Below are 288,358 nucleotides of genomic sequence, written 5' to 3'. Positions count from 1 at the left end.
AAGTAAACACAGGAAACATATAAGGAACATTATATGTCTACATTATTGTAGTCATTTTCAGAATGTTGCAGTCACTGTTATTTTACAGGTTTACGCTTTTAGGGACAAGTAAGAGGATTTAAGTTTTCCTAGGTTTGGAATGATACTCACAGTGCTCTCGGTAACTACGCTTAGGAAAACCTTTCTCTCATTTAATCTTCCTACCCAGAATCATGCATATTCTTCTGCTATTTTTCCAATTATCTAAAATTAAGATGTTTAAAGGTTATTTATAGGGATAATTTTGTAATGATACTTTTCTGATGCAAACTCATTTTAAATTTCTGACATTTAGAATTTAGGCGGCTCATATTTCCATGTTTCATTTATTAAGTTGAAAGACTGTCTGTCACTCTTGAGTTCTAGAACTTATGTATTTTTTTGTTTATTGCAATATATTAAAATCTTTGTATGTTTCATTTTTAAAGCAGTGAAACATCCTATCAATGGCTGCTTGTTTCAAAGAACTAACTTATGAATCTACTGAACCAAAGTTTTAAATATTAACCAGCATACACTGATTAAGATTCTAGGGGATTAACTAATTCATTTAAAGTACACATGCACACAAGTTATGAAAAGCATCCACACTTACACACATATATTTCCTGTAAAACTGATATGTGGGCATCTGTGGGGTTTGCACATCACAGCCACAACAGCAATCTACAAAAAAAAAAAAAAAAAAAAAAAAAATTTAATAAAAAAATTACCATGGAATAATGAATATAAAATCCTGGAAAGTGGTTATCTCACAGAAGGAGGGAAATGAATGCAATCAGGAAATGGTACATAAGGTAAAATACAAAAAAAGAAAATGGCTCAAAAGGGGCTTCAGTGTATTTGTAATGCTGTATTTCTTAAGCTGAGCAGTGGGTGTAAGGGTGACCTCTTTTCAGTGTTTTAAATCTCTAAAATACACAAATGCACTTATATACTAGCTTGGATTATATTTTACCTATAAATTAAGTGAAAAATAAGGAATTAATACTTTTCAAAGTCAAAGTGATTCCATTCTCTTACTCTCTTTATTTTACTAAAATAGCCTATAAGAAAAAATTACTTTATGCAATAAAGATATAAAATTATATTTAGGCCTAATCTTTAATTCAACCTCCTCATGGAAATATTGGACCTCAATATTTAGAGCACAGTATTAAGCTAGGAGCTATACTTCAGAGTGTGTGCAAAATATTCTCAGAGGGGTCTGTCAGAGCCTTCCTGATCGGAGGACAGTATGTGCCTCAGAAAGGGGGTGATGACAGAGATAAAAGTATGGTTACATACGTGGGGAACTGGCCAAATAAGGGTATAGACTAAGGTGAATGCAAGCCAGGTTTCTTAGTATTGGAGAAGGAAGTTATAAATATGAAAAGGGAGAGAACTTGGGTGTAACAGAAGGTATTGCTGTGAACTCACAGTTTTCAATAAGTATACTCATATACAAATAAATATAAATGTAAATGTGTTATGTATATGTGTGTCCACATATGTATGTATGTATACATACATATTTCCTAGCTTGGTTCACTGACATGGGCTAGGAGCAGCAACACCCTAATATCATTGAGTGTTTTAGCACTCAGATCTTGGTTTCTAAATACCCTTCTCCACTGAAAAAAAACCAGTGTTCTGTGGAGAAACAGGTGATTCCAGACATGGAGCAAAGAAAGGACAAGATGAACCTGGAACATTTTATTAGGACAGAAAGCTAGAAACTGCTCGAAAAATGATGGGGACATTTTAGAAAGACACAGAAACCAGCCTGAAGGCTCTCACTGGTCAAATCAGGGATCATCTGTAGTCAAAATAAATAATAACAGTAACAGATTATAACCATCAAACTGGAAATCATTAACCCATTCATACAAATAAATGAATAAGTAAACTGAAAATGTGATAAGGAATTCAAGGTACATCACCGCACAAAGCTTCTTAATTACAAAATGGAAAAGATTAACTTTACAGAGGAGAAGCCTGGGAGATGCTACCTTGCTCAAAATGAACAATATTGGAAAGAAGAATAAAGATGAAGGTATCACGCTCCCTGATTTCAAACTATACTATGCAATATGATATTGGCATAAAAACAGACAAATAGATCAACAGAACAGTCCAGAAATAAACCCCTCATATATGATCAGTTAATTTACAACAAAGGAACCAAGAATATACAAGTGGGGGAAAGGACAGTCTTCTCAATAAATGGTGCTGGGAAAACGGTACACCCACATGCAAAAGAACAAAACTAGACCACTATCTTATATAATACGCAAAAAATTAACTCAAGATGGATTAAAGACTTGAATGTTAAGACCCGAAACCATAAAACTCCTAGAAAAAAAACACAGGCAGAAGTTCCCTGACATTGGTCTGGGTGCTGAAGTTTTGGAACTGACTCCAAAAGCAAAAACAAGTAAGTGGGACTACATCAAACTACAAAGGTTCTGCACAGCAAAGTAAACCATCAACAAAAGGAAAAAGCAACCTACTGACTGGGAGAAAATATTTGTAAATCATATATTCAATAAGGGGTTAATATCCAAAATACACTACAAACTCAGCTCAATAGCAAAACTACATATGATTAAATAATGAGCAGAGGACTTGAACATTTTCCGGAAGACATACAGATGACTAGCAGACACATGAAAAGATGTTCAATATCAATAATTATCAGGGAAATGCACATTAAAACCATGAGATATTACCTGTTAGAATAGCAACCTAAAATGAAATACTACCACACACCTATACGAATGGCCAAAACCCAGAACATGGATAATACCAAATGCTAGCAAGCATGTGGAGCAACAGAAATTCTCACTTTTGGTAAAATACAAAATGGTACAGCCGCCTGGATGACAGTTTGGCAATTTCACAAAGGTTTAGCTTTATGGATTATGATATAATCCAGCAATCATGCTCCTAGGTATTTACCCAAATGAGTTGAAAACTTAGGTGTACATAAAACCCTTCAAACAATGTTTATAGCAGCTCTGTTTATAATTGCCAAAAACTGGAAGCAACCCAGATGCCCTTCAATAGGTGAAGGGATAAACTGTGGTACATTCAGACAATGGAATATTATTCAGTTCTAAAAACAAATGAGCTGCACCAAGCCACTAAAAAGATGTGGCGAACCTTAAATGCATATTGCTAAGTGAAAGAAGCCAATCTGAAAAGGCTACATACTGTTTGATTCTAACTACATCTTTCTGAAAAAGGTAAAACTACAGAGACAGTAAATAGATCAGTTTGCTAGAAGTTTGGAGCAAAGGAAAGGATGAATAGAGGAGTTTTAGGGAAGGGAAACTAATCCTCATGATCCTGAAATGGTGGACACATGACATTACGCATTGGTAAAACCCACAATAGAGGGGCACCTGGGTGGCTCAGTGGGTTAAAGCCTCTGCCTTCGGCTCAGGTCATGATCCCAGGGTTCTGGAATTGAGCCCCACATCGGGCTCTCTGCTCTGTGGGGAGCCTGTCTCCTCCTCTCTCTCTGCCTGCCTCTCTGCCTACTTGTGATCTCTGTCAAATAAATAAATAAAATCTTAAAAAAAAAAAAAACCCCACAATACACACTACTGTGAGTGACCCCCAATATAAACTATAAGCTTCACTTAATAATAATGTAGCAATACTGGTTCATCGATTTTAACAAATGTGCCAAACCAATGCCAAGGGCAACCTGGGCAGGAAGGAAAGGAAGTATAGGAAAACCCTGTGTGCTTTCTGCTCAATTTTTAGGTAAACCTAAAACTGCTCTGTTAAAAACAGGAAAAAAACCAAAAACGTAACAACAAAGCACCACCAGGGTAACAGCAGGAATAAAAGCACGAAGATCGGGATGCCTGGCTGACTCGGTGGATTAAACGTCTGCCTTCGGCTCAGGTCATGATCCCAAGGTCCTGGAATTGAGTCCCTCAACAGGGAGCCTGCTTTTCCCACTGCCTCTGTTTCTCTCTCTCATGAATACATAAACAAAATCTTAAAAAAAAAAAAAGGCATGAAGATCAGGATGCATAGCAGATAGGGAATAACAATCACCTGTGTATGTACTTCTGGTATTTTTGTATTTTTAATTTTTTTAAAGTTTTTATTTTGATTCCAGTTAGTTAACATTCAGCATTGTATTACACATTTCAGGTGTACAATACAGTGATTAACAATTAACAATTCCATATATCACCTGGTGCTCATCACAAGAAATGCATTCCTTAATCTCATTACCTATTTAACCCATCCCACTAAACCCCTCCTCTCTGGTAACCCTCAGTTTGTACTATATACTTCATGGCAGTTTCCTAATTTCTCTTTTTTTCCCTTTGCTCATTTATTTTGTTTCTCAAATTCCACACATGAGAGGAATCATATGGTATTTGTCTTCTTCTGACTGCCTCATTTCACTTAGCATATCTCTAACTCCATCTATGTCATTGCAAATGGCAAGATTTCATTCTTTTTAATGACTGAATAATATTCCATCATATATCTATATCTATATATCTCACAACTCCTTTATCCATCCATGAATCAATGGATACTTGGGACTGCTTCCATAATTTGGCCATTGTAAATAATTCCACAATAAATATAGGGGTGCATGTTCCCCTCTGAGTTACTGTTTTTGTATTTTTTGGGTAAATACCGGTAGTGTGATTACTGGTTTGTAGTGTAGTTCTACTTTTAAATTTTTGAGGAACCTTCATGCTATTTTCCACAGTGGCTACACCAGTTTGCATTCCTACCAGCAGTACAAGAGCGTTCCTTTTTCTCCACATCCTTGTCAACACCTACTATAACTTGTGTTGCCACTTTTAGCCATTCTGACAAATGTGAGGAGATAAATCATTGTGGTTTTGATTTGCCTATCTCTGATGGTAAGTCATTATGAGCATCTTTTCATGTCTTTTGGCCATCTAGATATCTTCTTTGAAGAAATGTCTGCTTATGTTTTCTGCCCATTTTTTATCCATTTTCTGCCCATTTTTATTGGATGGATATTGAGTTGTATCAGTTCTTTACATCAGATATGTTGTTTGCAAATATCTTCTCCCATTCAGTAGCTTCTTGCTTCCTTTAATGTGCAGAAGCTTTTTATTTTGATATAGATATCCCCTACAATATCCCCATAATAGAAGATATATCTAGAAAGAAGTTGCTATGGCTGATGTCAAAGAAGTTACAGCCTGTGTTTTCTTCTGGGATTTTTATGGTTTCAGGTCTCACATTTAGGTCTTTAATCCATTTTGAATTTATTTTTGTGTATGGTGGAAAAAAGTGGTCCAGTTTTCTTTCAGCTGCCTGTTGCCGCCCAGTTTTCCAATACCTGGTTTGTTGAAGAGACTGTCTTTTCCCGGGTGGATATTCTTTCCAGCTTTGTCAAACATTAATTGACCATACAGCTGGAAGTTTATTTCTGGGCTTTCCATTATGTTTCACTGATCTTTGTGTCTATTTTTGTGCCAGTATCATGCTGTTTCGATTACTACAGCTTTGTAATAGAACTTGAAGTCTGGAATGGTGATCCCTCCAGCTTTGCTCCCCACTACCCAACCAAGGTTGTTTTGGCTATTTGGAGTCTTTAGTGATTCCATATGAATTTTAGGATTGCTTGTTCCAGTCCTAAGAAAAATGCTACTGGCATTTGGATAGGGATTGCATTAAATGTGTAGATTTTGGATAGGATGGAGATTTTAACAATATTTGTTCTTCTAATCAATGAGCATGGCATGTCTTTACATTTCTTTGTGTCCTCTTTAATTTCTTGCTTTAGTGTTTTACAGTTTTCAGAGTTCAGGTCTTTCACCCTTTTGGTTAGGTTTATTCTTAGGTATCTTATTATTTTTGGTGTCATTGTAGATGGGACTGTTTTCTTAATTTCATTTTCCTTAGATTTTATTTCTTTTAGAGAGAGAGAGAGAGAGAGAACAGGGGCCAGGGGGAGGGTATGGGAGGGACAGAGGGAGAAAGAAAATCTCAAGCAGATTCCATGCCAAGCATGGAGCCTGACATGGGGCTTGATTTCATGACCCTGAGATCATGACCTGAGCTGAAATCAAGAGTCAGATGCTTAACTGACAGCCACCTAGGCACCCCTTAATTTTGCTTTCTGATGTTTCATTATTGGTATATAAAAGTTCAACAGAGAGAGAGATAGCACCCGGGTGGCTCAGTCGGTTAAGCGTCTGCCTTCGGCTCAGGTCGTGATCCCAGGATTCTGGGGTCGAGCCAAGCCCTGCATCAGGCTCCCTGCTCAGCGGGAAGCCTGCTTCTCCCTCTCCCACCCTCCCTGCTTGTGTTCCCTATCTCACTGTGTCTCTCTCTGTCAAATAATAAATTAAATCTTTAAAAAAAAAAAATTTGGGTAGAATTTGCCTGTGAAGCCATCCAGTCCTGGGCTTTTGTTTGTTGGGAGTTTTTTTTATTTACTGATTCAATTTCTTCGCTGGTGATCAGTCTCTTCAGATTTTTCATTTCTTCCTGTTTCAGTTTTGGTAGTTTACATGTTTCTAGGAATTTATTTCTTGTAAGCTGTCTAATCTGTTGGCATGTAGTTTTTCATAATATTTTCTTGTATTTCTATGATGTTGGTTGTTATTTCTCCTCTCTGATTTGTGATTTTGAGTCCTTTCTCTTGTTTTCTTCTTGATAAGTCTGGTTAAAGGCTTATCAATTTATTGGTTTTTTTCAAAGAACCAGCTCCTGGTTTCATTGATCTGTTCTATTATTTGCTTAGTTTCTGGATCATTTATTTCTGCTCTAATCTTTGTTATTTCCTTCCTTCTGCTACTTTTAGGTTTCATTTGTTCTTTTTCTAGCTCCTCTGGGTGTAAGAGTAGGTTGTTAATTTGAGATTTTTCTTGCTTCCTGAGGTAGGTCTGTATTGTTACAAACTTCCTCGTTAGAACTGCTTTTGGTGCATCCCAAGGTTTTGGAATATTGTGTTTTCATTTTTATTTATCTCCATGTATTTTTTAATTTTTTCTTTTATTTCCTGATTAATCCATTCATTGTTCAGTAGCATGTTATTTAGCCTCCATGTATTTGTAGCCTTTCCAGATCTTTTCTTGTGGGTGACTTCTAGGTTCATAGTGTTATGGTCAGGAAAGATGCATGGTATGATATTCTTGAATTTGCTGAGGCTTTTTGGTGGCCTAATATGTCATCTTTTCGGAAAATGTGTATTCTGCTATTTTAGGATGGAATGTTCTGAATATATCTGTTAAACCCATCTAGTCCAATGTGTCATTCAAAGCTACTATTTCCTTGTTTCTGGTTGGATGATATGCCCATCAATTTAAGGGGGCTGGAAAAGCCCTGTGTTATTATTGCATTACTATGGTTTGTCATTTATGTTTGTTATCAACAGTTTAATATATCTGGGTGCTCCCATGTTGGGTGCATAAATATTTACAATTGTTTTATCTTCTGTTGGATTGTCCCCTTTATTATTATATAGTGTCCTTCTTTGTCTCTTATTACTGTCTTTGTTTTAAAGTCTATTTTTTTAAAAGGATTTTATTTATTTATTTGACAGAGAGATCACAAGTAGGCAGAGAGGCAGGCAGAGAGAGAGGAGGAAGCAGGCTCTCTGCTAAGCAGAGAGCCTGACTCAGGACTTGATCCCAGGACCCTGAGATCATGACCTGAGCCGAAGGCAGAGGCTTAACCCACTGAGCCACCCAGGCGCCCTTAAAGTCTATTTTGTCCAATATAAGCATCACTACTCCGGATTTCTTTTGATACACATTTGCATGAGAGATGTTCCTCCATCCCCTCACTTTCAGTCTGCAGGTGTCAGCTGGTCTAGAATGAGTTTCCTGTAAGCAGCATATAGATGGGTCTTGTTTTTTAACTCATTTTGTCACCCTGTGTCTTTTGGAGAATTTAGTCCATTTATATTCAAAGTCATTATTGATAGATACGTATTTATTGCCACTTTATTCCTCGTTTTGTGGTTTTCTTTTCTGGTCCTTCTCTTTTTCTCTTTCATGGTTTGCTAGTTTTCTTTAGTGATATATATGGATTCCTTTCTTTTTATTCTTTGCATACCTATTATTTTTTGATATGTGGATACCATTAGGTTTGTATATAACATATGCACATAGCCATCTATATTAAGTTGATGGCTGTTTGAGTTTGAACCCATTCTTTACTCCTCTCCTCCCTATGTTTTAGCTGTATGGTATTATATTTTATATCCTTTTATTTTGTGAGTTCCTTAACTGATTTTTTACATAAATATTCACTTTTACCGCTTTTGTGTTTCCTACCTTCATATTGTCACTTTTGATCTTCCTTTCTACTCCAAGAGTCCTTTTTTTTTTTTTGGCTAAGATTTTATTTATTTGAGAAAGACAGACTAAGAGAGAGTATGAGAAAGGGTCGGAGGGAGAAGCAGACTCCCCGCTGAGCAGGGAGCCCAATGCAGGACTCGATCCTCGGACTCCGGGATCATGACCTGAGTCGAAGGCAGTCTTAACCAACTGAGCCACCTGGGCACCCCTATCTGAGAAACTCTTTATCTCCTCTTATTTTGAATGATAGCCTTGCTGGATAGAGTATTCTTGACTGAAGATTTTTTCCATTCAGCACTTTAGATATATCATGCCACTCTCTTCTGCCTTGCAAGTCTTCTGCAGGAAAATCCGCTGATAGCCTTATGGGGGGTTTCCCCTTGTATGAACTGTCTTCTTATCTTCTGCTGCTTTTAAGATATGCTTGTTGTTTTTTTTTTAATCACTACTTTTTGCCATTTTAATTACATTATGTCTTGGGGTGGATCTGCTTTTGTTGCTTTTATTGGGTGTTCATATTGCTCCTGGATGTGGATATCTGTTTCCTTCCTCAAATTAGATAAGTTTTCAGCTATTATTTCCTCAAATAAATTCTCCGCCCCCACCCTTGACCTCTCCTCCTCTTCTAGGACACCTATAATATGAAGGTTATTATATTTGATGGAGCCACTGAGTTCCCTAACTCTACTCAAATTTCGCATAATTCTTTTTTCTCTCTTTTGTTCAGCTTGATTATATTCCATTACTTTGTCTTATAGGTCATTAATTCACTCCTCTGCTTCTTCCATCCTGGTATTTTGTCCATCAAGTGTGTTTCTCATTTAATTTATTGAGCTCTTTATCTCTGCTATGTTATTCCTTATCTCTGTCTTAAGTACTTTACTCATGTCTTCTACTCTTTTCTCAAGTCCAGTGAGTATCCTTTTGATCATTGCTTTAAGTACCCCATTACACACGTTACTTATATCTGCTTCACTTAGATCTCTGGCTGTGGCCTTATCTTTTTCTTTTCTCTTCTGTCCTATTCTTTCTAAGTCTCTGTGCCTGTTTCTGTGTGTTAGGAAAGTCAGCTATATCTCCTGTTGAGGGTAATGGCCTTATGAAAAAGTCCTATACTGCACTGCTGTGTACTGTACCCAGTTCCTCAGGGCTGGCGCTTCTGGGAATGTCACCAATGTGTGGTGCACATGCTTGCTGTTTTATCCTAGCTGTTCTACCCTTTAGGCAAGTCATCTTCAAAGGCTCTCTTTGCCTTTTGTGAGCAGTGCTTGGCCCCAGACCTGAATGTAGTACATTTTAACTAGGTGTGCTCTGGTCAGCTTGTGAATGAGACCTGTCACCACTGCTATCTGAACAGGGGCTCCACAAAACTTCTGAGTCAGGAGACACAGTGTAAGCAGGACTTTGGGTCTGTCTTCTGGGGAGGGGACTGGCCAAGTTGGGACTGAGGCAAGCATGACAGAGAAAGGTAGTTCTACAGGAGTAAAGGCACTTGAAGTGGGGTTGGTATAAGCAAGTTAGGTAGCAAGTGTGGGTGCTACACTGATTCCCACAGGTGGCCATGTGCTTATAATGAGGGATGCAGGAGGGAAATGGTGCCCGTTAGTTCCTTGTTCCTGGAAGGGTCTCTCCTTGAACTCTACTTTTCTGGGATGTGTTCTTGAGATAGCAAATAACCTCTGCACTGTGTGTTCCAGGCGCTCTTCAGATTACTGTTTATACACTGTATGTCATGGGTTGTTTGCCTAACTTATAAGAGCAGTGCAATGCCCTCTGGGCTCTATCCTAGCCCAGCCCACTGTCCTTTAAAATTCCAGTCTTTATGTCCACTGGTTGCAAGAACTCCCAAAATTCAGCCCCTCTCACTTGCCAAGCCAATTGCTATGGGGATTCATTCTCCCTGTGTCCTCCTTGGTATGACAGTGTTAGTCTGTCTCTCACCCTCCTCTGCCACTGCGGCTCACTCTCAACCACAGCGGCATGATCTCTTTCTCTCCCAAACTGTATCTCTACATTTACCACCTTCTTCAGTGTGCCTCTTCTCTACCTTTAGTTGTGTAGTTCGTTCTGCAATTCTTCAGGTCAATTTCTGGACTATTTAGGATGATTTGATAGTTACCTAGTTGTATTTGTGGGATGAGGTGAGCCTAGGTTCCTCCTACTCTGCCATCTTCCAACCTCTCCCTGTACTTCTGATATTTTTAATAATTCACTCTGGTGACACTGTCAAAGATGGATTTGGTGCAGGTAAGAAAAGTAGACTAGTTAGGAAAAGATCAAAATAATCTAAACAAGAAATAATGAAGGCCAAAATACTCCTACCATTGGTGGTAGGAATGGACAATGCATTTCACATCTTTTGGAAACTGAGTGGAGAGAGGCACCATGGACTAGGATGGAGACAAAAGATGCATGAGCAAGTTTGAGGGTAGTTTTGGTTATGTTATACTTGAGGGTATATAGGCAGTCAAAGGAGAGACTTTGACAAATGCCTGAAGCTTGAGGAGTGGTCAGAGCTGGAAGTCAGCATATAACAATACTTAGAAATGTCAATGGATAAGATCACCAAAGAAGGCATGTATGGTACTAAGAACAGTGGACCCAGGACCACAGAAAACAACAATTTTTAGAAGCAAGCAGAACAAGAATAGACCTCAAAGAAAGCAAAGTAATCAGAGGTAGGAGGAAAAGGAGAGAGAGAATGGTGTCATGGAAGCCAGGCTTATTAGGTTGAAAGGCTGATAAATTTTTGTCTTCCATAGTGGCAAGCTCATACATAATGCTGAAATGTGAAACGTCAAGACTTATCTACAGAGTGTGTTATTTGGGGATATGGAAGCAGACGCCAAGAAATCAGCTAAGAGTTAAAAGTGCTTGCCCTGAGGGGAAAAATGGGAGGTAAGGGGTTTGAAAATATAGTTGACCTTTGAACAAGCAGGAGTTAAGGGATGACAACCACTCAACTCAGTTGAGTATCTACATGTAACTTTTGACTACCCAGAAACTTAATTACTTTCATAGCTTACTGTTGATCAGAAGCTTTACTGGTAACAGAAACCATCAATTAAAACATATTTTGCATGCTATAGGTATTATACACTATATTCTTACAATAAAGTAAGCTACGCAAAAAGGAAGTTTCAGGAAAATCATAAAGAAAATATATCTGTAGGGGCGCCTGGGTGGCTCAGTGGGTTAATAAGCCTCTGCCTTCAGCTCAGGTCATGGTCTCAGGGTCCTGGGATCGAGCCCCACATCGGGCTCTCTGCTCAGCGGGGAGCCTAATTCCCTTCCTCTCTCTGCCTACTTGTGATTTCTCTCTCTGTCAAATAAATAAATAAAATCTTTAAAAAAAAAAAAAAAAGAAAGAAAGAAAAAAGAAAATACATCTGTAGTACTGTACCTATGGGAAAAAAATCTGCCTGTAAGTGGACCCATGCAGTTTAAACCCATGTTGTTCAACGGTATTAATTTCTCTTAAAGGGGTGCCTGGGTGGCTCAGTGAGTTAAAGCCTCTGCCTTCGGCTCGGGTCATGATCCCAGGGTCCTGGGATCGAGCCCCGCATCGGGCTCTCTGCTCAGCAGGGAGCCTGCTTCCTCCTCTCTTTCTCTGCCTGCCTCTCTGCCTACTTGTAATCTCTGTCAAATAAAATAAATAAAATCTTTAAAAATAATAATAATAATAATAATAATAATTTCTCTTAAAGAACCCTTTACACTAGGTACAAATAAATAAAACAAAAACACTTACATACAGGGAGAAGAGACCAGGATTGGTGATACATTGTATATAAAAGTTTTAGGATTTAATTAACTACAAATGCAATATGATCCAGGAGATAAGACCTCCAAACAAGTCAACATAAACTCTTATTACAAAGTATAATACTCCCATCCAAATAACAGATTGAATTTCTATGATCATACCACAAACACACAATTTAATTCTGGATATCATGTTTTAAGAGGGTCCAAATCCTATCTTTCACACTCATCTTTTTTATCCTAAAGCCCCTACCCTAATTCTAGCTCTTAACCTTACACCTTGATCAAGCCAAGAGTATCCTAACTGGTCTTTTTGGCAGCAAGCTACTCCACATCTTGAATCCAAATTAATTTCCTGGAAGTCTATTTTGTTCTTATCACTCTCCTCAAATATCTCTAACAGTTTCCTATTACCCAGCTTCTTTACAAGACATTTAAGATCTTTTACAAGCTCATTCCCAAACTAACTCTTTAACCTAATGTTCTACTGCTTTCTCAAATCAATTATCAACCTCAGTCAGTCTGAGATACTCACTGTTCCCTGCACACATCATACTCTTATAACACCTCTACCTCTGTGCCTTAGTTCCTTGTGCCTTTGGTCCCATTATTTTTCAAGCCTACTCTTCTCTGCTTATATGGGCATCATTTGTATGTCAAGTGAGTGCCATGCTTTCTCTCGGGCTTTCCCTAGTCTCTTTTACTTCAGGGACATCTTTGTCCTCTGGACTTCCATAATGCTTCCCACGATGTCAGTCACTTCACAAATACCATATACAAAATGCTTTTGTACCAGTAATTACCTTTCAAAAGTACAAGGGGTGACTGGGTGGCTGAGTCTGTTGAGAGTCCTACTCGTGATTTCAGCTCAGGTCGTGACTGTGAGATTGGGCCCAGTATCAGGCTCTGCACGCAGCACAGAGTCTGCCTGATTCTCTCCTTCTCCCTCTACCTCATCCCTTGCTCACGTGCTCTCTGTCTCTCTTAAACAAACAAAATCTTTTAAAAATAAAAGTACCTTTTATAAGTATCAATTGTATTGAAAGCCATGAGCTTAAAATGGCTGACAATATTTATCATATTGAGATAGTCACCAAGCCTCAATTTATACCTTTACGGCCATCAGAATATCATCTACTCCTTGAAGCACAATGAGTGTTTTTCCTCACCATGACCTCATAACATTCTGCACGTGTCTCTATTGCAGCACAAATCATAATACATGGATTTTATTAAACTGAATCTAGGATGTTACATGGAGGCAAGGATTTCTGGCAGAAGAGATACGCAATCAATATTTCATGAACCAAACTACTCACCCCACTGGCAGTTCTGATGGGTTTTGCCTTTAATTTGGGGACTAAGACCTTTCGATACTGAGGTGGGACCGCAGCGATGATATCCACCAGGCGGGGCTGTGCTGAAAGGCCATACTTGGCAGCTGTCCTGGTTTTCACCCTGGAAGTAAAGCACCTAGCATTATCAAGATCATAATATTTCAAGGCATAAACTTGAAACTACCAAAAGAATGACCTACAGATAACATCATCAACACCTGTCACCCTAGGCAATGACAACAGTGGCTTTAACATTTATATCAGAAAAATAGAAGAAAATCAGGAAATCATATCAACAACTTCTTCTCTTAGCCTTGGAGTACCAGAAAGAAAACAAGATGACTAAAGGGAAGGGTCGCAGGACAGTGACACAAGGTAGGTCTCATTCAACAAAGTGCTCTGGCTTTCAAGGGTTCCATCCTTTCCTCAACCTCAACACTACAGCATCTGGGATTAATTCTGTTGTAAGGGACTGTTTATTACACTGTAGGATGTTTAGCAGCTTCATCGGCCTCTACCCACCAGCACCCTACTTTCCATTGTTAACAACTAAAATGTCTCCTGACATTGTGAAATGTCTCCTGGGTGGGTGGGAGGGTGGGTATCATGCCTGGTTACAAGCCATGGTCTTAGACCAAACAAACAAACAAAAAGTAATTTAAAGGAAAGGTGAGCAGAACTGAATAGTAAATAAAGTATATATATTTTTAGTGTTTTAAAATTTTTTCTAATATAAAGTAGTATATACATTAAAAACAGAACATAAAACATATAAACATACTTTAACATTTATGAAGCAAACACTTGTGTTACTACACTCCAAGGAACAGAATATGATCAGCACTTCAGAAGACTATACCCTTTCCCGATTATAACTTTATCCCTAATTCCTAGAAATAACCTTCAGCCCAGCCAATAATTCCTTGCTTTTCTCTATTATTTTATTGGTTTGTTTCTTGGCTGCTAGCAAACCCTAACAGCAAACCCTAATTTCTCATTTTAATCCATCTAAAAATATTGTGAAGTATTTGCATCATTTTCAAACGATGTTAATTTAGTACCTGATTCGTAAAAAGTACCTAAGTACTTGGTATGCCAAAAGGTATAAGGCATAGTTGTTTCATGCTCTATGTTTGTATGTTTGCATGTTTTCAGATGGGCATTCACAAAACCAAATGTGTAAGTGATAAAAATATATGTGATAAAACACACATATAATAATAAATGTGTCCAGAATTCAAGAGAGGAACTCAGTTGTGCTGGGGAGACAGTCATGGAAAACAGCTGAAGAACTGGCTTTAGATAGGCAGTGAAGACACAGAGATGCCAGTGAGAGCAAATAAGCTGGTTTATGTGAAGACACAAAAACAGGAATGCACATATTTTAAAATATATGGTAGACTTGATAGAAAGCAGGACATTTTCAATGTAAAGCTACAGAAGTTTAAAAAGTAGGGTAAATTGAAGCCAGACCAAGAAGGCTTACATAATAGGCTGAGGAATTTGCATTTAATTTCATAATGTTGGGGACATACTGAAAACTGCTGTACAGTTAAAAGTTAAAAGACAAGAATTAACCCAGCAAGAGATAGAGGATGAAAGCATAAGCCACTGCAGTAGTCCAGAATTAAGTTCAAAATGGGATGGATTATTAGTAGTGGGAATGAAAGTGAGAATCATAAAGAAGAAGAGAGTAAGCAAAATTTAAATACTAATTGGATCTAACAAAAACAATTTGAAGAGGACACTAGAGTTTCAAGCCTGGGTAAAGGTTAACACAATTAAGCAAAGAGGACATCTGCAGAGAGGCTGGTTTTCAGGAAGATGTTAACATAAACTACAGATATGCTAAATTAAAGAGACTGACAAAAATATACAAGAGGTAGAAATGTTCTCTAGAAATAAAAGACTTTTGTATAATTAGGGGTATAGCCAACAGTGAGAGAAAAGCAACTTCTAAGGACAGGATAGAAAAATCAGTAAAATATTAACTCCACAGTCAAGAAAGGATAGTTAAGGGGCACCTGGGTGGCTCAGTGGGTTAAGCATCTGCCTTTGGCTCAGTCATGATCCCAGGACCCTGGGACTGAGCCCCGCATCAGGCTCCCTGCTCGGCAGGAAGCCTGCTTCTCCCTCTCCCACTCCCCCAGCTTGTATTCCCCCTCTTGCTGTCTCTCTCTATGTCAAATAAATAAATAAAATCTTAAAAAAAAAAAAAAAGACAGTTAAGTAACTTATTCTTTTAGCAAAAATTTATTAAGTGCAATATTCCAAGAAAGTGATAAAACACTGCAGTATCTCACACAACAGTAAACAGTCTTAAAAAGGCCATGCTGTAGTGATTAGATCACTGATGACCTACCTCGGAGTGGAGAGAAAACCCTTTCATTATAGCAGATCTACATAGTGAATATCTAATGAAAACAAAAGATGTAGAGATGAAAGACTACTCTTAACTGAGAATATAGCAAAGTCAAAACTACAGATGAACAGGTCATAGAGGCTATAAAATAGGAAAGGGTTGTATTAGATCAAGGATATCCCAAAGGCAGGGTCTTCCTGAGAGAGTTAATGCTTCTTCTGAGATAGTAGGAAGGGAACAAGGATGTGAAGTGATGTAGCACAGAAGATAACATAGGCTCTGAGACAGAACAGACGATCTAATTCCAAATCCCAGTTCTGCCAATTACTAGTTCTTTACTCTTAGACAAATTATTTAATCTTCCTCTGTCTCAGATTATCCAACTGTCAAATGATGGTGACATAAGTACCTAACTCTCACAGTTTTTGAGAGGAACAACTGAACTAATATAATTAACTACTAACAGTGATTGGGACATAGTAAGCACCCAATAAATATTAGAAGCTATTAGTATTATTAGGCTATGAGAGAATTTTGCCATAAATGAGAGACAGGGCAGAGCAGAAAGCTAAGTTCTTATTTAAATTTAAAACGTGAGAAAGAAAACAAGTAGTATTTATAATTTCAATAAAAATATCTACCACCTAGGAACAGGATCGCCTTCTTTGTTTTATAAATCAACTTACTTATTCAGATCGATGTCTTTCCCCTGTTCGTGGGCTTCAATTAGTTGTTTAATAACGTCTCCTATAGTCAGCATCATCAGCTCAGCAGGGCTGAGATCTCCTAGAAAAATAATATTGAACAATGTAAAAATTCATTTTACCCAGTAAAGTTTTTTGTACTTATTTTTTCCTCCCAAAATAATTCCAACTATCCCAGATGAACAGCTCAAGTTTACAAAAAAAACACCAAACTTCCACTGTTTACAGTTTGATCACATCTTTTGTATCTTTAATTAAAACAAACATGCTTCACCTGTATATGGGAAGAACTCACTTTAGAAGCACAAACATTGTAAGAATGATAAATACAGGGAAGAATAGAGACAAACATGAGAAAGAACCTAATTGCACAAGAAAGCACCAAAGTGGTTAAAATAGCTTCCCTTTATCTCCAGAATTATGACATTTAGGAGCATTCTTTCACCTAACTCTCAGAATGCAGTAGATAGAACAGGAATATTTGCTTTTCCATTAAAAATGCCACCAAGCGGGGGGGCGCCTGGGTGGCTCAGTGGGTTATGCCTCTGCCTTCAGCTCAGGTCATGATCCGGGGGTCCTGGGATCGAGCCCCGCATCAGGCTCTCTGCTCAGCAGGGAGCCTGCCTCCCCTTCTCTCTCTGCCTTCCTCTCTGCCTACTTGTGATCTCTGTCTGTCAAATAAATAAATAAAATCTTGAAAAAAAAAAAAATGCCACCCAGCGGTAAAGCTGAAACTCAAATCCAGGTATCCACAGAAGTAATATTACAAAGCAATGCAATGCTACTTTGTAATACAAAGGATGTTGGTTCTGTACTTGTTTAAGGATCTTAATGCATCTCTAAAATACAGTCTATTCACCATCATGACCCTCTGGCAACTGAGGCTGACGTGACAAGCAGAAGCCGACATGTTCTTAAATGACCCCATTCCAATTATAGTAGATTGGTTCAAGGATGGGCACCTACCCAAGTCAGGCCAAGCGGAGCTCTTTCCTCAAAACAAAAAATGCCAGTTTCCCACCATTGATAAAAGCCATGAGACTATGGCTTGGGAACTGCCACCAAACATAATGCCAGCCTGTAGAGAAAGTTAGTGCGCAGAGACGATGGAATCATCAGAGAAGTACAGACAAGAAAGCCCTGGAAGTTATGAAGCCCCTTCATTTACTTTATCTCATTTGAAACCTCACAACACTGTAAGGTAGATGTTGTTAGCCCCTTTTACAGATGTTAAAAATTAAAGTAAGTTAAGATGCCATTGTAAATGGCATAGTTAAGACTCAAATCCAGGTTTTTCCTCCACAACTTCCACCCTTTTATCACTATACTAGGCTGCTTCTTACTTAATGAAACAAAGTTAACACATACAATGTTGAGAGAAAAAAAAGTCCATCTATAATCAGAGGCTAAATGCTTTCAAAACCATGTAATTCAGCACTCCAGAGTTCCAAAAAGGCGCTTCAAGAACAATATAACAGAGAGAGGATTGGTGGTGGTGCCGGAAGAGGGAAAGGGAGGAAAGGACAGAAAAGAAGGGTTTCTTTCTTCATTAAACCAAAGCAGCTCAGCTTTTGCATCTTTAATATACTAAAGCGAGGAAAAGAGGATTCAGGTGATAAAAATAAAGATTTGAAAACCACAATGTATAGCTCTTGAGTATATAAAAAATTAACCAGAGAAGCAAATTAGTAAGAAAAGGCTTCATGGAGGAAATGGCACGGGATCTTTAAAGAAAGGAAAGGAGGGGACAAGCAAAACAGAGGGGAATTCAGAAGGAACAATGTCAGGTATAGGAATTACCTATCTTTGTGTGAAGAAGTGTTGCCTGACAAGAATATAGGCTTTCTGATAAGGTTCAATAAAAAACAGATTACGGGGTACACTGACTACTGGGAAAAGGCATTTAAATGGAGTGGAGAATTATATATTCTCAGGTTTGGGAGTAAAAAGATGAAAGTAGTGTTTTTAAAAAGTATATAAAATAAAGAAAATGATATAAAAATAATTCAGAAGGTGAAAAGAATACATATAATTTGATACTAAATAAAAGGCCCTTGAAAGGCAACAATGTAAAAAAAAAAAAAAAACCCACAAGATTTTAAGTAAAAAACTCGGACATTAGGCTCCCATCCCTAGATCCCAACCAACCCCTACTGGCTGTGTGATAATGGGAAGATCAAAGACTTCTGTACGCCCATTTCCCTGCCTGCCAAATTGGGATAAAACATACACACTTGACAAGACTACTGCAACAACTAAATGAAATAACACATAGGAAAGCCAAAGTACGTTCAAATATTAGTTATTGATGAAGGTGGTTTAGGAGGATGGTGGCCAAAATGATGAATAATGAACTGTGTCAAGAGGCAGGGCTTAGTGATAGATGAAGGGAAGAGTGTGAAGCTGTCTGGCCTGACAGTGTGAGGAAGAGCAGGGCAGAGGAAGAAGATGACTAACTGGGGGCATGTAATTTGATGCCATAAGACAATAGAAAGTAACCTGGGCAATTGGAGCTGTTGTTCCAAGAAATGGTAGTGGATGCCCAGAGGCATAGTGATCAAAGACAGATTTAAAAGAAAAAATTGTGGTTTTTCGGGTGTACATACACAGCCTGACCATCAGTTCTACTTCCTATGGGATGTAGATGGGATGGGATGGGAAAGTTACTTAACTCTTCGAATCTCCCGCGGGAAAGATTCTACTTTCCATCACAGTGGAAATGATATCAACTTCAAAAATTATTAGCAAAGGCTCAATAACTAATAGCTATTGTTATCATAGCCACCAATCATGATCAGACCGACTGCTCAGATGAGTGTACAGAGGTAAGTTTAGAACTTGTGAGAAAATACTTGAAAATTTGACTCCACCCTGTTGAAAACGAAAGATGGAACTGCTCCAGGGTAACTGAGAAGGTAGTATAAACGAAAAAAACTACATAGCTGTCCCACCAAAAAAAAAAAAAACAAAACAAAACAAAAAAAAAAAAACCTCAGACTCTTCCTTTTTTTCAAACCCAGATCTTTAAAAAGAAAAGAAACCTGAAAAAAAATACATGAAATGTATCGTAAAACAAATTTTAGCAAATTAAGAGACCCGAGAGCACGTTAAATCCACCGACCACGTTTAACTCCTTGGAGGACACACCTTGGAATAGAGCTTTTCCTGCCACCCGTGCAAAACATACCAAGTGACTACCAAAAAGGAAGAGGGTAAGGGTAGGCTGGTTTAAAAGGCGCAACAGGTAAAACGAGAAGGCAAGGGGCTGGAGCCGACACTGGAACTGATCCTAGGGAGGCAGGGCGACTGGTTCAGGCGGACGATTTCCGCGGGAAAAATAGCGTTCAGCACCTGACCGCCTAGGTGTTCGCCCCTTCCCTATCACCCTGCTTGCCTCCACTTCTTCTCCCTCCCTTCCGTACCTTTCCTCTTCTGCTTCATTTCTCCGCCGCGGCCACGCTGGGTAGCTACCAACTCTGACCCCGGGGAAAGTTGACAGCCACAAAGCAACCCCAGCCTGTCGTAAAAGGACGGTCAACGTATCGTAAAGCTGTTTCCCGAAGACGGCAAAGGCCCGCCCCGCCCCTCAGCGGCGGCTCGCGAAGTTGCAGGAGGCGGGGAAAATGTGCCGGCCTAGGAGGTTTCTGATGGGGTTTAAGGGCGGTACAGGGGATGGGCTGAAGGTAAAGGACAGCTGGGGCTTGGGCGTTGGAAAGCTCGACCTGAGTAACAGAGCGGCCGGACAATGCTTATAAATAGGGGCTGCGCTAGCAAGCCTAGATGGGAGTATGGATATGGGTGGTCTCTAAAGAGGGAGCCCTGGGCGCGCCACGTCCAAGGAGGCGGGGCTGAAAGGCGAGTGGGAGATCGATCAGTCTGAGGGTAACCACCTAGTGTGTTGGAAACTAAATCAGAGCCTGGAAGAGACCATACAGGAATCGAGTATCAGTCTGAGGGGCAGGCTTTGACACCAGTTAATCACTTTAGTCTCAGATGAATGGCACAAATTATCGATAAACATAATGAAAGCAATGAAGATATCTCCAGAAAAACTAGCACACGCCCGAAGTTTTGCAGAGTTTGGAGACAGGACTTGGGAAAACGCTTTCCTGAAACCTATCCGTGATCTTTGTTCATGGGCCAGAAATATAGAACTCCTTTCATTAACATAAAGACAGGAACAAGTGCTGCTTCCAGTCCTTTTCTTCCCACTAGAACTGAGGTAACCCCAGGTCTTTGATCCCACCGTGACACTGAAACAGTCTTGGCCGTTTTGTGACTTCCCATCAAACCAAATTCAGTAGTATTTGTCCTTATTGTCATCCTGGTACCAATGAACATGTTAGCTTCCTTGGAAGTCTTTCATGATAGGACCCTCCACACTCTTGGTTTTTCTTCTATTTTTTCCCATCTGTTTGGTGGACTCCTCCTCTACCTCACCTCAAAATATTGGTGTAGCACAGGCTTCACTTCTCATCCTTGTCTCTTCCCAAAATGATCCCAAAAGTATCAAAGCTTTAAATACCATCTATCTGCTTCCACTTTTATAGGCCAGCTTCCCCATTTGACCTCTGGTTAGATCTTGGTATCTAATTTTGGGCATCTCAAACAACAGAACTCTATTTTTATTCCAAATCTGCCTGTTTACCACTCTTCCTTATCTGAAGTCACGGTCATTCACCTTATCACTCTTTTGCTTCACACAAGAGAATAAGTGAGGTGAGAAGTACAGTGGTAAATTTTAAAACATGGTTAGGGTAGGCCTTATTGAGAATATGCTATTTGAGCTAATGTTTGACATGCAGATATCAAGGGGAAGAATATTTCAGGTAAAGGGAATAGTTAGTGCAAAGGTCCTGGGGTGAGGGGGTGCCTTGTATGTTCACGGAAAGTAAAGAAAACAGCATCAATGGAGCACTGAGTGAGGGATGTGTAATAGAGAGGTGATGAGGTGGGGTGGGGTGGGGTCAGGGACAGAGCAGTTTATATAAGACCCCGTAGGCCAAAAGCCCTTGCCTTTTACTCTAAATGATGTGGGAAGCTGTTGGAGATTTTTTAGCAGAGACGTGATCTGATTTATAACTTAAAATTATCTCTCTTGGGGCACTTGGGTGGCTCAGTTGTTAAGTGCCTGCCTTCAGCTCAGTCATGTTCCCAGGGTCCAGGGATAGAGCCCCTCATTGGGCTCACTGCTCTGGAGGAGGCCTGCTTCTCCCTCTCCCACTCCCATGCTTGTGTTCCTCTCTCGCTGTGTCTCTCTCTGTCAAATAAATACATAAAATATTTTTTAAAAAGTAAAATAACGTTGTCTCTATTTGCTGTGTTAGGAATAGTCTTGGAGGTAGGCATGGGCAGAAGCAGAGAGATCAGTTAGGTGGCTATTATCTTACCTATGCTGCAGATTCCCAAAGTTGGCTGCACATTGGAATCACCTAGAGAACAGTGAAAAATCCCATCACCTGGATCACATCTCATACCAATTAAATAAAAATATCAAGGGGTGGGAGCCAGTCAGGTTTTAAAGATCCCTGGGTGATTCCAATGGGAAGCAAAGTTTGAGAACTACTAAACGAACCCAGAAATGATTATAATTTGAGTCAGGGTTGTAGGCTGTAGATGTGATGAGAAGTATTCAGAACCTGAAAACATTTTGAATATTTCAACACGCTTTCCTGATCAACCAGATATGAGATATAAGAGAAAGAAAGACCTCAACATCAAGACTGACACTGAAGCTTTTGGACAAAGGGACTGGAACCATGAAGTTGCCATTGGCTGAAATGGAGAAGCTTGGAGACAGAGTGGTGTTTTGCAGGGGTGTGTGAGGACGTCAATCCATACTTGTCATATTTGGGATCCTAGCGAGCAGTAAGCCATGAAAAAGTTCAGGCTGGACCTACCAAGTGAGAGTTACAGGTACATAGGTGAAATTTAAAGCTATAAAACAGAGTAAGAGTGGAAAAGAAAGAGAGGACTAAAGACCAAGCTTTGGGGACATTCAATTCTTAGCAGGTTGAGGAGATGAGGAATAATCAGCAAAGGAAGCTGAGAAGGTACCCCCAGGGATGTGGGAAGAAAACTAGGAGAGTGGTGGTTACCTGGGAGCCAAGCGCAAGTGTGTTAAGGAGGATGGAGTGATCCACTGGGTCAAATGCTGCTGCTGAAAACTAAGATCATTGGGGACTTTGACAACAAGAGTTTTATGAAAGTGTAGATGTGAAAGCTTGTCTCGAGAAGGTTTATGACAGATTAAGAGGAGAGGAATTTGAGACAGTGAGTTTAGACAACTATTGAGGGATTTTGTCCTCAAGAAGTACAGAGAATTGGGGTAGTAGGCACCAGGGTAAATGGTGTCAAAGGAAGTGTTTATTAAAATAAACACTGGTGAGTCAGTCAGTTAAGCAACTAACTTTGGTTCAGGTCATGACTTCAGAGTCCTGGGGTAGAGCCCCACACTGGGCTCTGTGCTCAGCATGGAGTCTGATTGTCCCTCTCCCCCTGCCTCTCCTCCCAACTCATGCTTTCTCTCTCTCTCTCAAATAAATAGATAAATAAATAAATAAATAAATCTTTCAAAATAAAATAAAACATAATAATAAATAATAGCCAGTTTTTATGCCAATGGGAATAATCCAATGGAGAGTGAAAATCTGATGAATTGTAAGAGAAAGCTACTCTTCCTAGCCTGCATTTGGAGAGAAGAGCACAGGAGAAGGGATTTGCTTTTGATGGGTGCATGGATAGTTCTTCTAGTAACAGGCTGGAAAGCAGAGCACATGGGTGCAGATTCTGATAGATGGTTGGTGTGGTGATGGGATTCTGAGCAAGTTTTATTTCAATTGCTTCAGTTTTTCCACTGAATTCAATGAAAATGCAGCCTAGTAGATTCCCCAAACTTTTAACAGACCTAGCATTCAAGTGTCTGATAACAGGCATGAAGGACCACCATAAATAACCCAGGCAGCTTTAAAAATGATCAAAATTAATTTTAGTTATTAGGTACTTTAGTAGTACCTCTGATTTAGAATACGGTTAACTGTTGGAGCAAAGAAACAGCCGGTAGGGGGAGACCTAAGCATATGTGACGTGAACATAAGACTAAGCTGTGATTTTGCCCAGAAACAGAAGATCCAACACTGACGATGGTATTCATGTTGATGTTCTTTGCTTTGAACTTTATACTGTCATTTCTATGGTTTTCTTATGGACGAGGCATACCATATTGCTAAGGCTTCAAAGCAACTTTTAAGATCACAGTCTAAATATTTATCTTTAATTCTTTTTAACCTCTTTGCTTTCTGAATCCCCCCTTTGGACTAAAAAATACCTACAAGTACTGACAGTAATCCTGGTAATGATTGACTCTGCCTTTGAAGGTCAAATGCTACCTGAAGCTGAAGGTTAAAAGTTCATTTTTTCCTTGTACATGATGTGCTTATTTAGGTGGCCAAACATAGCAAAGTAGAGTAGATTCTCCTTCTTCTCCATTGGACAGCATTCTAAAACTATTTGTTTTTCTGATTTTAAAAAAAGATAGATAGATCGATTGATTTTTGCAGAGAGAGAGAGGGCGTGCAGGCAAGTATGGGGGGGAGGGGCAAAGGGAGAGGAAGGGAGACAATCTCAAGCAGACTCCGCTGAGCATGGAGCCTGACCTGGGGCTTGATCTCACGACCCTGAGTTCATGACCTGAGCTGAAATCAAGAGTAGGATGTCTAACCAGCTGAGCCACTCAGGTACCTCTCTTTTTCTGTCTTTTTTTTTTTTAATATGGATATAAAATTTAAATTCCAAAGAGATCTTTAAAACTATATAACCCTCACTTCTACAAACAATCCAGTGCTGTTTGTTTTTTGGTGAGTTTCAAGGCTTCGTTACCAAGAGTCAGTTTATCTTTATCATCTACGTCATCTATCTTGGGCAGTGATCTTGTATTTGGGGTATGGTGCAGGAATAAGTGCATTGTTTCTCTTCAGACTGGGGTATTTTTCCTATCTGCTCAAGTAAGTTAGATCCATCAGAATAGGGCACTTGGGTGGTTCAGTTGGTTAAGCATCTGCCTTCCACTCAGGTCATGATCTCAGGGTCCTGGGATTGAGGTCTAAGTCAGGCTTCCTGCTCAGCGGGGAATCTGCTTTTCCCTCTATCCTTTCCCCTTGCTTGTGATCTCTCTTTTTCTCTCAAATAAATAAATAAAATGAATCTTAAAATGAAGATTCATCAGAGTGAAATTCCCCCTCAAAGAAAGGATGCTGCAGAATGGATGCTATAATTTATTTGGAAAGAAAAGAATGACTAAGAATGACTAATACCTGCCTGCTTGTAGGAATGAGGCCGAAAAGGATGTAATATCCCCAATTAACACACAATTTAAGTTTAAATGAGAAGGGGGAAATAGCACTAATCAATTTCTGAAGGGGGAGATCATCATAAATAGCCCTCGGATGGCAAGTCAGTTTCACTTCTGCTTGTGTGAATGTGGCTTGTGACTGTGGCCACAAAGGGCTATATACCCCAGCTGGTTCCACATATCTCTACCAAGGTGGAGAAACTGCCACCATCCCCTCTGTGGACTCCTAGAGCCAAAGCAGAAAAAGTGACATCTGGTAAGTCATTTCTCTTATGTAATTTTTGCTGTAATGTGTGCTTGGTTTAAAGAGATAGAATTCAGATTTACAGAAACATTGAGAAGATAAGAGTCCCCATATAACCCACACCCAAGTTTCTCTCCTATCTTACATCAGAATGGTACATTTGCTGCAATAAATAAACCCATATTTATAGCATTGTTAACTAAGAGCTAATAGTTATTCAGGTTGTCTTAGTTTTTTTTTTTTTTCTACTGTTCTTTTTGTGTTGTAGGATCCCATCCAAGACACCATATTACATTTAATTGTTCTGTCTCCTTAGGCTCCTCTTGGCTGTGACAGTTTCTCAGACTTCGTTTTTAATGACCTTGACAGTTTTGAGGAGTGCTGGTCAGATATTCTGTAGGCTTAACCCCTATTGAGATGTAACTGTTTTTCTCATGATTAGATTGAAGTGATGGGTTTAGGGGAGGGACATCACAGAGTTAAAGGGCTGCTCTCATCACATCAGGTCAAGGGTACATACAGATGATTTGATCTATGAATGTTCATGTTGACCTTCATCACCTGGCTGATGCAATGTGTGTCCAGGTCTCTTTACTGTAAAGTTACTCTTCTTGCCTCCTTTTTGTATTGCCCTCTTTGGAAGGGAGTCCCTCTGCAAAGCCCACACTTAAGGAGTAGATGGTTATGCTCCCTCTTCTTGAGGGTAGAGTATCTACATAAAATATTTGGAATTTTTCTATATGGAAAACTTGTTTCTTCTCCCTCTCTTAATCATCTTAAAGTAGTTTTTTCATGAAGGAAAGTGGGTATCACTTTCTGAATCATAAGGCTATGCAAAGACCAATAAACTAGAATTCAGAGGATCAGGTTTTTGCTTGAATTTTACATAAGAATGTGATTTTAGGCAAGTTACTAATCATTCCTCCCTTCTAAAAAACACAGCAATTTTCAGTCATCATTAGGGGTAGTATTAATGTCACATTTATTTATTCACTTGAGAGAGAGAGAGAGAGAGAGGGAGGGCATGAACGTGGGGTTGGGGGGCAGAGGGAGCAGAAGAAGCAGACTTCCCACTGAGCAGGGAGACTGACACGGGGCTTGATCCCAGGACCCTGAGATCATAACCTGAGCCAAAGGCGGCCGCTTAACCGACTGAGCCACCCAGGCGCCCCTATTAATGTCATCTTATGCCTCATTAGATTTGGCAAGCTTGGGGGAGCGGTGTGAGAGGATTGGAATTCATTTTGCTAGACTCTAGTAATGCACGTTATGAAAATATCTGCTTATTTTACTTACCTCTTCATGGTGGGATTGGGAAGGGGGGAGAAAATCACGTTATTCTAATAGCTCCTTTTCTGTACGTACTTCTGTGGGCTTCCCTTCTCAGGTTACAGTACTAGCTTGTGTGTTAATGCTAAAAATGTAGTTCTTAACCTTTGGGGATTCGAAGGCCTTTGTTTCACTTTTGCTTCAGAGCTCATGTGTTTAAATGGCTTTTTTGGCACATAGCTAGCTTGGAAGAGCAGTGCAATGTCCAATAAAGTGGTTAGGACATGTTGCCAATACCAAAGGTACTTAAAACTTAAGAAGAAAGGAAATAAATCCTAAATGTCACCAACATTCCATCAGTTTGTTAAGACTCTCCTTCTCCTTATTTCATACTCTCTGCGGGAGGAGGTTAAGATTTCACCAAGGACTCTAGAAGGACACTGAGATAGAACTCTCGAGGTGATTGACTGATCGATGTGGGCAAGAATGGAGTCAGATTATCAGTGAAAGTGGTATATGTACTCTCAAAACTAAATAGACTTGACCCTGGTGAATCCTTGTACTGATTTCTAATTTAACTGTCTTCATCAAATATTCTAAAAATAAATAACATTTTTACAGATGCTTAAGTGCCTTACAGACCAACTGTGCATGCAGTATCACATTTACTCATCACAATGAACTCCTGAAATAGGTCTCTTTGTACTTGAGATACATATTTATATGTAGATAAACTGAGGCTTACAGAGGTCAGGTGATTTGTTCAGTGTTATGTTGGAGTCCTGGAACATGATCCCCACATCCAGACATTCTGATGCCGAATCCTGAGCAATTTCCACTACACCGTTCACATTTTGGCATGTAAGCCCTGTGTGTATAGACACCTTCCCCCTTTTTACCCCGATGTAGCCCCAGCACCTAGGAACAGTGCCTGGCACGTAATGGACATGCAACAAATATTTGATTATAGGAATGAATGAATGTAATTCCTGCCATTATTAATCTTACCATCTAAGACACACTTAAAAGATAATACCTCATTCCTCCAACAAATATTTATTCAGTGCTTACTATGGACCAAGCCCTTCCTACAGTCAACAAAAGTAGAAAGTAAACCAGTTAATGATCAAAATGCCCTGTAAAGGAAGTTTATTAAGTTAGGCATTTTGATGTTTTCCCATTAGTGCTTCCTTGGGGGTGGGGGTGGCGGTAGGAGACAGAAGTGCAAGGATAACAAGAATCATGTCAGGAAGGGTTAATGCTGTGAAGCAAGGAGGGGTGAGCTGAGATTCTGGCTGAAGGAGAAGAGCTACGGGGACAAGGACAGGATGTTTGCAATTCTTACGCACATTCAATTCTGCATCAGACACGGAATGCAGTTTAAGTATTCTACTCAGTCTCTCGTGCCCACCTCTCTCCCTCTCTCTCTCTCTCTCTCTCTCTCTCTCTCACACACACACACACACACACACACACTGGCTTGTTTTACTTCTGAGGGCACTGAAGAATGAATGTTCAATCAAAAGCTTCAGTTTGAACCCCAAGCACGATTTTATTGAGTAGCTTGTCTTAGTCCTACACAATAGCCTTCATTCGCAAAATGCCTTTGTCATGTATTTGAAGGGAGTGCTGTTCCCTCTCTTCTCCTGCATTTAAGCTCCAGAGGCTTTATTTATATAGTACTTGTGAGAGGCTGCTTGGTGGAATGGAGAGAACAGTGAACTCGGAGTTGCTCTGACGTTGGACAAGTTCCTTACCCTCTCTGGGCCTCATTGCCCATATCTGTAGAAGAAGGAGCTCAGGAGCATTCTTTACTTACTTCCACTATATTAAGATGTTCTAGTAAAGGAATAACTATTGCATTTGTGCATTTGATGTAAAAAAAAAAAAAGACATCAAGTAAACACAAACAAGAAAACAAGAGAGGGAGAGTGGGAGAAGCAAGAACAACTGTCAAAAGTCACAGTTGTTTAACAGGAAATGTGTTCTGTGCAACTTTCCCATATCAAGCTAAATATGCAGAGAGTCTCATTTAAAAGATGCTATTCTTAGGCTCAGTGCACATAAATGTAAATAAGTACCAAAATCAAAACTTCAGTGCTAACCGCATAGTTGCAATACAAGTGAAATAAACCACACGTGAAAACCTTGCCTGTATGAGCAATCAATTTGAACTCTTTTCAGTTTCTTATTTGCAGCAGCCAAACTTTCACAAAATGCGACTATCTCCACTGTCTCTTCTTGGGGGTAAAGTCGATTCCTACATCGTTTGAGGAAGGACTGTGTCCCCCGTGGCTTGTTTGCTCCTGAAAGTGAAATGAACCCGAAATTACAGGAATCTCGGTTGTGCTACTTTTGATTGCACGGGAGCCCTAATTACACGACAGGTGACATTTCATATCAAGAATTTTAATCCTTTTGGCATCCAACTAAATCTGAGAAGGACTAGTTCAATCTCTCATTCATAGATGGGGAAACTAAGACCCAGGGTGATAAAATGACTTGGCTGAAGTGTTACCAGCTCCTTTCACTGGTAGCAAAGCCAGAGCTGTACGTTCCACACCTGCTTGGTAGCTTACTGCCCTTCCTACCATCACGGAGTTGAGCTCAGCGACTAGATCCTCACTGTCTGCCGCATACTACCCTCCCTATTGATATATTTGTTTAAATCTTTCCTTTTAAGTGCACGGTGTTTCTTTCATTCTACTTTCTCAGCCTTTTTCTTGCTGATCCCTTCCCACTTCCCAGTGTCTTGGTTTGCCGATCAAATGATCTCTTCCTGCCAGTTTTTGAACACTGGCAGAAGGAATTGGAAGCCCGATTCGCCACATCATAACGCTAATCACTTCCAGTTTCTCCACATTTCAGTTAGGGATCACAAATTACTCATGTACTGGTACCATAGATGCCCCGGCATTGGGAGACCAATGACCCAGCCCAAACACAGATAGTTACATGATAACAGCCCTTGCTGGCCATTGTGTACTGTTGATTTCATAAATGAAGTTAGATGAACTGAAGTTGCTGGGACCCTAAAGGAAGTCAAAACCAGTGCCCAGGATTTGGTGAACATGTTTGCTTCTCCTCTAAATCTCCTTTCTCAGACTGAAGGGCCTTCATCTCAGCATTTGTATGGTGGTAACGCTTACCAAATTGTTAGTTTTTTGGACTTCATCTGACTTCCTTATTTCTTCCTGGATTGTGGCTACCAGAACACAAGTTATTCTAGAGGTTCTACAGTGGATTTGTCTATTGCTAGGACCACATATTTTGTTTTGTTTCCAGCACTCCCTATGATACAGTGCCTAGCATTTTATGTGACTGTGGCTGTGGCTCATTGAGCTACTGTCTTCAGAAAACAATAGATCGGTTTCTTTCTTAGGGTAATTCTTAGTTCTGTATCTAAAGTCATTGATGAGGGGAGTCCTCTGGCCAGCTCAGTCGGTAGAGCATGATTTTTGATCTTTGGGTCATGAGTTCGAGCCCCATGTTGGGTATACAGCCTACTTTTAAAAAAAAATGGGTTATTGGTAGGCACTGCCATGTACTTGCACACATTAGAGCTCATCTACCCATTTGTTTTCCTATCTTAGCTAGGTTTTGACGTAGTTTAGCACTTCCAACTCAGCATTACAAACCAGGAGCTGCTTGTGTCTCTTGTGAATTCTTGTGACCTCTCAGAGGACTTCTACTACTAGCTTTGCTGGTGAACATTTCAAGTAAGAACATAGAATCTTGGGATTTGAAGAGGTCTTATAATATATCTAGTCTGTTGCCATTGTTATGAGGTCATATCTTTAGATACTTTAGTGGCAGAAAATTCATTACTTTCTAAAGGAGCTCCTTGTATTTTGGACAGCTCTAACTACTAGAGAATGTTAAGCTAAATATGCCTTCCACAGAAACTAAGAGCCCTCGTGGTCCTCCCTTGGGATCACAGAAAACATGTATCATCCCTCTTGTATAAGCAACTCTAAGGTCATGTATTTGGAGACAACTATGAAGTCCTGTCCATATCTTCTGCCTTTGCCATGTCATCCCTTTATTGAGTTCAGGATTCCTAACGCTCTTCGTGGTTGATGCTGCTCCATTTGCATACTTGTTCTTTTGTTCCTACTCTTTGCTTTACTCTTAAAGCTGGGACTCTAATTATATAAAAAACTAAACTGGTTTAAATAAAAATTTAAAAAAAACTATTGACTTAAAACATCTTATGGTGTAGAATCTCATCAGAAGCTTCCCATCCATTATTTTATTCATTCATTCATTCATTCATTCAGTATTTATTGTCAGTCATTGTACTTCATGATGGAAATGCAACACTGAAACGAAAGTGGATATGACCTCCAATAGATCATGGTTCAGAAAGGAGGAAGGGGCAAGAAAGAATTATAACAGAGGTGTGCTTGGAGCAGTGGTGACAAAAGAGGGGAATGACTGGGAATCAGGACAGTTTCACAGAGGATATGCTAAAACAGGATCTTAAAAGAAGAGTAGGAATTCACTGGGAGAAACAAGGGAAGGGTACTCCACAGAGGGAACAGCGTACACTAAACTGCGTGGATAGGAGACCCTGCCTTGGGGAACTGTAAGGAGTTTTGAGAGTCCTGAGAGGGAGCCTCAAGATCAGGAATAGAGAGATGAGGAACTCCACCTAAGCCTCAGGACTTTGCACATAGTAGGAATTCCCACCAAATCCAGCCAATACCCACCAAGTACAGAAACCATCGGCCGGTTAATATCCACCAGCCAAGGTAGGCAGAAGAGGCTGTTTTGACTCTTAACAGCCCAGGGGGCTAGTGGCAGTTGACAGATCAGATTTTGCATTTTTCAAAAGGGCCAGTGACTGTCTGCTTTTGAAGTACACGGCTGAGTGATCCACACAGCGACATCAGATAAGGAGAGGAAGCCCTTTAGGTGCTCCTCACGTGTGTTGCTCAAATTCCTCTCTACGTGTGGAGATGAAGAAGCTCTAAGATAGCACACCTCTACCCAGTCTGTGCTGTGCACTCTGTTCTGGTCCTCTCTGGGTTCCGTTCTCCCTCCATGCCCAAGCTCTATCAGCCTGCGGACTGCAGACAGGTGGGGTCTGACACTTCTCCTTTTGGGTGTGCCTCTCTTCCCCCACCCCCTAACCCGGCAGAGGCCCCAAACTGAGGGGTTGCGTATAGAGCCAAGTAGGGGTGTGTTCTTCGTTGAAGTGGAGTGAGGTGGCAAGGAAGACCCAGAGTAGGGGCGTCTGGGTGGCTCAGTTGGTTGAGTGTCTGCCTCCGACAGATCCTGGGGTCTTGGGCTCGAGCCCTGTATCGGGATCCCTGCTTAGCGGGGAGTCTGCTTCTGCCTCTCCCTCTGTCCCTCCACCTGCTTGTGCTTTGTTTCTCTCTTTCTCTCTCAAGTAAATAAATAAAATCTTAAAAAAAAAAAAAAAGAAGATCCAGAGAACCTGGGTATCGCATCTCTACTGACCCACTCAGTAGCTTCCAAAGCAACCCCAGGGAGCCCTGGGAATATCAAATATTCCATCCATCTTCCAGATTCTTGCTGAGACCTGCTGGAACTAAATACAACTGAACCTGAGGCTTACCCGATTGGGCCCCTGATGTCACCCAAAGGAGCAAAACCATATCATCTCACCTTTATGGTTCTGGTCTCCAGAGGCTGATTGTGATTTCAGAGAGTGGATTGTCTTAAAGATCTCAGATAATATCAGTTTAAATTTCTACAGATGTAACTACAATTGAAAACTAATGGCCAAACATGGATCTTTGTCGTGTTTAAATAGACATGTAGTATATGGGTGCTGTGAGGAATTCAAAGACAAATTAGAATGGCTATTGGCCTTTAGGAGCTTGGAATCTAGTTGGAGAAACAAAGCATAAGCAGATTGACACATTGTTGTTGTTGTTACTCTTTTGCTTTTTGTACTTATGATTTCTGCTGTTATCCACCTGCCCCCCACCCCCGTCCTTTGTATATATTTTCAGGCTGGTTCTCCTAAGTGGACAAAAGCAGACGTTTGCCTATCAGGAAATGGAAGACACTGAGGATTTTGTGGGTCAGGGGCCACATCCAGGTAATATCCCTACAACATCCCCTGATGGAGTAAATAGTTCCTATTTATCATTATATAATAGAGGGCTGATGGGTTGAGACTGTATTTAATTATAGTCAGTGTTCCTTCATCTGTATTCAAAAGCTGCTTTCTTATGACATGGTATAATAGTGAATGAATGTCAATTATTTCAACAATAGCTTAAAATAGAGCTATTCATAATGTAGTGGCCTGACCAACCAGGAATTATATTTGTATACCCAGGCTCCCCTTCCTTTTATTTTTTTAAAAAACTTCAAAAGATTTTATTTATTTAACAGAGAGAGAAAGAGAGAGATCGCAAGTAGGCAGGTGGCGGGAGTGGGGGGGGTGGGGAGATAAGCAGGCTCCCCGCTGAGCAGGGAGCCCAATGCCCGGCTCCATCCAAGGACCCCAGGATCATGACCTGAGCTGAAGGCAGAGGCTTAACCCACTGAGCCCCCCAGGCAACCCACTCCCCTCCCTTTTAAAAGGAGGTTCCAGAAAGCCATCTTGGATTTTCCGAGGGTAGTCTGTCTTGGAATGGGCAATATAAGGCCCCTGGAATCATATCATGTGGTTTTCTTAGAAGGGGAGTTATAGGGTGAATGCCTTTGGAGTCAGTGAGGGCGGCCTCCCTCCCTAGAAGGCTGATGTCGGCCCCGGAGCCAAGGAGGGAGCCTTCCCTAGGAGGATGCAGGAGAGTAATCCCTAGGTACAGAAAGCAGGGAGTATCACCTCCTTTGTGTTTTGAGAGGAAAAATTCCTCACTCACAGGGGATGAAATCCCTTAGGGGCCAAGGGTACGCAGTTTCTGAGTCAGTGGGGTGGTGGCTAGCATCCGAGGCATGGCTGGGCACGTAAATGGAAACAAAGATAACACTGGGGCTCCCTTGGTTGAGTTTAGCCCTGAGAGAGCTTGCTTGGAAGACCGGCCGCACTCACTCCGGGATTAACGAGCCAGTATCCTTTGTCTGGCTTTTAGGGACATTTCAAACGCGACACCTTGTGGTAGCAAGAAGCAACAGCAGTAGTAGACTAGCTTCGGATGCCCTCCCACTCCCACTGCTCTTTTTCTTGGGTGATTCCCTTTAAAATGCTGAAAAGGGGGAGGGAGTGCTTAAGCAGTTATAGGGAATGAGATGAGGTGTAGCCGGTTCAGACCAGATCATTCCAGTTACAATCTATATAGCAAGACTAACCTGAAATGGTCTAAATCCCAGATAGTATACTTTCTCAAGTGGCTTTTCTTTTCAGAAACTGAAGACAAAGTTTAAACCCTGCTGTTTCATCTGACTTCTTAGCCTTTGCTTTAGTTGAGAAATAAGCTCCTGATCTTTTATCACATTAATTGCCAGTGCTTATAAAATGGAAATAAAGGCCATGGATGCATGGACCCATCCCTTGTTTTATACCCGTGGCTAAGATACTATGTACCTATTGTTTGCAAAAAAGAGCTCCTGGGTTCCAAAGTCGAGATCAAAGCCCGACATCCTTCACTTTCCTCAGCAGGTTGTAGAAACTTCTTGGAATCCTGAGACACCCTTTATAACATGGACTAAAATATTCTTCGGCCTATCGCTGGCCTAGGGAGGCCTAAGTGGTAGATTCTTTTTTTTTCCCCTGCTTCTTCTCCAGTTCCAACCACTGAGCCAGCAGCTTGGTATTTAATTCTAGGCAGTCCTTCAACTAAGCCATGATGAATTCTTTGAGTTGAGCTCAATTAAAGAAGCTAAAATGTCTGAGGCAGAAGGGTCTGGAATACAAGCTCTTTCAACTCCCTGTCACTGTGGGAACATGAGGAGGCTCACAGTCGGGCTTTGGCAAACAGCACCCAACCTCACTGCAATACTTTCTGGGCTGTGAGCAGGCTCCAGGACATGGCAGGGTTTGTGCTGGAAGCCATAAGGCTGAACCAAGGGGGAAGGACAGCCAAACAATCTGGAACATCTGCTGTCTGGAGCCCAATGGTGGAGGCTAGGCCTTCTGCGCAGGCTGCCATCTTGGGTATCAGAGTGAAACTTCTCTGCGGTTCTTCAGGGAAGATGACTTCTCAATGTCATGCTCAGTTTTGGGGCCTCACACTCCTGGATGAGCTTGGAGTGCCATGACTCTTGGGAATCAACTTTAAGGGTTCATCTTGATGAAATTCTAGAATCTAGGTGAGGTTCAGTGGGGCGAGCTCCAGAGCCGATGGCTAAGAAAGAATTCTTAAGATGTCTCTGGTGTAAAAAGGTGGTTTATAAAGCACGGGTACAGGACCCGTGGGCAGGAAGAGCTGCTGCCCCAGGTTGCGAGGGATGGCAGGTTAGGTACCATGCGGTTGGGGGAAGGTGAGGGAAAGGGAGGTTTCAACGGAGATTTCATATGCTTAAGAGGGCCTACAAGGTACCAGAGGGCCTACAAGATACCAGAGGTCTTGCGGTTTGATCAAGGTTGTCTTTCCCTTTTAGCAAGCCATTAACATCAAGATAGTTGGGAGATTCCTAAAGAATGTCACATTTGTCCCACCCAGGAGTGGTGGGGGTGAGGGGGAGATTGCAAGGTGTCAGCCTTTTGCTTTGTCCTCAGCCAGTCTTCTGCTCCCTCATCACTCTCATGGCCATTTCCCAAGGCCTAAACTGATTCTAAGAACACTGGGTTAGGATCCTTGCCAATCACCTTGACTCCAAAGACCCACCTATGGCCTTTTTCTAACCAGGTGGAGACCACCAGTGGGTATTTTCTAAGACACATCCAAAGCACAATGTTTTGGTTGTACCCTTCTGAGAATTATGGATCCTACCAGCCCTTCACTTCATAACCAAGGGAAACCATTAAAGGGAATAAATCTCTGGAGTACTACAAAGATTTGCTGCTTGGGGATTTCTCTTCTTTTTTATGTAAGGAAGCAGCTGCTGATGCCTTTCAGTGAGGAAGGGGGAAAATTCTTTCAAATTTAACCTTGGAAGGGCATCCACTGATAGAACACCCTCCCATGCTCTTACACTGAGTATATTCTTGTCAGGCCTCTCATCTTACAGGTAGTCAGGGAGAAGTGATTTGCCCTTGTCATATGGTCCATTCTTTTTTCTGCATTCTGCTCCTGATCAGTTTCTTTCCCAGTCTGGAGAGACTTCTAGAGGCCTTCCTTCACCCCACACTTAGTTGCATCTTGGGCTTCTCTGTACACAGTTGGCGTTTAGTGAAGAATATCCAGCCATTTTGGTGGCTTGGGATTTCCAGACTTTTCATTTCATTTCAACACATGTCCTGGGGACATACGTTAGACTACATTTGCAGCTAGATGCGAAGTCCTATGACTCTGAGAAGTAAGAACCAGACTAGAATGGTCCAGCAGTGCCTATCTCTGATAGGAGTTTACAGGCATACAGAGGTGGCAAAATAATTCTTAGATTCTTTGGGTTTGTGTTCTGATAGAGGTCAGGCAAGTATACTGTGCCTAAGACCTCTAATTTTATATAACCTCTGTTTATCTCTAGTTGATGATGATGTATTTAAAGAACCAATGAAAAAAAGAAGACGTTCAGATAGAGACCAGCGGTTCCGCGCATTTCCCTCTGTGGAACAAAGTGCTCTTAAGGAATGTGAGTATTATAACCCTGCTGTGTGGCTTGTATTAATGTGGCTCTGTTCTTTTCCAAATGTGTGAAAATGCTCAAAGGAGGAGAATGTTCAGTTGGAAAGAAGGATGAAATATTTTCAAATGATCCTGATCCAGAAAAGGAGGCCTTGGGGCAGGGATCTATAATTTGACCATTCATCTCTATGAGTCTCTGGATAGGAGGGTTGTTGTCAAAATAACCTCTTCCTGATTTGGACAATGACTGTGAAAATGGTTGGTTTGGTGCCTTGGTGAGTGTTTCTATGATGCCCTGGCAATTTTTCTTTTTATGACCACAGGAGAGAAGAATCTACAAGGGCTATAGCCCACAGCAAAGATATGCTGACTTCTGTTACAAGGGGTTTCGGAGCAGACTGGGCCCTTGGGAGGCTCTCACAATCAATAATTACTATCTCCCATGAGCAATCATTGCTAGTGTCAGATAACTTGCTATCATATTTAATTGGCTTTTCATTTCACTTCATTTCTTTCTTTCCTTTCTGTGTGGTATTGAGCACATTCCTCTTCTGGAGATGTAGTACTTTATCTCTGCCAGGTATGTGTTGGCTAATACATCCCTGTTGATTCCAGATGAAAAATTAGAGTCACGGACCAGAAGGGTTTTGAGCAACACTTATCAGAAACTTATTCAGTCTGTTTTCCTGGATGACAGCATTCCTAATGGAGTCAAATATCTCATGTGAGTCTGATATCAGCTTCCCATCAAATCTTTCATCCATTCTTTCCTTAGGTGATCGTAAGTGCTTTTCTCCATCAATGAAAAGGAATTTTCAGTTAGAAACTAAGCAAAGAAGGCTGAACATTTATGTAGCTATGGGCTATTAATTATTATTGATTGATTGATTATTGCCATTCATTGTGTTGTCACACTTGCTAGGTAACCTGTTAAATACTTTACATATATCAAATTTCACTTACTTGTCCCAATACCCCTATAAAGTAGGAGCTATTTTTATCTTCCCAATTTTACTGAACTTGTGGCTTAGAGAGACCAAGACATGGACCAAGGTCATACTGTTGGTAAACGAAAGGGCCTGAATCCAACCCACGCTGTGTGAAACTCTAGCCTGTGGCCTCAACCACTGGACTGAGCTGACTTGAAGCACTTGATTGGTGCCCGGGCTGAATCTCTTACTCACAAGTCTCCAGGTTGCTCCCAGTAATACTATACCTCTGCCTAAAATTTATTTCTAGTATCAAGACTATGTAATTTCCATAGAACACAAACGAGGATGCTTTGCATCCAGGTCGGCATTACAGAGTTTGTATAGAATTATCACTACCATGTATTTTTGCATAATCTCCTTTGAGGCTCATGACGACTCTGTGTAGGAAATGGGGACTAATATTCCCTTCTGATCAAGAAAGCTGCAGAGATTCAAAAAAATGTATGATTTGCCTGGGATTGCAACTCAGTTCCTTCATGTTCTATTTTGGTATTCTTCCCACTATGCTTTGATGACCCTGACCATGTGTATTTAAAAATCAATTTAGAAACAGGCTTCTTGCCTTGATTGAAAAACCATCATTGGACCCAATCTACATTGGATTATTTGGAAGCACAGGGGCTGGGAAGAGCTCCTTGATCAATGCTATCATCCAGCAAGCAATGTTTCTACCAGTATCTGGAGAAAGTATATGTACGTCATGTATTGTACAAGTGAGCTCAGGCTGCTGTGAGCAGTATGAGGCCAAAATCCACCTTCTCTCTGACCAGGTAATTGTCCCCTTCCTCCCTTCCTCCCTTCCTTCCTCTTTCCCATCCCTGTTTTCCTTCCTTCCTTTTTCCCACCCCTGTTTTCCTCCCTCGCTCCCTCCTTTCTTTCCTCCTTCCCTCTCTTCTTTCCTTTTCTTTCTTTCCTTTTCCTTCTCTATTAGAGATTAATATAATATTCCTTGTAGATATAGTTCATGCCTTTGTCAAATGAAAAGAACATAGTACAGAATGAGAAAGTTCCGTAGAGCAAGATGGGGGTTCTAGCCTGCATCCTGTCACTGTTGTTATGGGGCTTTGGGCAAGCCATTTCCCTCCTTGGGCCCCTTTTTCCTGAATGACAAAACAAGGGGTTTGGATTAGATGATTCCTTGCTGGATTCCATGATGTTAGAGTTTCTGAATATGCAGCCCCTCCAGGAATGGACTCCCTTTTTCCTTGTTTTCCATGTCTGTGTCATGAGGGGCTTGGCCCTACTCTCCCTTGGCAGGAGTGGAAGGAGGAGCTGAAGAACTTGACTAAACTCCTGCACAGGACAGAGGAACCAGACAGAGAAGAGGCAGACATGTGGGACAGGGACGATGCTGTGGAGGAAGCCATCTGGAAACTACAGATGTTTTACGGAAATGGAGCGGAAAGAAAGAGCTATGAAGAGCTACTAAGGGCAAGGCCCAAAGGAAAGATTCCCACCTCCAGAATCATCACCCTCAAGGCAGAAGAGGTAGCCCTGAGATTTCTTTCTTCATTTTATCATGAGCCACAAGTTTAAGAATCAAATCCATTGAGGAAATTTGCTCACGGCATGGTGTTTTTGTTGGAAATGAGTTGATACCCGAATCAGAAGTATCCCTGCCCAAGTTCTTTTTCATTATTTATGGTTGTCAAATGAGAAATGTTAGTGTCTGACTGGGGGGTCTTTAGTGCCCAGGGAAGACTATTTACAGTTACTTGAGGATTAATTAAGGATGCTTGGGGCTACAAATGTCTAAAAACAAAACCATCTGATTTATAATGGCTTAAATGAATAGGGATTTATTCATTTTCTTATATAAGAAGCCTGGAAGCAGCTGGGTTTGTGGGTTGGTTCAGTGGCTCATCAATGTCAAGATCAACACCTCCCGGGCGCCCTTGGCCTGCTCTCAGACTTGTTGCTTCATACTCATAAGAGGCTACTGAAGTGCTAGACTTCACAGTTGGCTTCATAGAAGAAAGCAATGGATAAAAAGTTGGCACCAACATCTCCTCCTTCCTGGGAAAGTAAAAACTTTTCTCAGAAACATCCCCAGTAAACTTCTGGGTAGAATTTCCTGTTCAGAGGATTCAGTCACATGGCCTTTCTAGCTGAAAGGGAGTCTAAAGCGAGAAGCAAATATGTTGTGATTGGCTGAGGTCAATTTGAATCCACTGCCCAAACAAACAAACAAACACTATTCTGCTAGCATGGGTGAAGCACGGGATGGATATTGGATATGCAGCTAGTAGAACAATGCTCTCCTCACATCTATCATCAATATTCATTTCATTAAATTTAAATTTCATTTTAAAGTAAAGTAAAACACTTGTAGAACTAATGCATAATTTTATTACAATTATACATTTAAAACCTAGTGTTTCTTGTCTCTTAAGATTCGTGTTTAAAATATTGTTATTCTATATATAAATCTGACATTTTCTTGGTATGAAGTAAGAACAATTACTTAAACTTGTTCTAAATTTTAATATTCAGTTATCTCCCAAGGTTAACATAGCAAGTCCTCCTTAAGTAGCTAATGCTTACTTGTATAATTAATCGAGTTTCCTTAGACTTTCTGTGTTATGGTTCAGATTTAATATAGTCCATTCTCTCCAAAATTTTTAAATACTTGACCAGGCACATTTAGAGGTCAAATAAATGGAATCTTTCAAGGCACTTAGCTCTTGTAAATCTAGGAAATCAAACAAATCTAATAGCCACTTCTTATATTTAAATGGATATCACTCTTCAAAATAATTACACTCTTATTTTGTCTAAAACATAGACTGAGCATGTCCAAAGAAACACAATGATTACAAAACTGGTTACTTTATCGGCATACATACAACTTACACCAAGTAAGCTACACCAAGGTACCAATATAGTATCCATTTCTTCACTACCTTGTATTTAGAAACATTCCTTCCTGGTGTTACAGATTTACCCCTTGAAACTAGGAGTTGAAATACCACAGTTACATCTCAGTGAATGAGGGCACAGATTCAAAGTCTGAGTCCAGGATTCTAGACTGGACTGAGGAAAACTGAGCTTGCCCTCCAGAATAGTTTGTCCTGAGCCAGTTTATTGGGTTGAGCCACCTTCTTATACAAAGGGACTTTTCAAGGACGTGCTTTTTCTTTCACACTGCCTTTAGGGTATCTGCTTTATTTATTCTTTTAAAGATTTATTTATTTACTTCAGAGAGAGAGAGAGAGAGAGAAAAAGAGAGAGCATGAGTGGAAGGGGCAGAAGGAGAGAGAGACAATCCCAAGCAGACTCTGCACTGAGTAGGGAGCCCAACATAGGGCTCGATCTCATGACCATGAGGTCACGACCTGAACTGAAACCAAGAGTCAGACGCCCAGCCAGCTGCACCACCTAGACACCCCCAGTATCTGTTTTATTTTTAAGTTAAATATCTTTAAGAACTTTCATCATCTTTTCTTTCACATTTTCCTGTTAATTTGATTAGAATTGATGAATTCTAATTTATCAGAGGTGACTCCCTACCCAGATTGCAACAAATCCCCTGATTTTATTTCAACTCTCTTAAGAATTTCTGTTCTTATCTTTCTTTCAGGACTATTCTATAGATATTTATTAACAATGACCACCAAAGGGGCGCCTGGGTGGCTCAGTTGGTTAAGCGTCCAACTCTTGATTTTGTCTCAGGTCATGATCTTAGTGTCATGGGATCAATCCCCATGCTCAGCAGGGGATCTGCTGGAGATTCTCTCTCTCTCTCTCCCTCTCCCTCTCCCTCTGCCCTTCTCCCCTGCACCCCGAGTGCACTCTCTCTCTCAAATAAATAAATAAATCTTTTTAAAAAACGACCATCATATATCCCAAATCATCTGTCTTTTGAAGTAGTATCCTGGTAGAGATTTGCTGCCACACATGATTGTTGGCATGAATGTGTCCCATGCTAGGACAATGGGCTGAGAACAAGTCCCCATCACCCCCCATCATTAAAACATTCTGGAAATGCCTACACATCAATATTTTTTTTGTATTTGGAAGAGAAATTTTAAAAACCTTTTTAAAGATCAATTTCAGACTAATTTTCAATTTGGAAAATATGGTCACCATGTCACCATCAATTTTCTGAAGTCAGGGCTTTCTGGTAATCCAAATGTTTGCATCAGCCATGGGGGAAGAATGCCCTCTCTTCAAAATGTAGACAATTGCATATTAATAATGTTAATATTAGAATTGAAATGGAATTTAGAGGTTGAATTCATTATCCAGTGAAGCTATAACTTTGCTGAAGCCCCATTCTAACTGGTTCTGGTTTTTTTCAACGTACATTTAAGGAGCTTGCACTTTCTGATCTCCAGGGTCCTTTCTGGCTCTCAGAGCATAGGGCCTTTGCAGGTGGGATCACAGGCCTCCCAGAGCCTGTTGCCCAGTGCTGTTTCCTACCATTACTCAGTGTACCTTCACTGAACCCAAATCACAGCTGATCCGGGATCAAGGAACTGGGAGAACATCTGGTATGTGTGACTTTGTCCTTCTTCCTCAGGCAGGAGAGCTGTCTGTCAAGCTGGACCCCTACATCCGGACTCAGAGGAGAGACTTGGATGGAGAGTCAGCTGAGACACAAATTTGGCCCTTGATCAAACACGTGGAAGTGACTCTTCCCAAATCAGAGCTGATTCCAGAAGGCGTTGTGCTGGTGGACATCCCAGGCACAGGCGACTTCAACAGCAAGAGGGATGAAATGTGGAAAAAGGTGATTGTCTTTCCTGTGACTTCATTCCCTCCTCCCTCAACTACTCCACCCTTTCTAAAGCAACAAAGAATGCTCTGCTTCAGCTGCTGGGGTTGTAGGAGCTCAGGGGCTTAGATTCTTCTACTTGCTAGGTCTACCCAGGTCACTGGCAGGAGAGGGGTGGCCAGAGAAACTAGGGAGGGAGGAATCGTGAGGCAGGCCTGGAAGCTAGAACAAGAGTAGGAAGAACAGGGGAAAGGTCAGCAACCAAGTAGTACGGTCTAGGAGTAAGCAGAGGAAATGCAGACAGAGGGGGAGAGGGAGGCCAAGGGGTGGGTACAGAGTGGAGAAGCTGAGAGCCAAGCACCAAGGAACCAGGAGGCCACTAAGGTGTTTAGCTGTAAGGCACAGAGGCCCAATAAAGCAATCCCAAACCAAGATGGGTTAATCGAAAGAGTATCTGAGCATCTCCTGAGACAGCCAGGCCTCAGGACCTCCTATCAGGACAGAAGCTGTCATTGTCTCTCTCACCCTCTGCCTGGCTCTTGGGACTATTTCTCTTTGAGCATCTCTTTGCCAAGTCCTGCTTTTCACTTAGCTTTCTCTATTTAGCCCTTAGGTTCCACGTCGTGGAGAATGACCCCCCACCCCCATCTCTAATGACACTCTAGTTCATACGCCTATGACTGTTTGACTTCAGTCTCTGTGTGTTTTAGTTCAAATTCCTAAGAAGGAAAATGGGATCAAGTACTCCCCAGCTAATGCTTAACCCTCTCTGGCATAAGCATCTATCCTTAGTGCAATCAGCTGTGGCTGAAGTGGTGGTTGAAAGTCTGTCCTTTCAGCCAAAATCTTGGGTAGGGTTTCAAATCTCAGCAAATGAAGTCAGAGCTCATGGGGCACCCCCAGATATGTCTACAGCCAGAGAGTTAAGCATTGGGGTGGTTAGATCTGTACCTAATGATTAGAGGTTGAAACATCTTTTAAGAATTTATCTCTTTGTTCATTTGCTTTTCATTCATCAAACACATATAATATGTAAGACAATGTACTGAGGATGCAAAGATTATAGCTAATAATAATAATAATGATAGCCGACATTTACCAAGCATATATTTTATACTAGGTACTGATCTCAGTGAAGGAAGTTGCCCATTATCATCCTGGGGATTTTAACCCAGGCAGGATGGCTCAAAAGCCTCTCTGCTCTTCAACCCTATAAACCTATGTGGTAAAACAAAGCGAAATTAAAAGATGCAGAGCGTGGTCTTTAATGTTAAGAATTGCGCGGATGCATGTGCGCACAGGTGTGTGTAATGTTTGTAAATGAACAGCAAAAGTAGATTCTTGCCTTTTGGAAGGATACACACCCAACCGTTAACAAGAGTTTCTGTGTTTACTACCACTCTTTACTACACACACCTGTGTATTGTTTGTATATTTTGCATGAACATGTAATCCCTACATAACTAAAAAGCTGAAAGCAAAATAAACCAATGTTGAACGAGAAGCAGAGCCTTCCTACAAGGCGCTTAGGGTCTAACAGGAGAGAAGACACCTACAGATGACTAAATCCTTGGCAGATTGTAAGACACGAGAAGTCTGAGGTGCTATCAACACTCAAAAATAGAAATTACCTTCAACAAGAGACCTCATTCCTTCAGCAAACACCCACTGAGCCTCTCCTCAATTTTGCATTAGGTTTTGGATGGGTGGAAACAAAGTCCTTGCCCTTGGCAGTCTTGTAGTCTGGGAGAGAATCTAATTAGTTATATTACTTAACAAACCAGGTTACTTAACAATGAGAGTGCATTCTTTTTGCATGTGAAGATAGCTTCAGAGAGGGTGCTTAAGCCCAGTTGTCACCAGAGAAGATTGTTGAGAATGGGACCCCTGAGCACTATTGTAGGTCAGACAGCAGCAAAGACCTAGAGAAACAAAGGAGCCAAGTGTTGGGGGAAGGATGAGTCTTTTGGGGTGGCTGGAGGAAAGGATTGTGGAGTGTAGAGGAGAGGGTTACAGAAGGCAAGCCCAGAAAACTTGGGAGTTGGGCTTAAACACTACCCTTCCTGGGGAAGCTCGAAGGACAAGAGGTACTGGGGTATGTGATAGAGAGAGAAAGGGTGTCTTCAGGCGAGGAGCTCAGAAGCATGGGGTGGGAACATGGAGATGAGGCATAGGACTGGAGCTGGAAGGGGACTGGGCATGAGGGCTGGGATTAGTGAGTCATGATCAGTCCTACACTGTAGAAGGATCCATAAAGAACCATCGATTCTCTGCTATATGCAAACTTTAAATTCTGTGGATTTGTGCTAAATGAATGACTGTGGGTCAGGGGAGCTTTGAGACTAGTTTGCAGTCAAGATCGGGATGACAGGAAGACAGCTGACAGATAATCAGCCTGATTTTATGGATGAGGAAATGAAGGCTCAGAGAGGGGAAGTAATTTTCCCAAGACCACACAGCTATTGAATGGCAGAATTTGAACCCGAGAGCAGGTCCCCACCTTCCCAGCTGAGGCTCTCTCTCTCTCTCCCACAGGACCTCCCGCAACAGTTCTTTAAGATACAGGCAGTCTGAACGTCCTTCCCCTTGGTGGTCTGCTCAGGTCCTGACCTGAGGGCCTTTGTTTCTTGAGGTTCTTGTCACTCTTGGAGTGAAATAGCCAGCCTTGGCTAGTTGCAGGATAGGCCTGGGAGCAGCAGCGTAGGGAGGCAGCCAGCCTCTCTCCCTGGAGGGAGCCATGGCTGCTGCCAGTTGCGATATGCTGGGCAGCCTATCAAAGACCGCTCAGAATAGAGGAGCCGGCAGATCTGGCCCAGATCAGCCTCTCTGAGGAGGTCAGGCTACAGTGAAGGGATGGTTCCCGGCCTGTTCTGCTTGGCCTCAGCTCCCCTGCATGCCTGTGGTTTTGTGAGACTCTCTCACGTGGAGTGACTAAAGACTCCCCACTTTTTAGGGAGAACAGAGCACAATGCCCCCTCCCTCTTCCCTCTAGCTTCCCGCCTTGCTGTCCCTAAGCTAAGACTATTATGAGTTCATGTGTCTCTGTCTGCCGCCTTGAAGTCATGACACCTTCAGCCTGTCGCCTGAGCTCTCTGAGGCCCCATTCTCCTTATGGGAGGGAGTGTTGGGCTGGTATGGATATCACCCTACTGATTCCTAAATTTAGTTGCTCTAGGTAGTCTTTTTCGTTCTTCTGAGCCTCTAACTTGACCAAGTCCTGGCAGTCAGAGCCTTGTGTAGGGCCAGAAATTTGCAGTTCTCTTATGTTAATAAACATTTAGGAAGCATCTGTAGTTTCCCAGGACCATGGGAATACAAAGGTGAAAGAGGCCTTGCCCTGGGGAAGCTGGTAGCCTGCTATCCTGCGATCTTCCACAACCTGACTGAAGATCTAGATGCTTCCCTAGATAGATTACAGTTTTGGAAATGGAGGGAGCCAGTTGTTTTTATTTTCCTGCCTCAATGGGAGTCCATCCATAAGGAGGAGGCTCAGGGCCCATAGTTGTATGGCCTTCAAACTGATCTTTAGCCTCCTGATCTTTTACCTCTGTAAAACAGTGACGTTTGTCTAACTCTGGAGATAGACAGTTTAAAAATAATGATCCACAAAGCCAAGAGGTGCATGGACAGAGGGTTGAGGATGCTGAGGAGGTGGGGGGCTCCAAACCCTCCATCTCCAATTCAATTAAAGCAGTTCAATTTTAAAAAATCTTTTGGAAATTGTCCTAAGATTTCAATTGAAAAAGGTTCCACTGGTAAAAACAAACTCAAAACCCAAGATTTCTCAGCCTCAGCACTGTTGACATTTTGGGGGGCTGCTCACCTGGGCACTGGCGAATGTTTTAACAGCATTCCTGTCCTCCACCCCCGCCCACTAGCTTACCCCAAGTCATAACAATTAAAAATGTCTCCAGGGGCTCCTTGCCCCCACGTGGTGGCAGTGTGCTGCATACGCAGGGGCAGTCAAACATGGAACTGATGCCTTGTGCTGATAACTTTGAGGTCGATGCGTGACCAGTAACTAGTTCTGGAAAAACAATAATTTTCCCTAGGAGACAACTGAGGTAAAGCAAGCCAGTGATGGATCTGGGGCTGGAGGTCTGATTTCTTGAATTCTATCAATCAGTAATGCTACAAATAGCTATGAAGCCTCCAGGAGGGGTCAATTGCTGTGCCAAAGGGTGATGTGAATTCCAAGCTGCAAAGTGCTACTTCTTCCCTTCAAGTACCTCACAGTCTAGGGGTGGTGTGGGGTTAGGTGGGGTGAAGCGGTACAGAGAGCCCAGCCTATGCACTAAGTCTGAGAGATACCATAACAGGTAAGTCCAGGTGCTGGAGGATGCAGAGGAGGGGTGGTCAATCCAAAGGGCGAATGGGGGTCAAGCAGAGGTCATAGCAAGTGTAAAGGTCCTGAGGGATGAAAGACCAAGTTACATCTGAGAAAATTCAAGAAGCTCAGCCTGGCTGGTACATGGAGAATGTGGTGGGGAGAGCTGAGAGGCAGGACTGGAAGAGAGATGGGACAGAGCGTCATAAATGGGCAGAGGACATAAATGATACATTAAGGGCTCATGTCCTCTACAACTGAGATGCCACTTACGTTCTTAAAACTATGGTGGTTCTGTTTCACAGACCATTGATAAATGCTCAGTGATCTGGGTGATCAGTGACATCGAAAGAGTTTCTGGAGGGAGAGCCCATGAAGACCTGCTGAACGAGAGCATCAAAGCCTGCCAAAGGGGCTTCTGCAGGGACGTGGCACTGGTGGTCACCAAGACCGACAAACTCCACCTGCCGGAATATCTGAGGTACAGGGCTGGGCTCGAGGGCCTGTGGGCTTTCCTCTATGGGTCCCAGCTGCCGCAATGACAGAGCTTTGACCCCTGGGCATTTCAGACCCAGGGAAGCAACTGCTGGGGATGAAAGAGAAGTCTGGGGAACCTCCGAGGACATTAGGACCCTTGGGGCTTTAGGTAGATTGCCTTGGGAATCTGAACACTGTGGGCCCTCTAACAGAATAGCTGCTCAATACCCAGTAGGCTGTCCCCATGTAGGGTGCCACTCGTGTGTAGGAGATGCAAAGAGCACCTCTCAGACTTGTGCTGGCACCCCACAGATATGGGACATGGAGACGCCCCCACAGCTGGTAGGCAGTGTCTAGAGTGCTATCTGACATTGCACAACCTTAAAGTGTCAGATTCTGTTTCAGGCTTTAAACCCCTATGGAACAAGGTTCTCGATGTTTCAGAGCTTTGGCCAAAAGTAACAGCATTCTGACTAAATTTTAGTGGAAGGTAAGCATTTTAGAGTTTAATAGATGTTAAAGAGTGCCCATTTCTACATGGATCTCTGTAAGTCTGTAACCAAGAGAGCCATAACTTACCTTCTCAACTGGCATGCTTTGAAAGTGGAAAGGGGGTGTTCTTAACCCTTACAGCAAGTATCAACCTGTCCTGGGTACACGGGCCTGTGGTCACCAGATAGAATGTTGTTAATGCTTCCTTGCTCTAATAAGAGCATCCTTACCGATCACCTGTCATCTCTGCCCTTCCCCCACCCCCACTGAAATTTGCACCCGTGTCTCCAGAAATTCACGAAGCAGAGACACCGTCTCGGGTAAAGAAAAAGGCTAAGGATGTTTCCCCGGCTTCTTGCTTTCATGGGTTAGGTTGGAACTTCAGCTTCAAATTTTTTTTTTTTTTTTTTTGGCCTGCAGGCTCCTTTCACCCCGCCCCCTGCCCCAGAATAGTATCTCCAGTGCTCCCTTCCAGTGCCAACTCTGCAACTGAACATTATTCCATCAGATTTATGAACCCCTTATTGAACACTGTGGTAGGGGCTGCACATTCAGAAGGGCACAGAACCTAGTCACCAAGTCTGCTGTCTTACAAGAAGGTTAAAGCTTATAAGAGAGGGACAAGCAAAGTGTTATGGGGACCCAGAGAGAGGGGACTGCATTTTGATTGGGCCGGGGGATGGGGCCACAGAAAATTCCAGCACCAACAAAACAATGAGAAATAAAGACACTTGTTTCAAGTGGACACTGGAGGTAGATCAGAAGAGAGGACATTTGGACCAAAGAAAGCTTATGTGAAGGAATTAAGGCACAACTGTATATACTACTTTCAGGGAAAGTTGAAAGACTGCTGTGACACACAAAACGAGTTAAGTAATTGTTACAATTTTCGTTTCAGGGAAAGAAAAGTGGGAAATGTAAGTACGGACTAGTTATTTCTATTTTTTAAGCTCCATTGGTATACAATTGATACACAAATAATTGCACGCATTTCATATAACAACTTAATGAGTCTGGACATATGCAAGAACTCGTTATTTTTAATAATACTTTTCATGATTAATACTATAAAATTCAAAGCCATACACATTTGTCTGGGCCAAATGAAGTTATGCCAGAAATAACTGTGTAGCTTATCACCGTATCACTCTCGATAACCTTGGACTCTTAGTCATGCTTTCATTTCTTTTCCCAAACTAGCGAGCTATTTTGAGTCAGCGGGAGGCTGTTTTAGAAAGAAATGAAATGATAAAACTACAAAGGAATAGAATTCTCAAGGAAAAGCTCAAGGTGAGTTAACAGATTTCCAAATGTGTTTTTTTGCTTTTCAACCACTCATCTGTTTTCAGAAACAGATGTCTACTGGGTCTTGTGTAGTTGCCACATCAAAAGCTTTGGAACAAACAGTTTGGAGTCAACTTAGTCCTCCTGGTTGATAACTTTGTGACTTTTGGCAAATTACTTCTCCCTGAGCCTCCACTTTCTCATCTGTAAAATGGGGAGATGATAACATCTACCTCCCGTGGTTGCTGGAAGGATGGGATGAGCATACGGTCCACTGAGAGAGAGATACCCACAGGTGATATCAGAGATCATCACACTGTTTGAGGATGATTCGAGGGAGGAATGCATAGGGTGCCACGGGGACACACGATCTTCTCCAGATCTCACTAGCAGGCAGAGAGACGGTGTTGCAGAGAGGTGCAGGGAAAACTCCTCATGCCCTTGGGCAGAATTATAAAGAACCAGTAGTCTTTAGTAAGGTAAGGATGTGAGAGAAAGGGCCTTCTGCAGAAGCATTGGGAGATAAGGCTGGAGCTATTTTTTTATTTTTTAGAGAGAGAGAGAGCTGGAGTAAGGGGTTGAGCAGATGGAGGACAGAAAGGGCAGAAGGAGAGAGAGAATAGCTTAAGCTGTTTCTGTGCCCAGAGCAAAGCCCGACACGGGACTCGATCTCATGACCCTGAGATCATGACTTGAGCTGAAATCAAGAGTCAGATGCTTGACTGACTGAGCCCCCCCCCAGATGCCTCCCTAAGCTTGAGAAATTGTTCTGTGGGAATCTCTGTATTTTCTCAAATTATTTTTTGTTATTCTGCCACTAAAATAAATTACAGACATAAATCTCCTTACTATAATTGTCTTATACAATGATAAAACTAAAACCGATTTTAAGATAAACTATAAACAAAACATAGTAGTGGTATATTGGGGTCAGCATAATGGGGTAGATGTCTTGGTTTTGCTGAAACTAAATCTTTGGCGCTGGGTAATGGTAAAAACATATGGCCCGATGTCCAGTTCTATATTTAATTGCATTCTGCAGTTTGAATTCAATTACATTGATGCAGAAAACGTCTGATGTACAAAGTGGAATTGAAATTTTCAAAACTTTTGTCTCTAATTCAGAATAATCAGACCTTGTACTTAAGCCAAAATCTTTGACCAACCAATTCTTAAATGCTGCTTTTAATGAGGCAATAAGTGAGCAAAGCTGTTCCTATTCTCTTCAGCTTTCTTGCTGGCATTCAAGAAATATGCATTTAACGAGTACCTCATCATTTTATTTCTGGAAACAAAAACACAAAGTACTTCAATACGCAATTCACAACTACATTTATTGCCAATAAATGTGGCGCGTTGGTGCATATGAGATAGGGTCTGGACAACAGTGAGTCAGCTTGCCGGGTGACTAGGGTTCTATCATACAAGTCCTTTTGAGGTCTGCACACCTACACCTCTGAGGGCCAGGTGATACCTTAATTCTCTGACCACTTGACTTCAGCTGAATTATTGTGAACCCTTCCCTTGTACTGCATGCCTTCATTGGAGCAAATTGAATCTTAATCATAGAAAATATGAGGCAGAAGTTGATTATAAAGCAATCATTCCTATAGATGTCTATGCTGATTTTTTATTATAAAAATAAAAATTAGGAAAACATATTGTAAGAAAAATGACAGACCCCTGAGGCTCCATTTGTAGAGTGTAGTCTGGAAATACTATGTATTTTAGAAAGATCATTTTCTCAGCGTTAAGGAGAATGGAGGGGGGGGGGCAAGTGAAGACCAGATGCCGAGAGAGACCTGTTGGGGAGCCTTTTCCTGTAATCCCGCTGGAAGAGCTAAGAGCTTGAACAAGGCAGTCACTACAGGACTAGAGGAGAGGAAAGACCTTCGAGAGATGTTAGGGAGCTTACACCCCCAAGTCTGGATGACTAATTTTATGTGGCCGGTGAAAGAGAGCTGGGTGTTTCCATTCTCAGGTGCGTCCTTGGAGCTAGGTATGACACAGCTTTAGGGTACCTGGAATGAAAACCATCCCACTCCTCCTGTGTGTCTCTCCTTTCCTCTCACGCTATTAACACACTCACGACACTTCTTTTTTTCAGTTGAAGTACAGTCAACGCACAATATTATATTAGTTTCTGGGGTACAACATAGTGATTTGACAGTTCTATACATCACAAAAACATCACCACCAAGTAAGGCTAGTTACCATCTGTCCCCATGTTGTTACAGTGTTAGTGACTTTAGTCCCTATGCCGTACTTCACATCCCCATGACTTACTTAGTTTGTAGCTGGAATTTTGTACCTCTTAATTCCCTTCACCTGTTTTGCCCATCCATCCATCCCCCCTCCCCTCCCGCAACCACATGTCTGTTCTCCAAATTTGTGAATCTGTTTCCATTTTGTTTTGTTTGTTCATTTGTTTTGTTTCTTATATTCCTTATAAGTGAAATAATATGGTATTTGTCTTCCTCCATCTGACTTGTTTCTCTTAGTGTAACTTCCTGTAGGTCCATCCGTGTTGTTGCAAGTGGCAAGATTCCATTCATTTTTAGAGCTGAGTAGTATGCCACTGTATGTGTCTATAACATATCTTCCCTATCCATTCATCCATCAATGGACACTTAGGTCACTTCCATATCTTGGCTACTACAAATAATGTTGCAGTGAGCAGGAGGGTGCATAGATCTTTTCAGATCAGTGTTTTCATTTTCTTCAAATAAGTAGCCAGAAGGGGAATTGCTGGATCATATGGTATTTCTATTTTTAATTTTTTTCAGGAACCTCCATGCTTATTTCCACAGAGACTGCACCTATTTACAATCCCATCAACAGTGCATGAGGGTTCCTTTTCCACCACAGCCTCACTAACACTTATTATTTCTTATCTTTTTGATACTAGACCCTCTGACTGGTGTAAGATGATATCTTGCCGTTGTAAGTAGCATTTTCATGGTGACTAGTGATGTTGAGCATTTCTCATTTGTCCGTTGACCATCTATATGTCTTCTTTGGAAAAATGTCTGTGCGGTTCCCCTACCCATCTTTTTGTTTTCCTCTACCCATTTTTAATTGGATTATTTGGTTTTTTGGTGTATTCTCCCATGAATTCTTTATATATTTTGAATATTAACCTCTTATCCCATGTAGGATTTGCAAATATGTTCTTCCATTCAGTAGGTTGCCTTTTTGTTTGGTTGACTGTTTCTTTCTCTGGCCAAAAGCTCTTTAGTTTGATGTAGTCCCAATTGTATATTTTTGCTTCTGTTGTCTTTGCCTGAGGAAAGAGATCCAAATAAATACAATGTCCAAATGTTTACTGCCTAACTGTTCTTTTAGGAGTTTTATGATTTCAGGCCTTACATTTAGGTCTTTAATCCATTTTGAGCTTATTTTTGTATATGGTTTAAGAAAGTAGTCAAGTTTCATTCTTTTGCATGTATCTGATCAGCTTTCCCAACACCATTTATTGAAGAGACTGTGTTTTCCCCATTGTATATTCTTGCCTCTTTTATGGTAGTTTAACTGACCATACAAGCATGGGTTTATTTCTGGGTCGTCTTTTCTCTTCCATTATCTATGTATTGGTTTTTGTGCCAGTATCATACTGTTTTGATGACTATGGTTTTGTAGTATGGTTTGAAATCTGGACTCGTGACCCATGTAGCTGTTTTTCTTTCTCAACATTGCTTTGGCTATTTGGGCTCTTCTGTGGTTTCATACAAATTTTAGTATTATTGGTTTTAGTTCTATGAAAAATGCTTTTGGTATTTTGATAGGGATTGCCTTGAATTTGTAGATTGCTTTGGGCAGGATGCACATTTTAATGATATTAATTCTTCCAGTCCGTGCTAACACAGTTAACAACACTTCTGACATCGGTGTTGGGATTTTTTTTCCCACACTGAGCAGTTCTCTGTGACACTACATTTTTTTTTCTTTTTTTTAGGTTAACATGTAGTGTATTGTTAGTTTCAGGGGTAGAATTTAGTGATCCATCAGTTGCACATAACACCCAGTGCTCATTACTCATTACATCCCATGCCCTCCTTATTGCCCATCACGCAGTTACGCCATCCCCCCACCCATCTCCCCTCCAGCAACTCTCAGTTTGTTTCCTAGAGTTAAGAGTCTCTTATGGTTTGCCTCCCTCTCTGTTTTTATCTTATTTTATTTTTCCTTTCCTTCCCTTCCCCTATGTTCATCTGTTTTGTTTCTTAAATTCCACATATTGGTGAAATCATATAGTATTTGTCTTTCTCTGACTGGCTTATTTCACTTAGCATAATAGCCTCTAGTTCTATCCACGTTGTTGCAAATGGCAAGACTTCATCCTTTTTGATGGCTGTGTAATATATATATATATATGCCACATCTTCTTTATCTGTTCATCTGTTGATGGACAACTGGGGTCTTTCCATATTTTGGCTATTGTGGACAGTGCTGCTATAAATATCAGGGTGAATGTACCCCCTTTGAATCACTATTTTTTATCCTTTGGATAAATACCTAGTAGTGTAATTACTGGGTCATGGGGTAGGGCATCCTACAATTTAACTGAAATTTAGTTGAAAATATTTTCCTGGACATAGCATCAGATCTCACAGGTGAAGGGCTCAGTCCCACAATACTTCCCCCTACTTCAGATGCCAACTGCAAATAGTAAGTCCCTAGTTTACCCACAACTTCCATCTGACTTGGCTACAAATTGAAGGTCCCCATGATCTTTTTCCCCTTGGATTCGATTATTAACTAAAACAGCTCACAGGATGCAGGGAAATAATTACTTACATTTACCAGTTTTTTTTTTAAGATTTTATTTATTTATTTGACAGACAGAGATCACAAGTAGGCAAAGAGGCAGGCAGAGAGAGAGGGTAAGCAGGCTCCCTGCTGAGCAGGGAGCCCAATGTGGGGCTCGATCCCAGGACCCTGAGACCATGACCTGGGCCGAAGGCAGAGGCTTTAACCCACTGAGCCACCCAGGCGCCCCTTACCAGTTTTTTTATACAATAAAGAATAAAAGATACAGATGAACAGCAAGATGAAGAGATATATAGGGAAAGGTCTGGGAGGGGTCAAAATGCAAGAACTTCCGTTCTCATGGTGTTGGGCAACATCACCCTCTCGTTATGGGAATGTGTTTGCCCACTTGGAAGCTCTTTGAACCCCATCCTGTTGGGATTTTATGGAGGCTTCCTCACAGAGGCATTGCCAAGTACTCTATTTCTAGCCCCTCTACCCTCTCTGGAGAATGGGGTGTGGGTAGAGTAGGGCTGAAAATTCCAAACTTCTAATGACCTGACCTTTCTGTAACCAGCCCCTATTTAGGAGCTCACCCAGAGTTGCCTCATTAGAAAAAGAAGAAACTCCTATAACTTAGGACTAATTCAAAGGGATTTAGGATCTGTGTCAGGTACTAGAGTCAAAAACCAAATATTAGAACAAGAGATAGTTCTAGTGCTCTTACCACTTAGGAAATAACAATGGTTTTAGGAGCTCTGTGCTGAGAACCGGGGTCCAGGATTAATGTTAGAACCAAAGATTGTCCTAGCACCCCAATTTATAAGGAATTCCTGTGTCAGGATCTGGGGGCAGAGACCAATACATATATATTTTTTCTTATTATTATTATTTTACTTGGTTTGAGGACTCATGGCTTTTCACAGAATTACTGTGTTCTTTTTATTGTTCCAGTTCACCTCTTGGCCAATGGCAGTCTGTAATTTAAGCTGGTTCCTTTTAGCCTTACCCAGACATTTTTTAAAAATATTTTTGTTCTTTGGCAACAACAAAATACTCAGGCTCCTTTTATTTTTCCCTGCCCCAAGATAGGGACCCCCTACTCTCAAATAAACCTGGGTTTCTTTTAGTAAAGAACCATGCTAAAAATAAAAGTTGGGGTGCTAGGGGTCCATATCAAATGAAAGCAAAAGCAGTGGGCAGGGTGATATCACTGCAAAATTATTTTAATGACAAAGCTATAAAAGAAATTTTTTTTTTGAAAATGGGGTCATGATTTATATTACTGATCTCAAGACACCTCCAGCTTTACTATCCCTCTTTTGATTTTGCTTTCATCTAATATCCCTCCTGTTTTGGGCTACAAGCTTTCTTCTCTCTCATATATCATATTTCTTACAAACTTTAATATCTATGGTGCTATACACTGTTCTAACAAACACTGTGTGTAAATTATAACAGTGACTCATCTTTCCATGGGAAAATCTGATGAGTATCCACTCACCTCTTGGATCCTACTTTCCAGTTGTAACTGTTTCTGTATCTCTTTTATAATGACACGGAACCTGCATACTATAGTCACTTCATTGGCACTATAAAAATATTTCTCTGTACTATAATGCAAGCAGAAGTGTTAACTAATCGTCAGTAATTTTTAGAAGAGGTACACAGGGGGCGCCTGGGTGGCTCAGTGGGTTAAGCCGCTGCCTTCGGCTCAGGTCGTGATCTCAGGGTCCTGGGATCGAGTCCCACATCGGGCTTTCTGCTCAGCAGGGAGCCTGCTTCCCTCTCTCTCTCTCTCTGCCTGCCTCTCCGTCTACTTGTGATCTCTCTCTGTCAAATAAATAAATAAAAAATCTTTAAAAAAAAAAAGAAGAGGTACACAGAATTTAGAGCAAGATTTTAAATAATGTAAACACCTAGGCAAAGTGAGGCATACTCCTTTCTTTCAATTGTTCTAAAACCCTACTTAGATTTAATTCCACATCCGTTTCATCTCCTAGTAGAAAATAGTTTCAGCTTTCCCTAAACTTTTTTGCTAGAGTCAAAACTCTATCAGGGGGCGCATGGGTGGCTCAGTGGGTTAAGCCGCTGCCTTCGGCTCAGGTCATGATCCCAGGATCCTGGGATCGAGCCCCGCATCGGGCTCTCTGCACAGCAGGGAGCCTGCTTCCCTTCCTCTCTCTGCCTGCCTCTCTGCCTACTTGTGATCTCTGCCTGTCAAATAAATAAATAAAATCTTTAAAAAAAAAAAAACTCTATCAGAAGGGGGGAAAAGTTAATCTTGGCAGATCTTTTGTATAATTTCAGCCCTGACTGTTGTGTGTGGGGCTTCTGGAAGCCTACCCAGGCATCTCTATCCCAGCCTTGACTGCACGGGCTCACAGATTACCAGACATGTGGTCTCTCGCTTCTCCTGGTGGACTACTCACTCGGCTCTGTTGGGTCTTTGCATCAGAAAGAGATGGACAATTCTCCATGGTTTTCTAATGACCGACCCCAAACACCCATGCACACACACACAACCCTTTATGGTTTTTCTCTTTTTTTTTTCTCTCTTTCGTTCATTTTTTTAAAGATTTATTTATTTATTTGAGAGAGAGAGTGAGGCGGGAAGGGGCAGAGGGAGAAGGAGAGAGAAACTTTAGCAGACTTTGTGTTCAGCATGGAGCCCGACTCAGGGCTCAATCTCATGACTCTGAGACCATGACCTGAGCCGAAACCAAGAGTTGGATGCTTAACCAACTGAGCCACCCAGGTGCCCCTTCTTTTCTCGTAAGTGAGAGTAATGAGCGATTATGGAACAATATTTGTGTTTAATCCCAGTGTGACTTCTCTGTGATGATGATTTTTCTAATCATAAAAAAGATTTTCTCACATTCATAATTCCTTGACATTTAAGACCATGCTTTACTTAGACATTGCTCTGCTTTTAAATGCATCTGATTACTCACTAAGTACCCAGCTAAGAAACTTGCATTTTCACAGCACCTTTGTCCCGTGTTGTATGGTGTAGAAAAATATTTAACAACCAGATCTCTGTTTAAAAAGAAAAGAAACAAAGCAAAAAAGCCCTGATTTCTAGCATTTGTTGGTTCCCAAGGTGTAATACTCCCACCGTTGCCAAGTTCAAGGTACTAGGGTGATGTCACTAAAGGCAGAATTGGTTACAGCCGGCTCTAGCTCTTTTTGTTGTTCCCGTAAAGCATCCTGGTACTTTCCCCTTCTCTGAACATTTCAGTACACCTTGAACTATTTTCTCTATATGTTTCCTTCTAGAATTGTTTTTTTTTTTAATTTTAAAAATATTTTATTTATTTATTTGACAGGTAGAGATCACAAGTAGGCAGACAAGGAGGCAGAGAGAGGAGGAAGCAGGTTCCCTGCTGAGCAGAGAGCCCTACGTGGGGCTTGATCCCACAACCCTGGGATCATGACCAGAGTTGAAGGCAGAGGCTTTAACCCACTGAGCCACCCAGGCGCCCCTAGAATTGTTATTCTTAACTCCCAAGAGAATAGTTTCTCTGCAGCGGTTTTCTTACAATGTCCAACCTTGTGGGGTGTGGACAGATGGGAACACCTGATGTACGGGTGTGCTGTGTTCCTTATGGGGCTCTTGCAGGGTTGAAAGTGAGTGAGCTGAAGCTTGCTGACAGTTCTTATAAGGCCTATGTGTTGTTTCCTTCACCATGTTTGAATCATTCTGTTCCCTGTGTCTCTCTCACTTCAGAGAAAACTGCCCGCTGACTCCAAGGTTCTGGAGGCTTCTGATCTGGTGTATACAGTCAGCGCCCAGGAATACTGGCAGCAGGCTCTACTCACTGAGGAGGAAACTGGTAATTTTATATATATATATATATATATATATATATATATATATGTATATATATATATATTTTAATCTCAATTACTGGAATTCTCAAGATGAAGCTTGGCATGCTGAATTTCCCTCTCTAGAATTTTCTGTGTGACATTTCCAGCTTGTCAGAGTTTTTGTACATATTAGCAGATGTATCCGTTTTTCTCTCTGCATTGCTGTGGTGCCTGAGACCACAGTTCCTCTTTTATCCAATTTTTACCAAGAGTTGGTGGAGGTCAGAGATTGGGTTGTTATTTCCTAAGTATTTGGTTTGCAATTCTGCACTCACCTAGCTGCAAGTATTAGATGTATTTAACCAGCATCTGGTGTATGCTTTGTCCCTAAGGAAGAAAAAGCAGAAGACATGACCCCTTTCTTCCCAGAACTTAAAACCTAGATGAGGAGCTCGTACTAAGCCATGTGTAAAAATCAAGGTACAAATAAGGCTTAGTTAAATGGTGCCGTGAATATGATGGAAGCCTAGAGAACCTAGAGGTCTGTGTGACTGGAGCACTCAGTGGGAAGTAGGCGAGCAGGCAGGCTCTGAACTTGACATTGATCTGAGCTTAAAATGGCTTAAGATGTGCAGGCATTTTACCATACACGTCTGCGTGGGAGAGGAGGCAAAGGGGCAGAAAGTATAAAATGTTGCTAGAAATGGGGGAACTTCTTGAACAAGGATGTAAAAGAAATAATCAGCATGGCATATGCAAGAAATGATACAGAAGAATTTCCACTTATGGGAATAATGGGAAGAAAAGTCAGATGACGCCTCTTATCTTCTGACTAACAAAAGGTTAGGACTGAGATGAATTTCTAATCCAGAATTCCCATTCAGCAGAGATTCTCATCCTTCCTACAGCAAGCGTGAGTGATTTTTGTATTATGGGTTTTTTGATATAGATGGAAAAGTCTGGGGGAGGGAAGAGCTGAGACTCTGGGACTGTGAGCACCTTTGGTTCAATTCTTTGTAAGTAGCATTCCAGAGGGAAGTGCCAATGTTTCTAACCAGCCTGTACTTTTCTACTTAATTGGAGTTGTACCACTAAATAAAAGTTAGTATTCATCATTGCTGATCTACCATTCATTATTGTTGATCCTAGACATAGAAAAAACATCCCCAGAAAAGTTGGTGGAGTGGGCAGTCATCCCACGTAGGACCTTAGTTAAGGCTGACTGCCCATTCCGATCTGTTCATTTTTGTGAATTCTCTTTGCTGTGAACTCTGGCCTTTTCAAATTGTTTGTGCTGCCTGTGAATTCCAGAAATCCCCAGGTTAAGAGGCTATATCAGGAAAAGGCTCCTGGACAAGAAGAGGAGGATGGTGACCAAGTATGTGACTGAAGCCTTTGGTTTATTGCTCCTCACAGACAGTTTCAACTGCACGGAAAACCCGCCGGTATGGAAGAAACTTATTCTCTGCCTCTCAGCCTGGGCAAAACATTCCCTTTTACTGAGTTAGGAAAATAACTTATGATATTTTTTTCTTCTCATATCAAAGGAAGATACTAAGCTCAGAAAATCTAAAGAGAACAAAAAGATAATTCGAGGGTTACAATGGTGACATTTGAGTAAAAAACGAAGGAATGATATTTTGCCTGAGACAGATGGGTTGAGAGAGGAAAATGTAGAAATGATCAGCAGTTACTTTTATCTCTCCTGGGAACTTGAATAAGATGGAATGTGTTTAAGTGATAACAGAAGTGATTTGTTTCACTCTCGTAGAATACTTACAATTCTTGGTTATCCTACAGAAACATGGTTATGCATATGTCCAAAAATTTTTTCATCTTTCTATGGATTTTGTTTATACTTAGGTGCTATCAGAATCTCAAACTCAGAGGAGCCTAGTACAATAATGTGAGAGGAAGGGAGCTAGCAGGGACATTCAGCAAAGAGTTTAGATATATATTTTCACAGTCTGGAATGGTGGGCTTCTGAATGACCAGTTCCAAATTACTCTTCTCATGGGAATAGGCAAAATTATCTCTTTGATAGATGATTTTTAAAAAAAAGATTTTATTTATTTATTTGACAGAGATCATAAGCAGGCAGAGAGGCAGGCAGAGAGGGAGAAAGGAGGAAGCAGGCTACCTGCCGAGCAGAGAGCCCAATGCGGGCCTCGACCCCAGGACCCCGAGACCATGACCTGAGCTGAAGGCAGAGGCCCCAAGCCACTGAGTCACCCAGCCACCCTGATGATTTGTTATTTTACCCGAAAATAAGATGGATTGGCTGCTAAGTTAGAGGCAAGGGAGAGTTTTGGAGAAAAATCTGTCATTCCAATCAATCACCAACTATACTGCTTCTTTGTGAGGCATTTGAATACATTTGAATTGCATTTGAATAGATAAACAGGCAGTCCTATTTTAAAACAGAACTCTGACCCACAGCCTGCAGTAACCTGCCTGGGAAACCAACTCCGTATCTGCAATAAACCGCTCAGGAGGGCAGCCTGCTGTAAGTTAGATTCATAGGGAATCCAACTGCTATCTCTAGTAACAATCCAAGAACCTAAGCAATAATGTTTGTAATAATCAGACCCAAATGGGCTGATTGGTTACTAACTGACAGTTTCCCTCATCTTTATTCCTGCTTCCAATCAGAGAAGTCAAACATGCACCCTGATGAATCACATAGGATCCTCACTTCTAGTTTGTTCGCCCACAGCTCCCCTGTGACAGTGGCCTCTGATGAGGGCATCTGACGCCTTCCCACTCCTTGGCCTGTCTTTGAATCTCTGCCAGCACAAGTGCTGACGGCTGAGCTGACTCTCTTGCTCTAGCAAGCTCGAAATCAGTAGCTTCACATGTTCTCATTTGGTTGGTGTTTATTTCCACACTTGTTATCAACCATCAGATTTGTTCAACCAAATTGTCCAACGTTTTGTTATGCTGGACAAGGAGGGAGCAAAGAAAGTGGACCAGTAGGGCTCTCTGAGAGTTCAAGGGGCTGGTCCTGAGAATGTGGGAAAGTATACCTTGGCTGGCCCTATGGCGTGGCCACAGGGGGCAGATAATGGAGACCTGACTTCAATGTGAAAAGTAAGACATGCCAGCTGGAGATCGTCGTCACAGTTTTGGTCAAATGTCTGCATTTAAAAAAATTCTGTATAAAAATGACACACAGAACAAGGTTCCCTGTCTTTTTCACCATATTTCTTATGCCTCATTTTGGCCTAGTTCTGTGAGGGAAAAAGAAAAACAAAACAAGCGCAACAAGTTGAATTTCTAATTTAACTTTGTCCTCTGAAATATCAGGGAAGTATTTGACCTTTTAACTTCCCGAAAATGTTCTTCAGGGTGAAAATTGCCTCTCTGCCCAGCGAAAGATTGCTTTTGGAAGTGCCGATGGAAAACAAATCAGATGTGGTACTGTGTGTGGTTGGTTTGTTTTATAAACACAAGGACAAGGCATTTTGCAATCAAACTGAGAAATGCCTGCCTTGGTCCTCTTCTCTGCTAAGGGGGAGGGGTGGGCAGCCTGTGGAGGGACTCCGTGCCATCCTCCCTAGAGGCCAGGCTGTAGGTGGCAGAAAACACAGAGAAGGGGCCTGGTTGGCACTTCTGGGGTAGCCCTTCACATGAGCATCAGCCAGGATTTTTCCTCAAAATCCTTTGGCCTCAGATATTGGTCTCAGTCTTAGTTCATTGATGGAAAGTTGGAAGGTGAGAGTTTTGTCAGTTCCTTTGCGTTCTGAAAAAATGCAGTGATTGGTCATTTTTTTAAGATTATGACTCAAACAAACAAAAAAAAGAGTCTGGGTAGTTAGTGATTCTAAATGAGTAGGGATCTAGTCATTCTTTTTATGAATCAGTAGAAAGCTGATTATGACATCTCAATGTCAAATGAACCCTGCGTTTATTCATAGTAGATGTAAGCTCTTCCCTTTCTTACTGTTCTTTTATTCCCAGACTTGCTCCTTCTTATCATTCTTTTGTTTATTTAACAATGATCTGTTGAGTATGAAACATTGTGAGAATCTTTCCTGTAGAGTTTCTTTTTTTTTTAAAGATTTTATTTATTTATTTGATAGAGAGAGTGATTGCAAGTAGGCAGAGAGGCAGGCAGAGAGAGAGAGGGGGAAGGAGGCTCCCTGCTGATGCGGGGCTCGATCCCAGGACCCCAAGATCATGACCTGAGCTGAAGGCAGAGGCTTAACCCACTGAGCCACCCAGGTACCCCACCCATAAAGTTTCTGTTGATGACATCTTTCTTATTTTCTTTTGACCACCAGTGAAATCACAAACTCAGAAGAATCCAGAGGGCACTCTGAAAGAAAAGTATGGCTTATAGAATTCTTACTAGTGGAAAAACTATGAGAATCTGTGAAATAGTCTCCATAAACTCTAAAATTCATGTACTCTAAGTCTTGAGGAGTACAGGAGTTTAAGGGTGTTTTCAAGAACATTCAGCCTCATTCACTCCAATGCAGTCAAGATCTAGAAAAGCTGTCATTTATATAAGGTCACACATCAATTTAGAGTGATTTCTGTCATCAGATTTAGAAGAGAATTTAAAAGCTCACATTATCTCTCAGTTTCTCTCTGGTCTTCATTCTCTCCAAAATGTTTACCCACTGCGCACTCTGTGCCATAACTCGGAATAAACAAACATGAATAACTCATTCCACAAGTTCCTAGTCCAGGGAAGGAGCTATGGAATGAGACAGACATAGCACAGCAAGAGGAGGGCTGTAATGCAGGGGTGTACAAGATTCAGTGACAGCACCGGAATGAGAGCCTCAGTTTCACTCGGTGGAGTCAGGGGAAGCATTGCACAGGGTGTGGGTTTTGAGTTTTGTCTGGAAAGATGGGAAAGGCATGTGCAAAGGTATGGGTACAAAATGGAAGACACATTTGGAGAATGGTAGCAAGTTCAGGAGCAGCTACCCTGGGATAGGATGACGTTTTGGGCAAACAGCTGGGGGTGCTGGAGAAGTTGGCTGAGTCCTGGCTGTGAGAGGCCCTTAAATGCTGGACTAAGTAGTGTGGCTTCCATCTGCTGTAGGCATTGTGGGGTCCCCAAGATTCTCACACAGAGAACACCACTACAGAGTTCCCAGTTTGAAATCAAGAGGTCAAAGCTCTCTCTCCCTTGTATTAATTGAGTAGATCTTTTACTCCTCGACTAGACTGTATTCTCCTTTGAAGAAAGGATGATGTCTGTATTATTGTGTCCTGTAGTTTTGTTCTTCAAAGTGTGGTCCAGGGCTGAGAAGACTAGCATCACTTGGGAGCTTGCTAGAGTTATAGAATCTCAGGTCCTTGGATTTGAACAAATCCTGCCAGTGATTTGTACACATGTTAACGTTTGAGAAACATGATCCTCAGAAACTGTTTTGTACACAAAGGCTGCTAAAGGTTTGTAGAATCAGATGTCATTGAAAAAATATGTTTTAACAGCAACTGGATTTTATTTGACTAATTACTCCCTCAAATAGCCTAATGGATTAGATACCTAAAGTAAGTTGCAGGAGGAATATATATATATATATATATATATATATATATATATATATATATATATCCTCCAACTCACAAAGCTTAAGGAGGTCTCTCCACTGAGGGATGCTTTATTGGGGGGAAAGAAGTCAACTGAGGATGGTTAGCTCAAACTAAATCTTGTGTTGGTGGGCAAGCATAAAGGAAGCAACGTTTGAAGAGAAAGTGCCCTTAGGGAGGCAATGGCCTCATGCTTCTTATGGCCCTTGTCCCTAGAATGAATACTTGCACATGAGTGGCCTGCGGAGATTTGTGGAAGAAAAGATACAGCTGCTGGAGAAGGCCATTGACCAGTGCTTTGCCCACATAGAGCAGCCTCTGCAAGAAGGAGTCCGAAATGCCAGGACTTCCTACCGACGGATCCTTGGGGCATGCCTGGTGGTAAGTGAGCCTCTCCAGGGAGGACCTGTGTTATTCAGTGACATCCACCTTATCTCCAAACTCTTTTTGCACTATTCCATGGCTTCTGAAGGATAAAGATGTAAGTGCCAGGTTGTATTTATTTAAGGCTAACTGTTGAAAAACAAGGCTTCTCATATCAGTTTGGAGGGCTGCTATAACATAAAATACCATTGACTGGGTGGTTTAAAGGGAAGACATTTCTTCTCACAGTTGTGAAGGTTAGAAGCCCAAGATCAAGGCAGTGTAACGTTGGTTTCTCCTGGGGCTTCTCTTTTTGGCTTGAACATGGCCATCTTCTCGCTGTGTCCTCCCGTGGTCTTTTCTCTGTGTGTGCATCCCTGGAGTCTCTCCCTCTCTTATAAGGATACCAGTCCAGTAGGCTTAGGACCTACACTTATGCCCTCACTTGGACCCCCCTAAAGGCCCTGTCTTTAAACATAGTCACATCTGGGCTCAGAGCTTCAAAAGATCAAGTCAGAGGAATACAGGTCACTCCATGCCACCAGTTAAGAGTAAGGAGTGATTAACAACACTGCTCATGTGATAAGTACTAGACCTGGGAGTAGTGCATAGATTGTATGTTGTTGCCATTGTTGTGATATGAGTTGGAGAGTTAGAACATTGGCAGTGAGAAGGTGGTGTGTAATGGAGCTCTACATTTCCGTGGGCTGAAGGAATAAAGCAGTGGGAATGATCGTGGGATCCCTGGAGAGGACTGTTAGAATTTTGACACAGGAGAATGAGAGACAAGAGTGCCTTCCCTATGGCTGGTCGGGGGCTGAGTGTCCATGAATATAGTATGTGCACACGCACTCCCTCATGCATCCAGCAAACGTGGATGAAATGCTTACTCCGGTGCCAGATACGGTACATTACTTGATTCCATCCTCACAGCAATTCTGGATGCTAAACACTCTTATTATTGTTTAATTTTACAGACTTACAGAGGCTGAACAACTCTTTGGGGCCTCATATGGCATCCACATCTACCACAGGCCCATCTGTCTTCAGAGCCCAGATGCCCAACCCCCACACATGCCTGTTGCACCCCCTAAATGTGTTCAGCAAACTATTGCAGCTACTTGTAATGGCTGACCAGTTACGTCGTTTCAAATGTGTCAGTCCCCATAAAAGTAAGAAGTTTGATCCACAGATAGCCAGTGTCACTTGGCTAGTTCTGTAGCAGGGCCACCCTGGGAGCAAATCCTCCAGCCCCATTCAGGTGACTGTACCCTCAGCCAATGCCGGATGGAGCCTCACAGAGGAGCCCTGAGCCAGCACTGGCCAGCTGGGGATAGAGTCAGCCTGGACATGCAGACTTTCCACCCCTCCCTCCCTCAACTTGGCCACATAAGAATGGGCTTTGGGCCTGGAACACTTCCTTATGGAGAGATAAAAGAGCATTTAGCCTGTACTGGGCTTATCGTCTTGCTTGGGAATATTGTTCTCTGCTTTATGCTCAGTGAATACTTCTTTGTTCTGCTTAATATAGGCGTCCAAGGCCCTTAGGCAAGCTCCCAGTTGTCTGTATCTCAGATTCTGTGGGGGAAAGCTTGGGTGTTGGTACTGCACACAATGTGGGATGTGTGCAGGACTGTCACCCACAGTGGCTGTGGCATGGGTCTGCTGGCCATAAGGGACCCATGCATTGCAAAAGGCTGGATCGTGTGCACACATTTCTCCTCTTGCTGTCAGTAAACGCTGTACCACTTGACCCTAGTGTACAGAATGTCTGTTCTCCATGACCTTGAATCATGCCCTCGTCTCTTCTCTAGGTGGCCTTTATCCACCTTTTGACCTTAGCTTCACAGCTTGGCTATCTCGTGAACCATGAAACAGCCAAACCATATCTGAATTCCTGACCTACAAAACTAGTGAGCGATACTCAATAAATGTTTTTTGTTGTTTTAAGCCATTAGGTTTGGGGTAACTTGTTTCATAGCAATAGATAAGTAAGTCACTCCAGGGAGAATGGCTTCTGTATGATGCTGAAAGATCCCAGATCACCAAAAGTGAGTAAAAGCGTTCTGAGAAGGTGAAGACACAAAGTGGAGACCATTCCTTTCATCTCCTGAAAGAAAGGAGCGGTTCAGCCATCCCCAGACCTTCACAAGGATGTCGTCCCATGAACTGTCTCATCTCATCAGTTCTGTAAAGGCATTTTTCTTGGTGACTCCAAACACGTCTGAAGTGTCTTTGATAGGCCACTTTCCTTTATGGTCAGAAATTTGGGCAAACATTTATATGCTGACATCATATTGCTATATAATGTAGAAAAATAACCTAAAATGTGTAATAATAAGAAAGTGGTAAAATGAATTAGGTTATAGCTATATGATATTATATTTTGTGGATATTGAAGTAATTTTTGAAAATATTTGCAATGAATTGAGGAAATGTCCTTACTATAATATTAAGTGAAAAGGACAGAATATTAAAACATACATACGGTATGATGCTAGTCACAGCATGCGACATACCCTTGCACTTGAAACAGAGTTCCTTAAAGCATATATCATTGATCACAAGAACCTCTACTGAAATTTTGGTCTGTGCAAATGTATTTTTATTCTTTTTACTAGGGATCGCCATCTGGTAAGGTTTATCAATATCTCTTGTGGCTCTCACTTCATCATATTTTTTTGCCTCTGATTTGTGAATTTATTTCTCTGGGAAAAAATATGAAGATGCAGAAATCAAATTACATTTCATTAGATTTAACAAAGAGTACTAAAAAAAAAAACCTGGGCTACGCTTGGAAAATGTGAAACCTATATCCCTGGTAGAGTCATAGCACATTTTCATTTAAAAATTTCTCTTTTAACAACTAACTGTTCTTCAAGTACTACTTACACTGCAGCCAGATGGTGAGTACATCAGGCTGGATAAGACGCTGTGCCTTTTCCCAACAAGCTGGTGTTTGGGCAGTGAAGCCCGACGAGTCAACAGACAATTATAAACTGTATGAGGAGGTCGGGATCAAAGAAGCATAGGGCGCTCTGGAACTCAAGGCATGACCGCTGTGCCCTCTGCCTAGCTTGAGCCTATGTTAAAAGATCATGTTGTCCTACTCTTCCCTGTGATTCTTGGTCACAGGCTTTGGCCAAAGGCAATCTGATTCTGATCCCATGGCATTCTAGTGAACCTGTACTAACTCATCTAACTTATTGTTTAATTACCTAGAGGAGTAGAGGAAACCAGGGCTTTCACCAGACTCTGAAAGCTGTTTGCCTGAAAAATGGCGTCTATGCCTCCAGGACCCTCGCAAGAATAGATCTGAATGAAGCCATCACTCAGCCCATCTATGACCAGATCGATCCCGTTTTTGGAGGCATTTTTAGGTAAAGGATTCATTCTCTTGCTTCTTCGCGAACAAACAACTGAAGAGCACTGGGCCAGAGTCTCATCGTTAGAAGAATTTGTGCTTTGGATCTGGAAGTGTAAAGAGTAGCTTGCAACTGGAGGAGGAGAGCTTAGGGTCTGGCAAAACACAAAAGCCTTCTTGGTTGAGTTTCCTTCACTTCTCACGGTGACCTGGAGTGCAGACAGAGTTGTTGCTTTCAGACTAATATTATGATTTCCAGTATTTTTCAAATATCTCATACAAGCAGCAAGAGATATATTTTCTTGTGGATCTGAGCCCCGGGCAGGTTATTTTGGTTGGAGAGTGTGGAGTTAAAGCAAACACATGGCCTTTATAAATTTTCCCGAATGTAAAAAGGCAAAGAGGCTGACCGATGACTCTGTGTTTGTTTTTGACATACCACGAGCTCGCTCACTTACTAGCTATGTGAGCTTCACGGTGCCGCCTTCCTTCCTTGACCTTCAGTCCTTTTCTCCATCAACAGACGCAGACTGTCCTCATCCCCCAGTGCAGGAGCCTGCCCCCAGTCCCCCTCCTGCGCCTCTGGCATTTCGCCACCTGCTCCTGCTCAAACCATTCTTCCTTTGCTGGATTCTTACTTAGTGTTCCCCTGCCCTGCCCCCATCTTCCTTTAAACTCCTTTGGGCTCATACCATTCTGCCTACCCTATCCCTCTTTACAGGTCTAGCATAAACTCCAAATTCCTTAGAATGGCATTCAAAGGGCAGGCATCTGGGTGGCTCAGTCAAGTGTCTGGACTCTTGATATCAGTTCAGGTTGTGATCTCAGGACCCTGGGATCGAGCTCCATGTTGGGCTCTATGCATAGTAGGGAATCTGTTTGGGATTCCCTCTCTTTCTCTCTCTCTCTCTCTCTCTCTCTCTCTCTGTGCCCCTCCCCCAACTCTCTTTTTCTCAAATAAATAAATAAAATTTAAAAAAAAAGATACAATTCAAGACATTCTACCTGCCTCCAGCTGGCCTTTCCTCCCTCTGCCCACCCTGTTGCTCAGTGCCCGCCCCCAGCTCCAACCAGCCTGGAAGGTTTCAGAGAGCAACTGACAGGTGTGAGGACCTGTGCTAAGCGCTGTGCATGCATGATCTCATTAGATCTCTCAGTGGCCCTCCTAAGTAGCTTCTGGCCATTTACAAGGGACAAGCTGAGATTCAGAGGACTTGATGTAGTTTTTCCAGGGTCACTCGGCTCAGGGGCAGAGAGCCAGGATTTTAAACCTATGCCCTCTCCTCTATAACCGGCTGTTTCTTATTCTTGGGAGATTCTGAAATTTCATTCATTGTGTTGTCCCCACAGGAAATAACTCCTCCTCCTTTTTACTTTCCCAAATCTTCTGCATCTCTGAAGTCTCACCCTTTCAAGTAGAAACCCCCTAGCAGCAGGGAGACTGACTTTTGAGGTTGAACAGATCAGTGTCCAAAGTCTGGCTCTGTCACTTACTAGCCATGTGGCTGGGCACACATCAGCAATCGTCTTTGAACCTCAGTTTTCTTGTCTGTAAAATGGGCATCACTACACTGGTTTCATAAGCTTTGATGTCCAGGACCTGGCCCAGCACAGTGCCTGGCAGACGATAGGAACTCCATAACTGTTGGTTCTCATCCCCCTGGCTTAAAAGCGAATAAAGGGGGACCAGCTAGTTCCTTCTTTGTTTTAGCCCCACAGTAGCCACTGTTGTCCCTTAACATTTTATTTTGTTTCTTCTGTAGAGCTGGAATGCCCACTGGTTCCACTTTGCTGCCTCACATAGAAGCTTTTAAGCACTCCCTACAGGAGAAAATGATGGAAATGGGAGTAAGAAATGGCTGGAAATATGACAGCTACAAAAAAAGTTTCCTGATCCAGGAGGTGAGATCGTCGTAAAGGGGAGAGGGCAGTGAGGTTGGGCAGTGCTTTCTTCCCAGCAGGAGTTTGAACATGTTATGGGCCTCTCTCCCCTTGTTTCCCTGGAGTGTCCAGGTCTGGGCATGTCTCACAGCAGGTGGTCTGGGGTACAAAGCACAGTGGGATGGGGTGGGGAAGAGTGGCCCTGAGACTGCCGCGGGGGTGTGGGGGGTGGGACACCGGGTGGGCTCTGTGCCTTTTCGAGGCAACCAGCGGAGTGCTGAGGTTGGAAAGGAGACTCAGTGTCTAGGAAGAATCTCCAAAGAATCCTGAGATGTACAAACACTAGAATGCACCTGTAACACTTTCACTAACCTTCTATCATTTTTGCCAAAATTATAAAGTATTATCTAAAGCAGTGAAACTTAAAAGACATGTCATTTTTCTTGCAGATCATTTTTAAATTCTGAATAGCCAAGATTCTTCTCTGTGACCCATTTTCCTTTAGGCTGTCTTAGTCTGTTCAGGCTGCTGTAACAAAATAGCATAAGCTAGGTAGGTTATAAATAACAGAAATGTATTCCTCACAGGAGGCTGGAGGTGCAAGGTCAAGGTACAGGCAGATCTGGTGCCTGGTGAGAGTACACTTCCCAGTTCATAGATGACTGTCTTTTCACTGTCACTTCACATAGTGGAAGGGGCAGAGGAATTTGCTAGAATCTCTTCTGTAAGGAGGATAGTCCCAATCCTGGGGGCTCCGTCCTTATGACCTAATCAAGTCCCGAAGGCCCCACCTCCTCATGCCATCACCTTGAGGATTCAGATTTTAATACATGAATGTTGGGTGACACAGATATTAGGCCCATAGCACAGGCCCAGCCCAAATGACATGGCAACGCTAGAGAACGGTCCTGTGCCTCCTCCTTAAGACAAAGCTCCTGCCTATGAGAAGCTCACAACCTAGTGGAGGAAACGCCATGTGGGCGACCAAGCATAATATAAGGCGGAGGGAAAAGGTGACCACACGCGGGAGCCCCTGACCTGCTTCTGTGGAAGGAATTGGCACCAATGGCCTTTTGTTAATGCGGATTCGCAGATAAGCGCCATCCTGGGAGGTCTAGAGGATTACATCCTCAGAAAGAAGAGGAGGATCTATGAATCTCTCACCACTTCTGTTCAGAATGACCTGAAACCCTGTTATGAAGGTAGGGGCTCCGGAAGGCAACCCGTCCACTCCCTCTGGGGTCTTTCTGTCAGCTTCTTCGGCGGCATCTTTTTCTGCTTTCCCCCTCAAAGCATTTGCTCTCCTGTATCCTTAGTCCTTCTCAGACATTTACTCCATGAACTGAAAACCAAGTAATTGCAAGGGTGTGGGGAGAGGTGATTCATGAGTCATTTTTTATCTGTGTGTCTCCAGTACTTTCTGACCACCCTTTCTTTGTCAATTCATCTTGCTTCTCCTGTCTTTGCTGCATCTCAGCTAACTAAACTATAAAACCCCTTATCCAATTCTCATTCTTATGCCCCTGAATTATTTGTAAACCCTTTTTCCAACTCCTTCTCATTTTGGCTGTCCCATTTATTTTTCTGGTGGGGGACACTGGAATTTTGTAAACTTCTGCTTAATTCACTCATTAGATTTTCTGAATGATAGTTACCTAAATATGGAGAGTGTTGATTTTTTTCTACCATGTGATTATTAAACAATTTCCACTGTGTGGAAAATGGTGCTGCATATATGAATATGTGTGTGTGTGTGTTTGTGTTTATGGATGCAGACCTCTATATACTCTGTGTATATATATTTTTTGTTTGCTTACCTTTCTTTCTGATGCTAAAGATGTCTGAGCAAGTCCTTGCTGTGGTGTGACCGTGGCTATCATTTTTGCCAGAGGCAGCTCAGATCGCTGGCAAAAAAGCATGTGAGAGGATGAAAGATGTCCTCAGAAGAGGGGTGGAGCAGCAGGTGGCCGAGGGCATGTTTGAAAGAGCTCAAGAAAGGATGCAGCACCAATTTCAGCTACTGAAGGTATGACACATTCATAGTCTGAACTCCAGTCGGGCCCCTTGGGGAGTCAAAGAAGAGGATACAGAAATGGGAGACGTAGTAAGTCATTCGGGCCCACGTAGAGCTGATGGCTTCTGCAGGGCGGGGGGTGGGGGAGGCGGAATTCGTGCCCATGACACCAAAAAAGACCAGCTGGCGCTGCACGTTGTCCCTTCACTGTGCCCAAATGCACAGGGTCTCTGTGGGTTGTAACTTCAGAAACGCAGCCCTTCCAGCTCTCTCTCACACCCTTCCTCCTTACTGGGTCATCAACTGTGATACCAGATGGGGGTCCTCACCTCTTGACGTACATGAGCTCATTTAACCCCCAGCAAGCCCGTGAGGTAGGGACTATTGTTGTTCCCATTTTACAGGTAAGAAGACTGAGGCAGAGAGAGAGAGGGAGATGTAGCAACAGGCCCCATAGCTATGAAGTTGCAGCACTAGGATCTGGGACTAGATAACCTGGCTCCAGGATCTCCCACAATAGCTAATCTCCAGGCAGATTTTTCCTTTTTTAATGAGGGAAATGTCTGGTCTGCAAAACATATCAATCAATCAATCAATCAATCAATGCTAAACTATTATAGGTCAGTCAGGTATTGCACTGAGCAGAGAATCTAGGTTTGATTCTGTTTATGTCAGAAAATAGTTCCTGACACTTTCCTTGAAACTAAAGCATCTATCAAGTACCCTTGGGCCATCGTGTCTGAGTTCTGGTTTTCTTTGCAGACCACAACTTTCCCAAGTAATACAAGTTCTTTGTTTTTGTTCAAGCCACTGTTGGCCCCTCCTGGCCATGTGAGTTTCCACGGTCTTTGCCTCGGTTGGGTCTTAGTTGACCCTCTCCTAAACAGCTAAGGAACCAGGCTAGTTGTTTTTTCCATTCACCTCTGAACCAACCTACATCCTCAAATGTTTCCACCCCACTTCTGCTCAGCCCTGTGCCCCTGTTCCCCACCCCAATGTACTTTTGGAAAAATACCTTTCTCCACAATATGAAGCATATCATTTCTCTTGGAATAGGCTAAGCGGTATCTCATTTGCCAGTAGCAGTTTACTCTCTGTCATTTAACATATTATCACAGTCTACAAACACATGCAGAAAATTGGCCAAACCCTACAGCACATGGTCCTCATTGGGTGTATAGAAATTGGCCCTGAAGGAGCTCCCCAAAAACAACTCCACTAAAAAAAAAAAAAGTGATTTGTACCTTGACCATGTACAAATGCATCTTAAATGACAGAATGTAGAAAGTTGAAACTGGGCAAGGCCACAGAGCATCCCCATTCCCTGATCTTATGGACAAGGGGGCTGAAGCCCAGACGGCCTACATTACTAGCTCAAGGCTCACAGCTAGACCTGAGACTAGAGCTTAGGGTTCTTGGCCTGATGTGTTGAAGAAAAAAAGCAAGAGTGAGGAGATCCAGCCTTAAAATGAGGCTGTGTGAGGCTAAAGGGAAGAGTCAGGTATTTTTCAAAGGTAGTCAAGAAATGGTTAGAAGAGGGAAAAGGGTTTTCATTGGTTGCAGGACTGAAATAAGAAAGAAGACATTTCTTAGGCAGCTGGGACAGAGCATCAGGAATGTCAAGTGTGGTGTGGCGCACAAAGCAGGTGCTCAGTAAACATGTATCCAGTGACCAAATGAGCAAAATGTTGGTGGTTAGTGACCAGCACTTTCCCTCTTTTTCCATCTCTGTAAATGCTGTTCTCTCCCCCTCCCTCTACCTCCATGAAGCCTCCTTAGCTCCTGACTCAGTTGGGCAGCACCAGAGGTCCAATCCCCTGTAAGTCTTGATAGGTAGGAAAGGAGATGCTGAGACAAGTGGAACCACCAGAAACGTTGCCCTGATGACTCCTGAGCCATTCGCTGTGTGCTAAGGTGGCCCACCCTTGGAATTGACTTTGATTTTAGCAACCCCAGGCTATACACTCTCTGGTTGCAGGATTAGGTGGGTTCCCTTTCATAATCTGAACTTTCCCTTGGGCTGTGCCATCCTAACAGAATGACCATGTTTTGTTGTATAGAATGGAATCACGGAGAAAGTGAAGGGCAGTATCGCCACCATGCTGACTCTCGCTTCATCCCAGGGGGATGGTCTCTACAAGGAGCTTGCAGGTGAATACATAAAACTTTTGCATAAGCGGTGACCTCGAAGACACCCCCTAGCTGTGGTTGCCCTTTGCTGGATTTTAAGAAGTCAAGTTAGGAAGAATTTCCAGGGCATGGGATGGAGAAGGTCATGGCTGCCCCACCCTTTGTGGAGCACCCACTCGAGACCACGTGTTATACTCGGGCTTTGTGTGCAACATCTCATAGCGTTCTCATATTAGCCCTCAGAGGGAGATGGTAATGCTCCATTTTGCACGTCCAGAAACAGAGACTCAGATTAGATAATGTGCCCAAAGATGCATAGCTGGAAAGTGGCAAATTCAAATCGATAACTCCACTCTGCCACCTCCATAAACCCATTCTTTGAAGTAGATGGCTTCTCATGAAAAGCCTCATTTTCTGGTGGTGGTAGAGAAAGGTTTCTCTTCATCTCCCAGGAGACTGGGGATGCATGACCAGCTGCCTATGTCTTGTTGCATGTAACCAAATCTCTTCCTTGCTGTGTGCTCCAACAGACCTCCTGGTATAAACTGGAGAGGGTAAACTAGTGCAAAAAGCAATTGGGAAATGTCTAGTAAAATTAAAAATTCACATATCCTTTGGCCCAGCAATCCTACTTCTGGGATTTTATCCCATGGTATCCTCATACATGTGCAGAATGGCACGTAGACGAAGTTATTCAGGGCAGTGTTGCTTATGATGTCAACATTGGAACAATTCAAATATCCATCAGTAGAGCACTAGTTAACTTAGGTACACAACTAGTGGAGGACCGTGCAATTGCTAAAAAGAATAAAGTGGCTTTTTTTTTAATGCAGAGTAGCAGTATGAAACAATCTCCAAAATATATGGTAAAGTGAAAAAAGGCAAAGTGAAAAACTGTGTGTACTATGTTGCCATCTGTGAGGGAAGAAAAGGAAACACATATGTATAGGCATAAAAATCTCCTGAGATACACAAGAAACTGGCCACACTGGCTATCTCTAAGGAGAGGAACCAGGAGCCTGGAGGACAGGGAAGGTGGGAAATTTATTTTGCAGTCTGTATGTTTTGTGTCTTTTTAAAAAATATTTTTATTCTTTTAAAGATTTATTCATTTATTTTAGAAAGAGAGAGAGCATGCATGTATGAGCATGATTGTGGCTGGGGGTAGGAGCAGAGGGAGAAGGAGAGAATCTCCTTCTCTTCTCCACACTCTCCACTGAGTGTCGAGCCTGATGTGGGGCTCAATTCCACCACCCTGAAATCATGACCTTGAGCCCAAATCAGGAGTTAGTCACTTTAACTGACTAAGTCACTGAGGCACCACTCTTTTGTGCCTTTTAAATTTTAAACTGTGGGCACAGTTGCCTGCTGGAAAAAAAATTGACCTGATGTCATTGCTGTATGTCATTGAGTATGTCACAGTGAAAGCTTTGGCACAGCAAAGGAAATAGTCAACAAAACAAAGAGGCAACCTACAGAATGGGAGAAGGTATTTGCCGATGGTGCTATAGACAAAGGGTGATATCCAAGATCTATAAAGAACTTCTCAAACTCCATGCCCAAAAAACAAATAGTTAAGTCAAAAATGGGCAGAAGACATGAGCAGACACTTCTCCAATGAAGACATACAAATGGCTAACAGACACATGAAAAAATGTTCATCATCATTAGCCATCAGGGAGACTCAATCAAAACCGCATTGAGATACCACCTTACACCAGTTAGAATGGCCAAAATTGACAAGGCAAGAAACAACAAACTTTGGAGAAGCTGTGGAGAAAGGGGAACCCTCTTACACTGTTGGTGGGAATGCAAGTTGGTGCCGTTCACTTTAGAAAACAGTGTGGAGCTTCCTCAAAAAATTTTAAAAAAGAGCTACCCTACAACTTGGCAATTTCATTACTGGGTTTTTTCCCCAAAGATACAGGTGTAGGGAAAAAAAGGGCCATATGTGCCCCAGTGTTCATAACAGCAATGTCCATGATAGCCAAACTGTGGAAAGAGTCAAGATGTCCTTCAACAGATGTGGTCCATATGCACAGAATATTACTCAGCTATCCAAAGGGATGAACACCCAGCTTTTGCATCAACATGGACAGAACTAGAGGAGATTATACTAAGTGAAATAAGTCGAGCAGAGAAAGTCAATTATCATATGGTTTCACTTATTTGTGGAACATAACGAATAGCATGGAGGACATTACGAGAAGGAAGGGAAAAATGAAGGGGTCAGTTGGAGGGGAAGACAAACCATGAGAGACTGTGGACTCTGAGAAACAAACTGAGGGTTTTAGAGGGTAGGGGGTGAGGGGATGGTTGGCCTGGTGACGGGTATTAAGGAGGGCACATATTGCATGGAGCATTGGGTATTATACACAAACAATGAATCATGGAACACTACATCAAAAAACTAATGATGTACTGTATAGTGACTAACATAACATAATAATAATAATAAAAAAAGAAAGTGGTCAGAGCTTTCCAGAGTAAAAGCCACAGCTGCTGCTTCTAAGCATCTATCTTACACTTCTCTCTTGCTCTGGAACTTACTACTCTCTGTCTCTGGTTGGTGAGAAAGACATCTAACCTGTGCCCAATAGTCTCCCAGGAAGGTGATAAAACTCCCTTATACCATACTTTATTGAACTCTCTCATGACCTTCTGACTAGGCCTTCACAGGAAACTGTTTCAAGATTATAGTCATCCAGTTATGTCTTCTTTAAAGAACTCCTGGGGCTCCTGGGTGGGTCAATTGGTTAAGTTTCTGATTTTGGCTCAGGTCATGATCCCAGGGTCCTGGGATCAAGCCCCTTGTTAAGTTTCCTGATCCATGGGGAGTCTGCTTCTCCCCCTCCCTCTGCCCCTCTCCCTGCTTTCTCACTCCTTCTCAAATAAATAAACGAATACGATCTTTAAAAAAAGAATAAAGAACTCCTACTCGCCAAAGGTCTTCCAACTGCCCAGGTCTCCCACAAAAAAAAAAAAAATGTTCCCCTGAATTTGATGTAAATTGCTCCCACCATAATTTAAGATCATTTCCCTTTCTTTCCATCAACGGCAGATATATACTATGTAGGGCGTACTGTGCCAGGGGCCAAAGAGGTCTATAACAGTCCCTGCTCTGAGTCTTACCTGCTTGGTAAAACAAGATGTGTGATCATGTAAATTAAAATAGAAGATAGTATGCATTCACTGCACAAGTGATTATAATGACCTTCTAGGTATTGAGTAGTATTCTCGGTGTTGAGAATACTGCAGTGACCAAAAAAGACAAAAATCTCTGCCTTCATGGAGCTTCCAGTCCAGTGAGCAGAAGGCAGGCAATAAGCAGAACAATAAATAAAATATGTGACATGCAAAAGGTAGTAAATTCTATGGAGAAGAATAAAGCAGAGAAAGGGGAGAGGGAGGACTGGGAGTGGGTAATCAAGGAAGGTCTCACTAGGAATGTGACATTTAAAAAAAGCCAAAAACCTGACAAAGGGAACACAGTTGGCCACCAGATTATTCAGAAGACAGTGGTTATTCAGCACCAGGATCTTGGGGGAAGTTTCATATAATCTGGGTCCTGGAGTAGAGCCTGAAAAGATAGGTTAGATTTATGAAGCAGTGAGGAGAAGGGAGACTTTCCAGACTCAGGAGCAAGACAGATAGACTCAAGGTTCTAATACCCTTCTTGGTCATGAGTATCATCACTGGCCAGGCTCAGGGTGGGTGAGTCTGGGTAATGCTATGGAACATGTAGAGACCAGGTGGACTGGAAAAGCATTCAGGAGCCATGCTAGAACCAACCCCAGGGCCAGTCTGAAGTGTCCCTCAAAGAGGACCATATTCATCTGAGTTCTTTAGAGAAACAGAACCAATAGGATATGAATATGTGTGAAGAGATAGATAGATAAACAGATGTATAGGTAGATTTGTTTTAAGAACTTGGCTCATAGGAATGTGAAGGTTTGCTTAGTCCAAAATCTGATGGGGGATGCCAACAGGCTAGACACACAGGAAAGACTTGATTGAGTTCAAGTACAAAGCAGTTTGCTGTAGAAGAAGGAAGAGCTAACATTGCTGATGAAGTCCAAAGATGGTCTTCTGGAGAATTCCCTCTTGTTTGAAGGAGACCAACATTTGATATGGCTAGACCATCACCTAATTAGAGGAGGCCCACCCATGTTGTGGAGGATGGTCTGCTTTACTCAAGGTCTGCTGATTTAAATGAATATCTTATTCAAAAATATGCCCTGATATGAGGAAGTGGAGATGCAACATGGGGGTTAAGGGAGTAGGAGAAGAATAAATGAAACAAGATAGGATTGGGAGGGAGACAAACCATAAGTGACTCTTAATCTCATAAAACAAACTGAGGGTTGCTGGGGGGAGGGGGGTTGGGAGAAAGTGGGTGGGGTTGTGGACATTGGGGAGGGTATGTGCTATGGTGAGTGCTGTGAAGTGTGTAAACGTGGCAATTCACAGACCTGTACCCCTGGGGATAAAAATATATTATATGTTTATAAAAAATAAAATAAAATAAAATAAAATAAAATAAAATAAAATAAAATAAAATAAAAATGCTCACAGAAACTTCCAGAATAATGTTTGGCAAAATATCTGGGCACCATAGCCCGGACAAGTTGACACCTAAAATTCACCATCGTAAGGATATAATTTGATTGCCATTCATGAGGTGAAAACCCAAGAGGCCAAAACAGAGAAATTCACCTAGAATGAGAATTGCTGAGAGCAGAGGGTCATAGGAAGGAGAGAGAAGCCTGGAGAGGACTTAGTGGAGGTTTATTGTGTGGTGGGGTTTGTATCTCCTTTCACTGAGCTCTTGCAAAGACTTAGTAAAGACCCAGTGATCACCTGGACCTTTTTATGGGTAGGTTTGTGTTTCTTTGGAGGGTGACCCCTAGGCTGAGATAAGCCTTAAGGTAAGAGCATGAATGCCCAGTTTGATAGGTTTTTTAATAAAATAAATTGATCAGACTATCTGATCTCTAAGTTTCATCCCAGATATCACATTCTGGGACAAGCAATGAGATCCTCAGGAGATTTGTTTATCGTGGACATTTCTGAAAAGGACACTAATTCCTGATGTATGCATTTTGCTCTTCTGTAGATGTCAAAAGTGAATACAAGGAGATGGAAAAGCTACACAGAAGCCTGAAGGAGGTTGCTGAAAATGCAGTGCTGCGGAGAGGCATGCAAGATTTCCTTCTGAGAATGTCCCCAAGCAAAGCTGTTCCCCCCAAAGCCTAAATTTAATTCTCAGGGCTTAGCACCAAGTAGATGAAAAATAAGCCTGGTGCCAAAGAACCAGAATCACTTCTGTTTTTAAAAATCTAATAAAGAACATCTTCCAATTGTTTGGCCTTTATATAGAATATAAAATGCAAAATATTGTTACTTCTGGCATCAGCTGACTGCTGAGAAACACCATTTCATTTTTATTCAATAGTAAAAAATAATCATGAGTCCCTAACGGAGTTCTAAAATTTTAGGGTCTAGAAACTCACGCTTCAGCAAAGAAAAATACTAAACATTGAAAAATAAATATTATGGAAAAAGACATTGCTTAATAAAGCTTTGGGGCCCCAATTCTATTTCCCATTTTAATACTAATGAGACTTTTGGGTAAGAAGGTAACAGGGTGCCATGGAAGCAACATGGGTTTAAGGCCAGACAGACAAGAAGAGACCTGGCTTTACCACTTCCCAGGGGTGTTATTTAAGATCAGTACTTCTCAAACATTTTGGTAAAAATTTATTGAGAAACCTAAAGAGCTTTTGTTAATGTGGATTGATATTTATTGTATTCATAGACCAATGGAACAGCGTAGAGAGCCCAGATAGGGACCCTCAACTCTATAGTCAACTAATCTTCGACAAAGCAGAAAAAAATATACAGTGGAAAAAAGACAGTCTAGTCTCTTCAATAAATGGTGCTGGGAAAATTAGACAGCTATGTGTAGAAGAATGGGACTTGACCATTCTTTTACACCATACACAAAGATAAACTTGAAATTGATAAAAGACCTCAACGTGAGGCAGGAATCCATCAGAATCCTAGGGGAGAACATAGGCGAGAACATAGGAGAACATAACCTTTTTGACATCGGCCACAGCAACTTCTTTCAAGATATTTACTGTATTCAAAATTAAAACTGAGAAAAATAGGAAACAATTATTTACTAACTCATTTAATAAACTTTTTATATATTAATATAAAAACATTTTTATGGAAAAACTATATTCAAAAGAATTTAGCGAGAAGAGTGACATTATTTACACTTTTGCTAATCTCTTTATTCTCTGGCTTAATAAGAGACAGCTGGATTCTCTTACCTGTTTCTGCATTGTCACATGTTTTCAGTTGATGTATATGAAGAAAATAGATTCACACAGATACAGAGTTGGAATGTGGAAGAGCACTTTGTAGCCTTTTCAAATAATTTCTGGATATTCTTCTTTGATCCAATCTTGACAAAAGATAGTTTCTTAAAGGTTAGTTGCCATATAAAATCTGAAATCATATTGGTGAAATGTTTGATATTCTATTACATTAAAATATATTTCTAGCCCACAATCTGAATGTATCTTTTACATCCATGATTTTGTGGCATTGGTCATTTTGAAAATATTTGTCCACTGAATTATGCAGATCTTCCAAATGACATATTTCATTATATAATATGCTACAAAATCAGACTTGTTAATATCTCTACCAACTTAATCAGGAAAGTCTTGAAGTATTCTTCAAGAAGCTGTCAAGTTCATGGTAGAGGATACAAGTTTTATAAAAATCTCAATTTTTCCCTTAAAGTTTATCTTATGATTGGCAACAAATATTGTCATATGCTTTCTTTGAAGTGGTAAGTTCATTTTTGTTTATTTTTGAGAAAATGTCCACCACATAATCAAGTATGATTAACCATAGTTTGTTAATTAATTATTATTTCAATTCTAAATAATGTTTTGTGGGGAAAAAGTCAAGTACAGCTGACAACTCAATCACACAAGTATTTGCCTTTAAGGTAGTAGAAGTGCCTTAAGTTGTACTGCCCTTTTTGTCACATGAAATAACAAAACAGCATCTTCTTAAGGATCAATAATTAATGGAACAAATAACTTCTACTGTTCCATTAGGAACATTCTTTTTTATTAAAAGATTTTATTTATTACTTGACACACACACACAGAGATCACAAATAGACAGAAAAGCAGGCAGAGGGAGAAGTAGGCGCCCTGCCGGCAGAGAGCCCCATGTGATGCTCGATCCCAGGACCCTGAGATCATGACCTGAGCCAAAGGCAGAGGTTTAACCCACTCAGCCACCCAGGTGCCCCATTAGGAGCATTCTTAAGTGAAATTTGCTTTAAAAAAAAAAAACAACTGAAAGTACACAGTGAAAAAAACAAAAGCTACTAGTATAGTTTGGTGCCATCACCTTGGTTCATGGTAAGGTGTCAGTGGTTTTGCTCACCTTTGTTTTTAAATCTCTAGCACAAGTGTCAACATGGTAAAAACAACAAAGAAACAACATCTTAATCTTATCATGAAGAAAGTCTCACCTAGGAGACCCAGAGAAGTGTTTTAAGGGCCGCATTTTGAGAACTACTGGATAAATTATTTGAACTATTTGAACTTCAGGTTATTTATCTGTAAAGTGGCGATAATGGTAATACCTACAACGACACTATTAGAGTTGTCAGGAAGGTTGAAATTATGCTTACAAAATATTGACATGTGGTACTTAATGGCACTTGATAAGTGGTTATTTTGGGGCAGAATAGAGGTGGCATGGTTTAATGGTAGTTTGTCAGGAGACTTGAGTTTTGATCCCACCTCTGCTTAGTACTAATAAGACCTTTGACAGTTCCTTAACATCTCTAAGATTTCATTTCCTCATATACCAAATGAAGGAAGTGAACTAGAGGATTAAAAAGTCTTGGATGCTTTGATATTCTAGGATTTTAAATCCTTCCACTTTTATTTTAATGTTTTTTGCCTGAGTAAGAAAAAAAAGTATTCATCCATGTAGGTGGGTCTCACCGGGTCTCAGACCCTTTCCATTTTAAACTTCTAAACACACAGGTTGATTGCAGTTTGTATAGTTTCACTTTTTATTTTTCAAGTGAGGGATGTGGAAGACTTGTACTTCCAGCCATGTAGGAGTAGGAGTAATAGGGACCAGATTTATCTCTGATGTTAAGCTATTAAAAAAACAAAATTTATGAAACAACAATTTTCAGGTATAGGAAAATAGTATAGGACAATGATCCTTGAAAGCAGGGAAACAAACAAGGTAAGCCCTAAAATTACCCTCTCCTGTTGCCTAGATAGAGTTTCCAGGCCACTATACAGGGAGGGGGAATCTATACAGAGCCTGACAGTCTCCTTGGGTTGAAGAGACAGTGTTCAGAGTTTGGGAAGTCCAAGATGGTTAGAATTCATAGGGTGGATTACTGTGGAGAAGACAGCAATACAGACAGAAAGCTCCAGAGATATGAAGTAGAACTCTCTTGAATCTTTAACTGAATACTGATTAGTACATAAAACTACCAAGAAAGAACCACTGGAAAGAAACAGGCAGAAAAATCCCCAAATCCTACATCAGGTTAGGAGTAGCTAGAGTGGACAAACCTCCTTACACATGGGGCATCAAATAGAGTCCTCAGAAGAATCTTGTCTTAGTAGTGGGTCCACGATAATCCTAGTCCACCCACCTAACAGAGATTAAAAACAAGCCTCGGAAGGATCAAAGTCTATGATTAACTAAATCCTAGAACAAAATACGAAAACATTTAAAGGAACAAAAAATTCCAGCACCCAACAACAGAAAATTCACAATATATAATATCCAAACAAAAATTATCAGGCAGGCAAAGAAACAGGGAACTATGACCCATAATGAAGAGAAAAATCAATAGAAGAGACCCAGAAATGACACAGGTGATAGAATTAACAGATAAAGATATTAAAATGGCTATCATAAATTTACTCCAAATGCTGAAGAAGATAGAATAAAGCATTAACATAATGAGAGAAATGGAAAAACTTTAAAAAGACCTAAAGAGAACTTCTAGAGATTGAAGATTTAATGTTCAGATGGGAATAAAAATAGAATAGACACTAAAAAAGAAAATATTACTTTAGAAAAGGTAAATTGATATCTTTGAAGTAATCAATATTAATTAACTTGATGGGAGAAAATTCTTTACAATGTATACATCTGTGAAATTATATCAAAACATCATGTTGTAAGATGTTGTAAGATGAACATAAGGGAAAGGGAAAAAAGAGAGTGAGACAGAGAGGGGAAAGCAAACCATAAGAGACTTTTAGTGATAAAGAACAAACTGAGGATTGAGGGAGAGAGGTGAGTGGGGGATGGACTAGATGGGTGATGGGTATTAAGGAGGGCACTTGTTGTGATGAACACTGGGTGTTGTATGTAAGTGATGAATCACTAAATTCTACACCTGAAACTAATGTTAACATATACGACAACTAACTGGAATTTAAATAAAAATTGAAATGAAAACAAAAAATAAAATAAAAATTTGTACACTTCAATTATCTTACAATTTAATTTGTCAATTATACTTTATTAAAACTGAAAAAAAGAAAAGATCAGTGAACCTGAAGATAGAGCAATAGAAAAGAACAAAAATGAAACACAGAGAGTACAAAAGTTTTAAAAATGAAGAGAATATCAATGAACTATAGGACAGCATTGCGCAGCCTAAAACATGTATTACTCTTTCTTTTTTTTAAAGATTTTATTTATTTATATGACAGAGTGAGAGAGCACAAGGAGGGAGCACAGCAGAAGGAGAGGGAGAAGCAGGCTCCCTGTGGAGCAGGGAGTCCAATGCAGGGCTTGATCCCAGAACCCTGGGATCATGACCTGAGCTGAAGGTAGATGCTTAACCATCTGAGCCACCCAGGCACCCCCAAAACATGTATTACTAGAATCACAGAAGATAAAAGAGATAGGGACACACAGAAAAAATATTTGAAAACATAATGACTGAGAATTTTTCAAACTGGGTAAAAACTATAAACATATAGATCCAAGATGCTCAATGATCCAAAATGCTCAGTGAATACCAAGCACAAGAAACAGGAAAAATCACACCGAGACACATTATAATCAAATTGCTGAAAACTGGTGATGAAGAGAAAACCTTAAAATCAGGCAGATTTTAAGAGGAAATATTACACACAGAGGATTAAAGATAAGAATGACAGCAGACATTTCTTCAGAAATGCAATCCAGAAAACAAGGAATTTATTTAAAGAACTGAACAAAACTGTTAACCTAGAATTCTATACTCAGAAGGCAACATTTTTCAAAAGTGAAATGATTCAGACAAAAAAGCTGATGGGATTTATTACGAGAAGACTAGTACTATAAGAAATGTTAAGGAGGTCCTGCAATTGGAAGGATAATGGCACTAAATGAAAATTTTGATCTACATTAAAAAATGCAGAGCACTGGAAATAGTAAATATCTGGGTAAACATAAAAGACTTTTTCTTATTTTTCTTTAATTTCTTTAAAAGAATTAAAATATTGTTTAAAACAAAAATAACAATGAGGTTTATATTATGAGGTTTATATCATGTAGAAGTAAAATATATGACAATAAAACAAAGGCCAGAGGAAATGGTAGTATATTGTTGTTTGAAAAATTCTCAGTCATTATGTTGTACTTAAAGTGATATAATATTACTTGGAGGTAGAGTGTGATAAGTTAAAGATGTATACTAGAAACCATAGAGCAACAACTAGAAACAAATAGAGACATAGCTAATACACCACTTAAGAAGATAAATGGGAAATTAAAAATATTCAAAATCCTAATTATTCAGAAAAAAAGAAAAAAGAACAAATAACAAAAGATAAAATAGAAAAAAAAAATAGCCAGATAGTAGATTTAAAACCAACCACATAATCACATTAAGTGTATACGGTCTAAAACACTAATTAAAAGGCAGAGATTGTCAGACTGAATTTTAAAAAAACAAGATCCAATGATACATTGTCTACAAGAAACCCACTTTAAATGTAAAGACACATGTAGGTTAAAAGTAAAAGGATGAAAAATACATACTTGCAAATCTTAACCTAAAGAGTAGCTGTATTAATATCAGGCAAAGTAAATTTCAGAGCATGGCATATTTCCAGGGATAACGAGAGACACTATGTGTGGTAAACTTGTAAAGTAATCAAGAGGACATAACAACCTTGTTATTCACTTAATAAGAAAGTTTCAAAATACATGGAGCAAGAGCTGATAGAACGTAGAGGAAAAATAGCCAGATCCACAATTATAGTTGGAAATTTCAACACCTTCTATTGATAACTCAGGAAAAATATAGAAGACTTGAACAACCTATCAACCAAATTTATAAGTGGGTATTTACAGAACACTCTACTCAACAGCATCAGAGTACACATTCATTTCTAGGTCCTTGGAACATTTACCACCAGACAAATCTCAATAAATTTAAAAGTATTGAAATCACAGAGTTTATTCTCTGATCCCAGTGGAATTTAATTAGAAATCAATAACAGAAAGAAATCTGTAAATTTACTGAATATTTGGAAAGTAAAGAACATACTTCTACATAACCTTGATGCCAAGTATGGGCCATTCATTAACATCGTGATGGATTTAAATCTCTCTTGTCTAAATCTCAGTTTTGCCCAGATGAAATTACCTTGTTATTGTCAGGAGCAATGGCATTAACTCCAGCCAAAGCTTAGAAAGTGAGTCAGAGCTGGCACTGGCAATAGGGCTATATGGTCACTGCCTGAAGGATGTAACCAAGAGCTGTCCATTAGACAGGCACCATGACTGGTGGAGAAGAGGAAATGGGGAGGAAACTGAAGCAGAGCTTTAAGTCCTGGCAGGAGGCATCAGACTGATACAAACACGAATCCAAGAAAGGTCAGAACTGATGCCAAAGGAAAGGAAAAACTTTAGACACCAAGGGTAGATTCAAGAGGGATACAGGAACCTCAGAATATAATGGTTTGGGAAGTTAATATTAGGAGATGTTAATATTAGGTTTGGAAAGTTAATATTAGGAGAAACAGTCTTTTATTGTGTTCCTTAGTCTAGCCCATGAGTTCCATCATGGGTTCTAAGTCACAACAGATCCCTGTTCCCAGGAAAGGGTTGGGCAGTATGCTACCGACAGAGACAACAAGGCTGTGTGGTTCAGGGCAGGCCTTAGTTCTAGAGGAGAGGAGGGAAGCAGGTGTGTTGCTCAGAAGACTGTGAGATGTATAGATGCACTATCATTAATTCTACTGTTATTCTATCATTAGACATTTAGAAGGTGCTATTTTTTCCCATTGTAAATAACATTGTAGAGAATATTCTTGTATAGAAATCTTTGTCCCTATCTCTGATTTTTTCTTGAGAGTAATTTTTGTTAAGATTTATTTATTTATTTGAGAGAGAGAGCATGGGTAAGGGGAGGGGCAGAGGGAGAGAGATAGAATGAGAATCTCAAGCAGATTCCCTGCTGAGTGCAGAGCCTGACATGGGGCTCAGTCTCACGACCCTGAGATCATGACCTGAGCTGAAATCAAGAGTCAGACACTTAACCGATTGAGGACCCAGCTACTAGCACTACAACTTTTCTGTATGTTTGAAATTTTTTCAAAGTGAAAGGAAAAATGGCAAAAAGAAAGTGAGCAGTGCAAGATGGTAATGTTAATAACCGGGTCCCATTCCCCTACTACAGAAAAGAATAATATCCATTTTTGGTTAAAGGACAAACATCAGCATCACGGCAGTTCCCATTCTTGCTAGTAAGTAGACAGTGTTTCTGGAAAAAGGTTTGAGACTAAAATACTCTTATACTCATATTCAAAACTGTGTGGCTTTGTACATTACCTGTGAGCAAGCACATTTCTCAAAGCAAATATTATTATTATTGTTACTATTATTATTAGTACTATCATTATTTCAACTCAACACTGCCTTAGCTCATAGGAGGAGAGTGTATTTTTGGATTGTTTCTTGGTGTGATTGCCCTAAGACCCCTGTATGCCCTCCTGTTCTGGGCTGATGTCACTAAAGCCCGAGACAGACTCTGTTCTAATCTATTATCTATCTATCTATCTATCTATCTATCATCTATCATTTATATCATCTATCTATCTATCTATCTATCATCTATCTATCTATCTCTATCACCTATCTATCTATCTGTATCTCTCTATTGGCACTGGCAATAGGGCTATATGGTCACTGCCTGAAGGATGTAACCAAGAGCTGTCTTAGCCAGCTATCTGTCTATCTACCTAGATATAGATAGCTATATCTATCTATCTACCTATCTACCCTATCTGTCTCAGCTGGGTCATGCCAACTTCAAGTAGCTTTTTTCCTATCCCCAGGTTTCTTCCTTGGGGAATGTATCCTGCCAGAATGACATTACAATAGCCATAAATGGTGATTGATTAATTAAAAATGTTAAATTACAGCCAAGTAAGTTTGATTCATTAAAAATGTTAAATTACAGCCAAGTAAGTTCTGCTTAAGCAAATGGAAATGAACATTTAGAACACACAGCATCCAAATTGTAAAAATAAAACATTCTTTGTGCCCAGTGACATCAGGGGATGTGTTGTATGTCGAGCACCTGGTACCTGATGGCTGAAGGAGGTGTTATTATTATCAAAATACAACATCAACATTTCCATGTCAAGTAGACCACTGAGAAGAGATCCTTCACTTTCTTTGAAAATGTGGTATCACACGAAACCAGTGTTATTAACTGACCTTTTGATCTTTTGTTTCTTTTACATTTCTCTCCCTTCCAATTGAATTACTCAGAGTAGGATGAATTTGTGCTGGTTTATTTTCTTCTATCTAGTATCACAGCAAAACTCAGGATATCCCCCCTTCTCCTAAACCTCACGGTTTAATCTGATTAGAGACAAAGAGAGAGTTGATAATGATTCACAAAATCTGGGTAAGACTGTATCCTAGATCCCATCAGTGATAAAAACCACTTTAAATCTCTATTTTAAACTCTTGCCGCATAGCCTATATAAAAGTTCTTTCACTTATTTTTCACCCTGGAAGAAACATGAGGGCTCTTGTTGCTGGAAAGGGGACAAGTTATACGACCATGATCTTTATCTTTTGGCATCATATGGGGGGGAAAGGCAGATTTTGCCTCGAGCTAGAAGATAAGAGATGGCGGTATGGCTGTGTATAGCTGGTAGGAAGAAAGCTGAGGACTGCTGTCTGGGAGACAAGTTCAAGGCAATTGCTCCTCTCTCTCTCTCTCCCTCTCTTCCCCTGAAATTTAAACCTATAGTAGGAAAAAAAAAAAAGTTTTAAAAGCTGGAATAGTTTAAATTCTGAAACTACTTGTGTCTTAGAAAGAGTTCAGGATGCAGAAAACATTCCTACTCAAGCCCCCATTAGGTTGCAGTGATTATTAAAAATCTATCCTCGAAGGTTAATTTTAGAGCAATTTTCAGCAGATGATGGAGAGGGCAGGCCTTGTGTAGGTTTGCACAGAGATTAGAGCTGAGTTGAGGTAGAGGGGAAGGAGAATGCTTTCACTCTCCCACACAGGTATGAAGAGAAGGGGAAGGACCCCCCAACCTCACTCACACTCACACACACACTGATGGCAACTATATGCAGGGTTTGTCTTTTCTTCTTTCTGTTACCCACTTATCAACTTTATACCTAGTAAACAAGTCTCAATTTTGAATTCCCTCTGTTCTGATGACTGGTGTGGGTTATGGGTCCAGAAAGACTGATTCAGAGGAAAAGGATAACCCAGCGGTGATGTATAGGGTAGAAGAGAGGGGTGCTGACCAAAGGACCCAGACACCGTGGGTGGATTCAAGCACTCTGTTTGGGCACCTGGGAGGCTCAGTCAGTTGAATGTCTGCCTTCAGCTTGGGTCATGATCTCAGGGTCTTGACACTGAGTTGCATATCAGGTTCCTTGGTCAGCAGGGAGCCTGCTTCTCCTTCTGCCTACTGCTCCCCCTGCTTGCTCTCTCTCTCTCTCTCTCTCTCTGACAAATAAATAAATAAGAGCTTTCTTTTTCTTTTTTTTAAATAGCACTCTGTTTGGCCCATATCTGTGGGTGAGGGTTCCCACTCCCTTAGTGACGGGCATCTTCTTGGAACATGGAGTTTGTGTTCTTCCCCTGCTAGGAAAATCAGTGCTCAGTCTCTTGAGTCTCCAAGTCTGTCCCCACTGAGGACATGGGGATGAGAAAGGAGGAAACTTAGAATCTCAGGTCAGGAAAGAAGTCAGAGGTGACCCCATTACCTTAGAATCACACCTGGTATCTACAAATAGATGGTTAAGGAGGGGCCATGAATACAGAACTCGCCAACAGCTCTAGGTTTGCAAGAAATGGCCTTCTATAATAGGGATGGGGAGCCTCTTTGACATTGTAACATGACTGTTAGTTAAAAAAATTCTCAAGCCTGGGGCACCCGGGTGGCTCAGTCAGCCTCTGAGCCCAGGCATCTGCCTTAGGCTCAGGTCATGATCTCAGGGTCCTGGAAGTACAAATATGACCCACATATTTGAAAACAGCCATGCACTTAAGAGAGTGCATAAAACTACTTTTATTTTTTTTTTAAGTGTTGCCTTTCTGGGCATAGAGTTTTAGAAATACTGGTAATGGGCTGATAAGCAAAACATCAAATCAGATCCAGACTGTTGGTTTTCCAACTTTAAAGGAAATCTAATTTGCCTGGAAAAGTGAGCATATACACTCTTTGTTGCAAAATATGCTAATAAAGACCACAGCCATAAGACAGTCCAAAACATTGTGGATTCTTTTCCGGTGGGGAGAACGTCTTATGTTTTGTCCACAAATATCTACTTCCTTCTATCACTTGTTTATATCAAAGTCATTCTTTCCATTTGGAGCCTAGAAATCGCTGTTCTTCATGGAAATGGACTATGGTAAGTGCTTAGATATTTAGTTCTTGGTGATTCAGGATCTGGGTCACTATGCATGTTCATGAGTGTCTTAGTTTGTGGAAGCTGTTGTAACCAAATACCACAGACAGTGTGGCTGAAACACCAGAGATGTACTTTCTACAACTCTGGAAACTAGAAGTTCAAGAGGAAAGTGTCAGCAGGGTTGGTTTCTGGTAAGACCTCTCTGCTGGGTTTGTAGATGGCCACCTTCTTGCTGTGTCCTCACACAGTCTACCTCTGTCGGCATGCCCTAGTGTCTTTTGTGGGTCCTAATTTCCTCTTTATATAAGGCTCCCAGTCAGATTGGATTAGGGGCAACCCTAACCTCATTTTAACTTGATTGCCCCTTTAAAGGCACTATCCCCAATAACAGGCATATTCTAAGGCCATGGGGGGAGGGTATTAAGCTTCAGCACATGAATGTGTGTCAGTAGGGCACCATTCAGTCCATAATAATGGGCCAGTCTTCCCAGAACCAAGGGAGGCCCAGGGCACACCTCGTCAAGTCCTCAGATGCTGGCCTCTTGGAGGTGGCTGATTCCACCCTGCAGACGTGTTTTCTTCACCAGTCCCTCCACTAATCTGTGGTCAGCACTGCCTATTTGCTAAATCCAATTAAGGCTGCAATGCATTGGAAGCAGTCACCCCTCAAAACAGCTTGCAGTGTAGTGGAGATGTGGGGATGACTCTGAGGAACCAAACAGATCCTCAAGAGAGGTCCAAAGAGTTATGGAGTTTGGTGGGGAGAGGAGCATGTGTCTTGTGTCCTAGTCCATCCAGGCTGCTATAACAATGCCACAGGCTGGGTGGCTTCTAAACAACAGAAATTTATTCCACAGTTCTGGAGGCTAGAAATCCAAGATCAATGTGCTGGCATATTTAAAGTCTGGTGAGAACCTGCCTCCTGGTTCATAGATGGCTGTCTTCTCACTGTGTCCTCACATGGCAGGAGGGGAAAGGCAGCTCTCTGGGGTTCCTTTTATAAGAGCACTGACCCATTCACAAAAGCTCCACCCTCTTGAGCTAATCACCTCCCAATCCCCACCTCCTAAATCCATCATGGGGGATTAGGTTTCAGTTTATGAATTTTGGGGAACACAAATATGCAGTCTCTAGCCATTTGACATAGCCCAGAAGCTGCAGTTTCTTCTTGCAGAGCAATGGCACCAGGAGACAGTAGCTGAGCTGAGCTGCTTCAGATCCCAAGCCCCTTACTTCTCCAGGGCCTCCCCTCTGCAAAAGGGTCATGCTCCTGATATCAAGAGGGTGAGAAGCCAAAAGGTTGAGCCTTTGTTCAGTCAGGCAGAAGTCAAAACAAAAACCTACTCAAGTAAGAGAATGAGAGAGGACGTGAGGTCACAGCTCCCCAGACTTACAGGAGCCTGTCCCACAGATGTCCCCTCTGAGGCCATCTACCTGGAAGGGTAAGTCTCTCCAGATGAACAGTTTCATAAAATGCACACATCTTAGCCCCCTGTCCTTCTCCACGTACAATATCCATCCTTTTCCTCCCCAGTGGGGGGTTTGGGTCACGTTAAAAATGAGAGTATGCTTAGAAGTCTCCACTGGTCCTTCCTGGGTCTGGTGAAATTTCATGTGCACATGCGAGTGACCAGGCTACAACAAAGCCACCAATAATATGCTGAAAAGCTCAAGACTAAGGCTCTGGGTGACTTCACCAGCCTTCTCCCCAAGATAATGCCGAGTCACTGAGTAACTGTGCTTGGTTCTTATAACTCAATGTGTTTATATTCCCGGAATTCAACCCATATTTCTCCATCATGACCACAGAAATGTCATGAGTCTTTTTGTTTCTCTATGTCAATGGAAAATTTTCAAGATATGAGGTATCAGTGGACTTGAAGTACACTAAGGCCAATAGATCAGGGCATAATTGCCACTGAAAAGATAGCTTGTTACTCAGAGCTCTCAAGAAGGAGCATGCCACACCATGGGGAAGGGGGGCACCTGGGAAACACCAGGGTTGGTTAGGAGGCAAAGGAAGTGAGGGGAAAATGTGGGGAAGAGACTTTGTTGTGATTTTCTTGGAAGGAACAAATTAAACAGGGTAATCAGGTTTAGGATGGGCTAGTTTGAGTAATTCCAGCATGATTTGGGGCTTGGGGACTGTCCCTAGTTGTCTGGTAACTGGCTCTGGGATGATTAGTGGAGGAGGACAGTGGCCCAGAGTATGAGAACCGAATAAAGAAGGTGGTTTGCAGTGTCAGTTCTGGACTGATAGGTTTGCATTTGAAACCAAGATGCCCTTCAACGGACGAATGGATAAGGAAGATGTGGTCCATATACACTATGGAGTATTATGCCTCCATCAGAAAGGATGAATACCCAACTTTTGTAGCAACATGGACGGGACTGGAAGAGATTATGCTGAATGAAATAAGTCAAGCAGAGAGAGTCAATTATCCTATGGTTTCACTTATTTGTGGAGCATAACAAATAGCATGGAGGACATGGGGAGTTAGGAGAAGGCATTTGGGGGAAATTGGAAGGGGAGGTGAACAATGAGAGACTATGGACTCTGAAAAACAATCTGAAGGGTTTGAAGAGGTGGGGGGTGGGAGGTTGGGGGAACCAGGTGGTGGGTATTAGAGAGGGCACGTACTGCATGGAGTGCTGGGTGTGGTACAAAAACAATGAATACTGTTATGCTGAAAATTAAAAAAAAATTAAAAAATAAGAAAAATAAAAACAGCCCCCGAATGCTTTGACACATCTCTGTCCATTCTCCTTGATCTGGAAGGGCTTGTGACTTCAATTGTGTACTCAATAGAGTACAGCAAAAATGATGCTGTCTGACTCCTTCTTCTTCTTCTTCTTTTTTTAAGAGATAGCAAGAGAGAGCTATCTGGGGAGGAGAGGGAGAATCAGGCTTCCTGATGAGCAGGAACCCCATGTGGGGCTCAATCCCAGGACCTGGAGATCATGACCTGAGTAGAAGGCAGCTGCTTAACCAACTAAGCCATCCGGTCAGGTGCCCCTGACTTCTGAAGTGAATTCATAAAAGGTCATGTCATGCAAACTCTACCTGGTCTTCTTGGAATACTTGCTCTCAGATCCCAGCTGTTATGTTGTGGGAGACCTAGACCACATGAAGAGACCGTGTATAGTTGCTCCAGTCAACAGTCCCAGCTGAACCCATTCTGCAGGTCATCACAGCCCAAGTACTAGGTAGATGATAATGAAACCATCCCGGAAATGGGTCTTCCAACCACAGCTCTTTTAGCCTGCAGCCATTTGAGACACTTCTAGCCATTTGAGTTTGCCCAACTGAAGCTCCAAACATTGCGTAGTAGAAAGAAGAAGCCCTTGCCTGGCCTGTCCACATTCCCAACCCATGGAACCCAGGAACTTACTAGAATGGGTTTTTGGATGATTTGTTACACAGAAATAGTAATTGGTACATACCATAAAACTCCCCAAAGTCTCAGGAACAGACAGCACCAGGTGTCTCTTGAACTGGGTTGAAGGTGGGGCTTAAAACCAAATGATTTGTTGAGAATAGGCTTATTAAGCATTTCAACTCCCAGCTAGCCTCTCTGACTGCACACTTCTGGGTAACTGTTCCTTCCTCTCTGGAAGCTGTCTGGACTGAGGGGCATCAGCCTGGTTATGCCACACTGAAAGCAAGTTGACTAAGTGGACATACAGAATGCTAAGACCGACTTGCCAGCTGTCTTTCCCCCTTCAGCTATTAGAAGATTGACTGCCACTCCTAGACTCTCCAAACAGAAGACTGAAGATGATCAAACAACAAGAAAGAAATCTTAAAGACAAACACTGGGGATTTGCTAGTAGAACAACCCACCTGAAGTCCCTCCATAATGAAACCCTGAGTTGACCTGCCCATGTCCACAGAGCTTTCAAATAGATTTTTTAGCCCTTCACTCTTAAATATGAGGAGACAACCAGTACTTTAGACAAAAGAGTCTCTCATGTGAAAGATAAAGACCAAAACAAACAGAATATAAGTAGCTTAGAGGAAATAGAGGCAATTGCTGGGAAAAGAAAATGTTCCTTAAAGCTGATCCTTAAAAACAGTATCTTCAGGGAGATATAAAGATATTGCATCAATGAGACAAGAAAGTGGTATGATGAAAAAAATTATTGCAGAATAAGAAACTCTTGGAAATTTAAAAAAAAATGCTAGCAGGAATTTTTTTAAAAAATTAAAAAAGACTCAAGGAAATCTCCCCAAGAGTAAAAAAGGAAAAATGAGAAGATGGAAGCTGGGGGAGAAAAGTTAGGAAAATGAGAGAACATGACCAGGAAGTCCAATATCTAAATAATAGGAGTTTGGGGAAAAGAAAGGGGCGTTGGGGGGGAAGAGAAGGAAAATATGAAGGGAATAATTCAAGAAAATTTCCCAGAAATAAAGAACCCGAGATTCCAGATTGTAAGGTCTCACTGAGTACCCAGGATAAAGGATAAAAACTGACCCACACCAACACTTACCTTTGCAAAAATTTTAAAACAGTGGGGACAGAGGAAATTTCAAATACTTCTAGAGAGGAAAAGGAGGTCCTATATAAAGGTCAGGAATGGGAATAAGTTTTGGACTTCATACTATTGGAAGGCAGAGAACAATGGTAGAATGCCTTCAAAATTTGTAGCAATCTCAATTAGAATTTTATACCCAGACAAACTATCAGTCAAAGGTAATGGTAAGTGTGTAAAGAAATTTTCAGACATGGAAGGTCTCCATAAATGTATCCCACAGTAAATGTGCTCCACCAAAACAGGGAGGTAAATTAAGAAAGAGAAAGGCAGAATAGTAAGAAGACAAAGGCTCCGACCCAAGGCAGAATCAAGGAGAAGTTCCAGGATTAAGGCGAAAAAAAATCTCTGGATAACATCCACGAGCTGGATGTGGAGAGCAATGGGTCCAGTCTGAAGCAAATCAGAACATTTAGGGGAGACATCTGAAAAAATATAAATTAGAATATCTGATGTATTTGACTATATCTAGAGGAGATGGATGAAAATGGTATAGGGGTTGGAGTGGAGGAAATGGTAGAAGAATTGATGATGGATAAATAGAAAAAGAAGATCATTATGAACTCTAGGGAAAATAAAATGTTACATAAGAAAATACAGTGCAGGGGCGCCTGGGTGGCTCAGTAGGTTAAAGCCTCTGCCTTTGGCTCGGGTCATGATCTCAGGGCCCTGGGATCGAGCCCCGCATCGGGCTCTCTGCTCGGAGGGGAGCCTGCTTCCTCCTCTCTCTCTCTCTGCCTGCCTCTCTGCCTACTTGTGATCTCTGTCAAGTAAATAAATAAAATATTTTAAAAAAAAGAAAGAAAATACAGTGCATGGCTTGGTTGTACAATCCTAATAAAGTAAACTAAAAAATAACGTAAAAGAAAGCATGATGTAACTGCACCATGAAGATAGGGGAAAGAATGTGTGTTAAATGAGAAATAGAGTCCAAAAAGTTAACTCTTTTCTCCATAGTGGGAAGAACAAATCCATTTTAGAACAAAAGTTAAGAAATAGTGGTATAACTGTATTATTTACAAATGTGGAAATAAATATAAAAAGTAACTGTTTAAAGGTTGAAACAGGTGCCTGTGGTTAAACAGGACATGGGTATGAGAGGTTAGGAGCTGCTGCTTCCGTAATAAGCTTGTAGAGCTATTTGATATAAGATTATTTGAGAAGATTATTAAAATGCATGCATGTCTTTGATAAATGTAAAATCTAAATCAGAAACAGAAAAGCTCCATCTTGCACTAATCATGATACGTATCATGCTTCAGGAAGGCAGAAAAAGAAAGGAAAATATTGTATTACTGTAGATTCTGGGCCTTCATCGTTTTCTTGCCTCTTCCTCTTCCTCTCTTATCCCACTGATCTGCCTTGTTCTCCTCTCCTTTATCTCCATCATTCTTTCTCAATTTTTCCTCCAACGTTTTCCCCCCTTTTCTCTCCTCCTGGCATAACATGCAGCTGAAATATCTTTATTATTATTACTTATTAAATAAACGGAATATAATGTTTCCTGTTCTTTGTTCTTAATGTGAAGAGCACGCAAGGACTGCTCTTTTTCTCCCCCAACTGAAGCAATCTAAGAAGCAATATTGGTGGCAAGGTATTTTCTATTAAGGTGGAGAAAATTGTTGTGTGAAGGCTCTCTTAGACTTGGGTGAGATATCAAAGGTCACTGGGTACAACCAGTCCCCTAATGTAGGAGACCCTGCTGCGGTAATTCTGTCAGGCAGACACTACCCAGGCTCTGATTAAACAACGTGATTGGGGACTTTGCAGTCATCAGCCAAGACACCGGATCCAGATGGCTCTACTGGGAATAAGAGCTTCTATATGTTGAGTGGAAGTCTGCCTCTCTCTCTACTATGATTAAAAAAAAAATCCCAGCATGGCTCCCCAAACAGCCCTCAATATATCTGCAAACAGAAATCATGTCCCCTTGACTGGGTCTGCTCTGGACTAAACACTGTTCTTCCCTGTTGGTTTCTGGATCCTTCATGTCCCTGGTCACCCCCATGGGCAACCTCCAAGCTGGGACTTAGTTTTTCAGCCAGAGGCACCTAGAACTAAACATACCTTACCAGGTATAAGCTCTCCAGTGCAGACTGCAGGAACTTTGTCACCTCCGTTTTTCTGCTCGCCATGCTTCTATTAACACAGCCTAAGGTTTGAAATTGTCATTTCTCTCAAGTCTCACATGAACCTCAGTCACCTAAAATCTTAGGTTTTTCTTACATGCCCCTGAGAAACCTGTTGCTTCCTATATTGTTAGTGAGCAGATGAATTTTTCTAACATTGCTGTCTGTTGTACATTTATTCCGCTAAATCTTTCCTTCGCGGTTTTGGCCCACATTCTCACCCTAGTTTTGAGAAGTTTCTTATGATTCACTTGAATGAACACGTCTGGCTACAAACTGAAAATTGCTCACACATTCAAATTACTTCATCATCCAATTCCCAAACAAAATTTACATCATCTCAGCTCCAGGACAGATCCTCTTGGAGCCCCTCACTCTATGACCCGTTACGAGTACACTGGGCCATTAAATTTTATAACAGAAAGAGGTGCGGGCAAGCCCTTCCCTTGGGTCTCTGGCCTGTGCACATGGTGGGAGAGGGCTCTCTAGCCTTGCCGCTTCTAACCCTGGACCAGCGTCAGAAAACCTGGGCTGTCTGATGTAATTCATCATCCCCACACCTTCTGGGAAATGAATGAAAATGAGCTGAGCCCATAGAGATGAAGCAGATGGTTGGGTGGGTTCCACGATTCAGGAGGAGCAGGGAACTCCACAAGGTGGAGGCTCTTGTTCCCACTGTCTTAGACTCAGCACCAGCTGTCAGCAGCTGGACGCTAGAGTGAGAACCGCATTACGATGAATACTCCATATGTCAGGGGCTGTCAACCGTGAAAAATATTAACGGTGGCTAACGTTCATGAAGTGCTTTGAGTTTTCAACATCCCTCTTCCTTGCAATAACCCTGGAGATGGGAAGGCCGGGAAGCAGTAACCCAGTTTTACAGATGAGGAAAGGATGATTCGAAGATGTCTAGTGATTTGCCTGTACCCACAATGCTGGGGGTGGGGGGCGGACCTGGGAGACCAGACTGGCTGTCCCGCCTGGGAATCTGTTCTCTTCACCACATGGTATCTCTGAAACCTACTGTCCCCATCACCAATAACTAAGTGTTGATCTGTCAGCTGCTTTGGGCCTATCACTGGGCTCCATGCTACCGGCGGGGACGTGCAAGAGTATAACACATGAACTCTGACCTCAGTGAGCTCTGAGCAACCTAAAACAGTCTCTTCAGTGACCTGAGCAGATGGAACAGTCTCTGAAAACAATGGTCCTCCAAAGAAGAGGAGGCCCAGTCAGTGGAGAAGGTGTCAGGTGAGGGACAGAACTTGGGCTGGCCCCGAGGCACGAGCTGTGTTTGAAAGTCCGGGAAGATAGAGCGGGATACTGGGCAGCGGGTGAAGTCTCGGCAGGTGGGTGTAGAGAAGGGACGGGCCTAAGTGCCAAGAAAGAAGGGGATGGTGGTCAAAGTGAAAGAAAACAAGACTGAGTGGACAGCCATTGGCCTGGTGCCAAGAACTGAAACTCACGCTTTGGGTGTCCAGCTCACGGACTTTCTGCGCTACACTACAGGACGGGACGATGAGGACAAGTGTGACGTGGTCGCTCCCTCAGGAAGGTGATAGGCAGGATTGTATTATTGTCCTTTCAGAATAAATGGCTTCTCCCCACACTCCAGTAGCATAAGACATCTTCCACTGACTGGCACTCAGAGGAAAGGCCTTGCAGTTTTCTTAAAATTTGTTTTTGTTTAAATTGTAAACAAGTCACCTGACTACCTTAGCTCAGAACTTCCTTCAGTGCATCCTGTGGAATACTAGCCTTGTTCTCTGTGTTCAGTTAAAAATGGAAAAGCCTTAAGACTACATTTCCCCTCCCCCTACGTTTGTGGAGAGTCACCGTGCTCAATAGCGTTTTAAAGGCTCTGATAAGTCCTGTAAATAAGGAACACCTTTTGCTTTGACCGGAGAATCCTTTTTCAGGACCCTCTTAGGAACATCTTATGACACTTGTAGGCTCATACTATCATCTAACTTATCCCATCTGATCCTCACAACTACCCCATGATAAGAGATGATTATCTTTAGGTCTACTGAGAATATTGAGACCAGAAAGTCTGGTGATTGCCCAAGGACATGCAACCAGGAATGGTTCAGATTAGAGTTTGGACTTGACACTTTAAATCTAGGGCCTTGTCCCTAATTCAGCCTTACAAAGTCTGAGCCATCTTTTTTTTTTTTTAAGATTTTATTTATTTACTTGACAGACAGAGATCACAAGTAGGCAGAGAGGCAGACGGGTGAGGGGGCGCGCGGGGAGCAGGCTCCTTGCTGAGCAGAGAGCCCGATGTGGGGCTCAATCCCAGAACCCTGGGATCATGACCTGAGCTGAAGGCAGAAGCTTTAACCCACTGAGCCACCCAGGTGCCCGGAGCCATCTTTTTAAGAGGTTATTGTATTTTTTCCAATTAATAGAGTATGCATAATTATTTTGTGGGGGAAGATATAGGAAGTTCCAGAGGAGGAACTAAAAATCACCAAGAATGACTTCAGGCCGATCAGGCATAGACTCTCCCAGAGGTTTGGGCTGTTTTTTCACTTGGAAGCCCTATTCTTTGGATCTGTCTTCGCTCCCTCACATTTAGCTCTTATTGGCAGAGGGCAGGGGGTTGCTGTCTGGGGTGATTTCAGAAAAACAATAAGATGGAGAGTCAGAAGGCATACAAAATGTTATAAAGTCACAAAAGCCAAATTCTGATATCACTTTGTGTGCATAATAACCACTTTTTACCAAAACTATCTCCTTAAAAAGCCTTAAGTTGATGAGATTTATTGTATAATGAAACAGTAGTTACTTTGAAAAAAATAGGCAACTCCAAATTCTGGGTTTTGAGAAATGACATAGTTGTCACCAGGATATTCTGCAAAGCTGAACAATAGGAAAAGATGAACACTGGTTTGTGAACAATGGACAAAAACTGTTTTTTGAAATATTTATACTTCACATACATTGCATTAAAAACTAGAGAAAAAGAAAATTCTAAAGACAAAAATTAAGAATATATGTTTTGGGGATACCTGGGTGTCTCAGTCAGTTAAGCATCTGCCCTTGGCTCAGATCATGATCTCAAGGTCTGGGGATCGAGCACCACGTCTGGCTCTCTGCTCGGTGGGGAGCCTGCTTTTCCCTCACCCTCTGCCTCTAGCTCCCCTTGCCAGTGCTTGCTCTCTCTCTGTCCAATAAATAAATAAATTCTTTTTTTAAAAAAGAATATATGTTAAAAATATATATACATATGTATGTATATGTATATGTATATGTACATATATGTACATATGTTTTATGGAGAGGGCCACAAATCCTCAAACGAAGAAACAGCAATGTCACTAGACAGTCAAGTTTGTAGAGACCGAAAGCAGACTGGGGGCTGCCAGCGGCCAGGAGGTGGGGGAAACGGGGAGTTAGTGTTCAGTGGGTAGTTAGTTAGTGAGTAGTTAGTTCAGTTAGTGTAGTTCTGTAAGATGAAAAGAGTTCTGCAGTTGGGTGGGAGTGGTGTTTCTAAGCTGTACTCTTAAAATGGTTAGGGTGGTCTATTTTATGTCATGTGTACTTTAGTACAATTAAAAATTTTTAGAAATTAAAGAAATAGCAAATTAGAGTGAAGATATAACATAATAACATTTGTGTGCCCTGTGAGAAGAGGGAGTCACATAGAAAGAGCAGCAGCCTGGGTTTCAAGCTCTACCCAGAGTAAGACTCAGGCCCTGTGGCTCTTTGCCTTCATCTGAATTTTCTGTTCTCCAGCCACACAGACCTCTTGTCTGCCCCTCCAGAATGTCCGCTGTGTTTCCATACTGGGACCTTAGAACCGCCTTGTTCCCAGGACCTAGGATGCACTTTCCACAGATCTTCAGCCAACAAATATTTATTGAGCACTCAGTATGCACCAGCCACTGTTCCAGGCCTTTGGGAGGTGTAAATGAGCTGCCTTCATGGAGCTGATCTTCTAGAGACCATAAATAATACATTAGTCATCACTGACAAGCATAGCAAATTACATAGTAAGTTAAGTCAATGAGGGTGATGGAAAAGAAAAAGAAAGTGGAACAGGGTAAGGAGAATCAGCTGTGCTCAGGGGTAGACAGCAATTTGAAACTGGACCACTAGGTTTAGTTTCCCTGAGAATGTGATATTGGAGAAACAGTTGGAGGGATGCAAAGGAGTGAGACTTACAAACATCTGGGGGAGTCATTCCAGGCACATGGAACTGCCCACGGAAATCTACCAGGCAGAGATCGGTTGGTGTCCATGGAGAGGCACAGAGAGCAGGAATTACAGACTCCGACTTCAGGTAAAAAATATTAGAGTGAATAGGCCACTAGTCTGACTCTGACTGACTCTGACCCCTGGGCCAGATGCTGAAGGATGGGCTCTGGGTCTAATTCACGTTTGTAAGAAGATTTGGAATACCCTGCCTAAAGGTACACAACAGATGTTTGTTGAATGAATAATGGAATGTATGGAAGCATTCCTTGCAGATGTAGATGCTCTGGAGGTCAAGGACAGTTGTGGATTGGATGTTGTGTCCAGGAGCCCAGCATCGTGCCATTCAGGTTCAACACTGCTCAGTTCCTCCCTACTGAGACAGGGGATGATAACTCCCTCTCCACCCCCACCCTAGAAAGTCACTGGGTGACTTCAAATGAAATGACTTTCAAATGAAATCATTCAAAGACTGCAGGAAAAGTGAGCATATGGACTGTGTTCCGGTGGGCCTGACTGGCTTCTGCATCCAGAAGTCAGAAGTGTGTTCAACTCTCTTTCAGTGCAATCACATTTTCATAATACTTTCTGGGGGGAAAATGCCTATTATAAATGCCTTCTGTGACTGAATGGAAACAAACCATTTTTGGGGCCATTCTGATTTTAGGTGACAAGGAGGTGTCATTTGAGCTACCACCTGTCTGAAGGACTCTCAGCCATTAGAAAACTTGGCCTGCGGGTCATTCTTGTACTTCACTATCAAATGTGCCCTTGCTTGTTTGGGTGGTTGTACTCAGAGTAGACAAAAGATCGGAAACAGCCCAAATGCTCTTCAACAGGCTAATAAGCAAATTGTGGTCTATGGAATATTACTCAGTACAAAATAAAAATCAAAGAAGGAACCACTGTATATGCAACAACATGGACAAATCTTACCACTATAAGAAGTGCAGTGAACCAGAAACAAAAGTCAGAAATGGCCCTTTGCCTGAAGCTACAGGGTTTAAAAGGATAAGCTTTGCTCCTCCTGAAATGTTACAGTTTAACGTTTCTGTGCCTGCTTGTGGGTCTCATGGGCAGACACCAGACTCTGCCATTTGTGTATCATTGATTATCAGTGGTAAGGAGAGGCTCAGCCAATAGCCGGGACTGCATTTGGGTCCCCCTCCTGCCCTCCCTCCAAGCAAGGGCACACCAGTGTGGGAGTATTAAAAAGTATTCTTTGTTTTAGGTGAAGGAGGACATCACCAAGGTCTTACTAACCCATAGGCATTTCTTGCCAATATGCACATCCCCACATCAAAGATCCGTGGACAGAACGTGTTGAGCACAGTTCTAGCTGTTTTTAAGATTGCATTCCTAGGGATGTTTGTGAATTGATGGGTACCTAAAGGATACTTTTTCATGGTTAGGGCACGAAACATTGCCTAGGGCAGAACCTAGCTCTGGGGCTCTATGCTGTTTGACCTTGGACAAGTTACTAAGTGTCTCTGTCTCTACAAGTGGAAATAATAACAGGACCTACCTCACAGGGTTAATATATGGAAAGCCCTCTGAATGGCCTAGCACATGGTATAGACTTAAAGTGTTTTTCTTCCACTTCCTGCCTCTCCCTTTCCCCTACCCTTAGCCCCCTGCCTCTCCTCCTCCTCCTCCTGCCTGCTCCTCCATCTCATCCCCTAGCTATTTTATTATTATTTTATTATTATTACTACTCCTGTGTTTTCCCTCTGTGAAACGGAGCCTCAAATCAGAGCTGCCTCCCAAAGATGGTCGGAAGGTTCAGTCACTAAAAATGATGAGGACATTTCTGACTCAGTTGTGGGTTGGCAGCTACACTGTGGGGAAGGCTGAGCCTTGGCAAACTGCCCTCTTGTACGAGATCTGACCTTCTAGTATCGAGACTGAATTTTTAACCAATAAATGGGGAGGTGTCTTCGTGACCATAACCTTCAGAGCTCTATCCTCAGGGTGGGGAGGGGGGTGGTGATAGAAGGGAGCTGGGGGGGCGTGCCTTGTAAATTGACAGTGCTGGCCAGTGGCTCAAACTATTTTTGCAATTTTCCTGACACCTTTCCCTATCGCCACCCCAATCTGAATGTAATTACTCTCTTAACATTTTGGAGAGATTGCCTCTTGAAAATGTTTTCGGTCCTGCTTAGGTTTACAGTTATTTGTGCCTGAGGGCCCCCTCTTCCTGGATTGCAACCCCCTTGAGGTCAGGGAGCCCTTCTTACTCCTGGATCCCCAAGTCCTCATGCAGTGTCACTGCTCCCTAAGCTCTGGTTTTGTTACCAAGGTGCTTTGAGACTGTCTTTGCAGAGTTCCTGCAGCACTCACAGAACACTCTTCTGCAGAGCTCCCGTGTGGCCAGTCCGTGTCCTTTGCCGGTGGATGTGACCACAGAAAAATACATAAATTCATTCTAAGCCAAGTTTGGTGAATGAATTGAGCAATGCAAATTCGGTCCTTTAAATAAGTTTGTAAGACTGGTATCTTGCGTGGCTCCTGAGCCAGGTCTAGCTGCCATTCCTGTAGAAGCTTTCCAAAAATTCATCTGCGTCGGGTTTTAGGTGAGGAGTGCGGAGTCCGTAGTGGAGGAGGATTTCCCGGCTCTGGAGTGGGCGGGGAGGACGGCGGGGCTGCAATGCTGAGATTGGCCACCAGAGGGGGGATGTATTCCAGACCCCAGGGGAGCTTCCGCGACTGCTCCCAGAACTTTGTATTTATAAAGACCCGCGGCGGCCCAAGCAGCTGCAGTTCCCATCTCAGTCAGCATCTAGCACGGCCGCTGGTGCCTCCACAGAACACCTCCCGAGCGCTGCCTGTGGCTGACTGAGGCGAGGCACCAACAACACAGGGACTCCCCAACCACAGGCCTGACTCAGGCCCCAGGGTTGAGTCTTGCCTCCTGCCCTGACCCTCCTGGAGAAGTGACCCCTAAGACAAGTGACTGAGCACCGGGGCAGCCTCTTTCTATGCCTCCGTCTGGCTTTGGCTGGCTGTGGGGACGAGCTGTGCGGGGCTGCCTGGGTCTCAGTGCAGTGACAGCGGCCAGCTCTTCGGTCACCATGGGGAATGCCCGGAACTGAGCAGACCCGCGCTTCTGCGGCCTCCGCGGGGGGCGCTCAGGTGAGTCTTGGCACTAACTCTGTCCTGGCACCTGAGCCTAGTGTCCCAGAGGCAGGGTCCCCCAGCTGTGGGGGACCTGGATGTGGCCGTCGGGAGCAGGGTGCTACGTGCAGGCATCTCAGGATGTGCAGCCCGAGGTCGCAGCGGCAGGTGGGAAGGTTCCAGCTGTGGGCCTGTGGGGATGCAGCCGGTGTGAGCCTGGCTTTGCGGACGCTGTTGCTTTAGTGGCAACTCTACCTGGTCGGTGTCACATCTTGGAGCCTATGGCGGGAGCCGACTGTGCGGCTAAGTGTGTGAAGTGTGTGTGCATTGTGCATGCCACGGGTGGGACCTGTGAAGGGAGAGCTTAACATCTGCACCTTTCCAGCTTCGGGTTCTGATTTAGGGGAACTGTTAGAGGAGAGGGCCCCCTGATTTTTACTTGGTTTCAGTGAGTTTGAAGCTATGCCATTCAAAGAGAAGATGCGAGCCCAGCAGATTTAGATGCTGGAACCCAGACGCACTGTCTCTGCAGCAACAGGTGAGGCTCATGCCACCTTCAGCAGGAAGAATCAGTCGAACCCTTCTGCTGCCCCGAGAGTGACTTGCCCTGAGTAAGGGTCCAGATTTCGCTCTGGTCCGTATTCATGATTGTTGTTTGCAAAGGGAACCCCAAAGAGCACTGTTTCTGGGCCTGACTGGCAGGAGGGAAGCCTCAGGAACTTAGAGACCGCGCCCCTCTCCCCTCACTAACTACTTGGCAGGATCAGAAAATGCCAGGGTTGGGGGTGGGGGGGTGTTTCTCTCCGGACTCCCAGCTCCAACTTGCCGTGTACCCTTGCTCGTAAAGCCCTTCCCTGTGCACTATTCCACTGGAGGCTGGAAATAACTGAGTGGCTGGCAGATGCGCTTCTCCCCTTCACAGAGGTGATGACCTGAGGCTGAACGAGCTCAGCGGATTGGGCCAGGTTCCTGAGGAGTAGGAAGTGACTCCAGGACAAGACCCCGTATCCTCTGAGCACCCCGCCCACCCCACCCAGACCTGGTGGGGTGAAGCTATGGTTGTCTATGTAGCATCAAGGCATCCCTAAGAGGACAGTAAGGTGTCCCGTCCCTGGGGGAGGAAGGCCCCATCCTTTGACTTGAAACACAAAATTCCAAGCTCCTTGAGATTTCTCCTTATGTCACTTTGGCATCCATACCCTGCTCATGTTTCTACTGTCCTGGTCCCCTCCCTTCCTGCTCTTAGATCCTTTCCTTGGCCCCAGGGCTCCCACTGACCCTCTTCACTGCCTCGTTTGGAACCCCTAAAGGTGGCTCCTGAGAGGGACAAATACATGCTTTCTGGACGAAACAGCCCTGTGGCTGGGTCCGTGCCCTGGGTGGGACGCCTTTCCCTGGTGCCTCACCCTTGCCTGACATCATTGCCTCTTGCCTCTTGGGGCCTGGACTGGCTTATCTTTAAAGCAGAAGCAACACACTGACGCTCCCTGACCCCCTCACAGTGGTCCTGGGGGGCAGAGAGATCCGGATGACAATGGGGCATGAGCACACGCAAGGCGTACACATCGTCTCTATTATCACCACACTTGGCAGTGAGTTTGCACCTTGCTCGAGAGCACAAACTTGGCCCCAAAGGCAGTAAGACCAATGATCGAAGGGTTCAAATTCCTGCCCCTCATTTCCCAAGAAAGAAAAATAGCTCAAAATAAAACCTGGGGCAGACAGAACATTCTTAGGTTTCCTTCCCAAGTAACAAACATTAGCAGAGCTGGCCAAACACTTCCAATCTCATCTCACTCACATCTGGCCTCTGCTCGGCCCGGGGCCTCTCTTCTCAGCAGGCTCCCCAGGGCTCCTGCTCCACTAGCCCAGGGGTGGGGAGAGGGGTAGAGAAGGGGCCGCCCTATAGACACATTCCAGATAAGGAGCTGTGCATTCCAGCTGTGGCCCAGGGGCTGATCAGAAGAGGGGAAGGTGGAAATGAAGATGGGGCTAACCTGGCCCGAGCTCATCTCCACACCCCACCGCCAGCATGGCAGCACCCCACCGAGCAGACCTCTGGGCAGCAGTGCCTGTTGCCTTTGGCAGAGAGAGGATTATCGCTTGCAGAAGAGACACTGGCCTCCTGCTTTGCAGCTCCCCAGGCCAGAGGGAGGGGTGCAGCACTTAGTGCTTGTGAAACAAGGGAGGGTCCCCTGCAGCTTAGCAGCAGTGGAGTCGCTCAGGAGGCCCCACCTAGAGGCTCATAGTGGGTGGAGAACTTGGATGGAGCACGGGTGTTGGGAGGTTAGCAAACCGGACATAACTGCAGCACAGAGAAGCTGGGTGGGAGAGGTTTGGGGGCTCCCGGGAACCCCTGGGGCAGGGAGGGGAGATCCTGGCAGAGCTGCGAGCTCCCGCTGCCCCCGTCTCCTGCAGGCTGGAAGAAAAGGCCCACAGAGACTGTGAACACCCTGCCCGCCTCTGCGTGCGTGCGTGCGTGTGCGTGTGCACACCCCGTGCAGGCCAGGCGGCCTCTCCTTACTTGAAGAAGCCCCTGTCCGTCCTTCCTGGGCCATCGGAAGGACAGTTGTATGGCAGCTGGCCCGGTCCGACCTCTTCTCAGCCCTGAAGTCAGAGGTCTCTGGAGACAAACGTCAAGCCATGAAAATAAGGGGTTTAGGTTTGACTCTGCCTGCCAGAGCGGTTCAGCCAGCCTCCTCTTTGATTATCCCTGTTTACTGACACGATGCCAATGCCTCCTGTCCCACTGCCTCCGAAGAGGAACTGACTGGCTTCTCCCTTCAGGCATTGTGCACCCCCCACCCCCATGCCACCTGCTAGGTCCCTGTCATCTTTTCTCAAGCGATAGACCCCTGGCTCAGCTCTCTGGGCCTCAGAGTTGAATTTGCTCCACACCAGTCCTGGGACCCATTCATCCTCCCAGCAGCTTTTATCTTCCAAAGAATTTGCTCTTAAAAATGGATTTTTGGTTCAATATCCAGAGAGTCCAAGAGCATCAGGACCAAAGGTCAAGCTAAACTTATGGCTGGAACGGAGCTGAAATTAGAAAGTAATTTGTCAAATCACTGAGCTTATATGAAAAAAAAAAGAGAGTAGTAAGTGTTTTATGTTAAATAAACACTTTTTAATTTGTCTCCCAAAGTAGGTTTTTCTTATTACACAAAGAATGCAAACACATTGGAGAAAACCCAGAATATCCAGCAAACAAAAATAAGCACAAAATCCCCACAATCCCCACCAGTCTTCTGATACAGAACAACCTGGAGCATCTCCAAATGTAATCTTTCTTGTCACGTACTCAGGACACATGTATATATTACAAAATGGGATGGCATTGTATACACTCCGGAAATGGTGCTGGTTTACTTCAAATCGGATGCCTTTTTCCCAAGTCAGTGGGTACATTCCTAGAACACTATGGGATAGACTCTGAGCCCCAGTGACCTGGCTTCAGGAGCCCATGAAGACTCTGGCCCCTCCCCTGGTCTCAGGCTGCCCAGGTCTTGGTGTCCGGGGCACTCCACCAAGGCCGCCTGCTCCTCAGGCTTGCCTGGGAGATGAATCCCTGCTGCGGTCCCACTGCAGCAGCTCCAGCACCCCAAAGTGGGAGCAGCACCCCAGCTCCTTTGGAACATGCCAGCCTGGTCAGCACATTTGCAACACAGAGCAGGAGCCCAAGTCTTTCTAATGTGCTCAAATTTCTAGAGACTAGGAGATCACTCCACTGGGGTCAAGAGGCCCCTCCAGGCCCTACCGAGCATGGCCCTCATGGCCCCTCTGGCTCAGGTTCTGGCCCCAACCAAGGGCTGTTGAAACGAATGGATGGATCCAGTGATCAGAAATTAAGTGGGTGCTTAATAAATGCTTCCCAAGCACCGAGGAAGCTGGGCGGAGACTTGGGATCCCGAGGACCTGGTAGATGGTACCCGTCCATGAGGGACTACTGGTGTTCAGGCTCAGAATCTTGGGGATGGGTGCCTTGTTCGGTGAGTTCATTTCTGTCTGCCTATAGTTTATTCTCTCTCTCCCGGCCCCCTTCCTCCCTCTCCTCTCCCTTCTCTGTCCCTCCTGCTGCTGCTGCAGATCAGAATGGAGAACAAAGCCATGTACCTGCACACGGTGAGCGACCGGGACACCAACTCCATCTTTGAGGAGCCCTTTGACGGCAGGAGCCTGTCCAAGCTGAACCTGTGTGAGGACGGTGAGTGCATCTGGCTTTGTCTTACTGCATGCCCTGCCCTGCCCCCATACCCAAACCTGTCATTGCCCGAGGGCAGCAATGACTCCCCCCTCCCCCCGCCTTGCAAGTCAAATACTTCCTCTGTGGAAATTCATGCTTTGAAATGTCTTTTAATTGACACATCTCTACATATCTATGTGACCTGCAAGATGTGTATCCATTTCACAGGTGAGCTGGTGGGGCTGGTGTTTAAGGATCGTACAGCCCGTCAGTAACAGAGGCATTCCAGCACTGAGTCTCCTGACTCCTAGGGCAGGCTTTTTGCCTCTTTGCCTTCCTCTCCTCTGAGTGGGTCAGGCTGGGGTCAGGCAAAGGCATCTGAGCTAGCGAGCACAGACCTCAGGTGAGGAGCCCCCAATCCACTTCCCAAAGCATCTGTGAGGAGAGAACATACCTCGTCAAGGTGCTCAGCCTCCCTCTAGGTCTGAGGCTCCAGATCAGGCCCGCAGGAGGGAGTTCCCCATGCAGTGACCCACTGCATCTGTGGGAAATGGTTATTTGCTAAAACTGAAAATTCAACGGATGCTTCCTCCAAAGGAGCCCAAAGCACCTTGCCAACAGACAGAATCCTGTATACCGAGGACCAAGCTTGACACTTAGTGGGTGCTTAATGAATGCTTGCTACATCAATAGACACACTCCTTTTTGCAGTGAGCACAGGGGAGGACAGCATTGTTCCCACTTCAAAGCTAAATAGAATGAAGTTTACAGAAGAGTCTCATAAAGACTTACGGCCAATTAGGTAGAGACAAGCTGTCATAGAGTTCTCCAGAGAAATGGAACCAAGGGGATATATATGTACATACAAAGTTTTATTATGAGGAATTGGCTTACATGCTTATGGAAGCTGAGGAGCCTCACGCTCTCCCAACTTCAGACTGGAGACCCAGGAAAGTGGGCGGTATAATTTGATCTGTGTCAGAAAGCCCGAGAACCAGAGGAGCGAATGGTGTAAACTGCAGTTTGAGGGCTGGAGAAGATGAGAGGCTATGTCCCAACTCTGTGGGCAGGCAGGAGGCAAAAAGCAAATTGCTCTGCCTTTTGCTCTCTAAAGGCCCTCAACTGATTGGATGCGGCCCACTCCCACTGGGGAGGGCAATCTGCTCTACTGAGCCCACCAAATCAAATGCTGATTGAATCTGGGAACACCCAGAAATGATGTTTCACCTGGCCCCTGTAACCAGTCGAGCTGACAGGAATTAACCACTATGCAGGCCTTTGTTCAAGGCTCTTTCAAACACCATGTTTTCTCTCCACTCTGCTAGCTGCCTTTGTCTCAAAATTACTCAAAGACAGAAACACCTCCCCATCCTGCTGTAACTGTGTCTGTCCTCCTAAAAGGCACCAAGTGCTGGAAGGGAAGTTGGGTAGCTCAGAGATGCAGGGATTAGGGACAGTCTCAGCAGGGAGAGGAGACAAGCTTTGAGCTCCTGACCGATAAGCCCCCACAATCTGCCCTAGTAGACTGCCCACCACTGTAGCTCTTCTTTTGAATTCCGTTCAACAAACATATTTTGAGGATCTTCAATGTGTCAAGCCACAGGTGGGGTGCCAAGGATGCTCCAAAGTGAAATCGAACCATCCTTGCCCTCCAAGGGCTATGATCTCAGCGGAAGGGACTGGCCTGGGGACAACTACCCATAACATAAAGTAGGCAAAAATATGTGTCAGCATGGTAGTCCCCCCTTTATCTGTGGTTTTGCTTTCCACAGTCTGTTCTCCACACCAAACTGTGGTCTGGAAGCAGATGACCCTCCTTCTGACCTATTATCAGAAGGCCAGCCACAGCCTAATGCCATCACGGTGCCTTGTGTCATTCACCTCACTTCATCTAATCACATAGCCATTTTAGCCTCATCACAAGAAGATGGGTGAGTGCGGTGTAATAAGATATACTGACGGAGAAAGAGACCACAGTCACATAACTTATTACAGCATACTCTTACGAATGTTCTATTTATTATTAGTTATTGTTGTGAATCTCCTGCTATGCCTGATCTGGAAATTAAACTTTATCACAGTGTGTGTAAATAGGAAAAAAACAGAATACATACAGGGTTTGGTACTCGTGGTGGTTTCGGGCATCCACTGGGAGTCTCGGGAGTATCCCCCATGGATAAGGAGGGCACTTGGGTACTGAAGTTAGGAGAAGTCTTTCCAGAAAAGGCTTTAAAGACTGAACACAATTTTGTAACAGAAGAGGAGGGTGGGGAAGGGAGCCACCAGCTGTGTCACATCAAGCCAGGTCAATGTTTCTGTCAGGTTCCTGTCTTCTGGGAAGGCTGGGTCGCTGGCCAGTGCTCAGCACTCCCCCATCGGCATAGACCAAGCTGGCTTTCGTATCCTTGATCCTGCCTACTCCCTACCAGCCCCTCAGGAAAGAGGACTGGCTTGGCAAGGAAGAACTGGGGTACAGCACGGTGGGGGAGTCTGGAGGACTATTAGGGCCAGCCTGGGGTGCCAGTTGGGGCAGGGCAGGGAGAGGCCAAGGGTTTGAAGCATCACCAGGCCTCATACCCCTTACATCATCCTTGCTCTTTTTCTGCACCCCAGATTTAAAAAGACCATTTGGACCAGAAGGGCTGAAAATAATAGTAGTCTCAGCGATTGTGCTTTCCAGGCCCCCCAGGGCAGAGATCCCATCAGAGAACAGTTTTAGAGCCCTGCCAGTAAGAATCCTCAGGGGTCTCCTGAGGCCCGGCACTCCTGAAATACGGACACAAGTTGGAAGATGAGAGGTGGAAGCTGACTCACCCCTCCAGGGCCGTGTGACCTGACTGGGTCACATCCCTCTCTGGACCTCAGTATCCTCATCTGCCAAATGGGGGCAGGGCAGAGGGGAGGTCTCTGTGAGGTTCTGTCCAGTTCTAGAATTCTGTGTGTCGAAACAGATCTGGTCATTGCATTCAGGGTGTGGTCCTTTGAAAACTTAAATCAGAACGTGATGCTGCCCTGAGAAAGCTCACAAAACATCCCCCCTCAATGAGAGTAATAACCCAGGTGCTAACAGTAGCCAAGGAGGCTGCGGACATTCACCTTGACCCTGCTGGCATACTCACCTGGGGCCTGTGCTCCCTGGAAGGTTGCTCTTCCACCTCCTTCCAGTCTTTGCTCAAATATCACCTTCCCCATCAGGTTTCCTGTCCCCTTGCACTCCCGGCCCTTGCTTCTCTTTTTCCTTTCTCCCACAGTCCTATTCCCCCGCTAACACACTATGTAATTCTTATTTTATTATGTTTATATTCATTGTCTGTTCCTTGAGAGAAGAATATAGGCTTGACAAAAGCAGGCACCTCTGTTTTGCTGACTGATGGCTCTTAAGCCTGGCACATAGTAGGTGCTTACTAATTCTTGATTGGGTGAATGAATGGCAGAATGAATGGACATTGGGTTCTTGAAATCTAAAGGTGACAAAACAAATACATCCTAAGCCTGATCTCAAAATTGTCTGGTCTCCCCCACTCTTCAGTGATCTGGCCTCCAGGCATGGGGATGGGGGGTCGGTGTGAGGAACCCAGAGAGACCCCAGTGTTGAGATGAAATCAGCCACCTAAGCTCATGGGTTTCTGGTTTGACATTCCCCCTCTTCCCTTTCATTTCTAAGAGGAAACCAGTAAGCTCTGACTTGGGGAAATTCAAGCCAGATTTGATCTGTTTCCCCAGGATTTTGTTCTTTGATCCTCATCTCTGGAGAGTGTAACTGGAGAGGGAGGCTGATTGGAAAGCAGAGGGGGGCAGAGATGGGGAAAGGGAGGGAGGCCCAAGCTGCCTCATGGGCCCTGAGTAGATTTAAACAGTAACGTCTGGTAGGACTTGCAGGGCTCTGAGTCCCTTCCAGGATTTTCCCCTTAAAGGAAAGAGGTGAGTGTCTCCTCTTAGCCCTGGGGTTATTAGGATCTGCGGAAGCGAAGTAGCAAAAATGCAGCCCCGATATTAAGGTGTGACTCAGACTTGAATGCAGGTGGGACTTTAAAGACATTAGGGCCTCAACTTGTTATTTCAGGGGTAATACACTGAGAAGCCCCATCCCCTCCTCTACCTCCCCCCTTTCTTAACTTGTCTTCTCTTTCCCTCCCACCCTGTCTTTATCTCTCCCCTTCTTTCCCCTTAGCAGGTGAGAAGAGAAGGGGAGGGGCTGTTACCTGCGTTGGTTCCTCTGTCCCCTCCCTAAGAGGCGGTCTGGCCCAGTTCCCGAATTGTGCATTGCCATACCCTTCAGGCCCACAGTCCCTGCTTCCCCATGTCTAGGGACCTCTCCCCTCTCTGCACCCCTTGTTGGGCCATGTCTCAGGACCCTGCCTGCTCCCTTGGGTCTGAGCTGTCAGCCTCCCCATCGGAGCCCCCCTGTTGACAGACAAGCCCCAAGGGCAGGGCAGCACCCCCCCCCCCCCACTGTGCCACCCCAGGGGAATAGCTTCCCTTCCACCTGTCTCCCTGGAATTGCATGGAAGGGCTGATGGCAGAATGCGACCTCCAGGGTCCCCTCGCCCAGCCTCCCGTGACCTCCACGACCACTTCTACCTCCCTGTGAACAGAAACCCAAAAGGGGGCCAGCTGGACCTGCTTGCCCCTCTCCCCTCTTCCCTCTGCTCTCACCTTCCCCGGTGGTGCGGCCTTTCCTTTCCTTTCCTGCCTGCCTAGCTGTAGGCCTCCTCTGTCTGGCGCCAGGAGGCGGAGAAGGCGGAGGGCGCGTGTGGGTGGTGTTTGGCCCAGCCTGGCTCCTCCACGGCCCTTCTTGAGGGCCAGAGAGAGGTGTTAGTGTCAGAAAAATATTGTAGTCATGCTCACCCCGTGGCCTCAGACACTCCACCACGCTCGCGGCGTCATCAGGCGGCCGCAAATGGGAGGCTCGCGGAGGTAATGAGTTACACATGATCCTGGCCTCGCCCAGACGCCTGCAGCCAGGCTGCTCGCAGAGTGGAGGGCCAGAGGCCCCCATGCCGGCGTTCCTTCCCCCATGAAATTCAATTATTCTCCTCGGGGAACCCCCTCATCTGCCTTCTCACCAATCAGATAGCCCTGGTGCATCTTGGCTCGGCTTAGCGCTGGCGGGAAGCCGCCCAGGGGCAGGGGTGGGTTTCCTAGGCGGGTCTGGCTAGGGCCTCGGCTGCGGAGGGTCACCGCCTTCTACAGGTTGGAGAGTCCCGCGGCGGAGCAGGAGGAGAGCCGAGGTATTAACTGGTGCAGCGATGCCAGGCTTTATCTATCCGTGTTCCCCCGGGGGCGGCCAGGCTGGGTCTAGATGCTGGGTCTCTCTTGCCCAAACGGGCTGTCCCTCTGTAAGATGGGGAACGGCCTGGGGAGGTGACAGGCGTGTGGACATTGCAGTTTGGCCGGTCTGGGCTCAGTGCAAGGGTGTCTTGTGTTTTGCTCCCCACTCCTTCATTCCCCTAGGCCACCATTCACCCGGCGCTCTGCCTCGCTGGTTTGGCCATTGGGGAGCAGCCCCGGCAGGAGGTGGAAAGATGGAAGGCAGGGAGGGCGGAATATTTATTCCCCCAGGGCCTGCCTTAAGGGGTCATCTTGGGCTGCCAGTGTCCCTCCACCCAAGGTCACTGCCCTGTATCAGCCACCCTCTCCATACGGTTTTCTCCTTCCAGGGTCCAGCAGCTCTTCCCCTCCTTGACTGTGGGGGCTGGGGTGGTCGCATCCAGAGGGCACCGCTCTAGCCATGGTGGGCATTTCACACCCTGGCCACACTTTGCACACATTCCTTGATTAAATCCTGTAAAGTGTCTTATTTTGACTGGGCCATCTGTTTCACTGGGGCCTTGACTTTCTAATCCTCAGTGTCCCCTCTACAAAATGGGAATGTTACCTCATGAGAGCTGTGGGAGAATCAGGTGACATAACCCACATAAAGCACCTTGTGCACAAGAGACTCAAGATACACATTTCACTTCCCTGCCCTTTGGGGAGTCCCCTGTAAATCCTGGGGAAGTGAGGAGGAAGGAGAGCGGAAGAGGAGGTCAGGAGCAACTGCGGTCCCCCCCCGCCCCCAGGGTCTCCCGGAGACACCCACGTTACTTCTTAGGGTGTCTTAAGGCTGGTTCTTACCTTCTGCTGAAGAAAGCACAGTTTTGGTTAGTGGGATCCCTAGTGAAGCCTAGATTTTCGGGGAAATCGAACAAAGTCTTTTCGTCCTGGTCCCCAGCTAGTAGAATTGGTAGGCAATGTTCTGGACCCTGAGGGCTGCTGCTTCTGGGGCATGTGTGAGTCTATCCATTCCCCATCCTGATCAGAGGCAGGAGGCTCCCAAGGGCCTTCCTGAGGTTTGCCACCAGAAGAATCAAGGGATGAGTTTCATTGTCCCTGGGTGGAGGCTGGTGTCTTGTGGAGGGAAGAGTGAGAGGAGCCCAGAGGCCCCAAGGGCTCCTTCCGATATTAGGGGGCCATGCAGCGTTACTCTAGGGAGTGAGGGCAGGGAGGATGGCTCTGAGGGGAATGGTGCTGACCTGACCCCTGGCCTGACACACTCCGGAGTGGGGGTGCTGAGAGGAGGTCTGTGTGTCAGCAGCACCACATGTGGGAAGGAAGCTGCACAGTGTGCCCTGAGTAAGGGTGCTGACCGGGCATGGCGATTCCTCATCACATCACCCACTTTTCCCCACCCAGAGACCCTGCTCAGGTGGTTCTTGGCCTTCATTCCCTTGCTCATTCATTCATTCACTCATTCGTTTTTTTTTAATCCTCATCTTTCAATAAGAAAGGTGCTCTGCAGGCCCCCTACAGGGGCTTTGTCCTGGCTACATGCAGGGAGAGGGGCCAGGAGGCATAAGACATGACCCTGTCCTGTGTCATTGCACTGTCACTGTGGTTAGTCTGTCCCCTGCTCCTCCCCCCCCGCCCCCATGGTAGACCAGCAAGACATCGATCCATAAGCAAAGTGTACTTACCTAGAGATGATCCGGTGGGAAAGACACTCAGGGTTTGGACCACGTGGTTGGTACAGAGCAGATACAGTTTCACTTGTCCCAGGCATCCTAGTCCAAACTTAACATCCTTAATGATCTTGTCTTTGCGGGGATGGCATTGCATGATGGTGAAACCCCACACCCCAAATCCACAGGCTGAATTCCAACCCCACCTCTGTTGCATGCTGGTGGAAAACCCCACGCCTGTCCTTAGCCTCAGCTTCCCCTCCTCTAGACCGTGAGATAATAGCCCCCAACCCAGGGTTATTGTAAGGGCTACCTGAGTAACTCCACATCAGGTCCTTTCAACAATACCTGATATATATGGAGCCCTCCATCCATGTTTGATCGTAGGAGAAGTATGGTTGCATCCCTCTATTTTTCTGCTTCTGCCCTGGGGTCTGCCCAAGGCACCCTCCTTCCTCCACATTCTGTGTTCTCAGTCTCTAGGACAGTCAGCTTCATTCCCACCTTGTTCCCAAGTTTATCTGGTATTGCTTCCTGGTGTCAGACAATAAACGGCATGGCTGCTGCCCCTTGAGTCTAGAAGCCCCAGCTTCTCTCTTTCTCTTTCCCAGGCCCCCATGGTCCTTGTCAGCCCTTCCATTCACACTGTACTGCAGCTGTGTCCACTTGAGTCCTTCTGGACCATAAGCCCCTTGAGTGCAAATGCTGTCTGCTTTGAATTCATCTTAATATGCCCAACATGAACACCTAGACACAAGACACCATAGACACAGGACGCCCAGCACTGTGTCTTGTGTATGGCAGGCACTGTTGCTTGTTGAATGAATGCATGCATCCCTGTTCACCAAATCCGTAAGTACCAGATGAAGGAATGCTTAAAGAGGTGAGTTTAGGACAAAAGCAACAGTGACTTCATTTATCCTAAGATGGCAGGTTTTATGGTACTGCTGGTGCATGCGGAAATAAAAGGTCATGGTTCCTGCCCTCAAGGGGCTTAAAGTCCCCTGAAGACACAGGCATGTAGACCAGTCCTGCATTATAATTTGATTCATGCTCTAATGGAATTGGGTGCAAAGTGTAGATAGAGGGGAGAAGAAGGGGCCCTAAGTAGGCCCAGGGGAGGAAGGAAAGCGTCCTGCGAGGATAGCCGCTGGAGTGAAATATGGAAGGGCAGAGAAAGGGCAGAGAAGGGTTACCCAGTCAAAGAAGGTAGCACAGAGCTCAGGCTGAGGAAGGACAGTGGTGGGAGGTCCTGGACATTCATTTTTTTGAGCTCTGCTAGGCCAGGCACTGCTCTGAGCATTTGACATGTATGAGTTCATCTGATCCTTACGTCAACCAGTGAGATGAGTCCCATTATTATAGCCAAGTGATACATGGGGAAAGCAAGGCTCAGAGACCTGGTAACTTGCCTGAGCTCACAGTTAGGAGGGACTGGTGTCTTTGTTCACTGGGGCTGCCATGGCAGTCCCGCACAGACCAGGTGGTGTATGAACCACACATTTCTCACTCTGGAGGTGAGAGGTCCAAGTTGAAGGCACAGGCAGATTCCATGTCTGGTGAAGACCCTGTTAGATAGCCTCTACATGGATGACCATCTTCTTAGTGTCCTCATGTAGTGGGCGAGGAGAGGGAGCCCTCTGGGGTCTCTTCTATAAGAGCCCTGATCCCATTCAGGAGGACTTGACCCTCATGACCTGATCCCCTCCCACAGGCCTTTCCTCCAAGTATCATCATGTTGGTTGCAACAGATGAATTTGGGGGGATACAAACATTCAGTGTATAGCAATTGGAATCAGGATTAACTGAATCTACCACCCACACTCTTAATTATATTGAAGCTAAAGCCGTGGAAGGTCTTCTGTCGATCCATAGGAATTTGGGTCTCTAGAGGCAGTAGGAAGCCAGCGAAGGGTTTCAAAAAAATGAAAGGAGGTCTGATCTTCATTTTTAAATGGTCACTCTAGCTGCAGGAGGACATTCGATTTTTCCAGTGTTACCTCTGCTGAGCCATTTCGGTGGGTGGGGGAAGAAGCCAAGGTGCAGTGGATTAAGTCTGGATTGAAAGAGAGAGTGAAGACCCAGTGCAGACTCTGCTTTCCCAGTGCCTGGCCCGGAGGTGGGGGAAAGACTCAGCTGGGTGGTAGTGGGGAGTGTCAGGTAGAGTCAGGTCAGATAATCTAGGTGAGAAATTCTGTGCCTCCGTAGTGGTGAAAGCAGTGGAGGAGGGGAGAGGCTATGCAGTGTTTAGATTAGTGCTGACAGATGGACAGTGTGTGGGAAACGAGAGGAGGTCCAGGGAAGGGGCTCTGCGGAGCGCCATGCTGAAAGGCCTGAGAACTCAGGAGATGAGGGGGCAGCAAAGGAGGCTGAAAAGGAACAGCTAATGAAAGAATCACATGAGTGTTGAGCCCTGGAAATGCAACCAAGTAGAAGTGTGACCAACGGTGCCAGTGTTGCTGAAAGGTCAAATTGGAGGAGCACTGAGCATCGGCCATTAGACTGAGCCATTGGAGATCCGTGGTGACCTGATGTATCAGTCAGCTTGGGCCGCGTAACAAACGGCCACAGACTGCATGGCTTTAACAACAGCCATTGATTTTCTCACGGTTCTGGGCACTGGAAGTCTAAGACCATGGTACAGGCAGGGTCGGTTCCTCTGGAGCCTCTCTCCTTGACTTGCAGTTGTCTCCCTTGTTGGTGTGTCCTCTTGTGGTCTTTTCTCTGTGCACACATGCTCTTGGTGTCTCTTTGTGTGTCTGCCTTTCTTCTTATAAGAACACCCGGCAAATTGGATCAGGGGCCAACCTAACAGCCTCATTTTAACATAATCTCTTTAAAGACCCTATCTCCAAATACAGTCACATTCTGAGGCAGTAGGGGCGAGGGTTTTAACACAGGAGTTTGGGGAGGACACCATTCAGCCCCTTATACCTGGCAAGAGCGATTCTGGCAAAGTTAGATGGGAGGAGGCTGAATGGAGTGGGTTCGGGACAGAACAGGAAGAGAACGGAATGCAATGTGTACTTGCGATTCTTCCAAGAAGTTCTGCTGTGCAAGACGACAGAGAAGTGGAGGGGAATGGAGATCAAGAATGCGTTTTGTTTTATTTTAAGATGGAAGAAGTAGTATGGTTTATGCGACGGAGTGATGCTCTGCAGAGAGAAACACTGGCTAAGTAGATGTGCTGGAATCATATCCTTGAGAAAGTATGAGAAGGAATCTGATGTGAGTCAGGGGTTGGCTCAGGCAAGAGCACACACGGTTCAACTACAGTGACAAAAGGGAAGGCAGAGTGCTAGGGCCTGGACCCGGGTCAATGGTTATGGTATGGGGAGAGTTTAAAGAAAGCTTTCTTCTCATTGCTTCTGTTTTCTTAACTGGGAGAGCAAAAGTGAAGATGGAGGAGGAGGCATGAGACAGGTGTCTGGGGATGAGCATGTGGTTGGCCTAGGAAGAGGTAGCAAGCCCGCTGGTTAGTATCAGAGCCCACTTGGGTCTAATGGCCACAACCTTAAAGTCAGCCCAGTAAGCCTGGCGGTGTGGTTTTCTGTTTCCAGCTATGCTCAGCTATGTGAAAGGCAGGGCAGAACCAGAGAGTTAGCTCTAATCAGATTTAGTTTTGCCAAGGATGCCAGAAAGAGGTCAAGAGATTGAAGGTGTGTCTAGCAAGCAAATAACACAAATCATGAAATGTAAGTGGGAAAAAGAGGGAAGGAAGGACTGAGGGGGGAGATGGAGGAGGGGGGGGGGGGGCAGGCAGTAGGGTCCAGGTGAAGTCAGGGAGTGCCAGAGTCAGAGTTCTTGAGGGAGCCCCCCTCAGGAAGACAAGAGAGGTGGTAATAATGTGGGACATTTGAAATGGAGATTAAGAAAGAGTTTCAATTATTGACAAAACCAGTAGAAATGAAATGTGAGCCCCATATGCAATTTAAAACTTTCTAGTAGTGGCATAGAAATGTGGAGACACAGATGAAAATAATTTAGATACATTAATACATTTTATTTGCTCTAATATATCCAAAATATTATCATTTTGATATGTAATCACTATAAAAAAACGATTGAAGTATTTCTATTTTTTTTCCCATGCTGAGCCTTCACAATCCACTGTGTATTTTGCATTTCAAGCCCGGCTCAGTTTGGCCCACATTTCAAATGTGTCAAGGCAGAGGTTGAAATCAAGAGAGGAAAGGAGGTCAGGAGGAGTTTGAAATGGAGACTGAGAGAGAGAGTGAGAGCAGAGAGGGGAGGGGTGAGCTGATGTCCCTTAGTAACAAGAAGAAGTGTGCAGTTGTGACCTGAGAGTCCAAGATGGGGGGGAGAGAACGTTCTGGAAATAGTAGTGAGGAGCAAAGAAAAACACCTATTGCACCCTTAGGCCAGTTGTATGAGAATAGGAGGGAGAAAGCCACACTTGGGAAGGCAAAGGAAATAGGTTTCAATTAGAACAAAAAGAAGGAAGTGAAATAAATATTCAAAGCAGAAGTTGACATTAGAGATTTTTTTAGAGGACAGGCTGGGAGGTCCAAGGGCTGCCCCAAGGGAAGAATTCAGTATCTGGGCAGAGAAATGGCCAAAGGAGGATAAACAAGGATGTTTGGGGATTTGCGTGGGTGATGGGGAGGCCGGAGGGTTCTGGGGCTTCTGTGGGGCTGCTGGAAGTCAGGACCCAGGACTCGGTGAGACTGGTCATGCTGGTTTCAGCAGAAACGGTTGGTGAGGCTGTGTTTGTAGGAGGGGTCTTGCCAGGAGCGCACAGAGTCCTAGGGCAACCTCTCTGCCCACCAGGGTGGCATGTGGACAGGGTTGGGGAGCCTGGTCCTACTGCCTCAGCAGCTCTGGAGTTCATTTTGCTCTTGTGAAGGTGAGGAAGCCAGGGGAGGCCCGGGAGGGGTTGGGGCTGGTAGCAGGATGGTGAGAAGTGATCATAATGGAGGGATTATATGGGGGCTCCCCCTGGGTGGGCATGTGGCACAGGCAGGCCCTGTGCTCGGAACCTCAGTATATTGTCTCCTTTCAACCTCAGTACATATTATTATCCCCAGTTTGTGGATGAGAAGGTGAAGTCTTAGATGAGGTCAACTGCCCAAGGTTACCCAGGCAGTCAGAGGCAGAGCCTAATTCAAATACACCCGGCTATGGTCCTTAAACCCCACCCTCTGTGCAGCTCAACCCTTCCCTCCCTGCCCGGACTTGGGGCCCCTGTATGATCACTGCTGGTGGCAGTGAGGGCTAGGAGCGTGGGTTCTTGGAGTTTAAGGTTTCAGAGGTGGAGACATTCTGGAGGATGACGAAGCCAGGGTGGGGCCGTGGGAATAAATGGCAGCGATGCAGGAGACAGATGGAATGAATTATTCCAAGAGGTGACGTTGGCAGGAAATAGATAAAGTGCAAGTAGGCTTGGACTAGAGCACAGGGACAGGGTCTTAAATGGCTTCAGAGGGAAGCCTGGGACACAAACCTCAAAGCAGACACGAACCTCTCAGGTCAAAGAAGTGCCTTGTCCTCCCCAGCGCCCCTGCCCCTACTACCTTGTGGGACTTCTGGCCTGGAGTCTAACTGTCATATGCAGATTCCGCCGTGGGGTTTGGAAGATATAAACACAGCTGTGAGGATGGGGCCCCGGCTGCAGACGTGGTTGCTGGTTAACGTGAGGCTCACAGAGCTGCTGGGGGGGAGGGGGCATGTGATGGTCCCAGCCTCTGCACAGTGTCCCCAAGTCTCTGTGCTCCTCGGCCTTCCCACTTCCTGCTTTCAGCTTGAGATCCATTCAAGTCAAGAAACCCAAGATGTTCCAAGCGCCCACACAGAAGCCTTGTATTTAGAAAGTGCGGTTAAGAGAGGAGGATGCAGGAAGGGGTCTGGCTGCTGGCCTCTCCCGACCCTGGGTTGTGGGCTAGTTTCTATCATCTACCTGTTACCTTGGGGAGCACAGGGAATCTAACTGATGGACTAGGAAAAGAACATACCAGAGATCCAAAGGGGATAGATGGCAGCCATCGGCTCAGCAGGGGCAGACTGAAGCGAGTTACTAAGGGCAAAGGAAACTGAGGACAGGCTTTCCTGATGAGCGCCATACACCCCAGTTTGCACGAACGGTCTTGGTTTATGCCCGCTGTCCCTCCCCCCCTTTTTTTTCTTAACATATATTATTTGCTTCAGGGTACAGGTCTGTGAATCATCAGTCTTATACAATTCACAGCACTCACCATAGCACATACCCTCCCCAATGTCCATCACCCAGCCACCCTATCCCTCCCCGCCACCCTCAGTAACCTTCGGTTGGATTCCTGAGATCAAGAGTCTCTTACAGTTTGTCTCCCTCCCCCAGTCCCATCTTATTTCATTTTTACCCTCTCTACCCCTTATGACCCCCTGCCCTGCCTCTCAAATTCCTTGTATCAGAGAGATCATATGATAATTGTCTTTATCTGGTTGATTTATTCCACTTAGCATAATCGCTTCTAGTTCCACCCATGTCATTGCAAATGACAAGATTTGGGGGGTTTTGATGGCTGCATAGTATTACAGTGTGTGTGTGTGTGTGTGTGTGTGTGTGTGTGAGAGAGAGAGAGAGAGAGAGAGAGAGAGATCTTCCCACAATTTGGCTATTGTGGCCATTGCTGCTATAAACATTCGGGTGCACATGCCCCTTCGGATCCCTACATTTGTATCTTTAGGGTAAATACCCAGTAGTGTGATTGCTGGGTCATAGGGTAGCTCTGTATTCAACTTTTTTGAGGAATCTCCATGCTGTTTTCCAGAGTGTATGCCCACTCTTTCTGCATAGCGATTAATAGAGCATAATTTGCTCTTAAAAAGTTTCTTTGTTTGAGGATTATCTCATGGTTTGTCCATAAGTGAAAGTGAACTTGACCTTGTCCCACTTGCCCAGTGAGTTGTGTTTTGGCATTTGGGTTCTCCAGTACCGTTTAACTTCCATATACTCTGCCAAGTGTGGGAATTCATCTCTTGATTCCAGAGTTATGACGACCCCGCAGCTCTGACCTAAGGATATCGATTAAGATGTAAATGCAACGTCTGAAGTATGTTAACCATTTCCAAGTTATCCAGGGGGAGTTGCTTCTAACATTTAGGCTTATATTAGGGGTCCCTGAAGGGCATTGATGGACAGAGATAAGAAAGGCATGGTCTTGCCAGTGGACGGATGTGGACATGAGAAGATGTGGACATGAGAAGAGCCTGCCGGCCTGCCTTAGAGATGCCCAGGGCTGCCCCTGGGACTTTGGCTTGTTGAGTGTGCCCTTTCCCTGCCCTTTGCAGATGGTCCTCCTGGTAAAGGAGTTCTGTTTTATGGTCAGAAATAAATGGTTGTTCTCACGACTCTATTTCTAGAGAAGTTTTTAAAGTTCCAACGTCCTGTTTGTAGCTAGTTTGGATCCTTGATTCTAGGAGGTGACATGCCCTTTTTTTGAGGGGCAAAATTCCATCAGCGAAGGAAACCCAGAGATGGAACAGCACTTGGGTAACAAGGTGACTTGGGTGGTTAGGAGATCAGTCCTACGGCAAGCTCCCTGGCTGCAGTTCCTGTTTTGGGGTAAAGCTGAGATAAGGGAGACAGCCATGGGGTTCTCCTGCATGCTCTCCACATTCTCCTGCATGCACTTGTCATTGGTCTGGCACGCGCTAGCTGAGGGAAACAGAGCTTCCTTTATGGCCGGACTAACTGGTCCATGCAGGTGGAGTCCGGAAATCAGCAGTCTTAGCCATTACCTCTTGCTCAAGAAATGGTTGCTGAATGAATGAATAAACTGTCCTTAGGCTCCTTCCCCTAAGTTCCCCATTATGTGCACCAGGACCCCAGCCCTGGACCTCACATCTCCTTTCAACAAGGCCAAAACATCCCAGCCCTGCCACTTTGGGTAAATTACCTAACCCCTCTGAGGCTCAGCTGTATCATCTATAACACAAAAGTAATAATACTTGCTTTTGTGAGTGTTGTTGTGCTTAGAATTAATGTTATCTAAGCGCTCAGCCCAGAATAGGTGTTTGGGGGATGGAAGATGTTATTCTGTTGTGTCCCATTGTTGGAGGTTCCAAAGCAATTTTAAAATGTAGGGTTTGGGGAGCCTGGATGGCTTAGTCAGTTAGGTGTCTGCCTTCAGCTCAGGTCATGATCCCGGAGTCCTGGGATCGAACCCTGCGTTGGGCTCTGCTCAGTGGGGAGCCTGCTTCTCCCTCTCCTTCTCTATCCTGCTCTGCCTACTTGGGCTCTCTCTCTCTCTGTCAAATAAACAAATAAAATCTTAAAAAAAATGAAATGTAGGCATTATTATTATTCACATATGGTGAGGCCAACAGGTCAGGGGAGGACTGCCATTGAAAAGATGGCTTGTGAGGCACCTGGATGGCTCAGTCAGTTAAGCATCTGACTTTTGATTTCAGCTCAGGTCATGGTCTCAGGGTTGTGAGATGGAGCCCTGCAACAGGCTCTGAACTGAGCACGGAGTCTGGTGAAGATTCTTTCTCCCTCTCCCTTTGCCCCTCCCCACCCACTTGCTCTCTCTCTATCTCTTTAAAAAAATTAAAAAGAAACAAATCTTAAAAAAAAAAAAAAAGATAGTTTGTTGCTCACACCACCCCATGCCACGGGAGGGCTTGGATGGGTGAGGCAGTGTGAGTGAGCTTGGGATGCAATAGCTTGAATCATTTCATCAGACTCTGCAACCTACAGCTGTCCCTGGTTGTCTGGTACCCGGCTCTGGGCTGAAAGGGCAGGTGCTCAGTGGTCTGGAGGGAGGAAGTGGTAAAGGAGGTAGTGGTCGGTCATATGGGCTGTTGTCTGGGTGGTCTGCACAGGAAGGGCTTGCCGGCAGGGGAGTGTCTTTATTTGGGCCATCCCTGGGAGGGGCGGTCTCCGCAGTCAGCAAGGCCCCAGGATGTTTAAGTATCAAATACAGAAACTAGAAAACATGGTTATTACAAAAGCCTAAATAATGGTTTGGTTTACCCAGTAAATCTGCATTTAGTTGATGAGTGTCATTTGACCACAAACAGCCAATAGATGTTAACTGAGCTCCTGCTCTATAGGCCAGGACCTGTGGGATGCAGAAATGAGTCACAGACGCTGCTCTCCGGGAGCTGACCCCCCGCCAATCTGTATTTTTGTGAATTGATTTATGGATATGACTGTTCACATTATTACCTATACCCTAATTGGCCAGTTTCCCAACAAAGCTCTGTGATGATAACTGTTGCTGGTTCCAGGCCTTAGCAGGTGACAAAGGGTGAGTGGATCTGAGGTCCATTGTCTTCGCTCCGATCCACTGAACCCCTTTGGTGGCTCAGCCAGCTCTGTTTTCCAGCTGAAGCCACAAGCTGGAGGCTGCTGAGCCTGTAGGTTTCAGGGACACTTCCTCCTCGGTCCCGTACAGGTGGCATGCGTTGGCATCTTAGCCTTCCTCTTCCAAACCAGATTCACAGATCACCCTCCTAACTCAACTGGGGGCATTGGGGGAATGAGACAGAGGTTGTTAAATGTATCCATTCCTGCCCTGAGGCTTGACCCATTCGCCAGACGAAGGCGACCAGGCGATGGTGGGGAGGTTCCACCAGCGACCGGGGAAGAGTAGGGACTTATAACTGAACAGAGCTGAGCCCTGGCTTCCACACTGCAAACACATCATCAGATGACTTATTTCCTCTGACAAGGGGCCAGGAGAAGAATTGGGAATCTTTTCAAGAGGGACCCAGGGCCACTCTGTAGGAGTGTCTTTTGGCCTGAATTTAGGCAGAACCCTAAGCCCGCTGTTTGAGTGACTGCACTGACAGCATTTCTTCTAATCCATGCCCTGCCATGGTGGGCAAGAGTGGGGCATCTTCTACTGGCCCAGGACCCACTGCTGCTTCCTGGGGACTCCGTGGCCCTTCCCTTCCTCCTGGGTCCCTGAGACCTGCTGGCTCACCTTGACTGCCCTCATCTCCTCTCCCACCTGGCTTTCTCTCTCCATTCCTCAGCCCAGCTGCAAAATATTAGGCACCCCAGCCAGAGTCTCTTCCTCCTCCCACTTTCCTCCTACTGAAAATAAGCACACAAGCCCTTGTTTTCAAGAATTTTTATGCAGAGTAACTTGGGAAATAGATAGGGACTGAGAAGAATAACAAATACTGTAGGGACATTACAAAATTGCAAGATATCTCTAGAAGTACGAGAAGAAACTGTCCTAGATCATCAGAACATCTAAACTGAATTAGCTCTGGCCATCCTGCCCTCCACGCAGCTCCATTTCCTAGAAATGGATGTGAATGTCTCAGACCCATCTGATCACGCAGAAGACCATGGTCACCTTTGCCTGCCACCCTTATCTGCCTCGGGGACTCAGATCTGTGGGGCCACCAGGCACAGGTGACTGCTGTTCTCTGGACAGCAGCTGGTGGTTCAGGACTCTCCCAGACTTAGGTCAGGTTCGAGGGCTGGTGCATGGCTCTCCCCCGTGGTGTCTCTGCCTCACACCCTCCTCTTCCCTTTACTGAGGGAAAGCAAAGAGTGGTGCACATTCAAGCCAGAAAGGGACAGCAGCTTCAAAGACAGAGGTTATTTGGGGCTGCCTAGTACAATGAACAATGTGAGTGGTGAGTAACCAGAGTGAGGATGATGAAGTCAGCCTTGGGTGGTTTTAACAAGATCCTTGGATGAGATGAGCCCCGAGGTCCCTCCCAGCAATCAACCCTTATTTCCACCTACTGTTTATGAACTGTGGGACCAAAGAGAACAAAAGGAAAATGACTGAGTGTTTGTTGTTGGTAAAACTGAAGTAGGTGACCGCTCAATCACTTGCATCCTGTTTTCTATGTTGTTTGGAACCCAGTTCTTTGGAATGAAGTAAATACTCACTTTTATCAATTTGTATTTTTTTTAAATGGGAGGAAAATAAATTCAAACAGATAACTCCTCAAATGCACTATACTTATGATTAAGAAATTGAAAACCTATTTTTTTCAAGGAAAGGCTAAACTGATGACAGAGATAGCTCAATGTTTTCCCATGTCTCACAGTTAACACAAGACAGAGGCAGGCTTTGAACCCACCTTTACAGGGCCCCAAACTCGTGCTTTCCCCCTGCAAGTGTATGAAGAAAGGGGAAATCAGAATTGCGAAGGCTCCCACCACAGTATGTCCCTGACACCAGGGACCCTCTCCTTCTCAGCTCAGCAGTCTGGGGATGAGTGGCTTAGAGATAAATTTTCCTTTTCTGTTCCTTAACTCTTGCTCCCATGCCCCTCCCCACCCTTAGCACACAGTACTTTAGCCCAAACTCTTTGCAGGGTCGGGGAGGCGGGGAGACTCTCCTTGCTATGATTAAAAGGAACCTTCACAATTTTAACCTGGGAATAATAAAGCTGTTTGAGAGAACTGCATTTGAATGTGTCTTATTAAAAAGGAATCAAAATTAAAAATCTAAACTAAGCTCTTAAAATAGTGAGGCTTTCATGGATTTTCCAAGAATGTGTCTTCACATTCTCTTTTGATATGATAAATGCCTTACTCCCAAACTGTGTATCTCAGTGCCATAGATGTGTGATTTCATCTGGAATCAGAATCAGAAGATACAGGGGTGGGGCTCAGGCCCCAGGATGGCTAAGAAGTTCCATGCACGACTGCCCTACTCAGCCAGGATTAGCGTCGGTTCAGCCCTAATGAATTGCTCCCACAGTTTACCTACATGGGCTCTACGTGGCAATCTGATGTTGTGGGTGTGCAAGAAAAGCCAAGATTTTGTTTAATTTAATTTTAAGACCAAATTTTTGCTCAAAAATGTGTTTTCACAGCCATCGGAAATGTATCAACTATTTGCGTAAGACAAATGTAAGACAGGACCTTTGCAGCAAAAATAAATGGTTTACACGTCTTCATTCCTGCAAAGAACCTTATTGTGGTCCTGCTGTGTGCTGGTTGAGAGGTAGAGAGCAGTCAATGAGACCCACCTTGCCCCCAGAGGACCTTTTAGACGCGTTGGCAAATAGGTGTAAATAGACGATTGTGAATAATGAGCTTAGTGCTAGCGATGTGGGCAAGGTTCTGACATCATTCTTTCAGTGGCACCTAATCCCTAACGTTCTACCTTCTAGAGTATTTTTTTTTTTTAGATTTATTTATTTGAGAGAGAGAGAGAGAAAAATAGTGCAAGCAGGGAGGAGGGCGGAGGGCAGAGGGTGAGGGAGAATCCTCAAGCAGACTCCATGCTGAGCTAGGAGCCAGATGTGGGTCTCAAACCCAGGACCCTTAGATCTCGACCTGAGCCGAAATCAAGAGTCAGTCACTTAACCAACTGAGCCACCAAGGTGGCCCCTAGAATATTCTTAATCTTGAACATCTAAAAAGTTTGGCTTTCCTTCTCTATAAAAGAATTCTCCTTCTCTATAAATGAAACCAATTTCGTCTTGCAGTTCACCCTTGTACTGTGATTTAATTACTCTTATAGAAGTCGGTGTTTCTCAGAATGTGGCTATATACAGTACAGTCATGCTCAAGAGGACTTTAAGTGATATACAGGTATAAATTTGTTTTTTTTCAATAGCTAGGGGATTTATTTTAATGTGTCATAGGAAGATACTAATTGTCCACTTACAATGATACAAAGTGTCCTTCACAAATAAGTGAAAGCTCAAAAAAAAAAAAAGAGTGACAAATTAAATAACAGCCCAGAGATACTGGACTGTGGCAAAATCGTGCAGGCAACATGCAGACAGCGTGTGTGGGGGTGGGGAAACCATCGATCTGCTTCCAACTGATCAGGAAGCCATAGGCCCCATGCTGAGATAAACAACATCTTCCAGCCCGGCACTCAGGGGCCCGCTCTGCAAGTCACTGTGCATTTATTTTTTGGTTTCTATATGTTTCCTTGGAGCCACTGATCTTGCCCTCCCCAAGCCCCCTTCTCTTGGTTTTCTGATCTCCTGCAAAGCCGCCCTCTCTTCAGGAGGCTCCGACAAGATGGAAAACCCTTTCTCTTGATTCCCCTAGATCTTGGAAGAGTTTTTTGTTTGTTTGTTTGTTTTGTGTGTGTGCCATTTTCTCCCTCGATCTGGTCTTGTGTGCGACCATGTCGGCAAACAACAGCTATGTTTAATAACTAACAGCTTTGCCTGCCGCTTTGCTCATAACTGTTCTCACATGGAGGAAGAAAGTTTCCTTCTTAAAGTCACAGTTTTCAAATTTATAATAGCTGTAAATCAGACAATGATGCTGATGGGGAAGATAGTGGATTCTAACTCATCTAGAAAGGCCTATCCTTCTCAGCCCTGCTGAGTGGCTGCCTTCTTCATGCACAATCTGAGAACCCCACACAGAATGAGTCACTGTCTCTGCCATGCAACACTGGACTTTTGCCATCTCTATTCCATCCCAGTTTCGTTCACACCTGTGTAACCGATGCCTGTTGACATGCCTTCTTCCCCTCAGATGTGAGCCTCTGAAGGGCGGCAGCCATATTTTAATTTCTCGTTCAACAAATATTTTGAATGCCTGCTATGTGCTGGGCCCTGGGCTAGGAACTGGGAAGATGGAAGCAAACAGGATGACACTGTCTCTCCCTCATGCAGCTTGTCATCTTTGCCTTTTATGATGTCTGTCAGAAGTGTATTAGCTATCTGTTGCTGCATAACAAGTTACTCCAGAACTTAGCAACTTAAAATAACAAAGATTTATTATCCCAGTTTCTGAGGAAGCCATGGGTTTGCAAGGAAAGCCAAGATTTTGTCTACTTTTTCAGATCCAAATTATATGTTTACATATATATGTGTTTACATATAATCTGGCAGGAATCTGGGAGCAGCTTAGCTTGGTTCTGGCCCGTGGTCTCTCATGAGACTGCTGGCGAGATTTTGGTCAGAGTGTGGCTATCAAAGGCTTGATTTGGCTGGTGGGTCTGCTCCCAGGCTTACCCACATGGGTCTCAGTTCCTTACCAAGTAATCCCTTCATTGGGTGTTCATGACATAGTTCCGGCTTTCCCCTGAATGGATGTTCCAAGAGAGACAAAGTGAGTAAGGAGAAGCCGCTGTGTCTTTTGTGCAATCTCAGAAGTGACATACTATCACTTCTGTGGGTCACACCAACCAAATCCTAGTGCAGTGCTGAAGGAGACTAGATAAGGGATAGGGTTCAACGAGAGCCATCTTGAACGCTGGCTACCACAGTAGGGCAATTGATAGTGGGTGGTCAGTAAATGCCTGTGAAAGTTTTTATCTCAAGAATCCATGTCAACCCTTTTGTTTTTTAAGTAGACTTTATTTTTTCAGAGTGGTTTTAGGTTTACAGCAAAATTAAGTGGGAAGTACAGAGCATTCCCTTATACTCCCTGCCTCCACACATGCACAGCCTCTCTCAACATCCCCCACCAGTGTGGTCCATTTGCTAGAACTGATGAACTTACATTGACCCATCCCTATCACTGAAAGTCCACATAGTCTATGTTAAGATTCACTCTTGGTGTTATGTATTCAATAGGTTTAGACAAACATACAATGATATGTATCCATCATTATTGTATAATATGGAGTAGTTTCACTACTCTCAAAATCCTGTCTTCTCCTATTCATCCTCCCTTTAGACCCTGCCTTTTCCAGAATGTCATGTAGAATCATAAAGCATGTAGCCTTTTCAGGTTGGCTTCTTTCACTTAGTAATATGCATGTAAGTGTCCTCCATGTTTTTACATTTTTCTTTTCTCTCTTTTTTTTTTTTTTTTAACAAATAAGTGAACATATTTTTTGCCTTGGTTTTACTGACTGTATCATTCTGGAGTGTTTTTAATCTTCCAATAAGCCTAAATAATTTAAATGGTTTACCCAGCTAACATGATGCTGCCACATTACTTTAAAAAGTCAGTAAATGTGTTTTAAGCAGACTTAGTAACTTGTCTTTCTCCTGAATCATCTTTTTTTTTCCCCTTACAATCACATTCTCTAGCTAACTTGCCAGAATCATTCACGTTCTGCTTGTCTAATGCATTTGTGGAAAACCTCTGTTTGAAATTCTTGTATGTTATACTGAAGGCAGATTTTGTTTAATATACATTTGCTTAAAAAATGATGCTCTCTAAGAAGGGGAGGCCTGTGTTGTGCATTAGTTGATGAAGGGACCTGTCACCAGTGAGTGCTGGCTATTAAACAGAAGCCTCAGATAAAGGGGAAGGGAACCTTTCTTTCTTGATGGGAAAAAATAAAACTAGATCATTGCAGTTTGCCCCAATAAAGGCAACGAAGGAAGAGCCCAAGATTGGTTTGGGATAAACATCAGGATAATGGCATTTCAGCATGGCAATCTTCTGACCCTTTGCAGCAGTTAGGTGGCCACTGGCATCATCTAAAGAGGAAGCGGGGAGTAGAGCAGGAGGGCTGGGACAGCTGTCAGGATAGCAAAAACTTGTATTTGTGTAGTATCCAATGCTGTGCCTCCCGTTCTGACTCTCTAGGAAAACAGCCTCATCTCTAATAAGTTGCAACCAGGGACCCAGCAGCTCTCATGAGAACAACAACAACAAAAGGCAAAATGCAACAAGAACCCTTCAGATTCAGGAGCAAAACAACAGGGTCTGTTGTGTAGAAGGGATAGAACATTGTGGAAAAGGAGACTTAGGGGAAGTTAAAAAGATGCACGCTTCTCGAGTCTTAGTGGAAAAGCAGGTTAACTTTTCAAAATTTGCTCACAGTTAAGGGGTGATGAGAATGGTGTTTGACTTTGTATTTCTTTAACGACTTGGCTCCAAATTGTACCCGATATTTTATGGAATTATTATGTAATTGTTCTACTTAGCTGTTTGAGCAGCAGTATTCTTAGTGAAATGGAGTAAGTGAGTGGGAAAATGTTCTTCACTCAACACTACCTCTGGGGAGCCAGGACACGAGTGTGGTCACCTATCCTCTTGCTCCCGGTAACCAAACCTCCCAAAGGCCCCAGAGGTGATCATGGTACCCGAAAAGTAATGAGTAGCCCTTGAAGCATCTCACTGGCAAACCCCAAGTTGCCAAGGAATCACAAACATCATTACATCTTTAAAAACATTTTGGAGGGGCGCCTGGGTGGCTCAGTTGGTTAAGCATCTGCCTTGGGCTCAGGTCATGATCCCAAGGTCCTGGGATTGAGTCCCACATCCGGCTCCCTGCTCAGCAGGGAGTCTGCTTCTCCCTCCCCCCTCTTCCCTTGTGCTCTTACTTTCTCACTCTCTCAGATAAATAAATAAAATCTTTGAAAAAAATTTAAAAATAAATAAACATTTCATAATATCAATTATTTTGACTTTTTTCTCCTCCCACATCTTCCTCCACATCTAGCACACTCCAGTCAGTTAGCAACGTTGTCCATCCCAGGAGAGGGAGAATAAGCATAATAGAGGCATGCATGTTTTAGGAAAAATGTCCTCTACCAATTCCTGCCTGCCCTGCTGGGAGTCAGGACAAGACAATCTCTCTTCTTTCCACAGTCCATGGATGAAGCAGATGGAAGTTAGTGACTTCCCGGTCTCTGCCCTGGCCATCTGAGAAGTGTGCCTCGAAGGAGGAGTCCATCTGTAAACTGTAAAAAGGGGTTGTACTAAGAGATCCATGAGGTCCTGTAGAGCACTGATATTTTTTGCCATTCCGTATTGGCCAGAAGCCGATGAGCCTCATGTAGTTTCACGGAATGAAGTTACTATGTCTTCCTGTTAATCTAAACCTGTGGTTGCTAACGGGTGGTCAGATCTGGCATGTAAGCATGTTTTGTTTACAGTCCCTAGTGTTTTGTAAGTTTTTTGTCTTTTGTATTATTATTATTTTAGTTGTCAACACTTTAAAAATAGGGCAATTTCTCAAAATTGCTTCTGGCTTGTCTTGAAAATTCTGTCCGGCAACACCTGGCCCTTACCCCTCCATCACAACCTCTACCACACTGGGTGTGAGCTGTCAGGTTCCCCAGGCCCACGTGACCCACTTTGCTCATTTCCCTCCCTTTCTGGCCTCCGTAGAAGTTAAAGTTTGCAACCCCCGTTTTAAATTTCCTCCATATTCTCTGGGTTCCATGGGACAGTGATGCTTTTGTAAAGGACACATATTGCAGCCTATCTGAGCTTTTTCTCCTGCTTTTTCTGGCTCCAGGAGAGTGGGTTTTTTGGGTGTATGAGCTGTGGGCATGCCTGTCTGGCTTGTTTATGAATGCAGAATGTGGGAGGAGAGTCAAAAGCTCAAAAGCTTGTCATGTTCTGGAAAGTTCCCCATCGTTACAGCTGCATTACAGATGCGCAGAAGGTGTATGAGAGGTTCTGTGTGAGCATCTCCATACATCAGGAGAGATGAGACCAAAGAAAAACAAAAACAACACTGTGGGGTGTTCAAGTGTTTCATTTTCCTCTCGTCTTCTTACTTTTATTGTCTAGGTCCATGCCACAAGCGACGAACAGGAGGCTGCTGCACCCAGCTGGGCTCCCTGTCAGCCCTGAAGCATGCTGTCCTCGGGCTCTACCTTCTGGTCTTCCTGATTCTTGTGGGCATCTTCATCTTAGCAGGTAAGGGCACCCTCTTCTGGTCTGGCCTTTAAGGATGCAGCAGGAGGTGTGTGGGGAGCAAGAACAGATGGGAGCCCGAGAGATGGAGCCTCTGCTCTTCATTTCCCCGGTCATAAGCCTGACCACTGCTCCTGTCACCATGGAAACCACGAAGAAGGACACTGGCTGGTATTTCAGACCAGCGAACTCTTAGCAGCTTTGCCCATTTCATGTGGGATTAGGAGTTGGCAGGGGCTATGTGATCTTGGGAGATCCCGAGTCTAGGAGCAGAGACCTGTCTGCTCCCAGTGGCTTCTGGCTTTTCCCACATCACAATGGGACTTGTCCATCATACTGATCCTCCATGGAGCACTGTGCCGTGGTTTGCACAGAGCAGGCTAAGCCCCTTTTCCTGGGGATGATGAAGATAGTCATGAGACATTTTGCTGCTGAGGCTAATCAGAGTCATAATATACCTGCTGTCATAATATACCTTTTGCAATTACTGGGAGTGGGATGGGTTTGCCCCAGGCAGTATATGAGGGTGGGCATGCCTGTCTGGCCTGTTTATGAATGCAGAAGTTGGGAGGAGAGTCAAAAGCTCAAAACCTCACCATCCCCAGTTTCCATCTATAAGACAGGCTGGTCATATGCTAGAATTGGGAGCACATTCTATGGCAAGACAATGCAGAGCTCATGGACTTCGAAAGGGATCAAATGGAGGACTCCCATGTTTTGAGCAGCCCAGCTCACCACTCACAGGTTACCCCACCATGCTATAGATGGTGTAACAGATACAGACAGCGGTTGTGGTAGTCTCTCCTGACCCACCCACCATTCTCAATGGAGATGTGTAGGTGTTGACAAAGTAAAGCCAAGGGATCATTTTTTTCACCCTCACCTGTCCTACATGGGTGCCTGCTTTGTGTCAGGTTCCATGCTAGGAATGGAGACACAGCCAAATAAGACCCATGGGCTTCTTTCAGGGAGCTCCCAGTTGGGAAACAAAGCAAAGGAACACAGATAGAGCCCTGTCCTAAGGCAGAATGTGATAGGGTTGATGACAGGGACCATATTTTGACACAGCAAATGCTGTGGTCATCTACAGGAGGCGCACATGGTGCAAGTGTGGGTGTTGCACGGAGCGGGGTTAGTCAGAGCAAGGCTGCTGGCCAGGCTGAGATGACTTCGACTGTTGAGGGTGGGGTCCTTGAGTTAACTCTAGGACAGGGATCTGGAGGTTAAGCACTTGCAGATGACCCTTCGCTGGACATCATGAGGCAGATGCCCTGGACCTCACCGGTCTTGTCCTACTTCCTGTCAAGTGAGCATAGTCAGCTGGGCCCTGTGATGGGATGTTCAATGCTGCCTTCACCTTCGGGGTTCTACACTCAGGGCAAAGGGCATCATTAGAGGTGTTGTGTGTCCCACCACCCATTGACCTGGGGAGGGGGGGCGGCCAGCAGCAACAATGAGAGAAACTCATGATTCATCTCAAGGACCCAGGGCTAATATCCAGGCAGAGGATGATTTGAACATGTTCTTGGGCTTCTCAGTGGGAGATTGGGATCTGGGTTTTGTGGTCTTGGCAGCCACAACCATAACAAATTTCCAGAATTTTTGGAAACTGTTTCAGCCCAGCAGGAAAGCTAGGCTATGGTATTACAATCCCTTTGCTGAATAGGAACTTTTAGGTGACAGAAGAGGGTCTAGAAGAGAAAGCCAGACAGATGGGGACCCTGGGGCAGGTCTCTGGAGCCTAGAAGGCCTGGAAGGCCTGGAAGGCATCATCTCTTGGGAAGAGGAAGCCTGCCAGGGAAGGAAGGTTCTCGTCTAGTGCCTGGAGGGTTGCCATATGGAAAAGAGCAGGCATATTCTGTGTGGCTTCAGAGGGTAGAAGTAGACAAATGGGTGATATTGTAAGGACACAGATTCCCATTCAAAACAGAGGAGAGTTCCTAACAGGTAGTGCTGCCTGGCATGATGCAGAAAGACTTTCCTCCTGGCTTAGTCAACTCGGAGGTTGAATGGGATTTATGATGACATCCTGGAAGTTTCAGAAGGGAGGGTAGAACATGGTTTTCCAATCTAACCAAAATGTTGCCACACCTCATTAGCTATTCCATGTGGAAACCTGGGGAGGATATTGATCATTGTGATTACCTTTGAGCCTGAAGTTTCTGGGTACCAGATTGCCTGTGTGGCATGATAGTTTGGGGTAGATTTGAACTAATCTGATGAAACAGAGCATCATACTTTATCTCTTGGCTCTGTCCCTTCCCCAGGTCCTTGTCTAGAAAATCATGTGGGCCCCTGGGAGGGGTTCGGTGAGGGTGGCCAATGAAAAATATAGTCACCAGCTGCCTCTCCCCCAGGGAGGGGACTTAGGAATGTGGTGGACAAGTCTAGGGTTCTTTAAGGAGATCTTGCCTGACCTTAGGTAGGAAGTTTCTTCAGATTACCCTGATTGAAGACCTCCATTGGTGCTCCTTTTGTGAAAATATCAAGACCATGAGGAGATCCATGATTCAGTGTAAACCAGAGCTTGCCTGGCCTTGCATTCGTTCTGCTGTGCCTGTTTCCCCACCTTGGACAGAACATGTTCTTCATTGTCCTGCTGAGGTTGCCTTGCACAAGAGGTGCTAAGGACTGAATTGTGCCCCTGCCCCCATATTTATATGTTGAAGTCTTATCCTTCAATATGCTGGTATTTGCAGGTGGGCCTTTGAGAGGTTATTAGGTCATGAGAGCGGAGGCCTCATGATAAATTAGTACCCTTATAAGAAGAGATGGGAGAGGGAGGTGGAAAGGGAAAGGAGGGAGAGCGAGAAAGATCTCCTAAGTGAGGACACAGAAGAAAGGAGTCATACGCAAGCTAGGAAAACAGCCCTTACCAAAAACCAAATCAGCGCACTCCTTGATCTTAGACTTTCCTGGTCTCCACAACTGTGACTGATAAATGTCTGCTGTTTAAGCCACCGGGTATTTTGTTTTAGTAGCCCAGACTGACTGACACGGGAGGATCTCTGAACCAGTCTCAGACTTCAAGGCCTCCTTGTTGACACAGAGATCATACATCCTACGACTGGATGACAAAATCATCCACTGCAACCAAGTACTGTGTCTGAATAACTGGTAAAAAATGACAGGGGGACAAATGCTCGCTCTTACCATGTTTCAGTATTGTGAAATTATAACCTAATCACAGAACAATATTACTCTTATAAAACCTCCTAGGAGACTTGTCTCAGTTCTTCTCTTCATCCAAGTATTTGAAATAGAAGGTAAATACTATACCTCCTATTTATGCATCAGCCTTGCTTCCCCTGTCTGATCTAGCCATCTGGATTTAAATTATTTTCACCCAAACTATTTTCTCAGTTGGGCTTTCTACCCACCATCTACCTATCCATTCCTGACCAGCATCCTCTTAGGAACTTTACTGATGTTCCCATAATATTGCCAGGTTTTATGCACACAGCCTTCCAACATCTCTCAAGGAGGCTCCGTCAGTCCCTTCTTCCCACCCTGAAATTCCTCTAAGATTTTCTATCTCTTCAAGTCATTGCTTATGACCTGGACTGATGGTTCCCTATTATGTTTTTGTTGTGTTCCACGTTTAGTTTGGGACAATATTGACCATCAGGCTTATGTTCATGAACAAGAGAATTGAGAATGGATGGTCATGGGGTTATGAGGTCCTTGGTCCAGCACTTTAGGGAAGATGTGATGGAAAGTGTTAGAGGAGGCTCACTGTTATTCATAACTATTCAGGGACATCACCGTGGTGACAAAGGGTCACCATGAAGAATAACGTCTTCCACCTCGCTCCTGTCATGACACTACTAAGGAATTGCAATTCCTTAGTAAAATTGCAGTTCCTGCTGTAAAAATGTAATAGCAGAGGGGGAAGTGCAAACACCTCGGTCTTTGATTTCTCGGGAAGATGGAGTTTTATGGTAATGTAGACTACAGAGCTGGAATAGGGAGAGTTCCTGTGAAATGGGTTAGGTTAGGTATTGTGGGTTAGGATTTCAACATATGAATTTGGGAGGATGCAAACATTCAGTCTGTAGCATGGGAATAAAAAGGATAATGAGATGTGATTTCTGCTCTGGGAGGGTTTAAAATCATCAGCAGTCAGCACACATGCACGTGAGGACGTGTGACGTAGCTAATGCTATTTGCCAGAGGAGCGTCTGCTTGTGTAAAGTGGGGGGAGGGGGGAGGCTCTGACTCCCAAGAGATGTAACAGCTGGAGACAGCTGAACACTAAGTGATCCAAATGTCGTTTGAACTGAACACCCCTTTTTTTTGATCACCTCATTCCAAACAGGTCTTTGACTCTGAAATCAGAGAACAGTGTGCTCAGAGCCCATAGCCATTTATATGGCCAATTACTGATTTCATTATGCATCTCGGAATTGAGAGTGTGATGCCCTTGGACTTTATTGGGACCACCTGTTGGAAACAGTGCCACGAAATTCTCCTCTGTGCTTATTGTAGGGGTGCTGCTGAGGATGTTGTTCATTCCATTACACAACATCAACACAGGCAGAAATTATTTTCAGTCTTAGTTGCAGAAGGAGGTATGCTCGCCTTGAGGAATTAGTTTGTTTTCACCCAAGGAGACTATGAATCTGGAAGTAATTAAAGTTGCTTTCAAGAGGCAATTAATGCAAACCAAGAGTGAGCTGTCATCCCACTAAAAGATATGAATTTGAAGGTAATTAAAATGAAAACCTGGAGACAGATCTGTGGTCCTCCTACAGCTACTGTATAGACTTTCCAGAAAGCATTTTTCTGTTTGTCTCGTTCCTACCTCTATTTAGCATCTCACACACGTCCTTCTTTATCTTGTTCACATCTATTATCTTATTGTATTTTCTGTATCCTTGTAAACTGCCCTTATCCTTTTTGGAACAAAGTAGGGCATTATGCACAATTTTTGAAAAAATTCTGCCTACTCTCTTCAGTTCTGCATGATGTTTTTAAAAATGCAAATGATAAATGAATGAGTGAATGAATGAATGAATGAATGAATAACAGAGACATGGAACCTTGAAGGAGATCTTATTTGTTGGGGTGAAATAGGATTATTTCAGTTTTAGTCAAGTATTTAAATGGCATGGTAAATACAGGATCACCACTCAAGGACATGGGACTGGTGGAAGAAGTGTGTAATTAATTATATCATTACACATAATCACGGTGTATACTGTGCTGGCATTATAGCATTTAGGGATAAGAGGAAGACAGGCAGTCTCACACAGTACTGTATACTGGGTAACGCCATGGACTTTGAAGACAACCTGGGTGGGTTTGAATGACCTCTTCTCTGTTACCAACTATGAGACGTTGACCAAGTTATTTGATCTTTCTCTAATTGACTTTCATCATCTGAAAATGGGGAAAATAATTATGTCTGCTTCATTGGGTTGTTATGAGATTGGAATAAGTTAACATATCAAAAGCACTTTGAAAAGTGGCTCCTGGCACCCAATAGGCACGTTAGAAGGAGTACTGTTGTTATTCTAGTGGGAGTACTACCACTACTATGGGTATTATTACTCTTGGGGTGTTTTTTTTTTTCTTCCTGGTTTTCTTTGCAGTCAGTTAAGCTTGATAGTGGAAACTGAGAGTCAGAAAAAACTTGGGTTTAGTCCCAGCTCATCCGTTAACACTCTGTAATCTTGGGAAAAATCATTGTCCGAACCTTAGTACACTTAATTGTAAAGTGAGCAGGTTGGACTAGGTCAGTGTTTCCCAGACTTTTTGACCATCACCTACGTTAATAAATTTTACATCACAACTAGTTCACACATCCCACCCATAATCCAACTAACCCTAAATGTGATGAATGCCGATGATTTTCTAGTCTATTCTATACTCTTTATTTAAAAAAAAATACTGACAACCCTTGCATTCATGTCATGATCCACAAATGAGATACAAGCCATCATCTGAAAAGCAATGGGCTCCATGGGTCTTTTAAATATTCTAAGAGAATAGCTATAACATATAGGCTTTGAGGGGAAATTTCTGGGTTCACATCCGGCCTGTGCCACTGACTGAATCTTAGAGCAAAAAATTTAACCTCTCAAATCCTTAGTTTTCTCATCTATCAGATGGGATGACAATAGTATACCTACCCCATAGAGTTGTTGTAAGGATTAAGTAAGTTAATTTATGCATGAAAACTCTTAGTGCCTGGCACATAAATAGTACTCAGTGATCATCATTATTAGTGTTGCTATTTAACAATATTGTTATTACCATCATTATCAGACAATCAGAGGAATTTTGTTTTCTGAACTGCCAAGGGTTAGAAGCATGCTTGGTTAGACTGAGCACCCACTGGTTTAGTCTATAACGAGAGCTAGGTATGCTTGGTGTGGTGGGAGGGTGTGCACCCATAGGCCACCTGCTTCTAGTAAACCCACAGGGGAAGCCTAGAACTTCCTAGAGCCTGAGGGATCCTGAACTTGCCGTGACAGTGCAGGGCTCAGCATGCCAAAAAACAGGGTAGGGTTTCCAGCACTGCATCTCCTTGGGTGGGGTGGGGGAGAAGGAGCCAGCCAACTCCATGGTGCTGTTCCCACCCGCAGCTCCCCGAGAACGCAGCCTTGGAAGGGGTCTCAGAGGACATCCTGTACGACCTCCCTCCCTCCCAAGGCGAGAACCTCCCTCCTGACTTCCCAGACAGATGAAGTATTGCATGTCTATTGAAGAGCAGCCACAAGTGACAGGAACTCTTGCCCAATCCTCCTCCAATGGCCCACGCATGCTGTTTCCAGCTCCTCTTGCAGGAACAGCTCCTAACGAGGATTCTTCCTCATCTTCATGATTGCTCCTCAGCGAGTAAAGAGGCTAAGCGAGCCTCATTCTTTCCACAGAGGCTCTTTAGATCTGGTTAGGAGACCTGCGTGTGTGCGTGTGAGCGTGTGTGTGCGTGTGCACATGCCTGTCTTCATACTTGGCGCGCTATGTAGAAATCATCGGTTTGTGTGCCTGCTCCCCTTTGTGGTCCAAAACAAACCTCCTTTAGGATAAGGTACTGTGTCGTGTCGGCCTTGTGCTCCCGGTGCCGGACATCAAGCTCTACACATAGTAGATACTCAGCTAATGTGTGGCCTCCATGTAATAGCCATCCTCCCTCTCCCACCTCCATCCAACAGATTTTCATTGAAAACACAATTAGACACAGCACTGTCAGTGTGGTCTGGTGAGGGCACCGTGTGCCGGGCGGTGGCTCACTTTGATCTAGACATTGCATGTATGCTGATGTAGCCTAAATTTGCACGAGCCTTGCTCATGGTGACTCATAGTAAGACATGACACTGCATCCAAATGATGGGATACTATGCAGCCATTAATAATCAACGCCAGATCTCTTTCAAAGGAGATATTGCCTAGTGGGGGCTCCTCCATCCCAGGTCAGTTTGACTGGCTTTTGCTGGTTTTGTTGTTGCCTTAACTTCCATGCAGATCTTGTTAGGAATCCCAATTAAATGTCATCACACTGGGTTCTGCCAAGTATTGCAGCCTGTTGGTTCAGTCTGAATCTGGATTTGGACAGCTGTCATTAAGCTTTCCCTTTCAGGCTTGTGTCATCGGTCCCATCTGAGCCAGTATCCCAACGCCGCCTCCGTTCCATAGCCTGCCGCCATGTGTGCAGGATATGACCAAAGGCACACCAGCATGCACACATTTTATTGTCCTGTGAGGTGGGATCCCCTCAAAGACCCCTCCCCCTCTACCAGCCTTTTTTCTTCAACCTAGACCCCACTCACCTGAGACACTACCTTTCCTCCTGCATCCCACCTTGGCAGTGTGAGCCTTCCCAAGCCATCAGCGCTTTTCCAGCGGAAGGGACTCGGGGCTCTTCCTAGCTACGGGCAACTGAGATGGAGAAAGAGGAAGAGAATTTTGACATCCTGACTTCTCCACAAAAGATTCCATGACCCAGGATGAAGAACCTGTCATACCTCTCTTACTTGTGCGGATGCTTCTGACCACCCCTAAGGTGAGAGAAGTGGGCATGAGGGAAAGTCCCCTGCAAATCTGACACTATGCTGTCTGGGTCTCCAGTCAAACTGTTAGAAAATAAGAGGACAGTGCAGAAGACCTATCTCAGCTACATCTCCCTGGTATCCTTCCTCTAGACAAAGGCCTAAATCTGGCTATTGCCTGTTTTGGCCAACAAAGTTTTATTAGCACACAGCTGTGCTCATTCATTTATGACATATATTGTCTATGGCTGCTTTCGCACTGCAGCGGCAGAGCTGAGTAACTTAAACAGAGACCATATGTCCCAATAAGCCAAAATTGTTACTCCCTGGCCCTTTACAGAAAAAGTTTGCCAACCTGCCTTTAGGTTTATACTGACCACTAAGCAGCCCTTCAGTCTTTCACCTCTGGATTGTGCTTTATGGTTTTCAAAGACTTTTCCCATATGACATGTCATCTAATTCTCCTAACAATTGAAGGAATCCAGAAGAGAGTCCATAGGTATCACTGAAGAAACTGAGGCTCAGGGGAGATGCACGTGCTGGCTCCTGGTCCCACAGCGGGGGAGCAGAGCCTGGACCTTGGATGATAGGATTGTGTGCAATTAGTACTTCTCTTACCCAGTCTCCTGCAGGAGGCATTATCTGTGGTCCGATGACAAAGCTTCTGGGCACTGAAGTCAGCCTTCCAGTTTACACCTCTTGGCTTTCCCACTTACTGTGGGCTCTTGGGCAAGTTATTCAAACTACCTGAAACTTAGCATCCTCATCTATAAAACAGAAGTGATAACACTTCCTACTTCTAAGTGTCATGATGAGGATGAAATGAGTTCTTCGATAGAAACTGCTTATAATCGTCCACGGCACAGAGTAGGAATCATCAGTGTTTGTTAGGTGATTTTAATTGAATATAACTCTCTCCGATGATATCATAATCCAGCCCTCATTTCATCATGCAGTATAGAAAACATCAAGAGAGACTTGTCAGCTGCTTTGATTTCTGTCCAAGGAGCCAGGATTGGAGGGATTTTTGGAGGCACTTGTGAACGCAGCACCCGGATTTTGCTCAGAAGATGAACTTTCTTATTTAAGCAAGAGTGGATGGCGATGGACTTGCTTCCTTCTGCAGCTCACATTTCCCTCTGTGTGGCTCAGCCTTCATACTTTCAAAACCTGCCTTTCTGTCTGCCTTATAGTTCTATCTTCTGCTTGCATGTGCCCGAGCTATCAAGTAGATGTTGTCGCTAACTGATGAACTTTGGGTTTGGGCTGGGATGGAAGCCGAGCTGCTCACAGGCTCTCGTTCTCCACCCTGTTGGGGAGAAGATAGAAACTCTCAGCATTTCTGTTAGGATTTTGTAGGCATTGTGCATTATCTGCCCCTGCCCAAGGGCGTAGAGCCCTCTTGCATTAAATCCAAAACAGCAAGCATTTGTTGAGTGCCCACAATGTGCCTGGCACTGAGGCACAGGGAGATATGAAGAGAAATAAAGAGCGGTCCCTGACATAAATACCTTACCAACCGGAAGAGCAGATGTGAAAAAATAAAAACAAACAACTCTGTAAAATATGGTGCAGTTCAAAAAAACAGATGGTTTAGAATGAGGCAAACCAGAATTCAAACATCAGCTTGATCACGTGTGAGTTGTGATCTGGGGAAATGATTTAATACTCATTGAAAAAAAAATTAAAATGGGGACAATAATGATCGCTTGCCAGTATTATGACGATTCACTGAGCTAGCACATAATATGCCTTGCACAATGCCTGACTTATGCCAGGGGCTCAATAAATGTTTCCCTATAAATCTCAAAAAAGAGGTACTAACATATTCAGAGAAGTTCTCATTTAATTCAGGGAAGCAATCCACTGGTCTTCTATGGTGCTCTGCTCCCCCCTCTTTGACCTGTAAATCTTGGAGTAACAAGGAGCTCAGTCCTTGGCCTTCTTCCCTTCATTCATTGAGCTCTCTTACTGGTGCCTTTCCTCAAATTCCATATTTCATCTCTGTCCTCACCACTGACTTTTGCCGCAAATCCCAGACTAAAATGTTCAATTACCTACTTGTACCATCCCCACTTGGCTATTTCATAGGCATCTCAAACTCAACATGGGAACAGAACTCTTGATTTTCCCTCCCAAAATTGTTTCTCCCCAATTCTTCTCCATCTCTGTAAATGACACCAAGATTTACCCAGTTGTATTAACCAAACACCAAGGCATCCTTCTAGATTTCTCTCCCCTGCCTCCCATGTTCTCCCTATCAGCAAACTGATGGACCCCCATCATTTCTGACCTGCACCTTTCCAGTTGCCTCCCAATTGTGGAGAGTTACCAAATAAAAATACAGGATGCCCTAATAAATTTGAATTTCAGTTAAATGTTGAATAGTTTTCCAGACCCATGAGGAAGGATAGCAAAGCAGAGAGCTTTTCACATAACCAGCTAGTCTCAAGTCTGTGGGGATGTTGATGGTGGTGGTGTGGTGGTGTGGTGGTGGTGGTGTTGGTGTTGGTGGTGGGTCATGGCCCTGCCTGTCTTTCTCTGGTTCCAGGAGAGGTTGGTGGTGGCCCATTGTTACGGCCTCCAGTAGATGGTATGTTTTGTCTTCTTAGAATAATGTCCACCTTTCACCCATGGCCTCCATTTCTGAGAAGTTCCTCAGAGATGGGAAGCCGGCCTTCTTGGCCCCAAATGCCCTTCCAGCTGGGAACCCCTGTGGTCTGATGGCTGCCAGGCAACTCTGGGCTCCTGCCCTTCCATGTGCAACTTTGCAAGAGCCCCTTTTTCCTGAGATCCTTTTTAGAGCCATTCAAGGGATACAGGGAACACGGTGGGAGGGTGGGAAGCCCCTCCTGCAGTCCTATCCCACAGCCTCCCCTCCTTGGGAAATCCCAGAAGAAAGGCTGGCCCAGGCTCTGCTCCAGCTCAGGAGTCATGGGTGGCCTCTCCCAATGGTCTCTCGCCGTGCTTCTCTCTAATGAGAGCACCTGTCTGAGCTCAGCTGTCATCTAGTAGCAACCTGGAGCCAGACCCCCTTTTTCCAGAGATCCCCATTTCGAAGAGGGGTGTTTGGAACCCCTCTCCCTGACTTAGCATCTGCAAGAACATGGGGAGGGCAGTGAAGGTGACCGAAGTGACTCCCAGGAGACAACAGTGCCAGATCCCAGGACGGGAAACAGGGATTCATACAGGGCCGCCCTGAGTCACCCTGGGAGGGGTTTCTTCTGCACAGGGCTTTGTTGCTCCTTCTTGCTGTTGTCAACAATGAGAAGGCCAGTTGTCCTCTGTGAAACATTTCAGCATATTATCTGCCAGAGTTTTGGAAAAACTGCATCTTTCCGGGAGGAGTCTGAGGAAAGGCATCTCTTATTTACCCATTAACACTGTCCCTGACCATTAGCTGGGGCCACTGAGCATAAATAAACAAGCAGATTGCCTTAAGGAAGTCAATGTCCTGTCAGGATCTATAAAAGCAGTTTATATCCTTTGGCTCAGAAATCCTACTCCATTGGCCCGAAGGAAATGATTACAATGAAGGAAAATGACATGTATATAAAACTCTTAGCAACGTTATGCATGATCGCTCAAAACTGGAAAAAAACTAAATGTCCAACCTCAGCAGGTTGTTTAACTCAATTATGAGAAAACAACACAAAGGAATATTACATAGCCATTCCAAATGCTGACTAATAAGCAGCATGGGAGAGTGTTTATGAAGTAATGTTAGGGGAAAACACACTGCCCTATTGCTTTCATGCGCTTGGTGTGCAATGTGCAAGCAGATAACGGTACAGAAGGGGGGGGGGACTGGGAGGAATGAAAACTGCTGGTGGCGTGAGAGGCTTATTGGTATACATTCTTCTCTTTCAATTTCCTCTAATGTTGGTTTTTTAATAAAGCCATCCTTTTAAAAAGCCACAGGAATCCTCCTGCAAGCCTGAGAACATGGCACCTAGCATGGCTCTCACTGTCCTGGAGCCATCAGCCTACTCTCAGGTGGGGCCAGCCGGTCTCTCCTTATTTATTCCCCAAATGCGTGCATGTGCTGCCCCGACCTTGCAGGATTGTGATATCTGCAAGTTAACTATTTGTTTCTCGCTTAAGGCAGTCAGGGGTGCCTGTGGAATGTCACACACATTACCAAGGGGAGCGGGTGGAGAGGGGGTGCAAGGTGCCAGCTTTTGCTTTGTCTTCAGCCAGCCTCCTGCTCCCTCATCAGGATTGTTGGTCCAGAAGGTAGTTCTCTATTTAAATTTTTTTGAGGAACCTCCCTAAGTCGTTTTCCATAGAAGCTGCTGCAGTTTGCATTCCTATCAGCTGTGCACAGGGCAGACTGTTGTTTTTTTCTGACTACCCCCTCCCCCGCCAACTTGCCCACCTCCATCCATGTTAGGAGCATACCTCAGTGCTGTGACCCGTGTTTTCAGGTATGTACCTCCTTTCACAGATCCTGCCCCCTCGATTATGTTCTGAGGACTTCAAGTCCCTAATTCTTTTTTTTATTAACATATAATGTATTATTTGCCCCAGGGGTACAGGTCTGTGAATCATCAGTCTTACACAATTCACAGCACTCACCATACATATACCCTCCCCAATGTCCATAACCCAGCCACCCTATCCCTCCCCCCACTTGCCAGCAACGCTCAGTTTGTTTCCTGAGATTAAAGTCTCTTATGGCTTGTCTCCCTCCCTGGTCCCATCTTGTTTCATTTTTCTCTCCCTTTCCCCATGACCCCCCGCCCAGATGGGCAACTGCCTTCTGAAGCGCTTCCTTTGCAGTACTCCTGGGCACCTCCAATTCAACACACCCAAACCCAAACTCAAGTCCATCTTACGGATATATTATCATTTCTTAACCAAATTCCTGTTGTTGGATGCTAAAGTTTCCAGCTCAGCCTGAGGGCTGGGACGCAACAGTTGGTTAATGAAGATGTTGTTCTGTGGCTGACCAAGGCCAAGAGGGTGCAGGATTGCCCTTTTTAGCCCAGGGTCCAGCGGAAAAGATGTGGGAAGAGGAAAGGGCTCCTGCTGCTCATGTCACCCATGCCCCTTCACTCTGGACTTTGGGGCCACTCAAAGGGTCCTTTTCCTGACCCTTGCCAGAGCCTCTCTGTTGCTTTGACTACCTGGTTCCATAGGCCCCTTCCCCCTAGGTGTTTTAGATCCCTCCTCTTGGCAACCTACTCCACCATCCCACCCCCCTCCCCCCATCCTACTGCTTCCTCATAGCCTTTGGTCCTGGTTATCATTCTTTGAGGGCCGTCTGGTTTCCCTCTGGATTAGGCTGCAGAAAGAGGGAGCAAGATCGTATTAGTTCCTTGAGCTAGTGTAACAAAGTCTCACAAAATGGGCAGCCTAAACAACAGAAACTTATTTTCTCACCATCAGAAGTCTGGAAGTCTAAGAAGAAAATGGTGGCAGGTTTGCTTTTCCCCTGAGGCCTCTCTCCTTGGCTTACAGACAACAACCTTCTCTCTATGTCCTCACATGATATTCTCTCTGCATATACATCTCTGGTCTCTCTCTCTCTTCTTATAAGGACCCAGTCCTGTTGGATTAGGACCCCACCTTTATGACCTCATTTAACTTTAATTACTTCCTCAAAGGCCCTTATCACAGTGCAGATTAGGGCTTCAGCATATAAATTGGGTAGTGGTGGAGGGAGGTACATAATTCAGTTTATAACAAGGATGAAAAAAAAAAATCCCCCACTAGTTCTACTTCAGGGATCAGATATCTGTGTGCATCAGACCTTGTTCTGCAAAACTGGGCACCAGCCTGAGGGCTCAGGGGCCAAGGTCAGCAGCCCATGACCTTATGTGGTGGTGGCAAAGGCAGAGAGTCACTGTTCACCACCTTTCCAAGGACTTTGGTCCATACAAACTGGGATCCCTAGCTAGACCCTCATATTCAAACTTGGGTTGATCAGAAAGTGACTGTCCTCATGTATTAGTTTCCTAGGGCTGTCATACCAAAGTACCCCAAACTGAGTGGCTTAGAACGGTAGAAATTTATTTTCTCCCAGTTCTGGAGACAAGAAGTCCCAAATCGAGGTGTAAGTAACTGTACTTCCTCTGGACACTCTAGGGGAGAATACATCCTTATCTCTTCTAGCTTCTGGTGGTTATCAGCAACTCTTAGTCTCTCTTGTCCTAGAGATACCTCTTTATAATTTGTGCGTCTATCTTCACATGGCTTTCTCCCTGTGTGTCTGTGTCTCTATATCCAAATTCCCTTCTTCTTGTAAGGACATTGGTGGTACTATTTAGGGCCCACCCTAATCCAGTATGACCTTAACTGGATTATACCTGCAAAGACCCTCTTTCCAAAGGCCACACCCACAGGTTCTGGGTGGACGAGAACTGGTGAGGGGGGATGGGGAGCACTATTCAATCCAGTACACCAGGGAATGAAAGTACACTTTTCCTGGTGAAAAGCTTTGAAAGGAAGAAAGCATTTGGGACTTGCCCTTCTCCTGCAGAATCTCAAGAAACCTCCCGGTTTTGCATTCTTTCATGATATGGTCAGTCAGCTGCGGCAAGTGGAGGTAGAAGAGAGGCTCGGGAAAACAGAGTTAATAGTACTCACAAATCTTAAGGACACAGGGGGAAGCAGCAGGGTGGGCAGGAGGTAGAAGACAGGAGCAGGAGGAGGAGTTAGGCTGTGGTTTTCACTGGGGTTTCTGCAGGTAACAAAAAATGAACAACAGTTCAGGTCTGGCTGGTGTGAATAGTTTTGGCTATCTGGGTGGTCTCCAGTTGCCTGGACCTGGACCTGCAGATGCTCAGGACAGAGGAAAATTGCCTCCCAGGGTGCACCAAGCCCCCCAGAAGAAGTGTGCCTCTGGATGGATTAGTTTGCCTATCAAAAGTCTGCTCTTGCTGGGGCCCTTTGCTATCTCTAAGAACTGACTAGCCTAGGGAGAGGCAGTCTCTTCCCTGCCAAGAAGGTGTTTTAAGATGTCAAAACATTAGAATATACAAGAAAACTTAAAATATGTCCAGTACACACTCTCTCATGGGAAAGAGGAAGGACCTGGCTGCCTCGGTCCCCAGCTCCTATAAACTCATGCAGTCTTTTGAGCATTCTGGCAGGCCTATGCTCATATTCTAGAAGGGACTTCATCTTCTGCTTTCCCTTGTGGACACAGGAATGTCAGTGGCTGCACAGGGAGGACAGGTCCCCACTGGTGGTCCAGCCTCTGGCTCTGGGTTCCCGCACTGCCACTGGCTATGTGACCTCAGGCAGGAGGCCTTGCCTCTGGGAGCCTCAGGACCTGGTCTTCTGGCACATCAGCAGTCACCAGTTACTGGCCTCCGACAAAGCCCCTTTCTACTCTTCAGAGGTTATGGTCCCTTTAGAGGGACTCCAGGTTGACAGTTTCTGAACTGGACTTTTGAAGTCCCATCAACTGTGAAAATTCTAGGTCCCAGGAAGCATCCTTGCTACCTGATCCTGCCCCGTTCCCCTTTTGTGTGCATTTGGTGCGTTTTTCATGTTGGTCTTATACAAAGGCCGGTGGTTTCTACATCTGGCTGTCCAGGAAACCACGACCTCCATGAGCGCGGGGCCATCTTTGAATACCTTTATATCATCCGCACTAGCGTGGAATTACACAGACTTGGGGTTCCAATCCCTTACTCTTCCATTTTTACTCTGTGACTTTGGGCAAATTACTGAAGTTCTTTGAGTTGCAGTTTGCTTCTCTGTAAAATGGGGCTCTTCATGCCAACCTCTGAGGCACATGGTGGCCCTTGAATGAGACAGTGGATTCAAGCACCACCATTCCTCTTGGAAAGGAATCCCAGTACAAGGAAATCCTCTGGTCATTCTTGGTGGGAGGTACATAATAAGTGGCTTAGTCCATGCAAACCTATTCTTTTCTCATGGAGCTGGGCACTGGAGTAGGCCTTTTGTTAATAGATCTCAATGGGATTGATTGAATGAGTGCATAGATGGTATCTGTTCACATATATTTGGTGGGGGGATCAGAATTGAGGCTCCAATGATGGACAAGGTTAGTGCTGCCTCGAGACCCAGGCAAGTGGCCTGGAGCCCCTACCCTTTCCCCATACTTTAGAGGCCCCCCTCAGTCCCAGCTGGCCACATCCGATCCCACGAGGTGAGGAGGAGTCCTCGGGACTATGAGAACATGCCCTTCCAGAGCCTGTCACCCTTTTCTCCTGGGCCATGCTCCGGGGACCTGGCACCATGGAATTCGCTGTCCTGCAGGTCCAGCTGTCTTCCGGGACACCAGGTCATCCTGCCGAGGGTCCATCACATTGCTGGCCAGAGGGCGGCAAAGCGGGAGCCATTGGCAGATGTCGGGGGCAGGGGGATGGAACTTGGATGTGCAGCCAAGCTTCGTGTCCCTAACCTTGGGCGTAAGGCTCTCTGTGGTACAGGACTACACAGGGAATGGGAGGGGGCCTGGACCGGGTTCTGGGTAGGCATAAGTGTTTCTGGCACCTCTGAAGTTGGGATCTTGTCAGCAAAGCCCAGACACGGGTCATTTAATGGCAATGAATGCGTTTGGTGTCACTGCCTCCGACCAGGGGGCTGGCCCCCAGTTGGCAGTAGCAGTGTGCTAAGCCCTTCCCTCCTTGGGGGCTCTGACCTCCCCCTGCTCCAAGGACTCCACTCCTTGAGGCAGCCAGTGGGAGGTGATGCTCTTGGCCTGGGGGAGCAGGAGGATGGTGTGCTGCTAGGGACCCCTAGTGAACCTCATCCCTGGTTAGTTTGCATATCAAAAGCTTGCTCCCCAGCCCTGCCCAGCTCAGCCCTGTGGCAGCCTGATCTCCCTCCTGTGTGGCACCAGCTCACACAAGCCCCAGGACTTCCAGCAGCTTCCTTCTGGTGGCTGGGACAGCAGCTCCTCTGCCATCCCACCCCTGTGCAGCCCCCAGCTCCCCTTCAGGAGCCACACCCACATCCACTAGCCTCTCCTCACCCCAGGCCCTGGCAGGGGAGGATGCAGCCCCAAAACACTGTGTGTCAGACAGGGGCTTTTCCCATCTGGCTCTGGTTGCTGGGAGCATAGCAGTTTCCACAGGGAAAATCACTTTTAATGGGAAGCGGTTGAGGCTGAAGGAGGTCAGCTGGGGGTGAATCAGCTCATCTGCACTCTTCTTGCCTCCCTCCCTCTCTGAGTTCTCCTGCAGCCCCAGGGCCTGATTCCCCCAGCCACCCTCTGTGCAGTGCCCAAGCACCACCGTCCCCAACCCCCGCCGCCTTCCCAAAGGTGGCAACTGCTGTCCCCCACCCCCCACCGCCACCATGATATCACAGTACTGTTATATTTCACATTGTTATGTCACTCGATTTTCACGTAATACTGTGAGCTAGAGACAGTGAGCCCCATTTACAGGTGAGAAGATCGAGGCTCAGAGAGCCTGATAGTCTTCATAGGTGAACAGGTGTTCATTAAATGTAAATGGCACCTGTAGCTAGGGTCTGAGCTGGGACTCAGCCTCTGGTTTAGAGAGCTCATGCCCCGAACCCCCACTGCCCCTGCCTGATTTCCGCCTGCCCCTGCATCGAGGGAATGTGGATCAGCTCGAAACCAGAGCTCTGGGCCAGGCAGGAAGGGTTCTGCTCCCATGTGATCAAAACAGGCCTGGCTCTAAGTCTTCTGAAGTCCCCTGTTCTGTCCGCCACACACTTGGCTTTGGGGCAAGAGGTAGAGAGGGAAACTGAGGCAAACCTGAGGGACAAGGAGGGTGGCTTTCCACAAAGAAGGTTAGTTCCAAGCCAGTTCTCTGTTCTACCCATGTATACTGATTCCCACAGCCCAGCCATGTGGCTTTTCATGATGTCGGCCTCCATCGTGCGTATTAGCCAAACAGATCGACAGAAAGGACTATAGTACCGCATTGTCCACAAGTCAAGGATGGATTTTTAAATTTCCCTGATAAAACTGGAGGTTATGGAGAAGTTCCCATTCCTTTCTGTAGCCCAAAGCTTTTGATTTAACGAGGCATTTGGGGTTGGAATTTTTTTTTTTTCTTCCCTCCTTTCTGTCTTGGAAAGCGTCCCACAGCTGGAACCGTGAGCTCTCAGCTGTTTGTTTTTCTTCCTTGGAGAGGGACTTGGGAACGTTACCCACCAAACCCCATAGGGCAATGGGCAGTTTGAAGGGCGTTCAAGCCCCAGACACACAAACCCCAAACACATGAGCCGCAGGCTGCACTCTTCCTCCTGGAGGCTGAAAGGCTGGTGGGCAGTCCAGATGTCCCCAAAGAGCAGGGCCAGTTCCAGACCGCTCCACCTGACATTTGATGACCGAGAAGGTGGGGGAAGGGAAAGAAGATTCCAGCCCCGGGCCCCAGGCCAGGTCCTGAAACTCCAGTTGTGCAAGTGGAGTAGGACTGCCCGGAGCGGCTCTCAGTGGGCCCATTTATCATGTGGCCTTGGGTGGGACCGGGCAGAGCCTGAGTAACGTTTGCCCAGAGTGCTTGCCTGCCGGGACCCAGCCAGACTCTTCCCCCAAGTCCCACCCTCACCCTAGGGGGCCCCTAGCCCCAGGCCTGGTCCATCTTCCTGGCTCCACCCTACTCCAGTTCCTCTCTTTAGTTCCCTTTTAGAATTGCTTTTATTGTGGTGAAATAGACCTGAAACTTACCATTTTAACCACTTTTAAATGTATAGTTACGTGGTGGTAAGTACATTCACCTGTGCAACCATCATCCCCATCCATCTTCAGAGCGCATTTCATCCTCCCAAACGGAAAGTCTGTAATTTTTAAACACTGATTTCCCATTCCTCCCTGCCCCCTTCCCACCCATGGCAACTACTCTTCCATTTCCTGTCTCTGTGAATTTGACTACTCCGGGTACCCCATGTGAGTGGAATCATACCGTATTTTTCCTTCTGTGACGGGCTAATTGCACTTAGCATGACTAGTATCTTCAAGGTCCATCCATATTTTAGCCTGTGACAGGCTTGCCTTCCTTTTAAGGGCTGAGTAATATTCCTTTATGTGTCTACACCACATTTTGTTTATTCATTCATCCATCAACGGGTTGGTTCAGCTATTAGGTTTGCTTCGGCCTTTTGGCTATTGTGAATGATGCTGCCGTGACCACGGGTGTGCTAATACCTGTTTGAATCCCTGCTTTCAATTCGTTTGGGTGTATACTCAGAAGTGGCCTTGCTTGCCCTTCCGATTTTTAAATCCGCTTGCACTTGAATTTCCAACGGGACATTCTGACCAACCTGAGACCTCTGTTTCCTTGGGAGAGACAGAAGAGGTTGGGAGAGCATAGAGAAGGAAAGAAAGCACTCGGGATCAGGAACTCCCATTATCCCACAGCTCTCACAGGACTACATCACTAAAACAGGAATGGGGCAGGGTGGCTTTCGGAAATGCAGATTTGCACAGCCCGCCTTCTCCTGAATCAGAACCTCCCGGCTGTAATCTTCAAGTTACTTGGGTACTTTTCTGATTCATTGCAAGTTTTAGAGCTACTGCCTGAAAACTGGACATTCCACTCACTGGGATGAAGATGGCAAAAGGGACCTCATTAGAGTCTCTGGTTCTGGGTATGCTGAGAGTGTCAGCCAGGACCCCTCCAGCACATCCAGCCTCGTGGATATCAGATCCTGGGCTATAGCTGTGTCTTTTCCTCTTCCTGTGAGAACACTAGTCATATTGGATCAGGGCCCACCCTAATGACTTCATCTTAATTTAATCACCTCCTTAAAGAACTTTTCTCCAAATATTGTTAACATGCTAAGGTATTGAGGGTTGGGACTTCAATATACAAAAATTTTTTTGCCAGGGGAGGACACACTTTAGCCCACAACACAATCCTTTCCTCCTTCATTCCTTTCTTGACTATCTTATATTCTTTGTATTGCTCAAACAAAGCAATACCGTCAGGAAATAGAGTAAAAACTATTCGTAATTCCACTGCTCTAAGAAATCAATTATTTTCAACAATCTGTTTACTCTTTCTTTCCTCCTCCTCCTCCTTCTTCTTCTCCTTCTCGTTCTCCTTTTCTTTTAGAGAGAGAGAGAGGGGATGTGTGCATGGACCTGTGTCCAAGGGTAGGAAGAGGAGCAGGGAAGGGCAGAGGAAGAGAGAGAATTGCCGTTTCCAGTCGGCGACGGGAGAAGAATTAGGCACAAACAAGTCAGCTGCAAGAGATTGGGAGCAGGGGACAACAGTCGAAAAGGAGCAACTCCACAGTCTCACTTTTATTGGATAGAAACAATGGCCAACAGAAGGACCGATGAAGGTCAGACGTCAGTCACATCCTGCGGACAAGCGAGGAGGAGGATAAAGTTTATAGTTAACCAAGCACATTCAAAGGACACACCTAACTAACAACGGGCGCTTCTGGGAAGAGAAAGGAGCGATAATGGAAAAGGGAAGCAGCGGTTTTCTTTCCACCCTGAGCTGACCGGGCGATCCCGGGTGCTCGGCTTTCCTGAAGCAGGCCGTTCTGCCCTGGGTGGGCCGGGCGTTCCCGGGCCGCCCAGCTTCTGTGAAGGAGCGGCGTTCCGCCCTGAGCAAGCCCGGCATCCCCAGCTGCCCAGCTTCACGGTCGTATATCGTCCTTCTTCCCAAAGACCTGTTGCCAGTATATGTATTTCTTAAGGCCATATCTAAATGGGCTTGGCAACTAGTAAAATCCTCCAGGGGTTACAGTTTAAGTAACAAATTGTTCCGAGGGGCAGCAGCAAGAATCTTAAGCAGGCTTCACGCCCAGAGCAGAGCCATATGGGTGGCTTGATCTCAAGACCCTGAGATCTTGATCTAAACTGAAATCAAGAGTCAGATGTCCAACCGACTGAGCCACCCAGGCTCCCCTGCAATCCCAATTCTCATTTAATCCGCTGTGTGTGGGGGGGTGTTCATGGGTGCTTGCTCAGTCTGATAGTGCATGCATTTCCCACACTGTTGCATAACAGACCTCATAGCTGTCATTTGTAGGGCTTCGTCAAAGTCCAGCTAACTGATACACCCATGATTTAATTATTCCTGATTGGTTCATTCATGATTTTTCCATTTTTCACTTCTACAAATACAAGGGCAATGAGTTTCTTTGTGCTATATAGTTTCCCTTCTTTTGGATTATTTCCTTAGGGTAAACTCCCAGGGGTGAGATTATGTTCACAAAGGATGTGAGCATTTTTATGGTTCTTGATGCATCTTGCCAAATTGCTTTCCAAGAGCATTTTACACTGTCATCAGCGATGTATAAACATACTAGTTTTCACTGTCCTCTTGCCAGCATGATGTATCACTGTCCCATTATTTTTAGAGAGATTTCATTTGTTTTATTTTATATCTCTTCAATAACTAATGATCTCATAATGTTTTTCATATATTTGATTATTCATTATATCACCTCTTAAGGGAACTGTCTCTTTAAGCCCTTTGCCTGCTTACCTATGTGAGGCCAAATCAGATCATTATTAAGTATCTACCACCTGTTCACTATCCTTGGGTGCTATGGGTGACCAAGGAAGTATAAGGCCTAGTTCTTAACCTTCCAGAAACGTACAATCAATGATCACATCTTATTTAGTTATTGCTGATTTCTTTGTTCCTGATCCCTTTGCACGTTTTGCTCAATAAATTTTGTTGAATGTAGTTCAATCCCAGATAACATGTTTATGTTCTCTGCGGTTCACAGAGATCTGCCTTCAATTCAAAGGAATGCAGAACCAGAATCCAAAATGAGTCTGAGACCCAGGGAGTTAGCCTAGACCTTAGAATCTAATATGGATGGTCATGAGATTCTTTGCTACAGCAGAGGGAAGATGCACTTGATAGCAGTTTTTAAAGCAAGGTTTAGGGTTTGAGGTTGGCAGTATGAGTAAATGTATGATGTGGCTGCTCACCAAAAGCGATCACAGTAGTACTCATATTAATAGAGGTTTAGTATTGAGAATAAGGGAGGTGATAGTCCTCAACTCCACAACTTCTCAGTATTTGTCTTTTTTCTTTTCCATTTTTTAAAAATTTTAAACCTACAGAGAAGTTGGAAACATATAATAAGCACTCATATACCCTTCATGTTGGTCCATCAACTATTAACACTTTGCTACATTTTCCCTTCTCTCCCTCTCCCTCTCTCTCCCTCTCTGCAAGTCCCCCCTCCCTTTTTACTACTGTTTTTATTGTTGTGGAATCCTTTGAAAGTAAATCTTTTGAAAGAAACTAAATACTTTAGTATTTACTCCTAAGGGCAAGGGAATTCTCTTATATCACCCCTTATAGTTGTTAAATTCAGAAACTTAACTTTGATATAATTACAAACACATAATCCATAATTAACTTTCTTCAATTGCTCCAGTAATGTTCTTCATTGCTTGTTTTGTTTTGTTTTGTTTTGTTTTAACTTGAAGCAGGATCCGACCCAGTGTCAGGCATTTAGTTATACCATGTCTCTTTGGTCTTCTTTTATCTAGAATGGCTTCTAGCCTTTCATGGTTTCTCACGACATCAATAATTTTGAAGAACATAGGTCAGCTGCTTGCTATAATGTTCCTCAATCTGTGTGCGTCTGATTGTTTCCCCATGATTGGATGTAGATTACACATTCATGGCGGAAATACATCATAAAGCCTGCTCAATGCATCACATCAGGGGGCATATTGTATCATTTTTTTTTCCTTTATTGGTAACATTCAGTATGATCACTTGCTTAAAGTCTTTATCTACTGTAAGTTATCTTTATTCCCTTTGATATTGTGTGGATACCAACCATCTTTTTTCATTCAATGATTTTAGCATTGTGAATAATGCTTTCCTGACTCCACTATTACAAAGCTGGTCCTAAGGTGAGGGGTTTTTTCCTAACCATCCTCAGTGTTGTTTTCCTGTCTGGGCACAGTTATAGCTGGATGTAGACTGTGGGGTGCTGGAATTGGCTCCCACTGTATGCATCTTTTCCCGACTCCATATTTAGTGACATCACGTTGGGAACTTGAAATCAGCCATAGTGGGAGTATTTACACCTCAGAAATTGGCAAATGCTATAGAGTGAGATTTTTGTTGTTCCCCTGGAGGACCAGTTGTTAAACCTTTACATTGGATGCAGACAAGCTGAAACACATTCAAAAAACGACTCTGTTCGTGGAGGGACTAGAAACCTTAAGGAAAGGAGATCTGTCTTCAGATATTTAAATGACTCTCTTGTGAGGAATCCTCCCTAGTTGGGAGGTAACTCCTTAACACATCCCGCCCGTCCTCCCACTGGGCACTCCAGGTGTGCGTGAGTCCTTGAAGGAATCACAGGCATCTCCCCCACATGCTTTCTGTGGGAAGCTAGTGGTGTGGCAAAGAACACAGAAGCTGTAGGTCACCTCGAGAAGGGATCTGGATGCTTCACCCTTTGATTCCAGAGGAAACAGTGTGGGTGCAGAGAGGTGTGAGGTGCAGAGGACATAGAGTTCATGCTAAGTGGCTTTCATGTTGGTAGAGTAGGTACAACTTTAATTCAAGCAGTGAGGGCTAAAGCTGGCTTGGGCACTAAGGGGCTTGGAGGAGGTTTAGAATGACAGCTAAGGGATTTTTTTCCCAGCCCACCAACCGACTCAAAGTAGTTCAATGCCAGGGATGTTCAAACAGCATGAGCCTGGGCTAAGTCCGCACACTTCTCCAGTACTATTGTGTGGTCCAAGAGGTAAAGCAAGGAAAGGCGTTACAACCTTGTAAAGGCGTTACAAGTTGCGTTGGGTTTATCATTGATGTGTAGAAAGGTAGGTAAACTCCCTCAGAGGCCTGGGACATTGGAAAGCAGCTCTGAATCCAGGTCCAACAGTGATTCAAGTATGGCCAGAGGGGAGCAAATGGAGGAGGGTTAAGTTACCAGGATCAGTTGTGAGAGACCCAACAAGCTTAGGGGTGGTTTGAAAAGAGGGGAGTCGATGTTCTGGGGTCTCTTGTAAAAGTACCAAATGATTACAGGTCCTGGGATGAACAGTACTGGGGGACACTGCAGGCAAAGAAGATGAAGAGCTGTGTGTTCAGGTCACCAGAAAGTAACAAACACAAAAAAGATCAAGTGCATGACAGTGCTTTGTGAAATGTAAACCCCTATTTGATGTTCTGTAATGAGTACGAATGCCCACAGATCTGACAGTCCATGAAGAAAGAGAAGGAGGCTGGAGCAGAGGCATATGTGAATACTAATAGTTTGAACTTGAACAGAGCTTTGCAGTATAGGTGGGGTTTTCTTTCCAGACATTTTTCTCAAATGAAATAATATCTGTATAAAACACATAACTGAGTGCCTGGCCCATAGTAAGTGCTCAGTTAAAGTTTATTCTTTTCTTTAGTCCTCACAGCAATACCCTATGGTAGATGATGTTAATTCTATTTTTAGATGGAAAGGAACAGACTCAGAGTGATGAATCTTAGTTAAGTGATGGGCAGGCCTTTGGATCGTAAGTTCAATATTCCTTCTTTTCTAATGCATCTAAGGGCCCACCTAATTCTTAGAATCTATGAAATTCTAAAATCTGCTTCTTTTATATCATCTTTTGTCCTTCACACAAAGCTGTCAGTTTTTGAAACTGACATTGTAAACATGACATGTAGGCAGTGTTTTTTTATTACAGTATGTTTAAAGTTGTTATTAAAATTTTTCCCTATTGTAGGAAGGCTCTGAACTCACATGATATCACATTGGAACTGATGATTGTCACTGGCAGGATTTCAGATGCCTCTTTTGCAATACTGTAGATACCCAAGCTAATAATTCAAGATGCTCTGGGGACCAATAAATACTTCAGTGTAACTCTTTGTCTTAGTGTCAAGGTTTTTCACTGGAAAAGCTCTGTCTGTTTAGGTGGAAATGCTTTTTGCATTATTGTCAGCGACAATATGCAGGGATGGATGGATGGATGGATGGATGGATGGATGGATGGGTTAGATGGATGAGCGGGTAGGTGGGTAGAAGAGCAGGTGGTCTGATAAAAAGAGATGGGACCTGGGTTTCAAGAAATATGAGTCCTAGCCCCGGTTCTGCCGCCAACCATCTAGATGACCTGGACCATTTCATATCCCCTTTCTCAGCCTTCATTTCCTCATCTGAAAATGAGAAGTAAATGATTATTCAGGTCATTTTCAGCTCAAAGCATCTTATTGCACCGTGAGTCTGACTTTGGAAGAATGGCAACATGAGAGATCTGACACGGGGCTGCCAGCCTCGTGTTTGGAGAAGAGGAAACCCAGTAAGTGCCTAGATTCCTAGCAAGTTTGGCCCAGATTCCTTACATGCCTCTTAGCGAGAATCATTTCCAACCTCCTTAAAGTACTTTACGACAGGCTCAACAAAGGAAGAAAGATGGATTTGAGAAAATCGTCCAACCAAGAGCCGGGTGGAAACCCTGGGGGACTGATATGGAGCTGTTTGAAAACAAGCACTTATGGAACAAATTGTCCAGAAAGATAGAAACGAAGAAACACGCTTGCTGCCCTCACCAATGTAAGATTAGGGCCTCATGTGACTGGCTAGGGGCAGACGGGGGAGCTGGAGTGAGACTCCTATAACTCCTGGAATAGGCTCCTGCTAGAGCAAGGGGGGTGGACTGCCCACTGGGGTAGGGCAGAGTTGGATAGCTGGGGTTGAAAGCAGGCTCTGCCATCTACCCGCAGTGTCGTCTCCAATGAGCCACTCAATCTCCACAGGCTTTCCCTGTAAACCTGGACACGTGAACATGTTTTGTATTTTTATTCTGAATTGGTCTGTCAGGTGGTGACACAAGAGGGGACAGAGGAGAAGCTCAGGAAAGCAGAGTTTAGTGGACATCCAGGTCCTGGGGATAGGAGGCACTGGCACCCACACAAGGCCACATGGGGAAGCAGCAGGAGGCCGAAGGTGGGCGTGGTGGGAACCGGGAGAGCAAGACCTTTATTGTGGTTTCTGTGAGAAAGGCAAGGCAGCGCCGGGATCGTAATTTAGGATTGGCTAGTTTCGATCTTTTTGGTGGAATTTAGGCTACAGAGGTGGTCTCTACTTGCCTCCTCCCTGTTGCTGGGGTGATGGAGGCAGAGGAATACTGCTTCAGGGAGCCAGAGAAAGGAGATGTGGCTCCAGATTGGACAGCAAAGGCGTGCTCCCGGCTGGGCCCTTTGCGATCTCTAGAATTGGCTAGATCCAGGAGGAGCAGTTTCTCCCCACCTAGAAAGGTTTCTTAAGATGTCAAGACATAATTTATAGGAAACAATTATCTGTACACATATAATACATAAGTTTTATATAATTATAACATACATTTAATTTATATATCTGTATACATTATACATATATAATATTTTATTTATCTGTTCATATTTTATATAATTATATATTATACATATATATTACGTGTACATGTAATATATTATACAATACAGGACACATATCATCTAAAATTGGACATATGAACAATGATCTCAGAGCATCACATGAGATAAAATAGTTAACAACACGCAGGCCATGGTCTGGTACTAAGTAGACACCTGTACTCGGGAGTAGCTTCCTCTCTTCCTCCATCCAACTCAACAGATGGCCCATCTTTTCCCTCTCTCCTGACCCGGGGCAAGAGGGTCCTTCTGTCTAGAACCCTGTCTTTTAGCTGTGAAGTAAGGAGCAGCGTCCAGATGCTTGCCAAGATAACTTTCAGGCCTGATGTTTCCCCTTGCTTATTTGATTCCTGCTGAGGGCTGCCTTGCACATTTGTGGGTCAGAAGGGCAGGGACAAGAGGTCCCCCTGGGGGACTCAGCCAAGGGAGCTTGGAGGTTGGAACAGTGTCATCAGATTGAGAAAGAGATTGGCCACACCTCACAAGCACAGACCTCAGTTCCCACACAGTGGCCAGCCCTGGGGAGTCTTTGTGGAGCCACACAAGTATTCTTTCCAATTCCTGACCATGGACCCAGACTTGGGTGAGGCAAGGAGAGGGGGCATGCTCTTTAAGGTCACAGAACACAAAAAATGTCTGTTCTACCACATACACACCATTTTTTCAAGATTTTATTTACCTATGTATTTATTTAGTGGGAGCACATGAGCAGGGGGAGGGGCAGAGGGAGAGTGAGCATCTCAGGCCAACTCCGTGCTGAGCCTGGATGGAGCCTGACATGGGGCTCGATCTCACGACCCTGAGATCATGCATGACCTGAGCCAAAAATCAAGAGTCAGATGCTCAATTGACTGAGCCACCCAGGCACCCCCCTGCATATAATTTTCACACTGATGTGAGTCTTGGGCCTGTAGATCAGAAACTCTAGGTTGCCCCATGACATCTATCTCTGAGGACTGCTATAAAAATGAAATGAAAATGAAAGCATCTAGCACGATGCCTGACGGTCAGTAAGGGGTAGCTCGGTGAAAATGTTCCCTCTTATTAAATATTCTGGGCCTGATTATTCCATAAGCAGAGGATATTTCTGCAGCAAGTGCTGAAATTATCTCATGTCAGTTCTTAATAAAGTTCAAGCCATTTGTTTGCTTCTAGAAATATGTAACTGGTCAGTTGGCTAACTCAGGGATGGGATGAGATTTTAGAGAGGAGCTTTGGCTTTGTGATAGGTAGGTACCATGTTTGCATAAAAAGGGTCATGCATGAAGGGAAATCCAGCAAGGGTGTGGGGGGGGGGTCCCTTTATTTTTCAAATAGGATGAAAACTGCTGAGGATAAGAGCAAGTCTGGGCTCTAGAAGAGTGGTGTTTACACCCTTCCTTCTTGCATTGTGTCATTACGGATTGGCGGCTTGATTATATTGTTTATCAGTGGGGACTTTAGCTTGAACGCTGAAATGCTATACTAGGAAAAATCAGTGTATCACAGGCAAGTTGTCACTTTTCTCTAAACGGGACTCCATTTTCCACGTGTGCTTTGAGAACAGGCTTTGGGTTTGTCAGGAGAAGTTTTTATTGTTTCTAGAACTATATTCAATGACGAAGTTTTTGAAGGCCACTTACTGGCACTAACTGCAAGAATGGACCAACAAGCCCCACTGAAGTCTGGAGAAGATTCCCCACAAGAGGATTTTTTAAGTTTCTAAGCAGAATTGTCAGACCCCAAGTGTGTGTTACCCACAGGTGGCAGGGATTTGAAGAAGCGCTTGGTAGTCAGAGCCCACAGCAGCCTGGGCCCATGAGGCTCACAAGGGCCGCAGTTTAAGTCTTTCTGAGTCTGTGGGCCTGGTTCCATCTAAGGGTATGACTAAGGCTTGGAAATCAGCAGTCACCTCTACTGTCAACCCCGCCTTCCTCCCAGTTCATCTCCAGTAAAGGGCCTCACTTACCCCTTGTCATAGGTTAAATTGTGTTTCCCTCAGAATTCCTCTGTTGAAGCCCTAACCCCCAGGACTTCAGAATGTAACTCTCTTCAAAGATACGGTCTTTAAATAATGTTGCTAGGATGGGCCCTAATCCAATATGACTAGTGTCCTTATAATAAGAGATGAGGACACAGACACACAGAGAATGAAGACCAGGTAAGGACCCAGGGTGAACCTGGCCATCTCCAAACCAAAAAGAGGGACCTTGGGAGAAATCAACCCCACAGACACCTTGATCCCAGACTTTCAGGCTCCAGAACTGGGTGTCTGTTGTTTAAGCCACCCAGCCTGTGATATTTTGTGATGGCGGCCTGAGCAGACACAGACACCACTTACTTGTGTTTTCAAAAACGGATCTTTCTGACCAAAAATAAATAAGTAAAATAAACAAAGACCAGAAAGAGAGAGGGAAACAACAACTAAGTCATCCACAGGGACAATGTATAGTAGACCTGCCTGTCCCTAGATGACCCATTGAAGCTTACTGGGGGATTTCAGATGCAAGTTAGGATAACCACAAGCAGTAATCTCACTTACAACACTTGGTTATAACATCATCCCACTTCTTTCTTCCATGGTGCCTGTTTGTTTTCCCCCCCACCATGATGTGAAGCCAAGAGGAGAGTCTAGTAGAGAGAGAAAAACTCTGGAGTTGGCATCAGAATACCCAGGCTCCCATCCTGGGTTCATCCTTCCCTGGCTCTGAGATTTGGGGAAGATTGATTTAATTTCTGTAAGCTTTAGCTATCTCATCTTCAACACAGGGCAAACAATGCCTATTTCACAGGTCGTTTTGAGGACTAAGTGGCATAGGGTGGTATATGGAGTGACCAAGGTATAGGTAGAAATCTGACAAATACAGATGGACTGATGTGGACTCCAGACTCTTTTGGAGTTTGACCGTAAAGGCAGAATACCACATTTGTCTCTGTTCTATGCAGTCCTCTGTCATGTGTAATCATTCGCATCTATTACAGTAACTTTGGATTTCAGTTTCATCATCTGCAACGTTACTCTTGCCAGCTTTGGTCATCTGCGGTGGGTCATCAGCTGCGTATTGGCTCAACAGGGCTGAGGACTGCATGTCACCAGATGCCAAGTCATTCAGTGGTATTGAAGCCTTCCTCTTTGCCAGCCTCCCATTCCAAGAGGTCACCAAGTTCTGACAATGTTATTTCCTCATCGTGCCTTCTGTGTGCCCTTCTTCTCCATCCTGACAGGCATGGTCTTGCTTCTAGACCTTCTTCTGTCACCTGGACCACAGCCTTCCTACCCTGCTTTCCTCCTTGAGTTCCTGACCTCCCCAATTCATTCTCTGCTTTGCTGATGGGGGCATCTGACAAAAATATAAACAGAAGCCGCCCCTACCCCCAACTACTGAAGAATGTCCGCTGATTACACTAATCGTATCTACCTTCTTCAGATAATCTTTATGTTGGGTTTAACATGTTCTGTTCCCAAGGGACATTTTGAAACACAGTAGAACAGAAGAGTTTTAAACAGAGGTTTCTTTTGGTGTGCAGTTTTCTCCCTAAGTAAATGATAAGTTTTTTTGATAGCAAAGCTTGCATTCTAGACTGCTCTGTATTATTATCACCCAGACCCGTATAGGGAGTCAGTACCTTGTACACAGGTATTGAGTGAGGTAATGCATGAATGAAAAATGAATATCCTAATTTCGAATTTATCTGTGGCCTCTTGGGACAACAGGGAACCCAAACGCAAAAAACGAAAAAACAAACAAAAAAAGATGGGAGGAGAGCCAGCCCCCTAGTGCTGAGGGAGAAAGGGATGCCTCTTGTCTTAGTCTGGGGTATGGATATCCGAGCCTGAGACATGTGCTTGGAAGTTGATTGTGAAAAGTGATCCTGGCAAGTAGCAGTGAGTGGGGGATGGGGAAGATCAGAAAGAAGGTTAAAGCTAATACAAGGATGCATCCTTGAGTTGGTCTCCACCATGACCACTGGGGGCCAGTCCTGCGAGGACATCTGATGAGCAAGGGCTGCAGAAGTGCTGTCTTGTGAAGAGCTTTTATCCACCGGCCCCTGACCCCATAGGGAAGGTTTCCTCTGAGGATCAAGACCATTCATGGATGCCATCCAGGTGGTTTTCACAATTCTGAGAAGTCATAGAAGCCCTGGAGGAGAGCAAGAGAGGACAGCGTAGATGCAGTGAGGTGCTGCCAGCTTTCACTCGCCTGCGCGTGGCTCCCTGTGGCTCTGGGTGGATCAAATGTGGCTGAGAGTGTGAGGCAGGGCCCAAGGGCTGCTCCGTCCATCACTGCTCGTCCAAGCCCTTCTATGTCTGGGAAGAGAGGCAGGTGCATGCTTTCCATCTCCGAATCATTCACTCAATCATTGACAGCTTATTCACTGACCCCCTACCTGGTTCAAAGTTCTGTTAGGCACCACGTTGGTCTAAACAGCAAGTCCCTAGTTCCACTTGTGAATTCACAAAGAGTTAGTCTCTTTCCTAGATGTACTCATGCTATCGAAACACTGTGTTTCCTGACATCTCTGGTCATGATTTCAGATGCTCTTAGTCTTGAAATGGGAATCCTGGGGACAGTCTCCTCAAAAGGAGTCTTTTGATTTATAATTAATCTTGGATCTCATTTCCACAGTAACAGGTGGTGAATTATCAGAGACTCCATCTGCTTGGACCACCAAAAGGAACCTTGTGCCAGGAACGCAGGGTACCCAGCCACACCTCTGCGGAAAGTAATGATTATATTGGTAGAAAAAAAATATTTTTCTTCCTTTGCAGTTGTACCAGGCCATCCTAATATGAGCATCTGTGGCCATTAGCCGGCCATTAGCCAGCATGGTCCATGCACCCTCCAGTTCGCAGTTTGGGCTCACCGAAGGGCCAGAGACAGGATCTATTTGCAAAGGCTACACGTCTGGGTTGCGGCCAATTCCAGTGGGCAGGTGGTCCTTGCCGTTTGTCTGTTTGCTGGACCTTGCATGTGAGGCTCAGAACTGGCTATCTTTGCTTGCTCCTGCCTGTCAGTGACCTGATAAAGGCTAGTACAGGTAGGCAGTCAGGACACCAGACCTCATCAGGCAGAACTTATCACCCTGAGAGCCACTGGTTGATGAGTCTCCAACCTAACAGGGCATCAGAAAACACAGGCCACCCGCCCAAGGACAGAGAGCATGTCTGGCTTCTTTCTCAACGGACCCCATGTTGCTCTGAGCTACAGCTCGAAGCTCCTGGCTCCCTCTTGTGTATTGTAGGGCTGGGGGTGGGGGGGCACCAGCAAAGAAAGATTTCATGTCCAGCCTGTAAATGTGTTTATCCCGAGCATCCTGCTGAGCTGGAAACAAGGGTGTATAGTACTTAAAGATAGATAGATCGATCCATCTCACCAAAAATGTACCAATCTGCTGCCCTCCTCTTTGGGTTCTTATGAGTGTCCCCCAATACTTCCCTTCCCCATCTGCTTCACTTCCCCTGCCTCAGTCCTTCCCCATGCCCACATGTGGCCAAGGTCAAGCACTGTTGAGCAACCCACCCCCCACCATCTGGTGAATGGCTGGGTCTAGAATGCAGATGTGACCTTGCAAGAGCCCCAGGAATCTTGGGGCTCACCCTGACTGTACTGCCAGCTGTCCTGGGATCCTGAGCCCCTCACACTCTTTCCGCCTCAGCGGGCTCCATTCCTTTATGCCTCTAGCTCCAGGACTGGCTCCTGCTTTTGGTGCTTGCGTCGAGCCTGCCCTTCCCAGCTCTCCCCCTCGAGGCTAGGCCGTACAGTCCTGCTCACTGACTCGTCTCATGGCTGAGATGCCCTCATCCTGCAGGTGGTCCTTTTGGATGACACCTATGTGGCTAGCTAAAGACCCCCCTCCCCGCCCCGGTGGTCCTGCTGCTGTGCTGAGACCACCCACTGATGGCCCAGGGTCACTCTGCTCAGGCTGCTACAGCTTAAACAACAGACATTTATTTCTCATGGTTCTGGAGCCTGGAGGTCTGAGATCAAGGTGCCAGCATGGTCGGGTTCTGGTGAGAGCTCTCTTCCTGGTTTGCAGACGGCCATCTTCTTGCTGGGTCCTCATGGGGTCTCTTTCTCTCCTTACAAGGACACTAAGCCCAGCATGAGGTCCATGGACCTCATCTAAACATAATCACCGGGGCGCCTAGGGAACTTAGTCCATTAAGCAACTGCCTTTGGCTCGGGTCATGATCCTGGGGTCCTCAGATCGAGCCCCACGTCAGGCTCTCTGCTCAGCAGGAAGCCTGCTTATCTCTCTCCCTCTGCCCCTCCTCCAGCTCATGCTCTCTCTCTCTCGCTCACTCTCTGTCTCTCAAATAAATAAATAAATAACTTTTAAAATAATTCAATAAGTAAATAAACCTAAGTACATCCCAAAGCCCCCACCCCCAAATGCCCTCCCACTGAGGATTAGGGTTTCCGGCATTCATCTTCTGCGGCTCCCTGGCAAAGAACCACACTTTCTCAAAGCCCAGGGAGTGAGAAGTGTGAGAGCAAAGCACCAGCAGGGTTGGGTTTTTCTGCAGGCCCAGAGGGAAAATTTCCTGCATCTCTCCGAGCTTCCGGTGGCTGCCGGCTGTCCTTGGTGTTCTTACTTTTGTGCCTGCATCTCCCCAGTCTCTGCCTCCATCTTCCCATGGCCACCTTCTCCATGTTGTGTCTCTGTGTGTCCTCTTCTTTTCTAAGGATGCCAGTCTCTGGGTTTAGAGCCCATCCTTATCCAGTAAGACTTTACCTTTACTCATGACATCTTCAGATAAGGTTCAAATAAAGTCATATTCCGAGGCTCCAGGTAAACACAAATTTGAGAGGACACTATTCAACCCCCTACAGTACTCTAATGTTAAGTTATACTGAAAAAAGGGCTTATTTTGTTGTAACTCCTGCCTGTGTCTTCCCCACTGAATTCCTTGAACAAGTGCCTGGGGTCTATGAACAGATACGGTGCCTGCCCCCCTGGGGCTCTCTGATAACGGGAGAGGCTGATGAGTATGATTAGCTCCTGCATTGCATTTTATGGTGATATTAGTATAATAGAGATAAAAGCGACAATTCTATCCAGCTGAGAGTAGAGAAGGCTCTGGGAGGGCTTCTCAGAAGTGTGAACTAAATGATGGTTAAGACAAATAGTTATGGAAAGACAAGGCATTCTAAGAAGAGAGACCAGTTTGGCCCTAATTCTTGAGGCCATCCTTTCAGGATCTCTTATAGGACCTCACAGTTTCCCCACAGAAGTAAACAGCTCACCTGGTGTCTGGGTTGGGGCTGCCAAGAAGGTCCCCCATCTCTCTATAAGTGATTGGTCCCTGGCGGATGGCCCATTAAACATAAGCCATGCAGAGCCTCTTGAAAGGCTGAGCATTGTTTCCTGGCCCGTCTGTCTCTTTGCCAGCCACAAATGTGAGGACATTTATTTGACCAAACCACATGACTATCTCCAGTGTTGGCACAAACCTTCATGGAGTACTTTAAACTGAGAGCTTAGATATGGAGAAGACTGGGAGACCACGTGCCTCCCTTGCACCAAGGGAGCTCATTGTCTGAGGTGGCATTACAGAATGTCTGTTAATGCTCATCGGTAGCACAGGGCCTCCTCCTCTCCCCTCAGGACACCAGTCCCACCCCAAGACTTGTCCTGTCATCACGGTTGACCTCATTGATTTGTGCGACATCAACATATATGTAGGGCTGGGGATTCCAAAATCTGCACTTTCAGCTGCAAACTCTCTCCTGGTTGGGGCCCACTTCCAACAGCCTTCTGGACACCTCTGCTTGGAAGTACCTTAGAAACCTCACACAGTATGAACCAAACCTGCTCCCCTCAATAGTCACCTTGCAGATCTGTCCTGTTCTGATCACTTCTCACTGCACAGCTGCTTGGAAGAGTAGATTGGACATGCTAGTCCTAAATATTATTCTCTGTATCCCCAAGAATGTGGCAGAAACCCATTCTCTATGCCTGTGTAGTTCCTGGTAACTGGATATTAAAGACACCCCATGGACTGAATTACCCTGTGCCCCAGATTCGTATGTACAAGCCCTAACCCCCAATGTGATTGCATTTGGAGGAGGGTCTTTAAGGAGGTCCTTAAGGTTAAATAAGGTCATAAGGGTGGGACCCTAATCAATAGGACCGGTGTCCCTATAAGAAGGAAGAGACAGCAGGGATGCACATTATGAGAAAAGGATGTAATTAGAAGACACATGTCTGCAAGCCAAGGAGAGAGGTCTCAGGAGAACCCAACCCTTCTGGCACCCTGATCTTAGACTTCCAACCTCCAGAACTGGAACATAAATGTCTGTGGTTTAAGCCACTCAGGCTCTAGTATTCTGTTAATGGTGGCCCGAGCCAGCTAAGATAGACCTGCCTGGGATTTAACTATGCAGGGCTGCTATACAGGCCCCAGAAGATGAATGGTTGTTAGTTTTCTCCAGAACCCGCTACATAATTCACAGGGCCCAGGGCACCAATGAAAATGCAGGGTTCCCTGTTCCAGAGACAGGAAAAAAAAAAAAAAAAAAGGAAAAAAAAAAGCTGTTTCTTTTCTTCTATTGTTTCACCACCTGTCACATTGGTTTTTATTTGCTGTTTACAATGACAATAACAGGCACAAAGATTCTCAGGCATGAGTACAGATCCTCATAGGAACTGACTGCACCCTGACATCCCCATGGGGGCAGAAGTGAGGGTTGCAGGGGCCCCCGGGGTGGGAATGGGAGGCCAAGGCCTCATCCCAGGCTCGCGGGAGGTGGGACTGCACATGAGCTGAGGGGCCAAGGCCCCATCAGACTTCACTTACAAAAACTCCAAGAAAAAATTCTCAAAATTTCAAGATGGCGACCGCAGGGCATGAAGCCGCCAGCACAGTGCCTTTCCGGCTGGAGCCCTGTGGGCCAGCTGGGGGCATGCCCTGAGGCTGGCCTGGCTTCTCTCCTGCGTCACAACGTCAGGGGAACCCTAATAAAACTGCATCACTCTAAGTGCTAAAGCCCTACTGAGATCCTCATCGTTCGGCAATTCTGGAGGAATATTATGCTCCACTTTCAGTTTCATTTTCTGTCAAAGTCACATGTATCCAGAGCTCAGCACATTCAAGTCAGCTCTGCAGACCACCTGAAAGAAGGCCCCTTCTCTTTCCCTTGGTGTTTATATCCACATGCTTACTTTGCTGTTTCATTTCAGCCCCTTTCCCGTGTGTGTGCTTTATACGATCTCCGAATTCTGATACCCACCTGCCTGCCTGTCTTCAGTGTCACCGGCCTAAATGAACACAAGGCAGTACCACTGCATGGCACAATGGAAGAAGAGTGGGTCCTGCGGCAGGGTAGCCAGGAGCTAGTTACTTACTGTCTCTGGTGTTGGTGTTTTCTTCTATAAAATGGTGATACCACCTGCCCACAGGCTTGGGAGGACCACCGGAGAACTGCATGGCCTCCAGCCCTGTTCTAACATCTGCACCCCTCCAAAACACCCCCCCACATCCCCAACATGAGCCACCTCCCCTCAGACTGCTCAGATGCCACTTCACTTGGTACCCTCCCGAGCCACTAACTAGTCCTCCCACCTTGCAGACTGGAGTAGGGCCTCCACTCAGGTGGCCTGCCAGAGCCCTCCAGCCACGCTCCCCTTGGAAAGATAAGGGACAGATGCCCCGTGCTGTTTTGTGCAAGGAGGGAAAAGTGAGAAAGCCCCCAGGACCTTCAGAGACTGAGCAGGCTGAGTCTGCTTTCGTGCTCTGCTACCTTCCTGCGCTTCTTCACCTGAAAATGGGCACAGTAATTCCTACTCCGTGAGGTTGTTGGGAAGAGAGAATCTCCTATAAGAGATAAGAACTGAGTTTGGCAGGAAGCAGGTGCTTGCTTAATAAATGGCATCTGCTGCCCTTTCCCATATAGCTTTTGGAGTTCAGCACGTGCTGGACTATCCCAGCAGCAAGTGGAGAGGGACAGTGGGCTGGATTAAGGGACCCATGACCCCGATTCTTCCGTATTTTACACCCCTGGCAATCTTCTGATTTCTCTGAGCCTCTTTTTTTTTTTTTTTCATTCTTACATGAAATTGTGAATACTTGCCCTGCCTACCTCCCAAGGTGAGTTATGTTGAAAATTAAGTGAGGTGATGGATGTGAACTTCCATACAAAGAGAAAGTGGCCCAAGGTTTAGGCCACTCAACATCAAACAGAATGCTTGGCTTTCTTCCTCCTGGCCCACACCAGGTCCTCTGCCTTGCCGGCATGACAGGTATGCCAGAGGCATTTGGGGAAGACAGCCCTGAGGTCAGTCACATCTGGAGCACCTTCACTGGACCAGCACGTGATTTTTGTTTTCATGACTATAAAGGACAACTACGGAACGGAGGGCTGACTCGGGGCCGGGGTATAGGTGGGAAGGCAAGTCTCGATGGCTGTGCAGGTAAGAAGGCTGCAGGAGATGTGTGTAAGCAAGCCTCCTAGCCTCAGGTGCAGCCTAAGGCAGCCCCCAAGGCATTCATCATATATTAGTACACTCTTACATGCAGGAATACAAGAATTAGGATTCAGCCCTCAGCGCTGCATCAGAATCCAAATTTGAATGTCTGCATGATTCCTGCCAAGCAGCCTGACTCCCGCCTGGGTTTACGATGGGGAACTCACTACCTTCCAAGCTTAGTCCACATTTGCCTGTCTCTGTTAAAAAAATGGATCTGTGCCTTCCCTCCTTTAGTGGTACTGCAGAGGGGTCAGGAGCCAGGAACTCTGGAACCACACTGCCTAGGACCCAAGGTCGTCTCCTCCCTTTCCTGGTTGTGTGACCTCGTGAGCTCCTTAACCTTAAGTGCCTCGGGTTCCTCTTTCGGAATATGAGGGTCCTAGTAATACTTATCTCATAGGGTTGTTAGGTGATCGAGTGTACTCATGTGAAAAGCACATCGCAAGTCTTCGGGAAATGCCAGTTATGACTGTTACTCTATGATTTCTTGTCCCCCTTGTGAAAGTATTAACGTCAAGGAATAATGAAAGCATGTTAAAAGAAAGTATGCCGGGCAGAGAGATAAATGAACTGTTTGCATAAACATGAATTAGGAGAGTCACACTCAAGGAAGAATTGTTCCCTGTTGAGGACAGCAAACATCTGGAAGGAATTAAATGGGGGAAGAGGGTGGGTGGTGGTGGTGTGGGGTGAGAACACGCTGTGACCGTTGGAAGGAGATAATTCATTCTGGGGTGGGTAAGTGAGCCCAAAAAAAAAAAAGGGAGGCTGCTCTGGGCTTATGCAGCATGATTTGATGCCCAGAGACTATTTACCCCTCCAAGTAATTTCTGTTCTGATTAGCATGAGTACCTAAAATATCAAAACCATTCCTTTGAGCTGATGCATTACCTTGAAAAGGCCACTTCTCTTCTCAAATGCAAATATATTAACATAAAAAATAACAAGGTACTGTTTTACATCTGTGCAATTAACAATACAAGGATTGGAGTACTCAGCTGCACTGATTTTCTATCTGCCTGTTTCAACAGGCACCCCAGAACATCTATGACGGACACATGAATAGATGTAACTTTGGGGGAAGTGATTTGGCTGGAGTTCTTTAAAATCACAAAAATTGGGGCATCTGGGTGGCTCAGTGGGTTAAAGCCTCTGCCTTTGGCTCAAGTCATGATCCCAGGGTCCTGGGATCGAGCCCCGCATCAGGCTCTCTGCTCAGTGGGGAGCCTGCTTCTCCCTCTCTCTCTGACTGCCTCTCTGCCTACTTGTGGTTTGTGTCTGTCAAATAAATAAATAAAATCTTAAAAAAAAAGAATCACAAAAATGTTTATACCCTTTGATCTACTAATTTAACTTCTGGGAATTTATCGTCAGGAACATTTTCAAAACAAGGAGAGACCTTTCTGCATTTATTGTCCATGACTGAAAAAAAATATTCGACGGTATGAGAATGGGTAAATTTCAACACATCTCCTTGATGGACTCTATGGGTGCAGCCACCAAAATTATAATTACAAAAGAGAGAATGATGGGAACATGTTTGTGAAATAATCATACTAGGAAAAAAAGAAAAACAGCTCCGAAATCAAATTGTAAAGAATGAGGATGCCTATGGGTGGAGCCAGAAAAAGAAAACCAATGTGCTTTGTTGGAGGCTGTGGGATTGTGGAGGAACTATTTTCTTTCTTTTATTTGGGTGTATGTTAACACCGGTTGTGCAATGAACAATAATAAAAGACCCAAATGAACTCTCAGGGCAGGGGTAGCCCACTGTCAATCACTACCACGTGGGCAACTGTCAGCCCAGTTTCCTGAACAGAGAGAGGAGGCCCCAGAGCTGGCAGGTTCAGGGGAGGGGGCTGCTGGGCAAGGCCAGGACCATCCAAAGGCACAGAGCACCTGTCAGGCATGGGCACCACCTGCGGAGGGAAGGAGGGAGCAGGGAGCCAACAGAGAGGGGGAGTAAAGGAGACTTTCTACTTCATGGTGTAGGCAGGACTGGAACTTAAAGCAAGTAGGTTGCCCTGTTCCCCTTAGTCACTCACAAATCCCACATTTCAAACCAGAATTTGCAAAGCCCAGAGTGTTCTTTATTGCAGCTGATAAGCTGTAGTGTCTCTTTGAACTCCAGGGGCATCACAGGCAGGGACTGTAACTAAATTATCGGCCTTTCTGTTTTCCAGCCACCCTGTCTCTAACACTTGCCAACCAGTCTGGGTCAAATACTGGACAAACACACTGGTTTTAAAATCAAATCCTGGCCTGTGAGGATTTCTTCAGCAGACAGTTCCTGCGGTTACTTAGGTGGTGATTGGGTCATGGGTTCATTTCCCCAGACCCTCTACTTTTATCGACAATGTTTCGGCTATGCTTCCAGAACATGGAGCAGTGATGGGAACCATTGGACCAGGAGGCAGAAAGCTTGCCATTAGGCAGTTCACTTACACTGTCTTGGCCTCCGTGTTTTCACTGGAAATTGGGGGATATTTTCACCGAAGACTGCATAGACCCCAATCCAATGGCCAAGGTCTGAAAAGCGCAGACAGATGAAGCTCAACAGGGCCCAGTTTTGGCCACATGACATGTGTCATGCCCAGAACGAAGGAGACGATCCTTCTCCCATACTTTGCCCAGTGTGTCCACATCTTGGAAAACCACCGTTAGATCAGGCACCGCCTCTAAGGGGATATGGACACCCTGAAGTGCGGGCAGAGGAGGGCAGCCAGGATGTATGAAGGTTTAGAACCTAGTCAGGAGAGAACAGATGAAGGAAATGCAGATTTTCAACCAGAAATTTTGAAATTCTGAAGACCTGTCTTATGGAAAAATATTTCACTATGTCTATGTGACCCCCAAAGGGCAGGGTTAATGGATAGAAACTACAGGAAGGCAAACTTCCAGTCTGAAGAGAATGCAGAACATTCTAACAGAAGTGATTGAAGAGAGAGAGGCGGTATAAGCAGATTGTAAAGATTGGGGGTCATGTGGATGGAGCAAGAAAAGTAGGTGCCAAGTGACTGACCACTTGGCATGTGGTTTTCTTGGAGATTAAAGTTCCAGGGGAGGGAGAAGCTGAGATGGGGACTTCGAGGCCCCACCTAGCACTTTGGGCTTCTGGATCTAATCTGAAATGACTTAGCTTCTCCAGAAGCATGGGGGCAGCCGGTCTTTGTGTGACTCAAGCACCTCAACAACTATCTGCCCCCTTCCCTGCCTGGGGTTCTGGAAGAGAGCTATCCTATCCCAATTTCTCAATGTCTGGACAGGCTGTGGACGAAGTATCCTGCTGTGCCAGTTCCAAGAATTCCAAGGCAGAATTCCCTCTGGGCCTCATCTGCCCCCACCTCTCACCCTGTCCCACTTCTACTAGTAGTTTCCATTTCTCTAGTGGTGGTGGGTACAGGTCCGGCCAGTGCACAGCAAACAGACCACAGGCATCCCGAGGCTCCTAGCGCCAGGGTTTCTGGTATACCTGAGTCAGCGCAGTCCACAAGCTTCTACGAGGAGACACCAGGTTGCAATTAGTAAGAGGCACATCCCTCCCCTCAGTATTGTAAAATAGCTGCTTATCACCAAGAAGAGGAAACCTCTGGAGAGGAAAGGGCGAAAAGTCACTGAGATGGGTTCTTTGCTTCAGCGGGGAAATAGATGATGTAGAAAAAGGATTGGAGGGGGCAGAGAAGAGAGGGGATGAATATAAAAGCATCTTTACCTGCACAGAGGGGCCCTCGCCCCGACAAGGGGGGGTGAGGGGGTGAGGGGGTGGGACCCTGAACCCCCGGATACTGGGAAGTACAGTGTTGCCCAGAACCGGGCTGAGTCCACTGCTGGCATGGCTCCTTCAATCAGTTCTGGAGCAGACTTTGTAGGGAAGCACCCTGGTTCTGAAGCAAGCAAGCCCTGCAGGGTAGAATCCTGGCTCCATGACTTACTTGCTGTGTGCTACCTTTGGTGACTTTAACAGCTCTTGCCCTGAAGGGGGATAAGAATAGCATCTGCCTCCTAACGTTGAGAGGCTAACACTCAGTATCTTAGGGCTAGCCACCTGAAACTGCTGATATCCAGTCGTGTTCTGCATACAGAAATGACAATAGCACAGGGACTGACCTCAGACATAACGGGGAGCTGAGTACAATTAGTGCGCCCCCTAGAATGATCTCGGCTCTTTTAGAAACACCAAAGCCCCGGTCACACCCCAGACCAATTCAATCACCGTGTTTGTGAGCGGGACACCTCACCTAGTGAGTCTAATGGGCAGACAAGTTTGGGGACCGCTGGCTTAGCACAGTGCCTGGGATCTGTTAAGAGTCCCCCTCTGCTTTCCCTTCATCTGTCATTTCTTGATTACCTACTGCATGCCAGGCCAGCCTCTTGGGACCCGGGACCCTCCCCAGCAGAGCTGACCTCTCCCCTTCCCCTCTGCAGTGTCCAGGCCCCGGAGCTCCCCGGACGACCTGAAGGCGCTGACTCGGAACGTGAACCGGCTGAATGAGAGCTTCCGGGACTTGCAGCTGCGGCTGCTGCAGGCGCCGCTGCAGGCGGACCTGACGGAGCAGGTGTGGAAAGCCCAGGACGCGCTGCAGAACCAGTCGGACTCGCTGCTGGTGCTGGTGGGCGCGGTGCAGCGGCTGGAGGGCGCGCTCTGGGGGCTGCAGGCGCAGGCGGCCCAGACGGAGCAGGCGGTGGCCCTGCTGCGGGACCGCACAGGCCAGCAGAGCGACGCGGCGCAACTGGAGCTGTACCAGCTGCAAGTGGAGAGCAACCGCAGCCAGCTGCTGTTGCGGCGCCACGCCGGCCTGCTCGACGGGCTGGCGCGCAGGGTGGGCGTCCTGGGCGAGGAGCTGGCCGACGTGGGCAGCGCGCTACGCGGCCTCAACCACAGCCTGTCCTATGACGTGGCCCTGCACGCCACGCGGCTGCAGGACCTGCACGTGCTGGTGAGCAACGCCAGCGAGGACACCCGCCGCCTGCGGCTGGTGCACAGGGGCATGGAGCTGCAGCTCAAGCAGGAGCTGGCCCTGCTCAACACGGTCACCGAGGACCTGCGCCTCAAGGACTGGGAGCATTCCATCGCGCTGAGGAACATCTCCCTCGCCAAAGGTACCGCCTGGCAAACGCGAGCCTGCAGTGTCCCTGCCTGGGCCCTGCCTGTTGGTACCTTCTTCCTGCCTGCCCCTCCCCAAGGGCCCTGGAGTCCCCCCCCCACCTCCCCCAATCCACTTGCCATGAGGAGTGGATACCCCATCTATTAAATCCTGCCCTACAGGACCCTGGAATTTTCTGTCCAAATGGCCTGTGCCCCTTTCCCAGCCTGTGTGGGTCTCTCCCCTGGCTAACACTAACCTCCCTTCCACCTCCGGGAGAATACCCTCAGCGTCCACCCACCCCTGCTCCACCCCTAATGGCCAAGGGTGGCTAATGGGGGACCAGGTCGTCAAGAGCTTGGCTGTGCCAACGGGAGCCTCCAAGTGTTTCTGGCTGCAGAAAAGCAGGGGTCAGGCTGCAGGTGCAGGCGGGGAGCAGGGAGGTGCTCCTTCAGGGTCATGGTGTTCCAAGGCATAGAGCGCCCAGGAATTGGAGAATTCCCAAATTTGAACTTGGCCTTCCAGGCCAAGTTATAAAGTATGTTCATCAAGACGGAAGAAAATATTTTATTTAACAATTTGTTAGCTTCATTTATAACTCTTAAATATGATGGTGGAAATGTGTAGGCCTCCACGGGTATTCTTGCTTCAGGCCTACAGACTCGAGAACCAGCTTCCCTCTTTTCCAGGCCTAACTGGTCCCCTACCCTCCTCTCCCCCATACCTTCCTGCTGCTATCTGCCCTGCGCATCAGAGGCACCTTTCGTGAGATGCACGTTTCCCACTTCACCCCCCTGGTCAGAACTCCACCATGGCCCCCCAGGTTCTGCCAGATTCAATAAATACTCCTTAGCTTGATAGTAGGCAATAATGATATCACAGTGAACACCAACTGTGTCAGGTACGGTGCCTTGTATGAACCATGCCTTGTATGATGCCTTTTCTTTTTACATTTTCATTGAAGTATAGTTGACACGCAGTGTTACGTTAATTTCAGGTGTACAGCATGGTGATTAGATAATTCTGGATGCCTTATGCTATGTTCACCACGAGTGTAGCTACCGCCATATAATGTCTTTTAAAAACAACGGTGAGTGTACTAATTCGTGAAGCTCCTCACAGCCTCATGCCAGGAGGTGACAGAGCCAGGATGTGGACCCAGGCTTTTCTGATCCTAGAGCTGGTGTGCTCTCTATCGCACACCTGACCCCAGCTTGACTTCCCTGCCTTCTCCTCTGATTGTTCCCATCTACCAGAGGTTACAAAAGGAACAGTGTGTAGGGGCAGGTTGAGCAATGCCCATGAGTAAAGTGACCTTGGTGTCCAGGGAGTAGTAGAAGCTAGGGCAGGTCCGCCTCATTTGGGCCAGGCTGGAATATGGACCTGGCATTGACAGAGTCTTCCCGTTTTTCGTAAGAAACCAGAAATATGGAATGTTTAGAAATTGTTCACTTGTCTAATTCTGTGGGTTGTGTATGGTCCATAAACAGCCAATTTCCACCCCCTCCCCCGTAAGGAAGCATCTGGTCCAGTGGGACACGTGTCACTGCTTGTCACTGCTCTAGAGACACAGCCTGCCCTTCCCACAGCCTTAACTTCACTCCAGCTCTTCCTCCTACTGCAGGGCCTCCTTCCTCTTCCTCTTCCTCTTCCTCATCCTCATCCAGATCCCACTGATCCTTCAGCTCTCACTCAAACCCACCTCCCACAACCCTGCCGGCCCCTCTAGCTCACTGAAGCCTCCCTCCTCTGAGCTTCTCCGTGTATTAGAGCAGAAAGTAGGAATGATGGGGTCTCCCATTCGCGTAGTCCTTTCCAGTCTACAGAGAGCTTTAGGGTACATTATTTTGTTTTAAAGTGGGTCCCCATGACCGAATATGAGGTTGGTTGAAGGAGGGCTTTGTTATTGAGGGCAGGGTAGGATTCCTGCAGAAAAACAACTGAGGCTCCCGGAGGAAATGCCTGATTTACACAAGGCCACACAGCTGGTAATGATCTGACCCAGGACTTTTTGTTTTCAAACAGTTTTAATGAGGTATAATTTACATGCTGCGGGGTTCACCCATTGAAGTGTATAATTCAATGATCAGGCCAGGATGTTGAACCCACTGGCCAGTGCTTACCACACTACACTCCACCCCGACCCACCCCCCGGGTTCCCCCTGTTTCCCCCAGTGCCCGACAGCACAGTAACTGGGACCCGGTAAATGTTGGTGAAGCAACTGTTAGATCTTGAACCTGGACAGTGAGAGCACTGGTTTTCTTGTCTTGGGATGCTCAGGAATCAAAGGAGGACAGGAGGTAGAATTTGTTCTTCTAGATCCCCACCGCTGGGATTTTAGTTTTTCCTGCCTTCTCTCTTCCTCCGCCTCCTCTGTCCACAGCAGTCTGTCAGGTAGTTACTAATAATAGCGATGGTACCAAATTATGACCCACTCTGAGCCAGACATTAATTCTTTAAATAGCCATTAAAGACTTCAGATCCTCACATCCTGTAGAACGGTATTACTGTTCCCATTTTATAGATGAGAAACTGGATAACTTTCCCACTGTTTCTTACCCAATTGGCAAGTGGCAAAGTCAAGGTCTGAATGTGAGTCTTTCTGGTTCGGAATCCATGTTCTTGTCACTGACCATCCTGCTTCCTGTGGTGGGAAGTTGCCAGTTCTGAGCAATGAAGGGGGAAGAGAGCATAGTCCCTTGGACTCCATTTGGGGGTCCTTAGGGGTATTCCCCTCCCCGCCCCTTCCTTCCTCTTGCAGTCAGCAGACATCAGCATGCCTCCTGGGGGTGCCTCTTCTTGGGCCTCTCTGAGCATCTCACAGCTTGCCTGCTTCTATAATTTGCAAGTGTCCTTTCCTTGGCTTGGACTGAAGCAGCTCTGGGCATCCATTCACGAAGGTTCTTCCAGTGGGATCCTCCAAGTAGTCTTTCTTTGGTTCTTAAACTAAGGTTCACACTCCATTCCCTGGAACTGAAAGTTTCACCTCAGTCCTGCCCACGCCTGCCTTCCAGTCTTCGAGCTTTGCCTTCTCGATGGACTGCGGGACTTTGGGGATGAATGCCTCCCAGTCCCTCTGGCTCCCAGGATCACCACCACATCGGCACCTCCCTTTCCCACCTCCTCCCTCTCTCGTGGTTGTCGGGGACCCAACTGGTATGATTCCCAAGGATTCTATTTGACATACCTTATGTAACTACCATTCAGCTTTAATGAGACAGAATTCTACCCTGGCTTTTGGATAAGGGATGTGTTACCCGTTAAACTTCTAGGCAATTCCATACTGCTCTCTGGAATGGCCTTTCTGCCCTGAGTTTGTTCAGTTCCTCTCTTAGTCGTTAAACACACACACACACACACACACACTCACATTCACACACATAAACACATACTCACACTCTTCCACTTTTTGCCCTTGGCTGCAGAATCCACAAATACTCAACTATGTGTATTTTTCAAACATGACCTTATTTATATTATTCTGGGATTTGACCCCAAATGGCTTCATTCTCTTACTTCGTTATACAGTTTTCTATGAATTTTGTCTCTGGCTTGTCTTTTGTGGACACTCACAGCAGTGTTTTCTGTTTTCTGCTTTGGATTTTCAGTATTAATTATGTCTGTTGAAATCTGTCTGTGGTTGGAAGGAAGCAGAGAACTCAGATGATCAGAGTGTGAAGACATCCAGGGTAGGGGGTAGATAACCAGAGAGGGGAGGCCTCCCAGAGTGGGGAGATAACCAGAGAGTGGGGGGGCATAGCAGGAGGGAGGAAATATCCAGAGTGGGGGACATAGCAAGAGCGGGGAGATGACCAGAGAGAGGAGGATACCAGGAGCGGGGAGATAACCAGGAAAGGGAGACATCCAGGAGAGGGGAGATAACCATAGCGGGGAGGCACCCAGGAGGGGGGAAATAACCAGAGAAGGGAGGCATCCAGGAGGAGGAAAGTGTGAGCCAGGCAGGAAGGCTGGACTCTCCACCATATTCAGATGGCCTGTTTGCTAGATGGATGGTTACAGAATCACAGAGCCTTACAGTAGTAGTAACAGGCTCTGCAATCAGCTAGTCCATTCCTCTTGTTTTACAGTTGAGGACTTGAGGCCCAGAGAGGGGGACATGACTTGTCCAAGTCAAATCCCAAGCCGGTGGTCCAGCTGGGACTCAAAAATCCATCTCTCCGTTCATGAAAACAAGCTGTTGGCAGGGCAGATTTATGTGTGAGCTACTTTTTCAAGAAAGCACACCGTGCAGTGGAGAACGCAGCAATGTTTGTAAAGGGCTGACGTGATGGAGGGAGGCCTCGGGTCCTGGGCTCCAACTCTGGCCCCAGTGTGCAGAGACATGTTGGAGGGATCAAGGATCTCTGTGAATTGGGCTGTTTGTAAAGAGGGTTTCTGCCCCACCGAGGCCTGGGAAGCATGGACTAGGCAGCAGCTCCCTGGGCTGGACGGGAGAACTCTGTCCTGTCGCCTTCTGCATCAGCCTGTCTGCTGGAAAGGGAGTGGAGAGCCTGGCCTGAAAGCAAACAGTGGCCTCAGCTTCAGTCTGTGAGGTCCGAGGAGAACTGGCCCCGCAGTGTGGGCTGAAGTGGGGGGCAGCCCCTGTGGGTCTGGGCCGAGTGTCCCCCAGGCTTGGCAACGCTGCTGACGGGCACTGCCCCCACACAGTGAAGGAAGGGGGAGAGCGTGCAAAACCCTAGAGGCGAAGCTGACAGCCCAGGGCCCCAGTGACGTCAAGGGGGGAAGGAGAGTAATTAACTGAGGGACTCCACCTTGGTCAGCCACGCTGGGATTAGCGTGTGTGGTGCAGCGGGCAGTGTCTGTATTAGGATCTTGGTCTTGGTTCTGCTGGCTTCAGGCCCACTTCATCAGCTGTCCCTGTCCTGTTTCCAGCCCCGGCATGTCCTCCACCCCATCGCTCATGCCCAGATCCGGGAAGGGAGAATGGATTGCTTCTCCCTCCCTGTTGGCTGGGCCCCAGAAGAAGCCAGTGCTCAGTCACATACGCTTTGTTCTGTTCAGGAGAAGTTTCCAGCTGGTGTAGCCCAGAGGCAGCCCTCTCAGGGGGCAGAGCTGTACTGGGGGCAGTACAGGGACGGGGGCATGGGGGAGGATGGGACTGGACTGGTGGGTGGGCTCTGGGAGGGCACTCTGGGCACAGGGCCGGAGAGTTCTCTCCAACCTCCTCCACCACCTCCTCATCCACCTCCTCCTCCTCTTCCTCTTCCTCCCTCCCATCCCCCATGTAGGAGGTGGACCAACAAAGAAGTAGGCCCCGCTCCTCCCTGTCCCAGACAACCTCCATGCTCTGGACTGTTTGAGTGATAGAAGAGATGAGCAAGTCAGAGTGTCAAGAGTCAAGAGCTTAAAAAGCTCAGCTGGGTACCATTAGGACCGCTGATACCATAACAGCATCTATGACTGCCCGGAACTCCTTAGTGGACTCTCTGCTGTGAGTGAGGCAGAGGGCCTGAACTCCTAGGGGACCATGGTGTAGGATGAGTGATGGGTCCCAGGAAGTGGGCCCAGGGTGGCCTGCCCAGGTTCAGGAGTGCTCCCTTGAGAAGTTTGTCTACAGTCATGTCTGAGGGGCCTTCCAGCTCTCAGATTTGGGGGCTCTGCCCAGGGGCCCTAAAAGATCAGAACGGGTATGCATGGAGGTGAGCGTCAGGCCTGAGGGGGATGGGGCTTTTGGAATAGAAAAGATTTGGTGGATGTCTGGGGGCAGCGAGAATGTTTTTGCAGAGGTGAAAGGAAGCTTGTGTCCAGAAGCATCAGAATGAGTTTGCAGAAGGGGTCGCGTGGGGGATCTGCAGAGGTCTCCAATAGAGGGGCTTTGACCCCTTGGGCTATGAGGGAGCTCAGAGACGGTGAGTTCACTAGCTTCTGACTTGATTCATGGGTTTTAGCGAGACTGCAAGCAAGGAGGTTTTTAAAAAGGCTGGGAGCAAGACCCGGTGGAGTGTGGTAGCTGAGGAAGGAGGTGGGGGCATGACATGGGAATGACCCCGATGATGAGCCTTGGTGAGCAAGAGGGTGTGGGGAACAGAGAAAAGGGAGGAGTCAAAACAGGCTCAAGCTTTTTGGCCTGGAAAGAAAAAAAAAAAAAAAAGGTTTTTGGCCTGGATTCCCAGGAAAATGATAAGAAGTCAGACCTCAGGTGTGCGTTACCCACAGGCAGGAGTGATTCAAGAAGACCTTGGTCGTTGGAGACCCCAGCAGCCTGGCCCCATGAGGCTCACACAGGCCACAGTTTAGGTCCTTCAGAGTCTGCGGGGCTGGTTCCATCTAAGGGTATGACTTAGAAATCAGCAGTCACCTCTGCTGTTTACCCCATTCCCTCCCAGTTCATCTCCTGTACAGGCCCACAGGAACCACTCATCCATGTCTTAAAAACTGTACCCACGTCATGTAGGATGTTTCCAGACCCGCATCTCCTTGAAAGAGCCAGCTAAGCTTGGCAAGGTGATTTCAGGGGCAGCCCAAGATGACCATACCTGGTAGTCTTGGGATAGTTCTGATGAAGCGTTATGAAAGGGGGTGGGGGTACAGATGGTCAACATGGCCTTGCCACTCAAAGGTTACCAAGCCCCTTTATATCCAGCATGTCATGTAATCCACTGACTCCTCAAATGTCTGGGAAGGAATTTTAACTTAGATTTTATAGAACCAGGACCTGAACCCAAGACACTTCATATTCATACTCAACACCTACCTTCCAAAGGATCTCCACCACCCCGCGGCCCCATCCCCAGGGCCAATCCCTGGGCAGAGCATTACTCCTGGGAAGACCATACATTGAATCACGCCCACAGGAGAACAAATAGAGTACTAGTGCTCAGTCCATTGCCTCCTTGACCCACTTGATTCTGGAAGCACTGAGTTCCACGTGGCAAGGGTGGAGGGACAGAGGACAGTGACAAGGAGGGGAGTGTACTGGGCACTGGGAGAAGGATGTCCTTCCCAGGGACAGCTCATGGAGTGCAGACATCCAGGCAGCCCTCTGACCTGACAGAGATTGCTAGAAGAGGGGTGGGAACCTCATCTGCTCCTTCCACTATGCCTTTCCTTTGCCATGTAATCTGAGATGTGTTCTAAGCCGGTTCTGTGTCTAAACGCTGTCGCCTGAAAACTGGGATTGCTATAGCCAGGCTCACTTTGCTTTTCTTCGTAGAAGAGAGGAAGATGGCCACAGAACCCAGTCCCCTTTAAATGCTTTGTGTGTGTAACGCATGCATTTTTAAGTTGTTGATTGCTTTTTCCCCCGTGTGTGTGCCATTGAATCATTAAAGAGCTGTCAACTTGGGTTAGGGTCTGAGGACAGTGCCAGCTTTTGGAACGTATCAGTACATCTTGATCTTGGCCGCCTGATTGTTTTCTATGTATTAACACCCTCTGATCTCATTCATTCATCAAATATTTATTGTGCAATCTGTTGCTGCTATGCTGTGAGTGTACATGTTTTGGTTTCCTAGGGCTGCCGTAACAAAGGACCACAAACTGGGTGGCTTAAAACAACAGAAATTGATTCTTTCACCATGCTGGAGGCTGGAAGTCTGAACTCAAGGTGTCCGCGGGGTCACGTTCCCTCTGTGAGCTGCAGGACACAATTCTTCTGGGCCTCTTCCTAACTTCTGATGATCGCTAATAATCTTTGGCATTCCTTGGCTTGTAGACATGCAGCCTCCCTTGTCATGGAGCGTTCTCCCTGGGTATCTGTCTGTGTTTTATCTTCTTCTAAGAAGCCCCGCCATTGGTTTAGGACCCTCCCTGCACTGGGTTAGGACCCACCCTGCTCTAGGATCACCCCCCTCTTAACGAATTACATCTGCAAATGACCCTATTTCCAAATACGGTCACATTCTGAGGTCTCAAGTGGACATGAATTTTGGAGGGACGCTCTTCAACTCAGTACAATACGGTTTTGGCATTTTCCTTGGTCTTTTTCTGTCACAAGGCAGCAGAAGTGGGGAGCTTGGCGTCTGGCAATGTTGTTAGGAAACAGAGAACACGTACAGTTATGAGTGGAGGACAAGGCAGCGCGAGATAAGTGCACGAGATTGACCTGGTGGGCAGCAGGCTGGGGGGTGGGAAGGTCTAACTGTGTTTTGGGAATGGGGAGCTATCTCCTGTGACAAGTGAGGCAGCAGGGGTGGGGCCAGAGAGACCGGAGTTGGAACCTGTGCTCCTTTTTTCATTACCCAGCTGTGTGGTCTCAGACAAGTAACTTCAACACTTAGCCCGTTGTGGGGACTGGATCCAGTCACATAGGCTAGAATCCCTGCCACAGTGGTGCCTGGCCCTGGAAGAAAGCCCCACTTAGGAATAGTTAGACCCATTTCCTTCCCTCAGGTGTTCAAGCCAGAAATCTGAACCTGATCCTGGTCTTCTTCCCCGCCTTCACCTGTGTTTAGCCAACGTCTGTTCTGCCTCCACACAGCTGCTCACATCCTCCAGACCACCACTTCCCTAATTCAGAGTTCCACTGCCTCCCACCGGGATGCAGCCTCTTCGTGGCCTCCCTGCGTCTGTGTTCTTTCTCATCCTGAGCTGTTTTCCAACATGGCGGCCCAAGCCATCTTCTTCCTGCGCAGATCAGATCACACTCTTGTTTCCCTCATGCCCCGCTATGGCTTCTGGTGCCCTCAGGGTCAAGTCTAACACTTGAGCCAGGCCTCCAAAACCCCCACTTGTTCACCCTTCTCATCCTGTCATGTGCTCCCAGCTTCTAATCCCACAGTGGCTCACATGTTTCTTTCTTCAAGCTCTTGTAGGGATTGTTCCCTCTGCCCAGAGCTCTCCCTTTCATTCTGTCTCAGTCAGTCCAGGCTGCTCTAACTAAATACCACGGTCCAGGCAGCTTAAACTGCAGAACTTTATGTCTCCCAGCTCTGGGGGCTGGACGTCTGAGATCCGGGTGCCTGAATGGTTACGTACTGAGGAGAGCCCTCTTTCTGGCTTATAGGTGGCTGCTTTCTTGCTGTGTCCTCATATAGCACAGGGAGAGGGAGAGGGAGAAAGAGCATTCCAAGCATGATAAGGGAGGGAAGGAAGGAGCAAGAGTACTGTCTTGTGTCTCTTATTGGGGTCCCTATCCTCATGACCTCATCTAAACCCGATCACTTCCAAGGGGCCACCTTCAAACACCATCACATTGAGGATTAGGGCCTCAGCATGTGCATTTGTTGGGGTGGGGGGTAGATCAGAGATATGCAGTCCTCCCTTTACTTAGCCACCTTCTGTTACTCCTTGAGATTTCATTTTAGATAACCCTTCTTCCAGGAAGCTTTTCCTGATTCCCCCTGCACCCGTATAAGACTAGGCTAGGTGGAGCCCTGTGTGCTCCCAAAGCATAATGTTGACTCTTCTTCTCTTGAAGAGGGAATTTTTGTTTCTTCTACAGGTGTCCTGTTCCAGAAAGCTACCTTCTAACTTTGGTGCCATTTGTAACCCTTTCAGGACCACCGGGCCCCAAAGGTGATCCAGGAGATGAAGGGAAGGAAGGAGAGCCTGGGATCCCTGGATTACCTGGACTTCGAGGTGACTGGGAAGCCCCAGGAGGAAGCTGCACCCATTCCATACCTGGCCCTCTACTTTCTTGTTGACATTGGTGATGGGGTTCCCTGGGAGAGTGCCCACTCAACCTACCTTCAAATGCCCTGTTCTGTGAAGAGACTGATAGGTTGTAGGTATGACAATAGGATGAAGCAAACACTTCCTCACAGAAAGTACCAGGATCTGAAGGAAAGGGGTGCATGAGAGGCTCACAGTTCCCTGAATCCACTTCCCACCACAAGAGTCAGAGTTCACATGACCAACGCCTTCAGAAGCATTGGAGAGTGTTCTGCAAGTGTGTTGTTTCCTGCAGTGTTTCCCAAGTCACCAGACCCTGGATGTTCCCTCCTGCTTGCTGATTCTGCCCAGATCAATGAACACGCAAGTGACAGCTCTGAAGGTCCAGGGGCTGGCAGGAGGGTGGCTCCTGGCCTTCTGGAAAGAGGGCGTTCTTCTTTGACTCATTGTGTCAGAAGTTCCTGTCCTGTGACTATCAGACTTGGCATCCCAGTCTGTTCACTTCTGAGCCTCTGCTCTGAGCAGCATTTTTCTAGAAGAGTGCAAAGCCTTCTAAACGATGCAAGAAAAGGGGAAGTTTATTCGGGGAAAGATGTCTGTTTATGTCAGGAATTGTATCTCTTAACTATCCTCTTCCTAAATCTTGAGGAGGTTGTGAACCAGAGAAGGGGCAGAAGATAGTGACCTGGCCTCCAGCCCTGGCTCCCCTCCAGGGGAACTTCCCAAATTTAGAACCAAGGATGCCTAGACACTCACAGGGCTGTGGAATCTCCTTTTCTGCCTTACTGAATTATACGATGGGGAGCTCTGGGCATATCTCATACTAGATTTAGAATTCTACGGCAACAAGGCGGCTGGACTCCAAACAGGTACCTTGCATTAGGCAGGAGAAAAGAAACCAATCAGCCCTTCTCTGAGGTCCCACCATCCTCTGGGGCCACGCATCCTCTTCCAGACATTTGATGTTAGCTCTGGAGAAATAATTACTGGAAGACAGGTTTTTCCAAGTCACGGAAAAAGACCAGAGGAAGCCAAGTTCATATTCAAAGCAGGAAAGAACAAGTAATCAGTTAATTAAGAGTTCTCTGCTTTACAGAGATAACTGTGGGCTTAGGTCAGGCCTCTGGGGGCACAGGGCTCTCACTGGGTGAAAGCATTTGTTGATTCTGGCTCTCCGTGGTGAAAGGCAGGCAGTGGCCACAGGGCGTCGTGGCCAGGAGCCCCGGGGCCTGATCTGCCAGCAGGTCATCCATCCCATTTACTGGCCTTGCTGACTTTCTCCCTCCTCCTCAGCCTACGGTCCCCTTTGCTGTATCTCTCTGGATGTATAGCATGGAAGGGATCTTCATGGTTTTTCTCTTAAGGAGGATGGGGTGCTATTTCATCTTCCTCCTACCCTAAATGCCAGTAAGTCCTTTTCATCCAGCATGAGGCGAAGCTGACTGACCACAGGCTTTCAGTTCAGGAAGGCCAGGGCTCAGGTCTCGCCCCTGCTACTTTCTGTTGTGTGACCCTGGGCAGGATACTTAACCTCTCTGGGCCTCAGTTTCCTCCTTTGTCACATAGGTGAAATAATACCTCAATTTATGGTGAGGATAAAATGAGATACTTTATGAGAAGACTCCAGAACAGTGTCTGACACATAGAAAGTACTCAAGAAAAAAAAAGTTTGCTGATTTTAAATCTCCAACATAGCTAGAGGTAGAGGGACGTCTCCCAAATGGATAGGGCACCACTGCTACCACTCACAATAGAATTGGACCTTTCAGGGGGTGGCAGGGAGAGGTCCAGCCTAACTGGATAAAAGGTGCCGGTGGGGAAGGCTTGTGCTGACTGTTCGGACAATTGCTTTGGCAGCATCTTTAAGTTAACTAAAAGGAATCAGGAAAGAAAAGCTTCAGTGGGATGTCTGGTTGAGGCAGACTGCTGGGCTGGATCATGACCTGCAAAGACCCTTCCACTTCTGAGTCTGATGTTCTACAACTTGTCCTCTGTCTTCCCAGGTCTGCCAGGGGAGAGAGGCACCCCAGGACTGCCAGGCCCCAAGGGCGATGATGGGAAGATGGGAGCCACAGGACCCATGGGCATACGTGGGTTCAAAGGTAGTAACGAATCGCCGAGTCCCCATGTAGCCTTGCTCGCCACTAGCCCTCTGGGCACCAGTGTGGCCACTGGAGTGAATGGCCAGGATCTGCCTTTTGGCTCTGCCACTGACCAGCTAGCTCAGTGACCTTGGGCAAGTCACTTAGCCTTGTTAAACCTTCGTTTCTTTGTCCCGAACCCAGAAATCCTCATGATACCATACTTCGCAGGGCCGTCACGAGGATGACATGGGTCATGTTTGTGTGAAAACCTTTTGTCCGCTCTCCAGTGCAACAGAAATGCAAGCCTGGGGGTTGCGGATGAGTGGTGTAGCCAGAGGAAGCCAAGCTGGGAGACTAGGCTCACAGGAGAAATGGGGGGCTGCAGACCCAGGATACCCACCTCCTTCCCCATACCCCCAGATTCCCAACAGTCCGTCCCATGCTTTTGACTCCCCCAGTATTTGAAACTTGAATTCAGTTCTCAGATTTGCATTGCCAATAGTGTTCCTGATGAATTGGTTTTCCTCCTGAAGGCAGTCCCCTCGTTCATTGTTAGGGGGCATCCACGGTATTAGTGCCCGGCTTTCCACATTCTCTTCAAGAACTCGTAGACTTCTACCGTAATTGCATGGCTAGATGAGGAAATTGGGTGCTGGTTCCCCCGTGTTGATCTCCTCCCTTGTGAAGATGAAAGCGAAGAAAGAGTACTATTCATCATTCTCACCCCGGGTCTAGGAGGATCTCTGCATCTTGGATCACTGGGAACTTTTAGGCTCCTTTCTAGTGATTAAACAGCTGAGGTTTTCCTCCCTTTTACGAAGGACATTTTTTTAAAAAATGATATTAAAATAGATTACGAAAGTAGCACATGCTTATTAAAAAAATGTGACAATACAGAAGTATGTAAAGTATAAACTAAAAAGGGGGTCCCCTCCCTGAGTCCCTTACGCTATGACTCTTTAGAATAACTACTGTAAACACTTTGGGGCACACTCTGCCGGATCTTTTTCTAAGCATATTCATATTTACGTGTATGATTGCCTTGGGGTGCTTTGTTTTGTTCTGTTTTCAAAACTTGGATCACATAGGCATCCTTCCCCAGAACTTGCCGGCTGGCTTCTTGCACCAGACAACATGCCACAGGATTTTGACGTGCAGATATCTTTCTGGAAGTACTTGGAATAGAATTCCCTGGTCATTTTAGTGTCCCCTCGAGAGGTGTCAGGACCTTCTACTTCTTTGGAGTGTAAGATGCTAGCTGGAAAAAGACCTCTGTCCTTTCAACCATATCCTGAGAAGAAAATTCTACAGTTTCCCCGGAAGCTCTCTCTCATGTTTCCCAGACTCTCCCAGCCCCCAGGTAAATCTGCCTGACCTATAACCTCTGTCTTCCCAAAGTAACTGAAGACCTTTCCCCATCTTTTCCTCCTGTGCTTGTTATAGCAAACTTGGCCATGTACTTCTAAAACCTTGACTACTTACTAGAAATAGCTTTGCCCTGTCAATTCCCATTGAATACCACGACTCTAGCCTGTGCTGGTAGACCCTGTTCTTCCACACTTTAATTAAGAGGGAATGAAATTTCTCAGATGAACCCCCTGACCTCCTTCTGGGGTGACCAAAGCATGCAGCATAATTGACTCAAGCTCTTATCTTTCCTTCCCTGCCAGGCCCTCCAGGTCTGGGGGCTCCTGGTGAAAATTTCTCAGGTCTTGGGTCTTGGGTTAATTCATCTCTTGCACATAATATTTTATCCATGGTCAGGATTTATTTCCACTCTAATGTCAATTTTCCTCCTCTGTGTCAGGTGACCGAGGCCCAAAAGGAGAGAAAGGAGACAAAGGGGACAGAGCAGGGGATGCTGGTAAGGACATTCTACTGGGGTTACTGGATTCTGGGGCAGCTGGCATCCAAGCAGCCCCAAACGTTTGGGAGATGGGAGGTTGGAACCATGGGCCAGGGCTACAGTGTCAGAGGAGCTCCCTACCCCCACCCCCAGTTTCAAGGCTCTGCTGGCCCAGTAAGAGACAGCTCTACTCCAGGGGACATAATCCACGCTTCCACTGGTGGAAGCCCAGTGGTTGTATGGAATGATCTGGAAGCAGGCTGCCTGTGCTCCCTCCTGCCTGCCTCACGAGATAGCTAAATAATCTCTTCACCTCAGTTTCCTCATCTATAGAATGCGGATAAGAGGAATCCTTACTTCGTAGGATCATTGTGAGAAGTAAATGAGTTAATTCACATAAAGTGCTTATTACAATGCCTGGACTGTGGTTAGGACTCAGTATGTGTTGAATATTATTATTCTGTGTGATACCCAGAAATTAGTTCAGACATGCTGACTTCCCTGGTGCTTACATGGGGAAAGGTGCAGAGGCAAAGCAGAATCCCTTTTGTTTTCCTCCTTTGCCATGAACTGAGCAGTGATGTTGGAGATCTCATAGTTGGGCAGAGCACCGAGTCTAGAAATGGCGGTCTTTCTGATGAGGTTCTCCCTCACATGTTGAAAGGGAGGCCAGCCTATCTAGTTATGACACTCTTTTTTAGGGTTTCTCCTCCTACTCCCCCCCTGCAAAAAGGGCTACATATAGAACCTCAAAGATATTATCAGAGAAGAATGAGTCTCCTAGCCAAGTTTTAACAAAATACCAGCATATGGTATTTGCTGGACTCTGGAATACTGCCATTCCTGGTGAAGCCATGAGCAAATGATCTTCTTCTGGGGCATCTGTCCTCCAGTCCTGGCTCTCTAGGAAGATCAGGCCTGGGGAAAGAGCACTTGCACCCAGGTTCTGCTGTGACACTCAGGGACCGATGCCACTGCACATTCATACACTGGACCCAGACCAAGCGTTTCCCAAAGTTTGGTCTTCAGTTATAGGAGTAAAATGACACTTCCATCCCAGTCATGCAGGACCAGGAAGGAGACCTCTCTCCCAAGTAGCACCTTTTTCCAAGATCTCCTGAAACTTGAACTTGCCTCCTACTTCCTCTGGCCTTCTCTTTCCCAGGGTAGTGATTCAGGATCAAGACAGGAGAGGTGCCTGGGTGGCTCAGTCATGTGATCTGGGTGGCTGAGTCACGTGCCTTCGGCTCAGGTCGTGATCTGAGATTGAGACCTGAGGGTCTCCCTGCTCAGCAGGGAGTCTGCTTCTCCCTCTCCCCCTCCTCCATCCCACTTGTGATCTCTCTCTCCCAAATAAATAAGTAAAATCTTAAAAAAAAAAGGATCAAACAGGAAAAATGTACAAAATAAATAAAATCTTTAAAAAAAAAAAAGGATCAAACAGGAAAAATGTATGTGACAGCACTTTGTCACTCTGAAGCGGTGGCCATACCTGAGGACAAGCTATGCCTAGGCTTCCTGGGCTCACTGCATCCACCTTACCTCAGATGCTAGAATCCACAGAATAATTCAGGCGGTACAGCCTTTCTAGTATTGTCCTTAGCCCCTTTCTAGGGCAGCCACGGGTTTAAGTGGGAGTGTCCTGGCTTGATGAGGAGACCTGGTGGACTTTGCTAGGAGCCAAAAGGAGAGTTTTGAAGACAAAAGAAGGGAGTCTGGCTGTGATCTAGGACATCTGCGACAGATCTGATTCACACTTATCTAATGGACTGGGCGCTGTACTTTGTCTTTGGGGTGCTGCCTTTGGCTCTGTGTGGTGACTGCTTTCTGAGGGAAGGCTGCCAGTATAGCTGAGGAGGACTGTGGCATTTAGCTCTGTGAAATAAGAAATTCCTCATGGGGGGGCAGGCAGGGAGGAACTGTGGAAAGATGACCTTTGAGAGGGAGATCGGCAATGCTGCCTGCATAGCAGGGGGTTCTTGTCAGGAACTCTTTGGCAACTATTCCTCAGTCAACTTGAGAGGAGAGAGGAGGTCTCTGCTAGCCTGGGAATAGGTGCTGGTTGCCAGTCACCATTAATCCAAAAAAGACTCTTTCATTACTATTTACCTCGCTTCTCTGGGCCAGGCTGGCTGGGCTCTGCAATGGGATTGGGCTGTGGGGCCGAGGGCGCAGTGCGGGGAGCTGAGCCACAGCGGTGTGGGGCTCCCACAGGCGTGGGTGGGGAGCAGGGGGGAAAGGCGTCGTGTCCACTTGGCCCTGGAGTCTCTGGACCGCACCACAAGAGGCTGATGTCAGCTCAGGACAGCCTGTCCGACAGCGTTCTTTCCTGCCCTGAAGAGGCTACACCCTCCCTGGAGCCCAGAGCTCAGATGGTGGCCTTGACGCAAAGCTCTAAGCTTTTCATTGCAGTCTCCTGACAGGACCCAAAAATATCTCCATGGGTGATGCACCTGGAAAGGGAGCTGGCTCAGCAGAGACAGCTCCACAGATGGGAGGCTTTACACAGGGTGCAGAGGAACATGGGAGTCACATAGGACGCATAGGACGTAAGTGGTGGGCCAGCCAGCCAGCCTCTGCTTCCAGAGGCTTCCAGTGGAAGGCAAACTCTCCCAAGGCAGGAGCTGAGGCAGAACAGAAAAGCCAGGCCTCTGGCTTCTCCAATTCTGGAATAAAGTCTTAGGACCCCATCTTGAAGAGTCAGCTCCTAGTGAGTCCCTAACCTGGAGATATGGATTTAAGGAAACCTTTAACTTAATTAGAGACTGCCCCACACGAGGGGCAGGGGTGCTGCTTTCCCCTGGCCTCCACCCCATGGCCTGCTTCTGACCACACCAAACCCAGAGTCTGGGTTTGGTTTTTAAGGATCTCCAGCCCAACAGGCGTTAACTGGATCCCTGAGACCCAGGCTCTGAGGAGGAAGCCAAGGATCATCTTTCAGGAAAGTGTGGAAATTCTGATGAGCACCGAGTACCCGCTTCTGGGAGGTTCTGTCATTCCCAGAGCCCAGGGCAGCCCCACCATAAGATCTAACAGCGGGGAGAAAGGACACAGCACCAGAGCTCTGGCCTCCTCCACAAAGGAACACGGTGGAAGAGGAACCTTCCTCAGGTAACCCGGCCTGGGGAAGCTTTACCAAACACCTCCCACCTTTAGCAGCAAAAACCTAAAGTTCCAGCAGGTGGGGATATTACTACATAAAGGGATTGATGAGGGACCCAAGTTACACACTCCACAGGACAGAATCTGAAACTGGGGGCTTTCCTTTGACGAGGGCGTTACAGAGGATTTCTCGGGACCGTGTTTTGAGTCAATATTAAAATATTTTTCAGAATAGGATCTTGCGATTGTTTACCTATGCTTTGATCTGGAGTCGTATGATTCTAGAGCCAAATGGGGTTTCAGGCCGACTCCTCTCCTGTTCCTGAGCAACCCCCCCCACCCGCCGCACTCCCCCACCCCCTGTTCATTGAACAGGGACCATGAACGGAGAGCTGGAGAGAATCCCCACATTCCATGGCCAGGTCATGGTTCAGACTGAGTCTAGAATCCAGATCTCCTGATTTCTGCTTTATAAGAGGTCAAGTTTTCTTTTCTTTTCTTTTTTTTTTTTTTTAGGCAAGGCTGATATCAGTCATTCAGTTAGATGTTTGGCTTTTGGGAATTTGGCCAGGAAAAAAAAAGTTACATACACATATCTCAAGACAGAAAGACATTTGTTTTACCCTCATATATGGTCCATTTACAGGAAAAATAAATAATATTTTTGCAGCTCAGGGGCGGGTTAAGGATTCAGTTTTAAGTCTCACAGCATGAATTTAAAGCAGGATATAAGTTCCAATTGTTTGAAAACTTTTCCTCAATTTGGTTTCCCGTGGAAAAAAAATATGCATAATGACCCAGGGGTAAATTCTAAGTCAGTGCTTGCTGATAGTTCTCAGTGGCATCTCAGAAAACCTGAAAAATATTTAACACGTTGTAACGTGTTTTCAGTATTTAGGGAAGTAAGTTTGCAGGGGGGAAGAGCAGTGAGCCCCCTGTTGTGTAGTGTAAGCTCTAAAGAAATTAACTGGGAGGTGATTTCTGGGCAATTTTTTCCACAGCTGCTGAAATATTTCTGTCTCTGTGTTAGAATAAGGAATGCAAAAAGTCCTTCAGAGTGCCTGAATTCCCTTCTTCCCATCCCTGCACTTAACACTTAGCTGCCCCAGGGTGCCCCGGGAATCCTTTTGGCACCTGAAGTTAGCATTCTTGCTGGCCCGAAGAGACAGAGCTTCTAGACCTTTTATATGCAAATACATTTCTTTATTAACGTAACTGCATACATATCTGTAATTCCTTATACAAGTTTAATGCCACAGCAACAACACACTCTAAAAGTAAACCGCATTTCTAAGAAAAATTAACCACTCACATACCACTACTCTTAGCCATGTAACTCGAACGGAGAGGAGTTAAGTTTCTGTGCACAATATTTCACTAACTTTTCACAGGACTATTCAGGAGACATGGCTCTGTTGCTTTCGAGGGACGGGGAGGCTAATGGTAGAGAAGAAGGAAGCTGCCCAAGGTCACCAGAGTTCATAAAGGGCAGAGCCAGCTTCTAAGTCAGGCCTATCAGGCCTCAAGCCCACTCTCCATCCTTTGCTGCCTCCTGGGACTACCTTTTATTCTCTCTGGCCTTTGACAGCTTGGGGTCCTCACGGGCCACTGTCTATTCTCAGCGGGTTTGATATGAAAGTGCTAATTCTCACTTCGAAGGTCTTCTTTCCTGTCTCATAAGTTTGCTTACTTTCACCACACCGTGGCCACCTGTGGCTCCACAATAGGCCAGAGCCAAGTTTTCACACCAGGGGTTCTGCATCTACCAGCAAAGCCCTGCCCTGGCCTGTTTCCCCTGTTCCCTCGGACTGGGTCACCTGAGCCCACGGGCCTGACTGACGTAACATCCACGGCTGCACTGGCACACAGCAGGCCCTGTTCCCTCACACACTCGTTCAGGTCACATAACCCTTCCTTCCTTCTCTTTATCCTCACACAGCGTGGGTGGGACAGATGCATGTGTGGAGATGGGGACAAGTTTGTGTGTGTGGAGATAGTCAAGTGTCTCCTCCTCTAAGTTTATGTCTAGTGACGGAAAATACACAGGGACACAGGGTCCACTTGGAAAAGTTGTCCCATGGCAAACCCTGCTTTCAGTCCAGGCTGAGACAGAGTGGGAGGCGCCAGAGAGCCAGAAAAGAGCAACCAGGACCTGGATAGACGAGAGAACAGGATAGAAACTGAGCAGGAATGACAAGAGACAGCAAAGGCCAGAAGCCCATGGGTCAGAAACTGGGGCTGGTGTGGAGCAGGCCGTGGAAGGGACCAGAGGTGAGACAGATTGACCTCCCTCACTTCCGTCGTAAAGAAAAGACAGAAACGTGACAGGAAGGAAACATTTAGGGAGGAGAGTATTGCTTTATTCTCTTCTTTGGCAAACTGGTACTGAGGAACTGGCTGACAGCTGGGGAACCAAAGAGGAGTCAGGTCTGGCCTCATCTTGAGGAGCTCACTGTCTAGCACGTGAGAAAGACTCACAAACACACGATCACAGTGGCGTGTGGTGAGGACCAGCATAGACGTTATGTATGGAGGTGAATCCTGCCTGCTCCTGTGGGAATCACTTGATGAGGTGTCTTTGACAAAATGGCGTCCAACAGGTGGGTGTGGAAGGCCCAGGTATTCGAGGTAAAGAGAACCATGCATGAAACAGGAGAGCATTGCCCAATAACCCAAATAGTTTGGTGTGATGAGATTTATGGCCAGAGGGGTATATGGGGGTGAGTGGTCAGGAGATTAGGGTTGACCTCTGGGCACTGGGAAGCCAGAATGGGTGTAAGCAGGGAATGACACGGCTGCAACAGGAGGTGACTGGCCAGGGGGAGAAGCACACTGGAGCTGGGACCAAAGGGTCACAAGTCAAGGTCATGAAAATGAAGCCTCAGCCATCTGCAGTAACCCTCAACTCTGAGACCAAGGCCAGGCTCACAGTAGGCAGACTCTCCCTCCCACTAGAAAAGTCCGTATTCCAAGTCCATGTTTCTCTGCTGCTCTTGCTTCTTCTCTTGGCTGAGCTGCTCCCCTTTTAGAAAGTCCTCCGGAGAAGATGAGACGTGAGCTGTAGAGGAGCAGTACAGGTTGCAGAGTCACAAGCCTGAGACCCAAGTCCCCTCTGGCCCCACTGGCAAGGCAGCTCAGAGGCCAGGCCCTCAGCCTCCACTACAGCAATGTCCTCATTTTTTTTTTTTTTTAACCTCCTATTCTCTGCAGAGGATTGGATCTGGCCTACAGACATTCTGGTTTGCCAAGAGTTTATCTTAAGCCTTCCAAAAACAAATCTACCGACTTTTCTTGAAAGCTTCCTAGTGACCCCTTCCAGGAGAGCTTGAAATCGCTATGTGCAAAAAAACAGTTCAGTTCAGATTAATCCGTGCTGCACTTGGTGTGACTGGCTTAAAATAAATTCAAGAGGGTCTGGAAAAAACAAAAGATCCAGCTCCTTTAAGAAACCAGGTGGTAGAGTGGGGGTGGTGGGGGGAGGTTGTGGGGCAGCTGCCTGAGGGTGCTGGAGTGCTTGGCATGGAAGCTATTGGTGTCTTCTAAAAGGGGAGCGAGTAAGAGCTGCAATGTGGGTCTGGTGAGAAAAACCTGCTTGGGTGAGGAGAAACAGAGCCTCTGTGCAGGAATGGGTGCTCTCTGGGAGGCAGAGGGGTGCTAAGAGGTCATTAGCAGGCTCGCGATAAGCTCTATTCTCATAATAAAGTACGTGAGAGAAAAGAAAATTATAAGGAAGAGAATAAACATATATACACGGAATGGTATTGTATTTAGTGGAAAATACCTGCGTTTAAGTGAACCCACGTGGTTCAAACCCGTGTTGTTCAAGGGGCAACCGTACCCCAATTCTGCAGACAAGCTAAGTGAAAGCAGGACCCAACCTAGGGCCTTGCCAAGGGCGAGCTGGAACAGAAGCAAGCCCTGGTTTGCAGCTAATGTTAGGAATTTGGGATGAGGTGTGTCAGTGAAATTTGGGAAGGTTTGCTCCTTCTAACTGACCATGTGTGGGGCTCTTTCATACTGCCAGCAGAGGTCGATTGTTCCCGAAGCACCTACTCGTTTCACGGTGAGCAAGCAAGGGAGCATCACATGCCCTGCCTTCGTTGCTCTTATTACCCACATTCAGCTGACACTGCTGTCTTCGTCCTTCCAAGAGGAGTCTAGAAGCAGCCCCCACAAGGACTGGCATTCCCAGTTCCCTGGCAAACACATGGTGGTTTCTGGGATTTGCCCCAAAGAAAACTTTTTTTTTTAAAATATTTTATTTATTTGAGAGAGAGAAAGAGAGAGAGAGCATGCGGGGGTGGGCAGAGGGAAAGGAAGAAGCAGAGTCCTCTCTGAGCAGGAAGCCGGACATGGGGCTCGATCCCAGGACCCTGGGATCATGACCTGAGCTGAAGGCAGACGCTTCACCGGCTGAGCCACCCAGACGCCCATGAAGAAAACTCTTTTATTTTATTTTTTTTTAAGATTTTATTTATTTATTTGACAGGCAGAGATCACAAGTAGACAGAGAGGCAGGCAGAGAGAGAGGTAGAAGCAGGCTCCCTGCTGAGCAGAGAGCCCGATGCAGGGCTCGATCCCAGGACCCTGGGATCATGACTTGAGCTGAAGGCAGAGGCTTTAACCCACTGAGCCACCCAGGCGCCCCAAGAAAACTCTTTTAGTAATACAAACCTCAGGCTGAAGGTGAACAGCGAATTTTCTGTAACACCACCACCTTGGAACCACGGAAGAACTGAAGTTCTGGTCTTTGATGTGGGTTTTGTATGAAGAAGTTTTCAGTTGAGGCATGCATTAAAACCAGGCGTGGTTGAACTGTTTATGGAGAAAGCAGCTCAAACAAACTTAGGAATTGTTCTTAATCCCAGCACCCTGCTCTCCCTGCTCTGATGTTGGAGGTAGAGCCTGCCCAAGGCCCTGCAGATTGAACCTGGGAGGTCTGCGTGGGGGCTTTGTGACGTCACTGAGTCAGCCATAGCCACCTCTGTATTAAATACGTGGCTCTGCTTCCCGTCCTGCCCTTGGACAACGGCGAACACCGCTGGGGTGTCCTTGGAACCAGTTATCGAGAGGGACCGACTTCCCTGAGTCCTGGCCTTCTGCCTGTCTCTGAAAGCGCACTGTTGTAGAGTTCTGATGGGAGAAAGAGAAGAAGAAAGCGTGAGGCCAAGCCTGTGGACATCCTGGGAGGTCTTGTGGATGGTGTGGTGTAGAGACGGGGGTCACGGCTGGCTTCCTCACTGACTCAAATGCTGGGCCAGTCCCTTGCCGCAGGGCGTCGGTCCTCACCTCCCCCTATTCCCCCTTACCCCAAGCAAGATCCTTGGGTCTTAGGTTGAGTTCAACTATTTCTTGAGAATCAAGCACCCCAGTCACGGAGCTCACGCGTATTTCTGAATAACTTTCTAAAGCATGTACCAGATGGGGAAACTCTGCTGAGAGGTCAAATTACTCGCCCAAGGTCATAAATCTAGAAAGTGGTGTATGTGGTGCTGGAGGCAGGTTCTGCCTTCAAGAAGTTACAATAGCAGGGCTGGGAAGCATCCCAGCCAAGGACTCTCAGACCCTGAACTTGAAGGAGAATGGAACTGAGGGAGGAGACAGGGCAGGGTGGGGACAGTGTGGGTGAGGGCAGAGGGGAAAGTACCTTTTTAACAAAGGCCACTCATCCTGGACAGGGGACCTGGAGGTAAAGGTGGCAGGTCCACAAAGACTTTAGAGGAATGCCATATAAACTTTGGAGCCTCCTACAGCTACAGGCGTGATAAAATGAGAGTTCGGTGGCTTTGACTTTCTCCCAGCTCAACTGCATTTCTTTCTCCTCCTAAAGGCCTGTTGCCACTCACTGACCCTTCACTGCCCTTTGAGATGCCCAACAGCAAAAGCAGGGCAAAGAACTCTACCTCTCCACTGGGCTGCCCAGTAAATTCCCATAAATCCCCCTCTGGGCATTCCCACTATGATGAGGTGAGCTCCTGGTTCAGGACTGGGCGGGAAAAGCATTTATTATTTGATCAGACACATCAGAGTGAACCTCTACGAGGAGCTGGGCAGCCATGAGCAAGGCATCGGAGAAAGAAAATCAGACCAGACTAGCTCCCAGTTTCCAGAAGAACAGGCAACAGAGTTGGGAAGACCAACGTTAAAAACAGTTAAAAAAAAAAAAAAAAGAAAAATCCAGTGTACTAAGCTCAGTGCTAACTTGGGAGTATCTGTGCCACTCTTTCTACCAAGCAAAGGCCCAAGCACCCCATGTGAGCCCCAAGTACAGTGGCCCCTGGGGTTGGAGACAGACCCTAGTGTGGCCACTTTATCGTGTAATACTTTCTTCCCTGACTCTCAGCTTCCCCACCTGGAAAATGGGTATTATAAGTACCACCCTGTCGAGGGGAGGGCTGCAAAGATCAAAATGAAACCAGGGACATAAAAGTGCTTTGAAGAGGCACAAAGCACCATATTAAGTTAAGAACAGATTACCGCTGGGAAGTAACATTTTATAAAACACACCCACAGGCCAGACCGCATTTTAAAAGTGATGCCCTCCAGCAGAGCCTGACCAGAAATTCCTTAGTTTGCTTGTGGGATGGCTTCTGTCCTTCCCATAAGGACCACATTTCCCACAGATGTCAGGGAAGAGAGCACTGTCCTGTCTAGAGAAGGCCGGAGCCCAGCGTCCCCCACCTCGGGGAGGTGGGGTGCAGAGCCCCTGTGCTGAGGGCTGGCGGGGGCCATGGGGAGTTCTTTCTTCACAAGAGAATGAAAAGTTCAACTTCCTTAATGGGCAGATGGTCCAAATTATCCCCGGGGCTCTGCTCTGCAGCTGCAGAAAATCAGAGCCTGTTTTCCCAGCCCCGTGTGTTTATTTCTATTCTACACAACCTCCTTTCTTTTAACTTGTTTTGCTTTGGCCTAGAAGGCAGGATAAACAAACGGAAGAGAGCTGTGATGTTTCGGACTCAGGCTGGGTTTCCCTCCTCTCCTAGTCTTTAGAAGCAAAGTGCCCTGGGCTCCAGGGGGCCCTTCTGATGCACAGCCAAGCAGGGTCTCCCGGAGCCCAGCCCAGTTCTGTTCCTGGAGCCCAGCAGAAAGCTGTGAATCCCATTCATACATCCGATCACTCACTCACTCGGTACAATGGGTTAAGCCCTGTGCCCACAAGTGAGGACCGACCACATTTCCCACAGATGGGGACCACAAGGGTGCTGAACAGCTTTCCCTTTCACGGAGCTTACCCTGATGAGTACACACAGACCTGAAAGAGGGAATGACGGTATAATATTGCTAATATGTGGGGAGTGTGTGTTGGGGCAACAGATCAGGGAAGCCCTCCTGGAAGAGGTGATTCCTAGGTGTCTTACAAGGTCCGACAACTGATAAGTTGTGTAGCCGGGGCTTGATCCCCGATCAGTCCTTCATGCACCTCCATCCCGAGGTGCACAGATATTATCCAAAAATTGCTCAAAGCCCCTGCAGGGCTAGATTTTAAAGCATCCCCCCCCCCATGATTCCTACCTGCAGCCCAGGCCTTAGAACCACCTCAACACCAAGGCTCCTGCCCTTACTCTTAAAGACACTAATTCCTACAGACCCCGTGGGGCTGCTGGGTGGTAGGTGAAAGGCACTTTTCGTAAGACAGCCGTTATTAAATTTTGTCTGAAGTATTAGCCTGGTAGTCGGCTTTGTGGTTTGAAAATGAAAGGCCTTTGCTCTTCTCCTTGGCTCTCCCTGGTATCCGCTGTGCGACCCTGGGCAAATTGCTTGGCTTCTCTGAGTGCATTTCCTCCTCTATGACATGAGATCCATGATAAACTCATGGATCTGTCGTGAAGAATCAATGAGAGAATGCACATATGAATCATTGTGTACGGCGTCTGGCATGTCATAGGACCTGCGTATGTATTAGTTCCCTTCAGAGCCCATCCTTGATTTGAAATCTCCGGGGGCGGGGGTGCTATCTAGAGCATGGCTTGGCCGTATTTGGGTTTGGGGCAGTTCTGAGCCAGAGGCAGACAAGCTCCACAGGCAGTAGACATTTCTAAGCCTAGCCCAGCCCTGGAAACCGGTTATGAGATGGCAGCCACTGGCCATTAAGCTGTCCTCTCAGACCTGCTGAGGGACCCAGTGATGAAACCACTCCCTTGGTTGTGCTCTCACGAGATGCCGGAGAAAGAGGAAGATATTCTGCCTTTTGCTTCCCAATAAATATGAAACCCGAAGCATATAGAGGAAAACAAGGTAGGGAGTCATCTGGATGAAAACCCCTGGAGCCATCCAGAGATGCCAGCACGCTGTAAATGAAACCAGATCCTGGCTGTAAACTCCTAGAATGGGCTCCCACGGGAGGCAGGATGAGCCCCTGTCAAGACAGGTACAGAGTGGAGAGGATTCCTGTGTTTAAAGTGGGATCAGGGGTTCAAGACTGACATCCAGGGCTCTTTCCAGTTCTGGGGTTCAAGGGTTCAGAGCCAGGCGAATCTGGACTAGACCCAGCCTGCTTTGGGAAATTGCTTTTCCTATGTATATATTTATAAGGCAAAGAGAGCAAAGAAACATTTGTTTCGAGAAGCAAAACCCCACCTATTAGATTTGTAAGGTCTGTGCTTGGAGCCCCAGAGCAGCCTCAGCCAGAGTGCTGCATTCCTGGACCATTCTGAAGCTGCTTTGCTTCGAGAGTCACATTCAGCTCGCATTAGTGAGCAGAAAGTTGCTGACAGCAGGAGTCAGACTGCTGCTGATGCCCCTACCCCCCTCCCTTAATATACTAAGAAGCCAGGAACTGAGCTCTGGGGAGAGCAGAGGAAGTCAGGAGATGAATCCAACTGGAGGGATGAGCCCCGCTGCCCCCACTCCCCACACAGCAGGCTGACTTCGCAAAGAAGCTTTCAAGGCTATGATCCCAGCTCAGGCCACTGTCTACCAGCCCTCCTCAGCAGCCCATGAAGACCTCTCAGGGTTGGCGACAAGTTGCTGAGCAAAGTATGGGACAGCCAGTGGGGGGGGCAGGGCTCCCACTGACGGGTGCTCCTGATGTACCAAGGTCGTCACATGTGATGTGGCTCCCAACCACCCCCATTATACCCATTTTAAGAAGAAGGAGGTGTAGAGAGGTTGAATCTGGCCAATAGTAGAGCCAGAATTCGAACCCTATTCCTGAGTCCAGAACCAGGCTCTTTCTACTTTCCCCTGTTGCCTCCCCTCAGGGATTATCACCACTGTGTTCTCCTCCATCCTAATTCCCATATCCACCCAGCACGCAAGAAGCAAGTAGCTCACCAGGCCTTAGACTGACGGTTGGCATTCCCAGGTTCTCTCTTTGGGCATCTTTGGTAGCAAGGACCAGACTCACTGGGTCACTTCAAGTAATGGGGGCTTATAGTAAGGCCACTGGGGAAGACTTTGGAAGATCAGGAATCATAATACAAATAGGCCTTGCGGAGTCTAGGATGCAAAGGTCATCCAGAATCCAAGGCAGTTCTGGGGGCCACAGCAATTGGGGTTTGTGGCTTTAGTCTATGTCTCATCTCCAACATGGCTTCTTAATTTCAGTGCCCCAGCCTCTTCTTGAGGCTGCTTCTGCTCATTTATCTCCATATCCCCCCAACTCACATTCCTAAGGGAATCTGGGTGGTCCTGCTAATCATCCTCATAGTGGTCCAAGGTCTTGAGCCAGACTAGTCATTCATGGCATTACCCATGTGTAAGGAAGTGCTCGTAAGCAGGGAGTGTGACGTACACCTTGACCTTGTCTAATGCCAGTCTTATCGCATCTGATGTCAGAGTTAAACAAAGCCGGATGCTAGTTAAAGTGGTCAGGACAGATCTTAAATTAGTAACATACTCTTGCAATAGGGAAAAGAGGCCAGTGTGAACTGAATTCAACTTCCACGTGTACAGAGGAGACTGGGTGATTTAAAGAGAGAAAGAGTGAAGAGGGAGTGAGTGAGTGGAGATTCAGAAGAGTCAGAAAAGTGAAAAATGACAAAAAGCAGGAAGGAGGTGGGTCCCTAGAAAACCCATCTGGGTTTGCTAACTGGTTCTTATCCAAGTTAGGCTCCTTCCCTCCCACGGAGCCTGGGAGACAGGGCTTTATCTTCAGGTGTTACCTGGAACAAACAGTAAATTCTTTTGGAAGCCTTGAGTTTTCTAAGGCAGGCACATTAAAGGAGGCTGGGGTCATTCCAGGGGTATGGCCTTGAGCTGTTAGTAATTATGTTCTTTTTCGTTCAAGACCTAATGGGTCAAAGTTGAGGCCTCCTAGGAGCCTGCCTAGGGTTTCGTCAAGCAGAGAATCTTTGTCACTGATGTGCCCTCAACAACCCTGGGCAGCGAGTATGACAGGTGAAGACATGAAGAAAAAGTATCTTAGTGCCTCTAGACTTAAGAACATTAGCACTGTGGCTTGATCAGCCCTCACCAGTCCCCTCCTCCTCCTCACCATGCCACACCGCTTGTCTTGGATCTCTTGTGGTGCTGGCAGGGATGGCCTGGAATCGCCTCATAGCATTTTTGTGCCCCGAGGAGAAGCATGGGTATATGCCTCAGTGTCCCCAGGACTGGGTCGATACTTAGAGATCGAGCAGCAGTAGGGAGTCTACAGTGAATTACAGAAAGACAGCCCAAGTAGATGCAACCCAGGACCAGGGCCCCCAGTCGGTGTGTGCATGGAGAGCACATGGCCTCTATCCTGGGGTAACACCATTCCTGCCCAAGCTGATGGGATCAGTGGATGGGCACAGGCCCATTCTGCATAGTCAGGCACTGAAGGTACTAGAAGCAGAGATACAAGAAAGATCCAGAGAGACACAAGAAACATGAGGCATTCAGCTGGGGATTCCAATCATACCCACTAGCAAAGTCATGCAGCCATCAACCCATCTGCCCTCCATCCCACCCGACACTGAATCAGCATCTTCAGCCAACCTGGCACCATATTAAGAATCAAGGGATCATGGACAAACAAAGCCCCATTTCTCTGCCCAAGGGAACATGGGCTATGTTTCCATAATTCTCAGAGACACCAGGCTTTGCTTGAGCTCTCTCAAGCAGTGCCCCAGTCTGGGGAGTGCCAACCTGCCACCGTCTTGGTTACTGGTGTAACCTCAGACCAGCTAACTGTGTTATGGCTTAGGCGATACTGAAAATGGCCTGTGTTGGAAGGAGCAGTGGTCTAGAAAGAAAAGGATCTGATGTCCCCGTGACTGCTGGTTCCTTCTTCTCTCTGAATGTCAGTTCCCTCATCTCTAGGTGAGGGTTTGGACTCGGGAGACCTCTGCCAGCTCTGACATTCCGTGTTCTTATCTGTTGTAGCCCATTGGTTCATTAGTCAGGTTTGAGCGCAAAGACAACACTTATCCATCCTTAGCCCCTAGTATAATTCTGGAAGGTGGTAGGATTCCAGAAATGCATCTGGATGGATAAGTAAATGAATAATTAAAAAGAGAAATACATACATTGATGAAGACATGTATAAAAAACTAATAAACATAATGCATCTTCAGCACCCCAAATCCGTGCACAGAAGGTAGAATCACCATGGACTTCAGTAAATATTAGCACTGTTCTCAAAAGCTAAGGCTGGTTTCTCTTTCCCCTGCCCTGGAAACAGAGACACGGTCATCTTCAAATACAAATTCGGCAGTTGCCGTGCTTCACAAGGACATCCCTGCATTCTTGGTCCTCCCATAAGGCATAGGAGAAGCCAAACTGTTCCTACGAATTGAGCGTAGAAGCATTATAGTTCAAGGGTTAAAGGAATTATTTTTAATGTGACTCTCCATCAAAAGGTATCTCGCATCAGAGTCGTAAGGCAGAATCAGGGGACTCCCCCCGGACCCCCGAGAGAGCTCAGAAAGAATGAGTGATCTCATGAAAAATGAAGAAAGAATGGTATAGACAGAGAATTGGCTCAAGTGTTAAGTTTCAAGGTCAGGTCCCAGCTCTTCTACTTACTCCCAGCTATGAGATGACTGACCATGGATCAGATCCATCACCTCTCTGAGCCTCTGTATCCTCAAGTATCACACAAACAGTTTGCACTGTGTGATCTCCAAGTCCCCGGCAGCTGGCAAATTCTAGGATTCCCCATCGTTTGAGACAAAGTGACTAAAAGCAGCTCTCTGCAGTAGTCGGTAGCCCCTACTAAGCTTGGAGAAGTCATTGCTAGAGATAGCCCCAGAATATGTAAAGGTTCCCAGTCCGGACACCATGGCTTGTTCTTCTTCACGCTCTGACCCCATCTGTGCCTCAGCACCCCCGCCCCTTGATGGAGGGGCCAGGCCAAGACTGGAGCAGGTCTGGGGTTGTCCCACAGGAGAGGATGGACCAGGGCCACATGGCAGGTCCCAGCAGTGGCCTGGGTGATGGGAAGGGTCAGTAGAGCAGGTGAGGGAATGAGGAGGTGGGTTCTATGATCTGGAGATCTGGAGCTGCAGCTAGGCAGAAAGCTCCAAGCAGAGATTAGCACCACTGATGCTCCAGAAAATTTGTTGGAGAAATGCTTGATCCTTTGATCTGGGAGAGGGCAGGGAGTCTTCCTAGCCGGAGAGAGCTGGTCTTCTGCCCTGCGTTCCTGTTCGTGAGCTTCCTCCCCTAGGCTTACAAAGCCAGACAAAAAAGTCACCACTTCCGATATGAGCTTTTTTGAAAGCACTCTTCTCTGTCTGCTTCTCTATATAAAAGAGGAGCACCTCTGATCCCAAATCTGGCGGCAGAGCCAAAAGACACAGAGGCCTGATCCTGTAAACATCTGGATGTCTCTGCTCTGGGGTTGTACTAGGATACGTTCTGCCCAAGATTTACTGGGCCAGGGACCAGGCCAAGCTCTCAAGTCAGAAAACTCTCCAGGTTGTCCTGCAGGTTTTGGATGAGGAACAGTTCCTTGGTATTTCCCTTGACCTCGGATTTTCCAGAGTGTGCTCCTTTTGCAAAGAACTTGTGGTCATGACTGCCCTTTCTGCTTGCAAGCCATGGGCACATATGCAGGTAGGGTCCAGTCTGCAGGGTAGAGACCCCAGAACAAGAGAACTCAGAGGGTTCCCTCTATGAATGAAAATCAGATATCCACGTAAGGATCGGTGTGGGGCAGGGTTTTCAGCGGGGTTGTTGATTTTCATTTTGCTCAGGAAGGATTTTTCAGGGCCCCCTGAGGTGGGATGTAAAGAAAGAGGTAAGTGGTGTAGGGAATGGCACCTGAGTGGCTCAGTCTGCTGAGCTTCTGCTTTCCTCTCAGGTCTTGATGCTGGGGTCCTGGGATGAGCACAATGTCCCTCCTCAGCAGGGAGTCTGCTTCCCCCCTCTCCCTCTAACCCTCCCCCTGCTCATGCTCTCTCTCTCTCTCTCAAATAAAAAAATAAAACCTTTAAAAAGAAAGAGGTCAAGGGGCCTGTCCGACAATGCAAAGTCACTTATTAAGGGAATCACACACAATTACCAAAGCCTGCAGTCGCCAGGAGCACTCTTGCCCTTTGCCCTCCACTGGGGCGAGCCCTCTCTCTGTTGGCCTAGGCATGCCTGAGTTTTGTACCATCTAAAATGTCTGCCTGCCATTCTCCTTTCCTGTCATGTGCAGAGAGGTATCTCCTTGACCTCAAGTAGCCCCACATACTCCTCGTGGACCACTCTGGGCAGGTGTCTGAGGAAGACACTCACTCCCCAGACTTACAAGAAGTGTCCTGGGTGGGGGTCACAAACCAGGCTGAAACCACCTCTCAGGCACCACGTCTGGTTCTGTGGGGGCTGACGCGTCTGTGTCAGAGTGTTTCCGAGGGGTGGCTGGTTGCTTGGTGGGAAAGATTTGCCCTGGGGCAGAAACTGCTGGGAAAAGGCAGAGTTCAAACCCTCTGCCCACAGAAACCCCAACCTTACACCGAGTCATCACATCCTTCCCAGGCCAGAAAGGGGGGCCCTGTTGCAGTCATTTAGTGATTCCCCAAAGCCTTGCAGGAGGTGGCCGCTCAGGCCTGTGGCCATGCCTGCCTGTGGCCTCCCCTGCTGCTCCTTGGGAGGCCAGAAATACTGTCCACGGAACAGCCCCTGGGACGGTCCAAGGCCCTGCATTGGGGCAGTTTTTAGCATAATCAGATCAAATCTCAGCCTGTGGTTTTCCCAAGGGAATTATCCACAGAGCTGAGTTTTTATTACATGACAGAAAAGGAGGCAAAAACCAGCCTGAGTGTCAAGTTCTGCCAGACGGAACTAGGACAGAATTTTCGTTTTGTTTCACTTCCATGAGTCTGGGGGAGGTCATGTGGATTTCAGAATCATTTTAATTCTTTTGGGGCATGCCGCATCCCATGAGCGGGTGACTGTGTTCAGCCTCCATTGTGAGGAGAAACCCTGAATCTGGAGTATCTGGGAAAAAGTTACAGGGGACAGATTCCAGGGCTCAAGGAGCAAACCTAGGGTCTAGGGGGTGGGATAGTCCTCAGGCCGCAACTTTGCTTGGCTTCTGCGGATTGTGGGGCATAAACCAGAGAGACAGCCTTGAAATTGATGCTGCAAGTCTCATAATTATGGTTACCACATGTGTCTAATTTTTTGACGTTGTCCTATTTCCAAGTATTCTTTTGCCTCTTCCATATACATTGAAGACTCCTGGGAATTCCAATATTTCAGCATCCAGATGACATTTTCCAGATTTCTTCCAGTACCCACCATATCATATGACAGACCACATCCTTATTTTTCTCATTGGGAATGTATAGTCATTGTACCAATAGCCTTGGCCTGGGGTCCAGAACCTAGGACCATCCCCCCAGAAGAAGCCATCAGTGAATGAGTGAGTAGAAGGGGCTGTGATGTCATAAAGTGGGTGTGGGAGCTGTGGGATGCCCTGATGCCTGATTCTCCGGGCTCATACCAAACCCCTAGGCTCTGAGGAGCTATGTCCGATGGACAGAACCCGCCCACCTGGGTCTATTATCTGAGTTCATTCATTCATGCACACCTTCATTTTGCAGAGCTTGGACATCTTGACGTGTAAGCACTGCATCAGGCCCTGTGATCTCTCCCCAGAATGCTCACAGCGTCCTAAGAAGACAGCTGGGCAATTATTAGATGAAGTGATAAATACATCCAAAGAAGAGGCCCCCCGCCAGGTGTGGGGTATGCAGGGAGGATTTTTGAGAGATGGGACATGCAAGCTGAAATTTAAAGGACAAGAAAAGCTGAGGCTAAAGCACGAGGGTTTTGTTTTTTGTTTTTTTTGTTTTTGTTTTTTTTTTTTTTTTTGAGATGGGGAAGTTCATGTACTTCTCTGGCTCATTCAGATCTCTCCTGAAGAACTTCCTTCTTCCCTCCCATCCAAGATGGCACCTCCCTTCAATCTCCATTCCCTTCCTTGTTTCTCTCTCTCTAAGATAGCATCTTCCCTCAATCTTCATTCCCTTACCTATCTCCAAGAAGGCACATCCCCTTATTCTCCATTCCCTTCCTGTGTCCCTGTCCAAAATGGTGCCTTCCCTCACTCTTCATTCACTTTTTTTTTTTTTTAAGATTTTTATTTGTTTATTTGACAGACAGAGATCACAAGTAGGCAGAGAGGCAGGCAGAGGTAGGGAGGGAAGCAAGCTCCCCGCTGAGCAGAGAGTCCGATGCGGGGGCTCGATCCCAGGACCCTGGGATCATGACCTGAGCCGAAGGCAGAGGCTTTAACCCACTGAGCCACCCAGGCGCCCCTCTTCATTCATTTTCTTATCTCCTTACCTAAGATGGCATAATGCCTCGCTCTCCATTTCCTTCCTTGTCTCTTCAACCAAGATAGCACCTCCTCTCATTCTCTGTTCCCTTTCTGTGCTTCCATTCCTGTCCATGCACTCATTATTACCTGGCCATAGTTACTCCCCCTGCCCCCAGCTTTACTGCTAGTCTTTCCACTAAAATACCAGCCCTTCCAGTGATGGTTATTAAGGAGGGCAAGTACTGCATGGAGCACTGGGTATTACACGTAAACAATGAATCATGGAACACTATGTCAAAAACTAATGACGTACTAAATGGTGACTAACATAACATAATAAAATAATAATAAAAAAATAAAATACCAGTCCTTGAGGGTAGCGTATATCCATAGCTCCTAGAACAGGACCAAGTCTTTAACAGATGGTTAGTCATTTATTTTTCTAAACAAAGACATGAATGAAGTGAATTCAGGCTGGCCTGAACAGGGAGGATATGGGGGAACTCTGAACGTCAGCCTTGGCTTCCTGGGTCGCAGGTGGCCTCTTCCTATTATTTTGACCTGACACCCTGAACTGTGCCTGGCCTGCTCTGAGACCCACAACATTCTCCTGTCACTTCTCTCTTGTACTTACGACCCCACACTGAGGCTTCTGTTGGAGGCTGGCCTGGCGTGGCCCACTGCCACCATAACAGGCTGCTGACAGAGGCGAGGCAGGTCTGTGAGAAATCAGGGCTGACATCTCAGCATCGGCCAACCCACCCAGGGCAAGCCCCCAGCCAGGGGCCAGGCCTCATTTGCTGCTGCTGCCTCCAGCTTAGCTTGTCATTACCGCTCCCTGGGGAGTTTCTCTGTCTCAGACTCAGTCTCTGCCTTCCAGCTTCTCTCCATGTTTTCCTTCTCCAGGACTCCTGTGTTCTCTTGCTCTTCCTCAGCCTTGACAGCCTGGTATGAGCTTGTGTTTTCAACAAATCCATATGAGGAGTATGGTCAAGGATGAAGGATGTGTAGAAAATGCCATTTAACATTTCAAGAAGCCTCCAGAGTCATCCATCTGTGATCTTTTGGCGCCTTGAGAATGCTGTGGTTTTCTGGTGACTTTTTTGGTTCCCCTGTACAGAATATCCTTGGGGTTTCCCCAGTCCAGGCAGCACATAACAGACATGTGGCCAATTCTAACTCCTTTCCTTTCTCATGTGGTACAGACGTGGGATTTATCAATCCTGCCATTTCCTCCAAGGGCCTGTGAAGTCACAGTCATCGGAAGGGGAGATGCCCCAGCCCACCTGGCCAAAAAAAGAAGAAAAAAATGGTCTGAGAGTGCAGTACTTACTGGGCAGGGAACTTGATGGGATTTGCTGTTTTCTCTGGCAGTTCACATAAGGGTCTTTTTGCCATCATGGCACTCAAGTGTCACCGTGTCAGAGTACAATGATTTCACCACCACCCTACGTGCCCTACATGTCCCAAGTGGTTTCTGGCTGCAAAAGGAAAAACAAAAAAGAGACAACTTTGACCTCTTCCACCTCTTCCCTGGCCTTAGAATCACTGAACACTGGAGCTGGAAAAAAACTTACAGATCATCTACTCCCGTCACTCCCAGATGCCTGTGCGCATACATGTAATACCTTGAAATCATGGGGGACATCTCTAAAAATTACAGATCCCTGACTCCCACCTGCTGATCCAGTAGGTCCAAGTGGTCCCACGAATCTGCATTTCACAGCCATTCTTAATGATTTTGATGTGTGACTAGATTTAAGACCCAATGACCACTCTGATATCTTGTCAAGCGAGGAAGTTCTGGTCCCCGAGGGATGAAGATCGCTCTGGATGGTGAAAAGGCCTTAGAAGACACATGAGGGGACCTGAGTTCCCACTAGCAGCATTATTATTATTTTGACCTGGCACCCTGAACTCTGCCTGGCCTGCTCTGAGACCCTGACACTAGCAGCATGAATGGCCCGACACTGTGACCTCCCTGCCAGACCCTCCCCAGTTTTGAGATGATCTTAAGGCTTGTTTCAGCAGCTCCAGTGTTCTTTGAGCCCCCCAGGTAGCCCTCTGGAGAAATAACGCCATGCTTCGTCCTGCAAAGGAACGAGTCTTCATTCATCTGTGTAGCGCATTTACTGTTCATTTCCTAGAGCCAGGCTCTGTGCGAAGTAGAGTTTATAGATGAAGGTGATAGAGTTTCAGCCACAAGAGAAGGAGGAGCAGCCTAGGGTTTGCTGAGGGTCTACAGTGTGCCAGGCACCATGCTCCGAGCCTTATACACATGACTTCATTTAGTTTTTTCAGGATTTGATTTATGTATTTATTTTAAGAGAGATAAAGAAAGGGGAGGTGGGTGGGGGGGTGGGGTAACTGGGTGATGAGCATTCAGGAGGGCGCGTAATGCAGTGAGCACTGGGTGTCATCTGCAACTGATGAATCTCTGACCTCTACCTCTGAAACTCATAATACACTCTATGTTAAATAACTGAATTTAAATAAAATAAAATTAAAAAAATAAAATAAAAGAGAGAGAGCATAAGCAGGAGGAGGAGCAGAGGGAGAGGAATGAGCAAACTTTGTGCTGAGCATGGAACCCAGCGTGGGGCTCAGTCCCACGACACCAAGATCATGAGTCCAAAATCAGCAGTCCAACGCTCAACCAACTCAGCCCCCCCCCAGTCGCCCCCACATGGTTTCATTTGGGCTACACAATAGCCCTACCTGTTGTCCCCATGTCACACTTGGGGACATACCCTTAGAGAGGCTGTGAGTCTTTCTTAAGGTCATTCAGGTAGAAAGAAGAGCCTTCTATGTGCAGGTGCTATTCTGAGCTCTTCATGGATTGTTGCCACGTCTCACTGATTTTGTGACAAACAATTTCACATCTCTGAAGTCTGGAAGCATCTCGCAATTGATGTAACTTGCCACTGTCACTGGCAGAACTTTTTCCTTCTTAGTAGCACATACAATAGTGATGTGCCTTACGAAAAGGACATCTTATTTTTTTTAGGATTTTATTTCTTTATTTGAGAGAGAGTGTGTGTGAGAGAGTGCTGGAGAGGGGAGAAGGTCAGAGGGAGAAGCAGACTCCCTGTGGAGCTGGGAGCCCGATGTGGGACTCGATCCCAGGACTCTGGATCATGACCTAAGCAGAGACTTAACTAACTGAGCCACCTAGGTGCCCCAAAAAGTGCATCTTAGATTGAGGAACTACTGTCCCCCACTCAGAGACAGTGAGTGGCAGAGACAGAATTCACACCCAGGTATGTCTGGCTTCACACATTCATGCTCACAGCCTAGTGGGAAAGTAGGCATGAACGCCGGGACTCAGGGCTAAGACACTCCGTGGGGATGTCCCCAGCTACTGGGCTGTACAGCAAGGCCACCTGCTGGGAGGGTCTGGATCCTCCCTCGGTTTTCTCTGTTCCCCCTGCCCTCTCCTCCCTGGCAGGTATGACTGCTGGTCACCAGGTCCCAAAAGGTGGAGAGAAATCCAACAATCACACTCCTTTGGGATTTACTCAAATGAGTTCAAAACTGATGTCCACACAAAAACCTGCACAGCAGGGTTTAAAGCACCTTTATTCATAACTGCCAAAACTTGGAGGCACGTGTCCTATAGGAGGTGAATGAATACATAAAGTGGGGCCCATCCAGACCATGGGATAGTCTTCAGTGTTCTAAAGAAATGAGCTATTGGGCCACAGAAAGACATAGAGGAACCTAAATGCATACAACTAGGTAAAAGAAGCCAATCTGGAAAGGTTCCATATTGTGTGATTCCAACTGGATGACAGACGTTCTGGAAAAGGCAACACTATGGAGAGGGTAAGAAGACCAGGGGCTACCAGAGGCTGGGAAGTGGGGAGGGAGGAAGAGGAGGAACACAGAGATTTTTAGGGCAATAAAAGTACTCTGTAGGATACCGTAATGGTTGCATACGTGTCCTGAGACATTTGTCCAAACCCATAGAATGTCCACCAAGAAGGAAGGCACCCTAAGGTAAACAGTGGACTCTGGGTGATAATGACGTGTCAGGGGTGGCTCACCGATTATGACAAATACGACCCTCTGGTATGGGCTCGTAATAGTGCGGGGAGGCTTGCTTATGTAGGGGCAAAGAGGAGGCGGGAAATTTCTCTGGGAACTTAAAACTGCTCTGAAAAAATGAAGTCTGTCTTTTTTTAAAAGATGTATATATGTATGTATGTATTTGTTTATTTATCTATTTCTTTATTTGAGAGCGAGCTGGCATGCCCACCACAGCAGCGAGCGGGGCAGAAGGGAAGGGAGGGGGAGAGGTAAAGAATCTCAAGCCGACTCCACGCTGATCACAGAGCCCCATGCAGGGCTCAGTCTCACCACCCTGAGATCATGATCGGAGAGACAACGGAGAGGTGGAGGCTTAAATGACTGAGCCACTCAGGTGTCCCCCAAAAGGAAGTCTATTAAAAGGAGAAAAGAAAGGTAGAAAGAAGCAGGCCGATCAGGGGCCAGGGGAGACCCAGCCGGGTTTGTTCTGGTCTTGGTCTGAGTCCCCTCTGGCCCATGCAGGGGGTGGGGTGGGGGGTCAGAGGGAAAGCAGGCCAGGTCCCTGGGTGGCCCCAGGAGTGTCCAGAGCACAGCAGTGACTATGGGCTGCTCCCAGCAGGTAGCGTGGAAGCCGTGATGATCCGGCTGGTGAATGGCTCTGGGCCACACGAGGGCCGCGTGGAGGTGTACCACGAGCGGCGCTGGGGCACCGTGTGCGATGACGGCTGGGACAAGAAGGACGGCGACGTGGTATGCCGCATGCTGGGCTTCCGTGGTGTGGAGGAGGTGTACAGGACAGCTCGGTTTGGGCAAGGTAAGCCCTCTGCGGGAGAAGGACCCGGGGAGAGGGCCCAGGAGTCTTCATCGGTCTCCTCCCAGAGCCCAAGTGCCCCCCACAGCAGTCTCAGCAGGGGGCACCTGGCCTCTGCCCCCCATACTTCCTGCAGTGGGAGGCTCGCTGTACCCCAGGCAAGCTGGCACGTCCTCACACAGTTCTGTTTATTAGAACATTCTTCCTTTCCTTGAATTGACCTCCTTTTATTTCTTGTCTCCTGTCGGATTCCCCTGTGGGCTCTAGTTCTCAGCCCGGCGTCTCAGGTCCAAATCCACTCCCACTTCGCTCTGTTATATTTTTCCGATGGTGCACAGCGAGTGTTGAATACTTAATAGTGCCGATTGTGGGCCGGGCTTGGTCCAAAACATGTTACAAATATTCACTCCTTTAACCCTTACAACACTAGGAAGTAGATAGGGATATCATCCCCATTTTCCAAATGAGGAAGCAGATGCACAGAGAAGTTGAATAACTTGCCCTGGGTCCCACATCTAGGAAATGGCAGACCCTGGGTTCAGACCCTAGCAGGTGGCTTAGGAGGCCAGGCTCTCATCCATTCCACAGGCCGTCCCAGACCGCCTCTGGGTCTTTGCTTCTTCAGATGAGTATTTCCAGTAACTCTGTCTCGTCTTCATGTGACAGGATTTCGAAAGCCTTCTCCATCTTGGTTGCTTTCCTTTCAATATGCTCAAGCCCGCCTCCCTTCCTGCCCAGGGTACAAGACACTGTAAGGGAGCGGTGCAGACCTCCTCTGGGCAGATGGCTCATTTGAACCATCCATCCCTTTCCCGCTTTGAGGAGGACAGCTCTGCCCAGCTCCAGTCCCCACCCATGGCACCGTGTGTGTCCCTCAAGCTAGCTCTCTGCGTTAGTGCGCTGGGCCACTGTAACAAATAGCACAGACCTGTGGGGCTAAAGCAACAGAAATTTGTTGTCTCACAGTCCTGGAGGCTGGAGGATCCACAATCGAGGTGTCAGCGGGTTTGGTTTCTCCCGTGGCCTCCGTCCTCGGCTCGTCTGTGGCCGTCTTCTCCTTATGTCTTCACCAGGTCTTCCCTCTGTGTGTGTCAGTGTCTCTTCTAAGGACAGAGCCATCTTGGATTAGAACCCCTGACAATGGCCTCGTTTTACCTTAATCATCTCTTTAAGGGGTCTGTCTCCACAGTGACATTCAGGGTGCTGGGGCTTAGGACTTCAACACAGAAGTTCGAGGGAACACAGCTGAGCACAGAGCACTCTGTACCGCGGCCTGCTTGCTGTGAGCACCGTCTGAGTGACACATAAAATGGGGTCACTCGTTACACACCTACCGACATGTGCTAAACATCCATGGCACCACATACACCCCCACGTTCAAATACAAAATTCACGTTCACACACGCTTCTTCCTCCATCAGACCTTGAACTCCAAGAAAGCTGTGTGGACTCTCAGCTAAAACAACAGTCCCACATGCACTGCGCGCAGGACTCCCCAACCCCCAGGAGGGTGTGCTGACCCCGTGGCTATGTGATCCTGTTGCTCCTTCACGGTGGGTCTTGGCCTCCCCGTCTGTAACTTAAAAGGGCTTGCAGACTCTGTGATGTGCCTTCCAGCTCAAGCCCCTTGGGACCTGGAATGTTCCTGCTCACCTGTCAGGAGGACCCAAGTTCTGACAGGTGTGGGGAAGGATTTGGAATGGTCGACTAGCACTCAGTTGCCAGGTCCCCCTTGTGACCTGTGGAGGAACAGCTGGCCCGGCCATGGGGCCTCCTTGGGTCATGGAGGGAAGCCAGGCATGTTCCCTGTCGTGCCCTACACCATGGCTGCCTGACCCACCGTGTCGGGTGACTAAACAGACTCATGGTGTGGCAATGTGGCATGAGGGGAGGGTCGGACACATTGTCTCCAGAGAGAGAAACAGAGCCACGTGGCACTCTCCACTCTTCAGTCAGCATTCACCTCCTCCCACCAGGGGCTGCTGCCCCTCTGATTCAGAATCTCAGCCCAGAGACCTCAGGCACTGTTACAGACTGAATGTTTGTGTCTCCCCTGAATCCACAGACAGAAATCCTAACCCCCAGTGTGATGGGATGAGGAGGTGGGGTCTTTGGGAGGCGATCAGGTCATGACATGATGGCACTTGCGTTCTCATAAAAGGGATCCCGAAGAGTTCCCTCTTCCTCCTTCCCCAAGGATACGTGGAGAAGTAGCCGGTCTCCACCCCAGACGAGAGCCCCCCTCAGGCCCCAGTAGGCTGGCACTCTGAGCTCCAGAGCTGGGAAAGATCCCAAGTCTATTGCTGAGAAACCGCTCAGTCGATGGTCCTTTGTTACCACCCTCCGAGCAGGTGGAGCCGATCCTAGTGACTGAAAGTGACTCTGGGTAAAATCTGTTGTGACAGCTGGCAGAGAGCAGCTGTCCGACCCCGCCCGTCCTGGCCTCTCCACCCAAGGCCAAGGCCGGGCGCATGGGGAGCTCCCAGAGTGTAGCTCCTCGGAGGCCAGCCCACGGGGAGGCAGCACTTTCCTCCCACTGAAAGCTTCGGGCCGGATTGCCGCCTGCTTTCTTCAAGGAAAAATGCTGTCTCCGTTTACAGGAGGAACAGGAACTTGCTTTCCCTTCTTGGCTTCAGTGAGGACTCCTTCCTAGTGAGTGGAAGTCCAACCTTGTCAGGGAAGAAGTGGCAGAAACTCTTTCAGAGAAGCCAAGACAGGTCGTTAGGTCTTGGGCGGTGTTAGTCCCAAACAGACCCATGCATGGCCTCTTTCACCCCCCTTGACCTTTGTAGCATGTGACATGTGGAGAAGCCCTGAAATCACCACTTTATTATTTTTTTTTCAAAGATTTATTTATTTATTTGAGGGGGAGAAGGGCAGAGGAAGAGAGAGAGAGAGGGAAAAAAAAAATCTCAAGCCAATTCCTCTCTGAGCGAGGAGCCCAATGCAGGGCTCGATCTCACAACCCTGAGATCATGATCTGAGCCAAAACCAAGAGCTCACTTCCCAAAGGACTGAGCCACCCAGATGCCCCTGAAATCATCACTTTAAACCAGTCAGTGCGAAGTCGGACTCCCTTCCCCTCCCATATCATATCTGCATTGTCATTTCCCCATCATGGTCTAGTCTTATGTGATGTTGGAGACCTCGACAGGTAGGCTGGCCAGGTGTTATAAATGGGCTCACGGGGGGAAGAGAAGGGGCTGACCCAGCTGAGGCTCCTCTGAGTCCTCACCCGAAGCCAGGCTGCTCTGCCTGCTTCCTCAGCAGCTTCTAAGCACCTCCCCTCGGTGGGCACTAGGCTCAGTGCTGGGACACAAGCCTAGTAACCGTCCTCTCCAGCCTCAACACATGCAGCATAGAGGGAAGAAGGGAAGGTGTATTTACTGATTCCCAACAGCATGGGAAGGGCTCTCGTGCTGTGGTGGCTATGGGGGTGGGGGGGAGGGGATGCCACCTCTCCGGGCATCGCTGGGGCTGTGCCTCAGATCGCACTACCCCTCTGACCACAGCCCTCTTTCCCACTAGGGCCCAACTCCTAACCCGGGACTGCCCATCCCCAGCCTCAGTCTCCTAAGCCCTGGCCCCTCCCTCCATGGCCTGGCTTCTCTCTGCCCTCTGGATGCTTCCAGCCCTGCCCACCAGGACTGCTGGCTTGTCCCCCATCCTGCTCTCTCCCTCTCCCCGCCCGTTCATGTGGCCAGTCCCCGGGTCCCACAGATTTTTACCAGCGTCTGGTAAGGACTCTCCAGTGTCCCTTGATTCTGTCCCTTGCTCTTTGTTCTCGGTGTTCTTGCCTTAGGAGCCCAAGCAGGGTAGAGCAGTGGTTAGGAGCTCAGGCTGTGGGTCCAACCCAGGTTAGAATTTCCAGTCTGCCCCATCCAGCTGGTGGCCTGGAGTAGATTTTATCGCCTCCCCCAGCTTGAGCCCTTCCACGTTAGAGGGATTGTGGCACTTGCTCGATGAAATCACGTGTGTCAAGCAGCAAACAGAGTGCAGGCGCCGGTGTGCTCGCTCCTCTGCTTTGTGTTGGGAGGAGGTCAGGTGCCAGTAGGCCTGGGTGCAGGGGTAGCCATGACCCTCCACCAGGTACTTCTCCTCACCTCCACCTCCAGCCCAGCTCCTGTCACCTCCCTCCTCATGGCTGCCAGAATCCTTTCTAAAATGAGACCCTCCTCTTCTGCCTCCCACACCCCTCTCACCCCGCAGCGACACACAGACACTTGTGTTCTCTGAGCTCCCATGGTTGTTTTGCCTTCCCTTATCTTCCCGAGTTTGGTCTGGAATGCCTTCCCCTCCTTCTTCGTCTAGCTAATTCCTGTTCAGCTTTTAAAATCAGCCCAGTCATCAGCTCCTGAGGGGAGCTCTGCTGGTGACTCCAGCCCCACCCTATTCCTTGCTCCCCTGGTGTCCTGTCTCTATCATGGCACCTCCTGAGCTCTGATGTGTGTGAGAACACCTTGAGGGCTTTACCTTCACAGTTCCCAAACCCAGGACTGTGACTTGGACTTCATGGGTACCTGCTAAATGTGAGAGGGTGGGAAGGGAGGGAGGGAGGAAGGGCGGGGGGACAAGGGATGGAAGAAGGAAGGAACTTCTGTGCCCACCTAACCTGAGTCCTCCCCAGTAGAATACAAGAAACTTCCAATCCCTGGCCCTTCTCTTAGGGGTCTGGCACCATGGAAGTTTCCCTGGATGGGGCTCAATCATCAAAGTATCTGTTTCTCCGGGGAAAGAAGCAAGGAAAGCACCGTGTGGGAGAATCTTAAAGGTGTTTTTCAATTTTGAATAGTTGAAGAGGGAAGAAATGCAGATGGAGAAGATGTCAGGGGAATGGGTGGAAGGAGGTCCAAGAAGACAGGGGAGGAACCACATGTAGCCCAGCTGAAGGTAGTCTTGGATCTGCAGAGAAAATCTTTCTGGAAGACAGACAGACAGAAGACGTGAGGTTGGACCCAGATGCAGACAGGTTTGTAGGTGAGAGTGCAAGGGATGGAACTGGGAGTGTTCAATTCCAGTCATATTATTACCTCTAAGACAAAATCCAAATACTGGGAGACGGCTTTGTGCATGAGTCCGCAAACATGAGAGGGTCGGGTAAGTAAATATTTTAGACTTTGTGGGCCAATAGTTTCTCTCACTACTCCACTCCACTCTTGTAGCAGGAAAGCAGCCATAAACAAAACATAATCAACCAGGTGGGGCTATGTTCCAATAAAATTTTATTTACAAAAGCAGACAGTGGGCCAAAGTGGCCCACAGTTTACCACCCTTGGCCTGGTGTTCATGCTGGGCACTGCATCCCCGTAAGGCACGAGTCCCAGATTGCCTGCAGCTCAGAGGCCTGGGTCATGATGTCCAGCCCTTAATCATTATGGGACAAGTCACTTAATCTTTCTGAGTTTTCCCATCTCTTAAATATCTATTAGATAAACCATCCTCGTGACCTCTGTGTGAGGCTCTGAGGGGAGCCTGAACTTAGTCCTTCTATTAATATTACTGCAAATAAACATGTAGAAGCTCAAAAGTTAGTTCTGTGGGGCAGAGATTTTTATTGTTGTTCCATCATTTTTTTGTTTGTTGATGTAGTCCAAACACCCAGAATAGCGCTGAGCTTGGAATAAACCCTCAAGTATATGTTGAATGAATGAATGAACAAATGAATGAATGAGGAGGATAAAATAAAATCTCTACCTACTCATTCCCAACAATATCACCTTCAAGCAGCCCCTAGTGTCTGAGTGTCAGAAGACCTGGCCTCTGATCCCAACTTTGCCTCCTCAAGATAAAATGTTACCCTACTGTTTCCTTTTTCTGACCCCAACAGTGGGGTGCAGAGCACCCTACCCTGCTTAGTTATCCCAGGGCTTTGTTCGGGAGCTTGTGGAGACATCTATGTGGAATTACAGACCTCATCTAGAGAATGGCTCCCCAGACTTGAATGTGTGTATAAATCATGGAGATCCTCTTTAAAAGATTCTGATTCAAGTCTGGGCAAATGCAGACCTCTGATTTCTAACAAGCTCCGAAGGTCATGCTGACCGCTCCTGGTCTTGGGGCCACACTTTAAGTCCTCAGATATCAGTTCTAAAGCTAAAGTGACAATCGGTGCATAGAGTGGGATTTCCAGGCTCTGACATGGCAAACAGCGGGGCTGGTTCTCAGGTTAACCGTCCATCGCTATCCAGCGCTGTTGATTTAATGACCCTACTCTTATTTTATGACCTCTTCATGACTGAACAATAGCCCAAACTCCCTGGCAAAAACACCCACCAGAGTTTGAAGTTTCCTGAGCCTATGTATGCATTTGCATGGGTTACCTTGGGCCTGTTCTATATTTGTCGGTTTCCTTTACTGGCTTCTTTATTTGTTTTGGGTGTGACTAATCCCACAGAGCTCTTGGGCCTGCAGGCTTTTCCTGGGTAATTTGTAAACTGATGTATTTTCCAGGAGACATTTAATCTGCAAATTATTGCTGGGCCTCAAAGGGCTTATTGTGTAAGATGCACAGGGTATCCGGGCCAGCGAAGAGGCTCTTGTGATGAAGCAATGGCCAAGAGAGCGGAAGGAGGCCTCTCCTCCTCCCAGCTCTGTCCCCACGTTCACCAACCGCTCAGCCATCCCATGACAACAGACACTGGAAATCTCTGCGTAACGAAAATTCGTCTAAACTACATAGCTCCCGCGGTAGACTTTATGGGCAGCAAAATGGGTTCGATGTTTCCTGGATGTTCTTTGTGAAGAGAATTCTCCCATGCAGTTCAAGAGAGCATGGCGTTTGAAGGTTTTTGTAGTTGTCTGGACAGTGCCTCTGAAAGGAGAAGTTGTCTGGGTGCTGAGAGATGGGGCGAGGAGGAGACAGGGCTAGTGCCAATCCCTGAGCTACCTTTTTTTATATGATTTTGGTAGATTTCAAAGCCCTTTAAAAATCAGGAACAATTTATTGCCTCATCTGACTTGCTCGAGTTGATGCTGCTAGCTTGTGACCTTTGACCTCATGCTTTTGGAGGCCAGCTCATAGACCTAACGAGCTAGGGTCCTAGAGTGACCAACAATCATGGTTTATCTAGAATGTACCTGGTTTTAGCACTGAACTTCTCACATCTTGGGAAGCCCTTCCTAGTTTTACAACTGAAATGGGTCCCAGGGGCTGGGAGTTGAATCAAGATCTATCCTACTTATTGTAGATCCCTACTTCTCAAACTTCATAACCTCTTGGTTAAAATGTAGATCCTGGTTCAGTATTCCTAGGTGGGACCCAAAGTTCTGCATTTCTAATAAGGTCTAGATAATGCTGATGCAGCTAGTCCAGGACCACACGTGGAGCAATCAGGCTCTAGGCCACTGCTTCTATGGGTGTCCTAAGGCTCAGTCATATTTCCAGAGGGCTCCCAAATGAGCTCCCTTCATCTGGGGCCCAGCATGGCCCTCAGCACAGAGAACACGCGAGAACCATGAGTGATGGTCCTGTCAGTTGATCAGTGGGGGCTCCAGGTGACTTGTGGTGCAGCCCACAACCCTCTCCACTGACCCCTCAGACCCCAGAAAGGCCCTCTCTATTCCCTCCTGGGGCCTCACCCAGCTGCCCTATTTCTCTGACATTCAATGAAGAACTTCAGTGCCAAGTTTCTAGCTCCCAAGGCTCTGGAACATTCCTGGGAAAGCTAACTAAAGCGTGCTATCAGACCAGCAAGGATGTCCCCTTAAGATCTGGGTAAACAGACTAGCTGTGGGCAAAACTCCAGTAGATTGTCTTAGGGATTTTACACTTTGGGAACTGATCTAATTCCTTCTGATTAGGGATGCTTCTGCCTGTCATTAAATAAATGTTTGACTATAATGTTAAATTCGGGGATCCCCTGCCATTCTAGCACCACTATTTTGGGCTCGTAGGATGGAACCATCTGCTGTAAATTTCAAAACATCGGAGGTAATGTTGACACTGACCTATTTGGATATGGGGCACTGACTGTCTCATCTAGGATCTGTCGGACATTGTCTCTCAGAGTAGGCCATGCTTGAGTACTCATCAACAAAGCCTGATAGAAATTACATCTCAAAAGCCATGAGGTGTTGCAACTAAAGCATGGACCATACCAACTTGAACTTGACTTCAGATCCTGCCACTTAGGAGCTGAGCAACCAAGCACCAATTGCATCCTGAGCCTCAGACTTCCATCTATAAAACGGGTGCAGTAATGTTGATCCCACAGCCCCATGATGGGGATGGAGGAGGATCAGACGTGAGATGTCTGACACGTAGGATAAATACTGCCATCACCCCAGTTACTGTTATCCTGACCTCAAGAAACTGAGCCTAGAAAATGAGTATCTGATCTTGGTGGGGTGGAGAGGGCAGGCAGGCACCACTATATTTGAGAATTGCTGGCAGAGCCTGGGACAATCTCATCAAGAACAGACATGGCAATGCCCCTTTTTGTCTTCTGTCCTGCTCTCCCGCATGTTTGCTAAGAAACCGTGTTGACTTGTCCCCACAGGCACAGGGAGGATTTGGATGGATGACGTCGCCTGCAAGGGCACGGAAGATTCCCTCTTCCGCTGCAGTTTCTCCAAATGGGGGGTGACAAACTGCGGGCACGCTGAGGATGCTGGGGTGACGTGCAACAGACACTGAGAGTGGGCGTGGTCCACGGTTGGGCCTTGCTGCCGAGCCTCCTTCCTGCATTCCTGGGGCGGAGTCATCACTTGGGACCTCATCTCTGCTCTCCCCAGCCTGGCAATCCCCGGACCCCCATATCCCTGTCCCAGGACCATGGTGGCCTGTCGTCCTTCTCCTCTTGGACATTAGCTGCAAAGTGCAACTCTGGGATCTACTGCCTGTCTCTCCCTTCTACCAGGGTCCCTGCCTGTGATGCCCTGGTCAACTGGACAGTCATTTTGCCCAGCCTTCCCAGCACCATGCATCCACCGATACCCATGCTCGCCTTTGGTCTGTCACTTCAAGGCTGAGAGTCTGCTGGAGAGAAATTCAGCAGGTGGAGACAGGAGGGAGGCCCAACAGGTCATTTACTCTTCAGAGTAATTCCCTTAGTTAGGCCAAGAGTTTCAACATCTTCCTTCCCAGCAAGAGACTATACCAAATGATTCATTCTTTCCTCTTTGCCTCTGCACACCATTGGTTAGTTCAGGAAGTGACAGAGAGGACGTGCCCTCACGTAGGAGGGAGAGGGAAATGACAGCCTCTGCAGGAGACAGCCTGGCTTTGGAGAAGGGCAGTGACACTGACATCCACGGAGTGACTATTGCGCATACTACATAGTATCTTGGGTGCTAAATTCATTTATCCACTTTGCAGCATTCCCACAAGGTTTGTTAGCTGGGGTAAGACCTTACCTCTAGGTAGCACTTAGCTGACCCGTTCACCTGGCCAGTAAGCTGGAAGATTGAGAATGACTATAACCATTGTTTCTACCTGAATGCTAGCATGTCTTTACTAGGCTTGAGCAGGGAGCTCGGGGTGTAAGGCATGTGGGACAACAGGGTTCTATACTCCAAACCTACAGAGTATAATATCAGACATGGACTGGCTTCCAGGCCAACTGCTGACCTAGGAGGAAGGTTTATTTGGAGGGTGACATGGGGGCTGTCTGGGTTAAACTGAGACCAATACTCAGCCTTCTGGCAGTCAGGGTTAAGGCCAAGTTACTTGAGTCTCGGAGCTGTTTGGAGGCGATGGTATTGAAGCTTCCAGGATGCTTTGGGTGTGCTCCTGTGATCAGGACACATGTCCTAGTGGATCCTGTAGGGAGATGGGGATTCCCTATCACCTCTTGCAGAAGAAGGAGCCATTGGGCTCTGCTAGTCCTCAATCGGCTCTATTCTCCTAGTGACAGGGAGATCATATTCTGCTTCTGACATGAGGAGGAGGTCAAAGCAAGCCATATACATGTTCTAGGACTAGAGAAGTTACATGGTAGTAAGTGGGCACAGACTCACCTCCCTTGGGGTGTCACAGACTGAGGCAGGCCTTAGATACACAAATACCTGTCACATGGGGTGAGCATCAGCTTGGCTGGGGAAAGTGACACCTGGGATCCTCCAGGTGTAGGACCAGCAAAGTTCCTGGCTGACAACTAAACCAATATGTGCTATTGGTGGTTTTTTGCTTACAATATGCTTGTTATCCATTAATGTCCTAATGATCAGAGACTCTCCTGATCAATTGCTATGTTTACATAACACGCATGTATTCATGCATCTTTTTCCAGAACCAATATATGTATGCATATATAAACACGGCACTCTTTACTACATAGCTCAGAGCATTACAAAGTTTGCATTTAAAAAAAAAAAATACTGAAGGTAGAAAGATGTCACGTTGAACAAAATAAATTCCAATTCAGTTCTGGCAAAGAATCCAGTTATCCCATCAATGAAGACCCATAAAACTTTCTTACTTGGTCTTTTCATTTGCGGAAACACAAGTCTCGTTTTACATCAAATAAAAATCACAAAGATAAGTGTTTGAACCTTAATCGAAAAGTCTACTAGTTTACATATTTACTTAAAAGGACATGGAAATAACCATGGACCTGGATTTCAGGGACTAAAAGAAATTAGGCCTGGCCTAAAATACATAAGACCTTTTGTAAGAAAGAATTTCAATAAAGCTAAGAACATGTCACTAACAACTTTTGTGTCTCATTCTTTCTCCTGAAATTCTGGTGAGTGTGGGAAGGACTGGTAAAAACTGGATGGTCTAATTATTTCTCACTGGGGATTGGTAGAATGGGCAGCTTATGAGAAACTGCCTTCAGGTGTGCCTGGGTGGCTCAGTTGGTTAAACTTCTAACTCTTGATTTCAGCATAGGTCATGATCTCGGGGTTGTGAGATTGAGCCTTGTGTCAGGCTCTATTCTGGGTGTGTAGCCTGCTTGGGATTCACCCTCTCTCCCTCTCCCTCTGTCCCTTTCCCCTACTCACTCTCTATTGCTCTCTTAAAAGAGAGAGAGAGAGAGAAGCTGTCTTTGTACTTCTGGAGGACAATAAACACAGTCTAGACCAAGAACATGGTGGAACATGACGTCTCAAGCCTTAGTAGGTAACCTAAGGAAAGTGTCCCAGGCAACAGAAATCAAGGCCCAGCTTATAGGAGAATTGCATTTTTATTCAGTCAAGGAAAGAACACCTAACTATTTCCTCACATCTCCAGAGTTCTTACTTAGGAATGAAAGGGTACTTACTATAATTATCTTCCCTCTGTTGTAACCAGAACATTGTCCAAACTGCTTGAGACATATAATTTCAAACATTGGACAACGTGGAACACAAGACTGTGATCCTTGAGAAATGACAACAAGTGAGGTAAGCCTACCCCGACTTGAGCTCTCTGTCCAACTGTGGCATACTTGAGGGGAGCCCTGAGTCCAGGAATCTCACTAAGGTGAAGAAACAAAGATTGGAGATAGGGGAGGCCAAGGTGGCTGGAGTTTGCAGGGCATGGTGTTCAAGAGTAGAGAACAATACATAAAATTTCCAGATAGGTTCATAGGGTTCCCTCGGGGTGTCAGCTGAATAACAATCTGTGTGAAGCCCATGAGACCAGCTAAAACAGCTTCTGAGGAAAGTACCATTATCAGAGCTCAGACAGAGCTGAGAATCATTTGAGTTCCTTCCAGGCTGAGTGGGAGAATTACCTAGGGGACTCAAAGTCCTTCTTGAAAGCTCTTTAGCCTATTTTAGTTGGGGGAGGGGAGGGTGAGCTGGTAGAGAGGGATAAATAAAGCTGCAGTCAAAACCCCACCTCCGCCCCAAAAAGGAGTGGAAGTTGGAGGAAAAGAAGAAAAGGAGGGAACTGAGTAGGGTATTCTATGGAGGGTTGAAGGGGGAACCATTCCAAGAAGAGAAAGACAAGTGATTCACACTTTTGACATTTTACAGAAATGTTAGTATGACTGTCATAATGCAACTGGAGACACTAAGGGGTGCTTAGGTTGGAGAAAGTTGTGGATCCTTTCCACATATCGAGTCCACTAGAGTGGTTGGCTTAACTACCTCACACATAGGCCCCAAAGGTTGGTTCTCACCAGCATTTGAGATGAGGACATTAGTGGTGCCTTAGGGACATTAGGGCAGAAAGAGAGAGACCACTGCCCTCCTCCATGAGGACTGTTCCTAGTACTGGCTGAGAGAAGCTGAAGAGGAGCAACGAAGAAATAAAATTCCAGAAAAATAACAAACAGCCTTAAAACAGACAAGTCACCAAAACAGAAGTCTTGGTCTCCTCAATAACCACTTGAGTTGTAGTCCCAAAAAGCTGAAAAGCATTCCCTGGGCTCCTTGCCTGGCCCACTTCCCTCTCAGTCCCACCTATGTCCACACAGGGGTGTTTTTGTGGACCAGACCATTTGGTTCCTGCCCTCATGGAGCTTACATTCTAGCTTTTATCCTTTTTTTTTTTTTTTTCAAGATTTTACTTATTTGAGAGAGAGAGAGTGCACAAAAAGGGGAGGGTCAGAGGGAGAAGCAGACTCTCTGCTAGGGAGAGAGCCCGATGTGGGACTTGATCTGGGGATTCCAGGATCATGATGTGAGCCGAAGGCAGTTGCTTAATACACTGAGCCACCCAGGTGCACCTGGCTTTTATCCTTTTAACAGGCTTTCGGCATGACATTAACCATACAGAATAATAATGTCCCCCAACAAGAAATGTGCAGCCAAAAGGGACAGTAGTTGTTTGCCAAGCTATTAACACAGAACACATATGGTTCAATTGTTTAAAAATGCATCTTCCTTGCTAGTGAGATAATAGTAGCACAAGTGACACTGGTTATACAAATTATCATTAATAGGAAACGGGGACGAGTAAACGGTAAGTTGTCATGCCATTTGTTCAAAATCGTAGTAGATAAGCAGAGATCGTATGACAGAAACCACAGCAAACCTCCCTAGAGCATTTACCTTCGAGGCTTTACAAGAATGAACCCCGGGGGGCACCTGCGTGGTTAGGTCGGTGGTCTGCCTTCTCCTCAGCCTCCCTGCTCAGCAGGGAGCCTGCTTCTCCCTCTCCTTCTGCCCTTCCCCCCAGCTTGTGCTCGCTCTCTCAGGTGAATAAATAAAAAATCTTCAAAAAAAAAAAATGAATGAACTCTCTGAATTTTTAAGCACTAGTTCTGTTCTAATCATCCCAATTCTCTGGGGGTGGAGGGGAGACTGAGGTACTGGGAGGATCATCCCATGCAGAAGTTAGGATTTGAATCCAAGAAATCTTAAACACAACACCGAATGTGACAGAAGCAGTCATGGTACAAGAATTTGAAGAGGTTAACCCGAGGATGGTGGAAATGGAGATCATAGCTCAATTATGAGTACACAATATTTCCACCATTGAGTCAGTATCCTGCTTACTGAAATACACAGTTCTCTATTCGGTTACCTACATTAAAATGATCCCAATGAACCCCCACAGAGGGAACTCACAGCAAGCCCTTTAACAAAGACCAACACACACAGAACAATCACAGACTTCCTCTGACCCACAGTGGACTCTCTCAAGAGGCTGGAGACTCCTCCTTCCTGGCTGATTCTGGAAGATCTCAGGTTTTCAGAGCCTTTGAAGGAGTCAAGCGAGGGTGAAGTTACAGAGCTCCTAGGCTCTGTCCTCCTGCTACATCATAAAAGGAGTCCATCTGTGATCCAAAATGCTTTGCGTGTCTTTCTTTCTCTACCCATTTTACTCAGCACCTTTGGTCTTTCTGAAATGATTCCTAAAATCTTCCCTCACAGCAAAGGATTTCAACCCAAATCATTTTCGAGTATCATTTCTTCCTTCTTTAAACTCATTTTACATATTTATTTATGCTTGTATCATAAATCAGACTGAAGAGGAAGTTGTTTGACATTTGGAGCTATATAACTGTATGCAAAGAAGAATGTCAAGCAGGTCCCACCACAGCACACGCTAATCATAGCAAATGGGTAACATTTCCCAAATCAAGATTAAGAACCATTTACTATTTATGCTCAACAGATTTCCTGGGCCATCCAGTTCCAATCAGACAAATATCTTATTCCTTCCATGTGTTTCTGAGACATAGTGCATGAGCATAGAAAACCAGAAAGTTAAGAACTCTTTCTTAAAGTCCAATCTTTTGAGGTCCTTCCCGGATAGCTTATTCCTGGACAGTAGAAGGCAAAAGGCAGATGGGATGTCTCCCCATTTACAGAGAACAGGGTGTGTCAGAAGAGAGTGGTGTCAGAGTAGAAAATGAGCTTAAATGGTGGAAGAAAATGGGCCTGAGGGTCTCAGTCAGTTAAGTGACTGCCTTCAGCTCAGGTCATGATCTCAGGGTTCCGGGATTGCGCCCCAAGTCGGGCTCCCTGCTCAGCAGAGTCTGCTTCTCCCTCTGCCCCTCCCCCTGCTCATGCTCTCTCTCTCTGTGTTTCTCTCTCAAATAAATAAATAAATAAATAAATAAATAAAATCTTTTTAAAAAAAATGGTAGGGGATAAAATTGGTTTACAGTAGGAAATTCAGAACAGGAGTTGGGTTTGTTAGAGATGATGAAACCAAGCTTTTGGTGAGGAATTAGAGTTTTAAGTTAGGAACCAGAAACTTTAAATTCAGTGGTATAAACAAACCCATAGAAAGACAATTAGAGGGGGAGATGAACCATGAGAAACTGTGGACTCTGAGAAACAAACTGAGGGTTATGGAGGGGAGGGGGTGGGGAATGGGTGATTCTGGTGGTGGATATTAAGGAGGGCACGTATTTCATGGAGTGCTGGGTGTGGTGCATAAACAATGAATCTTGGAACACTGAAAAAATAAAATAAAATTTAAAAAAATAAGTAAAAACAAACAAACAGGGGTGCCTGGGTGGCTCAGTGGGTTAAAGCCTCTGCCTTAGGCTCGGGTCATGATCCCAGAGTCCTGGGATGGAGCCCTGCATCAGGCTCTCTGCTCAGCAGGGAGCCTGCTTCCTCCTCTCTTTCTGCCTGCCTCTCTGCCTACTTGTGTCTGTCAAATAAATAAATAAACTCTTTAAAAACAAACAAACAAAAAAAGTGACTCAATTAGAATCAGGGATCTTATTATAAATAGCAGGAGGCCCTCTCCTACAGTCAACTTCTTGTCTACAATTTCAGGCACTAATACCTTCTAATGGCAAGATTCCTCATGTAAGAAACTGGATGTTTAAGAATGTTGTTTGGTGATTGTTTTGTATACTTAGTTGACTAATCTCCTAGGACACTGTGCTTTCATTTAGGGTCATCTCCCATCAGATGCCTTAAGATGAGCTTTCATTGGAATGACACTGGCAATATAAAATCCAGAGCCATGAGCTTTCTATTCATTCTAGTAAATGTCAAACCAGTAGTCTTTATTAAAACAGTTACATTGAATATTTGCTCATTGCACTAAAATGATGACCGTAACAAGCAACATTAGACGAACTGTCCAGTCACGTACCTGCTTCTCTCAGTGTGGCGTAATGCCCATTCAAACTCTCACCTTTTACAAAGATTCCGTAGTGATTCCTTGCCTCCTTTAGAGTGCAAAACCCTGAACCTATGGACCTGGGATATCAGACCAGCTTGGCCTCCAAAGCCCTTGGTACTTTGCAATGGCCGCTCTGAACGTGTGTGTCGATGATGAAGTTCATATTCTCTCAGCTCCAAACCCATCCTAACGCTCAGCTTAGGGATCCTTTGTGATCCCCGGCAAACTGTACTTCCTCTTTGTGGGCTCCCTGTGGTCCTCTTCACGTAGGCAGCACCAGAGGGAGACTGCGAAGCGGGAGGACAGAGAAGGACTTGGTCCTGTCTGCTCCTCTCTGCCATTCCAGGGAGAAAGCTGTTTCCTCTCTGAGCTTTTCTTGCTGGCTTGAGGTTTTTGTAAGCATCACCCTAGCAAGACATCTTCCCAGAGCATCTGGGGGGCCTTCCTGTAGCGTCAGCTGGATCTAGAATACAGTTCTCCCAGGACTGTAGAACCAAATTCGTCACGGCCTCTCAGAGACACCAGCACTGGCCACTGGGATCCCGTCCAGGGCTCTGTGCGGCAGCTTGGCAGGACCCTTCTCTAAGGCTTCCCCTTAGTTCCCCTGGTTTTCCTAGCTACAACGGATGGTGGTTGCTTCCTGCAGTTGCTACCACCATGGTCTCATAGAATTCCCCTTTAGCACTTTCAGTTTCCTGGTTAACAGCTTTTTATCTTGAATATTCTTTCAAGTAACTGGTATGTCTTTGCCCTCTGGCTGGACCCCGATCGCTACAGCAATCGAAGCTTAAAAAATCATTACCAGGGTCTCCTTCCTTTCAAGATAGCCACCGAAAGCCACCATTTCCTCTGGCCAAGTTGCATTTTTACACACTTAAACAATCAAAAAATAAAACACAAAACCCCAAGATTTTGATAAACAGCAATAAGTAAGATTGGCTCTCTCCTCATTTGGACTCAAAGAAGTGGAATTGAAATGCAGGAAGTACTTACAACTTGCAAGGTTGTATTGCATTGATTGCAAAGCAATCAATGAAAGCAAAGCAATCAATGGCCTTAGACCAGTTCTGTAGGTTAGTTTTCCCATTTTATAAAGAGAGCGACCTTGAGAAAAGGTAGTAACGACCCTAGGGTGACAACCAGTTAGTGGCAGAGTTGGGACTTAATACTCAAGATCTAAATCCAAAGGCATCCCATGTTGCCTCCACAAGCTAGATGGCATGGACCCATCCCTTCTCAAAGGCAAGGAAATGAGTTAATTGAAACTCAATCCATATAGTACAGTTCTAGAACACAGGAAAGCCGGTCTTAACAATGAAGAAAACAGCATTCTTTGCCTCCAGAAAGCTCTCACTCTAGTGGGAAAAACAAGATAATGCCCATGTGGTCTTCATTAGTGCAACCCCAAGGAGTAGGGGAAACTGCGATGGGGTAATAACGGACCTCTCTTCTGGCTGGTGTGAGGACCAGTGATCCTTGGACAAACAGGTCATTACCAGCTCTTCTTCGGTAGTCGATAATTGACTCTGATATGGAATATCAAGAATGTGGAATGTGAGGGGGGAAGAAAAGGAAAGAAAATCGAGAAAGGAAAGGAAACTCTACTTATTGGATACCTAATAGCTGACAGACAGTGTGCTACATGTTTCACTTATGTGAAACATAAGTTTATTTATTTAATTTATTAAATAAATCCTCACAGCTACCCTATAAGGAGTAAAATATTATTATTCCCATTTTACAGATGTAAAAACTGCTGCCCAGTAGAGTCAAGTAACTTGCCTGGTGTCATGTAGCTCCGAAGGGGTAGAGTTGGGTTTTAAGCTCCTGTCTAGATGAAGGCCGGAGCCACAGGCCTCGAGACAAGATGTTGAACCTGAGAGATTTAGGAAATGATGCTTACCGTTGGTGCTTCTGGCTCTCCATAAAGCAAGATGGAAAATAGGAAGTTGATAAACCAAGCATCTTATGCCTCATCGATGCCTCAGGCACACTGCTGATGCTTACAGAGAAGGAGATAGGAGTTCCTTAGGGTAAGAAAATTAGATTCAATCTCTTGCTGACATTTGTGTTACCGAGTTAGGAAGGGGGAGACTGTCTGTTCTTCGGTGTTTGGAATGTAGACTAAGGAAGAACTTGCTGAAAATTTAAGCAAACGGGCATTTATTTGGGCAATCAGAATTGCAATTTCAGGAGACAGAGACTCAGGTAGAAACCTAGACTGTGTCTGAGGATGACAGAGAGAGGTAGAGTGATAAGGCAAAAGGTTACAAGAGTAGTTCTCCTTGACGTCCACTATGCAAAACAGGGATTGAAATTAGATCAAGTGGGGTTGTTTGGGCTAATATGCAAATGAGGGACTGAAGCTTGTTAAGCTGAACTGACCCCTTTCAGAGTGAAGAATGGGGAGGATCCAATTGCCAGGGTAAAGAGGAGGTCAAGTCCAGACTGAGGGCTTGTGGCTGTCTTTAAAGTTCTGAAAGTTCCTAACTCTTCCTATGAGGACATGCATCAATTGTTCCCATATGGCCTCCTGACCCGACTTTTAAAAAGACTCTCTTAGCTGGGCTTGCTTGCTCCTTTTTGAAATCTTCTTTTACACTAGTGAAGAGTACGTCTATCAACCTATGGTATATCCGTCCCACTCTTACTCATAGCCCATCATGAATACACCCCGAATCCAAATATTGCTGCAAAACCTGTCTTCACTGCCTCTGATTGCTGATGCGTGGGCCAAGGCTATCTTGGATGGTCGCCCTCATGCCTTCTGTTCACAAGGAATGTAAACACCAACACATCTCTGTTGTTTATCTCGACTGGCTCTCATAGCACTATGCTGGCATAATGCTAAAAGATCCCCTCCCTGCCAGAAGGGAAAGCAGGGAGGAATAAAGGGGATGGAGGTGCTGAAAACCCCACCCTGCGATAGTAGTACTTCTGAGCTGCATAGGTGAGGCAGGCCTGTTAGTAAATGAGCAGTCTCCCGAACAAATACATTCAAGGTCATGTAGGTCTCTATTCAAGGTATATAACAAGAGCTCCTTACACCTCTTAACAGCCAGTTAATTGACCCTTCCCCTTCTTTTCTTTTCCTTCCTCCCCTTAAACAGTCTATGCTGTGCCTCTTGTATATTGAGAAGCCTAATTTATATTAAGAAACTAAATGACGGTCTACTTTTATGTTTCTAAACTTGTGTAATAGCTGGAAATAACACATCCAGATGCTTATTGAACCTTTTCCTGAAGACAGGCACTCTGCCAGGTTCTGGAAACATAAAGTTATAAAAGACAATCTGTTCCAGCCAGGTCTCAAATGAGCCACTCACTACTTGATCTAATCAGCTGTGGCCAAGCTAGAGGAACCAACGAGAGAACACAGAGACATGGTATGGACTCCTCTACCTTTGCGTTAAAATTTCTGGAAAACTCAGATGAAATATAGATGAAAATTGAAGTGAAATTAGAGATAATTTTTCAGTGCCAAAAAAGCCATCAAGAACTTGAATAGTGCAATGATCTCTAAAGAAATAGAATCTGCAGATGGTTTAATAGGTAAGCTCCAATAAACATTCAAAGAACAGAGCTTTCGAGTCTTATACAAGTACTTCCAGAGAAGGGTAAAAGAGAGAACATTCCCTCAACTCATTTGATGAAACTTGGACAACCTTCATGACAAAAACAAGGCAAAAGTGTATGAAAAAGGAACAATTACAGGCCAATCTCACCCATCAACATAGATGCAGATATCTTAACAACATATTAGCAAATGGAATCCAGCAGGATGTAAAACACATTCTACATGATGCCAAGTTGGATTTATCCTAGGAATGCAAACTTTGTTTAACCTTAGAAAATCATTACTGTAATCATCACTTCAACAGACTAAAGGAGAAAATGTGTATGGTTATCTCAATAGATGAGAGAAAATCCAATATTTGTTAATAATGAGAACTCTCTGCAAACAAGGATAGATGGGAACTTCTCCTAAAGGTATTCATCAGAAGCCTGTAACACACATACTTAGATGCAAATATTGGCAAGGTTCCTTTTAAACATCAAAAACAAGGTAAAGATGTCAGCTATCTCTGCAAACTCTCAGCAACACAACAGACCTCTTAGCCGGCACAGTGAGAAGAGAAAAAGAAATAAAAAGTGTGAGGACTGAAAAGAAAGAAGCAAAGCTAAGTATTTGTAGATGCCATGATCTTTACACAGAAAATCCAGACTACGGCTGAATCATTAGAATTAATATGGGAGTCAAATGGAAATCAAAATAGAGGCAAACGCGCAGTCCTTCGTTCTGTGGTCTGTCACTTTCAGGTGTACTCCTAATTCTGAAATTTTACAGAAATGAAAAGTTATAATCCAGTGTTAATTGTTAAGCTCCTCAGAAGATACAAATAGCAGCTGATTGCTTCCATGAAATGTTTAAACAGATGGACTTACCGCCAATAACTTTAGAGCACAGGCCATTTCTCTAGCTGTGCCATGGTCCGCTGCCCACTCTCCTACCCCCTCCACTCTCTCTACTTGACAGGCTCAATGCCATTGCCTCTGCAGAGAGAGCTCTTCCTCCCCTGCCCCACTCCCAACCCTCACTAGTACTGTCCTTTAGGTCTCAGCCTATGCAGGATTTCTCGAGGAGGCTTCCCTGATTCCCACACTAGAGTATGCCCCCTTTATAATCAGCTACTCTGCTCCCCAGCTCTTTCCCTTCCATACTCCTGTTCCCATTTGTCCATTGTCTAAGTCCCTCAGTAGACCGTCAACTCCACAAGGGCAAGAACTAGTTCTCCACTAGGTCATGAACACCTGCTAGAGGGCCTGACAAACACTGGATGCTTACTACCTGAGAAAGAAAGGAAGATAGAGAGGAAGGAAGACAAATCTCCTTACTGCACTAGAGAGAGAAGAAAGAGAACTTGTATGTTAGGGGCTGGGTAGACAGATGGCAAATGGTTGCAGAGAGAAGCCAGTGTGGGCTTTACCTTCTGGGGAAACATTCCCATCCCACAGTATTTTAGAATATTATTATTTCTAAAGTCCACATTGCCCACTAGCAGTTTCCCAACCACAGACATAATGGGATCCTCTCTAGAAATTCCATTATCTAATTTGTTATTACTGGTGACTTGCATTGCTGGAAAAAAGTATTGGTAGGCAGAAATGTTAAAATTCCCAAATAAAATATCTCAATGGTGAATAACTACAGTTTGACATCATTCATTGGGCAGAAATTTGATTATAATTAGGGGAGCCACTTGGTAAAATAGAAAGATTATGGAATATGGAATTAGAAGACCTGGATCCAAGTCTTAGTTCCTCAACTTACTGAATGAACCTCCAGCCTCAGGATCATCATCTAGAAGCCGGGATATTCTTATACACCCTATATTATGAAGATTCAGAAATACACATTAAATCGCAAGTCTTTTACAAATTCTAAAGGGCTATGCATATAATGACATTTATATAATAACCTGGAACACTTTGGCCTTTGGTTTACTGGAAAGATGGTCATTCTAATTTAAAATTATAGGAAATTGATGGATAAGTGATACAATACAAATGCCCTATTAAATAAATAAATTCTGGGACCTAAATAAACCCTATTTCCTCATATTACATTGTTAGAGAGGTGATATCAATCACCTATTTACCAGAACTGTTAGGCAAACACATGATTTTGAGTTTTTTTAGTCACTCCATGGGAGTCTACTTGAGACAAGGGGGGCTCTAGGGTCTGGTTCTTTTCTGGAAAAGCAGACATTGGGAATTTGTGGTGTGGACAGCTTCAGAATACACTTGGTAGCCCACTGCACTGCAGCTTAATGGGTAACAGGCCAAAGAACTGAAGGGAATCTGATGGGCTGGAGGATAGAGTGGATAGAGAGTTAAGGGGGAGAGAAACGCTCTCTGTAGTTCCCACCCCTCCAGTGAGACCACTCTTGGCTCTCTGGTGACATCTTCAGGCTAACAAGAGAATGGGAACTGAAAGCCTGAGGGAAAGAAGGAATGTCTAGGGCCAAAATCCACTAGACTTCTAAAGCCCATCATCATGTGTACATGAATCCCCTGAGGTGTTTTGTTCAAACCTGGCTGTTCATGCGGTAGGTCTAGGGTGGACCCAGGATTCTGCAGGTCCGTCTCCCTGGTGAAGCTGCGACGCTGATTGGCCACCACCATGTCAAGTAGCAAGGCTCCAAAGGACTTTGAGAACATTGAGTGTCAGAGGAGGAAAGGATATTAGAGGTCCTCTTTTCAATCTCCTTATTTTATAGGTGAGGAAGCTGAGAACAGAGAGAGAAGGCAGGCACCACCACAAATGTGTATAACTTAAGATGTTTCCATTCTCTACACCTGGCTCTCTTGTCTGTACTAACAAATGATGGAGCTGAGAAAGACTTTCCAGCTATCATATTTAATGACAATATCACTTGCCCAAAGCTACACTATTTAGACATGAAAACAGCTATTTCGTACGAAGGATATCTTTTTCTCCATTTCTCTTTGACATTCTCCTGGCTGGGGGAGTAATCGGTTCTAGATGAAGTAGAAGTTGCTCCTGGTTCCAAAGGAAATTGCTATTTCCCAGATGGTAAGAGCCCAGTCCAGTTTGCTGAAGGGGAGTCAAGGTCAGAAATCACCACAGGTTCTTCCTGCTGTCATCTCTGACCGCAACAACAAAGAAAGGCCAACTCCCAAAACAGTCACTCCAAAGCATCATCTACCAACCGCCAGGTTGCCTCAAGCCTGACCCTTAACATCGGCCAGAATATTCTCTTCTCTGGGTTTTGTGGACGCCCCAGCTCATGCTGCAAATTGCTCTCTGTCTCCTCATTATTGGAGAAATAAATAGGACTATTGATTTTTAATTCAAGGACATTTAGAAACACATTCAGCAAACTCTCAACTGTAGTAGGGGTAATTGGTCCAAGTTTTGGAATGAATTACCTTGAGAAAGCTGCTGACACAGCACTTTATAATCCAGGACCTTGGAATGGATTACCCCCAGACCACAGTTAATTGGCAGAACATGGAAAAGAAGCACTGACTCATGAAATTCATTAACATTATCATGTAAAGTAACGGTTAAGCTCTATGAATTCAGAAATGCAGAAGTTGACACTTGTGCGTATGATCTGGCATGGGTCGTGGAAAATTCCCAGATCTGGGAAGCAGAAGATAAGGGCTCTTTCCCTGAATCTGCCACTTACTAGATGTGTGTCCTTGGGCAGGCTCTTTAGCCTCTCCGGGGCTCAAATCTACTACATTTGCGAGGCAAACGGGTTGTATTAGATGATCTCTCCATTCTCTTCCAGCTCCAATAATTTCAGACCTCAAAACCTGCAAGAGACAATTCAGAATTTCTACACAAGAAAAATGTTGCTAGTAAGAGCACTCTTGTACTTTAATGCTGTGCACAGAAATGTCTATTCTGCCCAAGAACTGTCTACACAGCTAGTTGCCTGTCATCTGGGACCTTGATCATATTTAGCTGTTTCCTTGGCAAATGGTGAGACAGGGAAATGGAAGGGCGCCCTGAAAAAAAAAATGGCTCTTTTGCTCCTTTTCCTGCTTCTGTTCTTGCTAGGACATGAACCCCTGCCCCACACGTGGCTTGTAGTACCTGTAATAAAATGTCCTCCTTATAGAGGTCAAGGAGTCAATGATCTCTTTGGAGTCCTCCAGCATAACAGATACCGTCTAAGGAGTGATCAGGCCAGGTCATCATGTACATTTTCCACCTTAACCCAAGATCCCTGGCTCCAGGGCGTACATGACCGAGGGGACTAGACCTTTGAGCACTTGTCCTTGTTCTGCCTCCTGGATGACTGAGAGGACATGAGCCCTGGAGCACAGTCATCATATATAAAAGCCCCAGAGCCCAAACAAAGATGAGACTCCTCCTTTCTGCATCTCCCAGATGCTCTCTTTTTATCTGCTCTCTCTCCATCTTCCATAAACACTGCTCTCACTTCTTGCTGGCTCGGGTTTGATTGCTATCCTGCATGTAGCGAAGGACCCTCTTGACTGGTCCTGTGGGACCCCTTTGACAGGTCCTGGGACCCGGCCTGTGCATCAGCAACACTGTGCCTGGCACAGAGCGGGACCTCAGAAATGTTGAGTAAGTGAATGAAGAGTTAAGTCTTAATTTAGAAATCCTAAAATTCTCACAAAGTGTAAGAACACGATTTCCTTGATCCTCTTCAAAATCAAATCTGAGAAGATGACTTGCTTCAATTATATTATAATAGTGATGTATGACTGGGAAGCCTGAGTGGCTCAGTTCGTTAAGAGTCTGTCTTTGGCTCAGGTCATGATCCCAGGGTCTTGGGATTGAGTCCCTCAGTGGGCTCCCTGCTCAGCGGGGAGCCTGCTTCTCTCTCTGCCCGCTGCTTCCCCTGCTTGTGCTCTTTCTCTCTCTGAAAAATAAGTAAATAAAATCTTAAAAACAAAACTTAAAAAAATAGTGATGCATGGTGACAGATGGTAGCTACACTTGTGCTGAGCACAGTGTAATGTATTAGAAGTTAAGTTGAAATGTCATACACCTTTCTAGCAATTTGTAACATTGTGGGTCAGCTATACTCAAATTAAAAAATCAATTAAAGAAAAAATGACCTGCTGACTCCATTTCCTCAGTTCCCACTCCCTTTCTCATCATGTTCCAATCTGACATTTACCCTTTTAGGGACACTGAAATAATCTGAAGCTCACCAGTGGCTTCCAAGTTGGTACAATATTGTGAAATAGGCAAACTTGGTGTTGGTCTCTGGTTCCTGGGGCAGAGCTCCCCAAATGCTTGTAACTTCCCGAGTGATAAGGATGAGAGGAGGAGTCTCTTGGTACTCATCATAAGACCCCATTCAACCATACCTGTTTATGCTAATGAGGTGACTCTTAGAAAATGAGGACTGGTTACCAGAGAAACCAACCATTTGATGTGATGGTTGGGAATTTTAGCCCTACTCTGATCTCTGGGAAGGGGCAGAGGAGGTAGGGACTGAGTCAATCACTAATGGCCAATGATTTCAATCAATCGTGCCTAATAATGGAACTTGCATAAAAATTCTAAACAATGGGACAGGGAGAGCTTCTGGTTTGGAGGGTGGCATGCCTGGAGAAGCCATGGAAGCTCCAGGACCCTTGACTCTACCTTGCCCCATGCATCTCTTCCATTTGGCTACTCCTGAGTTCCATGCTTTTGAATAAACTGCTCATCGTAAGTAAAGTATTTCCTTGAGTTCTGTGAGCCATTGTAGAAAATTATCAGTCCAAAGGAGAGGTCATGGGAACCCCTGATTTGTAGCCAGTTGGTCAGAATATGGGAGGTTAAGACTTGCTATGGACATCTTGTGGGACTGACACCCTAAGCCCCTAACCTGCAGAGTCTGTGTTAACCCCAGGTAGTTAGCAGAATTGAATTAAATTGCAGGACCCCCTGTTGGTGTCTACAGAGAATTCAAGAACTGCATGGTGTGGAAAACCCACACGTTTCATATCAGAAGGGCTATGAACAGAGTTGGTAAACCAAATGGGCCTTCTATAGTGTTTATTAAGCATGGTCACTCACCAGCTCTGTTGTTCACTCTTCTTGTTGTGACATGTTCACTTGGCTGCCTTCACACCACACTTTCCAGGTTTCCCTCAACTTCTGTGGCTGCTTATCTTCAGTCTCCTTTGCAGGCTCACCTTTTCCCCTGGCAACTAAGTGCTGGAATTCCTCAAGACTCGGTCCTATAAGCACTCTTTGGACTTTCAAGCAGCTATATGCCACTGAAATCTTCAGACCAGATGTCTCCTCTGAACTCCAATATATCTTATATATCCAATGGCCTACATCATCACCCACCTGCCACAAAGTTGGCCCAGCAGGATGGCCAACTCACCAAAAGAAAACAAACAACCTGATTAAAAATTAGGCAAAAGATTTGAACAAACCCCTCAACAAAGAAGATAAACATATGGAAATAAATGCATGGAAAGACTTTCAATGTCAAGAAAATCACCGCACTATACACCCATTAGAGTGGCCAAATTTTTTTAAAAACAAAAAATGACAATATCAAATGGTGATGAAGATGTGGTATAACTAGAATTCTCAAACTTCACCAGTGGGGATGAAGAATGACACAACATTTTTAGAAAATAGCTTAGCAGTTTTTTATAGTTAAACATCCCCTTATACAAACCAACAACACCAAGCTGGGAATTTACTTAAGAAATGAAAACCTATGTTCACATAAACAACTGCACACGAATCTTTCATGCAGCATTATTCATAAATGCCCCAAACTGGAAACCCAAATGTCCTTCAGTGGGTGAGTGGTTAAACAGATTGTGGTATACCCATAGAGTGCAATACGACTTACGAATTTTTTTTAGGGACACCTGGGTGGCTTAGTCAGTTGAATATCCACCACTTGATTTCAGCTCAGGTCTTGGTCTCAGGGTCATGAGTTCAAGCCCTGCATTGGGCTCCATGCTGAGTGTAGAGCCTGCTTTGAAAAAAAAAAAAAAAAGCAATTTTTTAAGTTGAAATATTGATACACACAACTCCACAGATGGATCACATATGCGTTACGCCAACTGAAAGAAGCCAGGCCCAAAAGATTATATGTTGCATGATTCCTGTTATCTGACACTCTTGAAAAGGTAAAATTATAAGGCCCAAGACTGTATCAGTGGTTGTCAGGTTTTAGGAGTAAGAAAGATTTGACTACAAAGGACAACAGGCAGGAATTTGGGGAGATGAAATTGGTATGTATCCTGATACCAGTGGTGGTGATGTGAATCTGGCCATTTGCCAAAATTCATAGAAATGTATATTCTCCCCCCACAAAATCCCTGAATTTTATGTATGTCAATTTTTTTAAATTATAATATAATAATTCTAAAACCAAATCCAGGATCCACAATTATCTGTGACTGCCATCACGTGATGGCCCACTGCCTTCTAGGACTCTCTAGTGCAGTGAACATTGCACCACTGTCCAGTTGGCGTGCTGACAGTCCTCTCTCCTGCCACTACATCCAGTGCATTACCAACCCCCCGGCCCACAGCTCCCACCCCCCGCCCCCTGCACTTAGACCTCCTCAGCCCATGCCCCCAACTCCCTTGTGCAGCTACAGTACCTTCCCAGCTCGTCGCACCATTTCTACCCTTGCCTGCCTGCAACCATTTTCCCATACAGTGGGCAGAGAGAACGTAAAAAAATACACACTTGTTCTGTTCATTCCCTTGAGAAAAATCTTTCAACAAATTCCTTCTGCTCTTAGCATTAAATTCAGAATCTGCTTGGTCTGGCCTGTGCCTCTCTCCCCAGCTTCAGCTGGTGCCTCTCCTCCCCACTCCCCCTGCCTTCCAGCATGCTGACCTTTCCCTTCACCAGCAGCATCAGCTCTATCAGGCCTCAGAGTCTTTGACTCACTCTTCCTTGAGGCTAGCAGTTCTTCCCACTCTCCACCCTGTCGCAACAAACTACTAGTCATTTGTTTAATTTCAACTCGAATGTCCTTTCTTAAAGACTTCTGAGATCCCTCTAAATGAAGGAGCTTTTTTTTTTTTTTAAGTAGGCTCCAACAGGGTGCTTGAACCCATGACCCTGAGATCAAGACCTGAGCCAAGATCAATAGTCAGATGCCCAACCGACTGAGCCACCAGGCACCCAGCTTCTTTTTTTAATGCTTTCATATTACCCTGCCATTCTCCTTCAGGGCACTTCTAGCAATTTGTAACAAGAATGAAAATTTCCTATCCTCCTAAGATGGTTCTCAGATTGTGATCTTTGGAACACGAGAATCACTATCTCCCGGGAACTTACTGGAAATGCAGATTTTCAGACACAATCTAGACTTTCTGAATCAGAAATCCTGCAGAAGAGGTCTTGAACCCTGTGTTTCAACAAGCTCTCCAGTTAATTCCAAAACACACAAAAGCTTGAGAACTACTATCCTAGTAAATAACTGACTATTCTATGGCGGTGCTAGTGAATAACCACAAGAACTGGGGTTAAACCTGTTTAATCAAGCATTACTCACTTGCGCACCTGGGTGGCTCAGTCGGTTAAGCGTCTGCCTTCAGCTCAGATCGCATCTCAGGGTCCTCTGTTGGGCTCCCTGCTCGACAGAGAGTCTGCTTCTCTTTCTCTCCCTCTGCCCCTCCCTGCCTCCCAAACTCATGCTCACTTCTCTGTTCTCTCGTTCTCTAGATAAATAAATAAAATCTTTTTAAAAATGGATAACTCACTGGAATAACCATGCTTTCTAAAGCTAATTCAATCATTTGTAGCCAATCAGTAATTAATATCATGATTATCATCATCAATAAAAATAAACCCTTATAGTATTATTAGGTTATAGTATAACCTAATTTAAGTCAGCTTTGTGTATTATTTGATTTTGTTTTAATAATTGCCCAATGAGGGTTTTTTTTAAGATTTTATTTATTTATTTGAGAGAGAGAGAGACAGAGATAGGGAGAGGGAGCAGGAACTGGAAGGAGAGGGTTCAGAAACAGGCTTCCCGCTGAGGAGGGATCCCAACATGGAGCTTGATCCCAGGACCTCAGGATCATGACCTGAACCAAAGGCAGATGCCTAATCGACTGAGCCACCCAGGTACCCTCTGCCCTGTGAGGTTTTTGAGGCAGTTATGATGTCCATTATGTAAAGACCCTGAGGCATAGCAACGTTAGGTGAATTGCTTAAAGTTACATAGTTTGTGTTATGGTTTGAATTTTTGTGTGTGCTCCACTCGCCTGCCCAAATTCACATGCTGAAATCATAATGCCCAACGTGATGGTGTTAGAGGGTAAGGCCTTTGGGAAATGACTAGGTTATGAGGGTAGAGACCTCACGAATGGGATTAGTATTCTTATAAAAGAGACCTCTCAGAGTTCCCTAGCCTCTTCCCCTATGTGAGGACCCAGTAAGAACTCTGCACACCTGAAGAGAGCTGGAACCCTGGTCTTGGATATCCAACCTCCAGAACTGTGAGAAATAAGTTTTTGGTATTTATAAGGTACCCAGTCCATGGTGTGTTGTTATAACAGCCCGAATGAACTGAGACAGCTGGTAAATAAAATTAGAATAAAAGATTTCTGGCTTCTAGTCTAATACCTTGTCTCAGTGAGCTGTAGAGAAATGTTTTCATCTACCTTGGTAGCTGACATTGAAAATACTTTTTTATAATAGAGACATGAAAAGTTAAGGATTATCTCCAGGTTATTCTCATCATCAAGAGTATTATACTGTTAAGTGACTCTTTGCTCTCCTATTTATGCCACTTGAAAGAAAACTAGGAGAACTAAAAAGAGATATTGTGGGGTTCCTGGGTGGCTCAGTTGGCCAAGTGTCTACCTTCAGCTCACATCATGATCCCAGGGTCCTGGGATCAAGTTCCACATCAGGCTCCTTGCTCAGTAAGGAGTCTGCTTCTCCCTCTGTCTGCCACTCTCCCTACTTGTGCTCTCTCTCTCTCTCTCTCTCTGAAAAATTAATAAATAAAATCTTTAAAAAGAGACATAATGTGTTCCACTCAAGGAAATATTTTTCTAGTAGCTAAAATGGGGGAGCTTCACGGGAAAAAAATCCAGAACCCCAATCACCATGTTAGAGAAACTAAAGAAATTTTGACAACAAAATCTGCAATGCTGTGTACAAATCACTTCTGACTCAAAATTGACCAGAAGTGCAAAAAATTTGACTCCAAGATAGGATTTGTTACTCATGAGAATGATGCAGACCAGCATATCCTAAAGCTTATTCAGGTTCAGAAAAGTAAAGAAATCTGTTTAATTTTATTTTGGCCATTATTCCCCAAACTTAAAAAAAAAAAGTCTGTTTTTGCCAATCTCTGCCTTTGGTTGGGCTGTTTAATCCTTTTACATGTAATGTAATTACTAATAAGACAGGATTTAAGTCTGCCATTTTGCTATATTTGTTTTCCATATCTTATGTATTTTGTTTTTCTATTCTTCTATTACTGCCTTTTTGTTGAATATTTTTTAGTATACCATATTAATTCCCTTTTTAAAAAAATTTTACTCTCTTGGGGCACCTGGGTGGCTCAGTGGGTTAAAGCCTCTGCTTTCAGCTCGGGTCATGATCCCAGAGTTCTGGAATCGAGCCCCGCATCGGGCTTTCTGCTCAGCGGGGAGCCTGCTTCCCCCTCTCTCTCTGCCTGCCTGTCTGCCTACTTGTGATCTCTCTCTGTCAAATAAATAAATAAAATCTTTAAAAAAAAAATTTACTCTCTTTTAAAAGTTACTTTCTTAGTGGTTGCCCTAAAAATTATAAGTAACATTTTAATGTACAGCAATGCAGTTTGAATTAATACCAACTTAATTTCAATATTACACAAAAACTGCTCCTACACAACTCCATTTCCTCCACTTTTCTTAGTATTGTTATTGTCATCATACAAATTACATCTTTATATATTGTGTACAGATATTATACAGAGTTATAATTATAGTTGACCCTTGAACAACATGGGTTTGAACTGTGTGGGTTCACTTATATGTGGATTATACAATATACGGTACTGTACTATAAACATAGTACATTACTATAAATATATTTTCTCTTTCTTATTATTTTTTAAATAAAAATGTATTTATTTATTCGAAAGACAGAGTGCAAGCAGGGGGAGGAGCTGAGGGAGAAAGAGAGAGAAGCTTCAAGCAGACCCCCTGCTGAGCACAGAACCTGACAGGACAATCACGACAACAACATGGGGCTCGATCCCAGGACCCTGAGATCATGACCTGAGCAGAAACCAGGAGTTTCACACTTAAGTGACTGAGCCACCTAGGCACACCTTCTTTATGATTTTCTTAATAATGTTTTCTTTTCTCTAGCTTACTTCATTGTAAGAACACAGTGTATAACACATATAACATACAAACTATGCGTTAATGAACATTTATGTTATCTTCAAGACTTGAAGTCCATAGCAGGCTATCAGTGGTGAAGTTTTGGGGGGGGGGTCAAAAGTTACATGTGATTTTTTGACTGCACCCCTAACCCCTACACTATTCAAGGGCCAACTGTATTGCTTTATACAGTTGTTGTTTTTTTTTAATCAGGTAGAAAAAAAGAAAGACTTATGAATAAAGGCCACATTACATTTAACTATGCAGTTGTCTTTACCAGTGCTCTTTATTCAAGTTACTGTCTAGTGTCTTTTCATTTCAGCCTGAAAGACTCACTTCCTTCAGTATTTCTTGAAGACCACATTTGCTCTCTTCCTGTTTTCATTCTTTTTTATATTTTCTTTGCATTAATGCTCACTATTTCTTGAGCATTTTTCTCATACTCTCCTTTAGTTCTTTAAACAGTTGTCTTTAGTTCTTTAAAAAAATATTTATAATAACTGGGAGTGCCTGGGTGGCTCAGTTGGTTAAAAATACTTATAATAGGGCGCCTGGGTGGCTCAGTGGGTTAAGCCGCTGCCTTCAGCTCGGGTCATGATCTCAGGGTCCTGGGATCGAGTCCCGCATCGGGCTCTCTGCTCAGCGGGGAGCCTGCTTCCCTCTCTCTCTCTCTCTATGTCTGCCTCTCCATCTACTTGTGATCTCTCTCTGTCAAATAAATAAATAAAATCTTTAAAAAAAAAAAAAAAAAAAGCATAAAAAAAAAAATACTTATAATAGCTGATTTAAACTCTTTGTCCAGTAATTCCAACATCTGGTATTCCTCACAGTTACTATTGACTGCTATTTTTCCCCCTGTGTATGTACCACATGTTCCCATTTCTTTGCATTCCTCACAATTTTTTCTTTTTGAAAATTGGACATTTAAGTAATACACTATGGCAACTCTGGAAATTGGTGCTGACCTAAATAAGGAGGTAAACTGAGGCAAACTCAAAAAGATGAGTTTATATGGGAATTGCAGAGGAATTGCATTTCAGAACAAGTGAACTGCAGCAAGCTATAGGTGAGTCCACTAAGGCAGGGAATGTAAAAGAACAGTTCACTTAGAGTCAGTTAAAAATAAAAAATAAAAAACAAATGGAGACCATCCTTGAAAATTTCCCAAGCAGCCAGAATCAGTTCAGTCAAACATATAAAACCCAATTCAGGGGGCACCTGGGTGGCTCAGGAGGTTAAGCCTCTGCCTTCCGCTCAGGTCATGATCTCAGGGTCCCGAGATCAAGTCCCACATCGGGCTGTCTGCTCAGCAGGGAGCCTGCCTCCTCCTCCCTCTCTCTCTCTCTGCTTGCCTCTCTGCCTACTTGTGATCTATGTCTGGCAAATAAATAAATAAAAATCTTTTTAAAAACTCAATTCAGCCCACTTTGTGAGATCCATTTGACCTGGTCATCTCCCATTCATGCCCTGGAAAAACTTCCCAAGGTTGATATAGCTTAAGATTTTATTTATTTATGAAAGAGAGGGAGAGAGAGAGGGAGGGAGAGTGGGCAAGAGCAGGTGGGAGGGGTAGAGGGAGAGGGAGAAGCAGACTCCCAGCTAAGCAGGGAATCAGACACAGGGTTTTGTCCCAGAACCCTGATATCATGATCTGAGCCAAAGGCAGAGGCTTAAGTGATGGAACCATCCAGGCACTCTGACATAAGACAACCTTTGATCACCCTCTCACCATCTAAGAAAATTCCAACACTATCCGTTTTCTGTAAATCAGGCATATATAGGAAATCAATATCTTAATGCTTAACTTTTGTCTTTCTGAGGGCACATGAGTGAAATTCTCCATTTTATATTCTTTAGTTTTGTTTTAAATTGAAATTCTTTCACATGATCTCCCACCTTCCATTCCATAGGGTTTTTTGTTGTTGCTGTTTGTTGTTATTGTGACTGTTTGCTTAGTGACTTTCCTAAGTGAATTCTGTAAAGCCTGCAGTTGGTGTGTAACCATGGAAGTCTCTAGTAGGTTACCTTAGTGGTCAGCTAATGGACAGATAGGAATACTTTGAACCAACAAGTCTTCCAGTCTTTGCCCAGAGGCTCTGAGTGGCATTTGGGAAATGCTTTCAGTGTTCTAGCATGCAGTTTGCAACACTGCCTCTGCCTTCACTCCCTGCTTGCATGGAGCTTCAAGGTCAAGCAGAGGTGAGAGATTACAGTCTTCACAGGACTTTCCTGAGCATGTTCACAGCCCTGCACATGTATGCATGTGGTTTTCAAGATTCCCAGGAATGTGTCAGAGCTTTTCAAAACCCCTGTGGAAATTTCATTTCCCAGCTTTTCTTTTTACAATTTTTGGTCAGCTATTTGTTTGCCCCAACTGTTAGTGCTGCCAAAGCCAGCTGTGATGTTAAGCAATTGCCACTAATTGTTTTCAACAAATGCCCTAGGGAAAAGGCTGTTCACACTGAGCAAACTCTGAGTCAGATCAAATAAAGACAAGCCCTGCAAGTGGGTGTTTCCAGGGAACTTCCAGTCAGGTCAAATAATGACAATGCTCTGGGAATGGGGCTTTAAGGGGAGGCAAACACATTTTCCCCTTCAGTGGTTGCTAGCCTGCTGATTCATGGATACCATCATTGTGAGGTTGTTGGTTTTCAAGGCTACCATGGAGCTGAGGAGAAGGGAATGGGATAGGGCAAGTTAAAGTGCTACACAGTTCACTCTTTCTACTGAGATTCAGCTGTCTTTTTTTTTTTTCCTAATAAAATCTCCTCAGACTGTTGCAAATCTTTAATATCCAGAGTTATAAAAAGGTTGATTTTGGCAATTTTTCAGTATTCTCACTGATTTATGGAGGAGTGGGTTTTTGTAGATCTTCAATACATCATTCTAGAAGTTGGACTCTTCAAACTTTTTTTTAATAGAACTCTTTATGCAACATCTATAAATATCTTATTAATAATATAATATATAATATACTATTATTAATAGTATTAGCTAAGATTAATTGACTGGATATGAAATTCAACTTTTACAACAACCATAATAAGCAGTTGTTATTATTATTATTACCATATCAAATAAAGAATATGGAATATATAGGCTAGAGTAATTGTTCAAAATCACAAAAGCGAATAAATGGCCTTGTTACAGAGAGGGCCATGTGCAGGGAATGGCAGGTAGCCTGTAGAAGCTGAGGACTTAAGGAACTCAATGCTGCCAATAACTCATTATTATAAGGAACTCAATGCTGCCAATAACCAGTGAACTTAGACAAGGATCCCAACCTCAGATAAGATCACTGCCCTGCCCAACACCTTTGCTGTAGCTTTGTGAGCTCCTAAACAGAGTACCCAGTTAAACCATGCCTAGACTCCTGATCCACGGAAAATATGAGATAATGCGGTTTTTGTAGATTTTTTGGTAACGACTTTATCGCTATACAAGCCACATATCCTACAATTCACCCATTTAAAGTGTGTAACTCAGTAGTTTTTATTCAAGCACTGAAACCGTCACACAATCAATTTTATAATATGCTGACCATCCCCATAAGAAACATCACATCTTTTAGGAGTCAGTCATCATTCTCCCACTCCCCCAGCCCTAGACAACCACTAATCAACTTTCTGTGTCTACAGATTTATCCATTCTAGACATTTCACATAAATGGAATCATGTAAAAGCCAGTGTCTTGTGACAGGCTTCCTTTACTTAGCAAAACATTTTCAAGGTTTATTCATGTGATGGCATGGATGAGTACCTAACTTTTTAAAATTGCTGAATCATATTCCATGGTATAGATAACACCTTATTTGGTATCCATTCGTCAGCTGATGTATGTTTGGGTTGTTTCTGCCTTTTGGCTATTATAAACAAAGCTGCAGTGAGCATTCATGAGCAAGTTTTCATGGGGACAGATATTTTTATTTCTCTTGGGAATATATGCATGAGTAGAACCGCTGGGTCATACCGTAACTGTGTGACTGAACTGTCGGGGAACTGCCAAACTCTTTCTCAAGGCAGCTGCACCGTCTTCATTTCTACCAGTGTACAAGAGTTCTGATTCTCCAGATCTTTGCCAATATGTAGTTAGGGTGCTTGAAAAAATCTGGTGGTCTCCTCCTCCCAGGAAGATCCATATCCTTTAAGTGAAAACTAGGAGAAGAGAGAGCCCTGTGTTCTTGGCTTCACCTGCCTGGAGTGGAGTTTCTGTCACACTGAGCCAGGAGTAAGGAGGGAGCCAATGAGTCACTGTTCAAATGCAACAGACTCTCACTGTTCTACCCAAGTTTTGCTGGATTTTCTTGAATGAATATTTATTTTTTTTGTACCCTAAGGACAATTCTCTAAGGCTTTAAATATTGGATTTTAAGAATAATTCTCACTAGTTATGTTTGTTTTTCTGGAGACTGTGGAGCTCTTCGAGAGGTCATTCCAGAAGTAAAAATCTAAATGTTTGTTGTTTAAAGCTGCTAGGATTCTGGTAATGTGTTCGGTATACAAGGAACTAGTGCTATACAAAATTTATTTTGAAAAACACTGACATAGGCTAATCAAGCATTGGAATAAACAGAGAATTAGAGTAAGATGAGAGTGATGGTATTTAATGATTAATGGAAAACACATAGACTATACCTATTTCAACAGTAAAATATGATTCATATAGGATTTTAAAAGGAAGAGCTTATTTATGTCATTTGATAAAGTATGCATGGCCAAAGTGTTATCACCACCTCATGACAGCACATATTCATCACAGGAAAATACATTTCAGAAAGTTAAGCCAGCCAGTGGATTCCACACTTTGGAATTTTACTGACCAGTTAGTTACCCCCACCGCTCAAATCAGGAGACTGTTATACATACAGTTGCCTACTTTTAATATTTGTCGTATAAGGACATCATTGAAAAACCTTCTATACAAACCAGCACAATTTCAGATCAAAGAGGGTGTTTAAGCATCAATAAAGAAAAAAGGTCATAATCTCAGGATTATGAAGCATAATCTTTTAAATCAAATGCATTCAGTTTTCTAAAATATTTATTCTCCTTATTTTCTCCAAGTATGGTATTCATGTGGGAAATTTGTTACAGACAGATTAGAAAATTGGCATTTTGGAACCATCAAAATTTGTAAGCTAAACAAATAAAAATGGCAAACTTTGTTTTGGCAAGTTACCCCTCCCCCATTTGTACATTTTGGATGAAGCCAAGACTTAATTCTTGTCAATATATAAAAAACAAAATTCTGGGTGAATATTCTCTTTACCAAAATATTTAACAAACTCTCCTCTAAATACATAGCTATCTATCACAGTATATTTACATTTTTTATACTCAAGTACCTGTCAAAGAAACTTGGAGAATAGAGGGATTAAAAGATAGCAGTGTGACATTGACATTCAACCATAAATGGAGATTAAGCAATTTTGAAATTATGAGGTATTAAATGAGGAAGTAGGGTTGGGTATGAAACATTAGATTTAACACAACAATTTTCAGGAATATAGCTATTTTGTAAAATTTAAGAGTACTTATGTTCATTAGTCACATAATTTATGGTTAAGTCCCAGGATACTTTTCTCTTAGCACAATATATCTCTGAGAAATTTTCCTGCACTTAAAGAGCAGTACAGCTGCTCTGGGCTTCATCCAACTTATGCTAATATCTCTATAATTCTTTATACAGCTAATAAAGTCTCTGGAGCCTTCTTACTGAGATTAAATGCTAAGAAAGGCCTTGCCAAAGCCACTTAGCAAAGAGCTGGCATTGCAGGTTTCCAGTAACTGAGTGGCCACAGGCAGTAATAGCAAAGATCAGAATCAAATGCTGTGGAAAATATGTCACATTTGAAAAAAGGAGCCGGCATTCATTTCTGGCATTGTGGATTCTGTGGTCAAGGCATCCCCTACCCAGTGTTTGCTGGAGGTAAATGGAATGTATAACTGGTGCCTCTTTTTCCATTTTTAATTCCATGTTGCTTCTCCAGAGAATTGGGAGTTATTTTTCTCTTCCTTTTTTTCCTTTCACAAGAGAATCAGGTAATCCATTCATCCCACAAATTATTTGGAAGATGAGAAATAACCTGGGGGCAGAGCAAAATATCTTCCAAAACAAACAATGTAAGTGTCTTTTCCCTCCCTTTCCAGAATATAAAATGTTTTGAAATAAATAATAATTCTGACAGAAAGAAGTCTCTTCCCTGGACTTTAGGGTGGGAAAGAAAGCTCAGATTCCATCAAGCCAAAGGGAGATCTGGGCTGATGATATTCCATGCTCATAGACAGATCACAATGGTCCTTTCCTGAAGTGTTTTCCTGGTTGAGAAGGCCTAACTACCTTAAAAGACAGTGTAATCAGGGCTTGTTCTCCATAAGGCTTTCTGTTGCAACTTACAGCTCACCAGAGGCATCCTTTGGGAATCAGAGCTGTGGGTCAAGATTTGGTGACCAGAGAGTCACTAGCAAGGTTATTAAGCAAGAAAGGAGTCTCTAACCCTGACTGAATCAGAAAGTCCAGATCAACTAGACACGTGTTGAGACCTGGAGTCCTCAGGGCAACACAAGTCTAGGATCTAAAACCTAAATGATGAGATGATTGCCAAGAAGAGGCCAGGTGAAGTCAGGGACTGAAGTGAAAAATGTCTAGGGACATCTTGTCCCTAGCGTGTCCTGGACCAGCCTATCTTGCCACTAGCAAGGCTTGTGAGAGGATAGTTCTCATTTATAAATACTTACCAAGAAGTAATAAAGCCTATGCTTGGACCAGGAATACAAAGGACCAGGAATACCAGGAGAGACTTTCAGAACTAAAAACAAAATGGCAGATTGGACCTATGTACCTCCTTTTACTCCCTCCCCAAATCTTAGTGAAATAAGAATAAAGCTATTTTGTCTTTTCTAGACACAAACCTATAAGAGTGGGATAATGGGCTGGGAGACAAAAGCAGCACCATTTTTGAAATCAGAAAGCTGATGGATAAGTAGTGAATGACTTAATAGACATGAGAAGGCCAAATATAAGGCTGAATGAAGTGGAGAATTCCCAAAAAACTTAGGATTCTGTGGTAGTAGATACTTTTGGAGAGGGGATAAAGGTGGGCTAAAACTAGAGGACTGTTTAAGTCTATTTAAGAAATAGTTAGACCTGGGTGTGTTTGGCTGGCTCAGTCAGTAAAGCATGAAACTCTTGATCTCAAGGTTGTAAGTTTTAGCCCCTTTTGGGCATAAAGATTACTTAAAAATAAAATTAAAAAAGAAAAGAAAAAGTAAAGTGTCACCTGGGTAGCTCAGTCAGTTAAGTGTCTGCCTTTGGCTCAGGTCATGATTCCAGGGTCCTGGCATAAAGCCCCAACTAGGGCCACCTGCTCAGTGGGGAGCCTGCTTCTCCCTCTCCCTCTGCTGCTCCCCCTGCTTGTGCTCTTTAGTTCTCTCTCTCTCTCTCTCAAATAAATAGATAAAATTTTAAAAAATTATTTTAAAGAGAAAAGAAAAAAAAAAACAGACTTGAAACAGTGACCAAATCAAAAGATCATCCCGAGCACCAAGATTGTGGCATTGAAACCATTTTCCACTTTATTTTTTTAAGATTTTATTCACTTATTCGCAAGAGAGAGAGAAAGAGAAAACATGAACTGGGGGGAGGGGCAAAGGGACAGTGGCAGAGGCAGAGGACAGAGGAAGAGGGAGAAGCAGACTCCCTGCAGAGCAGGGAACCTGACCCAAGGTCGATCCTAGGACCCTGAGATCATGAACTAAGCTGAAGGCAGATGCTTACCCAACTGAGCCACCCAGGTGCCCCTTGTTTCCCACTTTAAAAAGAAAAACACAGGGGCTTTTTGGAAAAATAGTCAACATCAAGTCTTGGGTGAGAAATGTATAAGATGAATCTGAAACATCTTGTCACATCAGTTAGAGATGAAGTTACCAAAAACTATTAAGGTCATGTAAGTAAGATTCAGAAGCCAACTTGAAGCGGCTTCTGCAAGATGTTACAGTATGAGTGTGTAAGGACAACAGTTGCAGTGGATTAAAAATCCATCAGATCTGTTGGAATCCATATATTTATAATGATATATTCAGAAAAACTTTAAGTGGTCACTTTAGAAGGATGATTTCAACCAACTCATTACTTTGAAAATTGATAAACAAATGTAAAAAAGGAGGCATTTATACAAATGGTATAACTACATAAAAATAATAGCTGAGAAGAAACTACTAAATGAAAAAGAACTGATAGAATTAAAAGTGACCTTTATGTAACTTCCAAGAAGTTAATGGATCTAGGGAGTGGACGTCAATATATACTAACATAAAGAGGGATACAACCAGACATTCTGTGCTTCTTTTTTTCCCTTAAAGATTTATTTATTTATTTATTTATTTGAGAGAGAGAGAGAGAGCACAGTAGGGAGGGACAGAGGAAGAGGGAGAAAGAGAACCTCAAGCAGATTCTTTACTGAACACAGAGCCCAATGGGGCTCCATCTCACCACCCTGAGATCATGACCTGAGCCAAAATCAGGAGTCAGATGCTTAACTAGCTGAGCCACCCAGGCACCCCCATTCTGTACCTCTTCATGAAAAAACCTGCAACCACTTAGGTTTTAATACACGTGAAGCAAAAACTAACAGAACTAAAAAAGAAAAATGAGACAAATCTATATAGTTCAAGATTTTATCACCCTTCTCTAATTAACTGATAGAACAAATAGACAGAAAATCAGTAAGGATAGAGAAGCTATTATATAAATAGAATATATGTTGTTCTACATTTAGAACAAATTCATCAGCTGGCATTCATAGGGTAATACACTCCAAACTTCAAAATGTACTGTTTCTAAACATGAACCTGAAAGTTTCTCTAATTCAGACTGAGCTTTGGGTCATAAAAATAAATTCTGATAAATTACAAAAAAAAATCTTATAAAGTATGTTCTCTGACTAAATAGAATTAAATTAAAAATCAATAATACTAAGATATCAAAAAAGTCTTCAAATATTCAGAAATTAAAAATCATACTTCTTGGGAAATCTGGGTGGCTCAGTTGGTTTGACGTGTCTGCCGTTGGCTCAGGTCACAGTCCTGGGGTCCTGGGACTGAGTCTTGTGTCAGACTCAGTGCTCAGCAGGGAACCTGCTTCTCACTCTTCCTCTGCTACTTCCCCTGCTTGTGTGCACACACTCTCTCTCTTTCTCTCAAACAAATTAATAAGATTTTAGAAATCATACTTCTAAATAAGCCTAAATTAAAAAATTAATCACTAGGGAAATTAGAAAATATTTTGAACTAAAGTATAATGAAAATGCAACATGTCAAAATCTATCTGATGCAGCTAAAGCAATGCTTAAAGGGAATATATAACTTTAAATACTCACATAATAAAAGAAAAAAGCTTTAAAATTAATTATCTAAATCTCAACCTTAAGAAGTTAGAAGAAGAATTAAAATTTTAAAAAAGAGAGAAAATTAAGTCCCAAACCATTAGAAGATAAGAAATTAAAAAAAAAAATAAGTGATAAATAATGAATCAGAAGATAGACAACAGAGAAAATGAACAAAGCCAAAAGTATATTCTTTGAAAAAAAGAATGAAATCACAAGATGGGATTGGGAGGGAGACAAACCATAAATGACTCTTAATCTCACAAAACAAACTGAGGGTTGCTGGGGGAAGGTGGGTTGGGAGGGGGGTGGGGTTATGGACATTGGGGAGGGTATGTGCTATGGTGAGTGCTGTGAAGTGTGTAAACCTGGCGATTCACAGACCTGTACCCCTGGGGATAAAAATATGTTATATGTTTATAAAAAATAAAAAACAATAATTAAAAAAATAAAAAATATATATATAATAAAAAAAGAAGAAGAAAATCGATTATTATCTCTTAGCAAGACTGATTTAAAAAAAAGAGGGAAAACATCAATTACATTTTTAAAATCAGGAAAAAAAGAGGGGCATCACTATAGATCCTACAGATAATAATAAGGGAATGTTATGTACAACTCTCTCTCAGTAAATCTGAGGACTTAGAAAAATAGACAAATTCCTTGAAAGATGCGTTTAGCAAACCTAACTCAGAAACAGATAGAAAATCTGAATAGCCCATATCTGCTAAGAGTTAAATTTATAATTTTCAGGAAGAAATAATACTTATCTTAAAATCTTTCAGAAAATAAAGAAGGAGAGGAATACTTTCCCCATATTTTTTACAAGGTCAGCATAACGTGGATACCAAAACCCAATAGGGATGTTACAAGACTGAAAATTGCAGGCCAATATTCTTCATGAATATTGGTAGAAAAATCCTTAATGAAATACTAGCAAATTAAATTCAGAAATACATGTACTTGTTTTGTGTACATTAAGGAATCTCAAAAAAACCCTACTAGAACTAATAAATAAGATAAGTGGCAGGTTATAAGCTCAACATACAAAATTTAACTGTATTGTTTATACTAGCAACAAAAAATGGGAACTGAAGTGGAAAACAAAATCACTTATAGTAACATCAAAAAACATAAAATATTAAGAACATGTTTGACAGAAACATACAAAACCTCTACGCAAAAAAACTATAACGTATTGCCAAGAAGACCTAAATAAATGGAGAGAGATGCTTTGTGAAATAAATCTTCACATGAAGATACAATATTACTAGAGATGTCAAATCGATCTATGGATTCAATGTAATCTCAATCAAAATTCTAAGTTTTTTTTTGTTTAAATTGATATTTCTGAGATTTATATGGAAAAGAACCTAGAATAACCAAAATGACATTGAAAAGAACAAACACAGTAGAAGATGTCCAAAATCAGATGATCTGATTTTTAAAGACTTGTTATAATATTATAATATTAATAATAATCAACACAATATGGTTTTGGCATAAGGACAACAGACCCATGAACTATATTTGAAAGTTCAGAAATATACCTACATGCATACTGCCAATTGATTTTCAACAAAGTCACCAAGGTAATTCAATGGGGGAAAGTCTTTCAGTAAACAGTGCTGGAAGAACTGGATATGTATGTGGGAAATATGAGCCTTGAGCCCTACCTCATGTCATACACAAAAATTGAGATGATCAGAAACCCAAATTAAAAGCTAAAAAAGGAAGAAAACTTAGAATATCGTTGCAGCTTTGGGTTAAGCAAAGTCTTTTTAGAAAGGACATAAAAGCACTAACCATGAAAAACTGTTCAATTGAATTTCAGAAAAAATTTTAAAATCTGTTCCTCAAATGGTGTCCGGACAATCAAAGGCAAGTCAAAGACTAGGAGAAAGTACTTCCATTACATGTAAATCATGTATTTGTATTTTGTATTCAGATTTGTATTCTGATTTGTATTCAGAGTACATAAACAACACCTACAGCTCAATAATAAAAAGGTAGGGATGCCTGGGTGGCTCAGCCGGTTAAGTGGCTGCCTTCGGCTCAGGTCATGATCCCAGCGTTCTGGGACCGAGTCCCACATGGGGCGCCTTGCTCCGCGGGGAACCTGCTTCTCCCTCTGCCTCTGCCTGCCACTCTGCCTGCCTGTATTCTATCTCTCTGACAAATAAATAAATAAAATCTTTAAAAAAATAATAAAAAGGCAAGCAATCAAATTGAAAAAATGGACTAAACACTTCAATAAACACTTTAGAAAAGAATGTGAGTGAGCAATAGACATGTGAAAGGATGCTCAACATCATTAGCCATCAGGGAAATAGAAATTAAAACCACAATATGATACTACTTTGTACTAGAAACAAAATCATGCATTGTTAGTGGAAGTGTAAAATGGCACAATTTTGAAAAAATGAGTTGGCAAGCCCTCATACAGTTAAGTATACATATCTACTCCATGACCTAGAAATTCCACTTTCAATATTTATCCAAGACTAATGAAAACATATATCCACAAAAAGACTTGTACTAGAATGTTTATGGCAGTTATATTCATAATAGTCCCAAATTGAAACCAGCTCTAAGAGAAAATTAGGGAAACAAATCGTCATATATCCATTCAGACAAAAAAATGAAAAAAAAGTTAATAGTGTATGATTCTTTAATGTGAAACTCATAGACAAGTAAAAGTAATCCAATGATAAAAATTAGAAAAATGGTTATCTATGGATAGTGGTGATTATCAGGAAGGGGGCTGAGGGAACTTTCCGGGTGATGGAAATGTATATTATTTTGATTGTAGTATTTATTACCCAGAGGTAGACATTTGCATATTGTATGAGAGATAAGTCAAACTTACTAATTTTGCACATAAAATCTATGCATTTCACTGTATGTGAATTTCAATTCAACATGAATGAAAATAAACGCATTTTTCAAAGCATCTTTAAAAAAGAAAGAAAGAAGAAAGAAAGAAAGAAAGAAAGAAAGAAAGAAAGAAAGAAAGAAAGAAAGGAAGAAAGAAAGAAAGAAAGGAAGAAAGAAGTTAAAAGAAGATGCAAAAAGGCATGCTTTCAGTCTTGATCCTGCCTGGAATTTCTACTATATATTAATGGATTTTTTGACCTAAACCACAAGGGAATTCAATGTGATGTCAGTTTAGCTTGGTGGATGCCTTTCCTAGTTTCCTTTCCTTCCAGCTTTCTGTCTCTCCCTACCACAGGGGAGCAATATCTGGGAAAGCCCTTTTGGCCTTTTTCCCTCGTTTGACCATTTTCCAATACTCTTCCCGAGGGACTAACCTCCTTTTGTTTTGGCAATAGGCTTCTGAAAGTCTCACAAATTTTACAAGTGGATTCTGCGCTGCAAACACTGCAGATTAATTTTGTCCATTCCGGGCACACCACCACCAGCCAGTTTAACCCTCTTGATTTTTTTCACCTGGACTTCCGAAAGAATTTCCCATTGTCCACCCCACCAGTGCACACCAAGGAGATCTCTCCATCTAACATGTGATTCTGATCATACAACTCTCCTGCTTTAAATCCTTCTGTGGCTCCCTACTACCTACAAAACAAAACCAAATTCCTACCATCAGAAAAGGCCGTGATTTGACCTCTACCTATTTTCCCAGTCACTTTCCCTGCTATTTATTGTCCTCATACTATACAGCCTTTATCATCTTCCACATGTTCTGTCCTCTGGGGGCAGATCCCTGCCACGCCCCTTCTGCCCGCCTATCAGGAGGGTCACCCAAACCTTGCATTCTGCAAGACCACATCAGTGAAGTCTTCCCCACACCTCAAGCACAGTCAGGCTCTTAGTTTTCTAATTAACCCGTTGTCCGTGTGCTCCCTGGAGGCAGGGTGTTTTTGGGTTTTGTTTTCATCTTTTTAATCTCTGGCATCTGGCTCAGGATCATGTGTTCAATGAAGAAATAAAATGAATAAGGGAAGGAGGTAGGGGATGAATGAGTTCACCCACTTCTGGAATTCTCATGAACACTTTTTTTATTTTTTATTTTTAAGATTTATTTTTAAGGGGGCTCCTGGGTGGCTCAGTGGGTTAAAGCCTCTGCCTTCGGCCCAGGTCATGATCTCAGGGTCCTGGGATCGAGCCCCACATCGGGCTCTCTGCTCTGCAGGGAGCCTGCCTCCTCCTCTCTCTCTGCCTGCCTCTCCGCCTACTTGTGATCTCTGTCTGTCAAATAAATAAATAAAATCTTTGAAGAAGAAGAAAAAAAAAAGATTTATTTTTAAGATTTATTCATTTAAAAGAGGGATGGGGTCGCCTGGATGGCTCAGTGGGTTAAAGCCTCTGCCTTCGGCTGAGGTCATGATCCCAGGGTCCTGGGATTGAGCCCCACATTGGGCTCTCTGCTCAGCAGGGAGCCTGCTTCCTCCTCTCTCTCTGCCTGCCTCTCTGGCTACTTGTGATCTCTGTCTGTCAAATAAATAAAATCATTAATTAAAAAATTTAAAAAACAATAAAAGAGGGACAAATTCTGTGTGCCAGCAAGGGCGGGGGAAGGAGCAGAGAAAGAATCTTCAGCAGACTCCCTGATTGAGCACGGAGCCCCACACAGGACTCTACCTCACAACCCTGAGCCAAAGTCAAGAATCAGACAGGGACACCCTGGATGGCTCAGTCCCTTAAGTCTGCCTTTGGCTTAGGTTATGATCCCGGGGTCTTGGGGTCGAGCCATGCATAGGGCTCCCCACTCAGCAGCAGGCCTGCTACTCCCCCTGCTTGTGCTCTCTCTCTCTGACAAATAAATAAATAAAATATTTTTTAAAAAATAAAAAAGTAAATTAAAAAAAAAGAATCAGACAATTAAACAACTGAGCCATCCAGGTGTCCCCTTCATAACCAATTGTTAAAGTGTAATCTCTCCACACATAGGAAGGAGCCTCATCAAAGTCTACCTAGTTCCGCTTTACAATTTAAATAAATAAATAAACAACTAGCTCCTATTCACTACAATGGCCACTTCTTAATAAGCCATAGATCTAGCTTAGGGCCGTTCTCAGATTCAGGACTGCTGAATTTGTGCTGAGAATATTAATAGGTCCATGAAACATCATAGCTTTGGGGATTTCGGGGTGGAAGGGGGAGGTCCTTCCATTCTGATACCCACTTAGCTCCTCACAGCTCTGGAGGAATAATTATTGCAAAAAGTGGGTGTATCATGTTACTGGAAAAGTGATCTCTGGTTAATGGTGTTCTGGTGGTAACAAGCTCTGGGCTTGTTTCTGTGGTTCTGCTTCACTGGTTTTAATATATAGCACATGTGTGTACAGCCTGACCAGCCTCTCCATGTAACTGTCTTCCTGGGGGAAAGGCCCTGAACCTAGGATTTTTAGATGCCTTGAGATCATCTGGTCTATTTCTCACGACACAATCTGGTCAGTAGATGCTGTGGCCCTAGAGGCGGGATAATTTCCAGTAGCACAAAGGAACAGGACTTCCATTCCCTCTAAGTTCCCAATACATTCCAGGTGGAGTATTGAATGAGTAAAATAAAAACCACCAAAACCTCTTTCCTGCCGCTCCCTGTATCGATTCATTCCCAAGAAGCCGAGAGTCAAGGAAGTGTTCTCTGGCTGCATTAGAAAGCAAGAACACTGTGAAGCAAAAACAGTGTCAGGGTGTCCAAACTGTGGCCAGATGTCAGGGCCAGCCCAGAAGTCTCCTACCATCCCCAAGGCTGGAATATTCATCTTTGTCAGGCTTGAAGTAGCGTCTTCCCTGAGGGAGGTTAGAATTCTCTGTCACATCTTCTCAGTTCTCTGGACCACAGTGGAGGAAGGAACTCATCAATTATAGGCCACTCAGATCCCAGCACTTTTTTCCAAAGCCCTTCTTGTTTTTCAAGCTCGTATTCCCAGAACAAGCCAATTTTCCCTTCTTATTGGGTGGTAGGAAAAAAAAAAAATCAGAGAGTTGCAAGTGGAAATCTTTAGCCACTGACGATGAGGAAATGCTGGTGGAGTTCAGCCTTGCTAGGAGGCCGCTGTGTGGAGGACTTCCCAGCTCCTGCTGGCCTCCAAGGCTACAGCTGCACCCTCGCCCAGATCCCCAGGGTTAGGGCGCTGCTCTGGGCAAGCAGTCTCTCTTAGAGTTTGCTGATACTCCCATTCCTGTCTTCTCTTTTCTCTCCTCAAACGTTTCCATCTCTTGATCACAAGCCATCTGAACTAACTTGCCCTTTTACTGTCCTCAGGGAGAGGGGGCAGACTATGAAGCCGAAAAGTGATTAAACTGCACTAACATGTTATACTTGCCCCATGTACTATCACTTCCCTACTTCCCATAGATGCATCCAAGAAGCAGGTGACATGGGACACCTGGGTGGCTTAGTGGGTTAAGCGTCTGCCTTCGGCTCAGATCCTGATCCCAGGGTCCTGGGATTGAGCCCTGAATTGGGCTCCCTGCTCTGCAAGAAGCCTGCTTCTCCTTCTCCCACTCCCCCTGCTTGTGTTCCCTCTCTCGCTATGTCTCTCTCTGTCAAATGAAAAAATAAAATCTTTAAAAAAAAAAAAAAAAAAAGCAGGTGACAACCATTAGGCCATGGTGGTTTCTTTGGGAGATTAAGTGGAAAGGGCAAACATGGTCCTCAGAAACATTGTCTCAGAGGCATCGGTACTTTGGCAGGTTTGTGGGTCCTTGTGGAATACAGTAGGAGTGAGGAGTGTTAATCCATGCTTTGCCTCTCCCAGCCTCCTTGGTCTGTGTCCACAGGGCCCTATCTTCACATTGCCTTCCGTGTGTGTGTGTGTGTGTGTGTGTGTGTGTGTGTGTGAAGTCACCTGTTTCCTCCTATAAAGACACATGTGATTGCATTTAGGGCTCTCTGGATAATCCAGCATAAACTCCCCATCTAACATCCTTTCGCTTAATCCCATCTGCAAAGACTTGATTTTCAAATGAGCTCACGCTTACAGATTCCAGAGATTAGGACCTGTGGGCTTTGGGGGCTGTTATTTAGCCCTGTTACAATGCTTTTGGCCCATTTTCTGTCTGGATTGTTTTCTCTGCTGTTGAATTTTGAGTGTTCTATTTAACAGTCTAGATACAAATCCTTTGCAGATAGGTGGTTTGCAAATATTTTTTTCACCATTCTCTAGCTTGTCTTTTCACTCCTTTCACAGGGTCTTTGGAAGAACAAAAGTTTTTCATTGTGATGATGGTCAGTTGATCATTTTTTCCCCTTACAGAGCACGCTTTTAATGTCAGAGCCACCAATCCTTCATCCCTCCCTTGGTTCTGGATTTCTTTTCCCAAGGAGCACCGGTTAGTTTACTTCTAGAAGTTTCATGGTTTTACGTTTTACATTTTTTTCTAAAAGCTTTAGCGTTGTTGATTTTTCCTTTGAATCCATGTTTTCCTGTTGTTTGCCATGATGAAATTTATTACCCAGTTATGAAGATTTCTAAGATTTCTACTGCGGTGGACTGTATTGTTGTTTGCATTATTCGATCTCCCTCTTTCCTCTATGAGGATCTGTGCCCATTGCCGCGTAGGAGATTGAGACTGGGAAAGTTAGGTTCAAGGATATCCACCCAAGCTGTAACCCACAGGTGTAGAGACCGCCATCGCCAGGCAGATGTCTTTTAACGTCCACAGGAGTGAGTGACTAGACACTAGAACACAGCTGCCAAAGCTCCCAAACGCCACAGCTCTGCTTGCCTGGGGACATAGGCGAAGGGGCGGGAAGGAGGATCCATCTCACTTTTGCCTTCCAGACCACACTGGGTACATCCGGTGGGGGGAGTCAAATGCATAATCGGAGCCCAATCACTCAGTCCCTCAGCAGGTTACCAAACTTCTCAGGCCCACCTTCCATCATATACTTTCTTTTCCTTCCTTTACTCTTGTTTCCAAGCTCCTTTATGGTAAAAGAGAACAAAAATGTACTCAAGCAAAATGTTGAGCTCAATGATTGATCAAAGCAAACCCTCATGTCCGGGTGAGAGCTAGAATGTCAGCACTAGAGAGCCCTTCCGGTTCTCCAATCACTTCTGCTCCCTTCCTCCTAAGTGACAACAAACCTGTTTTCGTCATTGTTTTGGTGGTTTAAAAAATATATATGTATATGTACATATACATATATATATATGCCAGTTAAAGTAACATATCCCTAAGTACTATGGTTTCATTTGCCTGCATTTGAACTTTATAAAGTAACATGCCTTTTTTTGTGTGTCCAGTTTTTTGTTCAGCATTGTGATGTTAATCCAGATAGTACAGATAGTGACATGGCTGCATAGTATTCCACAGTATAAATATGTCACCATGTCTTTAGCCTTTCTACGGTTGATGGTTGGTCTTTTTCCAGTATGACTATTACAGATAATACTGCTATAAATAATTATGTATATGTCTTTTGGGGCACTTATGTGCATTTTAGCTGGGTATATATGTAGGTGTGGATAAAGTGACATTTTTAGTTTTTTTTTTTTATAAGGTGAGGTTTAGGTAAAGAGTTTTCTTTTTTTTTTTTTTTCCCCTTTCCCTTTCTCGTTTCTCCTTTCCTTCCCTTCCCTTCCCTTCTCTTTTTTCTTTTCCTTTCCTTTCCTTTTCCTCCCTTCCCTTCCTTTCCCTTCTCTTTTCTTTTTCCTTTCCTTTCCTTTCCTTTCCTTTCCTTTCCTTTCCTTCCTTGCCTATGGATGTCCAATTGCTTGTTCCAGCACCATTTTTTGAAAAAATAGGACAGGTGTTTTTAATGTTCTAGCCAAATGGATCCTCCTAAACCAAAATCAGACCATGCTATTCTCCTGTTAAAATTCTGCAATGGCTTCTTGCTGCACTAAGAGGACACCTACCTCTCCAACTTCATCCTGGACCAATTTCCACCCCCTCCCACTATATCCCAGGCAGCTTTCCTTCCTTTCAGCCCCCTATACAATCCAATTGCTTTTGAGCTCACCTTTCCTTCTGCTTGGAAGGATCTTTCCCTGGTTCCACAAGAGACAGGCTCTTTCTATTCCCTGAAGCCTCAGTTTAAAATCATCTCCTCCGATAAACTTCTCTGACTACCCTGTGAGAGTAGAACCTTCTACACAACTGCCCATCATTCTCTGTCACAGCAGCCTGCATATTTCCTCCACAGCTTTGATCAACATTTGCAAGTGCTTTAACTACTTATTTATTGTCTGCCTTCCCCCTTAAAGGGGCCAAGTTGTTGATCTTGCCCACACTGCTTCCCCAGTATGTAGCCCTGTGGCTTGCATACAGTAGTTGCATCAAAAATATTGGTTAAGGGGCGCCTTGCTGGTCAGTCAGTAGAGCATGTGACTCTTGATCTTGGGGTTGTGAGTTCGAGCACCATGCTGGGTGTAGAGAGGACTTTAAAAAATATATATTAGTTAAATGTTGTCATTAGGCTAAAGTTTGTGATATGTCCATTCTTGTCACAAAATGAGGAAGAATTTCCCAAAAACTAGAGCTGTGTGAGAAGAAACAGGCTGCTTGGAATATCTGAAGTCCTCCCCCTGGAATGGGGTGACACAGAGGCATTTTCACATCTCAAGAAACCTGACAGCACCCGAGGGACATGTGGAGCTGACTGGTTGGATATACAGATATAACAAGATGAAATGGTGAAATTTATTTTTATTTCTTGTCCTAAAATATTCCTACCATTCTTCTAGCCAATCAGTAGATCCATATGGCCTCAAAGAGAAAGCAAATGTAACAGCAGCAGAAAAGAGGGAAAAAATGTTAATATTCTTTTTCTTTCTTTCTTTCCTCTTTCTCTCTTTCTTTCTTTTTTGCTTCAAACTAGGCTCTTGAAAGCCGGAAGGAGAAGCCCTCGTTAGAGCAGAAGTTGGAGTTTACGCCATAAAAAAAGGTGACAATAGAGATATTCCTTTGGGCACAACCATCCCAGAGCCAAATAGAGTTTGTGGTTCTTTTGCCTAAACCAAGGATTCCAGACAATTTATGGAAGAAATGGCCAATCCAATTTGGCAGCTGTTTCCATGACAACTGACTGGCATGCAAGACTTTGAGATTAATGATTCCATTTCACAGGCAATAACATTAAGCTTGTAAAGTTCAGATGGTTCTAGGGATAATCTCTGGAGATACTTTTTTGGTTACAAGATGGGGAACAAGATGGTTATAAGTTTTTACCCAAGGGCCTTCATTCTTGTGAATATTTTCTGCCTGGTATTACATCTGTGTCAATACCCTCATCTCCCTAGAGTTTCTTTTCACAAAAACTGGTTAATTAAGTGTCTCTCAGTCTCAGGATTTAGGCAGGATTTTATTAGCCAATAAGAATAGAAAATAGAGAACTGTAAAAATGTTGGACTAAGTTAAAAATGTAGAAGATTATAAATTTGGGGGCATCTGGGTGGCTCAGTCAGTTAAGCATCCAACTCCTGATTTCCCTTCAGGTCATGATTTCAGGGTCGTGAGATCAAGCCCCACGTTGGGCTCTGTGCTCATCGGGAGTCTTCTTGGGATTCTTTCTCCCTCTCCTTCTGCCCTTACCCCCCATTCTCTCTCTCTCTCAAATAAATAAATAAATAAATCTTTATGCCCCCAAAAAGAAAATTATAGATTTTTTAAAAAGGTGATGAGGTTTATATTTTACCTCCACAGAAAAAGCACACAAATAGAGGGAAGTTTCAATAAGACCATCTATGTTTAGGAGAGGATGCCCAAATGAGAAGGCACGGGAGGTGGAGGGGTGTGTGTGTGTGTGTCTGTGTGTATGTGTGTGTATGTGTTGGAAGAGATTTTGAGTACATTTGTTAAAGAGGAAGGGGCGCCTGGGTGGCTCAGTGGGTTAAGCCTCTGCCTTCGACTCAGGTCATGATCCCAGAGTCCTGGGATCGAGCCCCACATCGGGCTCTCTGCTTAGCAGAACCTGCTTCCTCCTCTCTCTCTGCCTGCCTCTCTGCCTACTTGTGATCTCCATCTGTCAAATACATAAATAAAAAAAAAAAAAAAGAGGAAGTCTAAGCTCAACATGGGTTCAAATTCTGATCCTACTGCTTATTAGCTCTGTGACTTTAGGCAAATGACCCTTTCTGTGCCATAGAGTCCTCATTTGAAAAATGGGGTTTATAAAATGAGGGTTGCTGGAGGGGTGGTGGGTGAGGGATAGGATAACTGGGTGATAGGCATTAAGGAGGGCACATGATGGAATGAGCACTGGGTGTCATATGCAACTGATGAATCGCTAAACCCCACCTCTGAAACTAATAATACACTACATGTTAATTAATTGATTTTAAATTAAAAAAAAGAAAGAAAGATGGGATTTATGGTCATAATAACCTACAAAATAGTCTTTTTTGTATTATATTGTGTGCATATGCGTGTGCGTGTTTTCTTAGGGCATTTCCTCACCCTCCCCTTCTCCCACCCCATAGAGTCCAAGCTCCTCCTGAGCAGGAGGTCATTCTATGACTTGATCATCATCTTTGTGTCTCTTGTATAACTACTATAGTCCATACCATGCAGTGGACAGTCAACACACACTTCGCCAATGGTAGGTGCCCTCCCAATGATGCTCTAGAAAGAGATAAACAAATGTTGAACTGAATGTGGTAATTGCAAGAGTTAGCAAAATTTCCAAATATCTGTTTGTCTTCGTAGCCAAAAATGATTGTTACCCTAGGCTAATGCGTTTTTAGAGTGTGTCAAGGCCAAATCAATCTCTAATAAAAATTTATATAATTATCATTACACATTTTGAGAATAGTGTTTGTAATTGGGGAAGAATTTCGGCCTTAAGTACATGCATGGATAAATACTCTTTTTAACCGAAGTTGTCCCTTTGAAAGGCTGACAGGAGGTATAAAAATCAGTTTGTCTTTTCTTTCTTTCGTTTGTCTTCAAGGCGTCCGCATTTGATAGTAAGATGGAATCGCTGAGATAGGAAAAGCCAGCGGGGGGTGGGGTGGGGGAGGGAACGCCTAGAAGGAAGAATACGGTTTGTTTGTCCTTCGCGCCGCCCCGTAGTTTGCCGGCGTGCAGGGGCGGCGCGCGCGGGTTTGAAAGCGGGGAGGGTCCGGTCCCAACGACTGTTACGGAGTACTTGTGTTGGCGGGTGGCGGGCCTGAGGCAGCCCGGGTTGTGCTGAGGGCCACTCGGGATCCGTTTTCAAGACAGCCTTGGCCTGGACCGTTCCACCCCGGGGCGGTTGAGGTAAGGTGAGCTTTGGTGGACCCCTAACCACGCGTGGGCCCGGCTTGGCGCAGGACCCCCTGCCCCCCGGAGCCGCGGCCTCTGTGTTTGCTTGGTGACAGCTCGGGGCCCAGAGGGAAAGGTGACGTTGGGAATGTGGCGTTCAACGGGGAATTCCCTTAGGAAAAGTGTTTTCGACCCAAACCCGCGTGCGCATCTGAATCGCAGGGTAGGGTGGGGATTTCAAGAAAGAAATTCCCCTTTTCTCGAAGTGAAGCCTAACAGTCTGTACTGTTTATGGAGGATCCGTAGGACAAGACAATGGATCTAGCGGGTTGCCCTTATTTTACGGTTGGTTTCACAGACAGATGCCAAGAGGCCCGGGTCTCTGCTCCAGGCGAGACCCCAGGGTTTAGGGACATCTTAGATGCACCAGATCCGAGCACAGGCTTGCGCTTGGTGGGAACGATGGTTTCTTACCGCCGCCCAGTGAATCTCAGTTCCAGCTCTTAGGGGCGGCTGGAATTGGCGAGGGATTTCTGGTGGGAACAGAGAAGGTAGGGCTTGAGAAAGAGGGTTTTGAGAAAGCACGGTTCCCTCCTTTGAACTTCACGTCTAATGTTGCTTCCGGTTTTCAGGTGAGGTGACTGAGCTGGTGGAAGAAGGATTTTAACTACCAGCCTTCTGGAAGCTCCTGGATTGGTTGGCGGGGGGTGTCCAGGGGACTGGCGGGGTGGGTAAACGGTTTGTGCTTATACCTCCAGGAAGCTCTGGGATGCAAAGCGTGCAGGACCTTAGAAATAATCCGATCAGAACTTTGCCTTTTTCAGGCTTCTTTCCTCCTCTATTTCCTTTTCTCATTATCGTTACCAATTCTCTATTTCTGCTTTTTCTTTTTTCTTTGTTTCTTTGTTTTTTGTTGTTGTTGCCTGTCAATACAGTTCGGTTCTGCCCAGTAGTATCCATGTGTTTAGTCCTACAGTGGCTTCGGGTACCAAAGTTATTGACATCTGATTCAATAGATCTTTTGATTAACTTGCTGAGCTCTGTTAATTTTTAAATATTGCTTCTTAAACAGTACTTGATTAAAAAAAAAAACTCCTAAATACTCCATAGACAATGAAATTTTGCCCACAGTCATAATACTTTCATTTCTAATGTATCGTCATGTAAGATATTCACAATTTTATGCTGCTTCCTTTGTAAGAACCTTGTGATTCGGAACACTATGGTTATTTAGCAATTTATATATAGAGAAAGAGATAGATCTATATGTATATAGATTACATATATCAAATCTGTGAGTTTGGACTAGTGGCTCGAAACCATCTCTCAGTTCCCTGAGGCCTGAACTGTTTTGCCATAACAGAAGGTGCTCAGAAAACTGTGAGATGGAGAGGGTGTAGTGTGTTTAGGTGCAAGTAGGCTGTAGCGGGAAGTGGGAGAGAGTCCTCGAGTGTTCTAGAATGTAATATTAAAAGCTTGTTTAAACTTAGATGTTTTTAGTTGGAGGAAGATTTTATGCTGCTTCTGAGTATCAGATCCTCTTTATGCTGAGGGAAAGGGCAATGAGACTTAAGAGGCAGTAAAATTTCCAGGATACCTCACTTTGTGGGATTTTTTTGCATCCTCGTTTTCTGGCTCCTTGTCAGTTTACTCTGTTCTTCATCTCTCATGTTGAGATTTCTCAGAGTTCTGTGTTTCCTATCTTTACTTACTCCTTAGATGATTTTAACCAGTCTCTTGGCTTTAATACCATATATATACTGATATGCCACAAATTTGTACCTTCAGATTGGATTCCAGACCTATATCCAGCTGCCTATTTCACGTTCTTATTCAGGTGTCTAATCAGGTATTCAAAATTGTCTTCCTGGGGCATCTGGGTGGCTCAGTTGGTTAAGCGGCTGCCTTTAGCTCAGGTGATGATCTCAGTGTCCTGGGATCGAGCCCCTCATCAGGCTCCCTCTCAGCGGAGAGCCTACTTCTCCCTCTGCCTCTGCCTGCCGCTCTGCCTACTTGTGCTATCTCTCTGTCAAATAGATAAATAAAATCTTTTTTAAAAAGTTCAAAGGAAAAATGACTTCCTTATCTGAGTAATGGTACCTATATTCTTTCAGTTGCTCAGTCTGAAAACTTGGAGCTGTCTTTGACTTTTCTCTCATTCCTAACAAAAATCCAAACATTAGGAATTCTTCTTGGTTCCAGATTCATAATACGTCCAGAACCCAACCATTTCTCACCATGTCTTTACTGCTACCATCCTGATCCAAACCACCATATCTCTCCTGGATTATTGCAGTGTTGTGTCTGTCCTTGTTCCCCTTCAGTTAATAAACATAAGTGGGAGTGATCCTGTCGAAACATAACATGGAGTATATCACTCCTCCTTGTAAAACCCTCCAATATCTTCCCCTTTCTCAGCAAGAGCTGAAATCCTTACTGTGACCGAAGCTCTATGAAGAAAAGATGAGGTCTTTGTGGCTTCAGTGCTGCACTTGGTTTGCTCTCCTTCATGCCCAATCTCTGTGACTTCATTTCTTTCTCCCTTTTGCTAGCCCTGCCCTCTTAGCTTTCCCTTGAATGCTTTCAGCCTCAGGGCCTTTGTATTTACTACTTTTGTCCTGCAGACTTCCCCTAGATATTTGCATGGACTAGCTCCCTTACTTCTTTTAAACAACATCTCAAGGAGACCTCCCTTGACCACCCCAGTTCAAATTTCAAGCTCCTTGAAAGGAGCTCCTGTCTCAGCCCATCTCACCTCACTGGTGTATATTTCCCCAGCTTCTATACCATTATCTTCTGTATTTGTGTTCTTGTTTGTTTGGGTCTTGTTCACTGTTGGGTCTCCGGTGCCTAGAAAAGTGCCTGGTGCATAGTACATGGCGGTGCCTAGAACAGTGCCTGGTGCATAGTACATGTTCAATAAGTATGGGTGTTGACGGAGTGAATGAAGAATGGCTTCTCATAGGTACATAGGAATCTTAGAAGCTCATTGAGTGCTCCTTCACAACTTCTTTTGAGGGCAAATGAATGAAGATGAAAGAAGGGCCATCAGAACCATATGGGGAAATTATTTCCCAAGTAGAAGTAGCTCCTCCAGCCCCCTCTGTTAAAATGGTTTATCCTTCCTGAAAGACCTGAAATGTCCTCAAAAATGTGTTCCTTCCTTTTAGTCAAATGTTTCACTTGATAAAATTAGTGTACTTTTGTACGAAAAGGAGATCTTTGGTGTTCAAAATTCAGGCAAATCTGAAAACAGTGGTGATTGTAACTAATTAAAAAAAACAAACTTCTCATTAATAGACAATTAAAGGTAGGCCTTTGAGGTGATTTTTCTTGGCAGAGTTTTTAAAAATACTATTTATTAAGAGCTCTATTCAAAATTTAAACGTATGTTCTCTCTGCCTGCCAATTTTTATTTTATTTTGTTATTATTTTTTACATTCCAGTGTCGTTTGCATATAGTGTTATATTTGTTTCAGGTGTACAATATAGTGATTCACAGTTCTGTGTATTACTCAGTGCTCATCATAAGTGTACTCTTTTTTTTTTTTTTTTAAGATTTTATTTATTTGACAGATCACAGAGAGGCAGGCAGAGAGAGAGGGGGAAGCAGGCTCCCTGCCAAGCAGAGGGCCCGATGCAGGGCTCGATCCCAGAACTCTGAGATCATGACCTGAGCTGAAGGCAGAGGCTTAACCCACTGAGCCACCCAGGCGCCCCCATAAGTGTACTCTTAATCCCCTTCACCTATTCTACCCATCTCATCCCTTCCTCCTCTCTGGTAACCATCAGTTTGTTCTCTATAGTTAAGAGTCTGTTTTTTGGTTTGTCTTTGTTTCACCACCTCCAGTTTGTTTTGTTTTTTAAATTCCACATATGAGTGACATCATATGGTATTTGTCTTCACTTAGCGTTATACTCTCTAGATCCATCCATGTTGTTGCAAACGGCAAGGTTTCATTTTTTATGACTGAGTAATATTCCACTACATATATGTACCACATCTTTATCCATTCATCTATTGATGGACACTTGGGCTGCTTCCCTAATTTGGCTATTGTAAATGATGCTGCAGTAAACATTTGTGTGCATATATCCCTCTGAATTAGTGTTTTGGTATTCTTTGTGCAAATATCAAGTAGTGAGATTACTGGATCGTAGAATAGTTCTGTTTTCAGTTTTTTTGAGGAACCTCCATACTGTCTTCCACAGTGGCTGCACCAATTTGCATTCTCACCAACAGTGCATGAGAGTTCCTTTTTCTCCACATCTTCACCAACACATGTTGTTTCTTGTGGTTTTGATTTTAGCCATTCTGACAGGTGTGAGGTGATGTCTCACTGTGATTTTGATTTGCATTTCCTTGATGGGGTGATGTTGAGCATCTTTTCATGTGCCTCTTGGTCATCTGTTATGTCTTCTTTGGAAAAATGTCTATTCATGTCTTCTCATTTTTTAATTGGATTTTTTTATGTTCTTTATATATTTTGGATACAAACCCTTAATCTGCCTCCCAATTTTTTTAATAGGTAAACCAAACAATCTTACAGACATGTAGTGAGAGTTTACTTTACAATAAATCTAATATGAACCAAACTATTTTTAAAAAAGAAAAAGTAATATTTAAAATTTTTATTAAAAAGGATTCTTTAACAGATGTATTACAGAAGAAATAAAAAGCTTGGATTAACTTGCTTGTATACACAGTATGTATATTTTTTGTTGATAGGTAATTTTTATATAACTTATTGAGATATATAATTTACATATTATTAAATTTACTTTCTGAAAATATATGATGTAGCGACTTTAGGAATAGTCTGAATTGGGTATATTAAATCACTACCCAATTTTAGAACACTTTTATCATCACAAAAAGAAACCCCACACCCACCAGGAGTCGCTCTGTGTTCTCCCTTCTCCCCAGCCCTTGTCAACTACTAATCTGTTTTCTGTCTGTGGATTTGTTTATTGTGGACATCTTCTGTAAATGGAATCATATATGTGGCCTCTTGTGTCCGGCTTCTTTCACTTAGCATAATCTTTTTAAGTTCATTCATATTGTAGTATATATCAGGACTCTTCCTTATTACTGAATAATATTCTGTTGTGTATATTGTATGCCTTATTTTGTTTATTCATCATCTGATGAATACTTCTGCTTCTTCTTTTTGGCTGTTATGAATAAATGCTGCTTGCACAGACAGTTTCTCTAAAATGTATGAGAGACCTGTTAACAATGACCCCTGGGAAGTGAGAGGGAAACTTTATGTACTAGGTGATTTTTTTTTTTTAACCAAGTTCATATATAACTTTTTTTTCCCTAGTGTGTATATTACTTTTTAATAACAAACAAGCATAAAAACCTAATAATTAATAGTATGACATTGGGTAAGTAGTTCTACTTCTCTAGGTGTCAGTGTTCTCATTATAAATAAAATTGGACTAAATATTTGTCATGGTTTTTTTCAGTTCTCAAATTTTATGTTTATATGATAAAATGAGTTACAGTGTTACAGGGTTTTTTTTCCTTCATGAATGAGAGTTGTATTCTGTATAACTGCAGTGTAATTTTCAATTTGTTTTCATCATAGGACCTAAACTGTTTATTACAATGGAAGAAATCAATAATTTCAAGACGCCAAGCAAAGTATCTGAAAAAAAGAAATCTGGTAAGATATAAAATCTCTTTTCATTGTTATTGCTATAGAAATGTCTTAGCATTATTAGAGTTTGATCCTTTAATTATTATTTATCATACACATACAATTTTAGCATAAGTCCTCTTTGTAATGTTGATTTTAATAAGACTTGTTTTGTAGGCTAGGGTTTGGCCATCTAGTGGGTAATTTTATTGATATTCTAACAGATTTGGAGGTTCTCTCTGGTAAAGAATTAATTTGAACCATGAAGTACTTTAGCTTTCCCCTTCTGGTACATGCAGTGCTCTTGTGAGGGGAAGAGTTTCTAAGGCAATTCAGTGAATAAAGGGTAATCTTTTCAACAAATAAAAGCTTTTGGATATCCATATGCAAATTGATCTCCACTTTAATCATACAAAAATGATTAAAATTATACATTTTCTGGAAGATAATTTAGGAGAAAATCTTATCTTGTTCATTTCTAGTACATAGATTTTTGTGTACAGACTTTGTGTCCTGAAACTGTGCTAAAGTCACTTCTTCTATTAGCTTTTTATGGGTTCCTTAGGCTATTACATACATAGTTGGTACTGTTGTAGATGAATATATGAAGATAGTGTTACTTTTTTTTTTTTTTTACACCAGTCTGTGTTAGTTTCTTTTTTTCTTTCCCTATGTCACTGGCTCTAGTATATTTTTGAATAGAAGAGGTGTGAGTTAGACATACCTCCCTTGTTCCTAGTGAAGTTTTATGTTAGATGTAGGTTTTTCAGTTATCTTTTTTTTTTTTAAAGATTTTATTTATTTATTTGACACAGAGAGAGAGAGGTCACAAGTAGGCAAAGAGGCAGGCAGTGGGGAGGGGTGGAAACAGGCTCCCAATGCGGGACTCGAGCCCAGGACCCTGAGATCATGACCTGTGCAGAAGGCAGAGGCTTAACCCACTGAGCCACCCAGGTGTCCTCAGTTATCCTTTATCAGGGTGAGGGATTTCTTTTTATTATCCTTCATCAGGTTGAAGGTTATTATGAATGGATGTTGAACTTTGTCAAGAGCTTTCTCAGAATCCATTGAGATAGTTTGCTTTTTTTAGTCTTTTAATGTAACTTATGTTAAATTTCAAATGGTAAACCAACCTTTCATTCCTGGGGTAAAGTCAGTTTGCTCCTGGTGTATTTTATGTATTGTTTGATTCGGTATGCTAATATTTTCTGTGTTCATAAGGGATATTGGACTGTATAGTCTTTTTTTTTTTTGGAATGTCTTTCTGGTTTTGATATCAGCATATTTTATATTCATAAAGTATGATGGGGAGTGTTTCCTTCTCTTTCCTTGGAGAGTATATGTGGAGTTGATAAATTTTTTTTTTTCCTTAACTGGTTTTTCCTCTTCTACTGATAGTAAAGCCATGTATGTGGCCTGAAGTTTTCCTAGGAGGAAGATTTTAACTGTGACTTCACAGTTAATTGGCATAGGGCTCTTCAAATTATCTATTTCTTCTTGTGTAAACTTTGCTAGTGTTTTTCAAGAAAGTTTTTCACTTTAAAATTGTCAAATATACTGGCAAAATGTTATCTGTGATATACTCTTTATTACCTTATTACCCTTCTAATGTCAGTTGGATCTGTAGTGATATCTCCTTTTTCATGTCTGATGTATTTTACATTTTCTTTCTTGACTTGAGGTTTATTTATTTTGGTGAACGTTTCAGGCACTTGAAAAGTCATGCTGGGGCGCCTGGGTGGCTCAGTGGGTTGAGCCTCTGCCTTCGGCTTGGGTCGTGATCTTGGGGTCCTGGGGTTGGTCCCCGCATCGGGCTCTCTGCTTGGCGGGGAACCTGCTTCCCCCCGCCCCCTGCCTACTTGTGATCTCTGTCAAATTAAAAAAAAAAAGAGAGAGAGAGAAAAGGTCATGCTTTCTGCTGCTTAGGGGTACAGTGTTCCAGGACTATCATTAGGTCAAGCTGATTGACTTACGTTGTTTTGTTCAGGTCTTCTGTATCTCTACTAATTTTACTTATTCTGTTTTTGAGAGAGGTATCTCCAACCACAATTGTGGATTTACCTACTTTTTCCTTTGAGTGCTACAGTGATTGTTTATATATTTTGGAGCTTGTTATCAGATACTTTTACATTTAGGATGGTTATTTATTTTGATGATTTACCACTTTACTATTATGAAATGTCTTTATCCAGTGTTGTACTCTTTGAAGTTCATTTTATGTGATATGTGTTCACTTTTATGTGATAAAACCAGTCCAGTTTTATTTTGATTACTGTTTGAATAGGATGTTTTCCAACTTTTTACTTTTAACCCATCTATGTTTTTATATTTAAAGTGAGTTTATAATAGCAGATAATTATGTCTTGTTTTGTTTTTATCCATTCTGACAATTTCTGCCTTTAATTGGACTGTTCAGTCATTAGCCACTGTGGTGATTTAAATTTAGGTTCAAATGAATTAAAAATAAAATTATAAATTTAGTTCCTTAGTTGTACTAGCTACTTCTCAAGTGCTCATTAACTACATGTGGCCAGTGGCTACCATACTGGACAACACAGATAGAGAACATTTCCATCATGACAGAAAATTCTACTGGACAATAGTATTTAGACAGCCTTTAATGTAATTCTCTGTGGTTGGATCAAATCTACTATTTTTGCCGTTGTCCCAAAGCTCGCTGATGATTTCTTTGTGTTTTTTTCTAATATTTTTTTCTGTACTTCATTTTTGGTAGTTTTTGTTGCTTTGTCTTAAAATTTAGTTACCTTCTTCTCTAGATGCTTCTCTAACAGTATCTCTAGATGCTCTAATTCTTATCCATTGTCTTTTTTATTTCTTGTAGTTCCATTAGAAGTTTTTTTTACATCTTTTTTTTATTGCTACACTCACATTTTCCTTTACATTATTGAACATATTTTTAAGATTTCTATTTTAAGGTTCTTACCCCCTAATTCTACATCACTGTCATTTTATGGTATGTTGCTATTGGTTTATTTTTCTCCTGGTGTGGGTCATATTTCTTCTTTCATGCCTGGTAGTTCTTTTACTGGCTACTGGACATTTTACATTGTCGAGTGCTAGATTTCGTTATTCCTTGGAGGACTGTGTGGTTTTGTGATGGTCCAGTTAACGTTACCTGCACATTAGCTTGGTTTTTTTGAGGTTTGCTTTTAAGCTTTACTGTAAACCTTTTCCTTGGGCTACAATTTAGCTGGACTGTTTAGAGGACTTTATTCAATGCCCTGGGTATTAACCGAGTTACCACACCCTGGCTGTTGGCAACTGAACCATTCCTGGACCCGTGTGCTCTCTGACAGCTGTTTAGTCTACTGCTTACACTTGGTGTCTTCCCTGATTTGGCAGGGGGCGGGGGCGTCTGTCCATTGGTTGTACTTATAACCAACACTGAAAAGAGGGAGACCTCTTTTCAGGTCTCTGGAGCTTTCTCTCTCATTTTGTGGCTCCCTATAGTTCTCTACTCCATAAATTCTAGCTACTTAGGTTTCTTGGATTTCTGATCTCTGTTTCTTGAGTTTGACAAGACTTCTGGGCTGTGTTTCTTTGCTCTACAGCCCAGAAACTGCCTTAAAACAGCAAGTTAGGGCTATGATAGGGCTCACATCATTGTTTCTCTTCACTCAGACTTCACAACCCTGCTCTGCCTGTCATCAAATGTCTGAAAACTTACATTTTGTCAAGTGTTTTAGTTATTCATGGCAAGAAGGCTGTTCAGTTGTTCCATGAACAAAAGTAGAACTCCTCCATATCATCTTCTTTAACGACTACATAAAGCTCTGCAATACAGATACAGTGTAATTATGACCCTAATGATGCCTACTTAGGTTTTTGTTTGTTTTTTTGCAGTCACAAAATCAAATACCAATATTCAAATATATATGTGTGCATGCGTGTGTGTATGATGTCTGCACACGTGCTGTAGTACACAGTTGGCAAACAACATACAGTAATAGTTTAGGCTTTGTGGGCCACATAGGGACTCTGTGGATTATGATTCTTTGTTTTTTAACAACACTTTTATAATCTAAGAACAAATCTTAGCTTGTGAGCCAAATGAAAATAGGCTGTTTGCTGACCCTTGTTTCGGTGTTACTGTAAGACAGGGCCTCAAAAGCAGATTTGGTCAAAGGGTTTCCACTTAAAATTAGGGGAGTTTGTATCAAATTGCTCTCTAGAAGACTATGCCAATTAATGCTTTTGTTGAGGTCTTTTCAAATACTCATTTTATATTTTTTATTTATCTTTCTGACATTTAGCATTATGTTCAACTCCATGTATAAATATTCCTGCTTCTCCATTTATGCAGAAGCTTGGCTTTGGCACTGGGGTAAACGTCTACCTTATGAAAAGGTGAGTATAACATTCCACATTAAACTTTTCACATGGAACCCTAGTTGCTCTGTAATTGAAGACGAAAAGGAAGATGAAAATTCAAATATTTTGATCTCAGATATGTTCCTGGTCTTATCTGACTGCTATATTCCTGTCTTAGAAACCTTTTATAACTTTGCTACAGTTTTGCCTGGCTAACTTCTCTCTTACCTTCCTACTGATGGATTATTAAAGGAGAAGGAATTTGCTCAGTGAGGAGTCTGCTTCTCCCTCTCTGCTGCTCTCCCTGCTTGTGCTCTTTTGCTCACACACACACAATCTCTTTCTCTATTAAATAAATAAATAAAAACCTTTTAAAAAAGGGTATACGCATGATTTTAAAGTAGGAAAATTATGTTAAAAGAAGAATGAAAGTATAGGTGTCAATAAACATTTTTTTAAAGTTGTTTCTTTTATCCATTACTCTGTACTTTTATTTATTAAGTGGCAAATAACTTAAGTCAATATATATTCCTCATTGCATTCTTGGAATCAGCCTGACTACCAGCATATCGTTAGCTTTATCTAGGTTTATAATGTTTCCAAATAGAAATGCTTTCTTCAATAAAAAAGGTAATGAATTGAGACTAGCATAGCAATTATTTTAGTAAATGGCTATTCTTAAATATTTGTAGTTTAAACACCCCCTTCGTGTGTTCTTGTCCTATTTGTTTTTTAGACCTTCATTTTTTAACGTCTAAAAGCTTGTTATTTTGAAAGAAAAAATTCTCACAGATTTATGGCTAGTCTCATTTTTCCCTCCCTTTAAAAAAATATCCTTAATTGTAAAGTGTGTGTTACCAACAAAGTTCTACTATAGGCAAGACTTAGTTAGAAAACCTCACATTGTTGATATTGAACAATAGTAGTCACCTACTGACCTACCACTCCTCCTAACATAGCCTTGTGCACCCGGGATTTTTTTTTTTTTTACTGGTAGAGATTTCCTTCACTTCTCTGGTGAATCGGGCCCTCTGTTTTTCTGTATCTTCTATCTTACTATTCTTGGTTTATATTTTATTTTGAATGAGGGCACGTAGTAGTTCCCCATTGAAAGACGTACAGGAAATAACTTTTTTGCAGATCTGCATTTATGAATATGTTTTCATTTTACTCTCATTCTTGAATGGGCCTTTTTGTTTTTCTGAGTCAGAATTCTTATTTGGAAATAATTTTCCTCTAGAATTTTGAGGTCATTGTTCCATTGTTTACTAGCCTGTAGTGTTACTATTGAGATTTCTGAAGCCCTTCTGATTGCTGCTTCTTTTTATGTAATCTGGTTTAGGTTATTTGTTCCTCCCACTGTCCTGGAACCTCCTATGATCTTCTGTTTGTCACCAGTGTTCTGAAATTTCACAATGACATACATGAGTGTGGGCCTTTTGGAATCTGAAAATTCTTACTCTTAAATCTTTGGAAATTATTTTTTAAATTACTTTGTGGATAATTTTCACCCCCATTATTCTCTTCTCTATCTGGAATTCCTATTATTCTTTTTTGGGTGCGGGACTGATTTTCTTTTTGCTCTGCTTTCTGGGAGCTTTCTCCAACTTCATCTTCTGATACTTCTTTTTTTTTCATTTTTTGTCTGTCTTGTTTTTCATTAATTATCTTAACATTTTCCATTTTCAGATGGCATCCTAAGTCTTTTTGAGGGTGCTGTAAGTGCTCTGGATCCTGGTCTGGATGTTAATAAACCGGTATAACACATGTGAAATCACATTCAGCATTTAATATGCATATGGTCATGGCTTACTCTTCCCGTGTGCTTCATGAGTTCTCAACTATGGCAGTAAACCTCAGGCTAAAGACCTCTCCTTTAACCCTTCCAAAGTGGGTCTCCAGTGTTCAGAAGCTGGGGGAATAGCTGGACAGCTGATGCAGAATCGGGGAGGGTGTGTCTAGAAATTCACCTGCTTTTTAAGTGACTTTCAAGAAGGTCAGTAGGCCTGTTTAGTCTGTTATTTTCATGGGCTTCCCCATGCTCTTCCAAGCTTCTGAAAGTGTGTTGTTGTCTCCTTTTCATTATTTCTATCCCTTTCATTGGGTATAGGACTTAAAATACCCATTTTCTCTTATTTTAATGGGGCTTGGGACGGATCATAATTAATTGTGTATGTACAAGCTAGAAATCTATATTTTTAACCTAGAAGTCTATTTTTATGTTAAATCAAATTAACATTCCTAGATTAACTTAGTTGTGACACATTATTATTTTTTATAAACCTGATGAATTCATTTTGCTATTTAAGATTTTTATGTCTGTGAAATTGGTTTGTGATTTTCCTTTTTCTGTTGTCCCTATTTGATTTGTTTATTACGGTTATGCTAGATTCATAGTCCCTTTTCTTTCTATTCCCTGGAACAATTTGTGTAAGATGGAATGATAGGTTCCTTGAAAGTTTAGTAAACTGACCTGTAAAATTATTTAGGCTTTGTATTTTTTATGGGAATATTTTAAACTCTTGATTACATTTTCTCTTTTGTCAGGTTTCTTAGAATTTATCCATTTTGTCCTTTAAATTATTGGGGTAAAATTTTTAGTATTTATTCACTTATAATTTTTATCTCTGAGAAATCTGTGGTTATGTCTCTATTTTTGCTGGCAATATTTTTTGGGTCTCATTTTTTTCCCTTGTGCAATCTCATTTAAAAAATCTGCCTGTGTCGTCTTTTCAATGAACCAATTTTTAGCTTGGCAAAATATTTTATTCAGATTTCGTAAATATGTTCTTGGTGTTCGGTAGATTCAGATATGTTATGGAAAAGATGAAGATGGATTTATTCACTGAATTCTAAATCCTCAGAAGCTGAGGGATACCCTTTGAAACCTGAAAAATATATTTTTCATAATAAAATCACACGGAAGAGGTCATCCCCAAATGCTATTGTTATCTAAAACTGGAGGTTTAAGAATACTTTGGATAGACTTATGATAGATGGATGTGAATTAAGAAATCTAGTGATCCTTTGAGTGCATGTTTTTTGATTTAAAAAAAAAAAGATCCTGCAATCATGGAGCCATGTTCATGAGTTAGTAAAAAACTAAGTGGATTCCTGATTCTTTGTTCAGTCTGTTTTATCTTCTTATGGTAAAACGTTTTATCTCTAACTTTCGAGGCTCTTTCATTAGCTTTCCTGCCCATATGCTGCATACACTTTGTCCTTAATTTGCCGTCGTCCCATGAATAACTACCTACCTTACCAGGTAACCTTTTCCCTGACTTTGTTCTACCTGTTAATTTAAACCTTAGAATGTTTTCCCCTTAAATATTCTGAAAATGACTGACTCTTCCTAGAAAACAGTTTATGTTTTTTCTCATTTGTATGTTTATTATCTCCTTACACTTGTGTCTTTGAGTATATGGTGGAAGGTATAGGACGGATCGGTTACTGTGGAGGCACAATATTTGTTGGTGAAGAGCAGTCTGTTACTCTTTGCACAATCGTATATGGGCCAAATGTTTCTCATACATCTCTTCTTTAAACTTCTTGAATAGTAGTCTTTATTACTTAGCATTCTATAACTTACCTCTGGTACATATAGTTCAATGTTTGATAAGTAGTTAGTAGTCTGACATGCTGAAATGGAAAAATTAGAAAATAGTATAGTAATTTTGAAGTTTAGAATTTATAATGTTCCTCTTTTTCCTTTTAGTTGTCTCTTTTTAACCCCTCCCTTTCAGCAATAGATATCAGACTTCTCTTGTGGCTAATAGATATATGAGCTATATATCTTCCAATTAAAAAAAATATGTAGCAGAGGTGTCGATAATCAAAAATATTTAAAAATTTTTTTAAAGATTTATTTATTTGAGAAAGAGCATGCATGGAGGTGGGGGAGGGTCAGAGGGAGAGAGAGTCCTGAGTAGACAGTGCACTGAGCACAGAGCCCAATGCAGGGCTTGATCTCATGACCCTGAGATCATAACCTGAACTGAAACCAAGAGTTGGATGCTTCAGTGACTGAGCCACCCAGGTGTCCCAGTAGTCAAAAATATTTGTAAAAAATTTTTAAACAAATTATTATTGAACCCTTTCCAAAATCTGAATGTTCTTGTTAGTTATTTGAAATGCATTATGTTATTATTGTTTCCATACATTGTTTGATTATTCTTTTAAGATCTCCCAGAGGTTTGTCTCATTCTCCTTGGGCTGTGAAAAAGATTAACCCTAGATGTAATGATCATTATCAAAGTATGTATCAAAAGAGACTAATAGATGAAGCTAAGATTTTGAAAAACCTCCATCATCCAAACATTGTAGGTAAGTTTAAATTTATCTTGCAGCAGTGCATGTGTTTATTCAGAAACAGTTTATACAGTCTCTTGACCAGTGTCAAAATGAAGGTGGTGGTGGAGTTTGGCAAGAACTAGATTATTGTGACTGTTCTAAAATAAGAATTATATTTTTAGATGCTTATGTATTTTTAAAATTTAATGGGACTAGATATACTCATTATGATGCTGGCACTGTAGAGAATGCAGGAATATAAAATGACCTTCATTTAGATAATTTCCTTATTTTCATCTTTAATGTAAATAAGACTAGTGAAACCATTATATTTAGGAAGGCATAGAACATTTAAAAATATTTTAATTTGTGTTACTATTGGCAAACACTGAAGTCATTTTAAATTGTATCTACTGAATTAGCTTTATAAATAATTGTTTCATTGTATTTTGTCAGTTTCCAATCACATCACTGTAAAAAAACTTAAATACTGTTTTTTCCTATTCCTGTAAGAAAATGTCCTGTTTTCTTTAAGGTTATCGTGCTTTCACTGAAGCCAGTGATGGTAGTCTTTGTCTTGCTATGGAATATGGAGGTGAAAAGTCTCTAAATGACTTAATAGAAGAACGAAATAAAGACAGCCAAGATCCTTTTCCAGCAGCCATAATTTTAAAAGTTGCTTTGAACATGGCGAGAGGGTTAAAGGTAAGCAGGCCATTATATTTTAAATGGCTCTTGTGGAACATAAAAGAACTACCTTATATACCTAATTACAAGGTGGGATTTTTTTTTTTTTTCCCCAAAAGAAGTAGATGTGCTAAGTGAAAGTCTTCATTGACTCTCATACTGTAGCAGCAGGGCTTCCTTATCTTGATGAGCAGAGTATTGTTTGAGGCCTTTACAGAGCCTGAAATAATCCAAGTCAGGTAGTTTTGTTTATAGAGATCATATGTTAGGTTTGGTTAAAAGGATTAATCAGTTTAACACAAATTTAGTAATTCTTCCTGGGGGCGGGGGGGGGGGTAACCTAATCCTCTGTGGATGTAAACAAACCTCTTAAAGATTGCTTTGTGAGACGTTAAGTTTTGGATACCAATATACATCTATAGGTCAAGTGAAAAAAAAAAAAGCTCCTTTAGTGTTGTCAGATAAATTGTTGTGCCTTTGAATACATACAACAAAAGGAAAAGAATTTGTTATGGTAGGTAACCGAACAGGAGAACCGGCAGCTTGGGAACACTGTTGGATGACTGGAAAGTGGAGCATGTATTGGTGTTGACATCAAAGTTGCATGTTAAAAGTTCATATAAAATTGACTTGTGAAATATAAAACTGCATAAAAGCAATATTTCTAAGTACATATTTTCATATGTATGTAGAAAAACTGATTTTAGGATAGGATAAGCTAAATTAATCATTTGAATTATTTAATAAATAACAACTTTATATATGGATAGTAGAATTAATAAATTTCACTATAAATATATTTGAGCATACTCAATTTATGATCAACATTTAAATTAAGCACAGTAGGTGTTTGAAAGCATATACCAAAAATTGTCTCTGCACTAGTTTGAAGCAGCTCACAGAGTAGTTGCTCAAATGCCGATGAATGAACAAATAAGAGTTTGGCAGGATTCTTTTTGATTATGAATGGGTATCATTACTAAGGGTTAATGTGTAAAATAAACTATTAGTCTTGGATGACATTTCTGCTTCCTCTTCTTGTTGTAACTAATGCCCTTATCTGTTCTGCATTATCTTGACACCTTGTTTGTGAAAAGTGTGCCTCATTTTGAAGATTCCAAATTCATTTCTAAAACTTACTAGTCTCAAATAGAATTGTGATATATTTTTAAAGCCACAGTATCCTCTTTTGCTGTAAAAGTATGAAATACATTTGAAAAGGAAAAGTTAGCTTATCTATAAACAGACATTGATTTCCAAAGCCTCCTTTATGGCAGACTGGTCAGTATGGCAGACTGAAGTAACCTGGGATGTTCTCTTGTCTGACTTCAAGTAATCTGAAATGATGGACAGATACCATCCTGCGTGTAGTTCAGGAAGGGAGTTCAGTTGTTTTTTTGTGTTTGAAAGTTATCATATGCATTTTTATCAGTTTATGTGTTTGCTCTGATGTGTTAAATTTCCCACTATTTTAGTATCTACACCAAGAAAAGAAACTGCTTCATGGAGACATAAAGTCTTCAAATGTTGTAATTAAAGGTGATTTTGAAACAATTAAAATCTGTGATGTAGGAGTCTCTCTACCACTGGATGAAAATATGACTGGTAAGTAGTATTTGGATTTTTATTATTTTTTTAAACAATTTTATTTATTTATTTGAGAGAGAGAGAGAGCGCAAACAGTCGGTAGGGAGAGAGCAAAGCAGACTCCCTGGGGGCTCAGTCCCAGGACCCTGGATCATGACCTGAGTAGAAAGCAGATCCTGAACCTGACTGAGCCACCTAGGCGCCCCAGTAATATTTGAATTTTTAAACTTTATTCTTACGCGATTTTTAAATTTCTAATTTTTATGTATTTTAATAGATAATTTACGTACTTCACAAATCAAAAACCATGTATAAAAAGTGTATAGTAAACAATATCCTTCCTTTCTCTCTTCCACTTAGCCTCCAGCCCCCTCCCTTGCTACACCCATAATATAAATTATTTCATTTTTATTAACATCTACTTTAACTGAAGATGACTTTAGGAACTATTTCTAACCAGGATTGGGATTTTTATGTGGTAAAAGATCTGAGACTAGAAAACAAAGTTTTCTTTTAATAAGGTTTTATAAAGGAATTCATTTAGTGACAAGATTGGAGAAACTGATAGAAACGGGGTAGAAGTAGGAAAGTGGGGTGCTACTAAAGGCCTTCTGCTTCTTATCCCTTGGCGTGTCTTTACTCATTCTTTTCACTCTAATATAAATACTGACATCCTCAGAAAATTTAAGATCTCGGTGAGAACTGAAAGCCAGCCTTGTAAAGAAAGCCTTTGCTTTCAACATGTTATTTAATAAATAACATTTAAATTTGCTTCTTGATATGAATATAAGGTAAAAGAAAGATTAATTAATGCTGTTAAGAACTTTTGCACACTTTAATTTCTAGCTAAGGTAAAATAATCTATGAGTTAGGTCGAAGGAAAAAGCCAAGATGAATAGAGCACCTTTATGAAGATGTTTGTAATCATTCATGAAGGTAGGCCTATTATGAGCCTTTAGGTTACGTAACTGCTACAGAGTTGAAATTTTCAAATATTAAAGGAGAAATTGTGAAACAATAAAAATGAGATTTTTTTAGCATAATTTTCTCAGTCCTTAATAGATCAAATAGACAAAACTAAGATGTAGAAGTTCTGAGTAGATAATAAGGTCAATATGTATCCAAGTATTTATTAAAATTGAACATGTATTAAGTTATAAGAGAAAACCTCAGATTACAAAAAGTGGAAGTATTGCATGGAGTTCTGGGTGTGGTGCATAAACAATGAATTTTGGAACACTGAAAAAAAAATTAAAAAAAAAAGTGTAAGTGGTCTAATAGTTGACATTCATTATCCCTTAGCACTAAAAATCTAGAAATTAATGACACGATTAGAAACAAAACACCTGCATTTTTTAGGAATTCAAAATATTTGTAAATAATTCTTAGCTGAAATCAAATTCCACCTACACAAATGTTTACAAAATGATGAGACTGTAACAACAAACCAAAACCTATTTGATATTGTCAGCACTACACAGATTAAAACATTTTCATTATTTAAACTTTATGAAGTTAAGTTTGAGTATTCAACTCTCATCAGAAAAAAAATGAAGCCCTAAAAAGCAGAAAGCAGAAAGTGAATGAATTAAAAAACACATAAATTCTGTATTATTCCAATATGATCTATTTTATTTTAGAACGTGTCAAAGTTCATAGTTTATAAACATGTAAAACAGTTCATAAACATATTAACAGTTCATCCTTGATACATGTTCAAACGAGCCAAGAAAATTCTATGAAAGAATGACAAGTAGGAATTTTCCCAAGGAGATGTTAAGAAGTATTATAAAGCCACAGTAATTAAAGCAGTGATACTCATGAGAAAAAAGGCAGAAAAATATAAAGTCAGGTATTCCCAAATATATCAAATTTGTTATAATAAAAGTGACAATTTAGTATTAGTGGGAGAGAGGTGGTTTGAATCAATAAACGATGATGTCTGGATGTTTTAGAAAAATAAAGCTGTTTTCCATCTTCACGCTCATCCTCGTAGATTGAGGATGTAAAAAAAAAAAATAGTGGAAAAAAATTGTAAGTAAATATTTCCTTAATATTGGGCTTAAGAAGGACACCAAAGTTAGACACGATTTTAAAAAAAAGCCATGACTATGAAAAATTCTTTGAAAAATTTCTCAATGCTACTACGAGTGATAGGATAGCTTTAATGTGTACTCATACGTGATATAGAAGCGCGACTGGTGTACCATTCAGTTTAGGCTAAGTTGTGCTGTGGCAGCAAACGCTCAAAAACTCAGCGGCTTCACCAACCAAGGCTTTTTCAGGCTGCACGTCAAGATGGCTGCGTTCCACGCATGCTCACTTGAGGACCTTAGCTGCTCGAACATCCATTGTATGGAATATTGTCATCGTTGTATGTATGGAGGGTAAAAAAGGCTCTATGGCGGGGCGCCTGGGTGGCTCAGTGAGTTAAAACCTCTGCTTTCGGCTCGGGTCATGAACCCAGGGTCCTGGGATTGAGCCCCACATCGGGCTCTCTGCTCAGCGGGGAGCTTGCTTCCTCCTCTCTCTCTGCCTGCCTCTCTACCTACTTGTGATCTCTGTCTGTCAAATAAATAAATAAAATCTTAAAAAAAAAAAAAAAGCTCTATGGCTGTGCACTGCAGTAGATACTAGCTACATCTTGCTATTTAAATTAATATTTTAACATTTTAAACAATTCCATTCTCAGCCCACCCACCCACTTTGCAAGTGCTCAGTAGCTATGTATGGTTACTGGCTACCATATTGGACAAGGCAGATATGGGACATTTCTATTGTCACAGAAAGTTCTGTTGGAAAGTGCTGCCCTAGAAAGTCTTGTGTTAACAGATGCTCAAGATTAGAAATGATATAAGTCCCCTCTTTCACAACTCGCTGGCCAGGACCAGGCAGATGGCTGCATCCGAGCTTGACAGGCCAGAGAGTGCAATCCTTCCATGTGTCCTGAGGGGGGAAAGTATGAACTACTTGATGAACAGCACTGGTAACTGCTACACTGGGCAATTTGGAAAGGGGTATTTTTTTAAAGAAGAAAACCCTTTCAAAATGTCCTTTGATCCTATAATTCATTCCCAAGAACGTATTCCAAAAAAATAATTGGGCAGAGTAGGTATTTTTTTTCAGAGTAGGTATTTTTAGTAATGACCTGATATATTAACTTAGCAAAACCAAAGGAGACCTAGGCTTCTAGAAGAAATAGAATTGAGACAGAAGAATCAAAACCCATGTAGCTTTAAAAGCAAAGCAGAAACAAAAACAGTAACTATCCTGATAAAAATACGAACACTTGGAATTTTGGCCGACCCTCAGCCTCAGTCTATCCTGTGTAAACATAAACCCGGGTTTGCGCTTCCTTGAGGGCATTTATTTTCAGTAGATACTTTTAATTAAAATTTGGGCGCCTGGGTGGCTCAGTGGGTTAAGCCTCTGTCTTCGGCTCAGGTCATGATCTCAGGGTCCTGAGATTGAGTCCCGCATTGGGCTCTCTGTTCAGTGGAGAGCCTGCTTCCCCCACTCTCTCTGCCTACTTATGATGTCAAATAAATAAAATCTTTACAAAATAAATAAAATTTTAAAATCTGATCTTGCTTTCTCAAGAAAAAAAAATATTGGCAAGCTTAGGGGAAGTGTCTGGGCAGCTCCTTTACTGGAACTCTCAGCTTCACGAGACAATTTAAGGTTAGAGTCAGCCTAGCAGTTCCTAAAGCTGCTAGACCAGCCGTGCATTAAGAGAAGGCATTTCTCTTCTCTTGAGCTAAGGCTTTCTCTTTGTGAAGAAGTTTAAAGATAACAGGTAATGGGAAAACAAAATTAATCTTTTCATACCTCATTGTTTCTGCACTAATTTGTGTTAATATACGCACAAAAATATGCATTGTAGCAGAACAGACTGCAGAACTTTAAGTGAATGTCCATCAGTAAGGGATGATTTAATTTATTGTACCACCACACAATAGAATTTCATTAGAATTACATAGGTTTATATTTGTAAGAATGGTATGTCCAGATATATTAAGTGAAATGAACACATTCTAAAATAGCACTTAAATATGTATATATTAAGACAAGTTTGGAAAAAATACATCTAAATCTTTAAAACTTATTTTTAAGTTTTATATTTTAATAGGAGACATATTCACGTCGATTATACATGAGGTATTCTGTGACAAGCCCAAATTTTAACAATGGTTATCTCTAGATTGGTTGATTGATTTAGCAAATATTTTTGTATTGAGTGCAGTCAGGTATTGTGCTAGGTACTATGAATGCAGAGGAAAATGGATGGACACAGTTCTTACCCTTCTTAAAATTTTTATATGTATTTTGTAAATTAATGTATAGGTGACACATAATATTATGTTGGTTTCAGGTATGCAACAGTGATTTGACAAGTCTGTATGTTCTGCTGTGCTCACCACAAGTATAACTACACTTATCACCATACAACGCTGTTACAGTACCATCTTTATTCCCTAAGCTGTGCCTTTCATCCTGTCACTTATTCTTTCTATAACTGGAAATCTGCACCTCCCACTCCCTTTTACCCACTTTTGCCATCCCACTGGCAACTATCAGTTTGTTCTCTGAATTTATAGGTCTGTTTCTGTCTTTTGTTTGTTCATTTGTTTTGTTTTTTAGATTTCACATATAAGTTAATTTATAGTATTTGTCTTTCTTGGAGTTAGTTCACTTAACATAATACCCTCTGGGTCCCTCCATGCTGTTGGAAATGGTGAGATCTCTTTGTTTTTTTTAATGGTTCCATGATATTCCATTGTGTGTGTGTGTGTGTGTGTGTGTGTGTGTGTGTACATACATACATACCACACAGGCATATATATACATGTGTGTAAGCCACATCTTCTGTATCCATTCATCTATTGATGGACACTTGAGTTGCTTCTGGGTCTTGGCTATTGTAAACAATGCTAGAGTAAACTGAGGGGGGCATATTTCTTTTTGAATTATTGTTTTCATTTCCTTTGGGTCAATACCAGTAGTAGAATTACTGGTCATACGGTAATTCTATTTTTAATTTTTTGAGGAACCCCCGTACTCTCTTCTACAGTGACTGCACCAATTTTCATTCCCACCAGTAGTATACGAGAGTTCCTTTTCTCTACGTCCTCACCAACACTTGTTATTTCTTGTCTTTTTGATACCAGCTATTCTGACTGGTGTGAGGGGTTATCTTGTGATTTTGATTTGCAGTTTCCCCATGATGAGTGATGTTGAGCATCTTTTCATGTGCCCATTGGCTGTGTGTGTGTCATCTTTGGAAAAATGTTCGGATTCTCTGGCCATTTTTTAATTAATAGTTTGGTTTTTTTTATGTTGAGTTTTATGAGTCTTTATGTATTTTGGATACTCACCCTTATTGGATATATCATTTACAAATATCTTCTCCCATTCAGTAAGTTGTCTTTTTGTTTTGTTGATGGTTCCTTCACTGTACAAAAAAAGTACGTTGTTTTGGTGTAGTCCCAGTAGTTTATTTTTGCTTTTGTTTCCCTTGCCTGAGGAGACAGATCTAGAAAAATGTTGCTAAGGCCAATGTCAAAAATATTATTGCCTGTGTGTTCTTTTAGGAATTTTATGATTTCAGGTCTCACATGTAGGTCTTTAAGCCATTTTGAGTTTGTTTTTGTTTATGGTATAAGAAAGGGGTCCAGTTTCATTCTTCTGCATGTAGCTGTCCAGTTTTCCTAGTACCATATATTGATTGCTTCCTTTGTCATGGATTAATTAGCCATATAAGCATGGGTTTCATTCTGGGCTCTGTTCTGTCCCTCAGTGTGTCTACTTTTGTGCCAGTACCGTACTGTTTTGATTACTAGAGCTTTATAGTAGATCTCGAAATCTGTAATTTGGTATTTCCAGCTTTGTTTTTCTTTCTCAAGATTGCTTTGGCTATTTGAGGTCTTTTGTGGTATCTATAGTCTATATTCCTGCCACTTCTCTTCGTGTTTGTTTTTTTTTTTTAAGAGAGGGGAGGGACAGAGGGAGAGGGAGAATCTGAAGAAGCTCCCTGCTGAGTAGGGAGCCCCACTTGGGGCTTGATCCCTGGACCCTGAGATCGTGGCCTGAGCTGAAGGCATGTCAGATCCTTAAGTGACTGAGCCCCTCAGGCGCCCCGATTCCTGCCACCTTCTAAGAGAAATGCTGTTTCTCTACACCCTTGCCAACTGGCCAGCTTTTTTAATATTTTACAATTTAATAAGGAAAAAGTAATTCTTACTGAGATTGAGTGTATTTTCATGTTTATTACCTACATTTAGTAACCTCTAAACTACCTGTTAAAACATTTATCCAGTTTTCTTTAGGTTGGTTGCCTTTCTTAGTGATTTCTAGTGCTTACCCTAAAGACCGACTTTCTTGTATTTTACTTGTTTCAGTGACTGACCCTGAGGCCTGTTACATTGGCACTGAGCCTTGGAAACCCAAGGAAGCTTTGGAAGAGAATGGGATTATTACTGACAAGGCAGATATATTTGCCTTTGGCCTGACTCTGTGGGAAATGATGACTTTGTCTATTCCACACATTAATCTCCCAGATGATGACGATGAAGGTATAACTACATATTTTTACCATAAACCCCAGTCTCTTCATTTTGAACTAAAGATCAGCTGGTAAAATTATATTTCATCTTTCTATTAAGTTAAAATTTAAAAGAGGAAGTTATTTGAACTAGTGCATGAGATAATGGATTATATTAATGTGGACTAATTTGGCACGATCTCAGTTTAATCTCCTACAAATGAGATGCATGTTAATTGACAATAAATAGGGAGATAAATTGAGAAGATCCTGCAGAGCAGAAAGTTTCCTTGGAAACTCCCCTCGCCTACGGAAATGACTGGAGAGCTGTCATATAGTAAAAAGGGAGGGGTTCGTGACCTGTAAACTATGACGGTAGCTGATCTCTGCCATGGCTGGGTAATGGAAGAGACCACCTGCCTCCCAGGTGATGAGCTCTCGTTTTGGAGGGTGAGTTTGAGCAGATGCTAAGATTTTCCATGACTTAGTGTTATTTTGTTTGTGTCAACTCCTCTTGAGCAGATCAAACTTTTGATGAAAGTGACTTTGACGATGAAGCATACTATGCAGCTCTGGGGACGAGGCCTCCTGTTAATATGGAAGAACTAGATGAAACGTACCAGAAAGTAATTGAACTCTTCTCTGTATGCACCAACGAAGATCCTAAAGATCGCCCTTCTGCCGCACACATCGTGGAAGCTTTGGAAATAGATGTCCAGTGATCCCCTCATTTTTGTGACTCCTGAGCTTTACGTTGGCTCATGTATATAACTGTTCTGTTTAGTGTAATACATTATATAGTTACCGTGATAAGCTGTAATTACTGTATTTTTTGAAGTGACCAGCTTTAGGACCATAGCTCCTAGAACATTTAAACAATTATTTATATTTAACATGTTTACGATGGTAAGCATTTGAGATTGTAGAAGTTTTCTATTAAGTTTAAGAAACTAGCTACTTAAGTATATGAATTTGTTTGTACAGTTTAAAACACTAGCAATAACACAATATGCTATAAACTCTATGTCTAACAATTTAGATTGAGTGACCATTACTTTTATTAATGCTCAAAAATTCTTTATTTTAATGGATCTATTGAGATTAGCACTTTGCGCACTACAAAATAAGTCTGTGTTTGCTTATTTTTTTTAAACCATTAAACTTTTTCCTGGCCTTTTTGGCTGATGTGCTTATACTAAATATGGTCCCCAGAAGCTGAGAGAATGGGGCTCAAAAGACTGGCTCCTTGGGTATTTACAGGCATTTTTGGTTCAGGCTTGTCTTGCTCTCTTGGATCTCCCTAGGTCTTTCGCTTTTGCTTTAATTTATTAAATGTATTTTCTGCATGGAGATCCCTTTTTTATTTTTATTTAGTGATCTATTTAAAGCATTTCATAGTTCCGGTGTTAAGAACAATAAAATTTGAATAGGATGATATAGAATAAAGGAGACTTCAGTTACCAGAATTTGTCTTATTTTATACGTAATTAATTTGAATGTCATCATTAAATATATTGAGTGAATGTGAGTGAATGTGAGTTTCTTGTGGCCTATAAAACAAGGGTGATTTGGATCAGCAGTTTCTCTGCCACAGCTGCCTGGGCATTTTTTCTTTTTTTAAGATTTATTCGTTTATTTGAGAAAGAGACAGTAAGGGGGTGGACTGAGGGAGAGGGAGAGATACTCTCCAGCAGACTTCCCGCTGAGCACAGAGCCCAACGCAGGCTCATGGGGCTCCATCCCAGGACCCTGAGATGATGACCTGAGATGAAATCAAGGTTGGACACTTAACCAGCTGAGCCACCCCAGTGCCCGCCGCCTGGGCATTTTTAGTTAGTGAGTTGTGTTTGTGACTCCAGGTGATACACCTGGACTTGACTAGACAAAGAGTTGGAAGAGTTACTGTCCCTTCTTGTGGACAGAGGAAGAACCATTACACACTGAGCTTTAAACAATTCTAGAATTCATTGGAGGTTCCTTTTAGAATGAGATTGTACCAAGCCATAGTACACAGATATTAATGGGTGTATGTTCCATCAACATACCAGTAAAGTGACATTAAAGCAAATTGAAAGCTGACTCAGAAAAATCTAGTATACAAGTTTACACGCTCTATGTAGCTACCCTCACGTTGACTTTTATATGATCTCATTAGGTCTGCCAAGTTGACAATCTCTTGGTCCATTCTCATGAATTGCAGCTTTCTTTTTAATACATAATCCAAAACTTTTTTTTCCCTTGAGAAATTTGTTTCGGGTGCTATAGTTGGAATATCTAAATGGGAACAAACTAATACCCAAGAACTGGGTCAGCAAATTCACAGCACTTGTCACTTGTCAATGGCAGACACTGCAAAACGTTCCTGGCATTTTGTGTCTGGATGGGGGTCTTAAAGTCCTCAACACAAAGTTCTAGGCGATCTGCTGCCAACTCCAAGAAAGTTTTTTATCCTGTTCTGGAACTTGCTCTGTAAGTCTCAGATGTTACCTTGTTTGGGACCATTTGCCTTATTCTCAGAAAAGTAATGTGACTGAGTGAAGGATACAGCAGGACTAATCTTTTTGCTGAATTAATTATAATTGGCAGTTCTACACAGGCTTCTCCCAACTAGCTTTCTCACCTTCCAGAAAATTTCCCTTTGTTATCAGGGCAAGGCCTCCAAGAACCCGTTTGCACCTCTAGAAAATAGAGATCAGTAGCTGCTCAAGAAATGTGGATTATTGGGGCGCCTGGGTGGCTCAGTGGGTTAAGGCCTCTGCCTTCGGCTCGGGTCGTGATCCCAGGGTCCTAGGATCAAGCCCTGCATTGGGCTCTCTGCTCGGTGGGGAGCCTGCTTCCTTCTCTCTCTCTCTGCCTCTCAGCCTACTTGTGATCTCTATCAAATAAATAAATAAAATCTTTAAAAAAAAATGTGGATTATTCATTGGCTCCTGATTCCTACTTTATCCACAATTTGTTACTTAAAATAAAATTGATTTTTTTAAAAAAGATTTACTTATGAGAGAAAGCAGGGGTAGGAACAGAAGGAGATCAAGAATCCTCAAGCAGACTCCCTATTGAACACAGAGCCAGACTTGGGGCTCAACCCTACAACCCTGAGATCGCTACCTGAACTGAAACCAAGAGTCGGACACTTAACTGATGAAGCCACCCAGGTGCCTCTAGAAAATTTTTCATTTTTTACAAATTCTTATTTCTTAAAGATTTTATTTATTTGACGGAGAGCACAAGCAGGGACAGCAGCAAAAGGAGAGGGTCTCCACTGAGGATCTCCACTGAGCAGGGAGCCTGATGTGGGTCCTCAATCCCAGGACCCTGGGATCATGACCTGAGCCGAAGGCAGATGCCCAACGACTGAGCCACCCAGGCACCCCACTAGAAGAGATTTTTAAGTAATCATATACTATACCTAAAAACTTGAGGGTGCAGCTAAAGTGGTGCTTTATAGAGATTTATAGTCTTAAATGCTATTAAAACCCTGAAAAACTGGGAAGCTAAGTACATAGGAAAAACAAAACTCCCAATAGAAGGGATGAAATGAGCATAAATTTAAAAACAGAATCTACCAAATAAAATAGAAAACAAACCTATAATAGAATCAACAGTGTCAAAAGTTCTTTGAAGATACAAATAAAATTCATAAACCTAATAAGCCTTAGTAAGAGTCATTGGAGAG

At 44.1% G+C, this 288,358-nt stretch overlaps 4 protein-coding genes across 15 annotated transcripts in view; 3 read left to right on the top strand and 1 right to left on the bottom strand.

The window, feature by feature from the left end:
- ELP3 (elongator acetyltransferase complex subunit 3) overlaps window positions 1–19,962 on the bottom strand; it is a 101,748-nt gene extending 81,786 nt beyond the window's left edge. Inside the window, exons 1-4 of one of the 2 annotated variants that reach the window (XM_032855691.1) lie at window positions 19,936–19,962; window positions 16,496–16,595; window positions 13,430–13,568; window positions 635–705 (exon numbers count right to left, since the gene is read on the bottom strand). In XM_032855691.1, the coding sequence (XP_032711582.1) occupies window positions 635–705; window positions 13,430–13,568; window positions 16,496–16,595; window positions 19,936–19,954 (329 nt within the window). In that variant the 5' untranslated portion in view covers window positions 19,955–19,962. Of the gene's footprint in view, window positions 1–634; window positions 706–13,429; window positions 13,569–16,495; window positions 16,596–17,479; window positions 17,500–19,935 lie in introns of those variants that run through there. The other variant, XM_032855692.1, reaches the window with a different exon arrangement.
- A 5,015-nt stretch (window positions 19,963–24,977) lies between these two features.
- NUGGC (nuclear GTPase, germinal center associated) lies at window positions 24,978–77,540 on the top strand. Of its 6 annotated transcripts, none has more exons than XM_032855687.1 (19): window positions 24,979–25,119; window positions 32,361–32,431; window positions 35,929–36,033; window positions 36,642–36,750; window positions 37,566–37,788; window positions 38,276–38,506; window positions 41,541–41,750; window positions 46,368–46,543; window positions 47,930–47,948; window positions 48,232–48,321; window positions 56,795–56,900; window positions 58,189–58,322; window positions 62,644–62,808; window positions 66,013–66,170; window positions 67,918–68,056; window positions 69,129–69,237; window positions 69,925–70,061; window positions 72,110–72,200; window positions 77,296–77,540. In XM_032855687.1, exons 2-19 carry the CDS (start codon window positions 32,407–32,409, stop codon window positions 77,433–77,435), a joined length of 2,367 nt encoding a protein of 788 aa, XP_032711578.1. In that variant the 5' UTR covers window positions 24,979–25,119; window positions 32,361–32,406; the 3' UTR covers window positions 77,436–77,540. The 6 variants fall into 6 exon arrangements, with proteins under 6 accessions (XP_032711579.1, XP_032711580.1, XP_032711581.1 ...); XM_032855685.1 differs by having other exon boundaries at window positions 32,361–32,449; XM_032855686.1 differs by lacking the exon at window positions 24,979–25,119 and adding an exon at window positions 31,806–31,823 and having other exon boundaries at window positions 32,361–32,449.
- Window positions 77,541–101,759: 24,219 nt separating this feature from the next.
- Window positions 101,760–220,366, top strand: SCARA5 (scavenger receptor class A member 5). 3 transcript variants are annotated; one of them, XM_032855682.1, is made up of 9 exons: window positions 101,760–102,145; window positions 106,214–106,331; window positions 130,629–130,757; window positions 171,934–172,608; window positions 182,053–182,133; window positions 184,170–184,268; window positions 186,058–186,114; window positions 209,523–209,717; window positions 218,213–220,366. In XM_032855682.1, the coding sequence occupies exons 1-9, from the start codon at window positions 102,092–102,094 to the stop codon at window positions 218,347–218,349; spliced, it is 1,545 nt and encodes a 514-aa protein (XP_032711573.1). In that variant the 5' UTR covers window positions 101,760–102,091; the 3' UTR covers window positions 218,350–220,366. The 3 variants fall into 3 exon arrangements, with proteins under 3 accessions (XP_032711573.1, XP_032711572.1, XP_032711575.1); XM_032855681.1 differs by having other exon boundaries at window positions 209,520–209,717; XM_032855684.1 differs by having other exon boundaries at window positions 102,115–102,145; window positions 106,219–106,331; window positions 209,520–209,717.
- A 41,132-nt stretch (window positions 220,367–261,498) lies between these two features.
- On the top strand, window positions 261,499–285,856 carry PBK (PDZ binding kinase). Of its 4 annotated transcripts, none has more exons than XM_032855679.1 (8): window positions 261,499–261,615; window positions 267,195–267,272; window positions 271,520–271,613; window positions 275,758–275,900; window positions 276,403–276,572; window positions 278,030–278,159; window positions 284,540–284,713; window positions 285,205–285,856. In XM_032855679.1, the coding sequence occupies exons 2-8, from the start codon at window positions 267,215–267,217 to the stop codon at window positions 285,402–285,404; spliced, it is 969 nt and encodes a 322-aa protein (XP_032711570.1). In that variant the 5' UTR covers window positions 261,499–261,615; window positions 267,195–267,214; the 3' UTR covers window positions 285,405–285,856. The 4 variants fall into 4 exon arrangements, with proteins under 4 accessions (XP_032711570.1, XP_032711571.1, XP_032711568.1 ...); XM_032855680.1 differs by having other exon boundaries at window positions 261,499–261,620; XM_032855677.1 differs by lacking the exon at window positions 261,499–261,615 and adding an exon at window positions 266,783–266,878.
- Window positions 285,857–288,358: the final 2,502 nt, after the last annotated feature.

The sequence above is a fragment of the Lontra canadensis genome, unplaced genomic scaffold, assembly GCF_010015895.1.
Source record: "Lontra canadensis isolate GAN:19392208 unplaced genomic scaffold, GSC_riverotter_1.0 scaffold10, whole genome shotgun sequence".
Taxonomy (NCBI): Eukaryota; Metazoa; Chordata; class Mammalia; order Carnivora; family Mustelidae; genus Lontra; species Lontra canadensis.
This window is presented reverse-complemented; position numbering and strand designations above follow the sequence as displayed.

Excerpts from the sequence above, each read along its gene's own strand:
- SCARA5 (XM_032855681.1), top strand. The coding sequence starts at position 102,092 with ATGCCCGGAACTGAGCAGACCCGCGCTTCTGCGGCCTCCGCGGGGGGC. Across the intron at positions 106,332-130,628 it reads GCTGAACCTGTGTGAGGACG|GTCCATGCCACAAGCGACGA; the intron begins GTGAGTGCATCT and ends TTTATTGTCTAG. Across the intron at positions 182,134-184,169 it reads TGGATTACCTGGACTTCGAG|GTCTGCCAGGGGAGAGAGGC; the intron begins GTGACTGGGAAG and ends CTGTCTTCCCAG.
- PBK (XM_032855677.1), top strand. The coding sequence starts at position 266,818 with ATGTATGAGAGACCTGTTAACAATGACCCCTGGGAAGTGAGAGGGAAA. Across the intron at positions 271,614-275,757 it reads AACGTCTACCTTATGAAAAG|ATCTCCCAGAGGTTTGTCTC; the intron begins GTGAGTATAACA and ends TATTCTTTTAAG. Across the intron at positions 284,714-285,204 it reads CCCAGATGATGACGATGAAG|ATCAAACTTTTGATGAAAGT; the intron begins GTATAACTACAT and ends CCTCTTGAGCAG.
- NUGGC (XM_032855685.1), top strand. The coding sequence starts at position 32,407 with ATGGAAGACACTGAGGATTTTGTGGGTCAGGGGCCACATCCAG. Across the intron at positions 36,034-36,641 it reads ACAAAGTGCTCTTAAGGAAT|ATGAAAAATTAGAGTCACGG; the intron begins GTGAGTATTATA and ends TGTTGATTCCAG. Across the intron at positions 36,751-37,565 it reads AATGGAGTCAAATATCTCAT|AAACAGGCTTCTTGCCTTGA; the intron begins GTGAGTCTGATA and ends AAATCAATTTAG.